A 285243-nucleotide genomic window follows, 5' to 3' on the forward strand; every position below is an offset into this window, starting at 1 on the left:
TTTGGATGACTGAGAGACAAAAGTACATTACAGTAATTTGTGTATAAAATTTAACACAAGAAAAAACAAAATCAACCCTTTCTGTCAAAAATCTGTTGTTCATAAATTTGTTTGGGGACTGGTAAATGTTTTCTGCCACTTGTAAATGTGTTTTATCATAGGTAAAAAAATGTTTTGTTTGTTTTATAAAGTGAAAAAATGTTTTTCAAAATGTACATTTGTCTCACATTTTGCAAGTGTTCCACATTTTGTAATTTTGCTTTGCACTTCACAGCCACTGTAGCCTTAAGTTAAGGGTGTGTGTATTTCTTTAACTCAAAGAATGAAAATGAAAGTATTATTCCACTTTATGTGTTGACTTCGCCACATGAACAAGCACTTAGCAGAAACTGACAAACAGAACAACATGGCTGTAGAAGTGGTTGTGAGCTGGTTTGGTGGAAAATCCTTTTCACTCCTCCTGTGTAACACTAAGGAGCAGCTAAAGAGCATCACAGTGCTGCAGCTGAAACAGAAGATATTCGAGATAAAGGACTCTGAAGTCACAGGTAAAATCACTTTGTATTAGGGGCCTGTATGCTGCCGTGTTCATGAAGAGTAGTGAGAGTAATTACAGTAATCTATATACAGTATGTGCCTGTTACTAAATCATTCTCTGAATAATAGAAAACTAAAGTTACTAGAGAATCAGAGTCACGTTTTGGTAGCAGACAAAATGATTTAGACGTTAGATGTTAAGTCAGCTTGTAGCTTGTGGCTTGTAGTTCATGTGTTTTCTGAGAGAGAAAACACTCTTATTATGACTTACAGAAAAGAGCTTGATCTGGTTATGACACAAATGAAATTAATATGTATGCCTATTTATGGCATAAAAAAGATGACAAGACCATCCAAGTTGTTGTGGTGATCTGGCATATAGGTCAAGTTTAGTTACTGTGTTACTGGACACTAACTTTCCCATGAGCCTTTGCTCCACAAACTGTCCAAACTCATAGCGACTGTCCATTTGGGGTCACTACAATATAGTATTTCTATATAGGGGACAGAGTACCCGGCCTTCTTGGAGTCCCTGGGAGGGGTGCTGGACAGTGCTCCGACTGGGGACTCCATTGTTCTACTGGGGGACTTCAATGCTCACGTGGGCAACGACAGTGAGATCTGGAGTGGGGTGGTTGGGATGAACGGCCTCCCTGATCTGAAACAGAGTGGTGTTCTGTTATTGGACTTCTGTGCTAGTCACAGTTTGTCCATAACAAACACCATGTTCGAGCACAGGGATGTCCATAAGTGCACGTGGCACCAGGACTCCCTAGGCCGGAGGTCGTTGATAGACTTTGTGGTCGTGTCATCTGACCTTCGGCCGTGTGTCTCGGACACTCGGGTGAAGAGAGGGGCTGAGCTGTCAACTGATCACCACCTGGTGGTGAGTTGGATGCGCTGGCAGGGGAGGAAGCCGGTCAGACTCGGCAGGCCTAAACGTGTAGTGAGGGTCTGCTGGGAACGTCTGGCTGAACCCTCTGTTAGCGAGGTCTTCAACTCCCACCTTCGGATGAGCTTTTCACAGATCCCGGGGGAGGCTGGGGGCATTGAGTCCGAGTGGACCATGTTCTCCACCTCCATTGTCAAAGCAGCTGCTCTGAGCTGTGGTCGCAGGGTCTCTGGTGCCTGTCGTGGCGGCAATCCCCGAACCCGCTGGTGGACACCGGAAGTAAGGGAGGCAAGCTGAAGAAGAGTCCTATCGGGCGTTGCTAGCGCATAGGACTCCTGAGGCAGCTGACGGGTACCGGCAGGCCAGACGTTCCGCAGCCTGGGCGGTCGTGGAGGCAAAAACTCGGGCCTTGGAGGAGTTCGGGGAGGCCATGGAGGAGGACTTTCGGTCGGCCTCGAGGAAATTCTGGCAAACCGTCCATCGCCTCAGGAGGGGGAAGCAGGGCTTCACCAACACTGTTTACAGTGGAGGTGGGGAGCTGCTGACCTCAACTGGGGATGTAGTCGGACGGTGGAAAGAATACTTCGAGGATCTCCTCAATCCCACCGTCTTCCACCGAGGGAGCAGAGGCTGAGTTCTCAGAGGTAGACTCGTCCATCACCCAAGCCGAAGTCACCGAGGTAGTTGGCAAGCTCCTTGGTGGCAAGGCTCCAGGGGTGGATGAGATTCGCCCTGAGGATCTTAAGTCTCTGGATGTGCAGGGGCTGTCATGGTTGATACGTCTCTGTAACATCACGTGGAGGTCGGGGACAGTGCCTCTGGACTGGCAGACCGGGGTGGTGGTCCCTCTTTTCAAGAAGGGGGACCGGAGGGTGTGTTCCAACTACCGGGGAATCACACTCCTCAGCCTCCCTGGGAAAGTCTATTCCAGGGTTCTGGAGAGGAGGATCCGGCTGATTGTAGAACCTCGGATCCAAGAGGAACAATGCGGTTTTCGTCCTGGCCGTGGAACACTGGACCAGCTCTACACTCTCCAACGGGTGCTCGAGGTTTCATGGGAGTTTGCCCAACCAGTCCACATGTGCTTTGTGGATGTGGAGAAGGCATTCGACCGTGTTCCTCAAGACAACCCAATATCACAAACATATACAAAAATAAATGCTGTTGAAGCAGCTTTATAGAAAGAACACTTTGCATTCACACTAAGATGTAAACAAAAAAAGAGCAACCCCCATGATATGAGTTCAGCCTTTATAAGTGGTAAAACCACTTTGGTTTAAATGCAGCACCTGTGGGGGGTGCTCCGGGAGTATGGGGTTCGGGGCCCTTTGCTAAGGGCGGTCCGGTCCTTGTACGACAGGAGCAGGAGTCTGGTTCGCATTGCCGGCAGTAAGTCGGACCTGTTCCCGGCAGGGCTGCCCTTTGTCACCGGTTCTGTTCATTACTTTTATGGACAGAATTTCTAGGCGCAGCCAGGGGCCGGAGGGGGACCGGTTCGGGGACCACAGGATCTCGTCTCTGCTTTTTGCAGATGATGTGGTCTTGTTGGCTCCATCGAACCCGGACCTCCAGCGCGCACTGGGGCGGTTCGCTACCGAGTGTGAGGCAGCTGGGATGAGGATCAGCACCTCTAAATCTGAGGCCATGGTTCTCGACCGAAAAAAGGTGGTTTGCCCTCTTCGGGTCGGTGGGGAGTCCTTGCCCCAGGTGGAGGAGTTTAAGTATCTCGGGGTCTTGTTCACGAGTGGGGGGAAGATGGAGCGTGAGATCGACAGACGGATCGGTGCGGCGTCTGCAGTCATGCGGTCGCTGTATCAGTCCGTCGTGGTGAAGAAGGAGCTAAGCCGAAAGGCGAAGCTCTCGATTTACTGGTCGATCTTCGTTCCTACCCTCACCTGTGGTCATGAGCTTTGGGTCATGACCGAAAGAACGAGATCTCGGATACAAGCGGCCAAAATGGGCTTCCTCCGTAGGGTGGCTGGGCGCACCCTTAGAGATAGGGTGAGGAGCTTGGTCACCAGGGAGGAGCTCGGAGCAGAGCCGTTACTCCTTCACATTGAGAGGAGTCAGTTGAGGTGGTTCGGGCATCTGGTCCGGATGCCCCCTGGGCAGGGAGGTGTTCCGGGCATGTCCCTCCGGGAGGAGGCCTCGGGGTAGACCCAGGACACGCTGGAGAGACTATGTCTCTCGGCTGGCTTGGGAACACCTTGGGGTCCCACCGGAAGAGCTGGAGGAGGTGTCTGGGGTGAGGGAAGTCTGGGTGTCTCTGCTTAGACTGCTGCCCCGGTCGGCCCGGGATAAGCGACGGATATATATATATAAGATGGATATATATAGATATATATATATATATATTTATTTTTTTTACAATATCTTCTGTTAGGAACAGTGAGCACAGTCAAATATACCTGCTGATTTATAAAAACTGTAAACATCAAACAATAGTTTAAGACTTTAATTCAAAAACAAGAACACAGAACACACGTCCAAACAAACATGACTAGGTCAACTTCAGCTACTGGAATGAGCTGAAATTACACAAAGCAGAAAGCTTGTGACAAACTAACAAACAAAGAAGCAGAAATTACCATTTATAGTTGGTTCAAGTTGAGTTTTCATGAATGACAACAAATCTGTGCTCATGTTCATTCTGCTGGAAAGCCATGCATTTCAATCTTTGAACAAATAGGGATCAAATTAAACTTCTATGACATCGTTGTTTATGTTTGGGGAGAAATGTCGTCTGATTTTGACTCCCACATTGTGTTTATTTTTTTACAGAGTATGTTGCACACAATCTGAGGCTGCGCTTTGCAGACCAAGAACTGGAGGACTCTGATCTGCTTTCTGACTATGGGGTCCAACACATGTCATTGGTAAACTGTGTTCTAAGAGTTACAGGAGGAGGAGAGCCGCTTTCTGGGAAGGGAGACGATTCAATGGGTGACAAGGACAAAAACCGGAGTATGGAAAAACTGACTTATCTCTAAACCATGATCAAGATGATCATCCGTTTACCAAACAGACTCTTTGAAAAACACACCGAGCTGTTGTTTTGTCCAGCTTTGGACTTACTTTCGAGATTTGTACAACTGATTGACTGTTTGATTGAGCTGAGTTGTACAAAAGATGCATTTAAACACATGTTCAGGTAGATGTCACTGTATGTAAAAAACACATTAAAACTAACTAATCTAATCGTAACAGAAACAGAAGTTATTCCAACTGAAATGCAATCATGACTTAAGAGTAAAAATAATATATTTAATATTTCATCACCTCCATTGTTCTCTTTTGTCTTCATCTCTGCTTCTTGCAGCATTTCCTGGACTTTGTTCATTCTTTGTCCCAGTTTCTTTGGCTGTCGTTCTGACACTGTTGTCAATTTTAGCCTCTGCAGTTTTTAGTCTATTAATAATAAGGCTTCTGTCAGTCCCCTTCAATCTCTTTAAAACAGTATGTTTCTGTGTTTTCCTGTCAGTCCTGGTCACCTTTGTGTTTTCAGTTTCCTGATGATCGTTTTCTAACCAACAGTTTGAATGCTGTGCTGTTGGGCTCCCTCTAGTGTTTAAATCCTGGAAGTGATCAGTTGATTTCCTGTCAAGTTGCTGGCTGTTTGGCTCAATATTTTTTTGTCCTTCGTCTTCTTGAATCCTCTTTTTGTGTGGCTTCAAAGACGCCGCCCCATAATTAAGCTGATTTTCGAGGCAACATGAAAACTGTGTCTGTTTTGTCAAAACCACATCGTCATGGCTCTGGTTTAACAAACCACCGTTCAAGACCTCTGTGTTGTTTTCATCCTCCAGTTGACTTGTGCTGCAAGCTGTCAGATGGCCCTCATCAGATTTACCAGGTTGTTTTCTCACTGTGAAGAAGGAAAAGAAATTTCATTATTATACCAAAAATCCCATTAACCTTAACTCACCTGAACTCAAGTAAACTCATCAGTGGGAAGCAGGACATGTTAAAAGCGCAACACTATATAGTGTCATTTCCGTGTGTGTGTGTGTGTGTGTGTGTGTGTGTGTGTGTGTGTGTCACACACACACTATCCCTTCACAGTATGAAGTTAAGAACAGAGAGGAACATCGCAGAAGAATATCTCCTTCAGTGTTCTTAAAGAATCATCATCAACAATCAAAACAATCAACATTGTATTTGAAGCACTCTTTTTATGAAGGGTTTGTACAAACTGTGCTTTTGAATTTCTACGGGATTTCTACTTTTTACTACAACATTTTAGTAACAAAACATGACCAGGGCTTTCAGGCAATGTTGACGCCCTGCAGGAGTTTGCTGGCTATTTCTAATGGATCAATGACTCTCTGAAGCATAAATATTAAATAGATGTTGTTCTTAAAGTTTTAATATTTTCCAACACTGTTTATTATTAAAAGAACAAAGATTGTATTGTTTTAAACTACATGCAGTTTAAATAGTATTACATTTCTGACAGCCATTCTATTTCTTCCGATGCATGAAGTGTTAATAAACAGAAGTGTAGTAATGGGTAATATGGTTTTGAGCTTTCAGCTTCTTGCTCTTCATAACTTTATGAAAGTAAATACATAAAACAGTGTTTTGGATTCATCCTTATATTATAAATGTAATTAAAAAAAATAACATTTCTCCATGTTGTTGTTAAATTGTTAAATTGGTTAAATAGTCCACATGAAACTTGATGGATTCCCCTAAATGAGATTTGTTCCTCAGCAGCGTGAGTCATTGCTGCATTTTGTTTCTGGTTGAATTAATTTGAGAAAAAAAAAAAAACAGAGAAAATGAAGTGCTGAATAAGGAGCTTTTTTAAAATACATCATTAAATTTTGATACTTTTCAAACGTACCCTTCCTGTACATGAGCAGATACGCTGTACAAGACCTCAAACACTCGTCTCCAGCCCCGAATAGAGGAGATCTGACCTGAGACATATGAAATACAACAGTCAATGCTCTCAGTACTCGACACTGGGAGAGGATTTGTACATGCATATACTGCATTGAAAACAAGCTTCCTTACCCCCCGAACAATGTCGTCATTGAAGTGATACCAGCCCTGAGTTTCAAAGGATTTGATTTGTGCCGTGTAATGACCTCCTGTGAGATCACCAAAGTGATCCACGAGAGCGTAGAGGTCGTATTTACAACGCTGCAGAGAGGGGAACAACATTACAAGTCGACACATGTAAGAAATGCAAAGATGTAATTCAAACAAAACAAAAACATACCATCAAGTGTAAAGTTTGGGGGACTTCCACTTTGCAGTGAAGCTTGACGTGACGCCTGCGTTTGTAGTCAAAGCTGAATCTCTTGAGCAGGAGGGTCAGAATCTGTGGATGCTGAGCTACCTCACAGCCCTGAACAACATCAGTAAAACATGAGACTTCATACATTGTACTCCAGGAATATGGAAGGGCAAACATGCTCTATAAAACTTTGTTTGAGGATCAGAATGAAGAGAAAATGATCCCAAAGGGAAAATCTCAAATCACTCACAAAAAGTGCATTTTCCTTGTTATTGCAGTGGGTGCAGTAAATCTTGTTGTCCCCGCAGAATTTTTCTCTCTTGAAGAAGACCTTCAACCCCTTTTCCTAAAAACACAATCAAATGAGTACATTTGCATTTTTAAAAATAGAAAACAAAAACGTATTTGTGTTTGGGTAGATGAGAGTACCACACTGTAGATCTGATGACAAGATTCTTCCACGGTTAGAGGCAGAATCCAAAAAGCGCTCCTGGTATCATTTACGTGTTTGCACTTGAGGCATCTGGTCCTGTGAGTCAGCTCTCCCTTAAATAACTGGATACAGAGCACATCAGAGGTTCAATAAGTCCTGAGTGAGCTGAACATGTGAGTCTATTTAAAGGAAGATTTCAAACACAAAAAAAACATCAAACTTTTTCTGCATAATCCAGCTAAAAGACTCATATACACTGAGATGCATCGGTATTAAAGTCAGATCGTTTCAGAGTCTCACGATGAGAAAACATTTGACTTGTTTGTACCTGCGATGTCTCTGGGCTGCTCAGACAAAGGATCTTCTCAAAATACTCCGCAGCATCACGTTGCTCGTACACTGAGTGAATGGACAAAGAGACGTTTTCATTCTGTCAGCCTCCGGGAGTCAGAAGAGAGCGATGTGATGTGTGAAGTCCGAGCTTACCATTCGTGATGCCAAGTGTTCTGATTATGTTGTGTGTTTTGGCAGTTTGTTTCTCCAAGTCAGAAAACAGCTTCGCCAGATGTGAGTCCATAGACGTTGAATCGTCACTGCAGTATCTGTTACACAGTGAGAGGTACAATTTATTTGACTGTACATGCAACACAGTATTTAATGTGTTTTGTAACCTTGAGAATGAATTAGCATTTTCCCTCTTATTTTCAGACATTATGCAAAACTAACAAGCTGCTCGCTCTCTCCCAAAACTCAAGATCCAGAGAGGGGTCTTCTCATCGGACTCTCGGGGAGGAGAGTAAACATATCAAACTCTTTAATCAATCTAATGTAAAAAGATCAGGACAGCATGAAGCTGGAGTTACACACTGTTTCACAGCCTCCCGGAAGTCTTCAGTCATAAAGAGCACCTGGAGGACGCTGTTCAAGTAGCAGGTGAGACCCGGACTCTTCAGACCGTGGTAATCTAAACAAACCACACAGTGACATTAAGCCATCGCATTTAGAGGGACGTGGGGAAACTTCACGTTATTTACCTGCGATGTTTGAGCTGCGGAGTTTCTTTCTGAACTTTTCCACTAAGTTATGATTCATAGTGATATACTTCAAATGTTGACATGTTTGGATCACTGAAGACTTTGGGAGAAGTGTGGATTCAGCCTGTAGATACACAACAGATACAGCAGAATATCAAGACAAGGCAAGCAGGTTAATAATTCAAACAAAAAATACAAAACACGAAGCACAGGATGTCAACTAGTCAAGAGAGCTGTCTTTGTTCATCTTTAGAAAGACGAGTCTTTATTCTCTAAACATTTCTTTCTAAATATGCTGATCTAACTCTCGTCCAAGCGTTAAGGAGGAGAAAGTTCAAGACGTATAAAAACTGCATCCGGATTCCTTTCCCTGAATCTGTTCTGTAAAGTACATTGACACGAGTTCTGACATACATGAGTAAGAAATGTTACTTGTGCTTTGGGCTATTTGCAAAGTTTATAGCTGTCCTAGTTCGGCTTTATTACATTTGAACTAAAGTTGTAGTTGTTTGCTCATGTTGACTCGTTTGTAAACAGTTTCTTTATCATGTAATGTGTATTTATGAGATTATTCTGCTGCCTTGATCTCAGTAGGTTAACTACCTGGTTAAGTAATGGTTAAATATAATCAAATACAAGTTGCATGAAAGGATAAAAGGCTATGACACAGGAAGTCTTTCTATTGTAGTCTACATGTTTTCAATGAACAATTTTATTTTGCATTAAAAGATCCTGTAAACAGGCATGGTGTCTAAAATGTCACTGGTGCTCAGTTTAAAGACAAATGTTACTGAATGGATCAGAAACAGTGTCATTACTAAGGAGGCGACATAATGCAGCCAGTGAGTGCTGCTGTTTGAGTGTCATGGAAACAACTGCAGCTTGCCATTGTTTTTTAAAACGACAAAGTTAGCCGGCGTAAAACAAAAATCAACTTACCATACATTAAAACAGATGTGTTATCAACAATGACTTGTGGAGGTCTAAGAAGTAAAATGGGAGAGAAATAAGGAAAGTTACCGAGCAGCGTGTTCGTCTTCTTTCACTTTCGATATCCTACTATATCAGCGAGAGGAGACAAAACGAGAGAAAGTAAAATCACAACCCCAGCTCCAATAATCCTTATTTTTATTTTAATCTGAACCTTTTTGTCTGTTTACAGTCTCTGGTACAGAGCTGTGCGTGTTGTGAAGGTGGGGCGACATTTCTTCCGGTTTGGTAAAAACCTTAAAGGGAAAGTTAAAAACACATTTTAACCATGTCACCATTTCACTTTTTATATTTAAACTTTTTAACAAACTTTTTTAGCCGACATTCAATAATAATATTCTGTTGTTTAACTGTGTGGCCTAAAACGAGAGTTTCTTTAATTGTCGCAGTTAAAAGAAAAGGTTTTGAGCAAAATTTGATATATATTTTTTTTTTAGTAACGTCGCTTCACAAGTTCTTGGTAGTTCTGTGTTTTCCTATAAATGAGTAAAAGTCCCTGAGTAGCCTATAAGAAACAGATCCGGTTTATTGGGCCTATATCAGCAGTCAGGTAACCTGGGACAAATAAAAAAAATCCAATAAATGCTGTAAAACAGACAATGGGACCTGGACAATAAGCATAATCACAGGGTGTTTGAAGCCACACAAAAAAAAAGCATTCAAGAAGACAAAGGACAAAAAATATTGAGCCAAACAGCCAGCAACTTGACAGGAAATCAACTGATCACTTCCAGTATTTGAACACCAGAGGGAGCCCGACAGCACAGCATTCAAACTGTTGGTTAGAAAATGACGAACCAATAACACAAAGGACTGACACAGAAAAAACAGAAATGTACTGTTTTAGAGACTCAAATAAGAAGGGGACTGACAGAAGCCTTACTATTAATAGACTAAAAACTGCAGAGGCTAAAACTGACAACAGTGTCAGAACGACAGCCAAAGAAACTGGGACAAAGGATGAACAAAGTCCAGAAATTGCTGCAAAAAGCAGAGATGAAGACAAAAGAGAACAATGGAGATGATGAAATATTAAAGATATGTTTACTCTTAAGTCATGACTGCATTTCAGTTGGAATAACTTCTGTTTCTGTTACGATTAGAAGAAAACATCTTTCTTTGAACACAAAACATTTTGTGAGTTCTGTCAGAACTTCAAACTCAACTCATTTCATAAAAATAGTTTCACTAGACAATTGCAAAAATTCAGTAGATGTCAGTCAGGTAGTAATGAATTGCACAAACTCTCTTAAGCTCAAAGGACAAAACAGCTCGGTGTGTTTTTCAATCAGTCTGATTGGTAAAAAGATTTATTTTGATCATGGTTTAGAAAAGAGCCAGTTTTTCCATACTCCGGTTTTTGTCCTTGTCACCCATTGAATCGTCTCCCTTCCCAGACTCCAGCTCTCCCCCTCCTCGTAGGTTTGCAGAAGCATTAACCACTGACATGTTTACAACCCCATAGTCAGGAAGCAGAGCAGAGTCCACCAGCGTTCGACCTCTGAAGATCAGCTCCAGTCTGTCCTCTACAAAATACACAGAAACAAACACACAATGTGGGAGTTATAATCAGACGCTCATTAAAAACTGTACTGGAACCGTCTATAAATGGTTAGTACTAATTCTTTGTTTGTTTGCCATTTCTGCTTTGTGTAATTTCAGCTTATTCCAGTATCTGAAGTTGACCTCCCAGTCTTGTTTGATTTGTCTCTTGGACATTTTAATAAAAAATCAAGATGTCTCTATGTAGTTGATTGCACCTGTTTTTGAATTAAAGTCTTAAAATAGTAATATTTTTTGTGTGTAAATCAGCAGGTATCTTTGCTTGTGCTCACTGTTCCTCACAGAAAATATTGTAAAACAAGAAAAAGAAAAAAAGAAGCCACCGGGCAGCAATTCTAAACATTCAAAATAACTATAGAAATACACATTTTTTTATAGTCTTGTTAGCTTCTTTATGCAATGAAGATGCATATAATTTAACTTGTGTTATAACCAGATAAAAGTCATTGAAAGAGTTTCCAAGCCCCTAATTTTGTTTGTTTGCTCTCCAGAAACACAAACTATGCCACAGGCTAACTTGACATCTGCAGTCTAAATAATTGTGTTACTTTGTGTTAACTAACTTTCCTCTCAAACCATAAACACATGTATGCAGCATGCAGGCCCGTAATACTAAGTGATTTTACCTGTGACTTCAGGGTCCTTCTTTATCTCTATGATCTTTTGTTTCAGCTGCAGCACTGTGGTGCTCTCCAGCTGCTCCTCACGGTCACACAGGTTGACATAAAACACCTTTCCGTCAAACCAGCGCACAAACACTCCTATAGCCATGTTGTTCCGTTTCTCCGTTTCTTCACGTGGTGCAGAAACCTTTATCTTCTGCTTCTAGAGAGATAACGCGACAACTTCGCCCAGGTTCCAGGTTTCTCAGCACACCACTGACTCATCATTTTTCACAATACATACTCGGGTTAATAGTTTAAAATAATGTGCATTATTGTCAAAACATTTGTATACATATGTATGTGTTACATTCTTTTGTCTCGTAGTTTTCACTCCTTATTCAATCTGGTGAATAAATCAAAGAACAACTAACTACCTGAATCACTCACTTTTGAATGGATTTTAGCTGACTGTCAAATTATGTATATTAAGCACGTAGGGAGGACTGTTACAATAGGCTGCACTCAAGTACATCAGTTTTATTAATTTAAAATAATTCATCGCTCCAAGCTTAGGCTGTCTTTATCTCTTTAAGCCGTAATGTTTATACTGTACCTATTTAAGAATATTGTTAAAGCCCAGATAGATAGATAGATAGATAGATAGATAGATAGATAGATAGATAGATAGATAGATAGATAGATAGATAGATAAAGTGGTCATTAACATTACAGTATTAAAAAAACTCTCCTTTGTCAACCAAATGTAATTGTTGAGTTAAATTATTCGCACTTTCTTTGTCTTGTGACCAGACGATAGCTGCTGAATTCAAAAGCAGAAAAATGGCGCAAAATAACATGAAGTGCTCGTCAACCAAAAACTGGCTAATTCTATTGAATTGGATTCATTAAAAAGTCTCTTAATTTAGAATTACATAAACATAAAGACGAAATTTAATGCAACCAAAATAATCAGATACTATCTTAAACATTTTTGTTTGAAAGTTACTTGAATAATTTCATCAGATATATTAAGTTTAATGTGCATGAGTACAGAATCATTTATTAGTGTACTGGGTCATATTGCTGTTGTTTATGTTTAACGTGATGTACAATATAGGATTATTAAAATATGCCTAATGCTGATATATATAATAATAATTGTGCCCCCCCATGCATTTCATATGCTCCCCCCTAAGACTAAGGTCTATCAACGGGTCTGAATTTGGGGAAATATGTATTTTGACAGTGATCACGTCCCCATCCACACACACACTAACTAAATGATTGCCTGCATAGTCATGATGACCATCATCAAGCTTCCTTGATTTTAGAGTCACACTGTGGCGCTCATCTATGGTGGCGCTCACACATCATGCAGGCTAGTGCGCATGTGCGGACCGAAGAGTGAAAGTGGAGGCAGATGCTGCCTTCACGGCACAGGGAATAATATGCATTAAGTGAAACGAACATAAATGACGTAAATCACAGCATTTTTAATAGGAAGATTGTAAACTACTTTCAGGTTCCTTTTAAACAGAATAATATATAACTCTCTGTTTATGAATTAACTCTTATATTTGGACAATAGCCCTTATAGACTTGAAATCGTAGACCTACTTTAAATAGGATAGACTACTTATTCCTAATGAATTATGATGCCAAGTAAGCCTATATGACATTGAATAGGCTATATTAAAGCTATAGGCCTAACTATTGGAGTCATTTTAGTTTTTCTGCGTCCTAAACCAACATAGGATACAGTAGCCGACTAAACGAGTCTCTCAGAGCAGAGAAATCACGTCTATCTAACATAGATTATCATGAGATTATCATCAAATGCTTCCAGTGCCGTGGCAGTGACCAGCCTCTAGGCCAATGGAGCCTTTTGTTTACATGATGAACAATGATGCTTTCATGCCATACAATATTGTCTGCCAAAATATTTCTCCTGTATTTAACGCTTTTCATAATAACAAAACAGACGTGTAGTTGTGTCTTCCATTATGGTAAAAAAAATGATAGTTACATTTAATTCACCATTCTTCTTTTAATTGGCCATTGTAACCTGTACACAGCAGTCATAAAATAAAAGCCTGTCACAACAGCATTTACTCCAAAAGGCTTATCTGTATGACGTTTTTGTTTTACAAACCCTAGTAAGATAAACCCTTTTCTGCAGGGTCACACTAGTTTGACGGGTTTTCCTGTTTTTAAATGGTCTTTTGATAAGAAGGCGGCCCGAAGGATGGAGCTGCCGTTTGGAACCTGAACGCAGCAGACAGCTCCGACGATGTAAAAAAAAAAAAGGGGAGGTGAGGGAGAAAAGGAGCTGGAGGAGGGAGATCGAGGAGAAACATGGAGATCATCTCCGGAATTTAAGAAAAGCAATATTATTCTTCCTCTCTCATAAAGGAGGCCGACTGGAAGCAGGAGGCAGCGGGGAGAGCAGATGGACGAGAAGAAGCAGTTTCTTTGTGGGGTGGTGGAAGGTAAGAGAATTCATCTCTCACCTCCATGTCTGATCATGTGATTTCCATCTCACCACGGTGGGATGATCTTGAGCAAACCACTGTGACCTATATATTATTGCTTCTTCTTTTGAAATCACAAATGGTGGTAAGAGGCAGTAGTGGCCTGTTTTTTGTTAAGTTTACTGACGTTTGAGAGATGATGTGTCTGAAAATCCTTCAGCTTTAGGCATGGATCAAGAAGCAGGCTATTTGATCATGACCGGTCCAAAGGCAGCAGCCTTAGAAATGAGGGAAAAAAACTTTGGATAATGGCCTGTGCAAAAGATGATGATGATGACAGTAACACAATGTTGTAATGTTGATGATTGTAAGGATTATACTTCAAATAGAAAATATCACAATGCTGGTAAAATGACCAGAGACTGTGAGGACGTCTGTTGGGATGATATGATGCTTCAGGGGATCCTGAAAGAAGAAAACAGAGGAAACCTAAACACTTTCTCTGAGTAATTAAATCAGAAGAGGATAAAATAAACTACAAATTGAAGACACAAACCAGACCCTGCTCTCACATTTAATGTAGTGATCTAAACAGATGCCATCTTTGTTTCACCTAACTAATAAAGTCTTTGAAATATAAGTGGGAGCCATCATGTGTATTCAATCAGGAGAGACTTAATTGAGAATGAACAATTATTTATGTAACAACAAAATGTGCAACAGTTAAGACTTTGATGTTGATGTCTTTTGGGGATTAGACTCCATTGTGACGACTTCGTGTGATGAGGCAGACAGCAGCTTTCTTTTAGCCTGTGTTGCTTCTTTATTACACATCACTTCTAAATAGAGTTGAATCACTTGCAGGTTTTGCACCTGGGTGTGGTTAAATGTAATATACCTGTGCAGATGTGTGGCAGACTAACAGAGTGTGTTTAAATGTTATGTGTTGACCTTCAGTGTTGCTACTATGGCCTTTGTAGCCTTTGTGTTGTATTGGATTATTTTGTTGCTTTGGTCTAATACACAGTTCAAACATATACAGGCTTGATTGATATACTTTATTTTAATCAGATGTGTCCCAACACAAGCCTGCATAGTCTCTCAGCGGCGCTCATCAATCACAGCAGCTTCAGTCTGAAAATGACCAGAGCCAAATGTTTTTTCTTCAGATGTTTTTCGAACACTGGTCCAAAAACCCAAACTTTAAACTCTCTTATTTAACGTTTGACAAGGTGCAACTGCAGCTGCTTGGCGTCTTTGCTCCCTTAGTGACTCATGACTCATCCCTGACTTTAAAAGACTTCTGATTATTCAGACCATTTCATTCATTTGAACTTTTGTTACAACACTGGCCTGTTTGTCCTCAGTCCCTCTTAATAATCCAATTTGAATACAAGGCCAAGGACAATCACTGCTCTCTAAAAACTCTCAGACATAACACACACACACACACACACACACACACACACACACACACACACACACACACACACACACACACACACACACACACACACACACACACACACTGTGGATTTAAACACACAAATGAGAGAGAGAGAGGGACACTGGAGATGCTCTCATTTCTAAAAATAGAAAGTGTGAGATAGAGAGAAGCTGGAGAGATGAATTATGCCTCTGCCAAACTCTATTCCTAACTATTAACTGGAAGAGCGAGCCGTGTTTTATTCACCCAGACAGTGTCAAGTAACTGATAACGTTGTAGCTTGTGAATATTGGCTGCAGAGCAGGGAACAACATGCAAACATACTGACATTGATGAATCAGTTTAAATGATTCTTATCGTGCACAGTTACACTCTTCTTTGTTTTACATCCAGTAATGGAATAATAAGAATCACTTTAACATACCAAACATGATTTCCACCAATGATAAAAAGCAACATATTATTATTATTATTATTATTATTATTATTAACAGTTCAGTTATAACATGGCTTCTGCACCTTCATTATTAAAGGGAACATTAACATGTGAAGATATTGTTTTCCTTTTGTTTCATTTTTGCAGGTTTTTATGGGAGGCCATGGTCTATGGATCAGAGAAAAGTTCTCTTTCAATGGTAAGTGTGCCACTTTAAAAGAAGCTGTAAAGAACCGGGCATCTGAGAGATTGCACGTGCATGCTGTATGTTGTCACCGGTGTTACTAACTTGTTAAGTGAGGATGAGTTAACGATCGGTTGCATTCCTTTATTTTAGTTTCAGGCGGATCTGAGAGGAAGCACTGACACAGAATTACTTCAGTGTAAAGGGCAGACTCATCCTCAGCTGTGAAGCTCAGCCAAGCTTGACCACAGAGGAGAGGAGAGGAGAGGAGGGAGGGGGCAGATACGACTGTTTAATACAGCTGATAGAGAAGAAGAACCTGTGGTGGGGTTTGATGTTTACTCTGTTTGGCAGCCGGCTCTCTGCGGCTTTGGCTCAGTTTGAATTGTCTGAACTTCCTTGGAACTTGTAAAAAAACATTAATGGTGCCATAAAAGAAGGTGAATCCGAATGACTTAGTCGATTTCCTGGCTTTGACTCGATCATCCCCATCAGGTCGGCACACAGTGAAACATCTTTCCTGACATTTCCTTTCACTGCAAACGTGTCATGAGATTTGATAGAGACAATCATGTTTTCCATAATGAACCTTTATCATTCGTGTGCTATCTTTTTCCAATCTGAGCCCTCCTCTCGTCTTCTTTTCTGCCTGTTTGGAGTTCTTGCACCTTCACTTGTTGTTTTGCAAATAAAACGTTGTTCTATTTGCCATCACAGCTCTAATTGGACCTGATGAGGATGAATTTGAATCCAAACTTTGGTGCTTCAGCAGTTCACTGTGTGGGTTCCTGTTATATTTTCAAATGTCCCTTTTAGACTCAAGAGTGGGATGCAGGCACAATTCAGAGTATTGCATAAGTGTAGTACAGCAGAGCAGGGCTCTCGGTGTGTGTACGATATGCAAATAGTGTTCGAGGAAGGAAGTATTCTCAAGATGATCTACGCTTCATCTGTCAAGGAAATATAGTGAGCGAGGGTCGACCTGCAAGTGATAGAAAAAAAGTGTCCAATTTCAGAGAGCGATGTTCATGGTTTGTCGATAATATCTAATTCAGAGGGGAATTTCATGTAACCAAAACCCAATAGAGCTCTATGATCAATATTCTATTCCTTTGTATGGATCTATATTCTTAAAGTGGCAGCATGCAACTTGAACATTCCTATAAGAAACATCTGCCTCTCTCTCTTCTACCTCGTGACATCCATTAAGCCCCTCCCATCAAATGATGGACAAACAGCTACGTCAAACACAGACAGACGATCAATATGCATCTCAAAAAAGTACCACAGGGGCGAGGACAGAGAGCCGTTTAATGAGCGAGAGAGAGAGAGAGAGAGAGAGAGAGAGAGAGAGAGAGAGAGAGTTGGCGACACAACCGTCTTAGAAGCCTAAATGATTTAAGATCGGACAGTCGGTGTCAGAGGTCTTTGTCTTCCTCTACACTTTTTGCCCATGTTTGCAAAAACCCTGAATTGGCATTGATCTTGTGTGAGTGTTTTTTTTTACACTTCAAGCTGTCAGCATGACTCCTTTAACCCACGTCTTCTGTGCCAGGATGCAGTGCTGGGGGTTAAACACCTACCTCTACGGCCCGAAAGATGACCTCAAACACAGACTGTTGTGGAGAGAAGTCTATTCTCCCGAGGAAGAGGGTAACTACATTCTGTCCATTTATCCTTCCTCAGTCCGTCTGTCTGTAATGTCCATCAATAACAACTCTGTAAAAAGGTCTGTGTGTTTCACCTCGCGGCAGAAGCAGGAGCTTTGGGATGAAATGTGAGAAGCATAAATGTGGAGGCGTTCATGTGCAGGTTCTTGGATAAACACACCGTGGTTACAGATATTACTGTCAGTTCATGTAGCTTACACACACACACACACACACACACACACGCTCCATCTGCTACACAGACACATTAGGGAGGAACATCACCTGGTGCTCTTATCATTACAGAGGCCGCGAGCTAAACTCACACACACACACAAGTCTGGGATTATTATTTTTTTTAAGTGTGGTGATGGTGTCCATCTTTTTTTGTTGCAGCACCAAGTTACTGTCTGTCAATTTGTCTCATTTTCTATTTCAAATGTCTTTCTTCGTCTTTCCTCCTGTAGGTCAACTGAGAACTCTCATAGTGGAGGCCAAATCCAGAGGCCTGCAATTTGTTTACGCCCTCTCACCTGGTCAGGATATCGTCTTCTCTTCTGCCTGTGACCTGACGCTACTCAAACGCAAGCTGAGACAAGTACGCGACACAATAACTTCAAACATGATGCACCGGTGTCGGAGTCTCTGTTTCCTCCTCTCTGACATCAACAACTTCATGTGCTTCTCAAGGTATCCGATCTGGGTTGCCAGGCGTTCGCTATTCTCTTCGATGACATCGATCACTCCATGTGTCAGGCTGACAGCGAGGCCTTTTCCTCATTCGCCCACGCTCAGGTCACTGTAACCAATGAGATCTATCGGTTCTTGGGGGAACCGCCCATCTTTCTATTTTGCCCGACAGGTAACTGAATCGTATCTTTGCGGTCGTCAGGACTCTGTATGATCTGACGTGAGCAGCTTTCACTGCCTTTCCATGAAGCCTGGGGATTAAATAAACCTCTGTTTGTTTTCGTCCTGCAGAGTACTGTGGGTCACTGTGTTCTCCCAGTGTGTCCAAGTCTCCGTACCTGCAGACTGTGGGAGAGGACCTTCTGCCCGACATCACAGTGGTCTGGACAGGTGAGACACATGCACATGAAATATGATTGTTAGTAACAGACAGTGTTGGGCAAGTTAGTGAAAAATAAGTAACTAATTACAGTTACTATTATACAGAGTCAACCCTCATATTATTTAGTGTTGCTGTCATCTTGTAGTCCTTTTCAATGTGTTTGTATTTTACCAGTTTGGTCCCAAACCGTCCTGCTACATACTCAACAGTTAAAGCACTTCTTTAAAAGTCTTACAGATCGTGGAGTTTTAAATCAAAGCTGTCTCCTCCCTGTGTGTCTGCAGGGTCAGGCTCTCTGACAGCTCGCTCCGGAGAAGCGTGTTGTTGTTGTTGTTGTTGTTGTTGTTGTTTGGCTCTGTGCTTCCTTCTTGTGAGAAGAAGCTTTCCTTCCTGCACAGAGACGACAACACGCTGCCCAATTCTCATCGTTTAACTCGAGCAGGGGAAATAAAATGTGGTATTTCAGAGACAGAAAGCTCACACCCAAAGTCTAATCAGTCCGTTTCTATGTTTACTGTGTGCTACGTTAGTGTACCTTAACCTGCCAAACTGATACTGATACACTTGAATCTTGTGTTGTTGTCGGCTCTTTTGCATAAATGAGCGGCGTTATCGAATCTTGAAAGTAACTATATGCTATAAAATACCGCAAATAGTAGTAGCATTACTTAGTAACGTGTGAGTCCAAGCACTGGTATCAAACACAAGTCTGTAAAGCAAAAAATGACAACAATTATTGATGCATTTCCGTCCCCTCTCGTGTCCTTCAGATTTGGATGTTTCTGCTTCTCAAACTTTAGGCTTCCACATGTCGACCTTTTCTCTTTCCTCTTGTTTTCAAAGGCAGTAAGGTCATCTCCAGGAAACTGACTGTCGACTGCCTGGCTGAGGTGGAGTGTGTCCTCCAGCGTCCCCCACTCATCTGGGACAACCTGCACGCTAATGACTATGACTCCAGACGTCTCTTCCTGGGGCCATTTAAGGGCAGAGAGTCTCAGCTGAGGAGCCACCTGAGAGGCCTCTTACTCAACCCTAACTGCGAGTTTGAAGCCAACTATGTCCCTCTCCATACTCTGGGAAACTGGCACAGAGCTGGAAACAAGGAGGGGAAAGGTGAGAGAAGGATGTGGCTGAAGGGCAAAGAGACTCGAGGGCAGGTGGAAGGAAAGAGGAAGTAAAGTGATTAAAAAAAGAAATGTCACCAAACAGCTCTCAAAGTCACGTCAATTTAATCCCATTATGTGGCTCAGAAATTCATACAAGTTTCGTTAGATATTACTTAAGAAAATTAGACTCTGTAGGAAGATTAGTTTGCTGCCCTGGACAAAACGAGTCAATGATATAAACATTTGACTTAAATATTAAAGATGGATTAAAATCAGTAAAACGTTGGTAATTGTTTACATAAATAGGAGACTTCAGCTGTCATTATACATAATAACACAATGTTTTGTATATTTTAGATCGAGAGTTTGAATACTGCCCTGATAAAGCTCTGTCTGCTGCACTACATGACTGGATGGAAGAACTCAATCAACCACTTCAAGCAGGTGAAACATGACACTCACGTCTCCTTAATGAATTATATCAGAGTGCTGTTTACTGCTTAGCAGTTGTTTTGACGTGATTATTCAACAAATAAAAAAACAAGGTAATCTTCTATCACAACAGGTCGGCAGTGCACGCAAACAGACCAGCAATCCTCTGCTCAAGTATCTCGCTGTAAAACAGCCGACAGATCTGACTGCCCCTCCACCTTCAGAAGGACGTCTCCCGTGGCCAAACTTCCCGTCTTCCCCTTGGACTCCAGTTCATCCCCATCGTCTCCAACTACGGTCAAGGGGCAGAGGGAGGGGGGGAGGTCGCTTCAGCCTTGTCAACCGAATCAACAGCTTTCAGGATCAAGGCCTGGAGCGCCATCAGGTGGAGGTAGGGGACAGAAGGCCCAGGATCGGGGGCCTTTTGGTGGGAAGGGCCTACTAAGTGAGTCCCAGGTGCGACTGCTGGTTGGTCTTTACTATCTGCCCCATGAGCACGGTCTCTCTGCCCAGAAACTGCTGCAGGACCTGAACTGGCTCAAATCAAACTGCCAGATGGTCAGCGCTAACGGCAACAAGTCACCACCTCAGAAGGTGAGGCATTTAAAGTCATTTAAAGATGTGAAGACTTGATTGTTGACTGATAGTATGTGAGTGATTTTCCACCCGTGTATGCAGATTGATGAGTGGCGTGGCCGGGCTTCCAGGTTCCTGTCTCTGTGTGAAGACATCGCCCAGCTGCACTGCAGCGTGGTGGGCGGGGCCAACAGGGCCATCCTATACGACCTTTACCCTTACGTTTGGGACCTGAGAAACACAGCATTGGTGGCCAAAGCATTCATATGCTGGCTGGGTGAGTTTGACATAAAGACAATAATCAAAGGACCAGAGAGCATGTTGTAATGTGTTCAGCTTTACTGTATTATTGTTTTTATCGTAGACTCTCCATGCTGTCTTTTAGCTTTACTACAGTAGTGTAGTATGAATATAAAAATGTGCTCTGTAGCATTGTGTTGTAAGATTTGTTTGCAATAATAGCACAAGTTAAGTTTGGTGTAGTAGGAAGTAGAAATATGATGCAATTAGCAAGTAGCTTACCTACTCACACGACACCAAGGCCTCTCTCTCTCTCTCTCTCTCTCTCTCTCTCTCTCTCTCTCTCTCTCTCTCTCTCTCTCTCTCTCTCTCTCTCTCTCTCTCTCTCTCTCTCTCTCTCTCTCTCTCTCTCTCTCTCTCTCTCTCTCTCTCTCCCTCTCTCTCTCTCTCTCTCAGACGGACGGGTGGTGAGTGATGGCTCCTCATTTGGGACGTGGAAGAACTGTTTTCACTGTGAGTAGGCGTGACTTTTCTTTGTCCGTCTTTAACGTTAAGTTTAATTCTCTAATTTGACCCTTGATTGTTTTTCTTAGCAGATCAGAATGCACTGCCTTCTGATCAACTAGTTATGCAATCAAACACACTGGCTATGCAACGACTTCAAAATAAGCTAATTTGAGCTAATATAAAACTCACCCGCCGTACTAACTGTCTTCAATAATAACTCACATCCTTCACTGTAAGACTCCCTCATACTGATGTCTGCTTCTCGTCTGGCACAGGGTGTGGAAAGTCCACAGGAGCCGATTTACTGGGAGTGGAGTCAGAACCGTGGGCGTTCAAAGGGGGGGTGTCTGGGGAGGTGCAGGTACGAGACTACAGCAAATGAATTTTTTTAATTCCCCCGCCTCGTTTTATACATCAGAGTTCTCGTAGCCTTAAATCAAAAATAAAGACGTCCCTTCATGAATAACTGCCTGTTTGTGTTTGTGCTTTTATAGATGCTTCTCCCAATCGGCAGCAGCAGCGAACTCTTCACTCATCCTCCTCCTCTCTTCCCTACCTCGCGTCTCTATAACATCAGGCCCTATCACAGCAAAGACAAGGTAGAATAAGTCCCAAATATGTATGCTGTTGGACCATCTTTATGTACCTTTAAGTCAGTGACACGACCTTATCTGGGGCTGTCCTGCAAGAAAGAAAACGAAAAGAGCTCACTGTCAGTGCTGATTTGTCTTGTGTGAGAAAATAAATCAGTGGTAGAGTCGGTGTTCTCCCAACTAGAAGCTCAATCCATTTACCATTTGTCATTTTTCCTCTTCTTGCATGTAGGTGGAGTTGTATCGGATGGTGCGACAGCTCCACATCAGGACTCAGAGTAGCCAAGGCTCCTGTCCTGCTCACCCTGATGTAATAGGAGACAGGTGTGTGTGTGTGTGTGTGTGTGTAAAAAATCAAAAGCTGATATACAAGCAAACTGTTTGAAAGGTTACAGAGTACATTCTTGATGTCCACAGGTGTCTCGGGCCGTGCCTGGCGTTGTGCCCGGAGTACAGCTTTATCTTGGAGGATGAGCTGGGTGTGTGTGGCTGCGTGTTGGGCATCCAGGATGTCCGCTCTTTTGCCAAGCGCTGCCAGGCCAGCTGGCTGCCCGCCATGAGGGACAAATACCCTCCCAAAGGAGGACACGAACACCCCAACGCACAGGTGAATATATGTAGGCATCACGGAAAATCATTTATTGTCTCGGGGCATAGGAACGTAACAAATATGGATTTTTCTCTATGACTAGAAAACCTTTTTTTAAAAGACAACAACTTGTCTGCTCATCAGGTCTTGTGAGTTTTTTTTGAAAAGACTCAAACTCAGGTAATGGTGAAAAATAAGGGCAGTTACTTCCTGACTTCTGTCTGATCGTATCATACTGACACTGACACTTGTAAGGTTAATTAGATATATTAAAGGCTTTTTAATTTAAAGATTTAAGTTTTTTAAACTGTTGGCGTTTAAACTGAGTCGGTTAATGTTTTTAAAAAAAAGCATCTGTTCGTACTTTTTTAAGCCTCTGCAATGCAAATCCTTATCAGCCTGAGCTGTGCGTTAAAGAGAGAATGATGGAGATGGAGTGTGATGTGTCATCTGTTATGTCCCTCCTCATTATTATTGTTCCATTCTTCTCCTGTTTAGACCTCATCGTGCCGTTTTCTTTTAATGTCACTCTTAATGTTTTATGAAATAAAAAGGCTTTTTGGAGGAAATCAGCCTGCTTGCAAATGTTTTTCTATCTTTGAGGAAAGAAACGTCTGTAGACCAATCCGTCTATGAATACTGAAGCAGTTATATCTTTAGATATGTTTGGTATCTGGAAAGTTCATTTCTAATAAGGTGCAATGAGTGAAGCAGTACTGGCAATTACTGAAAATGACTCATAGAGTGGCAAACTATTTTCAACAACAACAAACATTTCTATCTTTGACTCTGAGGAACACGCAGCACCCTCTGATACTGTCCTCGTGCTTACCTGTGTGCAGGACTTGATCAAGCTGATGGAAGAGGACCAGGGCGAGTACCCCGACTCTCTCCTCTTTCACTTCCCCTCTCAGCTGCGCCTGGATGCCTTGCCCGAGCTGGTGGATGTCAGTGTCAGCCGCACTCTTCTCAACGCCCTCCTCGCTGCACTAAAGGCTAACGGTGAGGACTCCTTGTGTGCCTTATTATCTCACACTCAGCTTTTTCATTTCACAGACTGTGGCTCTGAGCATCCACACATTACTATTCTAATCACAACGTAGCGTTAGTGCACTGCACTGCAATCTCTCTTATCCTCCTTGAGGAGCAGACTTCCATAATCAGACCCTTAGATTAAAAGCTTTCAGGTTGTGTGGCCAACTTCCCCTCAGGCCACAGAAGCCCCAGATACAACCTAATATGTTACAAGTGACGCTTTTAGACAATTTCAACTTGGCTGAAAGGCTCAGTGACAACACCTCGTCAACCAATAGGAGGGAAGATCATATCATAACAAATGGTGTCCCATTCTCCTCCTCCTCAAAGCTGCCTAAATTAAGTCTTTTTTGAATATTATTTGTCTTGTCTAATTGGTAATTGAGTTATATCCCTTTAATATATTTGAATTCTCAATATTTCCCAATCTGACAATAACGTTTATTTGATCTCGTCTAACCTCACGTCTGTATGAAATCTTCAGGTTCTCAGGGTGTGTTCTGCGAGGTCCAACCAACGGACCGTCAGAGGCTGGAGTTCTTGACCAAACTGGGCTTCTTGGAGATCCTTAGAGGAGAAGCCAGGAGCAGAGAGGGAGTGGTGCTGGGGAGGCTGCTCTGAAATGCACACACACGCACACACACACACACACACACACACACACACACACACACAGACACACACAGACACAGACACACACACACACACACACACACACACACACACACACACACACACACACACACAGACACACACACACACACAGACACACACACACACACACACACACACACACACACACACACACACACACACACACACACCGTCATAACGATAAGCACGATATGCACTGTAACGGTTTTGGACACAGACATCTGTAAGGAGTAAACTTATTGGACAGCTTAGAGATGGATGTGTTTCGGGTTGAGGCTGATCCTGTTTTCATTGGAGTCCACATTTGAGATCAATCAAGAGGTTTCTGAGGCATTAAGAAAATAGTGAACACCTTTTAGAGACTGAACCTTTATTGGAGCTGTGCTGATCTTAGTATTCTAACTTTGGCTACAGAAAATGCCAAGTCATAAGGAGATCAATTACAGAAGAAAATGAGATTGGAGCAGTGCCAGTGGTTAAATTCATTCGGCCGTCTGCAGTTTGAATTAAATATAATGCCAAACAGAACTTAAAGGACGGTGAAATGTGGACTGGAGTGGTGTGTGAGCTGTGTCGTTTCCTGAATGTTGCGCCGTATCAGTTGGAAGTGTAAGTACACACGTTTTTGTACTTTCTCCTTTTCATTTCTATTAGGTGATTGCATGTAGTGGTTTTCCACAGCTTGTGTCCCAAGTGGCAAAAAAAAGAGAAAACAATCAGTTCTTGCCGATTTTAAATGCAATATTATTTCTAATGCACTTTGGGTGTTTGACCACCTAAAACATCTGCACCAACATGGTCTGAGAGGGAGCCTTTATTCAGGAGCTATTTACATTTTGTGGTGCTATCTCATATTTAATTAAAAACAAGTTTTAAATGTTCACTTGAGGGACACAGGATTGTTGTTTTTATTTATTTTATTTTATTATTATTATTATAATTTTTTTTTTTTTTTTTTGGGGAGGCGGTTGCCATTATTTTTAGAAAAATGTTGAATAGGACATTGTGGCAAGCTATGAAGGGAAAGAAGCCACAGGAGGACTATAGCCTCTGTACACTGTACGCTGCTCGACCATCAGCGCCCCGACATTGGCTGCTTTATGTTGCTACTGGTTGTGTAGCAATATCAAAATCTTCAAACACTCAAAATAAAGTGTAAAAATAACGCTCTGTTTTCATGAGGGACTTGAACATTTCTCAGCCAGACAAAGAATTCATCGCCAAGCAGTCGTCTGAGACGAATCATTTGAGTCAATATAAAACAAAATAAAGAGAAATTGTGTCCACTGAGCTTTAGAGGTGCTTCTGTGGATTTGTTACATTCGGATGGAGCCAGGTTGAGAATTTCCCCCAGTGGAAGTCTCTGGAGCTCTAAATTGTATGTACAAACGTTTTCTCACCTGCTGTCTGGCGAGTCAGTGAATAATCTTCCCTCGATGCTTCCACGTCTAAACTGAGGTTCATGTTTTCCCTCATGTATATAACAAGATTAAGATGCAACTGTTGATCTCGTGCTCGGCTCTGGCTACAAAGGATAAATCCTAATATTACAACTTGTTTTCTAGCTCTTGTCCTGCTGGCTAAAAAAAAAAAAAAAAGTTCTGTTGACGTCAGACGGGTTTCAGTGTTTACACATTTGTTGTTTCGATGGATGTCTAAAAGCATGAAGAACAAAACATTGTGTGGCCGTTCACATACTGTAGGTTTACATACTAACATGGAGACAAACGACATTGATCAAACATGAAAAATATCTTCAGATGTTAGTTAGTTAGTTAGTTAGTTAGTTATAGTAGCTAGAACATGTTTGGTAAAGAAATACCAAACACCGTTGTACGAGACACACACACACACACACACACACACACACACACACACACACACTCACACACACATATTGTATGAAGGAGAATCGGATAAAAGATACCTCTCCCTCGTTCCATCATCAGTGAGTTTGTATGTATGTTTTCTGACAGGCCGGTCGGCGTCATTCTGCCTTTATTATGTGAACAATAACGTACACTAACACACAAGTGCACACACACACACACACACACACACACACACACACACACACACACACACAAAAACAGAAGCACAAAACATCTTCAGCTGAAAGGATGTTCGAATGTTAATTTTTTTGTCATGCGGCTTCAAATTCTTTTTCTATTTAAGCTGATTGAATACAGACGAGACTCTTTTGTATTTCTCTTCTCTTTATAAAACACATCACTGTTGTTTGGGAGTATGTTCACGATAAAAAATAAAAAAATAAATCCTCAAGGAAGTGAAAGAGAGTTGCATGTAATGAAACCTTTTGGAAAGTACATCATTGTTTGTGTATTTGATCAGTAATCTACACAATCCTTCACACTGGGATGTTTGGTTTGGGTGCATGTAGAAGTTTGTGTTTGGAGAATAAATCATTTACACAGAAATCTACATGAGCAAACGCACATCCTACTCATAAACATCAGCAAACACGTCTTTCATTCAAAAGTAATAATAATGATTTCATTACTTTTTATGACAGTAAAAGACAAAACAGTAGCCTTTAGCTTCCTGACCTAAGCAGCTGAGCACATTAGTGTTTCTGATGTCTCACTGTATGCCTGCACTGACCGTTTGTACGGTCTGTTTTGACACTGAGTTCCAGGTGTTTGCATTGTATGTAGTAGAGGAGGAATTGAAGGGGGGGAATAACAAATTATTATTGAAATTTGATCCTGTTTTTACTGTTGTTTTTACACAAAAAAATTCAATTCTATGACGTTGATTTCATCCCTATTAAAGATGTTTCTTTCCTTTTAGCTGTTTCTTCGTCGTCTTTGTGTCGCTTTCAGGAATGCTGTTTCAAAGACGGCCAAAAGCATTTACAAAGATTTGTTTGAAAAACTTTAAAAGGAAGAAAGTGTAACGTACACGTCGATATAAATGTCTCTCAGAGTCACGACTGTAGACATGAGTGAGACGCCCGAGTCCCACTGGCTGTGTTGTTGTTGGACCTTTGTTTACATCAGTTTTACATGAACAGGACGGCTGACTGTTCAGTAAAGGACGAGAGAAAATAAGAGTAAGATACTGTAGTCTACTTACAGCTTCCTTGAGTGTCAGCTAACACAACAATACATGCCACAGGCAGCTCAAGCCAAGGGTCAATTTTGCCCGCCGCTTGTGCTAAATGGTGCTTAATAGTGATACGTTGTATTTGAAAACATCTTCATTAGACTGCACGTTCTTCCTTTGATAAATACAGTTCAGGTTGAAAACAAAGGCTGTGATACCTCATGAACACTGAATATCATTTTCTACTTTTTAGACTTTTTTCTTTCTTTTTTTACATTTAGCCTCAAGGTAAAACTGTGTACCCAAAAAACCTTTATTTACAAGTTTACATTTTAAAAACACAAACAGTATTTCTAGTCCACACAATCCAACTCAGGAAGCTGTGATACAGTAGTCTCTATACATCAGTGCTCTCTCTGTCAGCAGTGTTCCCGGCCTCCCAATGACTTTTGGAGAGCAGGTTGTGTTCGGGGGTCGTGACCTGACCAATAGGGATGCGGTAATCTGCTAAACTGCCAGTTAGCAGCAACATCAGTGTGATTATCAGAGTCGATGCCCAACTGCACGCTGGAAGACCAACCTAGTGAGAGAGACTCAGTATGTAAAAATAATGAATAAGAAAGACTGTAAAGAGTCTGACAGTTTTTACAGCGTTAAATAACTTTCTGGTTTTTTTTAAGAAGGGGAAAGATAGGAGACTAAAACTTCTATGTTTTAGTACCTAAAATGTGATTACATGTTACTTTGAGTAGAAAGAACAGCTGGAATGCAATATAGGATTGAGTGATTGTTTTAATGCGACAGCTATTTGTCAAGGATACCAAATTCCTTAAAGACGAAGTTTATCAGTCTTTTCAGGCTTTGTATAGGAGAAAGCACATATACTCACAATAATAACTCACACAATAATGTTTCTAATTAGTTTAAACTTTATTTTAGTTCCTGATATTTCAAAGCTCAATATTGCAAACAACAACATGATTCTACAAAGTGCGGGGAATGACAGAGAAATGGATGCTAATGGAGTCATCCTGATTTTTTAAAGCTGCTTCATACACGATATGTGTGAGGTGTGTTTACTTACAGATCCCAGCAGATTGCCCAGAGCGATGTCAGCATATGCAGAGAGGAAAGCTGCAGGCAGAGGAGATGTGTTAAGGCTAAAAATATAAACAGAGTCTAGCTGCAGTTAATTTTGCTAGTAGACACACTTATAGTTCCAATCAGGATTAATTCTCTTGAAGTTGGTAAATTGGGTCACTGCCAAAGTGGTATAAACTGAATTTATGGTACCTCGCACGCAGCTTCAATTTAGTTTAAGATGTGCTTTGTGGCGTAGTGTGGTGCACATCATTTTGTGAGAGTTTGATTCACTCATTCTGTGTGTGTGTGTGTGTGTGTGTGTGTGTGTGTGTGTGTTTGTTTATTTGTTTGTCACCGCTGGCGATGGCAAAGAGGTGAGTCCTCCAGCTGAAAGTGAAGAAGAGTCCTCCAACAGCCATGCAGCCCAGAGCGCCATTAAACCCTGACAGACCAGAGTACAGCAAATCATGACGCACTGCCACTGATAAACCTGAGAGAGAGAGAGAGAGAGAGAGAGAGAGAGAGAGAGAGAGAGAGAGAGAGAGAGAGAGGGAGAGAGAGAGAGAGGTAGAGAGAGAGAGAGAGAGGGGGGGGAGAGAGGTAGAGAGAGAGAGAGAGAAGAATCTTACTGCCATTGACAAAATCATGGCTCTTGTCGCACACAATCTGTTGTACTGTAATTGTCCACATGGAGGTGCTACACGCTGTTTTATTGTTTGGCTTTAGTTACTAAAAATGCATGAAACTGAAAAAGAAGAAAAGTTAGAACTTTCTTTCCTGTCTGACATTTTCACAAATAAGGAATATGAGTATCTGCTCCAAAATGACCTTTAGGTTGGGTTTATACTTTATATGGCCCAGATTGATGGTTGACCTTTTTTTGTGCCACTCTTCACCTGTCACTGTGTCTGTCAACCTCCAAGAAAGTTTCATTCAGAATCTTTAGAATATAAAAAACAAACAAACATGAAATCTGTTGTTGTGTTTCCCTTCCTGTATGTGAAGGATTCACACAGCTCTCTGCAAATCTTTCTGTCTTTTCGACTAATCTTAGCCTCACCTCCATAATCTAACTCATTAACAGCAGCATCATATTTGTAGAGGAATAGTGAAATTAGTTGATTTAAAAAAAAGAAAAGAAAAAAAGATCACAGTATTATTTGACTTTCTCCAGCCATTCACTGTATTGTTGCACATCTAAGCTGAAATAATGGTTTGAGTTTACTTTTGTTGTAATTAGATAAACATGATTTTTCTGAGACCGGCTGATTTTTGACAAAAACCAATTCTTGCTTATTCATTTTTTAACCTTGATTTAAAGCACTGACCCTCAGGATCAGGGATTTCATGGGTCAGAGTTTAAGCTTTTCTGCTTCTAATGTGACAAGACATTGCCTTTCATTGCATCACCGCATTGAGTTGACCTACATTTAAAATCCAATAGCTATCTTTCTTTCTTGTTGCCTCCCACACAGTAACACACACACATGATGGAGGCTCACCAGCCAGCGTTCCGACTGCAGATCCCAGCAGAGCATGGAAAGCCAGCAGGGGGGAGTAGAGTAGAATAGCCACGAGGATAAGGAGAGAGGGCCCGACAGCTGCACAAGCATAGATCTGACCCACGCCAAGTGGGATGCCACGCAGGACCTGCAAGAGGGACGCATAGATTTTCAAAAAGAGTTTACTCATTTTCAAAATAAAAACCCACCAAAAACACAACAGACTCTGGATTCTGGGAAAAACATCCAATCTTGTTTTGTTCACCTCGATAAACACATACAAAACACAGCAGACACGTGCTGACATCCATACATTCACAGCTTTCCCAACAGTCAGTGATAAGCGAGGAGTTTCCATGGTGATGTCATTGGTTCACTTGCCAGTGGCTGATACTTACTGGACAAGTCAATAATAGCCTTTTAATTATATTTGCCTTTGCAAATACTCACGTGTACAGTATGTCTTTACATTGTTGTGCTTGTGCAGCCAGAGAACCATCCAGAGTGAAAGCTTAAGACATTAAATATAAATAGGACTGACGTCACTGCATCTCTGGGGAGTATGAGAGGAGAGATGAGAGAAGGACAGAGGGCAGGAGAAAACGTCGTTCGGAAGAAGAAAAGGAAGAAGAAAAGCCAGACATTTAACATTGTGTTGAAGGAGGAAAATAGAAGAGAAGGGGAAACAAAAGAGGTGAATAAAGGGATGAGAGCTGTCTGAAAAAGGCTGGGAGACATTTTTGACGCTATACTGTAGAAGGCAGGAAAGGCAGAGCAGAGGAATGATTGGAGAGCTTTTGAGAAAGCACAAAGATTCAGAGCGTTCAGATTTTAGGAGGGAATTTCAGAAATGAAAAGAACGCCATTCGCAGCAAGAGATGCAGACTGAAGAAGTAAGGAGTGTAAAGATGTGAGTTCAGAGACACTAAAGAAGAAGGATGAGAAAATATTACTTTTCTTTTTAAAATGTAGAAAGCTATGCGGCAAAGAAATCTGGCAACTTCTGTTCGTCTTCTCCATCAGATCAGCATTTCAAGATGCATCTTACAGGATAACAGTAGATTTACATCAATCAACCTATCTCTCTTTTGCTTTATATTACAACAAATCATAAAGAAAGATGAGACTTGGTCAAGATGGATAGGCTATTTTTACAGAGATGTAATTATTTCCCTAAAAAGTGTTACTTTTTACATTTTGAAACACTGGACTGAAGTAGGCCAGCCAATCACATCAATGGATTGGTTAAGAGAGACAAAGGGTGCAGTATTGTCTCCACCGTCAGTATTCTGTTTCAAGCTGGGTTTTCCTGGAAGAAATTATTCAGCAAGGTCATACAGGACAAATCCATGTGTTTTCCCAGAACACATCATTGACAACAACAACAAAAAACCCCACTGCATTTGCTTTTTAGTCTGCTGTTTGTTGTCTGATGCTGGGCAGCTAAACACTTTACCTAGAAAACATCGAAATGAAAATGGACCTAAAGCACACCGGCCCTTTTGATTAAATTTGAAGATTAAAATTCACTTTTCAAACGTTCATATGCCCCCAGAGATCAAAAGCTTCTAGCAAGAGTCAACCAAAGGTTTCCAGAGTCACTATGTCATTAATATTCAGGGGTCAGTTCACACGGGTTTGTCTTTACAAAGTACACTGTGCAACAGCTTGCATCCTAATTAACTAGTCTTTAGTAGCAAACAGATTTGTAGTTTTATTGCTGTTGGTTTGTTTGTTTTTTTCCCCTGGCTATACAAAGGTCACAGCAGCTTAAAATCCCCTCAACGTACCCTTCCCAGAGACGAGCCAATGAGATTCTACCTTCCACTATGGTCTCTATACGAAGTGAGTATTGTACTCAATCACACGCCACAGAAACAAAAAATGAGAACACTTTCTATTTGGTGCACTAGCTTCATCTACATTGTTTACTAAAATAGTTTATGTTGGTTATAATTTCTGAACAGGAGCTCCAGCAGGCACTGTTGCTAAGTAACCGGTGAGTCATGAGAGGCTGAGCTGATACTTAATGTGTTCCTGGGAGCTACTTTGCTGTGGACACCAGACTGAAACATCTTTTTCTGCTTTTATCTCATACAGTTTCATTCAGCAGACACTTTTTGTCTACCGGGACGTTTAAGAGTAAGTAAAACACTGAGGACATGGACAGGAGGAAACAGCATTTTTAAGTGCCAACAAACGCCTTCAAGATCTGATCCAGGTGGGATCGCACATGCACGGCTTTAAAATATCTCTGTAATCTCCATCATACATTCTGTCACTTATTAATTCCTGTTGTGATCCCCAGTGATCTGCACCTGTTTGTAAGTATCTGACTTGATGTGCAGAGTGTGACTCATCCAGACACACTTACAGTCTGTAAGTACTGGTAGCTGTCCAATCTAAACTTTAGATTTACTGCTGCTTTGGCTACTTTTTCACACTAATAAAAGGAGTTAAAACTCACTGGCTCATAATGGTATATATGTGCTATGGCTTCTTGTTAAGGCTTGTCAAATCTAGTTCCTTCCAGGGTCTCATGTTTACATGTCATTGTGACCTACCTCTACAGCAACAAGCTTGGTGCCATTGGGATCCAGCACTCCTGGAGCTATTGTTGGGTGGTGCGGGAAGTAGGGGTTATTTGGGCCAGTACATAGGAGGTAGAGGACGATGGCGGTGTTGAAGGGAAACACAGACACAGGCAAGTCCCAGCGGTCCAACACTGAGGAGAAACCACTGTACAAAAAGACACTTGAGATGGGGATGGGGTTGGGGATGGGGGAGGGAGAAAGGAGGGTAGAATTATCTTTTTGTAAAAGACAGACACTCCCTACTTGCAAAATGAACGAACACAGCCTGATGCCAAACGAGCTGCTTGTTGAAGTCCAGCTGGTTGCTCAATTGTATGCAATGTTTTTTGTTGTTGTGAATCATACTCAAACCTTAAAAAAACAGACTGTGTTATTCCCAGTAATTGTCTGGCAGCAGTTGACATCTTACTGTAAAGTTATTTACAGCTGAGTGATTGTTACTGGGACTTCTACAGTATTGTGTGTTTCAGACCTATTACTCAGTACTGTGCTGTAAACATATTCACAGTAATTAACAGGGCAGTAAATGATTGTGGATTTTACAGCCATTTGTTACAGTGTTTGACAAAAATGGCTTCCTGACCTCCTCTACCTCCAATCTGTCATGCTGGCCCTTCATGAATTTGTAAGAGTGCTGAGCTGAGAGGTTTCGGTTCCTGCTAAATATTCAGAAAATATAAGTAAGATGCAGACGTAATATTTACACACATGTCCATCCTTTTCAAACAGGCTACATTAGTAGAACCCGTGAAAACACTGGAGGCACCAACATGATGAGTGTGTATGAACTATTAAAGAGTCCATTGAAAGCTTAGCGTTCCCTACAAGCTTTACATCTACGTTTTTAGCCTGATAAACACATACAGTGATGGATTATGTTAATTTGAGTTGCCCTTAATTGCACAGAGTCCATCTGATGCATTGCAAACTAAAACTAAAACCCAGCTTTTCTAATTCTGACTCAGAGAACTTTATTGATCCCAGAAGGGCCGTTCAGCTTTACAGCCTACCGAGTCATTAAAAGAAGCCAAGACAACATAAAGCACAACAAACACAGTTCCCACCAGCATATTGACAATTACATTCACATGACGAACAGGACGCTGAATGAGAAGCCAGAGATAGAAAATGTATGAATAAATACAATTCTAGAAATGTACTCAATCCAAAGATACTTAAACGAATGGACCTGACAGGCGACCAACATGTTCAGTATCAGTCCAGTGGGATAAGGGATACAAAAGTTGGAGTATCTGTTGGTTCTCCTTGGAGGGGCAAGATTGCACCATCCAGAGGGCTTCAAAGAAAAGACAGATGAAAGGATATGTCCAGGTTGGTTTAAGATTATTTTTGCTTTCTGGACCACACGCTCCTTCCAAAGGGAGCTCAAGTCTTTCATCTGGACTCTGATGATCTTTGAGCAGACTTTCATAATGTGTTTCAAACCGTTTTAGTCAACCGGTTAAACAAACAGATAAAAGAAAATGTTAAAATACTTCGATGATAAAACTACATGCTTCCAGGAACACGAAGAGCGATCAGCCTCCGCATCAAATGAATTCTCTGTTGATCCCTTTTAATAATTGACTCAGTGGTTTCAGAAAACTTTAGTTCTGAATGAATCACTGTTCCAAGAGATGTATATGAGTCAACTATTTGGACATTTTCACCTGGGATAGTGCTCACTTTGGGTGTTTTAATAGATCTTTTGGAAATCTGTTACCAATTTGTTGGCTTTGCCATGAAGATGAAGTTAATAAAGCAGCAGCACAACAGCATTATCAGAGAACTTTAGCAGATAGCAACAAGAGCTACTGCCGCTCCTTTTGCAAAGATATGTAAGACAATGCTGATAATTAATAGGCGTACATCAATACATAAGCCAGTTGTAGTTTTGCTTGCATGCATAGATGTGTGCGTGTCTCGTACCATGTAGCTGACCCCAAGCAGGCAGGCAGCAGCAGCCAGCAGTACCAGTCTCCAGCAGAGCTAAACACTCCCATCAGCAGCGACACCAACATGCCATTAAAACCATGGAGGCCTCCGGATATCGCAGCACTACAAACACAAGGAAACTCAGCAAGCAAAAATCTGACATCCAGTCTTTGTCTTGTTGAGTCCATTCTGAAGGCAAAAGAAAGGCACACTCAAACGTAAACTATGGAAGCTTTTTCTGAGACGCCCCGAGGTAACACAAAACACAATCAACATGAATATAAAGAGCCTAATTTTAGATTGAAATCTCTCTTGAAATGAGCCATGCCTCTTGTAGTATTTTACCATATGGGGCATAAATGTAGTTTCTGAACCTAAATGAAGAGTTGATTTGCTGTGAGTGAAGCTCATTCAGTCATGAAGCTGTTTCTCTCCTGATGTGTGGAATACATTTAAAGCTGTGGATCAGCCTTAGATAGGCATTTCAAATGTGTGTTATAATATTTGGCTTCAAAGTGTAAAGATTATGTATGAATTGAAGTTTTAATTAACATTTCTATGTTGCGTGGTTTTAATTTTCAAGATCATTAAAAATGTAGAAAATAAAAGTGGGCTTTGCTGATCCTCCAAGAACTTGAATCATTCGACCTGTCCTGGCCTATGATGACAGCTGTGAGGGTAGAGGCCAGTACTCCCAGCGTTCCCAGCAGGCCCTGCCAGGGGGAGGCTAAGAACAGTGCAGTCAAGATGAGAGCCCCACTCAGCGGGTTGTTGGCCAGGGTCACTCTGGACACCCCTCTCAGACTCCACACCACCAGCTGCAGCCCAATTAACTTGTCTGAGGACACAGAAAAAGTTCACATGTGGTAAATGTTTCTTGACAGCAACCAAATATTTGAAGGATTAAAATCCCCACTGTACTTTTAAGGCGAACTCAAGAGTTTACTGATGTTTTATGTTTGAGGACGATTGCTCTACTTAACAGTGATAAATGTGTGATTGTTGCTGTAAGCATTTATTACCTTCATCTTTTATTATACCACAGTTAACCAAACCTTAAGATATGAGGGACTTTCTCTTAACCTTAAAGTTTTGGTATCCTTAACATGATGAGAAGATTTTAGCAAACACACCTTTCAAAATATCTATATTACATTTTATACATTTTGTGGGAAGGTAGAAGTGAATTGTGAGGCTTTTCCTACCTTGCATAAACACAACCAAGTGCTCCATGTCCCCAGTACACAACAAGAGAGCATTCAGCACACGCCGGCTGAGGCTGGCACGGCTCTTGTTGGCCTCCACCATCTCTGTTTTTGTATCCTTCCAGTGCATCAGCGCAGCTGAACGACAGACAGTTAATGCTGGGAGAAAAAAAACAACTATATCCTTTTTTGCTTTGTTGTTTGTTGCTCCAGTGTTTGTTCTCCTGTTTCTTCCTCTTCAACTTCGTTCCATCCCTTCTCAGAGTTTTCCTCTCCCCACCTCCCTCTTTCCTCAACAGGGGGGGGGGATGTGGTTTAACAGCATTGACTAAGACACTGTTGGACTGGGTAACACATTCACTCCAATTCAGACAAGCCAGAAGAGAATAAAGTTTAACCCAATGTTCAATCTTTAACCTCATGTTTGTCCAACAAAGCTGCATATATTCACTTTTAATGTATCGCAAGAGGAGAGACATTTTTCTTTTCTTTTCTTTATCTTAAAAGCCTTTACAGGGATTTTTTTAGGTGTCCTTGTAGCTTGATTTTCTTTTAAAGGTAGTTCATTGTTGGCCCCAAATAGTTTCACATTTAGTGTTTGATTTTGAACAGACCGTTATTGCTGGGTTTTCTGTTTATACTATTTTATTTTGAAAAGCTGGAGAGAGCGCTTTGGGTGGAGAAAACGACTGTTGTAGGTGTCTGTGCACCTACAACAGTGCTGAATAATGGACATACATGCAGAAGAGATAAAACTCATTCATTCAATGCAGTCCACATTTCTCTTGAAGTTTCAGTGTCTGCTTGCAAAAGCTGCGGCTCAACGCTGCTACAAAAACACAAATCTGTTTGAGTTCTGCATCTTATTTTTAGACCACTTTTAAATCTTATTCTGTTTAAGATCCCTGTCAGCAGGGAGCACTGCTGTTTTTATAGTGCTTTACTTTTTTTTTAACCCTTCTTCTGTTCTGATTGTTTTGCACCAAAACACCAAGTCAAACTCGTATAATGTAGAGATCATTCCCTCAACAAGGGAACAAGTGGACTCTCATTAAAAGGCTCCCAAACAGCAGAACAAGGCCACAAAATAAATCTGTTACTTTATCTGGGTTTCTTTTAATTTTACATCAGTACATTCAACAATGAATGCTACAGCTTGATTTGTAGTGCATTTTAGTATCTTCTCACTCAAAATACATTATCCTACAATGTCTCCCCCTTCAAAGTGTATAAATGCATAACCCTCCCCTCACAGCTTATGCTGACAGCTTCTTCACATCTTTGATGAACTGTTAAGTTTGCAGTGACCTAACCTGTCAGGCCTCTCTGTGGTACTCAGGACTTAAGCTGCTGTTTCACAACAATCCTTATCGAATCAGTTTGGTTCATCAATAGTTTGATTATGTTGTTTTCAAGCGCTGTAATGGATGTGGACGGAAGACTTGAGTCTTCTCTACCAGGGAGAGTTGGGTACGTGTCTTGGTCTTATCTTTTGAACGAGTGAATCTTTGCTGAGTGATCCTGCATCACATTCAGAGCACGTCAGTGTCAAACTGGCAAAAAAAACGATCTTTACAGCCTCTTCAGTATCTTCTTGTATTTACCAAATGGAACAAACAGGATCAGTTCATCACACGTTCACTGAGACATGATGTTCAGCGTTTCTGGTTGTTTATTGCAACAAAAAAAAAAGAAAAAAGAAAGAACACGTGAAGTGGCCCAAAACACGCAATGGAAATGCCTCTCATTGACGTCAATGATGTCATGCAGTGCCTGAGTCTCACAGGTTTGCTCTGCACGTTAATTCATTGACTTGTGCATCACCACCTGTGGAGGGAGCACATCAAATTATTTTAAATTAAATTAAAATGAAATATTATATTTTATAAAGCAGGAAAAATGAGCATTTGATGCAAATAAACTACATAAAGTTTCAGTCTGGTACACCCTTCTGTAAGCAGCTTCAGAGCATACTGCATTTTGCATTCTGTTTGCCTGTGGGCCTCTTCCTTACTCCGCCCAAACACTTGGATTATTTGCTTGTTTATCTTACAAGAGACCCCTAACCAAGCCAACAAGTACTGCCTGGCCTTTGGTTTATTGACCTAGACATAAAGAAATCCATGCCATCTGTTAAGTCTTCGAAAGGAGGTGGAGGTGGATGTGTCAATGATGTCAGAGTGGGAGCTGAAAACCGATTGGTGTGGCCGACTCGTATCTTTCAGTGTCTGCCCACATCTGTTCCCCTGCTCTGTTAATCTGCTGCCCAGCGTTCCTCCTCATTAAACTTTCTCCTCTTCACTCTATTAACCTCCCTCTTTGTCTCTCATGAGCTCCACCGCCCCCCAACCCTGGAACCACTACTGCCCCCAGTTGCCATGACAGCAATATCAAAGCAAGGGCTCAGTAAACCAACGTTTAACCTTTTGTCAGTGTGTGTCTAAATCAGACACACAAACACACTCCATACTCCAGGTTTGTAGAGGCTTAAAAGGCTCTGTCTTGTAAACCCAACAGGAACTTGTTGTCAATCTATTTCATCTTTTCAGGGGAAGGCACCTGTGGTCTCCATGCTGTTGCTATAGCAACGTACGTGGAGCCTTGATTCTTCATTGGCTGGAAGGCCCCATATTCTGTCTTGATTGGCCAGAGGGGCAAAGGATGAAACACCTTTAAATTTAGTTGGGCTGGAGAGAGTTTATGTTTCATGATATCAAAAATGCTGCAACAAACGTATTGTTTTACAGCCGTCCGTGTGAGAAAAAGCAAAAGATCAAAGCTTTGCAGAGAGTTTCCCCAAGTGAGGACCAGTGTTAAAGGGACAGATGGATGCATGTGTTCTGCAAACGCATTGAGAAAAGTGATGTCGGTGTGTGTGTGTGTGTGTGTGTGTGTGTGTGTGTGTGTGTGTGTGAAATATTCTAAAGACTACCTTTGCAGCCACAGAGAGTTAATGAGCTTTGCATTATGTTAAAAATGTCAAAGTAACTTTAGTAGGTCATCTATATAGATAGATAGAGACTGTGTATCTATCTATATGTGATCACTTAGAGAGAGTTATTGTCTGTCCGTTTTTTGGGGGGGTTTTTTAGATCTGGAAGAAAAATAGTCCGAGCCCGGGTGCTGACGTGCCCGGATGCTGAGCAAGTCGTTCTCGGTCACTGAACCACTTAGCTTGTATTAAATTCAGCTATTCAACGATGACTTCATCCTGGGGCACTTAGCCACTCAGGAGTTATCATGTGACCTGGTGATGTCATCCCCAGGGGGGCTCAATGCACCGACTTTGCTGCAGTAGTTTAGCTCTTTGATCATGTTTTTAAACCATAGCTATAGAGATAGCATGGAGTATTTTATTCTATTAATCCTTAGAGCTAAAATGCTTCTGGTAGTATGCGCAGTGATTTCAGTACAAACACAATTTCTCATCCTTGTGAAATAAAGACGTCAAACTCAGGGTTTTTTTTCTCAGAATTTGCCATATTTTATAGTAAGGTACATACATCTATACTTCAGCTGTCTTTGTGCTCACAGTAAGGGGGACAAAACACCTACAGTAAACATTATGTGGCTCACATCGCCTCAGAGCTAACAAACACTCACATGCATCCAGTCACTCAAACACACGCATCAGCACAAGCACTTGGTATTGAAACACAGACACTCTCTCTCTCTCTCTCTCTCTCTCTCTCTCTCACACACACACACACACACACACACACACACACACACACACACACACACACACACACACACACACACACACACACACACACACACACACACACACACACACACACACACACACACACACACACACACACACACACACACACACACACACAAAACCACAGTTCACTGTCTTCAGTGTACTCTTCCAATTCATGTATTTTTTTCAACCCACCTAATTTAGGCTCAAACTTCAGTAATGATATATGAAATACCCATTATGACTACAAAACATGTTTGACAAATCAACTCTGAGTAAAAAAAAATGTACATACAAACATCCTACTTCTTTATGAAGAAATCATTTTTGTTATAAAATAAACTTTAATAATACACATTTTACAGCATTATCGGATGTGGTTTATTCTGGTTTTTCGTACAATGGACTTGGTTACTATTCAGAGAAGGAAGAGCTGAAGAAAGAGAAGGAGAAAGCAATAGTGACATTGTAGACATTCTGCACAGTTTAAGTGACGACTGGCTGTTTCAGTGGAGATTATGTTGGATGTGACCGGATGATTTTCAGTGACAGTCTTTGGGATCATTTAAAAGCTCCGGGGTTTTCCTTTCTCATGCTCTGCTATCTCAGCTTCACCCCGGTAACTTCACAGATAAGTGATTGAAAGAAGCAGTTTGAATGATGTAATGTCTTCTAATAACACCCCCCCCAAGCAAACACACACGCTCACACCCTACACACACGACATCAATGTTCCTCCGCCCCTGTTTTCCATTCACCCTCACTTAAAGTCCATTGGGTATTGACAAACTTTACATTGAATCTCTCACATTCTCGTTCCATCCCTCTCGAGGTTGGACCAGACAAGTTATCGATAAAGGTATCAGACAACACTACGCCGTTCTAATCCTCTGACAAGGCGTGCCACTTGGCAATCTGGCGACGCGGATGGTCGCAGATCTCCCTCCAGTGCTCCCCTGGGGTGCCCACCACTGATGTGCCCAGCACCAGGCGCCCGAGGGTGGTGTTGGCCGAGCGCGAGTTACCTGTGTCTGAGTCCATCAGCAGCAGCTCCACACTGGTGTCCATCAGGCCCTCGTCCGAGGGCAGATCAAACACAAAGAGCTCATTAAAGACCGGGTTTGGTGAACACTTCTTCTGATGGGTCTTCTTCTTGCACACACGTTTCTTCCCATGGTACATGTTGATCTTGACGTATGGATCTTAAAATGAAGAATGAGGGAAAAAAGAAGATCAAGGGAAGGAAAAAAAGGGGATTGGGATGTGAATATCTGCCCCTGCGGTGTTTGCAGAGAGACACACTATTCCTTAGCCGGATCAATACTAAAATCAATACAGCGGAAATGATGGATGTGTGTGATAAGAAGTGTTTGTGTGTGTGTGTGTTTGTGGAAGTGCATGTCACTAAAGTGGTCTCTATGATCCCCTGATCAGATTACGTTAGTGAAGTGGCTGAGTCATTGTGGCAACATTCACAGCATCTAAAGCAGTTTTGGCTGACAAAGAGACTTTTAGACTTATTCTGGTAAGAAGGTTTCTGCCCAAATGATTATTTTTTTTTTTTTGGTCATTGAAAGTGGATTACATCTTGACTCAAAGCGGACATACCTGTGGGTCCATTGTTTTCAGTCTTGGGCAGATGGCGAGCTTTTAGTACAACCACAGTCAGAGTGTTAGTGGTGGACTGGTAACATAGGGAGAGCAGTAATTCACCATGGCCAGATGATTTCTGTGAAGAGATAGATGTATACATGTTTGAGAGGTAGAACAGATTGAAAGATATTGATGGCAGTTTATCAGACAATATGTGTCGTTCAATGAGGTGTATGTTTTTCTCCAGCTCTTTTCCATCACAGCAGAATATATTTCACTTGGTAATAAAGACCAAAGAATGGTAAATGAACCTTTTTGAGTCTTCTGATTCAAAGTGCTTTTTTAGACTACGTGTCACTTTCACCCTCATCACACACTAAACGGATGGCTGTGCCACTAATGACCAATCACTTTCCCCTCACAAGGTGGAAAAGTGGACCAAACCACAAACCTTCTGATGGAGAGACGACCGACTCTACCACTGAGCCACAGCCGCCCCAAAGCTCACAGCATCTGGTATTCTGAGGCAGTCTCCAATCCAAGAACTCACCAGGTCTGACCCTACTTAGCTTCTGAAATGAGCTGTGTTCAGGGTGCTGGTATGGCTGTAAGTGATTGCACATGTCTCATTGGGTTTGAATGTTGAGAAATCCATGTAATAATTGATGAAGAAGGCAGTAAAAGCTACAATATACCATGTTGTGCTGAAAACAGACAGTTCTTGGACTGAAATCGGTGGTTTTTCGATGACTGTCGACTAAATGAGCAGCATGTTTCTCATGACTGGCACACATACATCGCGAAGCTCCCTGGCTTTCTATGTGTCATATCATTTTTTGGCACATCTAAACAGCCTTGTGTGTATCCACACCTCAGAGAGCTTGAAGCCTTGGGTGCTGTGATCACACCTTACTCGATGTCATGTCCCACCTTCAGATGTCTCGACTCATGGATGCAAAGAACGGCTGAACAAAAACCCGTCTACTCCTGACCCTGACATTCAAATCTGCCTGCAACATGTCGTTTTCGATTCCAGATGGCTTAGACATGCGCACACACATGCATAATCACATGCACACATCCACACAGAGCAGACGAGAGCCAACACCCTTTTTGTTAAAGTCTGCTTGTAATCGGCAGGACCAGGTTTACTGTCGCTTCATCTTTCTGATATGGAGAAAATCCATCCATATCCTGTTATGTGGTTCACATAACCATAAAGATGTACAAATAAAAGAAAATTAAAAAATGTTGCAATCAGTGGAGCTTTGTTGTCAATACATTTAAAAAAAGATGGTATGCCCTATTTCTTTAGTATATGAAGTGATTCTCTACTTCTTCTTCCACTATTTTCCTTAAAAGACAACTTCAGTACAGATGATACACAGCAGATCACTACTGAAGAACATCAAGCTTTTTTCTATATAAACCTGTAAACGTCAAATTCCAGGATCCCAAAGAAGACTCTCAATGTAAAGCAGACAAGTTGATTCTGAATTACTTTTTTTGATTGATTGCACACACAGGCCGTTAGCGGGAGACTCTTTCCTACAGAGGAGGTTTATGTGATGAAATGTCTTTTCCTACAAATGAAAAACAACACAGTGGATGGAAGAGCTGCAGCCCATTTGTGTTCCTCACAGTTGCCAGGAACAGCCAGTCCTTAGCAAACGTCTTAATCACCAGGCAACAGACCCATAATGGTGTTATGTGAATATTACTCAGAAGGTTGTTTCCTAGTCCCTTTCATCACAATAGCCTACATCAATGTTTTAAGATCCAAATGATGTTACAATCTGAAGATCACATCGAAATCAAACACTGACAAATCACAACATTGAGTACACCAGGCTTTGCTCAGAAAGAGATCATTTTTGTCGATTTATCATGTCATTAGAAATAAATTATGTATTTAAAGCATCTAAGATTATAAGTACTTCTGGGATAATCATAAATTATACAGCAAAAGCCGCAAATGAAAGGGTTTCACGAACCCCAAGGCACATTGAAAGCAGTCAGAGAACACCACAAAAACCAGAGTATCAGTTTTCAGATCCATAATGGTGAATCAGATCTTCAGTGTCTCCACAGAGAGGCACACTTCCTCTCTGGTTTCAGTTTCATATAGAAATGGATGGTAACGCCCATTACCGGTAAGCGCGAGTTAGCACTGTTTACTTTTGAAAAAGCCTTTAGATAGTCTGTTCTGCAGAATGTGCTCTGGCTTCAATGACACAGAATGCACAACTTGTTGACTTCAACACTGATGTGTTTGTACAGTTACACAGGAAGTCAACCAGAGAGCAATTTGCAATACAGACTATTTTGGGGTTCAGAGAGCCACATGAAGTACGAAAACATTTGTCTTGGCTTCCTGCATCTTAGCATCTCTAACCCTGAGAAAATAGGGGACAGGTTATGAACTTGTAAAACATAACTAGATGCAGACCCCAAGCTGCTTTCGCCAAAGCATTTTGGTGTTCAGTGTGTTGGCCAAAGAAACATCAACATGTGGTTGGAGGAGCTGGGGATCAAAACGCTGACCTTTTGGTTGAGAGACAACAGATTGTACCACTGAGTCACAGCCACCACTGGGGACTGGTGTTATAATTAGGAGAATGATGACTCATTATTTTTAAGTATAGTCATCATTTGGATATTTTTTGCCTTTATGGATAGAACAGCTAAAGAGAGACTGGAGACATACGGAGGAGCAGGGCGGGCTGATGTTCTTACCTTGACATTCCTCTTGATGATCTCACGACTCATCAGGACTCGCCCCTCTGACAGGTCGATCCCAGACAAGGGTACAAGTGTCTCTCCGATGACCTCATCACGGGAGAACCTATCAAAGCTCAGCACCATGAAGTGAAGGGCCAACTCTGACACTCTGGCAAGTGGGATCCCATAAAAGCTGAAGGTCTCATCGAAGGCGGGGTCGAGAGTCTTCCTCAGCACTCTGGTCTTCACCCGGTGCTTTTTTTCCGGCAGCAGTGTCAGCTTGATGTAGGGGTCAGAGGTCAGTGACTGCTCGTCAGTTGGGGAAAGGCCATGGGCTTCCTGAATAAAAAACAAAATCAGTTAAAACTGCTTGAGTCAAGTTTTTTTTTTTTTACAATTGTCTACCATAGAATGATAAAACTGACACCGGCACAAACACATACTTTGATATGGACAACAAATGCCTTCTTCTCCGGTTGGTATTCAAGGGAGAAATGGAGAGTTCCCAGCCCACCCTCCTTCTCCTCTCCCTGGGGCTTGTCAACAGCAGGGGTGGGGGCCTGGCTTGAGAGGGTACTGGACGGTGTAGGGAGGTCATTGTGGTCAATCACACCAGGCTGGGTGAACCCTGCATGAGGGGAGGGCAGCTCCAAGTCCGGGGAGCTTCGCACCTTCTGGTGGTGGTGATGAAATGGCTTGGTGGTGAAGTTGCCGTTCAGGTCCCGTTTCTCCAGATCTAGGTGAAGCACCTGTCTCGAATCATTTGGACTTGATGTCAGTTTTCCGGTAGCAGTCGGATTCATCAGCGATGCAGTGTGGCAGTTGCCATTCACATCACATTTGTTGTTTTCACTTGTTGTGGCAGGTGCACCAAACTTCTTCTTGCCGCTGAGGCTCTCTGGGTAGATGTCAACCCCTTTGAGCATGTGCACAAACTTGTAAGGCGGTGTCTTCTGGGATTTGGTGTTTTTGCGCTGGCAACAGATCCATGCAAAGGCTGACACACTGAAGACAAGACCAAAGACGCTCATCACCGCAACACCTACCGGCACTGCGACTGTTGAGCACAAAAAGAGGGGTGGTGAGAGGGAGGGCAGTGAAATAATCAATCATAAAACAATTATTCGCCATGCACAAACTCAATATATTTCATTATTGCATTAAGGAATTACATCCATTTGCAGTCTGAGTGATGCAGAAAGCTGTTTCGACCGCCAGAAGACAATCTGTCCAACCCAATGAAATACCAACAGCAGGCTGCTATATTTATACATCAGCACTTTGTTTGGAAAGTGTTCTTTTTGGATCGTAATCCCCTTTAACGGTACTCGTGTTCCCTAATAGCCTGATAACTAAGACGCTACAATGGAGACATAAACATCTCGAGAGGAGCAGTCAGAGTTAATAGCTGTATTTCAATTGAGGAAACACGGGCCATTTCCTGCTGTTAAGAGGGGGGCTCAGTGGAAAAGCACTCAGGTTAACACCCATACAAAGACAAAGAGATGAAGGAGGATATGAGGAAATATTTCTATACCTTTCTACGATGGTTATTCTGTTATTCTATTTGAGCTATTATGCCTACTTTAAAGTGGGCACAAGTGCGTTTTGTTGTGATGGTGTAGGAATAGCATCGACTCAAATCCCTAATGCGCCCTTATTCTCTTATAAATGGGAGAGCAATATGTAGTGGGTAAGCCTATTTTAATGTGTTATCACAGAGCATGCCTACTGAACGTTTTGTCCTTTAGCTTTCATTAATATTTTAGTTTTAAGCTCTGGGTGGATTTACATGAAACAGCTATAAGCAGATGGATGTGGTGATGGTAGGTGGCGGTGAGGGAGCTGCTGATCCAAGAGGAAAAGAGAAAATAATGTGCTTTCCATGAGTTATAATAGGCCTCTATGTGCACTGTGTCAATGTGGCGTAATAGAATATGTCAGCTTCCATATTTTTACTGATGAAGAGCTGTCATCCTCAACTAGCTGCAAAATGGAGGATTGAGCCTCGATGACTCCCCACTATTGAAAAGCTGCCTTATCGAGTAAAAAAGGTCTGGCCAATAAATATTGCCCTCATATTGATTTATATGATTTAATGGGCCCGTCTCTCCTAGTCGACCTGTACTGTCATTATGGAAAATGAAATCCTTAATGTAAACGCAAACTTATTTACAGGCATGAAACAACACAAACAGCTTACTCAATGCAAAAATAAATCAGTGCTCTTCGAAGTTATACACTTACAACTGTTTGTTTGTAATTCATTCATGTACGGTTATTGAGTTTATACTCACCGAGCTGATCTCCTTCCACCACCATTGGCGCCATCGTCGCTGACCAAGGTGCTGAAACTGGCCGTCTGATATATCACCGAGCTCCTTGAAGACGTTCGCCTAGTGTCGATTTGCAGTATTTTCCGCAATATCTTGGCTCTGATTTTGTTCAATAATGTACGATGATGTGTACGGCTTCAATAATTGAACAGCTACCTCGGCTTCCCAGAGAGAAAGATGGAGGGATGATCTGCCCTCGCCCTGATGCTGTTTCTCAGTGATGCGTGAGTGTCTCAGAGGCGGCAACACCCCGTTTCTCTCTCGCTCTCTCTCTCCCCCTTGTTTTGTCGTCTTCTCTCTTCCATCCTCAGTTGACGAGCTTCCCCACCCCTCCCTACCGGGAACGCTGAGCTCATCAGTGCTGACGCAGTAGTGACGGAGGCTGGCTGTGAAATCAGGGCCCCCGGTATAAGCGCGCACCGGCGCTGCCAGTTCCCCATGATTGATTGTAAATGGTCTTGGTCTTGGTGTGTGTGTTTGCTCAATACTGGTGAATTGATTGTGTAACATTGCTGTCCAGTCATTTCTTAAAGTAAGGGATTAGTTTGCTGGGAGATAATATAATGATGCTTTCCTTATATGGTCATAAAAGGCCAGTCTATAACTACAATGGATTCGAGCTTCTGGAGTCAAGACTAAATGCTTCTTAGAGCAGGTTCAGCGATAAAAGGAGAATGAAGGGCCCACTGACATGCACAGTGCTGTATGTACAACAAAGTGATCATTACATGTTGACATAACTTGCTGTAAATTGATAATTTCACAGTCAGGTTACAGAATCTTGCTTGTTAATACATATTGAAAAAGTGAATGTCACTGTACGTGAAATGGTGTTTAATTATCTAAACTGCTATGAAGTTGTACAAGAGACACAGACTAGGATTGGCCATGAGGAATCTTTGCCTCAGACCTGCACCTCGCAATGGGAATTCACCCTCTTGACCACCCTCAAGTGGTGAGTGGTGAGTAAAGAGTTCACAGTATGCTTACTCAAGTAGAAGTGTGTAAGAAGTGAGTAATTGTAAGAGTACAAGTGGGACGATTTTTGTTTCACATTCATCAAGTTTTCATATTTTTACATTCGGCCCTCAAGGGACACCATAGACTTATGTTGTTGTTAAATAATAGTAGCCTATATAATGAAGTAAAAAACACATTCTAAAAAATATTCTGTTTTTTATTATGTGTTTTATCTGAGCTGCAGTATGTTGAAGCGGTTGATGAGGGAAGATTTAGACACTCTGCATAATTTAAGCCAGAAAGTGGTGCTAAAGAGGGAGAAGAAGGGCAATGCACGAGAGATGGTAGAATAACATCTGATTTCTTTGTTTTAAGTTTTCTACAAGACGCTCGGAAGAATGACGTCATATTAATCAGCATCAGGCAAAACTGGCAGTGAGTGTTTAAAGAAGGAAAAGATTGATCTATTACACACACACACACACACACACACACACACACACACACACACACACACACACACACACACACAAACATGAAATATTACAAACTATTCATACATATGAATGCGTGATGTTGATTTTGAATTCACCAAATTAAAACAAAAGTAAAACACACAAAGGGAACACAATATGCGATAAATACTTTGTTATTATAATTGCGTCACTCTTCTCGTGCTCACAGGCTCCCTCACCTGTGTCTGTAAGAGCACTGAAAACCCTGAGAGAGGTATTCAATGAAATGACGGAAACAAAAGACTGTGACAAAGCATAGGGCTTCTCTTAATATTACTCTTGCACCCCCTGCTGGTGTCTGGTTATTACAACAGCAGTTGCTGCTAAACTAATAAAGTTGTTTTTATAAAGCTTATAAAGCATACTTTGCGTACATAACTGCTCTCTCTCTCTCTCTCTCTCTCTCTCTCTCTCTCTCTCTCTCTCTCTCTCTCTCTCTATATATATATATATATATATATATATATATATATACACACACATATATATATATGTATATATGTATACATATATACACATATACATATATATGTATATATGTGTGTATATATATATACACATATATATATGTATATGTGTATATATACACATATATATATACATATACATACACACACATGTATATACATATATATATGTATATATATATACATATATATACACACACATGTATATACATATATATATGTATATATATATATACATATATATACACACACACACACACACACATATATATATATACAAGACAAGATTCTGGGATGATTTAAGTATGCTTATTGTGGATGATAATATGAGTTGTGCTTCAGTGTGGACTCAGATAAACAATAAAATGTACTAATGGTTTATAATCCAGCTGATCAGTGCTGATGTGCTAGAGTTAGAAATAACGCAGGTGTTTCATTGAAATACAAATATGAAATAAGAATATGTATTCTCCAAAGAGAAATTGATCTTGGACATGGTCCTGCAGTTTTAAAAGAATATGACAAGATACCCCCTTGTCCAACTTTCTGACCATATGAGAGGAGTCTGAAAGTAGAGGAGTGGCATCTTTGCATGGGTGTGTGCAGGGATTAACATGAGTGCATTGTGCCATGGCCAGAAGGAACAAAACATCCATCAGAGAAGTTTGCAGCAAGGTGAGTGATATGCTTAATTATGTGTATTATAAAGGTTGCAGCTAAACTAATGAACAGGAGCATCCAAATTGTCTCACTAAAGAAGTAAATCCTCAGTGAAAGCTTTAGTTTAAAGTTGAAATATTAGAAATGATTGTTTTTATTTGTATTTGTTCCTTTTATGGGTTGTTTTTAACAGGATTTAATTGGGAAAAAATAATGGATAACATCAGTGTCTAATGTCTAATTTTTGTACGTTCATTTTTCTTCTCGTTTATTGAAAACTGCCAGACACACACTCCTGCTGCGATGGCAGTTTGCAGAAGACTTCAACATCTTCTCGGACTCACAGGAACCATGTTCCTCATCATCTTGTCCTTTTATCAATGGGACATGTTCCAAGAGAAGAGAGGTACAACAGATTGTGTGTGTATGTATGTGTATGTATGTGTGTGTGTGTGCATCCTGGTTCTTCTTAGGGAAGGGTAAGGTCTGTTTAAATAATGTGCCGTTTGTTTTTTGTGCTTCACTGCCTGTAAATTGGTTTGCGTAATTACAAGGATTAGGGGGAAGTGAATCTGCGACTTCGCCCATGATTACTCTTGGATTTAATGTAAATAAGAAAATGCTCTATTTACTTGGGCAATAACGCAATTGTTATGTATCTGGCTTTTACCCATGTCAGTAAACATTAGACAGACAGTTACAACACATGATAATCCTATTGTTCTTACTTCAGCAGAGAGGATGCAGCAGCTGAGGAAGCAACTGCTAAGAGAAATGTGTGACGGAGACCAAACAACATTTTCTGAAGGAAAGCACAGTTTGGAAGCCTTAAGCAATGCAGAGCTAAAGAACCTGGTGGTGGACGACAACCATGGCGTCATCTATTGTTACATTCCTAAGGTGACGCTTACATGAACACACTAAAGACACAAACAGCCCATCACAGGGTCAGACTGTACTTCCTTCGTAAGTTAATGTTAGGGTGCTCAACTAAAACCTTCATCATGATGCACATTAAACAATGTTCAAGTTGAATGAAAGCATATCACCATCTTGGAATCACGTCTTTTAGCTGAAAGTACCACAGCAGCATCACAGAATCATTAAGTTAGCATGGGTGTACAAACATATTGGTCTTATTTACAGGTGGCGTGTACCAACTGGAAGAGAGTTATGCTTGTCCTGAACAAGAGCGAGCCCTATCAAGACCCGATGTCCATTTCTGGAGAATTAGTCCACAACACAAACGTGCTCACTCAACTAACCAGCTTCCCAAGAACAGAGATGAAGGTCAGTTCGTACAGTACAGTGACATCATTTGTGTCCTCGAAGGTGCAAACATATAAAGATGATAGCTGAATCAACTATAGATTAGTGACAGATGGATTATTTATGCTCATTTGTTGACCTCAGGCAAAGCTGAAGCACTACACCAAGTTCCTGTTTGTCAGGGACCCCCTTGTGCGTCTCATCTCCGCCTACCGAGACAAGTTCCAGAAGCATAATCAGTACTACTATTATTACTTTGCCCGGCATATGCTGCGTTTGTATGGCAACAACCCGAACCCACCGCAGACAGTGGAGAAGGCATTTGCATCAGGCACGCTTCCATCTTTTTACAACTTTATTCAGTACCTGCTGGACCCGAGGACAGAGAGCACGGGGCCCTTTGAACCCCACTGGAGACAGATGCATCGCCTGTGCCATCCCTGCCTCATACAGTAAGGCCTTTATTTTTCTAGCCAGGCTGCAGCTTTATTGGCTAAGTCAGGTTTGTTGTTTCTCATAAAAACATTTTTTTCATCAGGTTTGTTGTTCCTAAAAATACACTTGACATTTGTGTTTTTGTTTTGATTCTCAGATATGATTTTATTGGCCATCAGGAGAGTCTTCAAGAGGATGCCAAGCAGTTACTGAGTATCTTGAAGCTGGAGGACGTCATCAAATTTCCTCCCTCTTATGAGAACATGACAGCCTCCAATTCTGTGCGAGACTGGTTCAGAACAGTGCCCCTAGAGGACAGAAGAAAGCTGTACAAGCTGTATGAGGCGGATTTTATGCTTTTCGGCTACAGAAAGCCTGATGAATTACTGGGTGACTGAGGAGTTAAGATGTCGATTTCATTCTTGACTCTTCCCTACGCTCCAGCACAGCAAAGTAACACCTGACACAAAATGAACCCTCACTGCAAGGTGATGCTTTTTAAATGTTGTTGACTTAAAGGGATACTTCACCCATTTATATGAAGCTGTGTATCATTAGAAACATGGTAGTAGTGTTGAATGGTCGTGAATCCAGCCCTCATTTTGCCCTGAGACGAGAAAAATATGTTTTTCTTTGCCTGGAAGTTTTCTTCATGTGATGCAATATGATGCTTTTTTTTGCTTCATGTAAAGGGGGGAAATATCCCTTTAAAGCACGTCAAATGGCCACAGTTTTGATTGTGCTGCAGGTTTGGCCTATCAGAGCCGAAGCTTAAAATGAATTTTGTGTATCATGTTTAATAAAAGAGTGAAACATTTGAATGTCCCTCAGGTATTAATAAAAAAAGCCAAATTTGGGTTCTTTAATTTTATCCATCTCCATTTTCAAATATAAGGGCAGCAAAAACCAACAAGCTACAACAGACATGTTTACTGCTAAAGAGAAAGATGACACATGATAAACAACACAAGTGATCTCATGTTAAAGATATCTTGGGGACCAGACTTCGAATTGGAGAAATGATAGATTGTTAACTGAAAGAGTTTCTTACTCCGAGTACAGTTTCCAGAGTGCCGGGGGGGCAATGGGGCGTCTTTCTCTTTCTCCTAAAGGATGTCGGTTCTTTGAATCCTGTGGCTAAAAGAAAACGATTGATGGTTACTGTAGGGTTGATTCATTCTTAAAAAACTAAAAAGAAAATACAAGGACTCAGGAACACAAGGCTTGGTGACAAAAAGTATTAAAAAAAAACAGGAGGATTTCTTTTTTCAAGGTTAAAATTGGAATCTCAAAGTTGAGAAAATTGTAATTAAAAAAATTATAAATCTACAAGAAGTTGTGGAATTAAACTACAAGGACCAGCAAACTGTGTATTCAGCTTCCTGTTTCGGGGAGATAAGATGGTGATCTTCATACTTCAGAGGAAAAAAAAAAAAGCAAAGTGCAGAGATCACTAAGAAAACATTTGTGGTATTTAACAGCGTGCATTTCACCCAGAAAGTCAAACCTACCTTGGGATTGTAGGCGATTTTCAGAATTTGATTCATTTCTGGTTGAAAAAAAACAACAACACACACACACACACACACACACACATCCAGTCTCTCTCTCAACCTTCTCACATCCAGAGTTCAACGACAGTAATGGCAGAAGCGACACACGGTTAACAACAGCTTTTGAAGGCTTTATTACAAAACAACATGACAAAAACAATACATCTTCATGTTAAAACCCACACTCATAAAACCTGGTGACGGTGGATTGTGTCCGGCTAGGTCCATTCTGTGAGACTGATGTGATTTCAAGGTCCTTTTGAAAACCATTCCCCCTCCTCTTGGCATTGGCGGATGAGGTCTTCTGTCATTTTCATACATCTGCTGTGTGTCACAAGCCTTCCACGTGTACAGGGATCTGACTCTAACACTATCGTCCTTTTACCTGAGAAGCAGTCACGGCAGGGACAGCCCCACATTGTCACTGTCGCCCCAGCTGAGGGCTTCCTCGCTCCTTAGTTCCAGCTTCAGTTTGAAGCTAAGGCCGGGTACAGTCTCACAGGTCCCTTTATAGTGCAGCAGTCTTTTGGTGCTCCAGTCATTGTCTGGGAGATGAGTGGAGTGTCAAGGTAGGGAATATAAATAAAGAAAGACACCTCAAGAGAATGAGAGAGCAACAACAGGGTGAAGGAGAATATCAATATGGCTTTTTTTTTTTTCACATGTCATCACATGAAGACATTTCATCTTTGATTCTTTGCACAGATAAATTGTGCGACATCACTCTCTTCGACCACAGCCTTGTTCAGACTGCTCATATTTACATTTAATAATAATTACATGTTAACATTTATTAAGCTGTGGCTCCTCCTGAGTGACTCACAACAATGGAACAGGCTTTCTGTCTTGCATTTCCTTCGGCACGTCTCGCTCACATGCGTAAAGATAAAGATATATTATTCCACATACATCTTAAGAGAGGCCTCTTTATGTCTCAGCTCCATCGAAAAGGCATTTGGCAGGAGCCATCCTTCATTTCTCCCAGCAGTGTTCAGTCTATTTGGGGATGCAAAATGGTGCAATCAGTAGTACGTTTATATCCCCCATCTTCATATCGAACTTTCTTCACATTTGGCCAGTGGTGCTGATGATTTGAACATGGGAAAGCTGGCCAACTCTTCCTCTAGTCCTCTTATTCCGTCGCCTACCCCATCCCCCAGCCCCTCATCCACGTCATCCCCCTCCCCTGAATCCCTCTCTAACCCTTTTGATCTCCCCCTCCCCCTCTCCCCTGTCCTTCCATCCAGGAGGTCTGCAGTCAATATTTCAGAGGTGAACTTAAGCCCACTGCCGCTTGTGTTACAGTTGGCATACAGTGAATTCCCATGGCCATTGCTGGAGTTGCTTTGGATCAGTGTGCCGCTGTAGCTGTTGCACGGGTGAGCACCGTTACCGTGGTTGCTGAGGAGCGTTGTCGTGGTGTTTGTGGTTGCCGTACCGTTGCGTTTTTCTGTCAGTCTGAATCCCTCAGACAGCAGGCTGTCGCTGCTCGGAGACTGCGGTGTGGCTGAGGAGCCCAGCAAGTCCCGCCCTTTCTCTGATGACAGGGAATTATCTGGCAGGTGGTTGCCCTGGCAACTAATATTGCGGCGACGGGTCACGAAGAACAGAAGACATACGCCAAACACTAAACCCATACAGAAGAAGAGGATGTAGACAGCCAGGACGTGACGACCTCCTGCTGTGGCCACGGTTCCTCCAGCGTTGGGAGCTTCGACTGTCAGCTGATAGGCTGCTCTGCGGCAGGGGGTGGGATCTCTCATACCTGGTCCCGCCTCCTGGGGTGGAGTGACATAACAGAGTAGTTGTTTAAAAACTTTCCCATGTTGTATCATCAGTGTAAATTAAGATATAATGCACTTTTATTCTGTGTGTGTGTCGACTTGATGTTCCTGATACCTGACATGTGCAGATGTATCGTCCCAGGCTCTCGTCTGCAACAGTCACCTCCAGGTCAGAGTTGTGCTGCCTGGTGTGTCTGTGGGGAGGGTGCTCCCAGCTGCAGGGCCTGGGAGACAGCTGGACGCATGGCAACAGGAGACGCAGACCAACAGCAACTCGTAGCTCCCTGATGGACGGCGTGCAACGCCCTGCAGAAGACAAAACAAAAAACAGTGTGATGACAGACTTAAAGAGAAACTGTAAGAAGAACACAGGAACATCCTGTTAAAGTACAGTTTGAAGGTGAGAAACACCTACCCTCTTCTTTATCACATTTTCTTAAGGCTTCATCCACGATATCACCAGACCCAGGGCTGGATAACACACAATTTGAATGCAAGTTAACGAAGGAACAGACAGCATCCCTCGTTGTTTCCTTTTTAAAGTACTTCAGTTTTGCTATTCAATGATTTGTTTTTTTTCTCAAACCTTAGTTTGGTTTACATTTTACATTTGCTTTAGGGTGCAAAAAGCGTATAATTGTATCAACAACAATTGTTGGAGATATGTGTTCCTAACCTTTATGTGCTCAGATGGAAGGAAAATCAGTATAATATAAATAAATGGTTCAAAAATGGGCTCTTACATAAAATCGTTTACCAACCTACTGAAAATAACAACGTAACATATGACTTAGTTACCACTGCGCCTCGTCCTTGCTATAATCCTGTACTCACTCTGCTGTCGTGGGCCTGCAGGCTTCCTCTGCTGTGCTCCACACACAGCCCAGTCCTCTGGCTCTGGCACACACCTGACAGCTGGGATACAGAGCACAGCCTTCAGCCTGGACTCGAGCCAGTGACAGCGGGCTGCCCACCAGAGCCCGGCCCTGGACACACAGGGAGAGAATCACAGAGCAATGTAACAGATTTATTTTTGTGCTGCAGATGAATAATTTATTACATATACTGTGAAATGTATAAGGATGTATAAATATCCAAAGATTCTACCTGGTGCAGTAGAATATTATTAACAGGCTCCTGTGATGTAAACAAAGCAATCTCCTGTAGTAAGGTGGTGTTCTGGCCCACGACTGCAACCCTGTGGAGCTCCCCACGGTCTGAAACACACAGGCAAACAGTTATGACCATAAGAAATCTCGAGTGTATCTATTTACATTAATGCTATCCTCCCCGCCCACAGCCTTCGCTCCTAACCTGTTCCAAGGTGCAGCACTGCTCCTCTCCGCTCCTCCCCGCTGCCCGTCTGAGTGACGGCCAGTTTGGTGTATGTGATTCCCTTCCGGACCAGAAGGGGCGCTGCGGTGACGCTGTTCTCCATCAGCGGGTGGTCTCTCACAAATGTCAGCACCTTGTCGGGAAGTTTAAGGGAGGACTCATACCCGTCGGCCTTCAAGGCGCTGTTCAAACACTAACACGTGGACGGAAAAAGGATGAGAAACACAGTAACGCCAGGCTCATTTCTGCTTCTAAAGTACGTCATGTGATGACAGTCAGACAGCTGTTTTTGTGATTGTAAGGTGAAGTACCTGACCAGGCCTTGGCGTGGGGACGGGTTCAGGGTTGATCCAGTTCTCACAGGTTTTCTTGAGCTCTTTAAAAGGACCATCTATCACTTTGCTGATGTCAGACAGACTGAAAACACACACTGCGGATAATTCTTCACGCTCCCTGTGAGAGAGAAAGAAGAAAGGCCATGTACTGCACAGCTTCTTTTTTTTTTTTTTTAAAAGATCTGATTTTTATTTGGCCCCCGCTTGCTCGTCAGCCTACCACTGGGAGGTGAACAGTCCATAGAAGTGTGTGCTGCTGGGGTCGCCTGGTGTGTGCTGTGTGGTGAAAACATCGGTTAAGATGTTGTAGCGCTGACCGCTCGGTCGGTCCTCACACACCAGCTCAGCCTTAAGGAAGGTGGTCCAACGCCGCTGCAGGGTCTTCATCCCTCCCACGTCAGACTAAAGAGGAAAAGATGTGTGAGACGGTTAACTCGTCGACCATTAACTCAACAAGAACCAATCTGTCAACCAAGACTTTAGGTTACCTTGCAGACTCGTGCAACTCTTGGCACTTTGACTTTGGTGTAGAGGTCGTACTCTTTGGCCACCTCAGTGAAGAAGAAGTAGATTTTGTCATCATCTCCTGACGGGTTGCTGTCTTCAGACTGCTCTATAAAGGCTGAGCTCACAAACTCTGGGTCTAAAGACAAACACAAACATGCACACACTGATGATTTCTTTCATGGAGACTCATACGATCAGTGTCAATTTAAAAGTCAAGGTACTTGTGCATCTTTTAATCGTGTGAGTGGAAAGAGCGTCTCACCACTAAGCCAGTTGATGGATCGTTCAGTTCGGATCCGCTCCTGCTCAGGGCCCGTTGCCCGGGAGATGTCAAACAGCGTTCCAAGGAAGTTAATGGTGGCTGCTGTGTAAAGGGTACCACCTACACAAACGTGAGAGAGAGAGAGAGCGAGCTACGTGAGATTTGTAAGAATGGAAACACTGAAACAGAATGAGCTACCAAAACAAGCAAGTCGAACATTCAGCTCTACTGTCCCACCTGCCATTACAGCTGTGTAGTGCTGACTGGGCTCAAAGGGACACTTGCCCTTCCCAGTCTCCATCTTCACGCCTCCATCCTCCGTCCTTTCCAGCGTGAAAGAGGAGAGTTCCTGGGGGATGATGGGAAAAACAAAAAGCAAAGTCAGAACTACAGGGGCAACACTGAGCTGCAATATTTTACTCCAGTCTTTTTTTTATGATTCTCTCACTGTTTAAAAAAACAATCAAGATTTTTTTATAAGGCACTTCACCATTGACACAGCTTTAGATTATGTAAAGGAGTTTGGGAGAGTTTTCCCTTTGTGGACTTAGGTGGTAAGTTTTGTTGGAGCTTGTCATAAATCCCAAACTGTAGGTGCAAACATACACAGACACACATCTTCTCCTACGCAGACTCAGAGTAGACGTGTCTGTAACACAGGCACACACTAATGTATACTGTATATAACTAACTAACTAACCAGGAAGGCACACTGAGGGTCAAAGGCATAGGTGCCACACACGTAGATGCGTCCATCACCCAGAAACTCCAGCAGACGGATGTAATTGTTGCAGTCGACCTGCAGGGGGAGACAAACACTCAAACATCAAAGACAAGCCAGAATAGTTTCATGAAGTTAAAAGTTGAGAAACTGAACAGGAAAACACATTTTGTTAGATTGTATGGGTTTAAGGATCATGTTGCATAACATCACACAGTTTGTAAGCATTAAAAACATATTTTAGATGATATAAAACATATTATACAAGCAAATATACAATGTCAAGTTATATTAAACAAATAAACGTTAATCCAGTTAAATGCATTTTTATTAAAAATTGATGTTTCATTTTGTTTGTGGTTTCTCCCACATTTCAGAAAGTAGATCAAGATCAAATCACACAATCAAAACTTCAAAAAAAATCAAAAAAGGGAACAAGTTGAATTCCCATTGAAACAAGATCTGACATAGCCTCGCAGTTATGACACATATCCCCTATGTACAGGCGCCTCAGTCCTCATAGCAGCAGTCATGGCTTTGAATCCTTCTGCTGCTTGTCAACACTTTCTATCTCATCCCAACAGTTAATGTCTCTCTTCAGTCCTTCTTTCTAATAAAGGCAAAAAGGGCCCCAAAACACTGTTCAATTTTTTATTTTATCATCACACACATCAGTGAATCCCATTACGGATCTTGCCTAAGAGAAAAGTTGCAAAAGTATAGTTGCCATAGTTGTAACTGATGACTTCTCTGTCCTCTTCCTCTCTGTATGTTCGTATTCCTGAAACAAAATCAGTTCGATCTCCTGCCATTCATGCAGTTTAGAGAAGACTCTACATATTGGTGGGTCTGTGCGCCATTCGCCGATCGGTGTATACATTTGTGAATCTATTCATGCATTCAGGATCGTTGCACATATATTAGTTTTGAACAATAATAGCACCAAACAGAATGAGCATGCTAGTGATAATACGCAGGGAGAACTTGAGTATTTTAAGAGATTGAGAGAAGGAAAGTTCACGATATAGATTTAAAATATTGCTACATTATTTGTAGGCTATATTGCTGTGCTGTAGCTTCATTGTATTGCATTAGTGATGCAGAAAACACACTAATGTTCTCATAGATAGTTATTTATTTTATTTTATTTTTTTTAAAGTTCCCCTTCCTATTTATTTTTAATCTCTTGCCTATTAACGCACCAGCTGTCATGGAAAAACACTGATGGTCCATTCTAGTTAACATGAAACCATGACGCAGACCATTTTCAGTAAGTGTGTGTGTGTGTGTGTGTGCGTGTGTGTGTGTGTGTGTGTGTGTGCGTGCGTGCGTGCGTGCGTGCGTGCCTTTCCTGAATAAGCTTCAGGTCTGAGTCACATTATCCCAGGGTACCTGTGCCGATCTGGTGTCCACATCGTCACCCAAACACGCCCCACTGACACACTATGAGCGCCTCACCTTGTTAGAGCTCCATGTGGAGCAATGAATCAGAACAACAGGATCAAAGTGGTATAAACTCTTTGATTGGTTTTTCAATCTCACTAGCGGTTATTAGCTTCATTCACAGTCAGGCAGGAGGTCATTTAATAGCACTTTACTGCTCGTCTGTGTGGTTGTGTGTGGTTACTACAGATATTATTTATTTGAGAACGGCTTGTGTGAATATGTGTGCAGCAAAACCTTCTTCTTTACACCTTCATTATCCATATATTCTTTATCACTTTTTCTCTTTACTTCTGATACTACTGATTTTGAACACAATAGAGCAACCAGTCACTGAAGCATGCTATTTAGATTTTTTTTTTAAAAAAAGGCCAACAAAGAGAGGAAACATCATGAGACTGGCTGACTTTCTTGCTGCTCCATTTGGCATTTAACTGAGTTAAAGAGCTAACATTAGCACTTAGCAAGCAGTGACTGATTAGCCACATGCACAAGCACACTAAACTGGCAGGTGAACAAGCCCATCCCTTGGTTAAGGACTTCAAAACATTTGACCTTAACTTCTTCTATGACGGGTAAGATAACTGTCCGGCCCACATGGAATTATAACGGCTAACTTATGATTCATGCAGTGACACAGTACTGCGATCTTTACAACTCGGATTCCCCTTCTTAGTAACATCCTGCTAGAAACTTGGAAACTTGCCCTGGTTTGTTTCTTTGCGTTTGTACATTTTTGCATCATTCACAGACACACAGACACACACACACACACACACACACACACACACACACACACACACACACACACACACACACACACACACACACACACACACACACACACACACACACACACACACACACACACACACACACACACACACACACACACACACACACACGCACACAGAGACACACAAGGTTGTTGATTTTACGTCCATTGACCTCCGTCTGTCATCTTAAATAATGATCTTTTTTTAACAACCCTCTTCCTTGCTTTCCTCGGTCTATTATGTTTCATTGCCTTACTGCTGATTCTGGATCCTTCTGATTTACATGGTGTGTTGTATGCATCATCAAGCACAACAAAACATGCCCTGACCAGTTATTAATCTGAAAACATCCTCGTATGGGATTGGGATTGTCTAAAATAAAGTGGCACGACTCCTTTGTCACTGACCTTCCATTAGCTGAGTCTATCTCTTCAGTTGACCTCTTTTTTCTGGTGTATTGGCAGTTTTTACGCATTTTTTGAGCATTTCAAAGTCATTAAGATGTTCCTTAATTACAGTCCCTTAAGTCCCGTTGGTACAATAGTACTCAATAAGGCTCGAGTGGGCAGTTCATTTACAGTTTGGTTGACGTCCCTCTGTAGCAGAAGCATAATGACATATAAAGCTTGAGTGTACAGTATGCTCTATTTATCAGCTTCTTGTCTAGACATTTATTTGAACATCTGTGACTTCAAATATTGCCTCACTTACTCCAACTCTCTTTCTGTCTCTCTACACACAGAATTAGACGCACACTCACACAGAGCCCTGATGAAATCTTGGCATGAGTCCTAGAACTTCCTATCTGATACCTAACAGCACCAGGATCTGGCAAAGTCACACACATGCACACACATGCACACACATGCACACACACACACACACACACACACACACACACACACACACACACATACACACACACACACAGAGGAATGCACACAAAAACATGCAATTGCAATTTGTTGCCAAAGCATGAAATAAATCATGGGTCTATGAAGTAACGCATTTTAAAGTCCTGAGACCATTTCAGTTCGAGTCATCCTTAAAAGGACATTATTGTCACTCATTTGGAAGTGTCCTTCTGCTCCCCTAGCAAGCAGCTTTAAGTAATGTTGGTATGGGAAGACTATTGAAATGCTAAATAACATTTGATTCTGTAACTTGTGAGACTGGATACATAACAATGGGCCTAAACTGCTAACTAAATCTAAAATCTAGGAAGTACTGAGCCAAAATTTAACAAGATCTGCAGTCCTTAAAAGTAAGGATGTGTTCTGCAGAAGAACATGGTTGAAACATGAGTGAAATATGACGAGGTTAGGACACAACTTTTATGACTCCAGAACAAGAAACAGCTCTCACCTCGGTCTTCCCCTTTGCCACACAAGACCTCCTCTTCTCCTCAGGCACATCCCAAATAATCTGGAGCACAAAAAAAAGAAATTCCAATGCTTTAAAGAATCAATAGGAAAATAAAATTCATTAAAGAGTCATAAATATCAAAAAGGGGGGATAAGTAAGAACCTCTATTATTGATCTGTTGCTGTGAAAGAGCAAGGATGTGGCTTGTTTATACCAAAAAGAAAAAAGCCAACTGAAATCTCGAAAACTGATTACTTCGATCTAGCAGCCATCTGCAAGCTCAGTTGATGAATAATGGCGGTTTATATTTAGACAATATGCTTTAAATCAGTGTTTTAAATATTGCAGTTTCAGAAGCACATAAATGTATGTATATACCTTTCTGGGTTGTTGGTCCAGCTTGTACGTGTCCACAGCCAGTATGGCATCCCTGGCTCCCAGGAACAGCATGCCTGATGGACGGTCCAATAGGAAGGTGCTGAAGTTCGCCATACCTTCAAACTTGTCTGGACCAAGGATGGTGTCTGAGGAGAGGAACGGGGACGCAGAGGTTAGATTTATAAGACTGAGGACATGTTTCGAATCTGTTCAAGCATCCAAGAGTGAGCCTCATTCACCGATACGTCAAGTCCATGTCAGTGTCATGATAAAGACTTTATCTGTAGAAAACACATAACTAATAAAGCAGTAGAGAGGAGACTGGGTTAAACCATCGGAGCTGCGCCCTCATTGGAGGCCTCTTTATTTCCCTTCTTTCACCCCACATCCCTTCCTTGAAGCCAGTATCTCTCAAGAGATCTGTGAGCAACTCAGGTGATTAAACTGCCTAAGGTTCAAAAGATCAATAATAATAAGCTAACGTGTCGACAAGCAGCCGTGGAGATGAACATTTTCAAGCACTATAATCCGAGCAGGAGGTTGAAAGTGATATGACAGAAGGAGTGATGACAAAAGACAGAAAGAAGAGTAACCCTTGTTTGACCCGGCCCTATCACGCTATCAGAGCTTCAGATTACTGCTTTAATCCCTCTCAGTGTTGGTCTTTATCGCTCTTTTACACTCTCATGGTGTAGCTTTGTTTGTCTTTCATTCTTTTCACACTCAAAAAAAACAAAACAAAAAACATAGAGAAGGTTCAGTTTTTCTTCATACCACCTCAAATATTCTTCAGTTTTTTCTTCTTTTTTTTTCCTCGTTAATACTAATTTCACCCAATCAGTGTGTGCATGATCTCAGACAAACTTATATATTTTGTTAAAAACTTTGAGATAAAGTTTAAAAGCTTTTGACTGTGTATTGCTCTCTCAGTCACTCCCTTCTTCTCGATCAAAATCCTGCCATACAGCGGTCCACATCCTTGTTTGAGCACAGTTGTACTCTAGACCCCATCTCAGGAGCAGTACCCGAGTACAGTATAGGATCAGTACGGTATGTTTGTGTTCACACGGATCAACTGAACCGGACACTGGTCAAGCGGACTCGTATCCAGGCCAGGGTGCGGGTCCCTGGTGTGAAACCACACTGAAGCATATTTAAAAGGTTCAAAACAGAATGAGGAAGTTGCTTTTCATTTGCTTGATATGTGCTAACTTTTAGCTAAGATGCTACCAGTAAGTGTTTAATAAGCAGGTTTTGTATTAACAGTGCTGTCCTGACACTTACTTTGGTAAGTAGATGAAAGTTAACAAAATAAATTATCTAAGTGTTTACCCTTATTAATTCAAGAAGTAACAACTGCAATAAAAACACAGTTCAGGAACCTCCGTGGGTCAACACGACCCCAGACTGTGGTGGATGGAACTCAAAGTACTGTGTCGGTATATTCTGATAAATAGCAGCCGGCGTTGACATGGTTTTCCACTTAGAGCCTGTCTGAGTTCTGTGAAGTGAAAAAAAAAAAACCCAGCACACTGACATCTGCCTGTAACTGAATCACAGACATTTTCTCTCCCCCGCCTTCATCAGGCTCCCTTATGCAGTCAGTCTGTCTGTTCCCTGTAACGTTTCATGAGTGTCATTTCTCATTCACTAAGGAGCCATCTGTTCAGCTAAAAGCCTCCAGGCAGTCACAATAGCACGCTGCACTCTGATTTGCTCGCAGAAGGCCTCCACTTCCTGAAAATCAGCCAATGTGAGAAGGGTGTGTAAGCAGTCTGTGAAAGCAGATGCGACAGACAGACACACAATTGTCCAACTGTTCATCAAGCACAACACTGCTGAAATGTTTTATGCTCAAATTTCATCTAGTTTCTTCTTCTACTTTTACACCTCGTGCTGATAAACACTTCCCCTCCTCATCGACCAATCACAGCTTCAATTTGGCTTTTCTTCTTCTTCTTTTCATACTTCTGTCCTTTTTGTCACCTCTGTTCATTTGTTCTGTTACAATAAATCCCTCCGTCAGCCTGCAGCCTCAAAGCTTCTTCAAACTTTACGCTATATTCTGCTGCCCTAATACACACACATACTGTACACATGAACAAGCACACACACACACACGCACACAGTAAAGTCTACATGAGGGTTAGTGACACAGGCCAAAGGCAAGGTCTCGAAAAATTGACCTTGTTCGTTGGTCCCCGCTGAATGTGTAGGACATGACGCCACACACAGAGATATGGACATACACACACGCACAAGCACACACACGGACACACGCACACATTTCCACCACCTGCTGTGCAACCTAATGTGGAGAGATGATTCCTAGAGCTACACCATCTGGCTTTCGCAGCACACTGTCATACGTAGCTCTAACCCTTAATATCAAGGCAATTATTAAAAAAAAAAAAAAAAGGAATATAAAACATATATACTATATTATAACATAGAAAATAGTCTTCATATTTTCATTTCCCGTTTGTGTACTTCCTAAATCAAGATAAACCATAAGGGTGTTTGTTAGACTCAATTTTTAAATACATTAGATTTGACAGATACACGACATGTGAAAAGACTCTGCAGGTCGGGTAAGTGTCTTTGACAGCAGGAAACTCACCACACATCAAAGATCACTTCCTCCCTGCATGTCTTTGTAGTGTGCAAACACCCCTATATGTCTTTGCAGACACTATTTTCTGAACCTCTAAAATGTGGCCGCTCTCTCTGCTCTCTCTCGAGTGGAGGATGTGCACAGAGCCTTATGAGGGTTAACCAAAGCTGCTCCCATGAAAACAGGTCGCTGTAAGAGACTTTGATGTGGGTAATAAGTGAATGAACGGGGGGTCGGAACAATCTGCTCAGAGATGCAGAAAAGATTCATGAGGATGAAGTGATCTTTGAGTTCAGGTTGTAATTATCTTTAGTCCCATTCATAGCTACAGCACCACCATGTCCTGTTGCACTGAGTCATTTGATCAATAATGAATATTAAAAATATTGACAAGTGCAGCTTTAAGTGAGAATCCAAAACCTGCGGGTCGATGTAGAACAAAACAAATCCCAGACAGACAGTAATCCCTGAATATCCCCTCCAATATGAGCTAGTTCACTTAATGATTCAATAATGATTCAGATAATGTGTCCGAAAAACCTGGTGGCCATGATGGGGAAAATTCAACTCAAGGTTTATTTAAAAAAAGAGACTGATGTGAGTATAAATGAATAAGTAGTCTTAAAATACAAAATCCTGTCCCATGCCATGAATCATTCATTCATAATACATTAAACATGACTGAAAGGCAGCCAGGGAGAGAGGCCAGCAGTGTCTGTGCATGTGTGTGCATGTGTGTGTGTGTGTGAGCATGTGTGTGCATGTGTGTGTGTGTGTGTGTGTGTGTGTGTGTGTGTGTGTGTGTGTGAGCCGTATCCATTAAGGGTTTAATAAACTGGCTTTTGCTCCAAGGGACCAACCATGGACTCTGGCTGCAGGGCACTGTGGGATTGCACCAACCAGGAAGTGATAAATTATACACCTCCCTTCTGAATCTGTCAATCAAAACCGACGGCATGGAGAGAAGAGATGCTGGGGCAAACACACACGCACACACACACACACACACACACACACAGATACACAAACAAGACACAGCTGCATGATCAGTTACAGACTCACACTCTGCAGAACAAACACATATAGAGCACTATCATCACCTCAGCTTGAATCCACTTTTGTCCATCAAAAGCCAGAAGGAGCCTTTAACAGGAGACACACCTTTAAGTAAGCTCCTGTGTGACATTATAACAATTCATGTGCATTAATAGATAGCAAACAGCAATATACCAAACAGAAAAAAAAAACCTTTTTCTTGATAAACCAACTTCCATGTAAAAAACTTCATTTCCAGCACACAGCATGTGTGAATATTCATTCAGCAGTGCTCTGAGGTCAACCCTAAAAAAAGCTCCTCGTATTATTCTTGGTAAATTGTCTTGGCATCCACTGAATGAATTCTGTCTGCTTCACAGACATGGAAAAGTGTAGCTTATTCAAATATGATTTACAGCAAGAGAGAGAGAAAAAAAACATGACAATGAAAACGGTTACTAAGATTGAACTTAAACGGTGTGTGTGGGTAATGTTATTTTGAGTTCTTATTTTTCCTTAAAAGGCTCATTGTCTTTGCTTTAGATTGATGACAGAAGTCAGCTATTCAACCATATCCTGTCTACCCAAGAGCTGTTTCTAGAGTGTGGTAAAGTGCAAGAACTGGGCACAGCATTAAGGATGTCTCAGAATGTCTGAATATGAGAAAAATCAAGATGAATAGTTGAGCCTGCATCTGTTGTTTGGTCAACAGAGGCTTTTGTTCTTTAACCTTGATTTGGCAGAACATCAGTGGTGTCATTTATTAGGCCTGTGCATGTGACTGAGATCAAGAGAGATTTGAAGAAAAGAGAAAGACAAGAATCCCTTGTCATGGTCACGGTCAATTCCAGCCCTTGTTTTTTTTTTTTTTTTATGGTCGATAAACGGGCCTTACAAAAGCCTCCAAACATCAAAGCGCCGAGCTCGTTAGATCTACACAGACACTGGGAACCATTGAGCTCCTCTTACCTCACTCAATACAACGCAGCTGAACGCAGCACAGGTTGAAGCATCACATCTGGGAAGTTGAACATTTAAATTTTGTGGGATGTGCAGCTGTGGTTGGGTTCATTATAACATGCAACAGCGAGCAATCATTAGAGCGACGTGCGGCGAATGGACCTTACAGTATCCTCTACAGAGTCAGTACTTCATCAAGATTTCTATTTAGAATAAAAATGTAATTGTCTTATCAAGCAGAGGGATCACGCTTCATAATGAGCAGTTCTGAATTATACACAAATACATTACATAGCAGAGAGGTCACACTTTGTTTTTCAGTGTAACATCACAAACACATGACATGACCGTGTTTCTATTCCTGCTGAGCTGATCCCCACTTCATAAAACAAATATTTAGAAGCACATGCAAACTGACTCCAAGTACTCAAAGTTGGAACCTTTTTTCGTTTTACACTCTGAAAAGACCTACACTATTATTTATAGATGGATTGTAACCTATCTATAAAGCTTAAATGAATTATTTATTCATCCCGCTGCAACCACAGGAACAAACAATCACTGGCAAAAACAAAACAAACAAAACAAAACTTGAACTGGACAAAACGCTGGCAGCAGAGAGTAAAACGTGCACACACTAAAATCAAACATGTGTTGCATGATAACAACAAAATCACTGCAGTTTCATGATTTGTTTTTGTGAGATGTGTGAGGAGAAAACCCCAGAACATCTGCACGACGGAGTGATGTATAAAGGAACTGGGACATATTGAAAAGTAGATGTTTTATGTTACTGTTGTGATGAAATGTATCTTTGTGACTGATTCATTTGAGGCAAACATACTGATGGCTGCTTAGCAACCACTTCAAACTAAACTTTAAGTGAATGAATTACAGTTATGGTCAACTGCCATCCTACACAGAGGTGAAAACTTGTTACCATCAAAAGACTCTGACAACAGTAGCCTCTCCTTTGAGGTTCTGTTTCACTGCCAGCAGCAACACACAGATCACCAAGAACACAGGTTTCTTTATACGAGAAGAAAAAGGCAGGAGAAGACGCAGGAGAATAGAAACGTAGCATCTGAAAGTCAATGATTCTCCGACACTGGGAGAGGCAGCAGGTTTGTAGACGAGCAGGAGGAAGTGTAACGCTTGCCCACTTCATCATTTCACGCCTCACGACTCCTCTTCGTCTCACATGTCTCTTTGTTATTATTTGTTTCCTCCCCAGGCACTTGGACGATCTTAGACGAATAAACGGTTTGAACACTGATCATGACACACAAATTCTATAGTGTGAATCCACTCATGTCCACTTCTCTTATTCTCTTTTTTCCAGTCCCACCCAACACACTCTTTTTTTTTTCTCTCCCACCTTACAACTCTCTTTCTCTCTCTTCCCCTCTCTCTCTGGCTCAGGGTGATAAGCAGTAGCACCACTAATCAGGCTTGCCCTAAATTCGTCCATGCCCTGCAGGATTAGCATGTGCATGTGTGAGTGTGTGTGTGTGTGTGCACACTGAGTGTGTGTTGGTTTAGATGCTGATGCCTGTAGCACTCACTAGCCCTCACACATGAAGTGTGTCTACTTAGAGCCCAGTGTGTGTGTGTGTGTGTGTGTGTGTGTGTGTGTGTGTGTGTGTGTGTGTGTGTGTGTGTGTGTGTGTGACAGCTTCTGTATGAATGAGTCATTGAATTAACGCAATCCTGTTATTTTTATCCACATGTGAGTTTAACTGTACGGCAAGATATGATAAAGCCCTCCTAATGCGTCATATAAATACCTCAGCATATAGCCTAACTTTAAATCTCTGCGTGTAACGGGTTTATTTCCAGAGGTATGACAGTGGATAGAGTCGGCAAACAGGGAGCGAGAGGAGTGAGCGATTGGGGAATGACATGCAGAAAAGGAGCCACAGGTCGGAGGTCATGGGCCGCCAGCGTGAAAGACTACTGTCTCCATACAGAACTGTAGGAGGCCTTTTTAAGTCTTAAAACAGAACATGCAATCTCCTGTCCGATGGGGATTTGAACCAGCAAACCTCCTCGCTGTGAGGTAACAGTTCTAACCACTGCACCACCTGCAAAACTGGAAGTCTGCCTTTGTCCGTTTCTCAAAGCGTCACTTCTTTCAGGAAAGGAAGACTTTCACATGTGCTCGTCTGGTGTTTGGCTGTTTCAAGGTTCTGGACGTTGGGTTCAGACTAAACAGGGAACATTCTGTATCTTAAGCTAAACAGAGCCGGACACGTCATCACATCTGCTTCACTAGAACAGTTGGTTTATACCTCCCTGTCCGGGAATAGAGAAGCAATATCCTCCTGCAGAAGCATCTCACAGACTGTGACCTTTGGAAGAAAGTGACATTTCATTGCATTGAAATCAAACAGGGATATTTCCTTCTCATGCAGTTTAGTTTAGAAACGTCAAACGTGTTATGCTATTTCCTCCCTTTGTGCATCCTGTGACACGCCCGATTTATCCCAGGACCCAAACTCCGATGTTTATAATGTAATTCACTACATCCCAATAGTGCAGTAAGTGTACTCCAGTGAAATGTTGAGCAAAGTATTTTCAAGTAGTTACACTTTATGTTGCTCAATAACTCCAAACACATGTTGGTCTTGTGTGTTTCTAAACTGTGTTCAAGTAGGATTTTAAACAGAATAAAAAAACACACCACGGTTCTACACGAAACTCACAGAGGTGGTTTTTATTCTTTAGTCTTCTTGACTGTTTAAAGGAACAGGACATGAAGCTGGGTGGTGGTGGGGTCCACGCTAAACACCATATAGCAGGCTATGGCGTGAGATTAAGATAACCACAGGGACTTTTAATATTCTTATTCTAAGAACATACAAACAGCTCCCAACCACACACACACACACACACGCACACACGCACAGGGTGACACATATAGAGATAGCACAACCAACCACACATAGACTCATCTTTGCCTGCTGCTTTATCATGTACATACCTGTCGCTGCACAGACATTCACATGCCTGTTTGCTACCAAGCAGTACACTTTAAATCTGCTCTAATTGAACACGTTCAATAGCTTGATTTTCTTCCACAGGTCATTATTTACCTTTGAGTTTTAACCGCATGTCTTTATCTGCAGCACACACAGGACCACACACAAGTCTGATTAAAATGCAGAAAACCCCACGGTGGTATTATAGGTCACATCTGCATGTGGTGGCACACACACACCACACACTCATGCATTTGCTGAAGCAACAGCTGGTTGGTGTCGCATGCATGTCACCAATGACCTCTGGAGGTCGAGAGCCGGGGTCAGAGTTCACACGCTGTTGGAACTGAAGGATCAATGGGAGCTGAACCGATAGACACACAAACCAACACACACACACACACACACACACACACACACACACACACACACACACACAGAGACAGAACTTCTCAGACACAGTTTCCATTTGAAAGCGCTTCTAAGTAAGAGTTATAACACGAAATACCACAAGGTAAGTTAAGAAGAAGAGCAACCAGGAAGTCGAATGTGATGACAGCATCTTCACAGCTGTCCACCGCAAAGTTTTCAGTGTTTTTACTTCCTGACAAAGAGACAGACTGAAAGATGGGAGGCGAAGCAAGGAGAGCAGAGCAGAGGTTAAAGGTCAAGTCTTAGAGTGATTTAATTGTCTCACACAGAAACAAACAAGTGGACAGGAGAGGAATGGGGAGAGCTGTGGCTTTGTCGAGAGAAACTGTGAGTGACCGTTTCAAAATTAACACTAACTACAAAAGCTGATGAATAAACACATCAACTCAATGCACGTGAAGAGAAACGGAAAAGATAAATAAATGCACATGTCTCATTAACATCAGCAGTGTAGGCTGTATATTTCTACCTCCCATCTGGTAAAAATAAATATCTTCCAAATACACAGCCAGCTGGAGAGGCAACAAAGACACACACACTCACATACCAAGTGACCCCACATCCCAGACACCGCAGCCTTACCCCCTAATCACACGGCTGCATGTTCTTATAAACGTTTGCTTCCATGGACTACATTTATCAGCACCCTTTCCACAACATGCTGTTTTAGAAAAATGAAACACCCGAGTCCCCGACAACATCCACACATGGCAACGAGTCAGTGGGAAATATTAGTAAGCTGTAGATTATTGGTTTTGCAAATGCAACAAGGGAGGTTCTCTTTCATTCATCCAGCAGTCCTCCAGCTCTAAATGTATTTTTACAAATGAACGCCTCAGGATTCAAAATCACCACAAACCTCTCTGCGCATGTATCGATAACGACATATTGCCGCGCTTCATCCAGAATAGCTTTTTGTGTTCGTGGTGTCTGTGGCTGGGTTTGTTCTCTACAACAGAACAAAGTGGCCAGTATCTTGAACTGAGTTTGGCCACCGACAGAGACCAGAGATCAAAGCAGCAAACATTTAACCACTGGCAAAGGACTCACCCCGAGGGTGTGTGTGTGTGTGTGTGTGTGTGTGTGTGTGTGTGTGCGGTTCTGTGGATGCCAAAATGCTTAAAGCCTTCACACACTGCCATCTGAACAAATACTCAAGCCAGTGTTTCAGTTAATATGAAATGTAGATTCAATAACCCTCAAAATCCCGGTAACACCGTGTGATAACAGTAGAATTTGATCTCTCTTTATTTCTTGGACAGTTAACCAGCACAGACGGTGCTCTGCATCGAGCTCGTCTGGTGCTCTTGTGTCCCATAAATGGTTCTCCCTGAGAGGGGAGAGATGCTCTCACGCCTCCCTCTCAGTTTCAGTCAGGGTGGAGAATAATGGGCCACATTGTCTCCATGGTGTCCGTCTAACATGACCAACACAACTCCCTCTCGCTGCCCCGTGGAGTCCAACCTACAAACTCACTTTTGCATATCATGTCATGACACCTCAGCATGAGACCGTGGGCGTATTTATAATGAAGATTGTGCACAAGCGGTTCTCACCAAACACTGACACGAACATGACACCCTCTTTGACCTGCGACCCTTCTCCCAGTGCAGTCGGAGCCTTTCACACACTTTTAGCACAACAGCGACCGACAACACATTGGAATCAACATCACGGTGTGTGGTGGAGGGAGGACGGTGACCTTGCAGCTGCACAGAAACCAGTCTCGCCAAACATCATGATGAAAACATGGAGGCTTTCCAAAAAAACAGAGAAACAGAGAGACGGAGAGTTTGGAGAGCTAGAGAGAGAAGCTTCCTTGTAGGAATAAAAAATCCAGCACTTCCCCTCCTCTTTTTTTTTTTTCCCTCTTATTGGCTGCCAACCGACTTTTTCCTCCATTCTTGGCAGCTTCATCAAGGTCAGCTGGATCATAGTTTGTTTTGATGCTGCAGGAAATTGCTTGTTTTTTAAGCATTCCTTTGTCAGTCTCGTACCTCTAAAAGTGTATGTGTGCAGCTTTTAGAAGTTACTATCAGGAATATACAGCACCGAGTCTGACGAGAGGAATTCTCCCGTTAGTCGCAGTGATGCAAAAAAACAACGACTCTGCTGCATTTCTGAGCTTCTCATTTCACTCAGACCGCTCAGCTGACGAGTCATGTGAGTCTTAAGAGATCAAACTTTTAACTTATTTAGCGTTCCTTTCAGCTGATCTACCAGAAGGTCCTCACTTTATTTCAAAATAAAAGCGAGGCTAAATTCAAACATGCAGTAAAGCACTATCAGCTTTGAAACAGTAAAAACTGTTCACTCTCTCACACTCACATCTATGTGAGGTGCCGACTGCATTTACAAGAGAACATTTCTACATGCCAACACTGATCCTGATTAAAACCTGTCTAAAATCAATGATAAATGCATCATATCTATTTCCTGTGATTCTTCACAATAAGGCGTTCCCTCACTGAACAGACAGGGAGTGCAAGGTGCACAGTAAAGCTCTTGACTTGAACTGAGGCCATTTTTGAGCCGTGTTTCACAGGGGTGGCTGCCACAGATTGGTGTTGGGTGATATATAGCAGCGAAGGTCAACGGGTTAAGTGCTCTGTTCTTGTCGAATGGGTGCTGAGGTCCTGTGTGTGTCAGCAGGAATAATAGCTTCATCTGGCCAACAGGCAGCTCTCTGGATCAAGAGAGAGAGGAAGCATCACACACGATGCACCTCTGGTTCAACCATCAGTCTGATTGAAGTGTAATTTATCGTGTCACGTTGAGAAGCCACTCAAATGGAGGATCAGGATGCACATATGGAGAACTAATGTCCAGTGGTCACGTGACAGGGACAGATATGATTCAGATTGTTTGGAGATTAGTTAAATAATGGACAGCAAACTGCGTGGGTGTTAAAGCTGTGGCATTTCAAAGTCCCAGGTAGATTTTTCGGACTCTACCTTCAATTTGGCCGGATATTAACTTTGTAATGATCGGTTCAAGCTGAACACAAACCGGATCAAAAGGAGGCATTTAAGGGATTAAAAACATCCGAGACAGAGGAAACAAACAAACAATCCAAAGCAAAGAAGTATAGGGTGCTTAATATTTCATCCTCAATCTTTTATGTCTTCTGGGTTTGTTGTCGATTTGAATGACCTCGGAGCCACACCTTCCGAACACACACACACACACACACACACACACACACACACACACACACACACACACACACAGTGGAGGATGAATAAAACATTTGTTAAGAGATCAGGGTGTGTGTATGCGTATGTGATTATGTGTCACAAGCAATAGATCACTGGAGAGTCACAGGGGATGAACGCACTCACATACAGTGGCCTTTACTTATTCATTGTCTGCCACGGTTAAAGGCTCCTGCATCAGTGTGATAAGAGACTTCAGAAGGGTTCAGAGGGGAGATGCCATGTTTAGAGACAGATGATTGTACTGCACCACAACAAAAATAAACATTTCAGTGATACTTTGAGAGCGAAGGGAATTACTTTTGACAAATATTGAAAAAGTAGTCAGATTGTTTGTTTGGATATAAAACATGAAATGGATTCTCCAGTTTGCTGGTGTGTTATGAGTGTGAGGTTGCTGAAGATTTCATGTTCTCGATAAGACATGCAGAGCAAACTTTGATACGAGGACATCAAAGAAACAGAGGAGAGATGGTGTAGAACAAGACGGAATGAAGCTCAAAACACAAAGATTAAGATTCAAGACAACATATTAAAAAGACAGATAGACATCTGCAGTTGCTTTGAATTAGCAAAACAACATGGCTTCTCTGCAGAAGGCGATGCTCGTTAACGGGCAACGCAGGTGACCGCTGTAGGAGAGCCCTTTAAGGCTGACGAAATTAAAGCAAAGCAGTGGCCTGCAATGTTCTGCCTGGCGTTGTGAAAACTAAAGTTAGTTGGAGAAATAAAAATGAAGAGGAACAACATGTCCAGAACATGGGAGAGATTAATGAAACAGATGATAGAGAGAGGAAGAGGAGTAAGCGTCGGGACAACGGCAGACATGATGGTGACGAAGGCAGGCTGCAGGTTTGCATGAAGCTGTTCAGAGTTAAGGAGTCACAACAACATGTGTACAGATGTGACCTGCAAGGATATTTGGGTATTTCTTTCTCTTTGCCCCACTTCTGCAACCAAGAATAAAACACAGATTTCATCTTTGCATAGTGTTGTCTAAAAGGAGGCCTCACTGGTAACTAATTGATTGCATGAAGAACATTTGCAGTTCAAAAGCAGTTTACTACGACATCCTACGTTTAGTTTGTGCTCGCAGTCACAAAAGTGCTGCTCAAACGGTAACAAGTCTTCACCGTGTGTTTGCACAAAGTCTGTGTTCGATCTCGAACTGTCACACACCTGCGTGTCTGTGTGAACGGTTGCATGTGTTTTTAAAAATTGCTCATCAAAGAGTTTTTGTGTTTATGCGTACGCTACAAAAAGATGCTTATCGCCAGATAATCTCACAAGCCTCCGTGTACGTGGGAACAATGCTTTCTTGACAATGTCTTATCTTCAGCTATTATCCTCTGACGAATGTAATTTTAGACAGGTGAGAAAGTATCCTGTTCTTACACAAAACACACACACGTTGGAAACTCATGAAGACACGTGCGCTCTTACGCACACACACGCGCACACAGGGATAGTTCATGCTAAATAAATGATGTGTGTTATTTCTGCATGGCTGGAGCTCCTGTGCTGATTCACTGCACTGTCAGTGAGCTTGAGCGTCCACACACACGCACAAATCTGAAAAACTAAAAACACACACATTCTGCGCGCACACACCACTAACTTTCAGTGACACATTAAACAGGAAGACTTGTGTTTGTTTTAACCTGTAAAGTCGGTAATGTTAAAGACACTAAGAGCATGTTCACACAGAGAGGGAGAAGGGCGAGTTAAAGGCTCTCACAGAAGAAAAGATTGTCTGTATGAAACATTTAAAGTGAGGCAGGATGAGGGGTGAGACAAAGTTCAGACAGCAAGCAGTCGCAGCTCAGCAATACTGTAAAGGCCTGTTTATTATTATATTTATATTAAACTAATATTATTATTTTATTATATATTATTCTACAATTCACTTAGCGGACACTCTTGTCCAAAGCGATCGGAGCCATAAGAGAGTAAGTATACCACAAGCAAAGATCCAGAGAGGAGGAGACAATGTCTGTCAGTGTAAACAAAAAGATCTTAGTCAGGTTCGACACACCGATCCGGACAGGCAGTGCAGATAGGCAAAGCTCAAAACTGATATCATCCAACAGATATCATCATCATCATTTTATATACTCGGCTGTTGGACCCTGCTGGTCAGTGTTTTCTTTTATTTATTTCTATTCCATGTAACAGTAGCTAGCTAAACCAGCAGATAACAGGAAGCAAACTTGAGGATTTAGTTACACAAGCTGAAGCTGTGTTGAAAGTTTAGTTGAAGACTCACACTCCCTTTGGGAGAACTGCCTTTTGGCAAAGTTTGAACTTAAATCTGCAGTTTTTTTTCTTTGTCTCTGCAGAGAAAATGTAATATGAGTTGCACCAGAGTTGGGGTTGTTATACTTGACAAGATGTCAACCTGAAATTGCCTCCAGCCCAGGATAAGAAATCCTGATCTCGTAACTAACTTCAGAGGCAGATGAGGTACAGGAGCAGTAACCACACAATCTATACAGGCGCTGTAGTTCGGTGTACCTCAAACAATAGATCTGGTTAGATGTTGTTACCTTAAAGGTCACGTTCATTTCAGAACATGTCTTTTGAGTTTATTGTAAAAAAAAATCCCCAACAGTCCTGTATTTGATCATGCCTTTAAAGGCCTCTATTTCAGCCCTGCTCAGAACAGGCTGTTTCTGTGTCTGTAGCTTTAAATGCAAATGAGCTTGCCCCTCGCTGGGGCGTGGTCAGTCTGCTCCAACACCTGAGCTGCAGCATCCCCATTCTACGCTTATGTTGACATTCCTTTTTTTTTTTACCTGCTTGAAATGGGGTTTTTTTATGTTTCATTATCTTGACTGAACACAAAGACAGCAGCTCAAACATGTATGTATGTATGTATGTATGTATGTATGTATCTCTGTTAACAAGTTTAAACTAGAAGTCACATGTTTAAAACTCTGACCCATCATTTAAGCTACAAAGCTCAGGATTCCTCAGAATCAATCGATTTCAACATGATCATCCCCGCTCTCTCTCTACACACATTAGCTGAATGCCTCTAAAGCAATCAATACTCGTAACTATATACCGCATGTGGGCGGTTCTTCATTTCTCGCCTGTGTATATGCACATGCTCTGCTTGCACAGTGGTAGATAAATATTTGTAGTCCAACAGAATTATTTGTGAATGAGAGCTGGAGCGTACCACTGCCACTTACCTGTTCATACCACCCTTTAGGACAAGCCTGCTTTCACCTTCTCAGCTGGGTGAGAGACCAAGCGACACACACCAACACATGCATTACTACATATAAATCCTTTTTGCCTGCAGCGACATGATAGCATAGGCTTGACATTTTGAAGAGAGGAAGTGGAGGACGATACCCTGCAAATTCACACACAAACACATGGGAGGTGTTTGATGGTTTGTGGGTTGAGGTGAGCATTCATGCTGCACACTGAAAGACCACATCTCAAGCTGTTCCCCTCCCCCCACATTCTGACACTGTAAAATCATGGCCACACTCTCGGATCATTTTCTGCGTACTTTTTCTCCTTGATGACGTGAGCCATTTTAAAATGTTTAAGATGAAAGGACACTTAACAGTTTGACTTTCACAGAGCTGCTGACCACTCAGCGATAAAGTCTCCAAGTCGCCAAATGTCATGCGAAGTATGATGCATTCACACTTAATTGTGTGTTTACAAATAGTTTTGTTTTTTTGCATTGTTTATGTTGCAGCGGTGATGTAAATGTAATTTAATGTGCAGCCCTGTTCCAGGAAATGTCATTTAAATGACTAAAACGTGCCATTTACAGAGGACGTTTATTTTAATTCAATGGTTTAGACAAACACAGATTGAGGTTAATCGACACAGCGATTTAAAAGCTTCAATCCATTTATCTATCCAAGACTCCTTCCAAATCTTTGAAACACACACACACACACACACACACACACAGACAAATCGCTGACATGTGGAGAATATCCTGTTTCCGGGGAGATGAGATTCCAAGTCCCTGGAGTCCAGCCCCCTCACCTGATTTCATTTATCTCCCTCTCTCTTTCTCCTCCTCTCAGCCAGCTCCCGCTCATGCAGAAGTACAGAACACTCACACAGCTGTGTGAAACGCTCTATGTTATGGTGTGCTGAGGTCTATAGGTCATTTCCCACAATGGCCTACATCCCCAGGCTCCTCTGTGACGTCACTGTCACTCAGGGCGACAAGGGGGAAATAAGGAGGCGGGGCTTTCCTTCCTGACCCCGTCTGCAATATAATGGAGACACACAGTGTTTTGGTAGCACAGGAAAACTCTCTGATGGCTTTATGCAAACTCTGCGTCTATGAAAATGTGTGTTTGTCTACAACGCTTGGTGCGCTCCGACCACCTGCTTGTGTTAGTGAGGGTGAGTCTTCAAAGAGTAAAGCTTTGTCTGGTCACATGTCATCGGAAGTTTAACTCAATCTGAAGAACAGGTGGCAGAAAAAGCAGAAGTGTAACGTTTGGTTCAGTTCAATAAACAAGCTATTCCCAAAAGTGCCCAAGGATAAAAACAACAAGAAAACAAAAGCATGCAAAAACATGTGTTGCACTGCCTGACTGTCAGATACCTTCAATTCAAAAGGGATCAAAATAAAGAGTAGCTCCAAATAGGATGTGAGAATAACGTGAGAACATCTGAAAGACAGAAATGAGAGGAATCAGCCCGAAGACTTCCAGAGAACTGATCCCCCTCAGATTAAAGGAAACGAAACAAGCTAGGCTTTGGTGCTCGTCCTTTAAATGATTCGATCTTTGGAGAAACTAGTGCAGATGAACCATCGCACGGTATTTTATGTCACTCCCTTTAAAACGCATGGGACATGTATGAAGCCTCTGGGATTTCTTTTTATTTCAAAGCAAAACAGATGGATTTAAAATATGTATATAAGCTGCCGGTTTTGCAACTCACCGACTGAGGGGATAAGAAAAGGGAATTTAAACCAAAACACATTTAGATTTTTACAGGATTATGTTTTTTAAAGAAATATATTGTAATTTTGGATTAGTTAGAATATCCATATTGGTATACCTGAATATATACATTCACACTAAGGAAATTAAAGGATTATTATACAACATTTACTGACGTGGAAACATATTCTGCAGCATACTGTACACTTGCCTTGAGGATATTATGGAGAAATCATATCCCTGGGTACTATCTGGTCCCTCATTCTTTCCTGCCAATCACACAGACCCGCAGGACCTGCTCTACAACTGACTTCTGGGTTTGTGAATGTGCATCCGTGTGTTGTGAAACACGAAAATTAGGTCAACTCCGGCAGTCAATCATCAGCTATAACCTGCCAGCTTGCTGCGGTGCCCAGAAACAAGATAAGAACGGGGCCGAGACAGACCATTATGGCTAGCGCTGGTACGGCTCTACTCTGCAGATAGTGTAAGGAAGCTCATGACATTAGCTTGAGTCTTTTCCTGGAATGCAACTTTTACAGCGGCAACATCCTCCGTGTGTTTCCTTCTGACTGCCTGCTGCCTCACACACATTCAGCTGTTGGTTTGACCTCCATAAACTCAGCTTACACCCTCATGTTCGATAGGACTGTGACATCACTGATTTATTTTCCATAAATCAGGACATGGTATTGATGCATTTGTTGTCGCTGTTGTAGTTGTAGCTTTTCTTATTTTAAGAACTTGGAGACGGTCCCTAATCTTCTTTAAGATTATAGAGAGGACAATGAAATTAATCTTGGAATAAAAAGCAGAACAAAAACTAAAACCACTCGTGAAGTCTTTTGAATGCTCGGTATACATCATTGTTTCTTCTTCTTCTTTTAATTGTACTGCTTCCTGTTTGCAATGATCCCAGTGCAGGATCACAACGCAGGTGCTTTATGTTCCCTTCACCTTCTTTCCTCAGCCATCCGACCACCCGTAAACTCCATCTGTGCATGATTGAAGAATCTCACTTGAGTGCAGCTGGGTTGATAGGGAAAAAAAAAAAAAAAAGAGGCTGCAGCCAAGATGTTATAAAGTATTGAAAGGATGACTCTCATTACATCCACCCGTAGCCTGAGGAGACACTGTGCGGGGACAAAAACTCAACTGTGTCATTACGTAATCAGCACCAAACATCAGCCTTTCATGTTTGAGGACAGTCTGTGTCAGGGCGGGGAGGAGAAGCACATGTTCAACAAGATGTGTGCTCTGTGTGCATGTTTCCCACACACACACACACACACACACACACACACACGCGCGCACACACACACGCACCAAACTGTGTGCTGTAATGATATTGACATGGACAGCACCTGCTTCCAAGGCACATCTAATTTGATGTTGACCTTCCAAACAAAGCCAGCAGTTTTCTGCTGTCAGAGTAAATAAAAGTGAACCTCCCCCCTTCCTTCTTTGTGTCACTTATATCTCCCTCGGAGGAAATGGGGAGTTTCTTCAAGTTAATTCACCGCCTCTCTCTTTCCTCTGCCTTCCCCAGAGTGTGACTTTCCCCTCAGCCACTTCTCTCTGTCAGAGCTGGCTCCATCCACTGTGTAAGCCAGCAGGGGTGGCTGCTCTCATCTAATAAGACCCTGTCACACGGATTAATCCCCGCTGATGATAAATCCCCCCCGCCCCCCCCTGGAATGGGTCGAACCAACTGTCTGCTTGATTAAACCTGAAGGGAGAGACCGAACGGGTCACACAGCATGAAAGCATGGGAGGGAGAACGAGATAGATCTGGAAGGATAAAAACTCTCTCTTTTATCTCACCTCCTCTCAGGCGACCATCGGTCTACAGGACATGGCAGCTCATCTTGACTTCTTGCCCTTAGTTCTTGTCTTTCTGCTCTCTTCCCATCCAATCTAATTTTCTGCTGGTGATGAGAAAACGTCCACTTTGTCTCTCTCTCTCTTTCTCTCTCTCAGTAGTTCATCCTACGACTCTGACCCCTCTGGACATGATCACAAATTTTCCCGCGTGCAGGCGTGATTCGAATCATGGCCTCCTTTCAGCCGTACCAATAAGAGGCTAATCACCGCAAAACAACTATTTTAATCTTCTCTACCCCCTGCATTCATAATCACTAAAATACCTCAAATCCTCTTGGTCACTGCAGTACCTCCACGGCCCCCTCGGTCCCTGTTCAGCACCCAAACGATCATCTGACGGGGCCGAATTTGTTTATGTGCAAAACCCACGTACATGACACACACACACACACAGGCAGATACAGATGAAAACTGAGCAACTCCTCAAAAATGAGTGACAGCGAAAAAACAAAAACAGGTGGAATTCCAATAAAGCTGCACCACCCTGTTCTTTATGCAGAGGGTGGTGTCTATTTATGTTTGCATCACTGAACACCTGCATGTTGTTTAACCTGTCGAAACACACCTTTAAGTAGGCGCTTCACTGGCGTCACATGTTTAGTCACATTAGTTTCATTTTTAAGTTTCATTTAAGCTAAGACATTAAAATACTATTAAACACACGGTGAACGCATGTGACTGTTTATTCTTCTGTTCCTGTCAGCTTGCATGAAAAGCGTAACAAATGCGTGTGCGCATGTAACGGCAGAGAAGAAAAGGCTTAGTGTGTGTGAATGACGTGAGCGTGATGTGGTCAGTTTGCGAGATAAATGACAATTAGCTCATTCTTAGCATGACTTGGATCTTGTTTGTCCGTGTTTGTGTTTGTGGTTGAGCTAACAAGTGAAGCTCTGTGTCTTGCACCTTTAAAGAGCGTGACCATCAGAATCACTCATTCATATGAATGTCCCTACAGATATGGACGCATAGATGCGTCTCAAAGTTCCCGCTCTGTCGACTGTGTCTAAAATAAAAACATCTGGCCCACAGCTTTCTTTCTCTCGTCGCCGAAGTTACTTTCAGAACATCAGCAGAGCATGCTAGCAGACGCCTCTATCAGTGCACAAAGTATAACACAAGTTACCACAACCTACTGACAAACCATCAGCTAGCTCAAACATAGACACACACACAGCTAACGCAAACACAAAGACGCGCACATACGTGGCACCGTGCAACGAAAAGCAAAGGCAGAAACATAAAACAAACTCACATCACAATGTACACACAGTAAGGACACCGCTTGTAAAACACACCACACACATACTGTCATGTTAATGTCAAGTGTCCTTCATGAGGACTCTTTTTAGGATACGTCAGCATGTAAACGCTCAGCTTGGAGCTTGAATGGCTCCTGTGATAGTAAACACACACACACACACACACACACACACACACACACACACACACACACACACACACACACACACACACACACACACACACACACACACACACACACACACACACACACACACACACACACACACACACACACACACACACACACACACACACACACACACACACACACACACACACAACCTCAGCATACAATTAAAGCGAGCCACAGTAATAACAGACAGTAACAAGGTCAAGAGTGAATAATTGACTAGTCCATTAACTCTCTTCCTCATTCCTTGCCCTCCTCAGCAAACATGTTTCATTCACATCGCCATACCACTGAGGCAAAAACACAGAATACACTGTGTGTCACTATTATGTCATCTCATGTCTTTCTGTGTGCAGAGTTGTTAAATAAGCATGTTCACAGTTAACTTTCTGTTCCAGAGAAGATGCACATAAAGTTGACTATTTTCAGCCATACTTTGGTGCACGAAGATCAAATGACCTTTTTATACTTTTTATATATATATAAAAAATAACACTAGGATCCTCTGCACCACTCTTAACAGTAACAGCTTCCATTGAAACTGCAGTGAAGCAGAAGAGGAAAGAGAGAGCAAAACTCTTCTGGAAAAAGAGGGAGATTTGAGTCGAGCCAGAATAAAGAAGCAGCTGCTGAATGACATGGAAAAGTTATTAGTGCAGCAGATTTGGCGATGTAATCTGAAGGCATATGGGCAGAAGTTCAGCTCCCTTCTCTATCATATTCCATGGTCAATGTTACCTTATCGCCGCTGCACAAACTGTCAGACAGCATCCAAAATCACCATGGTAACAGCAGGCATACCTGTTTAATCTGTTGGCAGGGAATGTTTGCTGACTTCAAGCCGGCGTGGAAGATTTGTCATGATGCTAGCTTGTGTTCGTTGGTGATGCTGCTTTGTCGCATGTTTTAATGGACTGGAGAAACTCGATGAAAGGATGGGAAAAAGAGCCGTGTACAGATAAACAAAAATGCTTAAGTTTCCTGGTACTGGAAGATAATGTGTGAGAGCATCATCCCAAGCACACTTTAACAAGCCTAAGAGCAGAAAATGGTTATTCTTCCTCTCAGTTTGGAGTTTCTTTCACTGTTATGAGCAGATAACACAGCCAATTAGACTGTAAAAAACATTATTTTCCCACAATATGCCTCTGCAAACTGCATCGGGGGACGCCCCATGTACGGAGGCTGAATCAAATCTGACCTGTGGCTCCTTTCCCAACTCTGTCTTTCCCCCGACTTCTTACTCTACCCAACGTCCTGTCCCTAAAATAAAGATTTAAAATGCAAAAGGATAAATACAAATAACTGTGTTCGCATTTTCAAGTCACTCTACCAGTTAATTACCAAAGTCCTGTTCTTCTACCAGCTACAGTATCAAATGTTGTGTTAGGTACGTTTTTCTGACCAGAGTCAAGTTAGACGGCACAGTCGCTCCTGTTGTTATATCGACAGGATTATTTGCTCAGGTAGGTACATAGCAGCTCCCCTGGCCCCAGAAATACGCCATAAATACTGTTAATCATTCACCAGCCGATCTCTTCATAACTCTCCAAATCTACAACAGCCCTCCTACTGTCCTGTGTTTTCTCACGTGTGTGTTAACAGGTCACTTGACTTAAGGCTGACTTCCTAGTCACTTAAACACACACACACACACACACACACACACACACACAATGCAGGTCCCACCAGAACAAAGCAGAATGTGCCAGGGAGCTTTTATAAGACTAGGACAGACACACACACACACATTCAGACAATTTTAATCCTCACATTAACACCCTGCCAATGGTTCTTAAAGTAGCCACATACCCAGCCTTAGATAAACTCATTATCAAAGTAATTCACATTAGGTTCCAAACTACAAGATTATTCCCTCTTAAGGACACACACACACACACACACACACACACACACACACACACAGTTTGACCTAACCCATATGTTTGGGTGGCCTAAGTCCACATCACATCTTAGTGTCTTTAATTCTTTAAGTCCGTTCTGTCAATTCCCTATCAGAGCAATAGCCAGGATCTTCACAAAAACACACAAACACCCTCCTACAAACTACACACACACACACACACACACACACACACACACACACACATACACACACACACACACACACACACACACACACACACACACACACACACACACACACACACACACACACACACAAATTCCATTAACAGATTGCTGTCCACTCAGTCCTAGTTCAGTGGCCAAAGGCCTCGATATGAACTCAATGTTTCGGCATTTGTTAAAGCCTTCTTAAAGCTGCACTTTTAAATGATTTGTCTTTAAAGGCAATTGGACGAAGCATTTGATGCTTGTGATATCATTAAAAAGCAAACAGGAATCATTCGATTGATGCTCTTAGACACCACAGATGTATTGTCCTTTTATCCAGCAAAGATTTTAAGGGATGTATAAGCAGATAATGTGACCTGAAGCAATTATAATTTCCATACTCTAATCTCTGTCTTATCTGGTCATTTTTCATGTAGGTTTGTTTTTGTTTTGTCATCATTATGGACATTACATGATTGCCCACATAGTGGTTCTACGATTACATTTTTAGTGATGGGACCCAATTTGAAAAAAAAAGAACAACAAGAAATCTCAGTTTTGCTGGGTTTTTTTTTTTTTTTTTTTTTGGTCAGGCTTTGTTTGCATCTCTTAGATTAAGTTTCATTTTCTAAGAATAAACACAGATTTGGGTTAATCTCAGAGAAAAGGCTCGCTTCACATAATCTCACAATTTTTTCCGACAGTGCTTCTCAAATAGTTAAACAATAATGAGTCGGTGGGTTTGTTGTTCTGTCAGACAGCACACTGGCTGTTCTCTCACACACGACAGGAAACTTGTGTTTGTGTTCCACAGGATAGACATTTAATTCATTATAAGCAAACGCGTGGATTACTTCCATATCAATGCATTTGTGTGTATATACCCACATGTATTCTGTACCCTTCTGCTCAGCACCTCAGTGTCACTTCACAAAGCTTGATATCAATCTAATCTGCCCTGCTGCTGGGATCTCTTCTCTCGTCTGTCCCACTTGGACAAGGGGGGCCATTATATAAAAGCACTTAAGCTGATGAGATTGCCCAAGACTGTGACATCATGATGCCATCTGACTGGACACTGGCAATATGATGTCACATCGGAAACTTTAGACCTGAGATCTTAATTGGATCAGTGTCCTGCAGAGACAAAAGGGTCTGCTTTCATGTTGTGTCTGACTTCACATGTCATCATAGAGGCGTCGGTTCACTTTCTTTTTGGAGGATTTTTTTTTAGACTTCGATCTGCACAATCCATCTGTTCTAACATGTCTCTGTGTATGAAGTGCTTTGTATTGACGACATGCTGCCTAGATCAGTGCCATGATGCTTTAGGAGACTCACTCGCAAACACACACACACACACACACGCGCACACACACACACACACACACACACACACACACGCATTTAAGGCAGTCTGTCTCACATTTTAATGTTGAGCTAAAAAGATGAAAGTATGGGGTCTGTCTAGCTCTAAAGACCCTTTCTCTCTCTCACTTTCTGTATTCCCCCTGAGACACACACACACACACACACACACACACACACACACACGAGCAAAACACACATACAGGCTCAGCAGACACCTCAATTATGATAATGTGGATCAGCATTAATGTACTCTTATAGCATGGCTGGCTTTCAACAATGTTGTGTGTGTGTGTGTGTGTGTGTGTGTGTGTGTGTGTCCCAGACAGCAGCAGAGGGGGGGCAGCTACTGTATCTCATTTAACACAGGTTACTCACTCAAGGAGAGCAAAATGCTGAGGCCCTCAGCGTTTCTCCTTCCTTACAAATACAACAAAAACGAAGTTCTTTTTTTTTTTTTGTTTGTTCAGTGCAACAATTGGAAGTGTCCCGGGACAGAAAGATCAAGAGAGAGAATGAAAATGGACAAATAGAGAAAAGACACCAACACGAGGGAAAAAAAAAGCCCACAGGCCTCAAGGAGATTAAACGACTGTGTTTTTTCTGTGTGTAAATTTTAGCATCAGGCTGTTTCAACAGTCCAGATGGTGTTGAATTTTGCCTGTAGTAACTCATATTTTAAAGTCTAAACAACATGAAACATTTAAAACACCTCCATACTGAAGAGACAGTCAAATTCAGCAGCTCAATGGAGCCCAACAAACTCTGCAGAGCCTGACCTGATTCCCTTTTTTTAATGAAGATAAGTATTAAGTGTGAACTCTAATCTTTTTTTTTTTTAGCACTGCTGTGTTCATCTTCTCTGTTTCGGGATCCTTTGAGAAAGTCTCTTTAGGTCAGTTCTCAACAACTGCTCCCCTTGAAAAAAGGTGTCTCTCCTCTCTCATCTGCTCGGCAGCTCTTTCATCACAACCCTGCTGTTTCTTCCTACTCTGTCTCCCCCCGCACCTTCCCTCTTTCCTTCCTCCCCCCCCCCCCCCCCCCTCCTTCCTCCTCCTATCCCAGACTCCCTCCTTCCATGTAATTACCACCATCAGACTCCAATTAAAGGAAAACCACAATAAAGAGAGCAGGGAGGGAGGCCGAGGGGCGGCAGGGGAAAGAGAGAAGGGACGGCAGAGAGCGAGAGGACACAGAGGGGGTAATTTAATGAGAGGTTTGTACACGCTTACAAACACACACACACACACACACACACACACACACACACACTCATATGCATAAAGATGTGTGCTCCGAAACAGCTAGCATAAGAAGCTAATACAGCCTATCAAACTACCGTTTTTCAAAACTGACCAATAACAAAAGAGGATTTAAAAAATCAACAGGAAGTGTGTGTTTAAACATGTGCACACACCTGCCTGTGAGGTCACGAATGTTTACATACAAGTGTGTGTGTGTATGTGTGTGTGTGTGTGTGTGTGTGTGTGTGTGTGTGTGTGTGTGGTGTGTGTGTGTGTGTGTGTGTGTGTGTGGGGGGGGGGGGGGGGGGGGGGGGGGGGATAGAGTGGGACTGCTGACAGTTTTTCCTTTGTGTTGTGACCCAGCCTGTTTCCTGCCATTAAGGTCCTCAGTGTTACTCGGCTTTCCTTGACAGCAAAGACAGACAAACACACAAGACAGATACACACACACAAACACACACACACACACACACACACACACACACACAATGAAAAAAGTCTAAGGGTTAATATTCTGACTGAGGATGATAAAAAACAAAAGAGAGGAACTTGAGATCAACAAGTTTCAAAGCCAAAGTGAAAGAGACCAATACAGACATGCACACACACAAACACACACACACACACACACAAACACACACACACACACACACACACACACTCACTCACACACACACACAAACTTGCTCTGGTACCCAAAATAAAACTAAAAAACTCTCTCTGCAGCTAAAGACACTTTCAGTCAATAGACACAAAGTAGGAACAGCAGGGTAGTCCTTACTGTCAAGCTGTCTTTATGTGACTGTGTGTGACTGTTTGTGCGTGTGTGTGACTAAGAAAGAAATGGGCCTAATGGTTGTGTGCCAACCACTATTGCCAAAGACACACTGTCTCTCTCTCTCACACACACACACACACACACACACACACACACACACACACACACACACACACACACACACACACACACACACACACACACACACACACACACGTGCATGCATGCACAAAGCAAGTGAGAGAGGAGGATTGCAGAGGGGTGGTTTGATTTACTCGGCTGCCAAAGAGAGAACGAGCACAATACACTGAGAGGAAATGGATATCTTTGTTCATTATATACACACACTCAGACATGGACACGCACACACGCAATCCCAGACAAACACACACTAGTCCAAGACTATCGGAGGAGTTTTTCCTTAGTTGATCTTTTTATCAGCTTGTGGCTACTCGTGTGTGTGTGTGTGTGTGTGTGTGTGTTTTCCAGACAGGAGTCACCGTGCCGACACTTTATGACCAGGTGTGTTACCTTGATCCTAGCAGGAGTGGTTACTTGCTCTGCATGACACGAAGAACACCCTGTGGTGTGTGTGTGTGTGTTTGTGAGTAAGAACACACAGCTTCATTTGACTCTGAATGCACTAAAGGCCGCCCTTTGTGAGTTTCCATATTCTCTTGAAACCGGTTGGACCAAAGTGTTTCATGTTTACAACTGTAAGCCAGTTGAACCCGACGGTTCAGTTCAGCTGAAAGGTGCCGAGTGGGTGTTTGTAATTATCTAAGTGTCCCATATATTGCCTCTGTTATTATGTCTGCTAAATGGATCTTTAAGGCAAAGAGGGAGTTTACACTTGAAGCTTCACTCACTTCAGGGAACGTTACTCGGATCATTTAATGGATTGAGATGTGGATAGACTGAAGCTGTCGAGGGACATGTGGCAAACATTAGCTGCTTTGCTGCTATTAATCTGCTATCATATTATCAGTGTGTGTTTTTACATTTAAAGCATCGTACTTAACTTTAAAATCCTCAGAATTTAAACCCACAGAGGAAATAAGAAAGGTTTTTGGCCCCCAAATTGACACAGCAATTTTTTTGAATTTTGAGGACAGGGTCCACAGATCTGACACGAACTGGAGTCTTTTACCAAGTCTGATGATAACATGACTTAAAGGTGCACAACACCTGTCGTTTTTGTAATTGTTAGAAATCCAGAAGAGCCGTTTCCTGCTCCAAATTGCTGTAAATTCAGCCTTAAATCTAGAAAACCCATTGAGGGGTGTATTTCAAATGATGCACCCAAATGTTTCACTGTTTATTCTTAAAACTGTCCCAACACTAGAGGGATGTATCGAACAGGAAAGGACTCTCATCCTGTGTCAATTAAATGCCCAATACTAATGTTTGTTCTCTTTGTAAAATACAGTGATTTGGGCTTTTTGCCTAATCAAAAGGCGCAGTCACAATTTATATTTTAAACCTGCTGATTGGAGATTGATTAGCTAGTCTTCTGATTATCTGTAAACATAAGACAGCTGTGATTGGTTTTTATTTGTGTCGGTACGTTTTCTGATTTGTTGACATCAGTTCTATACAGAAGTGTGTTCCTGTCATGTCACTGCATCTTCTTAGGTATATAAATACTTTGGGCGAGAGTTTGCACTGTAGCAAAAATTATCCCTGCTGTAGCAAAGTAGTAAAACTACAATCTCCTCAGCTCTCAAACTCAGCAGTCAGCACTCGTTAGCTTCTTGCAGCTTCTAACTGTCACTGAGAGTCAAAAAAAAAAAAAAATGCCAACAGGCACAAATCTGGAATAAGCTGACTGCTCGCTGCACTACGGTCAGTGCAGCAGGGATGTGAAGAGTTTCTCTGCAAAATGAGGAGGTGTCCAGCTTTTAAACAACCGCAACCAACACAAACAAGGAGACAAGGACAGACTGTTCATGCTTTACAACTGAGCGCTGCAGCTTCAGGGAGAGACGCAACTGAAATGTAGAGATTGATGAGCATAAAAACAATGGGTCCTGGTGTGTGTGTGTGTGTGTGTGTGTGTGTGTGAGTCTAGGAGGAAAGAGCCAAAGGAAGTGTAGTATTCTACTCACGGGAGTAGAGCGAGGGAGAACTGTGTGTGTGTGTGTGTGTGTGTGTGTGTGTGTGTGTGTGTGTGTGTGTGTGTGTGTTTGTGTGTGTGTTTCCTTCCTTGACTCCCCTCCCACTCTCTTCCCTTTGCCTTTAATGCTGATAAAGGTCTAGTAAAAAGAGCAACACATACTCGGAGCATTTGCCTTAAATGTAAAAAAAACAACAACTCCCTTTACATTCTTGACTTCCATAAACTAAAATATGTATCACTGAAAATGGTTTTATAACAGGAGGAAAAACAAAAGTTGGAAGAGGTATAGTATAGATACATAGTTATTGTGTGCCTTTATATACATTCCAGTATTTGCATGAATATACGGTGAAGACTCACACACACTCATGTCGATGCACAAAGGACAGAAGGGCCATCGAGGGTTTAAAGGCCACCTACCGATTGATGACTGTTTGATTGTTGAATCTAGACTTCCATCAGTAGAAGCAAACAGCGACTCTCTGAGGACCCTGGCTGCAGTGTTTGTCTGTGTGTCTGTGTTTCTGTCTGTGTGTGGTTGACCTTGAAAAAGCTAATTAGTTAAGTGGAGCCTGTCAGTGTCTCAATACGAAAACACGGAGACCCTGCGTGACCTCTGACCTCGTCTCAAACCTACGACGCCCAAACCCTCATCTGTCTATCTGGTTGGTTGTGTGCCTTGCTGACACGGATCAGTTACACTGTCTCGCTCTCCGTCTCCTTTCATCAATAACAATTCCATTTTTTGGTCTGTTTTCCCCCAAGCTCATCAGATCTGTTTTGTAAATTTCTCCGTCTGTGAGATGAATAAAGGATTATCTTATCTTATCTTAGTCTTCTTCAGCTGTTTCAGCTCTTTCTTCTTCAGCCATTGCATCAAAAATACAACAATGTGGTAGAATGATCAATAACCAGTCCGCGCGTCCTTTCTCGTTCTCCTTTATTTCACCTTGAACCGTAGAATCAATACTGATTATGGTACGAGGCTAACGTCAGCTCGGCCGTACAGACGGGAAAGCAGTTACAGAAACTTGTTCAAGATGTTATCCCTTTTTTTTTTTTCAAATTCATGATGCCTCCAGGGTTTTTCCATGTTTTTTTTGTTTTTTTTAAGTTTCACTTGAACGTGTAATTAAATAGAACAAGGGAGTTGAAAAGAATTAAACGCTAAACTCAAGTGTATCCTCAGTGTCTAACACAAAACTCGAAAACTGCCCTGTTGGCATTATTCTATTCAACTTGCTTTTCTATCAGATGAGATTTTCACGCAACAGAGGGCTTGAGGGGAAGGGAATGAGGGCAGGAAGCAGGAGAGAATCCCAATGAGTTGATGATTTATGCCTGTGCTGTGCCCTGCAATCATTTCGACTAAAGCCCTCCATATAATTCAGATCAAATGCAAGTCACACCAGAGCACTCAATCCAGGAAGCTGCACACATCATGAAACAGCATTCCCTGCAAGATGCTTATGAACGAGGGAGTGGGAGTGAGGAAGGAAGGAGCGGGGAATTGATGAATGAAGGATGAAGGAGAATTCCTCCAGCCCACTCTGTGAATCATGCAGGCATGCCAGTTGTTTTACCTGCTTGTCAGCGGTCATATAGTCAGTGGAGAAGAGTGTTTGTGGTCTGAACTTCTGCAGAGGAATCCCAATCAGGAATTCATCCCGGGAACGTAACGAAATAAATCTGCTTACGTCGACTTTGTGCGAGAGTGTGTGTGAGGCCTTTGACATCTGACTCGCTCTGACCTTTACTCTGACAAGCTCAACTCACAGGAGCGCCTGTGTGGGCTGACCGTTCACAAACAACGTGGGAGAGTGCATGAACAACCATGTACGTGAGCACCACTAATGCAATTCTGCGAATCAGAGAGAGGATCTATTGTCATATAGAGAGAGTGCTTTATATGAGCGTATGTGCGTGAGAAGCTAATGAACTTTACGGATGAATGGGAAGAGTGGGAAGAATAATTGTTGGAGGTGGCCTATGACAGCAGACAGTTCTCCCCTTGCACCCTAATTTTAGTCAATTATTTCCTCTCCTTCATGTTTGACTTATTTGGTTCCAATCCGTAATTTTACATGGCTTAACCTGAGAAAGACACACTTTTGTTTCCTTAGACGTTGTATCAAGTCCAAATAAGACCTGCCAGTTTCAGGTTAGCTTCAGGTTTAGCTTAGCTTAGAGTAGCTTAGCTTAGAGTTAGCTGGACTGGTTAAGGTTTAATATCAGTGTAAACAAGGTGATTAATAAGTTAATAGAAAATATGTAAAAACGAAAGTAAACATGGACAAGAGAGGAAAAGGAAAACAGGATATAGACACAAATCAAACAGCTTCTTGTTGTGGATCAGCATAGAGCGACAGAGCTTATCCCACAAAACTGAAAGAAGAGCCAGAAGCAGACACCCTCTCCACATTCCCATGGTGCCACTCAACTCCATCAGGCTCCATCAACTACACTTAGAAGAAAGAGAGGGATGAGAGCTGGAGGAGAAGTGGTGAAGAAACAGACAGTGAATGCAGGCGATGAGAGGAAATAAACACTTTTGTCTTGTCTTTAGATAACCACTTCAGACTCCCTGGTGGGGAGACAACAATGCAAGCGCAACCAAAACACATAATCCACCGCCGTCCAAACACAGTCCCACAGGCAAAGCTTGGTTCAGACTGTGTAGTTGTTGCACTCTCTCTGGCCTAACCCCAAGGCACCGCTCTGATATGAAGATATGCAGCAACGAGACTTTTGATATCCTGAGCCAATAACCATCCCTCCAAAACAAATATCTTTGAGCACATTTCCTGACAGCAGTGAGAAAAGACCTGACATGAAGTATTTCAGGAAAAATAAGGAAATCAGGAAAATTGTGTAAAATCAGTGGTTACTGTATGAGGTCTTATATACGACTGTGTACGATTAGAAAAGAGCACGAAACATACAACGGATGACAAGACCAGTATAAGCGATCCCTAAGATGAAGCCAGCGAACAGTCATCCTTGTTCCACTTGTGTTATTTCAAGCAACTCAAAGTCTAAACCAGGCAACGGTTCCTCACAACCTCGAGCCCCACCCAAGGTCCAATAGTATGCAGTAAAAAAAAACCAACACTAAACTGTACTCCAGCCTGCTTTGATTAGTCTTTGTTTTAAGGGAGTCCCATGCATCCACCCACACACACACATACTTCACCGCTAGCCAAGTGCAAATGTTGGCGCTAAAACAGAAAATACAACAGAGTAATAAATCTATGAGTGAGAAAGCTACTGGGGTGAGAAAGGTTTGAATAGAGATTCTGTTAAGCTGCTGTTGACTGCAAACATAGAAAAACACAGTTTTGCTGAGGAGCAAAAGGGAAACTGATCTCCCGGACGAGCAGGTGGTACAGCAGATTGACACTGGGTGGCCTTTCATGGCTAAATGCTAAAATACCCGCACAGCTTCTGACTTTCCAAGCTAATTGAATGAGACGTAGCGCCCCCTCTCCCTCAATGTAAATGGGTCTGAATCCTGCTGTCGGTGCACTGCTGGGAGCTTGGCCCTCCCTTGTGTGCCGACACCCTAATGAGTTTCATGTGAGGAGCATTAAATCTCCTGCTAGACCTGTGAAACCGACTGAGGCTGGCTCGGTGTATTTTCTGCTCCAGAAATGTGACGTGAAGTGGTGAAACTAACAACAGTTTTCATCATCCATTAATCTGCTGCTTGTTTTCATGATCATTCATGTCGTCTTTCAGTCTTAAAAGTAAAGCTCGACTGTTGAGCCAACATAAATAAGATGTCATTGAACAGTATTTATGGTTCCCACAGACATTAAAGAAACTATATACACTCATATGTTGTATAGTCAATACATGAGCTGTCTTAACTCAAACATTTAGATACAGTTATGCACTTAATGATTGTGTTGCTGAGCCAAATGCTTTTTTTTTTTTTTTTGGGAGAAAAAAAAGGACAATTATAAGGAACTAAGTGGTCTTGTTTGCAGCTTCTTGAAGTGAAAAATCCCACACTTGGGTGGTAACTTCATTATGCAGTGTGTAATTTCAGCCAAGAAGTTTTATGACTTCTTTCCAAACAGAAACCAGACAATTGGAACGATTCCACCACAGTCTAATTAGACACTCAACAGCTTAATATTAAATCTCAGCATCCCAACAGACACACAGATGTTAAATGACAGATGTGTCATAGCAGTAAGGCAGAAGTAAACAAGGTTTCTAGGGGTGCACCGCTGCATCGATTCGACGTCAGTATTGGCCGATGTCTTGCAAGAGGGCCGACATCGGCCAACACTGACGTCGAATCGCAAATTGTGTGGCTCGAACCGAGGTCAGTATAGCTGATGTGCATTTGTGAGGCCACATCAATTGCTCAGATGTTTTATGCTGTTTGTGTTTTCATTGTCGAACACCAAAGAAAATGGCGGCTTGTGGGAGTCGTACACCTAAAGATGTCATAAAAGAAACATCGGTATCAGCAATTGGCTAAATTCTTATTTCAAACATTGTGATGTCATCGGCCCAGATTTTCCCAATCGGTGCACCTCTCATGATTTCAAAATGCAGGACAGATATATTAACTAAACAACTAAAAATCAAAACTGAAACTGTTATAGCAGCAAGAAAAGAAAATTCAATAATTACTTATTGTCTTTTCTTAACAAAGGTGGGCCTGAAGGATGGGGCGAGAGAAAGGCTCATGATGTGACCTTCATCAAAAGCTTTTATCTTCAGCACATTAGTCTTTTAAAGTAAAGCTTGTGCTGACAGATACTCAGATAGAAAGTTAAGAGTCAAGTGTTGATCAGACTTCACCTCTTGGTGGCGCTGTCTTTAAATATAGAGCCTCATTAAACTCATCATAACCAGTATGGCAAGCACATGCAAAACAAGCTTAACACACTCATACATACACACACACACACACACACAGGCACCACCTGACCAGTTGCTCATAACAACTACACTGTCTTATGTAAGAGTCTCTCTGTAATCATAACACAGAGACATACACTCACATGGACACACACACACACACTGTTGACATTGAACTCTCGTAGAATTCAATGTTGCTTTTTACTGAAATTAAGACAAAGGTGAGGCACGTTTGCTCTTAATAGGCGATACGATTTGAAATTAGCTGCTGCAAAACATTCAAACCGATACAAAATGTTGATGCATTTTTATCTACAAGTGTGTGGAATGACAAGAGTGCTGACTCGAGCATCATGTCTCTCTCTCTCTCTCTCTCTCTCTCATTGCTGTTTTCTGGCACTCGCTCCAACTGTATGTGTCAGAGGGCCAGCATGCCACAGGCCAAAGTTGCGTAATGACACAAACAGAAAAGGGAGCTAACTTACAGGCACTGCATTCATTCAACAAATGAGCCTGAATCCACAGAAAACAGTGACCGTCCGGAGTAAGAAGGCAGACGCAGGTGGATCACGGACTGAAAACAAAGGGTTAAAGCACACTAAGGCTCTGCTGCAGAGTGCGGCGTTTGAGAAAAGCCCATTAAAACAGTCAGGTGACTGGAGTGCAGGCTAATGGTCAATGGACACTCAGTGACGCAACCTCTAAATCTTTTCCTCCTCGCTGCATCTGGGTGTAAACACCATCACATGGTAGAGAGAGGGAAAAGTGTCTGAGGGCAAAACATAAGACAGAATTCAATAAAACTGGAACGATCAGAAGAAATGAAATGAAGGATTAAAATGCAATCGGGACAAATTAAAATGTAGCTCAGAGGTTTTACACTGCAAGCAGAAGAATACATTTATCCCCAAATAGATAGATACAGAGATACTTGAACAGATGCAATCCCAGATCCAAAGGGTCACAACAATAGCGCTCTATGACTAAAGCTCCATAAGCTTCTTATTATTTTGGATGTTCCCTCTCATTTTATGTTTCCATTTTAACTGTCAGTCAGTTTCCAGAAAACAGGAAGGCTGGCATGTCTGTGCTGCTGACCCTGGCAGTCCCAGCACAAAGGAAGAGCTTGTTAGAGTGCTGGGCTTCTCTTCTATTCACTAGCCATCCCAATCTGTGTCTGGTTCTTTTTCACCCTTCATTATTTCCCCACTTAACATTTTTGAGTAGTGTAGAGAAATGTGATGCACAAAACACTTTTCAAGATAAGTAAGAGCTATTTGGGGATCATTCAGAGATCCAAAGACCCCCTTTCAAGCTGCTGGAGATTGTGAATACCTTCCAGCTGACAGAGACACAGATCCTGACCTCTGCCTCTCCACGGTCAGGGCAAATGAAAAGAAGAAAAAAAAAATCCCTCCATGCATCAACCCCTCAGGCAGGAGGCGCACTTTAGAGAACTGTCCCTTTAGGTTTAGAAACACAACGTGTCCGGATTGACCAGTAGCCCGGTGCTTCTTCACAGTCTGTGCACATGAAGCAGAACAAGTCTGGCACCTGCTTGCTTCGCCAGCATCACCATTTATCACACCACAATGAAGGCAGAAGGCAGCCCTTTGGCACCGCGCCCCGAGTGCGTAAAACGGCAGTGCAGGGCAGAGGTGGAGAAATACAGATGTGGGTTGGACTTTCGGATCAATGTTGTTTTGCACCTAACAGATGCCAAAGCTGAACATATACTGTACTTCAGGTGATTCTGTGTCGGCTGTGCATGTTTGTTAATGATAACGGGCAACATTGGATAAATGTGCTAAACTTGCAGGTTTTGCTCCTGCCTCGTGCATGAGATTGTTTTGATCACTGTCAAAAACAGCAGCAGGGTTGTCATAGATGACAAAGCCGAACACCTTTTTATTCGCATATTCAAAAACCACAACAATCATTATTAACGCCTATCAGTGTAATAAAGTTCTAAAAAGGGGGGGGGGGGGGGGGGGGAACACTGTGGAAGCGTTTCTTGAACTGATCACTATTTTTTCCCAATTGAATTTTTTTTTTTTTTTTTCGTGGTTGCACTCACCTCCCAGCCCGGCCAGGGTCGCTGCCCAGGAAGCTCCGGAGAACAACACCGGGAGAAAGAGCCACATCGTGCCACCAGGACTCGTCATGATTCGGCTCTTTTCCTTGTCCAGGATGGAGGTGGAAGTCCGTGCAATATAGTGTCAACAAAAGAGTCCCGGACGAGTGGTTTCAGCTGCGAGGCATCCTGATTCTGATCCGAGCTTCATATGAATCCTGTTATTCTGCTACAGGTTTAACTGCTTTTTTTTTTTTTTCCGGAGCTGCACAAAGCGCGCAGAAGTGCATGCATCCGCTCAGCGCAACTGTGAGAGCAAATGTGATACCCTAAGAGAGCGACAAGCAGAAAAAACAGGTAAAATGAGTTCTAATACAGGTGGATTAGGTCAGCGCGAACAATCGCAGCAGACCAGTCCTCTTTGACCAACGTAATTTCGTTGTACTTGTACTTGTACCTGCAACAATGACAATAATGAAACGATTCTGACGATTCTGATTCTGATTTCAGTCATAAACTGAGCGTAAAAGTAATTCTAAAAGTAGTCCTCTTGTGCAGGAATAATGTCCGGTGTCTCGCTCTTGTCTTCACTCTATGTCCCAGTATCGTCGATGTTGTCCCGCAGCTAGATAAAATACTCCGGTCGTCATTAATGTAGAATTTATTTGTGGAAACAAACGCAAGAAAAAGACGTTAAGGTCCTTGAAGAAGAAGAAAATAAAAACAGAAAATAGTGGCGCGGGCTGTGCCTGTGCAGCTCGAGCGCTCGTACTGGGTGGTGGTGCACAGTGATACGGAGGGTGAGTGACCGGCTGCTGCACAGCTCGAGCGCTGACTGACTACCAGCCAACGCGCCCCGCCTTCCGGAAAGAGGCAGCGCGAGGAGGAGGACACAACAGGTAAGAAGAAGTTGATGCCATGACCGACAGCAGCATTTTTGTTCTTCAGAACAATGATGATTATCAAACTTCCATAGTTTTTGTTGGGTTTATAAATTAGGGGGTTGAATCCATTTGTGGAATCACAGCCACATGGGAGTCCGGCTTGTGATCCGGTTGTGGGATCGTCTCTCCTGCCACATAATGAGGTAAACGCTGGTGTTGACAAACCTGTCATTATAGGCTACAACAATGATCCCAAAGCCAGCAGGACCTATGAAACAATTTATTTTAATAATAATAATTTAATTGATTTTAAAAACAAATGTTTCCGAAGTGTTAATGTGGTGTATTCACATATTTTAAAACTCTCTTATAACAGTATGTGCCTCTAAAATCCAGTATCAGTTCTATGAACGCTTCTGATTAGGACTGGATTCTCACTGATTTGGTGATTCAGAAATGTTTCCACATCTTGAACTGAGTGACCCTTACAAACAAAACCAAATTGAAAAATTGAAACTACTGATTAAACTCCTTGTTTAAACGTCAGTATTATTTTTTTTTCTTTCTCTAAATCTATTTATCCCCGTGGGGCAATTTACCCACTGAAGCGGTCGAGCACAGGAGCAGCGACCCGCATACAATTCGGTGTTAAGGGGTTAAGTTGCCCAAGGACACATCGGACTCGCAGGAGCGCCCCCTTCCCTGAAATACCTGAATGAAGAATGTAGCCGTGGTAGTTCCTTCTCCTATTGTGGTCCGCTTCCTTAATTCACCTGTCAGTCATCTGACATCATGGGTGGGCGGAGCATATACAGTCAAGATGATTAAGAGTAGATGTGAGGTCAATGTGGTCTGCAGGGCCCCTTAACCAAATCCACGGAAAGATTGTTCTCTGAAACGCACTGTTCATTTGATCTGATGGCTGCTTCTCTCACTGCTTCAACAATATGAATCATTGTGATTTACAGAGGTTTGAAAAGCCATCAACTCCAGCCTCATTAGTTCAGGGATTGCTCAAGCCCGTGTGGTAATTTTGTTTTATTGTTTTGTGTGGTTAATTGTGCAGCAGCCACAACTTCAAAACCGAGAGGCTTTCATTCCAGCTGCCTCTCTTCCTCTCCAAGGAGGAGAACAGAACTGCTGGAAGCCCCGGCTGCCGATTTCACGGGGCGGGAGTTCAGACATGTACCCCGACTAGGGGGACAAAATGGAGGGGTCACAGAGGAGCGTGGATTAAAGGATTTTGTAGAAAAGTAGCAGGGAGGAGGAGGGGGAAAGGGGTCAGAGGTGAGGGAGCGTTGATAAAGAAAAGCCGAATGGAGCAAAGAAGTGAACGGCGCCATCCCTAATCGAGCCTGTGATAAACTCACACTGAGCGTGACGCAGCCGGTGACTTTTGAATGGCTGCACATCACTGAGTATCACAATGAATGTCTACATCAGTGGCAGTTACAGCGGCCGTTGGAGATGATGATGAAACCCCCCCAGTGCCATGACTTTTGGGTGGTATATTTATCAATGTCAGGGTGAAGCCTGGGTCACTTACTGTGCAGACTGGCTGGCTGGAGTAGATCTGCTGACACAGACACAGAGAGTATGACTGTGTGAAACTACTCCCCCCTTTTGGACAGGTAAGGTAAGTGTTTGAAAACATACCATAAAGCATAAAACAGTGGACGGAAGCTGGGGGGGGGTTGAAACCAGAAGGTCTCTTTCAGATATCAGTAAAAGAGGTTGTATGAAAAGTGGACACAAAGAAACTGCGAGCTATAGAGACGCAGCCAGAATGATACCAGCATTCGCATACTACTTTAAATTGAAACCCAAAATTTGCATAAGTTGCGAATTGACATTGGCATAAATTAACCATACGCACCAACCAGAGCGGCGCGTGTCCTTAAAGGGATTGCCATGGCTGCTTATCTGTCCCCTCACATTAATATTCAGACTCTGATGTTAGCAAGCTGCAATCCGTGACCCTGCACTCCTTCGGTTAATGTCCGCTTCTACAGTACAGGCCTATGTGTGTGCATGCTCAAGAGCATGTGTGCACATATTATTATAAAGATTTCGAGCATGTGCATGCATTTGTGTCAGGCAACACCAGACACGACTTATGCCAAGTGTTTGACAAGTGGGTATCCATGCATGTGCGCCTGAGTCAGTGTGTGTGTGTGACTAATGGTTGAGGAGCACTGGTTGAGCTGCAGGGATGGGATGACAGAAGAAGAAGAAAAAAAAAAAAACTGGCGGTGGAAGTGAGATGGAGAGGGACAGACAAGTCACAACCTCCAGCAAATGTAATTATATGGCTCAGAATCTCTGATCAGCATTAGTTCAAGGAAAAAACACGCTCTTACACACAAACACAGATACATGTGACACCGACCTTGTACATCAGGGCAGACAGAGAAGCAGTTTCTTTCTTTCAAGGGGTTTCGGTTTGACTGATCTCTGTACTGGGTAAGCACGCTGCCGTGGTTTTTAATTTTGTTCCTCTACTTAATCAGCGACAGCGTGTAAGGATGTGTGTGTGTGTGTGTAAGGGGGGGGCACAATAGGAAGGGGATTTCAGCCCCCACACATACACACCCATGCACACACACAGACACACACACAGGGAAAGATTCATTTAGGTAACAGCTTTCATTTCACTAATGAAATGTAATATACGATGAAACCTGATTTCCTTTCCCGTATCTCCAGCTCACTTCACTTCACTTCACTTACTTCTTTTGCCCCACATCGCTCTCTTTCCCCACACTCTTACCATCTCTCCCATGGTTATTCCGAACACATTTCCCTTCGCTCCCTGCCCGTCTGGGTATACAGTATTTAAGCTGTCAATCAATGCTCTGTAATACACAGATGGAAACTGAAAACAAAATTGGAAAATATAACAGCTTCGAACAAGATGGATTTTTTTTTTTTGGTCTAAAATGTCTCAGAGAACTGAGAGAGTATCTTCAGCCTTCTTTCGGGGAGCAGTATAAATGCACATCACATTTTGGTCTCTAATCTTAATACTTGCTCTGCCTTCTAAAATGTGTAAACTGTTGACTAAACTAAGAGATCTTTCCTGTCCTTCCAGTGAGACGTTCAGTGATCTGCTGGTAAACAGTTACTCCTGAACATCTACAAACCCCGAATGGACTTTATTACGAGTTAATGTTTTTTTTTTCTGCCAAAAGGATTCTCAGAGTTGACCTGGCAACCTTCAGGGATGAATACAAGCTCTTATCACTCCCAGTATTGATCACTCTCGGTCACCATTTCAGAAACCTGCATGTAAAGGAACGAGGGGCTGTCTTCCTTTTTGGTCTGTTTTTTTTTTTTTTGGTATCTTGTTTTTTTATTGTCTGATTGCTCATTGTGTGTAATCTTTGTCCACAATACAATAAAACTTGTTTGTGAAAGAAAAATCTGTCAGTCTCGTGCATCACATGATGTCGTCTAACAAAAGAAATCTTGCGCAGTCGCTGAGCATTTCAACCAGAATGTCTGATTAAAAAAAGATTACAGGGAAAACATAGGGTCAATGCCCACCCCGTGTGATATTCACCACTCGGTGTTTGCAACGCAGCTGGCTGTTTGCCAACTGATTTACCCCCCCATCTCTCACCTCTGCAGAGGAGGAAATGGAACAAACAGCCCAAAACCTGTTCCACAAATCCTCCAACAATGGATTCTGCTGTTTTATTTAAGGTGGAGCTTGAGGGGATTCAGGCTGGGAGTCTGAAATGCTTTACTGAGCACAGGTAAGCCTTGCGATTTGGATCAAGACTCAAATTAAAGCATTTGATTAGTTTCATTCTGCCCAAATGGTTTTTGAACGTGTGTGCGCAAGAGTGTGTCGGTGTGTTTGCATTTCCACACAGTCAGGATCAACACAAATATTAACCTGCCTCTGTCAGGTTAATTAAGTGAAACATGAGATTTCATAATCTGGAAAATAATCAGACATGTCCATGAAGGTGTTGTAATACACTGTGTATGTGTAACCAATACAAACCTGCACTGCTGACTCTTCTATTAGCACAGAGGAGATGAAGCTCAGCAGAAGACGTCGAGCTTTTCATGTGTGAGGTCTTGGGTTCAATCAATAGCATTGCCACTTCTTATCACACACTTCAAGCGTTGGCAGATGTTCTCCATGGGGTCACTAAATACTGCATCATACAGTCTGCACGAGGCCTTTCATCAACAAATCAGCTGGAACCTTGCACAGAATCCAAGGTTTTGAAAACGACTACAAGGAGAAGCAGCCGCTTTCAAAAGATTACAATATTGATTCCAAATGTTTATTTTGGGTTTTATTGCTGCATGTCAACAGGCTGTCTTCACTAAACACAGGATTCCATTTTTGATTTAAAATAAAATAAAATAAATACACCAGAGGTAAGGTTTTGATTTTTTTGAATAAATATTTAGGAGGCTTGGGGGGGAAAAATCGATTCATGTAAAAATCAAGATTTTTCATTTCTGAGATTTTAAATGGATTTATAACTTCCAAAATTAAAAAATTGAATGATGACCCCGAGAACTGAAATCGAAGCGTGAGCCACCAAAAGATTCACAGCGGTGTGGAATTAATTAGGTATTGATGTTTGTGTTCAATGAGTGCACGTTTAAGGCTTTGGGACCTTTGTTATCATGGTCACATTAAACAAGGCAGCAACAAGTTGGGCTGATGTTACATTTACTCCTGTCACAATAACACAACAACCTCGCTTTGTCACAGTTGATATGAAGAAACCACTCCTGATGTCGACCTGGGTGAATCATAAACTGCTTTCACATTGGCTGGAAATCTCACAGTGAAAACAAGACGGGGGAAAAAACAAGTGAAGGGTTTATTTTTGTCTTTCTTTCTATGATATTTCCAGACGAATCTTTTTGCTGCATAGAGAGCAAATATGACTAAATGTTGGGGTTTTTTTTCATCCACGCAGAAGAGACGACTCTCAAACATGCAGATCCTGTTCACATCATCTTGCCATAAACACTTATAAATCCCTCCTGACTGTACGGCAGGTATGTCACATGCATGTCATATTGGATTTAATGAAAGTAGAAGCAAAGAATCCCTCCTATCAGCCCTTTAGTTTTTTCCCAGGAAAATCCTCCCAGAATTCCTTTCACTTTTTCTGAAAACAACATGGACACAACATGACAGATGCTTAACATGTAAATACACATTGAGATGCGTTTTTGCTCGATAATTCTTGACAGAGGAAACGTTAACACTAACCCTATTATTTACATGCCATGCAAACAAGGACGATTGCATTTCAAATCTAAACAGCAAACACATGAATTAATGCACACAGACTTAAACAAAGACACTGAGTATTCTATTAAAGGGCCCTGAATAAATGAAGGGATCATTTCAACCATTCTTTAGTCTGAGATGAAATAAAATCATTAGCCACATCCTTTTAAGAAGCTAGAAGTGCTTTGTCAGAAACACATGCTCAATTGTGGCTGGTCTCTATTAAACAGATGCCCAACAATACCCCACGTGTCAAAGGGAGTCCCTGGGGTATTTCAGCAGTTTTAATATGGTACCGAGAATTAGTAGGGAGTAGTTTAGCAATTGTATATAGGATTAAAAAATAAACCTAATTTTGAAGCCTTGAGAGAGGATTATTGACTGGAATTGTAGTTTTCTGAGAACCCAAAGTGGCCATATTTGAATGCTGGGCTGATGGCATTGTGATGTCTCTCGCCTGGTTGTTTGGATCCCATAAATATTTTTCAATCACAATCTTGCACATACTCTGCTTTTTTCCTCTACTTTACTGGACATTAACTTACAGATGCCATGATGCTGCTCGTGTTGGAGACTTAAGACTAGCTTTTGAGACCTTACCTGTAAGAAAAATGCTCATTGAGTTAATAACACAACTACGTCACTGCAAGACTGTGGGCTTGAGGAACCTTAAAGGCTACATCTACTTATTAAACACTCATAAATAGAAACACAGAACTGCAACAGAGCTACACAAAAACACATGATTAAAGTAGGTAATAGCTGCAAATGATTATAAAGTAACAGATTATTTCTAAACATACAGTGTGGTGGCCAGAGGTGGTATGGGTCCCCCTTGACATCTGATTGGCCACCTGAAAAAATCCTCAATTGTGATTGGCTATTTGTCAGAGACGCAGAACTTTTTATAAAAGCAACTAATAGGTCCTTTTTGTGGAAAGGCTGCCAATTTTTATTTAAATATCAATGTACGTTTTTTTTGTTTTTTTTCACTTATTTGAAAATTATGAAAAAAAACTTTCTATTTCATAAGACAGGTGCATAGAAAAGTCACACTGTCAAACTTGCAATGAACTAACTAGTTAGCTTGTGCAGGAGTCTCAATGCACTTCTTTAAGTACTAAATTGTGACTTAGAATAAATAATTAAAATGTGTTTTTGTGTGTGTTTGTGCACACATCACTCTTCAATCCACCCCAGGAAATCAGTCCAATTGAGCCTCTCTTGTCACGTTTCAGATAAGGTGAAGTTTGTTCACTTCAGGCTGGATGTACAAAAAAAAACACATGATCTGTTCTCTGCATATGTGCAGAGTTCAACTGGTCACAAGTTTCAAAAGTGTGTGTGCACATGATGTTTCCTTCCAGATGAATCAGTATTTTTCAGGCAGGCAGACCTGCAGCAGAGTCAACAGCAAACCTCAAAGCACTCGACTTTATGCACATTCACCTGGCTGTGAGCTCGATGGAGAAAGAAAAGTGTTCAATGTAATTATCCAGATTCAGTCTCCTCATGGCAAAGGAGTTAAATGTAATTACCCTGTGTTGCTCTAACCTAATTCCTTATGTGTGACATTCTGGTAGATTGATACTACAGCAGATGGTGTATCAATTATTGAGCCTGTGAAGACGACGCTGTCCTCAATCAGATTAAGTGATTAAGCCAACATCAACTCCCTTATGATCCAGACTCAGTGTTCAAGATCAACACACATCGTCAAGACCCACCCCACCCACACCCACCCCGAGAGTGCTCCTTAACCTTCTTCTAAACGGTGTCAACCTTTTACCCCCTTGTGACAGGGAACCATCCATGCATCTATACGTCTATCTATCTGTGTATCTAAAGTCTGTCTCTCCGTCTGTCTATCCGTCAATCTGTAAAGATGGAAAGGCACCTTCCACCTCCCAACAGCGTAAGCTTTCCTCTGGGAGTATTTCTGTGTGTTAATGTATGCAATTTTCAAATCTGACCTAAATACGCTCCACGTCGAGCTTTCTGAACGCTATCTGACTATACCATGATGTAGTGGCTGCCAACATACTCAGCGTTCCACCAAACCAAAATGTCGCTTAATCCTGTTAACCCACTCGAGCTGTTTGGACAAGCAGAGAGAGTAGGAGAGAGCCCCGGGGCAAGTACGGCATTGTACCCCCACACCCTGCTGAGATCTAATTGAAGAAACAAGTGCTTAGTACAAAGTGAAGCTCCCTGGCTCACTCTGACATTAATGCATGACTAGTGTAGAAGAAGAAAAAAAAAAAAAAAACTCTGTGATCTGCAGCGTGTAAATCTGAAAAACAGGATTGTGAATGTGGAGGAGCTGAGAAAGAGGAAGCAAATTTAAACACCGGCTTACAATTTGTTTAAGGTGAGGTTTACAGCGTGCTTCCTTATTGGATCATCTAATCCATCGATGTGTGCTCCAAGAACCAGCAAAATGAGTGACTCAGTTTGATTTTTTATTACCTTAGATGAATAAAGAGGATGGCTAAGAACAGAATGTTTCACGTTTATGCAGCTAATTTATTCTCAACTATAGAATTTATTTTTTCAACATACTTGTCGGAGAGATGTCAGAGTGGAGAGAGGTGCACACACTGCTACACAGGGAGCACGCCAGAGGGGGATTGGGGACTTGCTCAAGGGCTCCTCAGCAGCTGACCTTGCACACAACCAAATTAACTTCCACATTTATGTTGGCACCGGGTCTTGAGCTGGATACCTTCAGGTTCCCAGTCAAAGTCCCTGCAGAATGAGCTACTGACGCCCCAATCATGTGCAACCTCCACATAGACCACAGTGGAGTTCTATTAGCTTATCACATTCATAATGGATGTATATACAGCCTGGTGAAGTGAGGCGGTCCTTGTCTGTGTGTGTTTGCAATCAGAGGCATCCTACTGGGCGGTAAAGAGGGGCGAGAGGCCCCACAAGTGATTATGTCAGTGTTCAAGGCTAAGAATGTTGTCCAACACCCCTGTTTGTGTATATGTGTGTGTGTGTGTGTGTGTGTGTGTGTGTGTGTGTGTGTGTGTGTGGACGCAGAGTACAGTAGGTGACAGGCTGTTTACTAGCAGATTTGTAGCATGTGGGCCGATTGGGGTCATTGTTTGTTAATGATCAAATCTGACCCCTGAAAGGATAAGACAGGTCTGATGTGTGCTAAGCTGTTCCTGACAACATGTTTTGACCCTCATCCAGCTAGATAAGGAGTCTTTTGTCTCCACGCTCGCACTGAACATCTTTGCGCATGTTTTGTCCCTGCATGTCTCACAGCCTATACATTTTAATTTAAGGAAGGCATGGCGTTTAAGTTGCACCACTGTGGTGGATTTCACAGCGGATCTTTTATGGAGAAAACTTGCTTATAGCGCTGTTCCCCCGAGCTGCTGGAGATAAACTCCTGCCGGCGGATGATAGCAGAGACATTTAAACCCTTTACAGTAGTTAGATACAACCAAAGACTTGGACTCTGGCTGGGGTTGCCTCTGTTTCGCTTTATCGCTGTGCTGCAATGTGGGCCTGAGCAGATGTGGAATATTCCCATTTCAGAGGCAAGAGTTGCTTTGCTGAAAAATGTTCAAGGTCCTTCAGTGTGAAAGCAAGTATTGTTTGAGGGAGAAGAAAGATTTGGTTTAGTGGGCTCAGAATTGTGAAACTGTACAGTCCAGCTTTCGGTGGTTACTGACTCTTTTTTTTTTTTACACCCTTTAAATGACTCGCATTTATATTCAGAACTCAAAACATTTTAAACAAACCCACAGTACAACTACGGAAGGTGTGCAAGTGGTAGAGGAAGCTAACACGTTAGCAACTACATGTCTTTACATGTCTTGCAGCGTGTAAGTATTGTTATCATGAGGATGTTAGCAACCACTGTTCCTGCTTTTCAGAGTTGTTAGCTAGGCTGTACACGTTTCAGCTCGTCTTTCTGAGAGTGATACAACAAACAACTTGATTTCTTAAATGAAGCTTCACTTGATCATTTCAGACTTTAACTTTATTTAAACAAACGTACCTGCTGATACTACAGTCAATAAGCTGGTACATGTAGCCATAAGCCTGCAGTAAGAAATAAGACAAAAGCTTTTTGGCCTTTCACACTCATTTACAGAAGCATAGCATTGCAGTCAAACTGGATATGATTACATTGGAATAATTACACAGCAGCTACTGATGAAAGAGCACAAGATATGATTAAATGGCAGCAACTGATTAGTTAATTCCAGGTGTTGATTGCAAAGATTATACTTCTGTATATGGATCAGTGATTAAATGAATGTGCATATGTGCGGGTATAATTATCTCAAGTTTGACATCTTCAAGATTATATGTTGAAATTAGAGGTAGCGACAAAGGTCGAGATTCTTATCCTGAGATTTTAAATCGATTCATAACTTCCAAAAGTCTAAGTGAGCAGCTGCTAACCACTCAGTCCCTGCTAAGTGATAAGCTAGCTCTTTCCCTCCGTAGACTGACAAATGGATCATCAAGAAATTCAGCTCATCTCACAGCTGACTGGAGTAGATCCTGTAGTATGTACTCTTTAAAAAAAAACAGACTTTGATTTAGGAAGCATCAATTTGAATCAAAAACAGATTCTGAATTGGATCGTCACACCAAGAATCAAAATCGAATTGAAGATTTTTAATATTGTTATCATCAGAAGAAAAACAAATAAGGACGATCAACATCGTCCGCTGGCTCTCCTGCTTTGGGTTCTTGCAGCAAAACAGAAAATGAGAAAAACAATAGAAACGTCCTGGCCAAAGAGACTATATGCAGCTTTATACAGTTGCTGTGCTAGTTAGCTCGCCCTGCTAGTTAGCAGTTAGCAGTACGAGCTGCTAGATAGCTCGCAGCAGTGTGAGGAATAGTTACACAGCAGCTAAGGGCAAGTTGTTGAGAGTTCACAACATCCTGTTGGTGACACTTCCAAGTCTGCTGCTGAGGGGTATTTGGTCGCAAGCAGTCCGGCAAGGAATCATAAATATCAAGCATGTTCACTGGTCAGGGAGGCTCGGACTCGATCTGGGGTAGTGAAATAATAACAAACACACAAGATGATTCTTTGGACTAAAAAAAATGAATACAACAAGCCTCGAAGTATCTCAAACTTTTAAATGAGAAACTGTTGCCATTTGAGGAACCAGTACACACCACTCATAATGTTCTATGTAGTGTCTCTCATGAAAATATCATCTGTATCCTCCCCCTTACTGCAGACTGAATAAAATCTGAAAGAACCCCAAAAATATGTTAAGTGAAATGTGGGTGATGAAGCTCAGTGGTAGAGCATGCTTCACACCAGGTTCAGGGTCCAACCCCAGGCATCTCCTCTTCTTATCAACAACAGAGCAAAACACTAATCCCTCACACTTTATTATGCTCTCCTTACGGTTACACGACGCGTTCAGATTTACAACGCTGAAGGCTGTTTCAAATAACATTGCACCAAAAATCCTCACTCTTCCTACCATGAGAGTGAATTCCTCGCTTTTTGAAAATAATGACAGTTTGAAATCGAAATCAATTCTCTCTGTAATAGCCTTGATCGGGTTAGTGGACCTTAGTTGTCCTCCAACTTGTTCCTTCAGATACACCATGGAGGCATTGAAGTATTTTTAAACAGTTATTGCTGGTTTATTTTCATTATCATTGAGGTTACATCATCAGTGTGTATCTTTATCATTCCTCCTTTACTCTTTTGTCCTTGTAAGCTCTTTTTAAAGCAAACAGAAAACAAGGGGCTGGGATGAAATGAGGTTGAGAAAGGGGGGGTTGAGACTGAAGAAAGAGGTAGAAGGGAGGGGCAAGGAGTGGGGGTGGAATAAGGAGCAGAAATACAACGAGGGTAAATAAGTCCATGGCTGGCTGCTAAGCTCTCCAAGAGAAAGAAAGAATAATTTCAGAGATGAAACGCAATGTTAGGGTGCAAACACACTAACATCATGTCCATTAATAAAAGATGTGGTCCAATGATCAGCACATGAATATGGATTAATCATTTTGTGAGGAGGGAGAACAGGTTTGTGGAGGTGGGGAGAGAGGGGGATGAATCCAGCCAGGCGTCTCTGGCATGACAACAGCATTTTTATTTTTAAGCTCCTGCAACGAGGGACAGGAATAAGAAATTCAGAGGTAATTAAAAAAAAAAAAAAAAAAAAAAAAAGAAGGGAGAGAAGGAGTGACAGGAGGACAGAAGGGAGGCGGAAGAGATTGGCGTTTGTGCCTCCCAAACATCTGCCGACTGATTCGCTGGAGAAGGAAGAAGAAAACCTCAAGTTTGTCTTCGAGCTTTAAATAGACAAAATGTGTGGAGCGTATGAATCATGTGTCATTCAGGTAAAGAAAGAGATTAGAGGGCATATTAGTGGACTTTAAATCCCGTTTAAGTACAAAAGAGTCCTCCCTCATGAGTGGAGGAATACTAAGCCTGAGTCTTAGTATAGTTTATAATTCCTCTGCTGTGAGGGTGCTCAACTGAGAGATCGTGATCTTTGTAGTCAAGGGGCCATTCATGACTTTACAATTATCATTCTCCCAAATCCATCGTTACAATACAAAATTAGCCAACAATATTCATCCAGCCTTTATTCAGGAAAACTGTTTCCCCATTCTCTATTAGATTCTGACGACCTCATCATCAGAATAAATCGATCGAGTCAAATCAGAAACAAAGATATCGGATATTTTCTCCCCCTGATATCTGTATCGGTCCTAAGATTCATATTGGTCGGGCCAATACTGTTGAGTGCACTGATTTGAGTTAAGACAAACATGTTGTCCTCAGATCAAGTTTTTTTAACCAAGCTGTGTGCTCATCGGGCACACAGCGTCTAGTATTGGAATTTCCAAAGTTGTGCGCCGTCCTTAAACAGAGATTACTCAAAACTCTGTCTCTGTTTAAGGAGAGAGATTTAATATACCATATGCTGGATGAAGGAACTACAAGCAAAACATTTTTTTTTCCTCATTTCATCATGCTTTGTCTTTTTTTGTGTAGCTGCCAGATTCATTCAAAGACTCATGCAGCACATTAAACATTGCCAAAACTATTTCTCTGGGGTCAGCATGATTTCGTGGATCGTCTTTCAAACTAAAGGTAGTATGCCCTAATTTTTCCTTACACAGAAAGCTGGTGGAATGTATTTGTACATTATATTAGCACCATTAACCGGTCGAAAGATTTCCGTACTTACTTTTAAATATCAGGCTGACGTTTGTGCTCTCTAACAAGTGTTGTGTCTTTGTACCTGCTTTCAGACTTTATCTTAAAATCAGTTAACTTTCTCTGTTTCAAAGTCACCTGCGCTTCATTTTATTGTGTTATTTCAGATTCTGCCAACAATGTTAAGTGCAGTGGAGCGTATGATGTTGTCACTGTATTCTTGAGACAGTGATATGAAAGCTTGACAGCTACTTCTAGTAGCCGCTGATGTTTGTGATACAAACGCCTCTCCTGCATCGGGATGACAGTTTCTTTCTCTCCCACAAGTACAAGACTGAAGAGATTTTTGTAGACAATGTCAGGAAAAATTCTCTTGTTTTTCTTCAGAATGTACGAACAGGTAGTCACTCAGGGGTAAATGTAATATGACAGACGTGGTTGCTGGAGATACCCTTTGGGCCAAACTAGAGAATGCTGATGCGTTCTGGAGGGAAGGCACGGAAAACAAAATCACCAGTAAATGTCAAGAAATATTATATCAGCTTTTTTATTTCCTTGGATGTCTGCATCACCATGACAGCCAGTCCTTAGCTTAGCTCAGGGCAAACTTTGAAAAGGTAACGTTCAGGAATAGGAGCATCATTTGGTAACTTTACATTACATACATTTACAAATTAAACATCACTGGTCACAAAGGGATTTGATCGCAATCTTTGTTTTTGCTCTGATTGCCTTTGAATCCTCTTTGTCTCCTTCTATAATCCATTGATACCGAAGCTTGTGTATACTGTTCTTTTCTGGCATTCATTCCCTTGTGAACTGAAATAATAAAAACACAATTCAAAAGAACGTCACCAAAAGTGAATTAAAGAAATATTAATGACTCAAAGTTATTATTTGCCGCGTTAGCAGAACTCATTGAACCGATGGGGCCTTTCTGTGTACACCAGCTGACTCCTGATCTCAGAATTAACAACAAAGTAACCTCCAGCAGTGTCGCCATGTTTGTTTCAAGAGGTAAGATAGTAGTATAGGGCGTCTCTGATGTGTAGTGACATGTAGCACATAGTCTGATACAATGACGTTCATGACAGAGCCAGTTGTGTACTCGAATGGTTTCAAAGCAAGTATATCTTTAACCTTAGATTGCATGTTGGTGTGAATGTATATGTTAAGATAATGTCTCTGATTGATTAGAGACCAGCACAAGCTTTCAATCATGCCAGGATTGGCTCCAGACATCTTTGACCCGTGGACCACTGGATAAGGGTTAGATAAAGGAAGGACCCGGTTCACAGACAATCAGACATTAGACCTTTACAGCTCTTCAACTTGTTAGATTTTAGAGTGACTAAAAATCTTCTCACCATGTCCATGCATACGATTTTGATGGTGCCTTTCACTTCCTTCACTGTTCTTAGTTCTAAATAATAGGAGGAGGTTTACACAGACAAATAAAAGACAAATAATTGTTTTATTCATTTTAAAAACGCAAACCAGCGAAACCATCCTCATACTCATGTGTTGCGTGTTAATGGCACGTTGAAGATGATGTAAAGTGCAGCCTCGGCAAGATGGGCGAAGAATTCGCTCATTCATCCACTATGTCTTTTCTTCCCCCAAGATTCTTATTTGAGCTCCGTCAAATCCCTGAAGACAGACAGACGGGGGAAGCAGGCTTAGGGGGGGATGGTGGGGGGGGGGGGGGGGGGGGGGGGGGGGGGATGGTGGTGCTGATGGGGGGATGGAGGCGAGGCTGCAAAGAACAGTGTTCCCAGAATGTCAACACTCGCACATGTGCATATCACCTCATGTACATGAAACACACTCACACACACACACACTCACACACACCGTGGATAAGCAGCTTCATGCCTACCTTTGCCGACTGGCACAAACGCTGAGACTCTCACACAACTGCTGCCAGTCTTCCACCCAAAACCCCCCTTGGAGGCCGCTGTGTGATTTAATTGGTGTAATTATATTTGCATACGGCTGTCCTGTTTCAGCTATCTCACACACACACACACACACACACACACACACACACACACACACACACACACACACACACACACACACACACACACACACACACACACACACACACACACACACACACACACACACACACACACACACACACACACACACACTACTGACAAGTTTTAATAGGCAGGATAATTGAATATGGTTCTCCCACTAGTGCCCTGAAGGGTTTATCTGCATATTTTGCAAAGGCTCAGCGCTCCATACGTTTATTTAGGCAAACAGGAGTGGATTTAACACTGCACCTCAGTTAGAGACGGTAAAGGTTAATAGACTGTATGGGAGCATTGGGTTACAGCTTTAAAGGTGATTAAAGATGTACATTATTTGCCAAAGCTAAATAATGAACATGGGAGCGTACAGGCATCATTAACCTCACCAGTCGGCCTTTAATACAGTTGTGTCTGTACTGTAATAAAGCTCTTTATGTGTGACTGAAACCCCCTTGTACTGAATGCTTCAACAAGGGGCGACATAATGAGCTACAAAGCAGTGCCGCTGAAGATGCTGATTAAAGTAGCTTCAAGAAACGCTTGTTTTTCCCGGAGCTGCATGAAGTGGGAGAAGCCGTTCATTAAAGGAAGGAACACAGTGCAGGGTTGTGATGTGTTACATATAGACTGGATAATACAACACTGGTGCCTAATTATAACATCAAACTCTAAATTAAGAACACAAACGCATGCTTACCATGTGGAGTTCAAGGCTGCTTGGTTAACACGTTGTTGTTTTCATGTGATTAAAATGTGCACATAGATAGAAATAGACAAAGATAGACAATAGAAACGTTTCATTTCAACTGACTGGTTAAAACAGACGTACAGTCTTTGCACCGACGCCAGCTACACGATATAAACGTCACCACCCTCTCCAGCTCTCCAGAATCGCAGACTTATACTGGGATTACTCCTACATACCTACAACCTCATGAGCTGAAACTCTGCCCACGAAAAGTATGGACATAAGTACGTTAGCAAAATACATCAGTGTTTGTCGCCAGGGTATTTTGGCATCACTTTATAAAAGGTGGAAGTGCATTGTCCATATTCATATATATTTAATGGCTTGAGGCTTGTCTTAATATGCATTGAATTCACATTAAGCAAAAAGTTTCCCTCTAATGTCCAAATAAGACTTTAGTATGTTTGAAAAAGACGAGGCAAACGTAGAAATGGTATAAATACAAATTTGATCAGATTATACATCACTGCTTTGCACATTCAAAATGACTTCTATAAAACGTAGTTTTAGTGCAGTGATTATCAGCTTCATTAAAAAGCTAAGAGCACTCTAAACCACTAAGTGAGCCCTCTCATTCTGTTTCAAACGTGGTGAGTTGTCGCACTCTATCCTGTTGTTCCCTAGGTAAATCTCAAACCTCTGTGCAGCAAACCAAACTCTAATTTAATACTTCCATTTCCACGTTTTGTCTTCAACAAGACCCCAATGTGAAAGAGAACCAAAATGGAGAGGACATTTTAGAAGGGAAAACCTAAAAACAGGACAAATTGGAAACAAAACAGAAAAAAATTCTTATAAAAAAAAATGATTTCCTTCCTTTTTCATCTCCTCACTATAGATGTATTCATCCATGAGATTAGGTACCACCGCTCTTTGTGCTTTTCAGTGTAAAACTGGCTCCATCGAGGGTTCCTTTCTAACAGACTCCTGACATTATCGTTTCCTCCTTCTCATTATTTCATGGTCTAATTGATAGCTCAAACTGCTGGTATATTTTAGGTGCAGATCATTTATAGAGCTCGTGATACAAAGGTAGGAAAGTTTTCATTGATGTACATTTAATGCAGAAACATTCTCTTTTTTTTTTTCTTCTCTCCATTCAAATTGCCTTTTTTGAATAAGCTATAAAAGTCTATGAAATGGTCCGTACAAAAACATAATGACATCCAATCTTCTACATCTCAAGGGGATTTAAATGATCTGTAATTTATGGCGACATTGGTTTGCCAGCTGCAGTTTTACATAATGCACTGTTAGAATTTTTTGGCTTTTCTTTTTTCTTTTTTTTTTTTTATTCACTGAAACCGTAGCTTTTTCTTTTTTTAACCATGTCTCCCTTCCCCCTCCCTCTCTCTTTCTCTCTCTCTCTCTCTCTATCTCTATCCTTCTTACATTTATGAACTCTCTTCACCTACGCTATCCATCCCTCCACCCTCTCCTCCTCCCCCTCCACCCCCTCATTTTCCACACACACACCAAACCCCATCGCCTAAATATGAAATTTGATTTTCCTTCTCTCTCTCTCTCTCTCTCTCTCTCTCTCTCTCCCTCTCTCTCTCTCTCGTGGATGAGGGTCTCTGGGTCTTTTGTTCATCCACCCGCTCATGTGGCCTCCTCCGGTTGCCGCAGCAACCGAGTGTATACATACTGTTGCTCCAGGAGAGAAATCGAGATGGAGGGTAAAAAAAAAAAAGGATGTAGAGAGATGAGAGAGAGAGAGAGAGAGAGAAGCTGAGAGGGATGTGATGGAGTCACAAACCATAGGAAAAAAAGGAGAGTGCAGCAAACAGGACAGAAAAGAGGAGAAATATAACGATTAAAGACAAACAGAGGAAGAAATGCACACAAAAAGGAAGCATAGACAAAAAGGATAAAGAGACAAATGACTGCAGGAACGAGGACAATAAAGTTATCCTTGTCCTTAAGCTGAAAGAACAATATTTTTCACCAGCTCAGAATATTTTTCTAAGAATCCAAAAACTCTCTCATACATTGCACCGACCTCAAAACAAATTTATACATTCCTTTCCAGGACTCAGCACTTCTCGATTCCCTATCTACTCATCTGGTGGAAAATCATTTAATTTTTTTTTTCAATGACAGCCAAGCTTCCATCTAATCTCCTGTTCCGAATTTCATTTTGCGTCCCTTTCATATCAGCAACTGACTTTCACAGTCAGTTGAAATCTTCAGATAAAGCCTCAGCAAGAGAGTTCAAATATAAGACATACCGCAAAGAGGTGGCAGCATGTTGACGCTCCTGAGACATAACGTTGCTAAAATTCTTATTTTACGGCGTAATCTCAAAATCACACGATGTCTTATTTGTGATAAAAATGGGTAAAAACAGTAAAAAAAATAAAAGGAAAACACACAAAACAGGAGAGGACAAAAGGGAACGGGTTGAAAAAATTCATTTTGGTCAGGAAGGAGTGAATCAAAGGTAAGGAGGAGAAAAAAAAAAACAGACTGAGACAGCGAAACACAGGGAGGAAGACAATAAATATCAGCATCTTTGTCAGCATCTTCCTCCACCCCAGTAGTCTGCGTTTGCTGTATCAGAGGCCCCCGAAGGAAAATCCAAATCCTGCAGACAAGCTACCATCTGCCATCTTGGCTCCAGCCCAGTGCTTCACTGTGGAGCCACGATGGTGCCCAGTCTCACACGATCAAAAGAACCACATTCCAAAGTCGCAGGCAAATAAGACAATGTTTTACAACACAGCAAGACGGACAAAAAGCTTGACCACGGTTAAACTATTTGTAATAGCGGCTCATGTTGTGAGAAATAAAAATGTTGAAATGACTAAAAAATATAAAAAGTAAAAAGCCGATACCTAAATCTATATAAGCTTTTTCTCCTCTGAACAATCAGAGTGCTTTTAAATTACATTTCACAAACACACCCCATTCACATGCTGACGGCAGAGAGTGCCCATCAGTTTGAATTAAACCCATTGATACACATCTGACACCTCAGGGTCCGCCATCAGGAGCAATTTGTAGTTCAGTCAATTTCCCAACGACACCTTCACATGCGGACTGCACAAACTGGGATCAGAACGCCAACAGTCCGGTTTAAAAGACAAGCGAGTCACAAGGTTACAGCACCTCTGCGGCAGTCTCCCGTCCAAAATACGAACCAGCCCGATCCCGATTAGCTTCCCAGATCTGACAACACAGAGTATGTTCAGGGTGACATGGCCATGAGGAAAATAAACAGCTTTTCATTGGTATTAGAGATGGGACAGATCTGTCGGTATCAGGTCAGATATTGACGTAGTTTATATATCAGATATCGGACTGTCGGCGTTTATTCAAATCATCAATAAAGAAAGATCGTACGGTGCTTTAAACATACTCACACAGTCTGGCTTTGAAAACATTCGGACTGTGGATCGCTGCATCTCTGATTAGTATCAATACAATCGAAGCGAACGGTCAAATGTAATCATGAATCAATCAATCACACCTACAACTGTTGGTCTTCGGAGCACGAGAGTCACACTTAGAGTCAAACCAGTTAAATTTAGTGGCAAACATTTAAATCCTATTCATATATCAAATGGTGGCTTACCAGACAATACTCCTACAATTTGTTTCCAAATGTCTTCGTCTTTCAGTCTAGATGATGATTTCTGCCTTTAATACAGCTTCGTCCCACTGAAGTGTGAATATAATGACACAATCTCACCCTGACAATACTAAAGAATCCAAATGTGAGGGGGAGAGAAGAGAGAGAATTGAATAACTTTTTTCCCTTGGTAGACTTTCTGAAGGCAACAAACGAGGACAACGAGGTGACTGTTAACACTAGCTGACATTTCTCGGGTGCAACAAGATGAATAGGCGTTCCTTGACTGGTTTGTTCAGTTGATAGCAGCCTGTATGCATGACTGGTGCCCTGCTTATATGAAGACTGATTGGCTGTGTAGAGGACTGGTAAAGGCATGATTCACATTAGGGACACAGACAGAGAGAGCAAGAGGAGCTATCAGTATCATAATGATCATCCATGCCAAACACACACACACACACACACACACACACACACACACACACACACACACACACACACACACACACACACACACACACACACACACACACACACACACACACACACACACACACACACACACACACACACACACACACACACACACACACACACACACACACACACACACACACACACACACACACACAGGACTGTAGATGGATCATGGCACGACGCCCTGATCTCCAGCTAATGCTGAACCATCCAGACTCACTGGCATCATTCCATCTTACACACACAAATGCACACAGGCTTTCTGCTGGCAGCTCACCGTTATAAAAAAAAGACTTCTCTCCCTCTCAGACATACACATGCTATGGAGCTACCAGAGAATATTTAACACGCCTTAAACTCAGACCGAAGAACTGTCTGTCCTGTTTCACACAAGAGATGTCGTATTTAGGCTTGTGCCAAAGGTACAATGTGTAGAAAATCTAAATTAATTAAAAAAAAAAAAAAAAGAAGCAGAAATATAATTTCAGGAAACTAAAAGGGAGCTCGACATAAGTTTGTCGTCAGGTTAATTTCACTAATTACAAGCAACTCTGGCTTTATTTTTTATTTGTAATATCTCGGAAAAATTTGTTTTTCAATCAATCGTTTTCCATTGAATGAGTTTCTGCAGTCTGCCTCTTTGGTGAAGATTTATTAAGGACTGTTATGAAGAGGAGAAGAGAAAGTGATGGTGTATTCCCTTCACAGAAAACTCAGCATCCTAGTTTGCAAATGTATGTAAATCATTTGTATTATTCAGCAGAACAAAGAGACTCAAACGTGTCAAAATGCTTGATCCTATTTTTTCTGCCACGTTTACATCGTGTACATTTAATGAGATCCTTTTAATCCTGCTCATTTGTGTCTGCACTGCCCACATTTATCTTTAGGAATATCAACTCTCTCTTTACCAGGTCAGAGGGATTATGTGTCCCGTGTCCAGTGTCTATATAATTACAGATTACATGTGATTACATGACATGCATATGCACGCACACACACACACACACACAAAGACAAACACACACAAAAACAAACAAACACACACACACACACATTTGTTTTGTTTAATCCTGAAATAATTTTTCTATCATGTGGTGAAAAGCATGTGTCAGTTTTATGACACAGCAGCAGATTAACACAGATTACTTCTACGACTCAGTACTGTGTATATTGTATGTGTGTGTGTGCGTGTGTGTGTGTGTTTGTATGTTCATCCATGCAAAGCAACATTATGTTAAGCGAGGGTACTCATGGGTCACAATCTGCATACTGATGATACTGACATGTTTGTGTAAGCATGAATGCAAATAATGTAAATACAGATAATGAAAGATTATTGTCCTTATTGTACATAGTGGTAATCTGTGATGATGTGTGCACACACACACACACACACACACACACACACACACACACACACACACACACACACACACCAGTCTCAGCTGGTGTTGTGTGGAACAGCTGAGAGGCAAGTATCCCTAAGAGGAGATTGTCACTTGTAATCAAAGATGCTGTCAACATCACACTGTATGTGTGTGTGTGTGTGTGTGTCTGTATGCTATATGTCGATCCCCGAACCCATTACCTGTCAGCACTCTTCAGACCTCGGGGCATTCGCAGATCTCTGCCCCACACATTTCAGAGAGTGTATTTGCATTGTTATACCTGATGTCAGTATATCCCAGTGTATCCCCAGTGTAAAATGGTGAAAACGTGGACACCTTTACAGCTCTGCACACTTCTTAAGTGCTCTACGCTTTACCATTGCTTCAAATAGGCTGCACACAATCTATATCTTATGGTGACATCTGAAGGAAGACAACAATGCAACTTCTGCTATGCTACGCATGAGCGCTGTTTGATTGTGAGCATGATCAGAATGCCTGGGACAGTTCAGGTTTGATTTAGGTGAATACATGCAGATACATAAACCTTCAACAACATAATCAGTGTGTTAGTCAGACCTCCAGAAATTAAATTTTTCATTGACTCTCTCTAACTCCAGGTAAATGTTTCTGATTAAGAGGTATTAGTGTTCATTTCAATCTGTTTCATGACCATTTTAAAACGTCTCACCGAAGCTTTTATCATCTGACAAATTTTCCTCTGGCCCAAGTTTGATGGTTTCAAGAAAATATAAATGGGCCGTTTTGCACAGAATTCTGCAATCCAATCCAATCCATGCACAAGTAAGATATCTGGAACCAGGTTAAAAAATAAAAAATAAAAAAAAAAGAACAGAGAAACTAGAATTGCAACCCCACAAAGCAACTGTGACTTTAAACACTGTTTACGCTGAATTAACCGTGCATGTTATCAGCAACTATAAAGTTTGTTGCTTCTATATAAATGTGAAAACCTCCAGGCCAGAGACGGCGAATGTTTTGGATTCACAACGAGGAGCTCTTGTTGAAAATTCATTAATTAAAAGGTCTGAGTCATGCAGCAGCAGAGGACATTGTCTCTGACATCATAGACTCTCCTTTACTGTCTCAGGTTTTTTATAGCTCAGCGTTGGCTGGACAAAATGAAAACGGTCTTTTCCGGGAAAAAGTGCTGTGAATATCAGCAAATACCAAATGAAGACATTATTGTGCTTACATAAATTACCTGAGAGAGGCCTTAAGAGAAATATGAGTAATGTCCCTCAACAGCAGACATGGCTGAGAAGTAAGCTTTTTCCATGTTTCCTACACATGTTTTTTTTATGAAACGCTTTTTGTATCCAAGATTTTGACAAAAATCCTGTCAGCATCCAAGAAACGTTATGATACCCTACTTTTTAATACTTCCAGATGTCGTCATCCTCCCCTACCCCACAGACAAAATAAAAAACACACATGCATCGCCCCCAAATCTTCAGTTTTGACCTTTAAATACACTGTCAGGGCTTTTTATATCTATGTTCAGACAAAAGAAAAACCTGAATCGCCCCTGGGCTCCTGTTCACAATCTCCAAATCAATGCATTCTGACATTTAGAGGCAGGAATGAGAGTACAAAGAGGGAGGAGTGTGAGTGTGTGAGTGTGTGTGTGTGTGTGTGTGTGTGTGTGTGTGTGTGTGTGTGTGTGTGTGTGTGTCTTTTACAAACCACCCACAAGCAGATAGACAGGTGAGGTCCATTTCAATAGACTCCAGCTTTAACAAGCACCTGCCAACATTTATTGCAGTACAAACTTTCAGGCAACAAACATGGAGAGACGACAGATAAAACAAAGACTTGTTGTCTTTTTATTATTCTGTAGCACCGCAATCTGTGGGAGCCCATGAACGATTCTTCAACTAATTTGGACAAAAACAAGGTGCAAGGATAAACTTCTGGAGAGATCGTTTCAGATTTCATTTTTACCCCTCAAATGTGTTGCCACGGTTACCTGCTCTGACCCCTCTTATTACAGGCAAAGCATTTCATTTGTGTACTTTGACATTGTGTATAAATACAACAATTAGTATCAATGTTGTATATAGGAGCTGTGATCGTACACAATACACGCCCTATCCATACCCCGCCAGATCGATGCACATCAGATGTAGCTAGCCCGTCTAATGGAGGACAGAGTAGTTGAAAGTATCGACAGAACGCTACAGTAGCAGTAAATCAATATCAGACTCTCCTCCCTCTTCTAAAATACTTCACAACAATGTCAGAAAAAAAAAACCCATTGAGACCAAAACTCTTCTAACTGTGCTGTACAACTAAAACAAAGAAGGGGCATTCTTTAAAAAAAAATGCTGAGCAACACAATACTTATTGGAAAATTTAATAGACCTACAGGTTAGTCGATATGGTGTAATTCAGTAAAAGGGCAACACTGTCAATATCAACTCCGGGGTTGCTCTGCTTTCGTACACTGAAGCACAGGAGGACGCAAATCGAACAAGTCCTGTGGTGTCTTATGGATGAAGAGAATCTGACAAAGCATATCCCTAAATAAAGAGTCGAACATGCATTTAAATAATCAAAACACCCCTCTTCCTACATTCTCCCTGTTTTTATTTCATATTATTTCTTCTATTGTTTCCGACTGTAGCCTAGTTCCAGCTCCGTATTTTTGTAACCCTCAACTGAAAAACGGAAAACACTGGCTACTAATTATACACCGGCATGATTGACTGTCTGTCCAACTGCAGCACGGTAAACACCACTTCAATCAACAATCAGCAGCATTATCGTCCCTGTCACTGTGAGTCCAGGATGAAACAGCGTGTCAAGTGTGACTGTGACGTCGGCTCTGATAAAAGACAGTGAGGATGAAGGTGACTAATTGTGCCTCGTGGATCGACTGATTTTATACGCTCAAACACAAAGAGGGTGACAAGTTTGGTGCTGAAGAGATTTTTTTTTTTTTTTTAATTTGTGGACCATTTGAGTGCTTGATCTACTTGCACTGTATTTCACATCAAAAGACTAATGTGAGAGAATGACCGTTAGTGGACTTTAACATAAAGAGAGCTAAAAGAAAAGAGCTGTTTCCTGACTATGGTTAAGAATAATCAGAGTGTGGGTTAGTTTATACGAATTGAAGGAAAACCACCTTCAGAAAATGACAGACCAGTCTGCTCTTTAAGAGTCCTCAACCTGCCTCAAGCTCTCCTCAGAGAGGTGGTGTGTGGGTAGCTTATAGGTCAGGGTTTGCTTTAGGGTTGAGGTCACCACTAAGGGGGAGGTGAAAGTGTAAGGTCCATGTCAGTGGGTCCATATTATCCCCCCCCAGTAACCTTTCTTCCTATACTGTTGTACCTTTGAACCGGACGGGGGTCCTTGGCGCTGTGTTCTGAGGGAGGGGTCTCCTGCTCGAGTCATTGTTTTGAAGATGGATGATGCAGTAGGTCATGTCGCGGTATATGTACGGAGGCTATCACCTTCATTCAGCGAGCATGGGTTAGAAGGTGACTCGTCTCGTCTCCCACTCTTCCTGTCTCTCTTCAGCTGCCCTTTCTACTGAAGGCCCCAAATAATGCATGTGCAGTCTCAGCTGCGTGTCTTTGTCACGTCTTTGCGTTACGTTCCCCGTGTGAAAGTAACATAAAAGAAAATGGAGGTCAAGTCCCAAGAAACAAAAAACTGGAGTTGTTCAACTTTTCCCGAAGTAAAGATTCCCCGCTCGGAAATCTTTGTTGATCCCAGCAGCAAAGAGCTGAATGAAGCAGTTAAACACGGAGAGTGTGGAGATGATAATGTGACTCACTGCCCAGAAAAAAAAACCTGAATTGGAATGACTTGTTAAATTGTTTGACCAATGGATGACCAAAACACCTTCAAATTGAGCCCTATTAAACTGAGTGAGTTAGAAACAAACAAAGGGAAACGTTCAGAAATGTTGGCTTTGTGCCAAGGGGGCTTTCAGGAACTAAATTACTTACTCTCAACTTTTGTAAACCAATGGAGAGACTGCCTTTAAACTACAAGTAGACAATGTAACCATCGCCTCTGGTCTCTGTTTTAAAAATGCTTCAGTCACAGATGAAATCTGTTTTACTATGAAACACAAACCTGATAATGAAAAAATAAATTCACAACGTGACTCAAGCAAACAGAACAATTACCTCCGAGGTATCAGTGAATCTTGTACAAATGAGCCTATTGCGTCTAATGTCATCTGTCTAGACACCAACAGGATGACAAAAACACAGTGACATCCCAAAACCTGTCGAGTGAAAGACGCTGATGCCTCAAAGCCTCATCACAATGAGATTAAAGTCAAATTAATACCCGTGTTCAAAAACAACTCTAAAACCATTTTCCCTTTTTCAAATCCTCTTCCTCCAGTCTCCCAAAAAAAACACACCCCAAATAATCAGCTTAAGAGATAAGACTGAGGCGTTTTTATTGAATTTCACTATCAAAGTGATGATGTGATTCCTGTTCCTTTTTTTTAATATAAAAAGTGATATAACCAAATAGCTGAAATGAATCCAACAGATTTTGAACTATTAGCTGCTTCTTCATCTAAACCTTTACCTCATCTTCTGCGAGTAAAGTTTCTTAATGCACAACGCAGCCTGAACTTGGACTGACAATAGCCACATGTCCGTTAAAACACAGGATTTTTTAATCCATCAGAGCTCATTGCCCTTCTTCTTGGACTTGGAATATTATCACATTTAATCCCCCTTTCACCTGATTGTGTCTGTCTGTCTGTCTGTTTGGTGGTGTGATTGTGAAAAATGACAAATAGATGTGACCTCTGGACCGTGTATGAATCACGAACAAGCATATTAGCATTAACACCAACCCAGTATATAGTTAAGGTGAGTTACAAGAAGACACTTTTGCTCATTTCTATTGTTATCATCATTATCCTGTAACCTTTAGCCCAGAGAAGCATGCATGTTGGGACAAAAAAAAAACATTTGCATAAAAGACATCGATCAGTGTCTTTTACAGCAGGAGGCCAACAACCTTTCCTGGGGGAAATATATCAACCAAATGTCAGACTAAATGAAGTAACTCTTAAGTAAACTGGGTAAAACTAATTCTGAACCGGTCATACAGGGATGAAGGCTCTTGCTTTAATTCCTCGGACAATTTAATGGATGAACTTGCAGGCAATAACAAGCACACATAATCATGCTCATTAGTTCTCTGTGATTATGGAGAGATGAACTGTCCTGAGACTAGCATGGTTGTGTTTGTGAGCGTGTCTCTGTGTACGGGGCAAATCCTCCGGTTAACAACAGTGCAACCCTCTTTGACCTTAAAACACGAGTTTAATCCCCAAGGAAGGGCCCCGAGTGTCTGGATACACCACGCAAGACACACACACACACACACACACACACACACACACACACACACACACACACACACACACACACACACACACACACACACACACACACACACACACACACACACACACACACACACACACACACACACACACACACACACACACACACACACACACACACACACACACACACACACACACACACACAAACAAAAACACAGCTGGCTGGTCATGAGACACACTCCCTACACTGTGGGAACAAAACCCTCCTGACAGCAGACAGAAGAGAGCTAAGGAGTTAGCGTGTTTGTTATGTGTTTGTGTGTGTGTGTGTGTGTGTGTGTGTGTGTGTGTTTCCAAGAGTGTGTTCGTTCCCCTCGTTTTTTCGCTCCGTCTCCTGCGTGCTTTGATTTTCGCATCATTTCTGCTTGTGTGCGTGCGTTTCAAAGGGGAGCTCAGAGGACAGCCGTTAACAATGATATCACTTCAGCCTCTATAAATCTCCCTCTACCTCCCACCGGGCGAGGAGCGGTGGGAGTGAAGAGAAGAAAAAACAGGAGTGTCAGGAATGAAAGAGAAGTGTGTTTGCTCCTGGTGGGTGATGAGTGTGTGAGGGGAAAAGAGAGAGAGAGAGAGAGAGAGAGAGAGAGAGAGAGAGAGGGAGGGATGAAGGAAGAAAAAAAAAAGATGACAAGAAAAGCGCTGCTGCTGCTGGCGTCGTGCTCGCATTTAAATCAAGGTTGTAGAGGACACAAGAAAGACTTTAGGGACACATCAGAGGAGACTTCCTGTGATCCGTGCTCAATCTGAAGATCTGTGTTTTCCCTCTTTCGACTTTCTCTTTCTTTCTTTCTTCACAAGAAAAAGCACAGTTGTAACCTTGCATTTTCCTTAAAAAGAAAAAAAAAAACTTACAGTAGATTTGATAAGTACAACCAGAATCTTAAAAGAAATAATATCTCAGCTTCAAAATCCGTGCTGTCTCAGAGTGGTGACATTAAAGATCTAACATGTAAGATATTTAATGAATGAAATCATAAAATTACCTTCATGTCTCATCAGATATTAAAGAAACATGGCGTGTTAAAGCGCATTGGTGGAAGTCAGTGACGCCTTCTGCGCACAGGATGATGATTTTCAGGGAGATTTATGGTCTTGTCTCGGCCTCGTCCTGCCTTGGACTCGGTCTTGTCCTGGTCTCCGAGCAGTCTGCTCTCCGGTACGTCTTGGTCTTGGCTAGTTTTCATGATTCTTGACCACAACAACCACCCAGGCGCCACGTCTCACCCAAACCAATCACAGAATTTCAAATGGCCTGAACTAGGTTGGATCATGAGTCTCCCGTTGAATACACTTCATTAGACAAAGAGAATGTGAGCACTTTAGGAAGAAGGTAAAAAAACAAGCAGCACTGTCCTGTTGTTTTCTCGTCTCTGTATTTTTTGTCTCTTAAGGATGTCCTTTCTCTTTCTGTGTCCTCTCTGTTATTTAAGAACAGGAAATCCGTTGTGCTGTGAGGAGACGACTTAACAAACTCAGAAGTGCGAGAAGTGGACGTGTTAAAGTGCTTGAACGGTGAAGTTCTTGGTCATCTTGTCCTTTTCTTCGACTTCCACTCGTCTTCATCATTAGGAAAGCAGGACACAGAGCTCCTCGGGGAGTGAAGAAATTAATTTCAGTGGACAGACCACACCGATCTTCCTCTCATACTTCCTCACATTATGTTCCCACTTTCTTCCTCTTCCACCTTTCTCTCTCTCTCTCTCTCTCTCTCTCTTTCTTGCTCCCAGCCTTTCATGCACAGATCAGAGAAGCCTGCCACTTATCACAGTCGTCTAAAGAGGCTTCCCTATAAAAGCTGGCGTTACATGCCTGATTTAACAGGGCACACACACACACACACACACACACACACACAAGGACCATCTCTCTCTCTCTCCCCCTGACTTTTTTCATCACCTTCCTGTCTGCACAAAATCCCTCTCTCTTCTTATTGCAAACACACATCTCACAGACTTTTGCTCTCGTTTGCACGCGCACACACCAACACATGGGCCTGCCTCGGCTCTTGTTCTCTCACAATGGGATTAGTGGTGTGATTCCTCCACTCCTTTTAAGTGGGCACACCACCAATCCACTTACGATAGACTCCTCTGAATACTGAAAAGAGTGAGGAAGGAGGGGGGGGGGGGGGGGGGGGGGACAGAGGAGGAAAACTAGAATAGAAGATGAAAGCGCATAAATGGAGACGAATGGCAAGAGAAAGGATAAAAGAGAAGGATTGTATGAGTGCAGGGGAAATGAAAACAGCAGTAGAGGTTGCAGTAAATGTGTACACATATTCATGAAAAAAAGAAGGTACTTTGTGCTCGGGAAAAGGATTGACAAATAGAAGCATGACAGAAAAATTGAGCATCAAAGAGAATTGGTGGCAGACAAAGAGTCAGAGGTGAGGCAATAACTGCATAACTCCAACGCGCAGACACACACGAATTTACACCGACACACACACAAGTGGACCTGTTGCCAGGGTGACAAGAGGCAGTATTGGCCCCGCCCTCACTTACCATGTTTCACACACTGATGTCATCGCCGGCGCCATGTGGGCCCTGGGCCAACAGGACAAAGACACCAGAGGGTGCAGCCCGTCCTCCTGTCCTTTTTTCACTCCCTCTCTCTCTCTCTCTCTCTGTCGTTCTTTCATCAGGTGCTCTGGCCCGCCCTCTCATTTTTCTAACCCTCTTTTCTTTTTGACTTATTCAACTCAGTCAGCAGGAGGCTGCAGAAGTTGAGGCTTCAGGTTTTTCATTGCTGATGAGAAATGGAGCTGATTAAACCAGCGGGGGGGATATTTCACCGCAGGAGAGGCGGGTGTGATTTTCCAAAACCAATGAAAGGAAGGCTATGTACAAGTTTGTGCGATTTAGGGTTACACTTCTCAGTTCCCACCGGAGCATTTATTTTTTTCAAAGCAAGAAACAAAGACGCAAACGCCACAAGAGAAAAACTCAAAAGCCGTCCAAAAGTTCGACTGTAGATAAAACAGTTCAGATATTTCAATGGATGGTTGAACAGTCACAACAGATGATATCACCAACCTACAGAGTCTTACTGCTAGCATGCAGGCTACAAACTGAGGCTGGTAATGTTAGCTGACCTGTGAATTTATCTGATTCCCTTGAGATAGCAAAGCGTTTATTGCACTCATGTGATAACTTATTCTTTACTTTAAAAAAAATCTATATGTTTGAGATTTACTTCTTATATTTTATTTTATTACTTATTATTATTTTAGTCTTATTTCACACGTTAGCTGTTTTTTTGCACCAATACAGCGAGAAAAATTCCCCGTATATGTGTAAATGTACTTGGCAATGAAAAGCGATTCTGATTCTTTAAAGTGTGTAACCAATTACAATGTAACTCTTCCGTACTAAAATGTCATGTAAACATCCTGATGTCTCCAGTGGTTCTGTCATCACAGGTGACCAAACAACCAAGACTCTGAATCTACAAATGTAGAGGTTTAAACCGGCATCAGTCGGTCGATTACGATTATTCATAATCTCAACCAGCAGTTAAATGTTAGGCTGTCAGTATTTCCCAAATGCAACAAGGACAGAAAAAGAATGCTCCATATTCAAGATGAAGTTTTCTCTTCGCTTCCAGACACTCAAAGTGTGTTGCTTTGTAACCTCCTGATGTGCTTCACTCTGGCACTGCAACTGAAAAGAAGGATAACTCTTCTCCAACTTACCCGACGATACGCTGTCAACATCTGAACACCTCACTTGTAATTCCTATTAACATGCTGATCTTGCTCAAGACGACAAAAGAACCACTGCGACTTCATTTCTGCATCGAGCACACCAGGAGAGGCACGGCGGCTTTTCAGGCTCCTAACATTTGAAGGCTTTTGTGTTTTGTTATTTATTGATGCATCCAATCGAAAATGAAAGGCTGGTTAAAATACCAATGAAGACACATAAAGTCCTTGTTCCTTAGCGCCTCTCTTAACATCTGTTATCTTTAAGGAAATGCTTGTTACGTCCTCACTGACCTGCTTTATATTTGGATGCATTTTTAATATGGCTCTACCTTTTATATACAGTTTTCTTTTACCGTGTGTCCCAAATTAATGCTTCCAAGCTTTATCTCTGTGTCCCTGCTTGGATAACCTTTTTTTCAAAATGTGATTAGCCTCTCCCCCTGAACCATTATCTTGTGTTTCTGCTTTGCTTTTGACAAGATGAACTGCTTCCAAAGTGTTCTGGTGCTTTATTGTCCCCCGAGCTGGAGCCTACAAGGACTCTTCACAGCAGATAAGAACATTCTGCAGACAAACACACACACACACACACACACACACAAACACAGACATTGTGTGCATGGCTGACACTAAATGTGTCGTAGGTCAGTGAATGGAGCCACCCAGGCGAGACTGATTGTTAATTATTGCAGTGGATGCTGGTGGCATGTGGAGAGGGTGAGATAATAGCAGGTACAGAAAGCAGTGAAGGCTGTCAGAGGTCTGTACCTGACCCACACATACACTCAAAACACATGTTTTCTCAATCCCCGTCCCTGGTCATGCACTGAGTACACACGCATAAAGCATTTGTAATTTCTCTATGAACATGTGCTTATAGAAGTTACACGCTTCTTTTCATGTTTGTGCTCGGACGTCGAGCAAACGAACAAACGTGATAGACTTTAATTTGTAAGATAAATAAACTTATGCCTCGTTTTCAACAGCATGGCTCTCCTGTTTAAAGTCGAAACTCGTGTCACAGGACAGCCCGTTTCTTCGTGACCCTTTGACAGCCCCTGGAGTTACACCTTCCTTGTTGCTGAGCAGAGACAGGAAGTAGGCGTGGCGAGAGGAGAGCCCTCTAGGACTGTCTTCCTGTTATGAAGTTAACAAAAGGTGGGGTGAAGTTCAGTTGATTCTCATAGCATCCTTTCCTGAAACCAAACCAAAAACAGTGTGGAGCTCTCTGATTGGTCGGCAGATAAGTTCAATGAGAGGGTGTCACATGACCTTACTGATTGATTTTGTTGAAAGCCAAAGGAGGGCTACTGAGGAAGTTAGTGTAACTTGTTCTCTTTACATAAAGGCTGCAGTGTTCAGGAGATTTTCATATCACCCTGAGACGCTGATAAAACAAAGGAGCTGCTTGTTAACATGGCAAGTACGTAGGGGGGGGGGGGGGGGGTCCCAGACCAGTAAGGGTGGGGGGGGCCTGATGGGTGACAAGTTTTAAACCACAGCAGAGGCTTGAAATGCTTTAAGTTTGCAATGACAGTAGGAAACCTCCCTTTGGCACTCACAAACCGAAGTGTGTTTCTAAGTTTATTGAAGGAGAATTCTCGGCCTGGGAGTTAAATAGAGGAGGGGGATTAAGAAAGTAAGACGGGGTGAAAGTGGAGCCGGAAACGACGATTAAACATAAAATGACCAAAGGTGCAAACAACAGAACAAACTGTAGCTGTGATTCACTCCCTTAAAAGGTTTTGTTGTCTCAGCTTCATGTGATCTTGAAGGCCAAGAAATAGCTTATCATGTTTAAATGTTAACAAACCGCGTGCTTTAAAGATAACGCTGTAAAACAGATATGACTGAGTCATTTCACTGGCTGAGTCATCTCTTGGCCTACTTTTAGTGTCTGTGGTTGGGCAAGAGTTTTGCTAAAATATTTACTACCTGTGCTTCCTCATTTATTCATCGAATTACAGGCTAAATCGGGAAAGGATGTGTCACTCTAAACACGGCCGAGCAGTCAAAGAAGAATCTCAATGTTTTTGTTCAGTGGACGAGAATTAACAAATTCATAAATGATTCTATTTGATGAAGAAAGACAGCATCGTTTAGAGCCTAAAATCAATAATCAATTATGTTTTTTTTACCTCATGTTTCCTGCATTATGAGGGTTAGTATAACCGACATGATTATGCTTTTCATTCCACTATAACCTTTTGAGAAAAGGGATCTGTACGCCAAACAGGACATGAGTAATGTGAAGCGTAATCTTTGCTGGAACACGTAATGGTCTCAAAAATTCACAAACCCTTGTAATGTGATTTATGCTCGGCTGATAAAACTAATCAGCGTCTGAAATTATCCAGTGGCTCATGTTACTGGTCCGATGTTCTCACTGAGGTTTCACAGCTAATTACATCTTGGAGGGCGTGGTTCGTCCCTGGTTGAGATGCTAAGCTGTGTAAAGGAGATGAGAAGGTGATTTTTAATATATGTTAAAAAAAAAAAACAACAACATGTATTTATATAAGTCTTTAGTGAGCTGTTTTATTCATTAGTTCCACTATACAGTGTTTAGTCAACTCTAACACAGGAAAGGCTTTAGACAGGATGTCTCCTGTTATAATGAGGAGAGGTTGATCAGAGCGTAGACAGGAAGCAGAAGAGCCTGCATGTATTTCAAGTGTTTTTAAGTCACCATCAATAACATAAGATTTAAGTAAATCGTCAAAAACAAAGGCAATCATCGGGACTTCAAAGTAAAGACAAAATATGGCTGAATAGGGAAAAAAACAAATTTTCTGGCGTCATCATTTCCGTCTTTTTGATCAATCTCAACTTTCATGATGCCCGTTTATTTAGATTCCTCTACGTCACAATGTCACTGAATACAGGTGGCTCTGGCTTCTCGGCCAGAGAAACGTCCTCTTTTTGTGTTTTCAGGTAATTTTGTCTTGATTTTTTGTCTTAGATTCAGACATTGATGGCCTGAGAAAAGAAATAATTATTATAGCTTCCAGTTCATCTTGAGCGGTTCTTCCTTAATGGACTGGGTGTATTGGCAGTCATTTGGGAACAGTTTTCCTTCATATATTAATCAGGCCAGTAATTAACAACACATTATAAAGCTAAGTTAAGAGACTGATGACATCATGTTTTTTAATATCTCCTCCTTAGACTCTAAGAGGCTCTGGGGTGTTTAGAGAGAGACCCAGTATGAGACTTGGTAGATTTGCATTCATAGAAAATTAACTGGAAAATGATTTATTCTGCAAGTGCTGTCAGCGCCTGCTTGTCCGCATTGACCAGACTCAACATGTCAACGACGGTCCTCTTGATATATCCCCCTCCACACTAATGGACTGCACTTGGTAAATGGACTGCACTTATACAGAGCTTTTCTAATCTTCCAACAACTCTAAGCACTTTACGCAACTGTCTCATTAACCCTTTCACACAAACATCCACGCACTGATTGCAGAGGCTGCTGTAAGTCCTTTGCTGGCCCATACATTAACTCACACATGACAGTATGTGTGTGATACAAATGCCTTCGGAAGCAATATAGGAATCAGTGAAGAACACTTTGACATGTCACTGCAGGAGCTGAGGATAGAGATCTAGTTTTTTTTCCATCTAAGGACAACCTCCTTTTCTTCTTCTGAGCCAGGCCAGCATTGTCTCAGACTCCAACATCTTTGGAAGTGTTTTCTGTCAGCATTCAGGTCATTGCATCTGTCACGGAGGACACCGCTTTTTTTTTTTCTTCTTCAGGTTTTCAACTCTCCTCAATTTGTACGTCATGTCCTTTTAGCGTCTTTCTCCTCTTCTCCATTTCTGTCCCGTGGAGTGAGGCAGACACTCGCTGAAAGTCGTTCCTGTTGCTGCAAAGTGTCGAAGAGTTCTTTGATAGTTGTTGTCTGGAGTCTTTGGGAATGGCTGAGTCACAAAGTTTCTCTCTGCCTACACAGTTTCGTATAACCAGGGAGCCTTAAATCAAAGTTAGACGTCGAACAAAATGGTTCCATTCAAAATAACAGAGAGAAACAACAAAAGGTTACTGAGGTGCCATCTTGGCTCCGATTCCTTTCACATGAACATACAGCTGCATGAACTCACCAAACTAACTAAAAGTAATGATACTACCTTGTGATGATACTCTTTCCTTTTTTTTCTTTTTTTTTTAGCATTTCAGAGCCTGTACAGAGGTCGTTTTGTTTGGTTTTAAAGAACACAGGGTCAATAAAAGGTAATAAGAGCTATCTATCTGCATCTCTACAGGATCAAAGGCTGGATACATAAAAACAACATCACATGACTGGGAGAGTGAGGCTGTTCTGCTCCAAGTATCTGAACCCCATGAGTGGAAAAAAAAGAAGGAGAGATCACCAGAGGTAGCATGACTCACTGGGAAAGAAGAAACGGATCAAACAATAACACCAAGACAGACGAGATGGGCAGGAACTAAAAACACGCCTTTTTGCAGAGATGGATCAGTCGAGGTCTGTATTTTTTTATAGTTTGAAGGAATGAGAAGAAAATGCAATTAAAATTTTAAAGCGTTGGAGGAACCGATGTAGGAGGCTCCAAGCGGGCCACCCAGGTTCAAGTCCTGCGTTTCCTTTACCACATTTCATTCCCCTCTCCTCTCTCGTCCCTGTTTACAATTCTATCCACTGTCCTACCAAACAAAGGCAAAAAGCCCCAAAATGAATAAGAAGAGTTGTAGAATTGTGAAGAAATAAGAATTGTGTTTATACACAACACTAAACACTAACATCAATTTTAAAATGCTGCTCAGTATGAAACAGCTGGAAGTAAAGCATGTCGAATATCGTATATGAAATGAACACTGATCATTGAAAAAGGTGGGAAACGTACATTTCAAGTACACAAGTTTTGAGCTCTTTAAGTTCACCCCCAGACCTCAGCTCAACCAGTGAGCATTGAATAAATAAAAAAAATTTAAAATAAAAGTTGTAGCACCATGGCGCTGATGGCCTAGTGGTTAGGTCGAGCCCCCAGGTTCAGCCTGCGGCTCCCTTCCCACATTTCATTCCCCACTCTCTCTTCTGAAACAAAGCCCCAAAAAAAGGGGAAAAAAGAAGAAGCTGCAGCTCGTTCGGCTTCTCATATCTATCGTATGCACATATCATAGGTTCATCATATAGCCCAGAGTACCTTGAACTCATGCAACTAGCACAAATCTTACTGGAGGTTACTGTAGGTCACAGAGCGAAAAGGGGAGACTAAAGGGGAAAAAAAGCTTCATTATAGCTATGATGGAGATCATCGAAAAATAACATGGTCGTGTCTGGCGTCTTGCTTAATCAAGACAAATGGCCCAATTTGTTCTTCATTAATGAGTGGGAATTACTACATGTGCAATCAAATGATTTGCTCCACTATTCATTTTTTGCTCTCCATGGCAACAAACCTATTGAACCACTCAAAAGCTTGATGAACAGTGAACAGTGCACACCACGATGCACTCTATTATGATGCACTATTCACTCTTAATCAAGAGCAATTTTAATGAACTCACTAAAATGTTAATGAACATATTCTGTCCTAATTCAAATCAGCTCAGCTCTGTTTACTTATTAGTGACTGTGTGCATTAAGTACATTAGTCCTGTCACAGTCGTGATCGCTACATGCTGCCACGTGTCCTGAAAACTTACAAGCATTCAACTTTCTGATTTAATTGGGATTCAAGCCTGTGCGTGTGTGTGTGTGTGTGTGTGTGTGTGTGTGTGTGTGTGTGTGTGTGTGTGTGCGTGTGCGTGTGCGTGTTTGGCATGGATGCACTAGAAGCCACTGCTGTGTGTGGAGTCTGTGTTCAGATAACAGAGAACGATCAGAACTATTGATCATGTCATTAACATACTGGGGTAAACTGATGAATTGTGTTTTTACATGTATAATCTTTTTTTAGACTTACAATATGTATATAATGTGGATGTGTATAGAAAACTGAATAAACAAAATTACCAACAAAATAATAACAAATTGTGAAAAAGTGGGTATTGAACTACAAAAGTTTAAACCTGGTCCTACTGCACAGACGATGTAAACTGGAGAATCAGCATGAATCATTGTTATCTCATCTTACTCACATTCAGTATTCAGTCCTCTCAGGGTTACTTCGACTGGCCAATACACATCAGCACCAAAGAGATTTAGGCATTCATCTCTATCTATTTTGAGATGGCTTAACGCCTAGCCTAGTTTTCTTCGTGGATTCAGTTTTTTTTTTCTTTTTTAGCCCAAAGCAATTAGACAGACTCACTCGCCCTGTCAGCAAGTGCTCTGAATGAAATCCTGCACTGAGAAATTAACCACCGTGCAGATTTTCTACCTTCCTGTCTCCATTCATCACATCTTTTATTTTTTTTAAACTTCTTTTTTCACTTCCCTCTTTTGGATGAAATGACAGAGAGAGTGATTAACGGCTGAAATCCAGGCCCCTTTCACACACACACACACACAAACTCAAATTCATCATTCATGTTTCATGTGAGGCGCACTGAATTGTGTCGTTTGGAGAGCCTAATTTCCATGACAACAGGTCTGAGGATTAGGGGGGGAAAAACTGTCATTCCTGAGCAATTGTCAGAGCACCTTGAGTCAGGAGAGCACTTGAGAGTGAGAGGAAGGAGCAGAGGCTGGGGGCAGAATTTGGGTTGGCGGGGAGGATGAAGGGAGAAATAGAGGAATGTATAATGATCCAACTGAATATCATGTTAACCCCAACGTCACAATGCATAACAGGTGAACATCTTCATTGTGTAAGTGTTGCAGAAAGATCTGAGAGGATGAGACAGAAGTGGAAAGAGAGTAGAGAAGCAAAGGAAATTGAGTATATGGATGAAAATGACCTAATTATTCAAATGACTCAAAAGTCTCCAAACTTTTGTGATGTCAGGAAAGCATCTTTGTACAAGGATCAAACCCTCATTGAAAGTGAGCGTAAAGAACATTATTTTAAATGGGAGAAGTTTAAACTTTAAATTTACAGTACACACAACACAATGTTCGTCTCAGGTTTGATTGACCAGAGCACCACTCCCATAACGATTAGTCTCAAAGGAGCAACATTAAAAACAAAATTCAAATCAAACATGTTAAATTCACGCTCCATTGGATATGTCCTTAACCTTCGTCTTGTGTTAGGGTCGGCACCGACCCGTTTTAGTTTTTAAATGCATAAAAGAACCACGTAACTTTTTTTTTTTGCATCAAGGCTTTTTGACTTTGTCAGGAATCTCTATTTCAACAAAATAAAACATTTTTTTTGGTTTTCACTAAATTGTAAAATGCTCTGGTTAAAATTATGACCTTGGTGTTGTTAGGGTCGGTTTTGACCCAGTTATAAAAATAAGATTATAAAGCAATAATTAGAGCCAAAATTGAACACACACTGACAGCCAGCTCCTCTCCCAATCATGTGAGCTTTAGGGGATTCTCATTTTACCTTGTTATCCAGTACAACAACAAAACAAACAACGACAGGCATTTCCAGACATGTGAGGTCAATTCAGTATAGAGTTGGTGACTCTATACTGACTCTCCAATTTGCAGCATGCAAAAATGAAAAAAAGATTTACAGTGAAAGAAGTTCTGGATAATATTTTTGCTGAAAATGAGGGAGTGGACACAGAGCAGCATAGTGATACGGATGAACGGGTTTCTGAGGAGAAAGACAATGTGGAGTATCATCCAGAAGACACAGACACATCTGATGAGTCTGATGAGGAGGTCACCGGTGGTGAAGCGACTCCCGCTGAAAGATTCAAGTCCAAAAATGGTGAGATCTGTTGGAGCTCATTACATCATGATTTACATGGCAGGGTAGCTGCTGCAAATGTCATCAAAATGACCCCTGGAATCTCAAGGTTTGCTGTGACGAGAGTCACTGACATCAAGACATGTTTTGAGCTATTTATGCCATTGTCACTAAAAAGAGTCATCATTGCTATGACAAACCTTGAAGGAAAAAAAGTCCATGGCGACATGTGGAAAGACATGGATGAGGAATACCTGGATGCTTATATTGGTGTTCTTTTTTTTGCTGGAGTGTACAGATCCTGCAATAAGGCCACTGATAGTCTCTGGGATGCATCGACAGGTAGAAATATTTTCCAGGCAACAATGTCACTTCAGACCTTTCATATGATATCAAGAGTCCTCAGATTTGACAACCAGAGCAAGATCTGACAAGCTTGCCCCTATCAGGGATGTCTGGGACACACGAGTGCAGCTTCTTCCACTGATGTTCAACCCAGGGCCATAGGTGTTGTGTTTTACAACATCCTCGATGTATCTGCATATAATGCATTTGTGTTGTGGACCCACATCCACCAAGTAATGGAAAAATAATAGTAAATATACATGGGTCGAAATTGACCCGTAACACCATAGATGTTACTATAGTTAAAATTATTAAAATGAAAAAATAAATAAAACAAATTTATTTAAGAGATGTGTTCTAATACCCCTCAGTAATAGTCAGGTAACACAACAACCTTTTATTTATTTATACAATTCTCTTGAGGTTCATTTTACCATTTTTTTAAATTGAAATCGAGGGGTATACTGACAAAAAAAAGGCCCAATGGCCCACACCAAAAATATTAAAACCAATATTTTCATGGATAAGGAAGCCTAACAAGGTAACCAAGAGATGAGAAACAAATTGGATGATAGATAATTGTTTTCAGTGTATTTTACAGCTGATTTAAGACACGGGTCAAAACCGACCCGTTAACATAAGAGATGGTAACAGAAAGCTAACACAAGACGAGGGTTAAATTGGCGTATACATGTGGGAGGAAAGATGGAAGGAAAATGTGATATTCTGTCTCCAAACATTACATACCCATGAAGAATACTAAGCTGCAGAAGTAATCTTAGGGGCGTAACAGAAACCAGGAAGAGGTTAAAAGAAATTCGAGGTGTCTTTGCTTCTTCTAATCTTTTATGACAGAAAATTTTCTTCCCACAACTTTCAAATTCACTTATGCCAGACGCAGTCAGAAAGCCAAATCACCCAATGTTTGAATGGTGTGATGAAACTCAGCTGCAGATGTAACAGACCCGGCGCTAGTCTCTTCTGTGATGACGAGCCGAACAAATGTTTGCCCAACTTGATGTATCCTTGCTCCCATTAGAGACTCCAGAACTACAGTTCATGTTAGTCTGCAAAGAGCTGCTTTAAAACAGACCTCATAAATTTATCAGTACGCTATACTGTAATTATACAAGTAAAAATTGAGAGGAGTCATAATGATTAGATCGATCGATCGATTTTTTATTTTTTTTTGCTGGCGTTATGGCTATCCTAAGGGTAGCTACAGCGCCCCCTAGCTCCTCCTTGCAACTGCTGAACTGTTCTATGTGTTTGACGAAACAAAACAACGCCCACAATATGAATCTGTGCGTTATAAACAATGAAAAAAATTAAAGAGTTCCTGTGACTATGCTGCCCAGACATACATGCCAACCTACACCAAACCATAGGATACACTGACACACACACACACACACACACACACACACAAACGAGCACACACAAGCCAGATGAGCTGATCACAGCTGAGGAGCCCTGAGGAGGACAGAGGGTGGATGGAAACGCTGAGTGAGATCCGTGACATCGTTACCATGTTGTACTGGCTCCGCTTCATCTCATATGCACATGTGAAAATGAGGAAGAAAACAATTCAACACATTAGCCGACTTATGTGACTATTTCATGTTTAAACCATTATTTAATATGAAGTATTTAAATCTTACAGTCAATGAGTTTTCATGTGGTTTCTTAATTTCATCCTTGTTTTCTTAAGAACAGCACTTTGAATAAACGGGCCTAAAGGTCATTAACATGTATGCCAACAACATCTGACACAATCTATTGTCTGTTCCTGTTTCTGAACGGGATAAAGAGAATCATGGGAGCGAAGAGCAACAACGGGGTGGACTGTTCAGAGTCACATGGTCCCATCAGCAGAGCCGATGGGACCATGTTGCGCTGTTGCTGTTACAGTGCAATACTATACTCAACATAATGTCCCTCGTCTCCGGCTGAGATGAGCAGGAAGTGCTTCCTGACATCTCAACCTCGAACATATGGTGACGTTATACAAAGAAGACCTTTGTGGTGGTATGGTGAAAGCTGATATTCGGAGATTAAATTGTTTGTTCATTTTATGTTGTATGTAAATGAATGGGATCAATTATTATCAAGGAGGACAAGAATTAAAACAACATTTGCACGCAATCTTTAGTTGTTCCAGTGAGACGTAATTCAATAATAAACACTGTCGGTTTAAAATGCACATCATCATTCAGGTCATAAAATGTGAGTATAACAAGTAAAAAATGTAAAAAATATTGATAAAAGACGAGAAATCCAGTGTTTAATTTAAACATCCTTTTAGGATTAAGCCTCGAGGTGTTGATGTTCGCTCCAGCATGAGTCATCCACGCTACTGAAGACTCTAGTTTTCTTTCTCTAGAGTGCATCCCTCCAGTTCATGTGGTGAGTTAGAAACACTGACTTATTGATGAGGTCTTAGTCACAAGTACATCAGGAGCTTCTGTGGTTTGAAAGGCTGTTTCCTCTGCCGTTTTCTGACGCAGTCTCCTCAAAATGAGCTCAAAGTTAGCAAGACGCACCTCAGCTGACACTGGTGTTGTTGTGTGGTGGACCGGAGTTAAACTGCCCTGATTTTAAGTAATGGTTAAATGTGAGTTTCAAGCTCTATTGGGAGGGGCATTAACTTATTCACCCCCTCCCCTCTCAAAGAAGGCAGACCAGCTAAATCCGTTTATCCATCCTCCTCCAAGAGAAAAGAATATCCCAGGGTATTTGATAACAAATTAGATTGCCAATTGGTATTCAATGGATACTTACATTCAGCAATGCTAAATGGCATCAGTTACATACTGAACAAGCAATGAGGAAATAATGTCTGGGAAATGAATTGCTAGAGCAGCAGCCAAAATACATTTAAAAAAGAAAGATGGAAGAAAAAGATGAAAAAAGATAGGAAATGGGAAAGTAAGTAAGGAAGGAAGAAAAAACAGAGAAAGGCCAAAATAAAATGAAAAGAAATAGGGAGAGAAGGGAATGAGGAAGGTAAAAAATAGAATATATTGAAGAAGAAAATACGAAGGAAAGAAAGGTAAAAAGAGAAGTAAAGGAGAAGGAAGGTCGACCAGAAGGAAGGAAAGAGAGAAAGGAAAATAGAAATGAGGAAAAAATGAATTAAGGTCAGAAGTAATCGAGGCATAAAGGAAAAGAAGATTAAAGGAATAAAGTAAATACAGAAGCCAGGAAGGAAATAAGTCAAGTGGGAAGGATGGAAATAAGAAATAACAAGAATGACAAGAAGGAGGAAGAGAGGAATAAACAAAGGAAGGAAGAAGGAAGAAAGAATACAAGGAAACACATGAAACACAGGAAGGAAGGAAGGAAGGAAGGAAGGAAGGAAGGAAGGAAGGAAGGAAGGAAGGTAGGAAGGAAGGAAGGAAAAGGGAGATGTCAGAGTAAAGCTCATTTGTTTCCCATATAAAGAGAGTTGTGTGTGCAAGCATCATACAACTGGAATGGGCACCTAAATGTGAGGTGAGATCATCTAAATAAAGTAGTACGACAGGATGTGGGTTAAAAAAAGGACACCAAACCTTTCAGTCCAGTATTTATTTTCTTTTCAGCTCTGTTTGTGGTCAATCAAGTTCTTCAACTACTAAATGACACAAGGTGTTCCCCAAAGTTCAGTTCTCAAAACCCTCCTCTTTATTCTGTACATGCTCCCCCTTGGTCACATAATCCCTAAAATCTCATCCCCTTAACATCGCCTGCAACTACGAACAAACTCTGCTCTCATCCCCTTTCTTTTAGATTATTTCTTTTTTGTGTCTTTCTTTGTGAAGCTACTTTGAGTATTCCAGAAAGCGCTACAAGTGTTATGTATTAAACATTCATCCACTTGTCTCTACTATGTCTGTGGTTTTGTCCTGATTGGGTTTATCAGAGCTGTTGCTGCTAAAACAGAGAAGATAATTAGAGTAAGAGATAAGTAACAGTAACAGTAACAGTAATGCTGATGGCCAATGAAAACAAAACACAAAAGCTGTAAGACATTTTATAGCTCTGTAAAGCAAAGCAGGGTTGCACATTGAACAGATAATTCTTTGTGGGTTATTTACTTCAATCATCCTCATACACATTGTGCACAGGCCTTTGATTAAATGCTACAACAAAGATATTGCAGCAATTACAAGAAATGTGAGTATAGGATGTTTTAGACTATTCTGTAGTCTGGGTTTATTGACCTCACTTTGACCCCAATTCATGCTGCCATTACTTACTCTTATGTAACCGTTTAGGAAATGTGCTGTTGTATTGACATGGGAGCACCACTTAGTAGCACTCAGAAAGACATTAACGGCCTACTGTGAACAAGCATGGCCTACTGGTTAGATAACTTTAAAAAAGGAAAGAACTGGGACTCCTTTGTAATATTGCAATCACTCAAGCTGATTTGTTACAACATGGAACAGAACTATACACAAACGTCAATACAACATGTCAGGTTTCAGCACTAAGACGGTTATGTCTAATACTGATGCTTTCTGGTGAGGAAAACGTAGTCCATGTCACTGAGAGCAGAACTCCCATTAGGCCATTAAGTCATAAAGGGTCTGCACCCATCCTTTTACCGTAATACATCCCCATCAAGGTAAGTACCCATTATTGTCATCCTACCTCTTAGCTACATCTGCCCCGTTCTGTTCTGTTATAATCTGTCTCAGCAGTAAACACAAAACACCACAGTAAACAGCTTTGGCTTTTGTGCAATGACGTACGTAAAGTCTGCCTCACGTGTGCAACACAAAATACACACACAGCTGAAAAGGATTCAAATGAAGTCATTTTCCCACCCAGATTAGTGCAAACACACAAGTTATTAATGCTTTCCCTTGCTAAGCCCAAACACACTCACAAACTTCGGTGAGCAACAATTCTGATAATGCTCGCCCTTGCAGTGTGACCGAAACAGATCCTCTTTAACAAAAGGATTGGATTGGCTCTGAAATGAGACTCGTGAATTTAAGGACACAATTTGTACTTCTGAGTCACAACAATCTTTTAAAAAAAAATGCTTCTTCTTTGAATGAACGCTATGCACTAAATAGACAAATCCATTGCACATCTATTTCAAACAGGTGAGTAATGTAATGTAAGAAGAACTTAGAGGTCGATCTTCCACTCATGGTCTGACTTGCAAACAGGCAAACAGGTTGATAAAACAGGAAAGATATCCCAAATAGGAAGTTGGCTACAAGACTGCAACCAATAATTATGACATCAGCTATACATTTGCAAAGAAATAAATAAACATAAGCTTGCTGATTGAGAGCACACACATAGCAAAATAACTGTGCCCAATTCTAAACAACATGTCAGTTGATCATTTTATGTTGTATAAATTATGTACATTTTCAGTCCTAAAAATATAACATTATGACATAGCCTACTGTAACAACTTACTGTAGAATCCAGTCCCTTCGTTAGCATGTTGGCTTGTTTCTGCGACATCCAGAGGCCTTCCTATCCCACTGACTATCCGGATCCAATCCTCCCAGAAAGGAACGTAATCCGTGATGATATATGTCTACAGTTCAGTGAAATCGTGTAATTTATGTTAGCTCATCGGCTAACGTAGGGGCTGCCATCGTGTTTTTGTCTGTCGGCCAATGTAAGGGCCAATGAGAAGCCAGAACGGACTGAACCAGACGTCACAGCCGGCTCTAAGCGCAGGTATAGGAAAGATAGAACTGATTTGAATGGATTAATCCTATTCAGCTTTTTCTAGTAACAATATATCTTTGCTCTTTAAACAAAACAGAGCTAAATGATGGTGTGTACTGTAGGTTGATTGAATAAGTACTTTTTACACACTATCTGACCTCCAAGGGGGACATATCACAGGGTCAAGTAGTGTGTCATAAAGTATATAGAAACACATTTAGAGTTGCACAAAAAAAATTGGCATTAGATGCAGCGCTGTAGTCAGCTCGATAAAAACTCAATTTGTGAAGCCAACTTTTTTTCCGCTGTCTGCTTCCATCTGACCCTCTTCAACTAAAACCGTTAAGATGTGGCTTAGAGGATTTTTTTCAATTTCATGGTCTTGTTCCCATCTCCGAGAATTAAACTAACATTTCTCGAAGCAGCAAACAACTTAACACATCTGACTTAACATTAATTCAACCTTAATCTCACAAAAAGAGCAAAACCAAGATGAAAAGTAAAAGTCAAAATGTTTTAAGAAGCACACTGGACAAAAACAAATCAACTGGTGTGCAAAATAACTACTAGAATTACTTGGCAAACTTTGCCTCAAACTCCCAGAATAAATCAAAAGACACAACGGATTAGTTCACTGACGCAAAGCCCCTATTGACCTAGAAGTATATGTGATTTTTTTTTTTTGCAAGTAAATTAGGAAGCATGTGTGTTTATGTCTGTGTGCATTTGTAGCTGCATGTCTGTGGCTGCGATCAACAAACCTCCAAACATTTCAGCGTACCTAATCCTTTTTTTCAGGCTTATTTGAGATTGAAAACTCATCCTCTGTCTCAGTGGACTTTGCACTGGATCTCAATGTTAATCTTATAAACATCACATATAATGCAATTGAAATGAGAGCTTCCGGTTCTGATAGGCAGCTGAAAAGGAGTAACAAGAAAGTGAACGCGAGCAAGCAGGTTTGTGTAGAAACAGTGAACAGTTTGAGGAAAGAAAGATGACAAGATGAAGGAATTTGCAAGTAGCTTTAGGAATATGATCTGTTATAAAAATGTGCCGTTCTGGAAATCTTCAGCCACTTAACTATAGCAACATTAATCCCAGATCATCAATTTTTGCTTCCCTCTCTCTCTCTCTCTCTCTCTCTCTCTCTCTCTCTCTCTCTCTCTCTCTCTCTCTCTCCAACACACTCTACATGTAAGAGCTGTGCTGTGAAATCAGGTCTTTCTTTGGCTCACTATTGATCTTTAAAGGATTTTTCTAGGCACAGAGAGTTGGCAGGAGTTAGTTTATTGCTCTAACATTAAAGTATTTCCTCACACACCGACACACAAACATTATACATGTCATCCTATCTCCTAAAAGCAGATGTGCATGTTCCACGTTCGTGTCAACCCAATACACCCCTGCAAAGTCACTCGTCTGTGAGAGTGCCAGAGAGACACAAGCAATTCTGTGTGAATATGCACTCACTCAGTTCTCCTCCCCCTTATAGGATCATCAAAAAATCTGAAAAAAACATAAAGACACACAAATAAGCACATCTAAGCACACATGCACACATTTCTTTAATAGAAATTATCCAATATTTTTTATCTCATGAAAATACTTTTACATCTTGATTGTACACATCTTGAGGTCACACACAGGAACAAAAGAACACACTAGAACTGAATATTAGATAACACCAGAATCCAGCAGACCCACCATTGGGAACACAATTTCCATATCACTCACATTATGTCCCAGGGTTCCTGTACTTGGCGTCTCCTATCTTTTTTTTCTAGAAATAATTAAAATAAATAAACACGTGGAAGGAGGACAGCAGACTGTGCTCACTTCTAGAAATAGGCAACTTTTTATATTTCTCATGAAGGCGTTTTCCCCTTGAAAATGTATAGAGTACTGGTGTAGTTAATTTGTTTGTTTGCCTCTCAAAGGATGTAGCTGACAGACAAGTTTTAAAAAAAAAATGTCTTTCCTTATAAAAAGTAAACCATGTTATTGGAGTGAATGCCTTGTTTCTAAGGAAGGGTTCAAAATGATTGATTCATGATAAATGACTGCGAACTGCAGATGTTTCCACAGTTTTAGACATAATATAGAGAACTTTTAATAAGCAAAATTTTAAGTTTTCTTTTTTTTTCTTGAAGATTTTTACTGTTGATTATTATTGTAACTTTTGAATGATTGATTATTATGATCGATTAATATTAGTATCATATTCTGTGTTATTATATGCTTTGACAGTATTGTCACATTCATGCCAATAAAGCTTTCTGAATTGAACTAAAACTGGATAAATAGAGAGATACATTTAGCAGTTTATGTCCCTAAAAAATCTGTCAATGTTGAGTGGTTCATCTCAACCATAGACAATCTTTGATGACTGGTCCTCGCGGGCCAAAGAAGTAGAAGTTGCTCGCGCCCATAGACGTAGTAAAAATTACGCTCGCGACTTTTTTTTGTTTCGGTAAACGTTACCGTTAGCTAACAAGAAAGCCTCATTAAGGTTTGTTACTGAGCTTGTTTAATGCTTCAAGGAAAGTTCCAGAGTGAATTATTCTAACACGAAGGAAATACAACTAGCTAAGGTCAGTGTTGCCTAAAGGTTGGTTGTGATTAAATTTAAGCTAAAAAACTAAAATTGATTATCATATAAGAGAGATTATTTAATTCGCCTTTTTGTGGCTGGTGATAACCTTTTCTCCACTCCAACATATTATAATGTTATTATCAATGATCTAATTAGTAATAGCTTCCTCCAGACCGTGCTGTTTATTCAATTTGTGCTGTCTTGCAGGGGTTTTTTTTTTGCCTTGGATGAATGCTCAGAGATAATTATCTTAGCCTCACATTACAGTAGGCAACACATGATATTTTTGTTGTCACTAATCACCAAGTGTATCCTGTTTTGGGGGGGCATTTTATCTATGTGCTGCATTTCAGCAAACTATTCAGCAAATAAATTCAGGTAAAACCATCACAACATGGCTAACAGCATCGTTTTGAGGTATTGGTCTCGTCTCAGTGGACACGTTTACACATACTGTGGTTTATAAGATTACAGAAGATCAAAGTTGTGCAGGAAAAAAGATGAGTGATCTTGTAGGTGAGGAAGTCCAGATTTAGGTCAGAATAGGAGAAGTGAGTTAGATACAGACGAGAAGGGCAGAAGATCAAACAGCACATGTTTTTTGCACTCTATGCCATTTATTATTACTTATTTAAAAAAAAAACCTCTGTAAGAAAATCTGAACAGAGCAGGGTTTTCAGGAGAGCGGATTTAAGAGCTGAAATGATCGGAAATATTCCCCGCTCAGTCTTTTCATGGATGGGATTAGTTCTGTCAATGGCTTTACTCTGGAAAAAGCTTCAGGCACTTTCTATAAGACATGATTTTATTTCTGCCTCCTTTTTTATTTTAAATCTGATATGATGCTGTTGACGCCTCCTCTTTCGTTGATAGTTGGAATCAGGAGGGCTTAATTTAACTGCTATGTGTCTATGTGTTTAAACCCGGCCTGTACAGACAAGTGATGTAAGGCAGACCTTTGACAACATCATAACAGGAAATTGTAATATCCCATCCTCGCTGAAATTAAATCATCACTCAGAGAAAGAAGGCAATATGTAGACAAACCCGTCCCTGTAACTTCATAGAATATGTGCACCCAATCCTCAGAAGCAGGCTGATTTAATTTCTCTGTTTCTGGTTATGCTGTTCACAGCTCAGAGAAAAGAAGGCTCCCTGTAGGAAAGTCGTACAGCCAAGAATAAATACAACAAAAATAGTAATGTATAGGAATAAAGTCTGAGGTCTAAGAGATCTGAGATATTGTGCTTCAGCCTTCAGGATGCGTGTATTAAGTTCATAAAAGAAGAAGTAGATATCAGGGCATCTTTATCATTTGTTGTGAAAAGCAGATCTTAAAAGTTATCAATATGTCTGATTACCTGATCATCAAGCGTTCAGTCCATTATCCTTATATGTGTATATGCTGGTTTTTCCGCCCTGATTTGGTCCTCAAAGCAACCTCAATGATATAACAAACACAACAGCTTCGATCACAGTTTTGTGGAAGCGAATTGATTTGTTGCATTTAAATTTTTCATTCACTTGTCAACACTCCTACAGTTTCGACCATCTGTCCTCATCCTCTGCGGTGAGGACATGAAAGGGTTAATTGCGGGTTGCTAAATAAAGAGGTACGGGCACGAAAAGACAGAAGTACTGATATGAAAGGGTTTCAGCGCGATTGACTCGTCGAAGCGTAAAAACGTCCACATCCCTTCTTGCACGACTGACTCGTACAGAACATCTGTACACATCAGAGACTCTTTACGTCGTTAGAATCATTAAAGATGAACTTTTTGACTTGAGTGAGGATCCATCCAACGTGTCTATAAAAAGACATGAATATAAACAAGTTGAAACTTGACTATGTAACTGACAGAAAATCAATGTGCACCCATCATTTAAAAGCTGAATAAACTGAACCCAGCTTCTGATGTGTGTTCACTTCTTGGTTTTATTCTTTTCTTCCTGCAGGCAGTAGCAGTGGCCAGAGGTTTTGTGTTCATTGGTTGTGAGCGCTGCATATATGTTTCTTTTCTGCATTTTTTTTATTTATTTTTTTACTTCCTGCTTCTGTAATGAGCCGTTTAACCCCACAGGAATCATTCGTTTCTGTTTCGGGGTAACGTCTTGTCCTTGCATCACAGCACTTGAGTTTCTGAGCGTGGAGTTTTTGATTGCAGCTCACCGCTCTCAGTGACTCACCAAGCTGCAGTGTCCTTAATCATAGTTTAAAGTTCAGACAGCTTTAAATGATCAATGACAGGTCAACACGTTGTGTTCATTCACCACATATTGAAAACATATTTTGCATACTCTGGTATTTACATTTACACAGATTCATTTTTAACCTTTCTCCATCATCTTTGTACTCTGTTATTTTAGGCGTCCATGGACAACAGGAAGAGGCAGTTAGGTTCCTCCAACTCTGCTTACATGGGTTACTGGTCCTCTTTGTTTCTACGGCAACCAGCCCGGGTTCTGATTGTTGACGCGCTGCCACCCTGGTGGTCAGAGACACGTGCGGTCCTCTGTGATGCCCTGGACAACTTCCTGTCCCTGGCTTGTAGTCTGGATGGACCCTGTAGGATTCCACTGCTCAGCTTGTATGCCATCAGCAGGCAGCAGGAGTGTCTGCTGCCGTTTGTGGTAAATAAACAAATACAAAATCTCCCGTTGTTCTTTTCTGTCACTCGAATTATTTCTCACTTCTTCACTTTTTTTTTTGCCTCTGTTTTTTTGCAGCAGGTCCGTGGCAACATAGCCCGGCTGCGTTCCTGTGTCGAGGAGCTGAGATCTATTCCGGGTGACGGTTGCATCAGAGGAGCAGCCAAAGCCGGCGAGCTGCTCCGTCAGGCCGTTCTGGACAGTCTTCAACAGTTTAAACAGTACATCAGACACACAGCTAATGGCACCAATGCTAACAACGTATCTTTGGAGGTAAGCAAAGTTCACCAATCGTGGGTGTTTGTGTATTTTCTTAGAAAAGAAGCCTCCCTTAGGCCTGATGTGTAAGAGCTCTCTAACTGTCCGTTTAAAACGGGAAACTCTTGACATCTTTTATCAGACAGTCTTCCTACAACCGTCTCATGTTCATTTCAAATGAGCTCTATTCATTGGCCGCTGAGCCATCTGTCGACTAAGAGTTGTAAAAGTGACACGAGTAAAGCTTCAGTAGAGTTTCCAATCAGCTATCATCACAGTGAAGTGGAAAATCCATTGAGTTAGAATTTGAACCACTTCACTTTCTGAGTTGCATCCACATTTGTACGGTCGGCGTTTAAACGCTTCAAAGCCCGTCCATGTCCAATTTCACAACTGTGCTCGGCCTTATTATGATTCAAGTGGATGGAATTCATTAGATCAGTGAAATGCTTTAGCTTTTCATTTGATGGTGACATTTGTCAGAACTTTTAATGCTAATTATGTTTCACAGTTCAAAGCCAGATTTGGGCTGGGACCCCCCTCCATGTTCCAGGCTCAGCGTAGGACACAAATACAACAATTTAGATGTCAGCCATGACAGTTCAGGGGAACAGGAGAATTAGCTGATATTTAAGAAAGCAGACTCTGCTCTTCCTGTTAAATGTGAACCTCTCCCCTCTGGTACAAGGCTCTGGGTTATTAATGAGGATTTCTGAAATCCAACCAGAATATTATTAAGAAGCTCTGGACAGATGATTACACTAAGACCCACTGTTTCCGACAGCAGCAGATATGAATAGCACTGTTAGGAGAAAGAGACACTAAGCAGACACATGGCCCTGTGTGTGTGTGTGTGTGTGTGTGTGTGTGTGTTTGTGTGCTGCTGATAGACTTACATAATGCCTTTTCTTTTTCCATGTGTTTGTGTCTCCTTTCATGATTTGCATCAGGCCTCAAGAGCAGATTCTGCTTTTGGCCGAACAGCAGGAAGCAGAGACATAAATAGTCTCCTTATAATCATCATCTACTTACTTTTAATATTCTCAACACCAGCCTAACATTATATGATCTCTTCTCCCATATTACACATAAGTAAATGCCCCAGAAAAAAACACTAACTGAACATCCTCACAACATTGTTTATTCTGCTTCTAGTGTTTCAATAAAGTAATGGATTTTCGGCTATTGTGTTCTGTTGTGTTGATCTATTGCCAGTGTGTGTTTAGAGAGGCCTTTTAGCACGTGTGTCATGTTAAAGGCTTGGACCACCTCCAGACACAGTGAGAGTCCCAAGTCTCCAGTAACATCGCAGGATGAAAAGTTTGAGAAACCCAGCCCTGGCGGGAAGTTCTGGCATTTTTTTTTTTTTCACAGACAAATAAAGTTAGTGTGTAAGTGTAGATGTTATTCTTATCTGTATGTGTGGACGTTTGCCTTACTGGCAGCAGGACAGTCCAGTTCTCAGCTCATGTGTCTCTTTTCTTGGATTTTTTGGATTTAGGGTTCGTCCTGTCCTCGAGGTCAAACAGAACCACAACAGTCAGATCCAAAGAATGCTTTGCTGTGGGGATGTTGTGGTCGGTTATTCTGATGATATGACATCTTGAAACACAAACTTCTTCCCTCATAACACCGCCTGCAACTATTCCCTTTGGAAAATAGTTGTGGTGAGGAACAGCGATGTGGCTTTTAAGCAGTATAATCAAAACAAATTGTTGTTAAAGGGGTGTTCTCCAATGTGCCCGTCTGTTTTTGTTTCTCTTTTAAGTTTGAAGCGAGGCCTTCATAATTTATGAGGTTTTTCTGATGGAGGAGCAACTGTCAAAGTAAATGCCTTGTGTTCTCAAATAGAAAACGTCATTAGACTGTCACGTTTGGACTTGTGGTCTTCATCAGGGACCTGTTTCATGATGCTGCACTCGTTTTATACCCAAAAAGAAGTGTGAAGAATAAAATGAGTCTCTCACATCTACACTGTCAACACCAGTCACCTGGTGGGGGGGGGGGGGGGGGGGGGGGCGTGCAGGAAAGAGCGATGGGTCCCTTGGTTATTTTTGTACAACATATTTATTTTTCCCTTTTCTCTGTGTTCACAGGTGACCGTGGTGACCAGCCAGTCAGGGCGGGCCGTTGTTCGCCAGTTGGAGATGGGACTCAAAGGCACTGACCTGGTGTCCCTGAAGCGGCTCCTTGTGGTTCAGGTCTACAGTGCAGCAGAATGGGGACAAGAAAACCTCTCACCTGAAACCAAACGCTCTGAGGATGAAGGTAAGATGGGCAAACACAGAACGCTGGATGCGATCACAAAGTGACACAGGAGAAGTTCAGGTGAGGGGTTGCCAATACTAATCATTTGACGTGCTAAGCATGCGCTCGACCACTGAGCTACATCCCCATGTTTCCCTGTGCAAGAAGAAGCAGTGAACAGGTAGACTTACATTGATGTCGATGGAGATAGAACTAAGTCCACCATGTAATATCTCAGAGACTGTTTTAAAGATCACTGGAGATGCTGGGGATTGAACCCAGGACCTCATACATGCGAAGCATGCGCTCTACCACTGAGCTACATCCCCACTTCTTATTCACCCAGATTGGTCTTTGATTAAGACTCAACAATTTCCCTGTACAAGAGGAAAGAGTACAAACAATGACTTATATAGATGGCGATAGAACAAAGACCAATCCAACCTGAACCTTTATCAGGGCAACAGAAGAATGTTTTAAAGATCACTGGAGATGCTGGGGATTGAACCCAGGACCTCATACATGCGAAGCACGCGCTCTACCACTGAGCTACATCCCCACTTCCTGATAATTGTCTGTTCACACTCTTAGTGGGTTTTTCTTCTCCTTACTTGCTTTTCCGCATCTCCACTGCTGCACTTGGATCTCAAAAGATCTATTTCGAGTAGCAAGAATAATGACTCTGAATTTTTTGTCCCTTGAGAGAAGGATTATAGTCCAATGGCCCACGGCCAAATATTGTGAACAGTAAGCCAAGCTGTCATCCTGAATGCTCAGAATAAGCCATATTTCTTCTATTACATTACAGTGATAACGTTAAATTTCATCACTCCCCAAAGGCAACTTCTCTCCAGAGTGAGTTAGAGCCTTGGAGGTTTTTCAAATAAGCTTTTGTGGAGTTAATGTGCATGCAAATGTTTTGGTATTTACTGTGTTCACCAGCGCAGGGAACGCCAGCGTCCCTGCAACCTGAACCACATTCAAACTGAACCGCAGGGCCTTATTTAAATGTGAATTTTGGACATTTTCTTCCGTTAATTAGTTCATCATCTGAGCTGAAAGCGAGTTGAAAAGGTTCTGTTGAGTCTATTTGTCGGAGCTTTGAGTGTAAAATGAATCAATCCGATCATAAAACTCTCCTCCTGTGTAAAAGCCGGATCCACCTTTATCTTTTAAAATAGTAAAATAAAAATTAATTAATTAAATTCAGATATTAACTGAACAAATCAGGAAAAGATTTTCTGATGTGTCTGACTGTTTGTGACCATTAGAGGGAAAAAAATAATAATTTTCCCCGGTTTTCAGCGTCTTTAGTTTTTCATTTATTGTATCAAAAAACTTGCATCAGCAGTGGTACATGTTTAATCTCCCTGAAGTGATTTTTTTTTCCATCTCTGAGAAACTGTTCCTTGCTATTTTCACAGCACCCCTTCGTTTTAATCCCACTTTACTTTAAATATTTAGTTTGTAGATTTTTTCATGTAAAATTTATGAGGCAGTATTGATGCTATTTGTGGCCTTTAGTCTTTTGCAGCAAATGCAAATTAAACTCAACAATTGTTCATAAAACCAGCCCTACATATTTGTGGAATTGGTTTGAGTGTTAAAAAAAAAAAACACTTTCCTTCTCAGCTTCTTTTACAATTCTTTCTTTTGCAGTCGTTCACGCAGGGCCACCGTCTCCCTGTCAGTTTCTTTCTCTTTAAATCAGTTCACAGTCAGCGAGTGCACTGTGGTGGAACAGAGGTGCTCAGGAGGAAACCCAACCCTGTCCTCATGACATTCTCTCCAACACCCAACATCAGCCAGCACAGACAGGAAGCACAGCATCACACACGCTCAGCTTTCATTGGCCGTAATTCAAAAGAGACAAAGCTAATCTGTTTATCCTGTTGAGGCCTTTTTTTTTTTAAATCTGTGTGTATCTTAATATAAGGAAGGATGATTGACAACAATGAAACAACATTTTCAGGATTGCATGTCTTTCATCTTTGCCACACACACACACACACACACACACACGGTTCCAAGGTCAGGCTGTTCACACTTGTGTGTGATGTCGGCAGAGCAGCAGGTGGTCAAACTGAGGCTGGCATCACTCGTCACACCAGATCATGGAGCCTGTTAGTCCCACACAGAGAGATATACTGGTGACTCTGCATCCTGCACAACATTAGGAGCACAAAACAACAAAACAAGAACATATGTGTCTGTCAGTGAGTCACAGTATAGATGTTTTCTGCGTTACTTTTCTCCCCAAGACCACGAGAAAACACACGTTGTAGATGTAAAGTATATCCAGAGAGTCAGATTCATTACTGAGAACGCTGACAGAGGAAATAAGTTCATTGTTTTCGGGTGGGGCCTTTGTGGTTTCAGACTGCAGCTGCAGTTTACAACCAAGAGAGCTGTTTAAGTAATACCTTTTGTTGTTTTCTTGTGGTGGGTGTAGAACAACAGGTGGTTGGTTGAAGTCAGAGTAGAAGTATAGAAAAAGCTAATTGAAGGGCTCCTAAGAGTGGTTCACACCTATTGAACACCCATTGATCATTAGCATGCTAACGATCAAGGAAGACTCCCATCTGGGTCGTGAGCTGAGAGGTTGAGTCGTCTGTCAGTCGTTGGGAGTCACATGTGCCAAGGCGGGGCTTTGGTTTCAGTGGTTGTTTGAGTAACAGGGTGTTTACTCCCACAGAGAAAGACGTCCTCGCATCGCAGGCGGTCTTCACTTCGCTGTAACACCGGATGAAGCACCAGCATCCAAAACAAAAGATATTTGTGCTCGTGTCTTTTCCAGGCCTCTTTATTTGAACCTGAGCATACACAGACTCGCTTATCTGGGCTTTTAAGCTACTAAAGGAAAACAAGCTCATCCATTTCTGTCGTTTCTGAAAGGTTCCTTATCCTTCTGATCTCACAACCCTTCTCCCATCTCCTGTCTGTTGTCGCTTCCAGCTGTTTCTTATGTCAGATTTATCTTAATGTGTCTGTTTGCATGTGGACGTCAGGCTGTTTACAAAAGCATTTTACTATACTTCAAACAGTTTTCTTTGTTGGGGGGAGTCACTTTAAAAGTTGGAGATTGTTGTCATCGTAAGGTATTAAAAAAAAAAAAAAGATCCTATGAATCCTTTTCTTTCTTTTGCAAGCCTTCCTTCCTTCCTTCCCTCCTCTCTCTCTCTCTCCCCTCTGCTGTCTCGTGCTTTCTGCAGAGCTCTTCTCATCATCTGCCCTCTTGTCATTTCAAATCTTCAAAGTCCTCCAGCTGCCATCCTCTCCGAGTCTCTCTGTCCTTCCCTTCCATCTAACCCCCTCCTATTTCAAGATTCTGCTTGAAAGCAGACAGTTGATCTTTTTGCCATCACCTCACTCTTTACACTTCTCGCTTCTATCTGATATTTGTGCTTACTGTAAGGTGATTTATTTAGATCTATAAATAAAGCTCATATACCTAATGAGCCTTCATCAAAGGGTGCCCTCTGCTTGGCCTTCTCTCAAGTATTTATCTCGTCTGTTTGTCCCTCTTCTTGTGCCTGATTCTAAAGACAGATCACAGCCCGCGTCGTTTTTGTCCTTTCAGTGTCCGTCTGCTTTAATTGTTTCCATGACCGCAAAGCTTCATCATAAGTGACTGCCAGGCAATTAGCTCACACAGCCACTGGTGTGTTTGGACCAGAAGATCAATGTCCTATTTGTCATCGTCTCAAACTCCATCAATGAGCCATTCATGGTTAATGCACAGTCAGGCACGCTGGCAGACAAGGACAGAGTGCGTGCTCTCAAATGTGGATGTCAGAGGGAAATTCCACAGACGGATAACTCTGACTTTATCTTAACGTTTAGGATGTGAAGTTGGTGTCACAGGACGCATTAGATTGATATCACAGAGGTTGTATCAGAGCCGTCTCCTCCAGTTCTGCAAAACGTGCTTCTACTTTTCTCCCGCTCACCTCGTCCACGTTCACCAAGCAGGTGAAAAAAAAAAAAAGAAAAATAGCCCAACCGTCTCTGAAAACACTTAAAAGTCACTCCTTAAAAAAAGATGTCTCCGGGGAAATTAAGGCAAAATGAAAGTCAACTCTTTTCCATCTCATCAGTTTGTCCTTTCAAGTGTGTGTGTGTGTGTGTGTGTGTGTGTGTGTGTCTGCGTGCAAAGGTTTTTTGTTCCTAATCTTGTAGAGCTATGGTAAACATGCATCTAACGAAGTGAGCAAAGACTCAGCAGTGGAGGCTTCTGTATCAGTCGTGGGCTCCAGAGTATAAACACATTCTTCACGGAGTCAGATACGGCCGCTGGAGAGGCGCAGACGGCGTTTCATTTCATCATTTCACCGCAGCTCCTCGCCGTCTCGCCGAACACACACGTCGAGGTTAACTACCTTCACCTATCTCTCCCTCAGTCGGTGATACAATGCTTTGTGGAAACCAGTGACACAAACACACACACACACACACACGAGAGACACTTTCCAGTTTTGTTCATGCTGCTGTGAGAAGCAAATCATCTCGTGCTCCTCGTCTCCGTCTATTTTATGCTCTCGCTTATTTTTCTATCTGCACTCGTGTTTCTCTGTCTATCCCCCCTCTCATTCTCCTGCTCGTACCCTCTCCTTCCTCCTTCCACTCAAGTTCCCCAGAGAGGCGTTATCTGAAGGAATGGCGATTGATTTTTCTTCAACCTATTTTCCTCCATCTCCGTATATCTCTTAAAGATTCTCCCCCCCCCCCCCCCATGAATTCAAAGATCCAAAACATTAGCGAATTAACAGCAGCTGTTAAATCCACACTCACATCTAGTCACAAGTATCAAATCTGAAGTTTGTTTGAAACATTTGAGGAGAACTTGAGGCCATTATTTCACTGTCGTCCTTTATTTAGTGTTCCTTCACTCAGGGAGAATCAAACCAATAATAAAACAAAGTCCACAGATGAAGTGTTGTTAAAACTTGATCTCTGGACATGTAACTTTATGGACTTTATCTGACTGTCGTTTATTTAATTGTACGATTTGTCTCCCTGAAAGTTTCTCCCCTCCTCCGTCAGTGCCTCCTGATCCTTTCCTCTCCCCTCAGTCCCATTAGTTATCTCCTGATGGGTCATTAACTATTAAACACCAGAGAGAGGGAAAAGGAGACGCTAAGGGTTGTTCCTACTCTGTGATGATAAATGGACATCGGGGGGATGACAGAGGAAGAGCAGGCGAGAAGGGTGGGGCAGGTCCATCGGGTCTTTTCTGTAATGATAAGTGGGAGTCAGCAGGAAAGAGGAGAGCATCTGCTTCCTGTCAGAGAAGAGGTTTGCATGAAGCTCTCTGAAGCTACCAGAGAAACAGCAGGTTTGAGACTTTAAGGCAGACATTGGATCTCCATCACCTAGTTTACTTTCAAACGTCAGCACTTCAGGGAATCTGCACCCGAAAATATTCAGGTTTTGTTTGTTTGTTCATACAAAGACAGTGAAGCCTGAACAGTTCAAACACTGTTCAGCCACCACACAGTGAAAAGAGATGATTGAAGTTTGCTGCCATCTAGTGGTCATAGACGGGATGAAACGGGGCCTTAAGTGAGGTCGGGCTTTTATTTGAAATTTAAAGGAATACCTAAACGGTTGATGTCTTCCTCCTCAGACTGTCTGGCGTTGGGAACCGAGGTGGACCTGCAGCAGGTGGAGAACAGCGTGCTCGCCATGGAGACCGCGTTGAAAGCGTGGCTGCAGGAGCAGGGCGGAGACAAGGAGCACCTCCACCTCCTGCTGCCCGGTCTACTTGACAATCCCGTTCCAGGTACAAGTTCAGCTGACGAGCACGCCTCGGTGTCTTAGCAGCACGGATGTGAGAGATTTCTGCAGACAGAGACAAAGGGAGTTGAATATTAAATTAAATCCAAGAACATAATTCTCAGAGTGCATTGACATGTTTTTAGCATCATTTAAAAGCAGTTATAGTCAAATTAAATGTGTTTTCCAATCTGTCTGTTTGTCACTGTGTAGTGTGTATCAAGTGTGACATGCAGGAGCGCCTCATCAGCCCAGCACTTATCCCCACGAGCTCCAACTTGGAGGTGAAGACAGAAAGCCTCCGGGACTTCCTGCCAATTGCAAAGGGATCAGCCAATCAGAGTCAACCACCACAGAAACTTCAAGCTTTAAAGTAAGAGACGGGGAAAATAATCAGACGAGTTCAAAGTCTTTCCTGCTGTTTGCATGTGTTTGTACTGGGGAGGATGAGTTCAGGGATGGTTGGTCATCACCTCCAGACTGGAACAAATGGCTGTGTTGTTCAACAGCTGAAAGTCCAAACATATAAACAGAGCAGCACACAGAACAAGCTCTGATACAGTTTCTTCCCGTGCACCTGATTTGAATGAGTTTTACATCTTCCACAGCAGGATGTCGTGTGAGCCTGTGAGTCAGAGGAGAGTTTTGCATACCGGTCAGTGCAGAAGTAATGGTTTCACTGAAGCGACATTTAAATGAAGCTAGAGGACAGACACAGGGATGATGTCATTCTTTGTCTCTCTGCTCATGAAGATTTACTCGAATTAAACCAGTTTGGAGGAGTTTCAAAACGGTGAAACGTGACTTCCTTGACCTTCAAAGTCTGACCGCACCGTGTAATGCTCTTAAACAGAAGCTGTGGAGAATCAGTGGCCATCGCGCCCGCATGGTAATAAATGTGAGTGTGTGTGTGTGTGTGTGTGTGTGTGTGTGTGTGTGTCTGCAGGACCCTGCGTGCAGATGGACTGTGTGAAAGTGTGCTGTATGGCTTGCCGCTGGTTATCCGCCCCACCACCTGCTGGCAGCTGGACTGGGATGAAATGGAGACCAATCACAACCTGTTCCACGCTCTTTGCCACACACTCCAGGTGTGTTGTTGTGTCACCTCTTCCAAGGTTCGGTGTTGAAAAATGAAGACAACGTGCACGAACAAAATAACATGAGTGTCCCCTTGAGGCTCCGAGAGACCAGACAGGAAGTCACATTCAGAAGTGGGCCTTCTTTTAAGATGAGCATTAAGGTCACCAATAACACTTCTATACTGAGAAAGACTCTTATACATGTTCATTCATTAGGAGTACCTCGGGGCCCTGATGGTACAGACTTTAAGTTTCTTGGTGAAAAGTCACCACCACACTTTACCACTCAGAACAAGGTCACATTTTGCTCCTCTGCATGTGTGTTGTTGTTGTTGTTGTTGTTGTTGTATGCTCATGGTGAAATCCCCTGAGAATCAGACCTTGGGATGCTGCAGATCCCTTTGATGTGTAACTAATGACTCAAGCAGCCTACTTTGTTACACCCCCCCCCCTTAGTCTGCCTGGGTGTAATTCAAATGGATGAAATTGTTTGATGTCAGATTTTTGGTTTCCCTATTTCAGAGTCGTGACTTGTTCCTGCTGCTGCAGGTGGAGCCCACGCAGAGGTCAACATCTGGAGGCACAGGTCATCATGTGTTTGGTTACCAGTGTGTGTGTGTGTGTGTGTGTGTGTGTAGAAGAGAGTCATGCAGTGGATGTGTCAGTCCATCGCTGGTACATTAATATGCCCTTTGTATGTCTCGACCACACAGGTGTGCATTCCCACTATGTCCTCCAGCCGTCCTCGTCTCTCTCCCTCCTTCTGAAGCCCGTGGCCTGCAGAGACCTGCTGCTGCCCTGCTCACTGCCTCTATCAACTCGGGAACCGACACCTGGCGCTCTGCAGGTTCTGCAGGTCGGGTTCCTTTGATCATCAGAGGAGAACAGAAACAAACGCACGGATCAGAACTCAAAAGCACAACACAATACTTTGAAATCCGCATCGCATGTTCTGACAGGACAAAGAGCCAAGAAGAGATTTGTTCATTGTCTAGTTGCATGTTACGACTGTAGGGACACTTTCAAAGCCCACAGATCAAAGTTCAGAGCTTCACATACGATTGTTTTGTGTTTCTGTCAGGGTTGTCTCAGTCAGCTGGATGAGGAGTTCATGTTTAACCCCCTCTCTCTGAGCAGTAACCTATACCAGCACCTCAAGAGTCGAGGCGTTCTCTCTCAGCCAAGATACCCATACAGGTCGGAGAAGCGACACAAAGATAAATATTTATATGAAAGCTGTTTTGATCCTCTTGCTGTCAGTTAAGATTATTATTAAAAGGTTTTTTAAAACAAGCTGGTATTTGTAAGGACCTGAGCCTGATGCTTGATTCCAGGCTACACCCAGCCGCTTCCCACAGAGATCAGCCTCAGCCACCAGAGGGCGCTAAATCCACAAGTAGAAGACAGCCGCGACAGGTAAGCATTATTTATGACAAGTGCAAAGGGCAGCATGTGCCGCTCACAAATGAACACAGTCATCATGACACGAGCAAAGCCGACAACATTCAAGAAGAAGAAGGAATGTTCTTAAAGAACCTTGTGAGGGTTGTGTGCAGAGACGGAGAACAGTACTGAAGGAACTTCCTCCTCACGCTTAATTCTAAGTCAACCCCGTAGATGGCAGCACTTACCCTACGGCACACGATGCAGAAATCCACTGACACAAGCAGAAACATAACTGTCAATATGATGTGCATTTATTTCAACCAGGAGGGGAAGTGATTCTAACAGACAGACGTTATTAGCAGCGGCTCAACAGGAACATTAGTAGGAGTTCGATTAATCACTTGTTATGACTGTGTGGTGCTCTGGGACACGTTTAGAAGTGACCTTAAAGAATCAGTACAGTTACAATCACTCTAAAGAAGAAGCTTCATTCGAAGTCAAACGAGAGGATCGAGACCTCCACGTGTCTGACTCCAGATATTTACTGTTTGTTTTTCAGGCGGTGTCTCACTTTAACAAGTGGTATCATTTCATCCTTCACTGTCATTTCATGACGTGAACTATCGACCTATAAACTGTGACCTGAGTCTGTGCAGCTGCCGGCACTGTGACCTATCAGGGGGGATTTTACATGCAAATAGTTGATTCCAGCTGATCTTCTGTTGCACGCTCTCTTCTCATTCGCCGCACTGAAACTCGCCTCTGTTTTGACTTTATCTCTCTCGTCTTCTTCAGCCACAGAACCAGGGTCGCCAACAGGGACCAAACTGCAAGGTCAGGGCCACTGTGGCTCCCTTCCCTTCTTCCTCCTCCTCCTCTTCATCATCTCTGGGCCCTCCTCCTGCGAAGGCCTCTCGTCCCTCTCTGAAGCTCTTCAGCAGCAGCAGTGGAAGCCGCAGAGCGCCGGCTCCTACTCGCCAGGACGCGGACGAGAACGGTGACGACTCCATGATAATACAGTAAAAATGCTTCAGTGTGGGTGGATAGCAGCAGGAGAGAGAGAGAGAGAAGGGGCATAGTGACTTGAGTTGAAGTTATTTGGTTGTGTACGCTTGTGCATCCTGACCTGTCACTTCAAAGGGCTGTTTGATGGATCAGTCGGTGAAAACACACAAGCCAACACAGATGAGACCAATTGATCCCCATTGTGAAGTGAGTGAGTCATGATTGAGCTCGTGAAGGGTTTAAGGATGCAAACTGTCACATACTCTGAACACACGCCATTCTTCAGTGCAGTCGGGGGGGGGGACATCTTTTCTCCATTATTGAATTCAGCTCAATATTTTTTTTTTTTCTCACCACACAAGCACTCTGAGCCGGGGCTAAATTTAAACGACCTCTTTTGTGTGTGTGTGTGTGAGAGGAAAGTTAAACTAACTCCCCTCTGAAGACGCTGAAGCTGCACCATGAAGAATGAAAACACAGAGAGAGAGAGAGAAAGAGCAGAAGAATCAGAGCCGAGAAGAGTGAAACATGGAGGAAAGGAAGGTGAAGAGTCAAACATGGAGACAATAGAAAAGATAAGGTGGAAGGTGTGGAAGATCAGCGGGAGATTAAAGCATCGTCTGAATGTTACAGCCTGCCCACATACACATTTCAACCCAGAAAGAGATCAGTCAGTTGTTGCTCACTCTGATGCAGATGTGTAAACCAGACGAGTGCACATTAATAGACTTGTCATATAGCTGTGTATCTCACATTCCATTTTGGTTTTGCCCTTAAGCCTCGCTCTGAACACAGCTCCACTGTTTTAATGAGACACAGAATCAAGCAGCAGACAGAGGGGCCTCTCTGCTCGCCCTCACAGCTCGCGCTCTCTCTCTCTCTCTCTCTCTCTGAGGGTGGAAGTAAATGTGAGGCGAGTGTTGACAAAAACACAACAAAAAATAATTGGGGTTTTTTTTTGGTTTAGAGGGAAGACCAGTTCCTGTGAAACAGAAGGGCAGCGAGCTCATTCTTGAATCACACGCAGACTCTCGTTTGACATCCATCAGAAGTGTTATTCATTGATTCCAGTGAAGGAGCTTTGTCAGCCACACGCACAGGAAGGCTTAATCAGCCTCCCGCCATTCCACCCCCTTATTGAACCTTGTAACGTCAGGGATTACCCGCTACAGGGTCGCCAGTGACATGACGACGTTGTGATGTCACGAGGACTTCCGCATTCACAAATTACATCCACAACGACCCTTTTGTCTCTCGAGGGAATCTGACGAGACCTCAGAAACTCACCGCTGACATTTGATCCACTTCTCTCCGGCTCACGCTGTCCCTTCCCTTCCTGTCTCTCCCACTCAATACTTTCTTTTTTAAATTTTCACACAAGAAGTCTATTCCATGAATTTGCATAAAGTAAACAACATCATCGCCCCCCCGCCCTTAAAAGAGCTCAAGGCTAAAGCCAAACTTCCTGTCTAGGCCAGAGTACATTTACCAGCCTCCTCTTTGAATGTCACAACTGTTAGAGATGAATGGGTGTGTGTCCCTGCTGTTTGCATGTTAGAGAATGTTTGACCCATAACTGGTCCCTTTAAATAAAGTTCTTTATTCTTTTTTTTTTTTTTTCTTTTACACCCCAGTCTCATCTTCATGCCTTAGTTTAAACACACGTGTCTTAGTTCAGCTGTCATGTCGTATAAGAGTTTCGATCTGAACTCAAAAGTCGACATGGGTCATTTGTTCACTCTGTAAGTTCACACGATCTGTTTGTATTTTAGCTGTTGTGTTAGGATTTACTGTATGAGCCTGACCTGTTAATAAAGGAGCTCGTGGTCGCTTTGGGTGTGATCAGGAGGTCAGTGGTTCAGTGTGATACGCTGTAAACACAAGCAAGACACACAAGGAATGAAGCTGTTGATCCTGTTGGTGGTTTGTTGGAGGTGGGGACAAAACAATTAACACACACAGGGATGGATGCAAAAAAAACCAAACAGAAAATCAAACCTGATAAAAATGATGATGAATAGAAAAAACAGACTCACTGTCTGAGTATATACATACATATGTATGTGTGTATATATATATATATATATATATAAATATACACACACACACATATATATATATATATACCCAAACAAACGGGTAGTAACCAGTCGAATATTTACCAAGAACATATACACTTTAAAATTTCAGGGTATAGTTCAAATAAACTATAGTTACGGGTACATAGAGTAGGTTTAACAATCAACATGTTGTATTCATTCAGATGGTTCATTGGTGGTATGTTCCTTTAACATTAAAGAGACCATCATTAACCTCGACTCTTTGCCAAAGATCCTCTGAGGTGAAGAGAGAAACTGCACCAACCAATCCGATCCGATCCGTGACTCTGTATGCCAAAGGAAAGCACAGTCGGTTAGCGTAGCACCTATAAACCTCTGTCTTACAGAGCACGCTTGATGGATGAGTGTAGACAGTGATCATGAAGTGGAGTAGACATAATCTGTCTCCTACTGAGTAGGTTTTGATTGGTATTTCCCTGAGGGCGGTGAGGTGACCTTTGTCTCATTTTGTAGACAGTGAATAGCCTACATGTTTTTTTGTACATGGAAGTCACGGCTTCCTGTTTCAAGAAACTGAAAATATTCATATTCAGTCATATTCAAAAAGAAGTCAATTCAGAAAGCATTTCACATTTTTTCCATTCTGATCTGAACATGATCAGCCGTTTAAGTCTGTCTGGCTAAAAGTGGTAGAATTAGCATGTCTGCTTTTTTATTCGAGTCTATATCTGAATCAAGCTAATATTAGTGCTGCTTCCTGCTTCATGCTCATTGTACTGTTTTTTTTTTGTTGCAATAGGAAGAGGAGAAAAAAAAAGTCTTGCAAACAGTATGTTTCCTGGAATTGTCCGTATTGGCCAGAACTGCAGCACAGGACTCAAAAGGGCATTTAGCATCAGAGGAGGAACTCAAAATAATACTGACAATTCACATACAGGCAGAGACTGATCAACTCTCAGAAATGAGTGAGAACAGAAAGAGGAAGTGCACGTTGCTGAGGAGGAAGTGAGGAGGTGAAGTTCAGAGGCCACAGGACCTGAAGTGCAATCCGCCTGACAGAAATACAGTCTGTACACCTACGCAGGTCGAGAAACTTTTGCTTAGTCTGGAAATCCAACACAAGGATTCACAATGAAACTGGCCCAAATGACTAATGCAGCTTTCAAACCGATTCAAAGAGACATGGCATACTAAAGATAGCCATAGAAAATACTTTATGGGCTTTTTTTTAAATGTAGGGTTTGTCCCCTTTACTAAACTGGGCAATAAATGAATAAGAAATTGTACATTTTAATAAATTAATGTCTTCATTCATAACAAATGTTATCTCAAGACACTTTACAACAGAGCAGGTAAAAGACCTTAACATTAGTCATGTCATGGCTATAACATCATGAGGTTAAAGGCAAGAGGAAATCGGACAGTTTCAGGTGTGTCTGAATGCAGAACACACAAATTCCTCATTTGGTGTGAAAAAGAGAAACTGATTTTTATATTGTGTGCGTACTGTTTGCACTCTGATTTTAAATAGAATGTGGTCATGAAGCTGCAACACGGAGAGGTTTATATTTAGAAGTGCACCTGACAGACCTGAGGTCTGTCACCAGTGCGGTCTTCTTATACGCATATAACTTTGTGAAAGAAATATTGCCGTAGTTGATTTAGAGGTGAACAACCATTGGCAGGTGTTGACCAGGCAACGATCTCTGGGTGTTGAAAAATATGATGTAGGAAGTGTGCAAAGCTGCACCTTGAGTGTCCACTTGAGGCTGGCAGGAAAAGCCTTGATGATTCAAAAACTGAATGTGGTATCAATATGACGTCTTCATTGGTACAAACTGCAGAATCTTTTTTTATAATGCATCTATTTGGGTTATATTTAGGTGAGGTAATGCATAATTAGGGGCTTGGCTGATCTGACTGACAGGCCGGTGCTGTTTGCCTGTAGCTAGTTGCCAGAACACCATCGCTGGGCTTCAAAAACTGCGCTACACACAGAAACCAACAGGTGTCGTCGCTGAGACAAAATCCAAGTTTCATATACTATATCGCTGGGAATAAAGTAAAAAAATGTTTTGGCTGAAAAAAAATTCTGCATGCCCAACCCACATGGTGTGCATTATATAGTGCTTTAACAGTAGCCCACTACGTCCAAAGTGCGGCTGCCAGATAGGCAGCTGCACACACCTATAAATCAGAATGACTATTAGAGATCTTTCAGCTCACAGAACCAATTGCCTAAACTTCAGCATCAGTGACAGAAGCAAAAAAAATATCAGGTTGGTCAGAACAGATTAATTCACTGTCAACAAGCACCGCTGTTTTCTCCTACTAATTTACATTGGTCTCAAAAAGGCCCTTAAGAATATGGTCAAACCTTCTCGGTCTCAATAATTTCAAAAAGGGTTTTACGAAGCTTATTTAAGAAATACTTGTCCACATAGGACGTGTAAGTGCTCGAACAGCAGCCTTGTGTTTAGCATCTGCAGCATGGCGTGCTAACACTTTCTTGCCATTGCCGCCATAAGGGATTTTTTTTTAATGGCAAATCACGCACGTGACAAAGTCATCTTTTTGCACCATGTGCGAAACGGCTTTCCATCCTCCCCCGCTTCGTCTAACGTAGCCCATCTCCATTTGTTTTTTATCGTCCTGTCGATTTGGCCAGTGTCAGCAACCTCTTCAGCAAACGACGACTCCATGCTGTCATTAGGCTCAGTCAAGTTAGCTGGGAAAGTTTTACGAACTACACGTGTTGAATCCAAATCAAAACGATAAACGCCCCACAATACCGAAACGTCTACCGCGACGTTACACATTCAACAGCTTAGCCTGCTACTACTGCCTACTAGGCTACTGCAGAACGACAAAATGTCAACATGAAAAGAAAGACATTGTTTTAACTTAGCGTACAAACTGATCTTTATCAATAGCCCAACCATATCCATATCAGGTCTGTATCCACACAGCTACTGCTTTTGAGTTAGGCCTACCACAGTTATGAATTACTGCCGTATATCACGATGTAAACAACGAAACACTTGACGTTCAACGCGCCGTTCTCACAGGGGCGGACTCTGTTTCTGATTGGTTGCTCAAGAGGAAAGGAGCTCCATTGGTTTGTTCAGCCGTAGACTGAGTGACTGCTGATAGAGGGCGCTAGACACGCACGGAGACCAGGCACGTGGATTCACGCTGCAAACGAAAGCTTACGAATTTCGGCCGTCTGTACAGTCACACCAGTCTGTGAGATTTTGTTTCCGTCTCATGATTTTAATTTGACTGAATTCCGTCATGTAGACAGAAAATGTTAATCCCTGTGTGACGTCAACATGGTTATGACAGTACAACATTAAGAAGTCATTTAATGGGGTCAATATGGTAAATGAGGTTACCATGGTAACCGAGACTGTGTTTACATGAAAGCTGCAACTTAATCGTATTTTAGGTAGGTAGGTAATTGCTAAATATGTGTAGCCATGGACCCAGAGAAAAATAAACAAACGTGTTCTACAGCTTGCATCGGGACACTTTTGACGAGGGAAGCTGAAGTAAAGGTTGGTTTCAGTGCCTCTTGTTGGACTGAAACGGTTCTCTTTCTGTCGCCTAACTTTGACCTTTCAGAAAAGGTCACCTTGATGGTAACTAAACCATTTTAATGAGAGAAACGAGAAGAGGGCTACAAGACTGCGACTGACGTGTGTGTGTGTGTGTGTGTGTAATGGCCAGATGTAGAAATGCAGAGGCCTAAAAGATGAAGATAAACATATCAGGTCAAAGATAGCATAATGTGGCTTGATATGTCAGACAGATACAAAGATGCTTATTTAAGCACATGCATATATTTTTTTATGCATTTTTATGTCTCTTTTTGTTTCATATGACTTGTAGCATAACATCAAAGGAGAGGTTCCTAATTCTTTACATTTCCTTAAAAACTCAGAGAAGTTTATCTGAAACTGTGAAGTACTGAGGCTATGCAAACCTCGAATTAACCACACTGGAGTGCAAAAAAAAAAGATGTTGTGGTAGCAGTGGAAAAATATATGAAGACACATAGTCCAACCCTAACATCGCAAACTGAGCAAAGTTGACAGCAGCAGGCCGGTTGGTAACATTCCCACACATGCACACATTCAGCAATGAAGCAGAGAGCGGAGCTGTTCCACAGATGTGTGAAAGGTCAAAGCAGCTGATGAGAGAAATGTGAAAGCGGAAGGAAAAAAGTGACATAGAGAAACGAGAAGCTTTTTTTTTGCAACATGTAAACAAGGGCCAAACCACTTCTATTTTGAAAGGCTGTGCCAAATCAGTTTTTGTTTGTAAAGTTCTATCAAGCCAGTAGTTAATGCAAACAACTACTACCACTTTACTTCAAACTGAAAATCTTCAAAGATCGTATTTGAGCCATTTTCACTCATCTTGGAAAGAGTCTACATAAGCATGGGGAAACTCAACTATGTTAGCATCTTTTCAGCAAAAGACAAGAGGAAAAACTATGCTCATGTTGCTTATTCAGAAGTTTAGGGTCCAGTAACCATGCCTATGCTGTTCCAATTTAGACCATTTAATGTGTTTCTTGTCAGAGTTCCCCAACTTAATGGAGCTGTATTTTAAGGTCACATATCATACTTTTTTTTTAACAAGTTTAAATAAGTCAGAGCTCCTCAAAACCTATCTGTGAAGTGTCTTGTTCTAAATCCACTTCAGCGCTGCTCAAAACAGGCTGTTTCTGTGTCTGTACCTTTAAATATAAATGATGTGTCTGACCACGCCTCTCTAGAACAGGATGTGGCTCGACTTCCTTGCACCTTTCCCAATTGTTCATGCTAGACAGACAGACTCAGGGGGCAGAACAAACACCTAGCTGTGGGAGTGTCACCCACCTGGGGGAGGGGTGACTGCCCTTTGTGATGTCACAAAGGGAACATCTCAAAACAGGCTGTTTGAACACACATTTTCTAAAAAAAAGTGGAGCAGACAAAACAGGGAGAGGATGGAATTTTCTCATAGTTGGGGGGTTTGTAGACTAGGGACACCTATTGTGTTTGAAAAATATGGGTAAGTTCATTTTGCATTATATGTGACCTTTAATGCAAAATCAAAATCAGGATTCCCCGATGCAGAAATGCTTTGTCTGAAAATTGATGAGTAACCATTTTCACATGGGAGTCGTATCAAGCTTCAGCCAGCAGTGGTTAGTCCAAGTCAAAATGAAAAAAAATAAAAATAAAAAAACCCACCATATTTAAAGAGCACAATTACAAACAAGTAGTTAATATGTCACTAAGTCTTTATGACCAGGTTCTAGTCTGCACACAAACACTTGCACACTAACTGTAAATGAGTAAACAGCTATCATTTGAATAAATTCAATGAGGAAGTGTTATACTTTGTAGAAAGAGAGAGTGTGTGTGTGTGTGTGTGTGTGTGTGTGTGTGTTACTTTAACCAAAGAGTTCATCCTGAGTTTAATGAGAAAGACAGAAGTTTGTCCTCACGCTTTTTCTGTCTGTTTTTCTTCCTCCACTCTGAAGGGAGGGTTGATGGTGTAATCAAGTTACTTTTAGAGGGCTTTCCTGTCCAGAAAGTATTATAGCAGCAGGTGGGGAAATAAAGACAGAAGAGACGGGGATAAAGAGGGATGACAGGGATAAAGAGCAGCAGCAGTGGCAGGAACAGTCTGTACCTGATATGCAAGCCAAGCGGACACAGACAGGTTCACCCAGCAACTATTCATCATGTCAGCCTCTTTTCACATCTCTTCTTTTCTTCCTGTTGCTTCTTTTTCGTCACCCTCTGCTCGTTAATACCGCCGGCCGCTTTCTTCAACGTGTCGCGAAGCCGTTGTGACGACGTTTCCCCACTTTCCGTCGTGTTTTTTCTGCCCTGTGTAGTCACGGTATCTCCCTGCAGTTAAAATGCAGAGCGTGTCTGACACAAACCAGCCGCCATTAGCCGTCTCCAGAGCAACCAAACAACAGAACTAATGCAGAGAGGGCGAAAGGAAGGAAGAAAGACGAGGAAGAATGAAGGTCTTTGTTTCCTTTTGACGAGGCTCAACTATAACGGTGTGATTAAGTGGATGGAAACCGACTGAAACAACAAAAACAGAGCGTGGCAGACGGGGTGAGGTGAAGGATGAGGTCAGACTGTTTTACTGTCCAGGACAAGAAGACTTTGAAATGGTAAAAGAGTACTTGTTGACGGTGAGTTGAAGTAGTTATGTAGCGACGAGAGAAGCTCTCTAGTTAACAGATCCAGCGGAGAGAAGTATCTGCAGTTTTTGGAGGCATTTTTATTGGTTGTATTTACAGACAGCACTGCTGTTTCTGAAACATACTAACACACATACAGGGGAATGATTAGTTTCATATTTAATTTTTGCTGTACATAGAAACATAAAGGATTCATTTATTCACCTGTGCAGGAAGTGGCCTCTGTAATTCAACGGCCACATGGAGTACATGTGACGCTTAAAGACCCAGTTTTCACGCTTCTTCCAGAACATTTAACATCAATGTTTTTACATTTATTGGATCCTCAAATACAAGCACATTGCATGTTAATATCCTGGGCTGAGAATAATTCAAACCTCTGAGTTTTACTGGGATTCAGGAAGACAGATCAGGCCAGAAGACACTATCAGAAGACAAAGCTTCTTTTGGTAGATTCCCCGACTCGAAGTTGGTTCTCACCCGCTGAATCACAACTCCCTGCTGTCACGAAATAAAAAGCATGTTTCACAGTCCCTTCATAGTTAAGGCATACATTTAGAAAAGAAGAGCCAAGCCGCTCTCCCTCCTTGTTAAAGTGAAGCCTGTCAGCCGAAGCTCCTTTGGCAGACGTTTGGTGTGTGTGTGTGTGTAAGAGAGTGTGTCCAAGTGAAGTGGCTGGTTTCAACCACACTGTGGATCGGTGCGCCAATTATGGGTTTGACCACGCAAACACTCACTCTTTCTCAAACACAGACACACGCAGAGGGTGGCCCTTAAACGGTTGCACTACATGTTTCACATGCTTGCATAATGTGGTCTTCTCACAGTCTGGAGCGAATCTCCTCTGAATTGATCTATTGTCTTCATTGATGATTCCACAGACTGGAGAAACGCGCTCAGGGCCAGGACGAAAAGCATCGACCAAAACTTTCTTCTCAGTGTTGTATTTTCTTTTTATTTTCCCCGAAGAAGAAAACCATAAAGGACGTCAAACATCCCCCAAATTGTCATAGATAATATCAGGGGATCTCAACGACGGAGTGTGTTGCTGACTGTACCACGAGTCGGCAGGTTGACTTTTCTGCTTCGAGACTTTGCTGTACAGTTCCATCCCATTTCTTCCACCTTCCCCTCTCCCGCGCCAAACATTGTTATTGTTGTTTACATTACTGCCAGGGCCTCCAAGTTTCCCAGGTGGCAGAGGCACCGGCTCTTTGCGAGCAAAAATGCCCCTGCTTGGTTTTGGAGTAGTGACGGGTTTGGGCCACCGAGGCGCCGGCGGTTGTGGCGCGCCTCGACTCAGGCCGAGCTGCGGTGGAGAGTTTCTGTGAGGCTCTGACACTTTCCCCTGGGAGGGGGCGCTGTAGTTTCCTTCGGGCAACTCTTCCCGTCTCCTCTGACTGGGGGGTTCCAAACGGGCCTCGTCGTATATACTTATCCCTGAACTGTCTGGGATAAGAACTTTGGCGCAACCTTCCGGTTCATCATAAATGTGCTCGACGGGAAGAGCAGGAGTTGACGAAGCCCCTTCTGCCTGACCTCCTGGGGGTCGCCTGTTACTGTTGGCCCCTCTTCCTGCTCCTGCAGCTCCATTTAGACTCAGCGCGCTCGTCTTCTGGCTGAGCTCGAGGTTGATGCGATCATACACGTGCGAGTACAGGTCCGGCGGCATCCTGTGGTTGCTGCCTTCATGGAGATGTTCCGCTTGGACACCCCCACCCAAAGCCTCGTCTCCGACTGGTCGTTGGCGTGGGGTGGGCACTGGATATGTGCACAGGTTGCTGCTTTTGCTTTGACCCTTGATGCTGTCCACTGGGTCGGAGTAGAGGCTGTCACTACCCAGAGGAAGGCGGACTGAATCTACAGGCTCAGAATAAAGACCTGCATGTTCATTAGGCGAGGACAGACCTTTAGTTGCTGCCTGCCCCCTAAGGGCCTTAGGAGGAGCCATCTCTCCTCCCAAATGGCTTAACATGGCTGGTGGATCTGGTAAACTCCGCCCTTTGTGTCCCGATGTTCCCTGCCCCCTTCCTCCATCTCCACCTTCTCTCTTCCCGAGCACTCCGTCAGCAGAGCCTGGTTTGCTGCCTCCTGAATCCCCATCCGCCTCCCGACTGCTGCCGCTGCTGCTGCAGCTGTCGCCACTCCCCGTCGCCATGCCGATAGGAACAGCGTTGCGTATGTGTTGCAGAGAGGCCGGGCAGTCCGCATCAAAGTTGATGGGGAAGCTGAGGTGGCGCTCCTCCACCAGCGCCTTCTGGGACTGGATGGCCTGGTCCACAAGCAGGAAGATCTCGTTGCCTTGCTTGGTCTCGAAAGTGAAGTTACCGGGGCCGGAGTCGCAGCGTCGGCCCGCCTCAAACGAAAACATGACCTGGAAATCAGGAAACGTAAGAAAATGAAATTTGTTGCAGTTTTTTAAAGTAAAGAAGCTACTGCACTTATTCTGATAATTTATGACTTTTTTCAGTAACAGGAGAATGCTGCTTCCCTTTTCCACTGAACTGTACTTGTCTGTTTCCTCAGCGTTTATATTTTGTTACTTTGCAGCATTTGTTTACTTTAAAATCCCATTTTCAAAGGCTTGTTCATTTCTGCAAATTCAAACACCAGTTTTGTTCACTTCCTTTTCTCTCTGGTGAACTTCTTCCATCAACGCTAGCAACATGACACATGGTGTGAGACAAGCCTTTTAAGGTCATTGGTTAGTTCATCATCTTTGCATCGAGGCATTAGAGATCGAGTATTTAAAAAAAAAAAAACAGACTGCAGAGCTAAACGTTATTTGTGACGCCCGGCCTCAGACCACATGTGCACAGCCACTGCAGCCAAAAAAAGAAAGAGTTATTTCCTGATTACGATCAATCATGACTGTCTGGTCTTAAATTGAACACAGAAGTAAACCTATCCTGCGTGACACATCATCACCCACCCGATCTCGCCCGTATCTCCTCAGCAGCTTGTAAGGCCACACCATGACGTTCCTCTTGGTCTTCGGCTCTTTCAAGATCAGGACGTCGTTCTCTGCTTTCAGAAAGTAGCTGCCCGTCAGCCCGCAGCGCTCTGAAGCCTCAGTACGTTGAACGCTCACCCAAAACTCGTTCACTGCCAAGAGAAGACAGGAGGGGTGCTCGAGCTTAGATTCATTCGAGTTCTTTCAAAATAAAATGTTCATATTTGTTGCGTTTCATTCTAAAGCTGTGTGCGTTCCTGAAAGTGTCTTTAATCTTCATTTCAAGGTTGATTAAAAATAACATCTCAAACGTGCGACACACGAGACTCTCCCTACCTTCCTCTCTGGAGTAGTAGATGAGGTTTTCAGACATCTGCAGGTCCTTGGCTCCTCCAGAAGAGTCGGCAGCCGCACTGTCACCGCTGCTTCCTCCTCCCTGAACAACACAAACAGACACACACATGTGGGATTCTTAAAGCTTTCAGTGACAGACTGTTTACACACAGGAGGGTTTTTTTTTTGTTTTGTTTCGGTGTAGGTGTCATAATCAAGAGATATAAATGGGATGGTGTCCCAGTGTGACCCTCTGAGGGACGAGAACAAAGAGAGAAGCTGAGTGTGCGACGGAGAAACGGAAGAAGTCTTCCTCGCAGGAAACTCCCTCTGGCTTCCTTTCTGCAAATATGTGTAACATTGATGTTCGTGTGTGTGTGTGTGTGTTTGTGTGTGTGTGTGTGTGTGTGTGTGTGTGTGTGTGTGTGTGTGTGTGTGTGCACACAATAGAAGATGAGGCCTGAATAGGGACCACATGGCTAGCTGGGAAATTTTGAGACAAAAACAAATGTTCTGTAATCCCAGAAGGAGACTAAAATAGAATCTTTTTTTTTTTTACTTAACTCCACAGATGTTTTGGATTTCATTGAATTCTTTTGTAAATTCATGATCAAACAAAAAAACGAAAACTGTCCATCAGAGTTTAAGACGAACATAAAAAACGCTCAAACAAGTTTTTAAAAAATATCGACACGCTCAAATCTTAGGTACGGTATTTGTTGAAGTCGGCATGCTGTTTGTTTTTCTTTGACATAAGAGGAGATGAAAAGTGTGAGCACACCTGGAAGGCGATGTCACACATGGTATCCATCCAGTCTTTAGCAGCACTTTTCTCCGCAGCAAACACGTGCATCTTGTCATTGGTCTCCACGCAGAAGGCCGACATGTTGTCTTTGGGACAGCTCTCCGTCAGCGCCGGCAGGATGGAAATGCATTCAGACAAGCGGATGATCTTCTTGTCGAGTTTTCTGGTTTTCTCACTGGAGCTGCTTCCCGAGCCTCCGCTGGCCCCGGCTCCTCCTCCCGACGGTGAGTCAAAGAACTCAAGGCGAGCGATGCCGTTTTGACTGGCTGGGTAGAGGACGAACCAGTTTTTCTTCCATTTCTGAAAGAAGGAGAAGAGAGAAGAATCACTTAAAGCGTCCCAACTAATCATCTTACCGAACAATGGAACGAGTTTTCCCTAGAGCTACTTAGCATGTTAGCATCAGTCAAAGTGTTCTTTTGCATTCTGGGTCTGCTGCTTAAAAGTTGTGGTGAACTCGTGTTGCTCTCATTAGCATTGTTGTTAGCTGCGACTTAGCAGAAAGTGCACATCGCACAACGACACGGACGGTTTGTGCGGAGAGATAAAGAGAAAAGAAGTGACCTCTGTGTTTCCAACGTGATGCGTGAGCTGCCTCGAGTGTCTGAGATGTTAACAAACACAAAACATAAACTGTGAAATATTAAGTGAATCAATTATCTGTCATTTGGGGCACAGGTAGCCGAGTGGTCACGTCACGTCAGGCTTAAGTACAGAGGTCTTCATGGCAGCAGACTGAGGTTCAGATCTTGGGCCTTTGCTGCATGTCAGCCAGTCTCTCAATATTTTCATTCTTACAACATGTTTGTTATGATGTGCAGATAAGATATTTAACAGGACGACTTGTTTTGTTTATTGACACTAATCCCAAGAGCAGCTAAGGACATGTCAAAGTGACATTAGCGGAAAAAGATGAGGTGTGAAAAGAGGGGGGGGGAGGGGAGGAAATAGCAACACGTGAAAAGCAGTTTGCAACCAAAAATGAAAAGCTGAGTGTGATGATAGATCAGTTTGAGTCAGACCTGTCGAGACCCTTCCATTAAGATTTACCAACTGTTTTTACAATGAAAACAACACCTTCTCCTTTATCTCTCTATCAGCAAAATAAACATGAGACCACCACTAGAAACGACACGAACTCAAAACCAGACCACAATAAAAACTGCAACAAATAGCCTGGCTTCCTCCTGAAACTAGAAATCATTCATTTTAGCGTTCAGCAAGTTTATGATTCACATTCAGCACACTGACACTGTCTGAACGGTTTTCTATGATGAATTTATGATGAGAAGAAGTCTGTGTTTTAAAGTAGGTGACAGGTGCTTTGTCTTTCCTTTCGAGCAGAGGAGAGGAAGCGACAGCGAACAATGACCTCTTCCTCTGCAGGGACAAAAACAAAAGGACATGACCAAAAGACGTGACACGCACTGCGGACATGATGACACCCGACATGTTAGATTACGTGCAATCACTACGAAGACGAGTCAACACGCGATAACAGTGATAACTGCGACAGAGAGCCGTCGCACGTTGGGAAGTTCCTCTCATCCCGTCGTGTTTTTGTGTGTTACTGCCCATCATCACGCTGCGTGTGTGTATGTGTGCGTTTCCCCTTCACGGTCAGAGAGCGGCGTTCTTCCCATCAGCGGTCAATGCTTTGGAAATCCTTCGACCACCTTTGAAAATGTGTCTCAAAGAACAAGAAGACACTTCCTGTGAGAGTTGAACAGAACATTAGAATGTGCAGAGACCAGGGGATCGGTATAACGCCACGCTGCCTCTAATGAGACTCAAAATAAAGAACAAGGACACTAACAAGGGCTCAAGCCTGTCCCTTTAACAGTTTGGGGGATATTTAGTTGACATTGTTTTTGGAACAGACGTTTTTATTTGTCCTTACTGCACATTTTTTAATGTGTAGAAGTTGCAGCTCTGTTTGAGTTTCCCAGTAGGACGTGACAGTGAACCAGTATGCACAGTGGCATGACCCTGAATATGAAGCAGGTACATGTATAGAAGTGTGTGTGTGTGTAAGTGTATCAGTGTCTGTGTGTCGGTGTGTGTGAAACTGCTGCTCCATATAAGGCATCAGACCGTTATCAACCGAGTGGAAATTATGCAAAACAAGATCTTGAGAGAGAGAGAGAGAGAGAGAGAGAGACTTCCTCACTGATCTGCTGCCTGTTCACGAGAGCTCAAAGTGCACGTGGAGTATAATGGGCTGTGGCTTCATGTCTACATTGGGGATGGTTATTTATTATGCTAGTTGAGATTAGCTTCGTGTGGTTCCAGAAGAAAGACGCTCGGCTGAAGGGTCGAAGGAAGAGACGACCGTTTGGCCTGACATAGATTTATCTAAATGAGCCATGAGACAAAGACGACACCAACCACGATTACATCCTGACATCATAGTCTGATATGAATAATCGCTCCGTCCTCGGTCACTCTCTCTCTCTCTCTAGCTTCATCAGTGACTGGCTGCTTCTTAGAACTGAAGGCTGCAGTGAGAATGCTTGCAGTGAGGCGGGATGAGCTCGGCCCGCTGTCAGAGCTACACGGTTCTGTAAAGAGGTGCTGAGAATGATCCTTCTATTCCATCGAGTGTGAAGGAAACATCTTGATGCTTTAACAGGAGGAGACACAGAATCTATGAGCACTTGGCTTTTTTCTTCATTTAATAAACATTGCTCCATCCTTTAGTCATTTCTTTTGTTATCTAAGAGAGAAATGAGCCTCCACAGCGGCGGGCTGAAACTGTAAACAGTCGACGACATGAGTCAGAACCTTTAGCGTTCAGTGTTTCCTAACAGTCTACCACAGTGAATATTATAACAGCATGTCAGCGTTTGTGTAAATGAGATGGTGTCACACCTCGATTCCATCTGCAGAGGAGTGTGTGCATGTCTCATGAACTGCGGCGTGTCGGTTCTTTGTGTTTAATGTGTGGCCAAAGCTGTTACCACATCATGGCTGCTGCCTTTCAAAAAAAAAACAACAACAACAACAACAAGTTCAGACAAATGTTGAGCACCTCAGAGGAGCTGTGTTCAAAGTATTAAAGCACAAAGAGAAGCTTTTCACTTCTTTTCATGACTACCTGAAACAAGAAAGGAAAGACTCTACAGAGAGGAATATATCTGCTCAGTGATACTTCAGTCAGCATGGTGATCATCAGAGTACAGCAGTGCATGTTTTGTATCTACACATTTTCATGAGCAGTAAAAAAAAAAAAAAAAAGTGGGTGAGCAGATAGAGAGGAGGTAACACGAGTTCGGACATCGTATCATATCCATGCAAATAGGAGGGAAGTTAAACTGAACAGGCCGGTGAAGGATCTCCGTTAAACCCACAAGAGCGGAGGTGAAGCTGAATCCTACTTGTTATTTTTCTTCCCCACGATTTGTCTCTGTCGGTCCCAAACTCTGGAACGATCTCCCACTGCACATGAGACACGCCCCCTCCCTGTCCATTTTTAAAACTCATCTTAAAACACATTTTTATTCTTTGGCTTTCAACCCAGCATGAGACTCTGTTCTTGTTTTAGTGTTTTTATTGTTTTTATTGTTTTAACCCCGTTAGTGTTTTACTTATGTTTTATGTTTTGTGCTTTCATCTATGTACAGCACTTTGTTTGGCTGTTTAAAGTGCTTTATAAATAAAGCTGAGTTGAGTTGAGTTGAGTTGTCATGTTGTAAATCAATATTAAGATAAATAAAATAAATAAAAATAGTCAAAATCAAATCCCAGTTTCCCCCCGTGTCCAAGCTCACATACACACCAAGAGCAATGAATTATTCCAACCAACAAGCCAAATCCAAAAGATACTCCGACACCAGAAAAAGGATGTTCTGTTTAAAGCCTTATCTGGGTTACTTATGAATCTCTCCAGCAGCGACAAAGCGCAGAGTTTAAGTTAGGCCGACTTTCAGAAATCTGTCAGAACGTATGAAATCAAAAGGAGCCTTCACGGTGACTTCTAACTCTGATATATATGTTTGTGCTTCAGTATTTCTTTTTCCACTGTGAAGCACACAGTCATGCGCTTCTTGTTTAAAACACACCGAGCGTACAGGGAGAATCACAAACACTCCTGCGTTATGTCATCTCGTCTTTCAGCTAATGATCTGATGTTCCTCACATGACGAAATATGATTCGGCATGATGTGTGATGAAAACACGAGGAGAGGACAAATCGCAAGAAATAACGACTTCTTCAGAAACGAATCGCTGCAGTGACGCCTCGAGGTGTGCAAATCCCAAACTCTCCGGACACACCCAGTCTGCTCAGGTGGCAGCTAGCTCCCTTTATCGTCTACCATCTACGAGCAATTGCAGGTCTGAGCATCTTGGACGTGAGTGTGTGTGTGTGGGTGTGTGTGTGTGTGTGTGTGTGTGTGTGTGTGTGTGTGTGTGTGTGTGTGTGTGTGTGTGTGTGTGGCTGACAGGCACATACAAGTAGAGGCAGCTTAGCTCTCAGCAAACATCATTTAAACCACTCTTTTCTTTTTTCTTCGTCCTCCATACTTGAACTTTTAATAATAAGCGCAATCAGTCCAACACACATTTTCTTTTTGTTCCTGCTTCAGTGAACTCAAAGAAAGTGATGCAGACTCTCAAACCTGCAAACATGAGTCTGCTGCATCTTCTACAAATCTCTGAAGGAACGTGTCATACTCCAAAACGATCTGTGGTGCCGTTTTCTGTGACAGACGTCCACAGTTTGTTAAACTTCCCAACAACGCTGACAGACTGCAGCCTGAACTGCACCAAACACAGCACGTCTTTCAGGAGAGAATAACACATCTAAGCACGAAGGAAGTTGTGACAACTGCTACAATGTTCATACATAAAGAGTTTTTAAAGGGGTTTTAAAGGGTTTTTAGGCTAAGTAAAAAAAAAATCATTAGCATTCCTAAACATAACAAATTGAAACAAAACTCTTGTTCGGACGTTGCAACTACTGCTCTCTTTTACGTCACATTTTCCAAAGCAGGTTTCAAGCCTATGTGAGCGTGTGTGTGTGTGTGTGTGTGTGTGTGTGTGTGTGTGTGTGTGTGTCTACTGACAGCTCTGTTGCATAATAAACCCATGCAGCAAACTTCACAGCATGTTTCAACACTTTGAGCTCAGCCCATATTGAGCTTCCTGTATTATTCTTTACTAATCTCTGCAGCTCTTTTTTTTTTCTATCTCTTCATCTCGTCTGTTACAGGCCGCACAGATAACGGTGTTTTTTGATCAATGCTGCATTCTTCTTTGGCCCGTTTTTCTTTTGTTGTTTCTGCCGTTTCTACGAAGGCGTTGGAAATGTTTTTGTGTTGTTTGTTTTTTTGTGTGTGAACATGAATATCTATTGTCCAGTGCTGAAGTCAGAGCAGGAAACAGGGCCAGAATGTGCACTGTTGATCTGTGTCATATGACCGACGAGAGAGAGAGAGAGAGAGAGAGAGAGAGAGAGAGATGAAGAGACAAAGACCTTCTTACATATCTAAAAGACTAAATGAGGTTTCAGCAGCAGTGCACACAGACCACAGGCAAGGTTGCACAGAGGCCAAGGACTCCAACAACGCAGACACAACCCCACACAGGCAGGTATTATAACTCCTATTTAACTATGTCACATGTCACTATGCTCTCTAGTTTGTGTTTCACATCTGCTGATTTGTGTTGTACCAGCTCATAAACATGAATCCATATTTCCTCACACACAGCATGTCACTCCGAAAGCACCACATCAAAACTTCTTCCACTTCAGTGCAATTCAGTGATCACTTCCTCTCTCTCTGCATTTACTGGAACTGCATCTTTGAAGGCCCTGGGCCCAATGACTGACCTGTTATTGCTTTATTTTATCGTGATGTAAAAGACATCTCTTTTGTTATCAACTGGGAACAACACAAAGTTAACAATGATGAGGAACTCAAAGACACATCTTTATATCGTTTCCGTCCCTCTGCTTGTTCCATAAAACACCAACATAAACTGCTGGGAGGATTTGTAGTGCCTCTATTTTTATCTGAGCTGACATGCACAGCTATTATTGCCCCACAAACACATGGGAGCACTTTATCACTCCTCAGTCTTAAGTCACCAATAACATCAGTGTGCACAATTTACATTTGCACAGAAGACTGTTTAAAACAGGAAGAGGCTTTATCCCTCTTTCTGTGCTTATTTCCTCAAGAGTCTTTAGAGTTTACTCCGACAGTGTCTTCGATGGAGTTGAACAACTTTTTCGTGACCTTAAAGACCTTCCTCTGCTTAGAAGTGCTTCATATTGCATATTACTTTGCTTCACTTAAAACTTTTCATTTTTATTTAACACCTGTAAAGGCTTTATGAAGGGTTTCTAGTCTCTTTGTCCTTTCTGTCATCACAAAAACAGTACGGTTTTTTTTTCTTTATCTCTCATTGACTTACCTTGCCAAACTTTTGATGCTGCACATAAAGCTGTCCCTCCTTAACGTGGGTGTCCATGCCCCCCCCCAAACACCCCAGGGCCAAGCGTCTGTCGGCAAGACGAAATGTGACTTGAACTTGACGCCGAAAGAAAAAGAAACACTTTTTTTTTTATCTCCTCACAACTTCCCCTTCTCACCGCTGCGCTTCATCTAACGCGTTCAAAACGCATTTATCGTTCTGCTCGCGCACAGTTTAAGTTGTCATGGTTAAAATTTAAAATAAATAAATAAAGGTCCTCAGTGTCGCTGGGTGGTCCCCCACAAACTAAGTCCAAATACTGTCCGCGAGTCGCCTATCTGTGTCGCCTCTCTCACTCCTCCTGCAGGGCTGGACCAGTGGAAAGCGGCATTTCAAAGGCAGCAGGTAACTTCCTGTTACACATTTCAAAATAAAAGCTTAATTTTAAGAAAAAAACCGTAATTCTCTGTGTTCACCAGTTCTTCATAGGTTCATTATCACATTCTACCATTTATAACTTCATTAATCCAACCTAACTTAATTCACCATAACTCTTTATTTCACCCTCCAAAAAGATTGTTTTGAATATTATAATACAACACTTTAATGATTGGTATGATTAAAAATTAACTTATTTACAAATGTCACCACAATATTAACTGGTATAATGAAGGATTTCAAACAGCATTTTGATCTACGAGACAGAATCTCAAAATGTCAAGTCCCATCTGTTTTAATTTAGATTATAGATCACAAAGAAGATGCACGTGACGAAACGTGTTTGCAATTGATCAGATAAGAGCAAAAAATAGTCACAAAGAATCTGAAACATTAGAGATCGTGGACACACTGGAAAGATGGGTTCATGTTCCTCCGATTTGAAATCCTGCTTCCTTAATTGGCCTGGAGGAATTACCTACTAGACAAATCACAACCCCTAGACTGCAGATATGAGCACACAAAAGTAGTGATATTGATTTGGGTATTTTTTCATTTTACAAATTACAAATGTGTTATTAGGTATGTGCTGGCCTACTAAAGCACAATAATAAGGTCAGCATGCACTTTTTCTTTATCTTATGGGCCTTACACATTCATTTCATATTTCATTTCTGATGCTGGACCAATAATAAAGATGTTATGTAGGGCTGTATGCTATTTGCAAGTTGTTCATAACTAGGATAAGAGAAGCAAGACATTATAAGTTGAGGCGTTTTCATGTCATTGTGCAAAATATCATGAGAATAAAAAATACAGGTTTTATTTAAACATGTCTGAATGTAAAAGTGGCAATAATTGAATTTAATAAAGGATGGGTGTTTTGATTCAGTTGGAAAAGGTATATGTCCATAATGTTGTATTTTGAAATCCGGATTGTTTTACATCCGGTTTTAATACAGCATATTGACGCACCCTTCCTCCAGGAGGAGTGAGCAGCGCGTGGTGAGCGCACCGTGCCGCTCCTCTACTTCCTCTCCTCCCACCTCCACATGATTGTGTAACTTCTCTGTTGGTTTCAGCTCTGCCACAAACTATCTAACGCAAACACAAACTATTTGAATCGTATACACTGTATACACGGATACCGTTTAATTTTGCAGAGACATTTTGTACTTATCATTGAGCCTATATTCTCACAGACCAGTTATCTGCCGAAGCTCCATTAGGAGATTGTAAAATATTTTTGTGCAGCCAAAGATTAATACTCATGTGTTGCTCCCAGAAATTAATGTGTTGCAGATGCCTCCTGCCGGCTCCTCTCACTGTGAAGTGTAGACTCGTTGGTGTTTTCTGTTTTCATACCAAAACTTTTGTCACTATTATTCTTGACTCGTAGGTGTAGATTTTTCTATCATGAGTCAGGACACAATAAGAAATCATTATTTTTGCCAGCGTTCCTTCACATTATTAACTGGGCCTAAATCCCCTGTGTATCAGTCTGTTAATAAAAAAAAAACCTCCTTGAAGTATGCAAATCCTAAAGTATTTTCACATTATTAATATTTTCTGCAGAACTTCATCATTTTCTTCTTTAAGTCTGTCTAACCAACATCTTCGTCAACAGCAGGCCATGACGAGTAAGATTGTATCTCTGAACACAGCTGCCATCTTTTGGTAAATAAAATACATTGCAGGTTTGGAAATTAGCTTCTGCTCTCGCGATAACTGGCAACAATTACACGAGAAGAACCGGACCATAACAGGAACTGAGACCATAGACAGTTTATTAACCATGGCATCGGTGTTTGGCGGAGTAGAGGGGTGAGAATGAGTTGAAAATATATAGTACACTTAAAACATATTAAGTGCTTTGGAGAACTTTAGGTTTCAGGCTTTTAATCTTGTTTTCGCGGTTGACATTGTGAGCTTAAGTAGCTTGTATCAAAAGAGTTTCATTCTGACTGTTGCCTGTATTCTGTGTGTGTGTGTGTGTGTGTGTGTGCGCGCGTCTCGTGACCACCTCATATCCCTGTAAAGAGCTTGTATAATTGCTGCTTTTCCAAGAATGGGATAAAGTGATACCTTTGAAAGTTTTCATAGGGTATCTTTTTTCTTGCCTAACACGTGTATTATTAACAGTATGATAAATGACGGCGAGTTTGTATCTGTTACATTTTTATTGCTCTGTTATGAAGGCTGCTGTATTTATGCTTCTCTCTTTTGTTTTTCAAGAGGAGGGACTCACTCTAAAGCAGTGCTGGTTGGAGCAAATGGAAAGATCCTGGCAGAGACAGAGGGACCGTCCACAAACCACTGGGTGAGCAGAAGGAGTTAGAGGTAGTTTATAATCAATAAGTGAAAAACATAAGTCAATCACACCTTATTTATCTGAGCGCCTTTCAGACAAATTCAGTTTTCAAAGTGTGTAAAAGCGAGCGGACAAGTGGTTGAATAAATTTGAATTTTGTACTGTATATAAGTGAGTAAATAAAAGACTTTTGTGTCATTTCACCCCCCAAAAAATATAGCAATTATGAATGTGTGTGTTCTTTTTTCTTTGTATTCAGTTGGTTGGGGTGGACAAATGTATTGAGACCATCAATGACATGATCCAGAGAGCAAAGACGGCGGCAGGGCTGGACCCAAACACACCACTCTACTCACTGGTCAGTGAAAATAGTTTGACCACTCATATGTGTCAAGCAGAACATTGATAAACACAAGTAAGTGTGTGTGTGTGTGTGTGTGTGTGTACGCAGGGCATGTCTCTCAGTGGAGGGGAGCAGAAGGACGCAATCGACAAACTCATAGCTCAAATGAAGGACAGCTTCCCCTCTCTTAGCCAACACTACTTCATCACCACTGATGCCATTGGCGCCATGGCGACTGCCAGTGACCGTGGTAACTGTTTTTCTTTAACACTTTTCATTATATTTAGGACATTTCTCACAGAACATTTACAGGGCTGACGACAGGATCATCTCATTTAAGTCATTCTCATATTAAAACGCGTTACCACATTAATTTGAAAGCAATGCAATTTAAATAAAATACACTCCTATTGTTTAAGACTGAAGGTACTTTTGCATTATTTAAAGATACAGCTGAAATTAAAACGATAAAATCTCACATCAGGGCAAAGGATGGTACTTTGCCCTCTTGGGTGTGGCTGTATCATATTGTTAAAGAGTGACCTTTGAAACAGAACGGTTTAAATGGATCATGACGTCAGCTTTGTTGACATATCAAATCAGGTCAGAGGATCTCTGCTTTCTTTACAGGAGGTGTAGTGTTAATATCAGGGACCGGCTCAAACTGCAAGTTAGTCAATCCTGATGGCTCACAGATCGGCTGTGGAGGCTGGGGTCACTTGATGGGCGATGAAGGAGGAGGTAACCAAGGCGACATTTATGCATGAATGATGTATAGCTTAATTGATTTGAGTAACCTCTTCGGGCAATTTTCTATTTCTCAGCATTCTGGATCGCTCATTCGGGGGTAAAAATTGTGTTCGATGCCAAAGACAACTTGGTCTCTCCACCTCATGATGTGACACACGTCAGAAAAGCCATGGAGGAATACTTCCAGGTCAGACGGCGACAGCACACCGAAATATGTGTGTAGCGTTAGAAATCAACCAGGGCTTCAAACTGTAGTACGTGAGAAAAGTGAAATCAAAGTTCAGGGTTAGGGGAAATCACATTCATCACGTTTTACATTATGTGAGTAAGTGCATTTATTAAAAACATGTACTTTTAATCTCAGGTGTCGAATCTGATGGGCATGTTGCCACACCTCTACAGAAACTTCCAGAAGCCTCACTTTGCTGGTTTCTGCAAGAAATTGGCTGAAGGTAGGAGGCACATCATCGTCTACGGAGTTCTGTTTTTACTTTTAAATGATTAAGAATGGAGGGTCTGATGGAGGGCATTTGTGGTTGTGTTTAAGGTGCAGAAGCAGGAGATGCTCTCTGTCAGTACCTGTTCACTCAGGCAGGGAGAGTCCTCGCACAGCATGTAGAAGCAGTCTTACCTGCAGCACAAGAGGTAACACAAACGCACACACTGTGCTTCAACTAATTTGTAATAACAATTTCTTCATTTAAATTCCACTAATCTCCTCATCTTTCATGACAGGCTCTTTTGGGAGGCACCACTGGCCTGCTGATCCTTTGTGTGGGCTCAGTTTGGAAGAGCTGGGAGCTTCTGAGGCCAGGTCAGTGTCCTTCATATTCAGAGTAAAAGGACTCAACTGGATGCTTAAGAGAAAGAGCTGCAGCAGCGATAATGTTCACTTTATATCAAACGTTTTTTACTCTGTTATATGTGTGTTTTCTCTCCTCAGGTTTCACCCAGGTCTTGGATAAAGTGGCGTCTTCTGACAAGTTCAAGGGCCGTTTCCATGGGTACAGTCTCCTGAATTTGCAGCAGTCTTCAGCACTTGGCGGCGCGAGCCTGGGAGCTCAGAGTATAGGCTCCTCCTTAACTATGGATTACAAGGCCAACGTCAACATCTTCTACCAACACACTTTCAACAGCAGCCAATGAAGGTTCAGCTGTGAACGCCCTCACAGCCAATCGTTCCCAAACTACAGGAGGGTTTATAATTCTTACTACTCTAGTCATAAAACTTTCTTTAAAGATGGTAATCATAATGAAATGATCTCACCAAGGTTGTTCTGAAGAACACTTGAATTTTGAAACAGATTCATGATGACTATCCTGACAATGAAATTGACTTTCCTTGTGCTTTACTGCAAATATTTGCATTTTTAATAAACTTGTTTACATTTGACATTTATAATAAAGATCATTTTGACAAAAAATAACAAAGTATGGCCTTTTTTTTTTTTTTTTACCCCTGATCACCAAGATAATATTTATTTGAGCTGAAACCTAAAAAAGCAACCGGGCACAGCTCTGTTAGGCCCTGTCTGAGGACACATCTGTTTCCTGCTTTTTCTTCGTGTGAGTCTTGTCATTTGATTGCTTTCCAAGATTTATTTTGGGACTTTGTATGCCTTTATTTTAGAGATACTGAAGGACAGTGGATCGGACCAGAAATCAAGGAGAGAGAGAGAGAGTGGAGAATGACGTGAGGTCTCCCACTTGGAGGACTACAGCTTCTGTAAATACGGGGTCCACTCAATGCTCTGTGACTTTCAATGGATGTGGAGAACATGAGTTTGTTTCAGGTCAAACAACCCGCAAGACGGAACAATACGGTTGTCCACGTGCCCGACGGACACGAAAAACACAAACCTTTCTCATGTTATGAAAGGAAAGTTAATCACAAAGCAACTTCTCCCATTTGAGACACAGTTTGTCACTGTGATCATCTTCACAAAGCCAGACAAAAAAAAAAATAGAGCACAGCACTCTTTCCCTTTTTCAAATAGGATGATCCATTTACAAGACAAATTCAGTTTGCGCATCAGGAGAAACAAAACCAATATGACACTAATAGAAGTGGAAGACATATTCAGCATGTCGATGGTGCAAGAAATTATGAAGATGACAAAAACACCTACAGAAGTGGATGTGTTCACAAAAACGCTAATAAAACACTATTACATAATGAGGTATGCAGGTCCTGTTGAGTCAAATTACTCTGAACAAATAAAACCTCTGTTTACTGTTGGACTCAGTTCTGTCCTGTTTATTTCTCATCACATTATTATGGTGTGAGAAGTGGCTTGCACATCAAATAAAAAAAATGAGTAGAAGGCCAGCTGTGGTTTGTAAGCAGATGTGCAACCTCAGGCTGTGGACCAAACATCAACAGAATTACTACGTTTTAATTAAAAACAGTTGCGGAAACATTCCATGGTCTCTCACAGTCTGACTGCTCAGTTCAGCGCCGCTGTGCTGCTGCGAGGGGAGGAAGCAAGCAGAGGAATCACAGAAAACAGCAAATGAGTTCCTCAAAACAACTGGAGGTAAGCACTCTGATGCTGAAGTCTCTTTTCTTTTTTTTTGTATTTTTTAATCGTGAAGCTAAATCATCTAAGAGTGTGCCAGACTTGAGCCTTTTAAGGCGTGTTGTTTTTAGTCTGTTTTGAATTGAAATTAAGAGGTAGACATGCTTTCATAGAAAACAGATTGCCGTGTGCACACATTGCTCTTGCTGCTTCAGCTGATTCCTATCACGGCTTTGCTCTTACTGACCTTTTTCTCTGTTCTAAATCAAGTCTGCAGGCTTTAGGCTAATGTGTCAGCCTCTACAAACTGCACCTATGCATCACCAGCCATAGTCTCCTGTCTATATGTTGACAAAAAAAATCACTCCCTATTGACTAAACAGTCCACAACATTAAACTCACTATATAGAGTAGAGAATAAGTGAGTGATTTTGCACACAGCCCATGTTTACCACATTCCTCTTTAGAATGGATTTATTAGTATCAAGAGAAGACCTGCTCTGTATAAAAAAAATAATAATTGAGTTTTGTGAGAAAACCTCAGATGATCTATCACAATCCTGATTGTATGACTCTTTTACTAGTTTGTCCTTAAACCTTATGACATTAAATAAATAAGAAACCTTTTAGGCGACATGTGATTAATTAACATAGTTATTATGATAGTTCATAATCATACCGTGATTGAAATGAAGATTCAGTGCAGAACTAAATGTGGGCAGAATGAAAATGCCCAAATAAGATAGAACTGTACGGTTCATTTACAGCGGTAGACTCCACAGAAACTTTCAGTCAAATGTTTCCTTATCGGTGGGTTTTTTTGTAAATTCAACGACAAAACATTCATCAACTTTTTAACTGTGTTGAAGTTACTTATTTAGGCCACATGAGGTCACTAAAAACAAAATATGAACAGTCGATTATCAATCAGTTTCCTGTTATTACATGCAGCATGGCAGATTTTGATTAACTTCGTCAGGCGTATTTATTTGGGTTTTTTACAGCCTGGGGAATTTGAATCCAAATCTGAGTCTATTTTCAACTCTGTGTTAGTTTTCCATGCTAAAAACAAGAAATGAAATTGATGTTAGTTAACTACAGAACACAAAAGCAGTGGCAAGATCAACGAAACACTGACATGAAAGACTGAAACTGAGAAGTTTTCGTAAATAGAACTTCATTCAAAACAGGTCTGACTGAAATGAACTTTAAACACACGACAGTGAACGCTTCTTACGTCGTGATTCTTCTGTGCTTATACAGCAGCTAACAGTATACCACCCACCATGGTTATTTTCCATGATTTGATTACTTTTTCTTTTTATTCAAAACTTTCATTTAAACTGTAGTATTTTCTAAACTTGCTGTTTTCACTCACGTAAAGGGTCGGGATCATTCATAGTCAAACCTGATTCTGATCCTGTACGATGTTTATAACTGTACCTAGAGTATGATGCATTGTAGCCCAAACCACACACACACACACACACACAAATGCATGTTTTTTTCCCATTCAGGCTGTGGGACAAATGCCCTGGGGGAGATTTGTCACCACTTATATGAGGGACTATCAGCCATTCAGTCAGCACCACCTCAAGGTGACTCAAAGGCGGCCTATAACAGATGTTAGAGCGACCCCTCCCTTTTTCATCTCAACTCAGGTAAGATGGACGAACATGCATGGACATAGAGACAGACACACAGATTTAAGACTCACTGTCTGGATGGATGTTTTTCTTAGACTGGTTGTGACTTCTGGTCTACATTTTACAAGACATCGAACAGCGTCTATGGCTCCTATTTACAGGTAAAGCGCAACTTCACACATGCAGTAAGTTCTTCATAATGATGTACTTCAGTTTGATGTACCACCATCAAACTTACTCTTTCTTCTCTTGCATCTTATCAGCCTTCATCACTTTCCCCCTCTCTTGCATCCTTGCCGCAATTGGGCATCCATGCTCCTCCTGCTTCGGAGGCGTCTGCGGCTGTGGGCTCCACCCTGACAGAAGCCAGGACACAGGAGGCAGAGGTCGCCAGGGAGACTTGGCCTGCAGTTTGTGAGGAGGAGAAAAGTCAGCTGCACTGTGCTTTTGGTGGAAAGGGTAAGAAGGACTTCTCACTATCTCTCTGAAACACATACATGCCTAAGCTTTCAGCTGTATGGCTACGCAAGCTTAATTTATTTCTATTGACAGTGATGGAGCAGCGAGAGTCAAACGATGAGCTGCAGCACAAGTTTGATCTACTCTGTGAGGAAGGTTAGATAACTGTTGATTTCTTTAGGAGTGTTCATATGCTGCTAAATGTTTGACTCATGTTCTTACCCTAAACTGGACTCTAAACCTTTAGCACATGTAAAAAAAAAAAAAGGCTCCTGGAGTACAAAAACCACATGACAGAAATATCTTTTTTTTCATTAGTAGGTGCTATACTGTTGCCCTCTCTTGTTTGTCCAGCCGACTGTCAAGGTCACATTCAATGTGCCTGCAGAGAAGCTTTTCTGAAGACCCTACTCCACCTTCCTGTGGTCCACAGTCCAATAGTCCAAATCAAAGGTAGTACAATTCTCTTTGGCAAAACCCACAAATACACTCAAAACAAATATACTCAACCGAAGAGAGTTAGTCGACTGTAGAGTTTGATTGATCATTTCTTTATATTTTACGTTTTATTAGATGAAGGAAAGTGGGGAAATATTGGCAGCTTGAAGGACTTGGTAGCTTCTGGATCACAAAACATCACTTTCCTTCAGCCTTTTCCCAGGCAGTACAGTTGGTAAGGAACTGACACAAACCTCATTTCCATCCACACTTAAAGGTCACTTATTATAGTTATAGTATTGTTGTTGTTTTTTTTACCAGTTTAAATACGTGAAAGACCTAAACCTGTCTGTAATTATTCTTACTTAAAATGTGATCTTGTATTTGATCATGCCTATAAACCCCTCTATTTCAGCCCTGCTCAGAACAGGCCGTTTCTGTGTCTGTAGCTTTAAATGCAAATGAGCGGTATCTGACCACGCCCCTCTCTGGAAGTGTAGGATGAACTTTTCTTATGATTGGGTGGGGGGGGGGGGGGGGGTCATAGAAAGGCAGGAGACACATGTCAGTATAGTCAGTATAGGATATTTTAGATATGTGAGATTTAATTTTACAATTCTTGAAGGTTTTCTCCTCACATATTGCTCTTTAACTTTCATGTCTCTGTTTTCCTCCCCCAGCTGTTTTTGTAAACCTGACTTGCCTTATAGCTGTTCCTTGAAGATGCAAACCTTCACTCCTGGCGTTCCTTGTGGGAGCTCACTACATGTGGCCCAGAATGTCAACTGGAGGGAGCAATGCAGGAAGCCACTGTTGACAGAGCACCAAGCTAGCTACACTGCTAAGGTAAAGGGAGGCTGGAGCAGTGTCAGATGATCAGTCTTTTCCTATACTACTGTACATGTTGTCTTCTTCTTTGACCTTGATTTTATTGTGCGTCTCCTTCTAGTGGACCCAGTCTCCGATCCAGAATCCTTATCTTTCCAATCCTGGGACGATCTTCTATTCAACATGAAGATCAACTTCTCAATACACAACCGATCCTCACAAAGAGCTTGTGTGTGTGTTTTGTTTCAGACATCAAAGTGTTGTGTGCCAGAATTAAATGTCAACAACCAGAGATATTCAGGCAGGAAGGGTTGCTGCACATGAAAAATATTTTCATCTGAGTTTGCAGTCAAGGCCTGTTTGTGATTCTCAGTTATTTTGCCCAAGGATACAGAAGCTGAGGATGAGTCATAACTCTTCAGTAAATCTGCTGGCAGTCACCTAAAGGAGACGGTATAAAGTGTCCTTTTCTTTCTTTTGAGCAGGGTCCTTCTGTCCAGACATTTTCAGCGCTCAGTATAATTGCATAGGAAGGAGAAGTATTATCAGACTGGTCTTCAATTTACCAAAACAAGCACGTCAATCCACTGCTCACAGCCCTCCACTGGCTCCCAGTCGTGCTGCTCGCTCCAAATCCAAAACCGACTCCTCCTTATCTCTACTATCAAAACAGTCACGAGCTAGACTCTCTCTCCTCTGTAGTGTATTTTAGCGACCCAGCTCTGTCCTGATGCTGATTATAATATTCATAATGAAGATATTGACAGCTTCTGTGTCTGATCTTGGCACTTCACTGACATTGTTTCCTCTCTAGATCCCTGCTTGTGTTGCACTTACTCTCAAATATACGTCACTTTAGACAAAAGGGTCTGATAAATAAGATCGCAGAATTGTCTAACAGGCCTCAGTGTTATCCTCTACAAAGATAAGGACAAATTATTCCGAACATGACTTTAGCTTTACTGATCTACTCCTGTGGACTGCAGTTGCTCAGTCTGTAGGGTCGCTGGTTGAAGTCCCGATGCAGATCAAAAATCTGGAAATTGGAGGGACAGCTGGAGAGATGCCCTACATCAGCGTTAAGTGTGTTGCATGATTCCAGAGTGTAAAAACATCATTTCCCCCTCAGGGATCAAAAAAGTAAATGTTCTTCTCCAGGCTTGTTGACAACTTCTTCTCCGAGTAAATAAAGTGGTGCAATGTTGAATTGCAACAACTGTGGGTGGATTTCACATCCACAGCACCCCTGGGTGGGGTTTCCAGGGCACCTTAGGGCTGTGTCCAAACAGAAGTCAGAGCAACATAACACTAAAGGTTGTTTCTTTTGTATTTTTTTCACTTAATGTCATAACTCTGTATTTTCTTGGGATCTTTCATTATTTATTTTCTTTGTTTTAGTGAATGTTTTTTTTCTGATGTCTTGTGTGGAGCACATTGGATTACCTCGCTGCTAAAAGGTGCTATATAAATAAACCTGACTAAATGTTTCCATGAGTCTGTGCTGCTGCGAGTACAATGCAGCCACCTGCTGATTACTGGTTTAACTGGCCTCTCGTTTATTATTCCTTGGTAGTTTGGATTGACTTATAGACCGTATTCAGGTGATAGAGCAAAATTATAAACAATTTCTTAAAATGACATTTCTTCCACTAACCAAAGATGTACTGCTCATCGGTCTACAGAATGAGGTCTCAGAAGAACAATTTAAAACAAGACTTGTTTTAAATTGTGCTACGCTCTGTGATGATTGGAGAAATGTCGTCACTGGCCCTTTAATTTAGCAGGAGGCCACTTGTAGATTCACATACGAGTGCACCTGTGTTAATGTTCAGTTTGTTTAGTGTAATGAAACATGACACAAGGGCATTTGTCTTTAACATCTTTATTCATCTTTTTTCATTATTTTTGTTTGTAATGAAATTCATACTCTGTGTCTTCTGGACCTTTTTTTTTTTTTTTTTTTCCAACGGCTTCTGTCATCTAACTCATCTAAACGAATCACCAAAAATGATTTCATGTTGTACAATCCACCTGGCGGACATTCCTAATGGCTTCACCAGGGTGCCATTCAACATCTGTGTTCCAACACTGTGTGAGGAAGTTCAATTTGACCCAACATTTGACTGTTTCTACTGCACATTTTAAGAAAACACTCGGCCTCCTCCGCTGACCAAAGAAAAACTGGAAAAGCCACAAAAAGGGCTTTAACCTTCCGGACCATCCTGATTTAGTTGCACAAGTGTCTCCTTAATGCTGCTGCAGTGAAATACAAAAAACATTATTGTCAATACCACATCGAAACAGTGGCATGAATAAGAACGGTCACATCACAAGATTTTCTCTTATGACAATACTGCCTCTGTATTTTTAGACAACTAGAAAAAAAAATATTTGATAGTTGTTGGTTTGAATCCGAGTTTCCTAAAAGACATCTTCACATATACAATGTTTTCCTAGTGGCTCACAATTTAACGGAGATTATACTTTGCACCGTGGGGCAATGCTTCTAGGAAAGCCATACCACAACAATTTATGGTTTAAAAGAGGAACTTCCTCAAAGACGTCAACCTACAAAAAGAGGAAAGTAAGGAAGCCATACTGTCAGCCATTTGATACTGCTTTATTTTGAATGGCTGAGGCAATATTACCTACTAACATTTCCTCCTGCATTCAGGATTGAATGGACACCACAGGTTACTGTACCCAGTAGAGACACAAATGCCTCGTCCTCAAAACTTTACCAAAAAAGAAAAAAAAAAAAAATAGAAGAGGAGAGGATACTTGAAAACCTGATTTGGATATGGACACTTGATCTGATGCTGGACAAAACCAAGTTTTCCGGCAGAAAGAGGCAGTGGCATTGTTCCACACCAAATACTCCCCCTTGAACAAGGTCGTTCGCTGCACCCCACTAACTGAACTTAAGGATGAAGCCACGCCAAACAAAAAAAAGATGACAACTGAGTTTCGTAAAAGGTTCAAAATGCTCTGACCTTCCCTCTACCGTAAGGATTTTCTTGCTTGACTTCACTTGACGAAGGATTGGAAACTCGTGCTTCTTTCCTAAGAAGCCGGACAAAAATAAACATGGACTTCCACACAAACTGGAAAAATAATTTCTACGCCATGATTACAGCTGTCACTGTCCATTCAGCTCACTTAAAACAAGCGTGGGGGGGTGGGGGTTGGGGTTGGGTGGGGGGGGGTCTGTATTTGGTTTGAAACGAGCCTCTGCACATAAAAATAGGAAACATCATTTCTAGATGCACTGGAGCTGTGATGTCATAAAAGCTTATGACATCATCATCGGCAAACTGTTGACTTGCAGTAATGACTTTACAGAGCAGCGGCAGAAACCCATGAAGTCCCCCGTTAGTCGTTATCGAACCTCTCTGAAATGAAACTCCTCCGTTTACTGCTGATGGGATTTAATGAAATTTAACAGCAAACTAATTTACACGCATGACTTATTTTTTTAAAAATTTTATGTTTTGGGTTGAAGTTTTTCTGGCATCACTCCTTGGTAGCTGCCACAGATCTAAGGGGGCGTCGCGGACTTCTGCGTATTCTGTAAACGTCAACAATGTCATCTGAAATGCGATGATGAGCTAGCGCCCGCAGCAGGGCGTTGCTAGTATTACACCCATCCCCCACCCCTGTTCCCAATGTCCCTTAGTTTACAAGAAACAAACAGGAAATAAAAAGATTAAAGAAACAGAAAGAAAAGAAAGAAAAAAGAAATCCCCCCACCCCCCAACTGGGCCTGCCAGCACGCCACTGACTTCAAGTGTGTAGATGTGTGTGTGCATGCGTGTGTGCGTAGGAATCAGTGTGTGTGCGGTCTTGGCCGCAAGAGTCTCTGAGAGTATGTGAGGACAGGTGTGTGTGTGTGTTTGTGCACGTGTGGAGGCTCCATGGGGGTGAGGGGGACTCCTAGTATTTCTTCCCCGGGACAAACTCCTTCGCCTCAGGATTCAAGATGCTCTTCCTCTGCAGAAAAAAAAAAAAAAAAAAAAAACAAGAGAGAGAAGGACAGAGACAGTGAGAAGTTATGTCTGCGAATCAAGGATCAGGAAAAAAATAAAAAATAAAACAAAGCAGGAAACTGTACAGAGTGCATGTGGTGCACGGTACATATCAACGTTTTATCTGCTCTAGCATGACCCTCAAGTTCACCTTTAAATGTCACAGCTGCACCATAAGCTGAATCCTCTGAACACTTTGCATCATCCAGCTCGATGCAGCAGTAAATCACTCATTTTAAAAACCACTCAAAGAAGCAAAATAATAAACTAAAAAAAAGAAAAGACCCAATCCCCAATCCCAGTTCAAGCTGAATAAGCGGTTACGTGCATCTCTGACTCACCGCCACTTCCTCCAGGTTGCCGTGGTGATCGTTGACGGACAGACCATTGAGCTGCTGCTGCAGCTGCCCCACCCCCTGGTTGTTTAGGTCACGCGAAGGAATGAACCAATCCTGGTCCTCTTCCTCCAGCATTTCCTGGAAGCAGCGCTCCAAAAACTCTTGCTCCAACAGCTCCTCTTCCACCTGGGGGGAGAGAGAGAGAGAGAGAGACGGGGAGATGAGACCAGAGGGGCAAACTTTCTGGGGACAGAACAAGAACAATGTGGGCGCGCTTGGAAAGTCTCAGAGTCCTCTGTCAGAGATGGTTTGCATTAAGTTGGAAGAAGGATTTTACGTCCCAGACAACCTCAGAAAGGCGCAATCAGTACGATATCAACTGAACTGAATCATAAAACGACCTTCATCCTGGGCCTGTCCTCCTACGTGTTGACTCCAGTGCAGAATGGTCTTTATTACTTTGCCCAGAGAAAGTGAACACGTCTGTTAAACTGGTTATCGATCATGTGTTCACACGGCAGGCAAAGGTGACCTGACCTTGTTTTTTTTTTCCCTCCTCAGCGAGTCATAGCTGGGAGTTTTTTTGAGAGGACGTGAGCTCAGTGAAGCTGAGAAAAAAAAAACAGGTTAAACTAAAACAGCATGAAACGGCAGAGCATCAGCGTGTGTCGAGGAACAGGAGGAGAATAGTGAGGGTGGCGTTCAATCAAATGCTTCACTGCAGGTTTAATTCAGGGACATCTGGAATCAAATGTATACAGCAGGAGAAGGAGAAGGGGGAGGGGCGTGTGTGTGTCCTTTGTTCTTTATTTATTGACTAACTAAAAGACACAGAATCTAATGATAGATCCCTGAGGGAATTCAGCACCAAACAAACAAAACTGGACTTCACTCGTCTTCAGATGCAGGCAGACATTTGACTTGTGACATTACGGCGCGTGCATAACGTGAATACGACCGTGTACGGTTCGACGTCTTTGTTCTCTGATTGTATCTGCGTCTTCTTTTTCTTCCTCTGTGTAGAGACGCATCTGGCCAACAGAGACATTTCTACATCTGACAAAGAATTATGAGCACATTTGTTCTAGTGGGGCGTCTTACAGCGTCACAATAAACATGTCAGACTGTTTCCATAACGCTGGCATTAGTACAGTGGCCCAGCGTATGTTTTTGGCAAAGAAGAGAGAGCCGACGGCTCTTATGTCGGCTAATATTTAGTCTGAAGGAAGTTCAGCAGATATGAGCAAACGATTGTTGTGACGACTCCGACTGTTCTCTGCTTGTTGTATTTCTGTCTGTGAGTTTCAGGTGTCAGAAGGTGCAGCTGGGTCAGCACCTGGGCTCCTGGTCCATAAGGGGAGGACTCACTTCCTCATTGTGTGGGGGGGGGGGAGAGAGAAGAGCACTCGCCAAATGAGCTACGCTACTCTCTTTCATGTTTGATTTTCCACACCCCACATCACTCATCATATCTTCACCCAGGCGTACGCGCTTACACACACCTGATTTACTGACTTCCACGTGACGCGCTGTTTAATCGACTCATTTAACTGAAGTGATAACAGATGAAATATTCCTGAGTGCAAGTCCTCGTCTCCTCGTCGCTGGACGAGACCGAGCGCTAGCAGAAAGAGCGGACGACGTCAAGTCAGATGACTTAAACACTAAAAGTCGTCCTTTCACTTCTTAACCTGCTGCTCGCTGCAGTGAACCTCAGTGTCACACTACTGCAAAGATAGGAAAAACAAACAAGAAGTCTCACTCGTGTTCAAAAATACAAAACGCATTTAAAAGTTAAATAACTGATTCATCATTTAAATCAGATTTATAGTCTCACCGGCGTAAAACAAATGTTTTTGGAGAAATGGATGTAAAATATATTCATGTTAAAAAAAAACAATTCTTAAAACAATGGTTGATTGCAGTTGTGTCTATAGGACATTCAGGTTGAGCACGTACCTGTCTGTTATACTCCTCTTCATTCTCCATCCACATGTATTCAGCGAATGGGTTGGCATCGTTGCCCTCTCCTGCGTGCCCATTGGCCACTGGCTCCTTTCCCTCCTTGCCCGGTGCTCCACCTCCCGGAGTCTTGGCCACTTCTGGACCGCTCATCTCAGCCGGCTCTGCCCAGAAAACAAATCGACGAGAGCGACGGTGAGAAAACATTTTGGCACGTCGCATTAAACTGCAGCATTGAAGGTGTGTACTCCACAAATGGATTTGATTAGTCAGGGAAGAAAAAAAAAAAAAAAGTTGGTCATTTCTTCCCGATTCTCGGTGAGGAAATGTCTCACTGCTCATGTGCAGTCAAATAATAATAATAAAAAAACCATCTGGGACTGATCAGGGCTTCAATCTCTGATTTCAATATAAAAACCTAAAAAGGCGTCTTTTAGTAAAAAGGTGTTTTTGGACTGAACAGTTCTGGGGAACTATCCTCTGGAAGCTCCCGGAGAAGAACTAACCACCATGGGGAACACTTCTTAGAACTACGAAAAACTGTGTTAACTGTGTTACACATTTTTTAGAGGAACAGCGAAAGGAGAAAAAGTTGATGGCAGGATTAGTTTGGCGAGTGAACTAAACGGCTCGTTGTGTAAAATACGAGATCGTTTCGAGACATCAAACTAAAACATTAAGGATACAGCTTCAGGCCTCTGATGTACGCTCTCTCCTCCTCAGCAGGCAGACCTGCATCGTTCTTCCAGAGAGCTGGCCAATCAGAGGAATTATTTGAGCTGCAAAAAATTCAAAGCTACTCTCAAGACTAACAACATAAAAAGGGGGAAAACTAGGAGAATATCAGATCCTTAAAGGTAAAGTCAGCAGCCTTGTCTGATTGTGCACACTCACTGCAGGATGTAGTGTTTACACTGCACACTCGCACAAGCTAACCGCCGGTGTTTCCCTTCCTGTCCAATGGAAATCATGCCAACTCTGCATCCGTGGGTAAAAGCCAACACATGGGTCACCCTCGTTTCAGGACGAGCTTCATCCCCGACGTGCTTCGCATCACTGTGATTACATTTTATCACCGTCTCATCTTTGAGGAAAATATGGTGAAACGTGAAAAGATGGCACATCATAAGTAAATCACATTTAACTGTGAAAAAACAAAACAGATCTCCTGTAACAGCCACAGACTCCTGCTCTGATGAGAAATGCCAACTATAATGACATAATCATCAGACTGGCAGCCAGCTCCAACAGACGAGTCATGATTCAACTGCAGGCTCTCGGTGGGATGAGGGGAAAAAAAAAAAAAAGAAAAAAAAAAAAGGAAAACGCTGATCTCAACCAATCTGTGTGTGCACAGCCCAAGGGTCAGCCTGTTACACACACACACACACCATCGCAACGTTTCACTTACTTCCAGACTCCGAGCAGCTTCTCCCAGTGGATTTCAAAATCCTGAGAATCCTGCTGCTGCCGTCTCAAAATCAACACGTGTGAACCAATCTGACGGTTCACTGTACGCAGTGATAGCGCGCACACACACACACACACACACACAGTTCAAACAAACATGCATAATCCACGTAGCTTAGCAGGACTGACGGGACATGCGTCTGCTTGTCTCGCCAGTGAAATAAAACATTTGAATCACGGGTCTAATTTCTGTTTTTAAGACTACTTAAGCAAGGCGTTAGCATGCTCAAGGTGTTCAGAAAACAAGGTGGTGAAAATCAGACCGCTGTGGAACACTGAACACGAGTTGCATCCAGCATGGAGGTAGAAATTAATCAAAGTAGGCTTAAGATCTGTACGTGTGAAAGGTCAAGTACACGTACATAGAAGTTAGACTGGTTTTAATATGGTGTGCTAAAATGCTTCATACATTTCTGGGCTATTTTCTCTAAAGGGTCAGATTTGAGCCTCGAGCGTGTGACAGGATCTGTAGACATACTACAGATTCTTAAAAACCAGAAAAACTAAACCCCCGAAAGACAAGACAGGCATCTTAAATAAAAAAATTAAATAAAAAGGAGGAACACTGTTAAAAGCTGAATTTTAGCATTTTGAGTTGGTGCCCTGATAATCGATTCCATGACAGCTTCGAGTCACGGCGAGCGCGCGGCTGAAGAATGTGCGGCGGGTGAAGCATAATGAATGGAGGAAACAGCACTGAACCGTTATGTACCGAGTGTAGCACTTGACACGTTCATGTTGTGTAACCCTTTGTTGGTCACCATGTAATATTTAGTATCCAGTGTCCACCGAGCCTGCGAGCAGAGTGGGATTTGATGCGTTTAGATGGTTATTTTTAAGATGATGAACACTGGAGAGGGTTAAATAAATATGTGTGTATATGATCAGATGAGTCGAGTCAAGTGGTCTACTGTTGTGTTCAAACACTCAACACAGTTGCTCTCTATGTTTGATTATTATCTCCAGGCTCAAACAAAGTCTTCCTCCAAACAGAAGTCAACTGTGAATGTTTATTTTTGCTTCATTGAAGATTAATTTCTCTACTGCAAACATTTGTGTGATTTTCATAATCTTTGTTTTGTATTCGTATCACATCTAAAGTCTTCACATTCAATGTGTACAAAGTGGGAGGTTAATCAAAGATGCATTTAAAACATAACGCAGAGGAAACAAACCTGAGGACTTTTACATTTAATAAAAAAAAAAAGTAAGTGGATGTGGAAATACTTCAACCAACTTCAATCACCTTTGGATCAAGCTTTGAGTTAACATGGTGGATGACTCAGAATATCCAACTTCTTCTATGGTTACTATTACATAAAACAATGTCTTTGTCAGCTACATTACTGAATTAAAACGGTGCAGCAATCTCAGCGAAATCAAACCAAAATCAAATTTAAAACAAAAACAGACTGTTGTAGCTGTGACAGCAAATGTTCCCAAAGATTGCAATTTTACAAACAAACAATTATGTTCATTGAGTTAAAATGTTCATAAGAGCAGCTTCCTTCATGCATCAAGTTAATTATGCACGTTTATTATTTAATCGTCAACGTGATGTTGATAACTACAAATTTAGTTTAGGTAAAACCAGCATGAAAATAAAAAACAGATTCTTAAATTTCTGGAGTGTTTTAAACTCCACACGTGGGAAATGCCAGATCGCCCTGCTGGTGTGAACACCACCATACTTCATGTACGTTTTTTTAACCGTGGATTGTGCAATAAATATTCCAAAATTGATACGATGTGGGAAGCAATAAAAAAAAACAATGTAAAACGCGCAAAGAGCCATAAATATATAACAATTATTACAATAACGGCGCTTTTAAAAGCCGCTTTAAAAGCCGGGATAAAACCCCGCTACATAACAGATTATGTAAGGTATCGTCTTCGGTGCTAACCTGCTAAACCAGGTGTCCTGGGCCTACCTGGAAAAGTTGGTTTAAAAAAAGGGATTGGATGGTTTTTTAGCCGAGGTAATGCTAAGTAGCTGTGCTGTCAATGAAACGGGCCTAAAGGTGAAAGCTATCCCAGCAGCAACAACAAAGAACGGCTTAGGTGGTCGAGATACTTCGGGGGAGACGTCAACGTGAGAATTGCTCGAATGTAAAAATGAGTTATGTAATTAAAAATGATACTGTACGCTGTTCTTTTTTTAATAAACACACAAACACGGCACCCGAGGTCAAACTCCGTCCCCGTTTTTTGGGATGGTTGAGGAGGGCCAAACAAAGCTAGCACGCGCTGCTAACAGCATGGCAGCATCAACAAAACAAGCACATTACAAAACACACTCTCTTACTCACGGTGGGGTTTCTTTTAGGAGTCTAATTTACCTGGCATTGTGCTCTCGGTGTTCAATTTGAAGTGTAACGTCACACAAAGCTGTGAAGACTGTGCGCGTCCGTCGTTTCTCGCCTGAGGATTTACTCTGTGCTGCTGCGATGCAACGGTAGCTCAAGGCTCGCTAAATCCTGTTAGCCACCTTGTGCTAACTAAACGGTAGAAAAAAAGCTGCTTCGGTCACGTGGGTTGGAGTTGCGTTCATATTCTTTCAAGAGCGTCAGAATTATTCAATTCTTATCTTTACAGTCGTTCTCAATAATAAATATATTCTGCTAATAGCCAATCACACCATGTCTATGAAAATAACACAACTATTTCGATTTTTATTATTATTTAGAAACCATATTGCTTGTATTTACAACCAATATTACGTCTATTAATACCATTAAAAGTATTAATATTGATATCATTATTTTTATTACCACTAGTGTTACTATCTACTGTTGTCTCTACTAATACATAATACACAATATCTACTGATAACAGTAGTATATAGTATTATATTTGTTATTTTATTATTACTAGATTTATTATTATATATTTATATATTTTTTTCGTCTTCCATTTTTTCCCTCTGGTTACATGTACACACAAAGCACAGCCCTAAAAAACATTGTCATTAGTTCCTGTTTGTTTCCGTTTTTTCTTGTTTATACTGTCTTAAATGTTAACACATATTTTTCAAATTCTCAACTTCTTCTGTCACTTGTATTGCATTGTCTTGCATCATTATTTAAAAACAAATAATAATAAATACATCTTTAACCAAAGCCTAGAGCTTTTTGTAGACTAGAGCCTCTGTACATGGTCAGTGCAACCCAAACACCAACTTACAGGTGTCCCTTTAACATCTTTTTTAAATAATTTTTACTTGCCAGCAGCACATGCAGACTGATCCTTACATAGTCTTACAAAATGGGTTAAGAAAAGCTTTTTTTAATTGCCTTTTTTGATTCTGCATTAGTCAACTTTAAGTTTTTGTTTGTAGAACATAATGTACTAGCAATTGAGAAGGATCGTCTGCTTTACATTAAACTACGAGGGCTGCAATTACAACTTTTTTCATCGTAAAATACTAAGCCTTGCAAAATAAAAAGAATCATTTTGAAAAAAAAGTTTAATTATTTTAGACAATAATAACACTTTAATTAGACTACCAATGAAGTTTTTTAATCTTATCAATACTACACGTCACTACATTATACAAAAAACCTGGCTTACGATGGGTACTTGAATGCAGCTTGTGAACAAACACCACTCAAGCCCCGCCCACAGCAGCGCTGCACTCACTTCTTCGGTCCACCAAAAACAAATGCCTGCGTGGCTTCGGAAATAAGTCAACTTTTGTCTATTAGTAATGCATAAGCAAACCACTCGTGCTCTAATTAACTTTAACTTGCGAGACTTACTTAATAATAAATGATAAACTAAACCTGCCATGCTCAAAACAATGCAAAGATTACTATTGCCAAACTTTAACCTTTCTACACTTGTAGGCCGATATTTAATATAACCTAATGCCCCTGTAGCTTTCTGTACTCAGTCACAATTCATGTGTTTATGTAGAACACCTCCAAGTCGTTTAATTTCTCGTCATATATTTATTTGTTGCGCTTTTCGGTTTGGTTTTTTTTGCTGCATCTTGAGCAGTCGGCTGGTGAACAAAACAGTGATAGTAGTCGTGAAAGTGATGCAAGTTGTTGTGAAATGCGCTTTAGAGACAAAAAACTACAAAAGTGAATCCATCTTAGTTTACATTTTGAATGTTGTTGCTCCCTGCTGCTACTTTTTTGTAAAGGTCTCCTTATTTTTCTGCGGTATAGTCTACTACAGCAAGCTTCTCCCCTTTAGTCCACCAATAATAATAACAACACTCACCACACTCAACTTGCAGCCCAAATGGGGTGAATCCACAAACCAGCTGTCTGGGGGGGGGAACAGATCTTTTCCGGTCCCAGATGTCACCAGAAAACAGCACGGTAAACTTCTTTTTAAACTGTTTTTAAAATCTCCAACACCCGAATCAAAGTAGTGTCCGAAATGTAAGTTTTTCTTCGCGTTATTGTCCAAAAAAACGGGTAAATCCACAGTTTATTTGCCCTCAGACGTCGAAGGGGGGAAATTGTGTGTTGTCGTGTAGCGTTTGTCCAGCTGCACTCGTCAGTCATTTGTTAGTTTCTACGTCACTCAACTCCTTCCGGCTACGCTATTGGTCCAGATGAAAACACGCCCCACCCAAGGTTCTTATTCATGCAAGTAAACAAAATATAACCCGTTTGATTCCCACTGCCCCCTTTTTTCCTAATCAGTGTGGCCAGTTAATATTTGACATGGTTATATTACCTAGTTCGGACCTTTCTCTGACAGTTAAAGCTTCGCTTGAGTGTTTTTAATGTCTTTAAAAAGGGGACAGCTACAGCAGATGTAACCTAATTATTTCACGTCAGTTTGCAACCAACATCTCCACTGTTGTCTTGGAGGAAATATCATTTTCGTTTTTAATTTTATAATACAAAATACTAATATAATACTTTTATAACACTAATAAGTCACATACCATTCTGAAACCCTCTTTTAGAGGTAATTATCCTCTTAAGAATAATGGTCATGGTAAGGTGAAATGGAGTAGCTGAGGTTCAAGTTATATTAAGCTTTGTGCAAGCTTGTTTTGTGCAGCTGAAATGCAAACAAATTATCGTGATTGTTTGATTAATGTTTACTGACTATTATTAATAAACACAACTGACCGATCCTATAAAAAGTGAGCCTGAAGTAACCACTGACAGATGACCTGAATCAACAACATGTTAAGAGTTGACATCATGACTGTGACGTGTGGTTCGTGCAGACAGAGATTTTTTTCATGAAGAACTTTCAATGTAACATAATTAACGATTTATGTTTTACTTGAACTTGAAATAAATCGATATATCTAATTATTTATAAGTCATTATTCCGTTTTTTTCCTTTTTGCTTCCAAAAAAGTTATTTGATAATAAATACCATATTTATGTTATATTTTAGATGTCAAAGTTCTTCTCTACTTCTAATGATAATCACAACTTTTACCTTGATCGACACAGCAGTATGGACAGCTCCTTATGCAGTAGAGAAAATTAGCTCCAGCCTAATGAAGAGATGTCTTGGGTCAACGGTCATGAAAGGGTGCATTACTCCAAAAACTACAGCAGAGGGCGACTGTAACTTACAGTACTCAGCAGCAATGATGTGTCCACTGGCAGAAATATTTTATGCTGCAGTACATTGATTGTTACTTCACTTCTCAATCTGACCTTTCAGTTGTTCTCATGAAGAGTATCTTTCATTTTATAACATCTACATATCAAACACTATTTTAGGGCTTTTTGTGCCAAAAAAGTCTGTTTGCCTTATTCATCAGGTAAAGGGGGTCTGGTGGTCTAAAGGGGCAGATTCCAAAGGAAATGTCTTTGGTTGACATGCTGGGGGTCTGTTTTTGTTGTAACACAAGGGGTAACCCACAGTCAAAGCACTGCATGACATAGTGACATGTATCCATAGGCCTCATGGCTTTAACTGTAGTTTCTGCTCACATATGGTGTCCTCGATGAATAATAGTTTGATCCAAGATGTCTCATACTAAACATTCAATATACATCCCACGCCCTCATACTTTAGTGAAACACAAAAGGAGGTACTCCACGTCCTCCCTCCTCTCTGCTCATGGCACCCCCTCCTTCGACTGTTTCTCCACAAGTCCCTTTCTACCATAAATTTCCCCCTCAGTCTGTGCTATTGAATCATAAATCATAAATTCCCTTCCTGTACCTCTCTTGCTCCCTCGCTCTCCCTCGCTTTTTTTTATTACACAATAGCCCAGACTTGATGTCAGAGGGCAGTTCATGTTTAATGTGTGTGTGTGTGTGTGTGTGTGTGTGTGTGTGTGTGTGTGTGTGTGTGTGTGTGTGTGTGTGTGTGTGTGTGTGTGTGTGTGTGTGTGTGTGTGTGTGTGTGTGTTTCATTAAACTCCAGCCTTTCCTGTGGCTCTGTATCCCCACCCCAGGCTTTACTGGCGAGTTAATCAAATGGCACATACACAAACCCTGGAACATATAACACACCCTCTCATCCATATGAGCAGGAAGAGAAACATTAGCACACACTCAAAGATACAATATTGTCTGAATTATTTTCTGCACAAACTCTTTATCCCTGCATGCCCAGAGACCACTGACCACTGAGGCGCTGCAAACACCCAAATGAGAAACAGGCCTACAGTATATCCAGCTGTAACACAGACTGAAAATATATCTGCTAAAGAAAACTCAACAAATGTCCCTTAGTACATGCAGACTTCTATTTTTTATCACTCCACCCTCAAATGTTGACCACAGTTTCATTTTTTTGTTGTGTTGTCCAGGCTGTAGCTGTAAAGCTGCAGCCAGTTAGCTTTGCATAAATTCTGGAAACAGCTAGCCTGCACAAAAACGATTTGTCCACCAACACCCCTTTAAAGTATGTGTTGTGTTTTGTTCGCTGAATTCATACAGAAACTCAAAATGTTTCCTAAACTTGTGTGTAAAAGGAAAAGTTAATGTCCTCCTCGTCTCTGAGAGAATCTAGTCGTAGCTAACCAGGCTAGCTGTTTAGCTTAGCACAAAAGTTTTCATATTTGGTAATGAATGAAGTTAAGGCGGTCTGGGTGTTTTTGGTGAACACAACCTGTAACTCCATTTTCCACTTTAGTGATCAGCTAAGCTATCTGCCCCCTGTTGTATTTACAGATACGAGGGATGAGGCTGAAGAAAACCATGACCATAAACAGGAGCATACTGTTTATATGTTTGGTCTAAAATGTCTCTGACTAAATGAAAAAGGGGGCTTGTGAAATCAATAGTGTAGCATTTGATGCTATCTTATAGGTGAGGTAACAGGTTCTGATTCAGGTTGCGGATAAGATTGAGGTCTATTTCGAGTAGCTGGAGGAACAACAGTGTGTGTGTGTGTGTGTTTGCATGCATGCCTTGCATGTGAATGTTATGGGTGTGTTTCCGTTGCTCGAGGACTTCCAGGGTCCCAGAGATAATGTGGAATTCATGAGAGGAATGCAGCACAGGGGTTCCTTCCTGTCACCTGACTCCATCTCTTCCTTTGTAGAACTTCCTGCGTCTGGACCTCCAAGGAGAAGGGTGAAGCTGCACCCAAGGCGCAACTCAAGATCACAGTGTAGGGATCCTGCAGCTGTGGAGGAGCTTCTTTTATAGTGATACAAGCATTTCCAATACATGCAAAACTAATTTCCCCACAATGGTGAACAGATTATGAATAGTTCACAACTGATAGAAAAGTTGCAAACTGACTGTTAATGTTAGCTGTTAGAGAATTAAATGAAGCAACTAAACACAGACAGGCTATCAAAGAAAACTGAATAATCAGTAAAAGATGCAAAAGCCAATAAAAAGAGAAAAGGGACTGATGTCGAAGATCAATAAAAGAGGCAATAAGGCAAAAGAAAGCAGGAGAAAGAGAGAGAGAGGTGATGGCAGGATCCATATGGGGCCTCTTTAGTTTTTGGGCAGCAAGGGGAGACATGCCAGGTAATGGCTTCCAGACACACACACACACACGCACACCCTAATTCGATTTGGAAATCTGACAGGACAAGGAGACTGAGTGTATGTGGATGTGTGTGTATATACCAGGGGCCTTTTCGTTCACTTACTCAAGAGATCTCACTCACTTCCTCTGCCCATTGGGACTGGGGCCAGGTAGTCTTAGCGTGACCATTTGTGTGTTTGTGTGTGTGTGTGTGTGTGTGTGTGTGTGTGTGTGTGCGTGCATGTGCGTGTGTCTGTTTGTGTGTGTGTGTAAGAACGCTGGGGTTAATGTATGCTTTCAATCACAAACTCCCTTGGGTAGAAATCAGCACTGGCTTGTACCGGCTATGTGAAAGTTCTCCAAAGTCTCCAGGTGATAACCAAATCAGATACTAAAATTATTTGCAGCATTGCTTTTTTTTGAGGGAGTAACCTTAACCCCAGAAATTGTAGGCAAACTCTTGCAATGTTTTCAAATCGTTGCCAATGTAGTCGTGCCATTGAAATTCTTTGGCAAGTTTTTGACCGACTCATTAATCTCTGGTACACCGTTCTTCTGAAACAGATGGTCTTTTTAAAGTGTCAGGTCTTGATAGTGTAAGAAAGACAAGAATAAGACAAAGTGACGGTACGTGGTAGAACAGAGGATAACAGGAAGTGACAATTAAACAGGGGAGTTATACATACAGAGGAGTGGGAAGATAGGTCAAGATGACTTAACTAGGATACACTGCCTGCTCAGGAGTACTCCACCCTCAGTCCACACACACACACACACACACACACACACACACACACACACACACACACACACACTCAAACATACACACAGCAATTTGCCAGTGAGGTAAATTCCCCAGCATTCCCCCCGCATGTGCTGTCACAGCCCTCCCACTCCTGCATCTGGTCTCTGTGTGTGTCTGTGTGTGTGTCACCACTACTTTCTGAAATTCTTTTGCAGAGCACAGAGGCAGTGAGCTCAGCTGCAGAGAGACAGAGTATAAATCAGACTCAGAACCTCACCGGGACTGCAGTGAAAAAGAAGGAGAGGTTGTAGTTTGTTTCCTTTTTTCCCCCAATACTCTTGTGAGCGTTTAAGAGAAGGGGATTCCAAGTTTGAGGTCATCTTTCTGAAAGTCACCTGGAAAGTCTTTTTTTTAATTTTAACAACAGATTTCTAGAAGAGCATCCTCTTTCCTCCGCTGCTTCCTCTGTCCATCTCCTTCTCCATTTTTTGGAGGCAGATTCCAAACTTCAGACTGCCGTAATCCGGAGTTTGGGAATATTTTTGGAGAGGCAAACAAGTCGAGAGCCCAAAGTCCTGCTATAGCACACAGAGAGGTAAGTTAACTTAAAGAAAACAGAACAGCATAGCATCGTTTGTGTTTGGCTGGTTCTGAAAACAAGCAGAGATCAAATAGAACTTAAAAACAACTTTTATTGTCTGCAGTCTTCTGAGTTTAGCTAATGCATGATAAAACTGTTTGGGCTATCCATTAAAAGCTGCATGAAAAAAAAAGCCTTTTACAGTAAATCATCAAGCAAGTTGCTGAAACATCTAATCGCAAATGTTTTCAGAGTGAGAGTTCTGTTGTAAATGGTGCATAAAAGTGCAGCGTGTTGCACAATCAGTCCCTAATGGAATAACTCTGTGGAGGTGGGGTTGCTCGTTCTGATGATCCCCTGCGAGATATCCGCTGGGAGTCAGAGAACTAGAGAGAAAAGAGTAGACGTGAGGGGCGAAGGGATTATAAATCCTTTTACACTGAGCTTTAAGAAATGATGGGTTGATGGCAAAAAAAAAAGTATGGGTTAAGGAGACTGAGCAGAGAGAGATGTGGAGCTTTAACCTCTCTATCTGGAGTTATCATCAATGATGCAAACATTGTGTTCAAATGTTTCAGGCACAGGCATCAATGAATACGTACAGATGTTGAATGCACAAGATCTCTTGATCCTTTTCAGCTCCTCGATCACACACTCACATGCTTGCAAGCACGGACACACACACACACACACACACAGAAGAAACATATTTTTCTCATTGCACTCACCTTTAGTTTGTGCATCCTCTTACAGCTCTATAATTCTCATTTTATTTTTTGTCAAATCCATTCTCGCGATCAGAAAACCTCAATTATAAATGTGAAGGAGCCTTTTGAATTAAGACATCAAAGTCATCAAGTTTTTGTTTGTTTGTTTTTACTTATTCTGCAAACCAATAACCAGTTTTAACATATCAACCAGCATTTTCACATATTGTGTTTTGACACTCCCTCTGAAAGATTGTTGGGGTGCTTCTTTTTTTTTTAACCCTCCTCTTAGCGTATCGCTGGTGTGTCCAAAAACTTTCACATTAACTACCTGAAAAATAATAATTGTATGTTTAAATTTTATACTTGAATTTTTTTTGGGGGGGAAAGAAAACTCCATACAGACAGTACCTACGGTTGCCCTTAAATGCAAAACACAACGACACACCAGGATCACATTTGAGGATAAATAACCTCAAATTGTTTCTCATGCATCATCTTAGTTTTGATGTGCTTCTCTGCAGACACTGGCTCCTGTAAAGATGGCTGACGTGATGCAGCCAGACGCTAACAGCTTACAGATACCCGGTAAGACATGTATACAGTTTATACACAGGCTTCATTACCATGGTAACACCTTCATAATGACTCGCTTCCCTCTTTCTTTATCTTTTGGAGCCTCAACAAGTCGCTGACCTTTCCATGCTCTTCTCCCACTTGGGAATATCATTCACATCAGATTCCAACGTGACATTCCAGTAACTGGCTCATTACAAATATTCAATCTAACATCTCAAATCTTTTGGGTTAAAATGTGTTCATAGCGCAGCTCCCAAATGAGGTGTTTTCTGTTTGTGCATGTGTGTGACAAAACAGCTCTTTCCTTGTGATAAGTGTTTCCCCTTGACTGCAGATCGCTTAAACACTTGTGTTCCTTTTGCAGAGTAGTCGTGTTATTGCACTGAAACATGTTAATAATGGAGGTTGAATCTTTAGCAACATCAAGAAATTATTACTTTTTTTTTTTGCAGGTGATAATTTATCGACCCCTTCATCGCCTGCCACGGCTAGAAATGACTGCAGCATCACACCGCTCACACCATCACCCTCACCGGTATGTGAACGCAAACACACACACACACACACACACACACACACACACACACTCATTAACCAAGGATACTCCTACACACCCTTTCCTCTTACTATTTATTTTCTTTATATAGAGTTCTTAAACACCACCTGTTCGCCCACATCCACTCCTTGCTCTCATTAGTGGCTTTTGATAACACACTCACGGTTCAAAGTGAAGCATAGGCTGAGAAAAGTACCCAACAACTGCTACAGTCCGTGTTTAAGAGTTTCTTATATACATTTTGGCACCAATTCCAACAGTGGAGGAGAGAAAATACATACAAGTAAAGAAAAGTTCTTTAAAAAGAACTACTTGTAAAATAACAATCTGACCTGGTAATTTAATATTTCTCCTAAAATGCTCAGATTTAGAAACCCAACGTCTGTATGCGATAAAGGACTTAAGAAATGTTTGATCGGGCCCTCTACGTTCACTACAAAAGTGAACCTCCTCCCTGTCGGCAGAAGTATAAACAAAGCATGCAGAGGGGTGGTGAGGCTCTTCCAGGATGGCCTTTGCCTTCTAGCGTACGGGAGTCGTTATGTCCTGACAAGCATAAACTACAACAATAAAAAAACCTCTCCCTGCCTCTTTCATTCTCTCGTTCTCTCAGAGGGCGGACATCAGACCAAGGATGGCCTGTCCGTTCTCTGTTGTCGTCGCCATTGACTTTGGGACCACTTCAAGCGGCTATGCGTTCAGCTTCACACAGGACTCAGAGGCCATACACATGATGAAGTAAGAGCCTGTGCGGTGTTTTTACAATTGGATTGATTTTATTTTCCGTTTTTCTAACTTTGACATCCGTTTCCTCCGCTCCATGTAGGCGCTGGGAGGGTGGTGACCCTGGGGTGGCAAATCAGAAGAGCCCGACGTGTCTTCTGCTGACCCCAGATTTGAAATTCCATAGTTTTGGGTTCGCGGCCCGGGACTTCTACCACGACCTGGATCCAGAGGAGGCCCGGCACTGGCTCTACTTTGATAAGTTCAAGATGAAGATCCACAGCACAAGCGTAAGAGGGATCCAAAAACATCTGTTTTTCAAAAAAGAAAAGATGGCATAGACGGTCTTTTTTCATGTAACACTCAGCCAGTAAAAACTGTTTCTGAAGAACCCCTTCTCTGTTTAGAGCATTGTTGTTTAAATAGTTGTGGCTGTGTTTACTGCAGAACCTCACCATGGAGACGGAGCTGGAGGCGGTCAATGGTCGAAGGGTTAGGGCCATTGAGGTGTTTGTTCACGCCCTGCACTTCTTCAGAGAACATGCTCTAAAGGTACACTTTCAATCTCACCCTTTATCATCAACGATGCCTTATGGTGGACCTGTCACACTCTGATTGTTCATGTTGTGTTCGTATGATGTGTTCAGTGTTTAAGAGGTCTGAAGCTCACACCTTGAGCGTTGTGTCTTTGCTCCATCTTCATCGAGCGTTTTCCTTCGTTCTGTTTCAGGAGGTGAAGGACCAGTCGTCATCGGTGCTGGAGGGAGATGAGATCAGATGGGTAATCACTGTCCCAGCTGTGTGGAGACAACCTGCCAAACAGTTCATGAGAGAGGCTGCATACCTGGTAGGCTAGGAACACACACGCACACACACACACACCAACACACACACTGTCCTTCACTGTGAATGTGTTACAGCTACTTGTAGGAAGTGTGCGTACATGAACAGGAATGCAGAGGGTAAACTATCTCAGTACGCATCAATAAGAATTGGACCTACCTTTGATGGTGCTGAGGTTTGTGTGTGAGTGTGTCTGCACGACCTTTCGTTTCGAACGTCATGCCCTTTTGGTCTTTCTGGTCATTTTGAAGGTTGTTACTCCCGACACGTGCACGCGCAGATTGATTCATTAAGCGTTATCTCTCTGCCCTTTACTCACCAGGTTACAAACATAAAGAGTCTATCGCATGCACACTTTCACACACTCATTGACACACACACACACACACACACACACACACACACACACCCTGCGTTGGCTCCCATTTTGAGGCTGTCGGGGTGTGTGTACTTCCTGATGGTGATGATGTCATCAGAAGTGAACAATGAGGGAGACCGGCGTACAAACACAGGAAGTGGTGTCCAGACCCCCGCCCTACACACCCACACCAGCACGCACACACACACACACACACACACACACACACACACACACACACACACACACACACACACACACACACACACACACACACACACACACACACACACACACACACACACACACACACAATCACATAAATCATTCCATCCACTCAACTTTACTCCCAATAAATTTCATGAAGCCTAACACAGTATCTAAAGCAGAATGGAGTCTTAACAAATTCTTCTTATCAGATGGTATATCTCATCTATAAAATCTTTAAAACAATCAAATAGTTGCAGGAAAAAACAATTGTGCTTTTAATTATTTCTCTGTCTTTGTCTCTCCTCCAGGCTGGTCTGGTGTCTTCAGACTGTCCTGAGCAGCTCCTCATCGCTCTGGAACCAGAAGCTGCGTCCATTTACTGCCGTAAGCTCCGCCTCCACCAGGTGATTGACCTGAGCTTGCAGCCATTCACAAACGGCCTTGACCTGGACGGGTCCAGGCCCTTTGACTCCAGCTTCAGACAAGGTAGTGAAAAGTGAGCGTTTGTGCGTGTGTATTTTTTTTGTGTGTGTCTTCTTGTTCCCATTAGCATAAGTATGAAACCGCAGCACCACAGTATGTTCCTGGAAATGTTGTGGTTTGATTTCACTAGGGAATTGTGGGTTGTGCAAAGAATAAACTGTGTGCGTCCGTGTGTGTTAGTATGTGTGAATGTGTGTAAAAGAAAGCGCTGAGTGGTCTGATCTGTCCTTGGATAATGTTTGTGGTTTTTCCTGCTGACTTTGCAGTTGTGAATATTTGTATGTGTTTGTGTGTTCTGTGGGATGCTAGATGTCTAAGATGCTAAGTTTCTTGATGTACAAAATCTGTGATAATTAGGTTGGGAAATAATTGGACGTAGCAAACGAAAACATGTATATTTGAGGGTGTCCTTTGCATCACATTCAGAATATTTTGGAAAGTGCCACAATATGCAAACACTAAATTAGAACATGGATGTGGCTAACTTTTAAGCAAGGAGCTCATTAAGAAGATACAGGGAAACATCTGCAGCAAGCTTTAGTTTTTGGCCGCCTTTAGATGCTACAGTAAATGCATGTAGTCTATAGCTCTGATTTTGCAATCTATTGATCTGCTTTTTGCAGAAAGTTGGAGCCTTGAGTTAGCATGAGAATGACACTTAAAGGACCATACCATAAAACTACACTGCAGACATCAAATCATCAACCTTTAAGATACTAAATGACTCTGCAGAGCTGAGGGGAACTGCAGATCTTTGGTCATTCCTCACTGTTGGTGTGAAAATATTGAGCAGTTCAGCTTTAAAAGAAAACTTTCAAACGGAAAAAGTTACATGTGGAAAAAATACTTCCAAAAACCAGAAACACAAAAATCAACAAATAAATTAAACTCTAGTCTATGTCAAAGCTGCATTAAAAACATTTGTGTGCAGAACAACCACAAGAAAATCCTACTGACATGCAGCAGGGGAACAAAGGCTGGGAAAAAAAAGGCAGACTGCAACACAATCCAGCGAACGAACACGCTGTCCAAAATCTCCCGCACAGTCCTACACATACATCGCATTTAAGGACGCACACACTCTCAGAGCATTCATACACACACAAAGACACACACTAAACACGGGATATTGTAATTGGAACAAGGTGCAGTGAGACTATGATCTCACCCCCTCCTGGCATGTCATTCTCCTTCACTTACATTCATTTAGTTTCTTTCCCCCTTGTTCTCTCGAGCATTTGTTCCCTCTCTGACTTTCTTTTGCTCGGTTGTACAGTTTGGACTCGGCACACACACACAGAACACAAACATGCATAAAGTATTTCCAGTTACACTGAAACACACACACACACACACACACACACACACACATACCCACACACTTGGCATCTTGGTGAAGTTTTTACTATCTTTAGCTGTTTTTCCTCCTCATTTTGTATCCAAAGATATCACAGGGGAGTCATTAACACACACACACACACACACACACACACACACACAAAGACAAACATATATTTTCTGTTCTGCAGATAGTTTGTAAATGGTTTCCAGACTTGCGTTTCATCCGTCACCCCCACGCAAAGCCACACACTCTGACAGAGACGCACACACATGACGCTGCGTGTCATCAAGCCCTTGACAATTACACTTTAAAGACATTGTGACATTGTCGCTCGCGGTCGTAGGAGACCTAAGAGAAACACTTCAGGTTACTGTCAGACTTAGGATGCACACAATCACTGTCTCTCTCATATCAGGAGCACATGTTTTGTTTTATCACAACGATGACAGAAATACTACGGTTTCTTTTACATTTAATTGAGCTCTACTTTTATGAATCATCTTCAAGCCGTTTTCAATGTTTCACTCGCCTGTGAGTGTTTCTGCTTTGTTAAACTGGCTGACATGTATTGTGAATTTCTGTCAGCTGTGTGTGAGGGAGTTGTGTTTTTCTTGGCCTCCACCCGTCCTCTTAACCTGCCAGTCAGGCCACTTTCCCGTTGAACACAAAGAGAGAGAGAGTTGAAATTGGAGAGTGTTCTTTATTTCCTACAAATTGCTTCTGTCATGCAAAAACATTTCTCCCCTCGTCTTGGTATGCTCGTTCTTGTTTTTGTAAGATTGAAAGGCTCGTTAAAGTGTGTGTCCTCGTGTGTTATTAAGCTTATTAAAAACCTGATCATATACGGCGCAAACTCAAAACCTTCGTCTTAATTTGGTTGAAAGTGAGGATGTTTATGCTTTGCTTCAGCCAGTTTAGTAAAAAAAAGAGCAGCTTAAGTGTGCGACCCTGAAATGTGTTTACAGAGGGAGACCAAATGTTTGAATTAAGGCAAAGCTGTGCGAGGTGTTGAAGGATGGTAATGATCGCTGGGGCCCGGGCAGGAAATAGTTCATGAAAATTTGTGTTGAATTTTAGCAATGAAGTGGGGAGGGGCAGCCGAGTCGAGAGGTGAGAGGAAAGTAGAAGCTGGGTAACAGGCGTCCGTCCATGGCAGCAGCGCCGCTCAAACGAACTTCAAGGAGAGAAAGAAGACGCCATCGAGTGACGTCTCTTCTCAACTGTTCCAGTAGCAATACTGATAAAAAAAATAATAAGTCTATCCTGTATCGCTTCATTTTGGGTTTACTTTAAAAAATGAACTTTTAATCACAACTTTGATACTTAAATTTTAAGCATTAAGTTGATTTGACAGGTTAGCCGATAGTTGCATCAACATCCAGCTTGAGACACAGAACAACATTGATAGTCATTTGTAGTCCTGTTTTACCTCCATTATGAATGTAGTCCTACGTACAGCTGAATTGTTCTCCTTTTACCTTGTTCTTGTTCTGTCAGTTTTGAAGACTTAAAGCTGTTCTTTGCACACATTTAACACTGATTTCATGATGTGCGTATGCAACAGAGATCATACCTAAAAAAAATCAAAGGTCAAAAAACAGAAGATGATTGATCTGTACTTAAGTTCAGTGTGTGTTTGTTGCAGCGAGGGAGCAGTTGAGGCGATCCAGACACAGCAGGACCTTCCTGGTGGAGAGTGGAACTGGAGAGCTCTGGTCAGAGCTACAGACTGGTAAGATTGTGTGTGTGTGTGTGTGTGTGTGTGTGTGTGTGTGTGTGTGTGTGTGTGTGTGTGTGTGTGTGTGTGTGTGTGTGTGTGTGTGTGTGTGTGTGTGTGTGTGTGTGAGTGTGTCACAGAGAGAGAGAGACCCCTCTTCTGGCAGATATTGATGACTTTGACTTTTAACCTCATCAGGTTTACTCATAGAAGCAGACACATGTAGACGACTCTGTACTTTTGACCAACTCCCACATTTTTATTTTCCTGTCCTCATTTCCTCCCACATTCTTTTTTCAGATCAGCTTGGTTCTAGTTTGACCACTTATTACAATTAGGCCTAAATCTAGACTGTCTGCACCTCATGTTTAAATTGGTGTCTTAAAAAAGCACTTTGGGCCTTGATCCATTTTTTTTATCCAAAGTTTGGTTTCAGCCTGTTTCACTGAAAATTCCTCGTTTTCTGCAATGGACAGATTTGCCCGATTGTCATCATCATTAGAGGCTCAGGAAAAGATTTCAACTTTGATTTCAGTGTCCACAGTCAAGAACGAACTTTCACAGTAGACCTGAGCTCCTATTGGTCTCAAACTGAAGAGAAACACTTTCCTTCTTGGACCAATAAACATGACTACATGACAAGATTAGTTGTCAAATATGCACGACCAACAGGGTGAATCTGTACCTGGGATGATGAAATCATACAAAGGGGCAATAAATCCCACCCTGTTCTATGTTTTTACACGCAGCCCTTTCTTTCTATTGAGCCATGACAGAAATCTCACCCTTTCAGCTCCCTTTCGCTACCACACACACACACACACACACACACACACACACACACACACACACACACACACACACACACACACACACACACACACACACACACACACACACACACACACACACACACACACACACACACACACACACACAGGAAGGACCCAGCCCATGGGACTCTCTGCCTCAGCACTGTAAATAAACCAAAGGAACAGATGCCAATTTTTATCTTCATGTTTTGCATTCATCTGCTTTTATCCTCATCCAATTTCCTTTTCTTTTTTTCTTTCTTGTTTTTTTTTTTATTTTTTATTTTTTTTTTACTGCCAGCACTCCTTCTGTGTCTTCCCAACTCTCACCACTTTTAGCTTGACCCAGTATAACTGAGTTCATCACTTATCACATCAAATATCACAAACGTGCACGCAGGACAGCAATCACAGATGCCTGCGGGGTTGTTTCTGTTTGAGGGTCTGAAGGTTGGAGAGTTTTAGGGGAAAGAAAGAGTTCCTGTCCGTGGAGTCTAAACGATTACGATGTTTTTTGCACATGTGTGTTTGTCCGTTCTTTGCTTAGGTGATAGATATGTTGTCGCTGACTGCGGAGGAGGAACAGTCGACCTGACAGTCCATCAGATCGAGCAGCCACAGGGAACGCTCAAAGAGCTCTACAAGGCTTCAGGTACAAATGTTCACGACGTTCGGAAACACGAATGAGCTTAACCCTCGATGTTATCACATCCTGTTTTGGCTTTCTTCACCAGGTGGTCCGCATGGCGCTGTTGGAGTAGATCTGGCCTTTGAAGCCATGCTGTGTCAGATCTTTGGTGAGGACTTTGTGCAGAGCTTTAAAGCCAAGCGTCCAGCCGCCTGGGTGGACCTCACCATCGCGTTCGAGGCCAGGAAACGGACGGCGGCACCTGGCAGAGCCAACGCCCTCAACATCTCCCTGCCCTTCTCTTTCATCGACTTCTACAAGAGACACAAGGGGCAGAGCGTGGAGGCCGCCCTCAGGAGGAGCAAGTAAGAAAGGCCGGGGAGTGTTTCACAGAGCGGGGTCATAATGTGTGAGAAATGGACCGATTGAGTGAGCGTTTGTGACTCTCTCCTCTGTGTGTGTCAGTATGAACATAGTGAAGTGGTCGTCCCAGGGCATGCTGCGGCTAACACAAGAAGCAATGAACGAGCTCTTCCAGCCCACCATCAACAACATTGTGAAACACATCGGTGAGAAACACATGAGCAGAACACATCGGTGACGGCGCAGTCACAAGCTGACGCGCAGCAGTCAGTCAGTCAATCTGTAACCTGTAAATAAACTCTCGAAAGTAAAGAAGAAAAAAAACAAGTGCACTTCGAAGTCCACTACAGCTCAGAATAAACTAAACAAACCCGGGCAGAATGGCGTCCTCACTCTCTGTGTTTGTGACCTTTTTTGTTTGGGGACAGGAGGCAGAAAAATAGATCAGGGTCTGCTGTAAATCAGTCATCAATCGAGTGGGACCCTCAACACAAGGGCCCGGTTATGAAGCGTTAACCTTTCTGTCTTCTGCTGGAGGAACAAAAGGCAAAGAGTGAGAGGCTAGAACATGTTTCTAATTTGAGAAAGTTCAATGTTACAGATGGAAAGGAAATAGAAATGATGTGCTATTCTGACTTACTCTGCCGGTTTTCTAGATCGTTTCTTCTTTTCTTGTGTTCCTCCTGAATAAAACCCAAACACATAAACTGTATATACTGCAATAAAAGGAATATTTTATGACAGGCCCCTTCTGCTTCATCCACTTCTAGAGGAGCTGATGGCAAAGCCGGAGGTGCGCGGTGTGCGTTTCCTTTTCCTTGTCGGAGGTTTTGCAGAGTCGCCCATGCTTCAGAGAGCCGTCCAGAAAGCTATTGGACGGACCTGTCGCATAATTATCCCCCATGATGTCGGACTGACCATACTAAAGGGCGCAGTGCTGTTTGGACTGGATCCCACTGTGGTACGTGTTCAGCAGTACCGGTCAGACTTGTTGTCGCTCTTTAAACGTGTGCTCCAATGACTCTCTCTCTCTCTCTCTCTCTCTCTCTCTCTCTCTCTCAGGTCAGAGTGCGTCGGTGTCCCCTCACTTACGGCGTTGGAGTCTTGAACCGGTTTGTGGAGGGACGCCACCCTCCTGATAAGCTCCTCGTGAAGGACGGCCGCGAGTGGTGCACCGACATTCTCGATCGCTTCGTCTCCGTCGACCAGTCGGTGGCTCTCGGCGAGGTGGTGAGGCGCAGCTACACGCCCGCTCGTCTCGGCCAGCGGAAGATCATCATCAACATCTACTGCAGCGCCACGGACGACGTCACCTACATCTCAGACCCCGGCGTCAGGAAGTGCGGGACAATCACTTTGGACCTACCAGAACCTTTACCACTGCCAGGAGCAGTGGGAGGAGCAGGAGGAGGAGGAGCAGGAGGAGGAGGAGGAGGAGGAGGGGGTCCTGAGAGAAGAGAGATCAGAGCGACCATGCAGTTCGGAGACACTGAGATAAAAGTCACAGCCGTTGACGTCATGTCTAACCGCTCTGTCCGGGCTTCCATAGACTTCCTGTCTAACTAAGGAGGAGCAGGAAGTGGAGACTTGGATTAGAAAACACAGAAATAATTGATTTGAGGGCTGATTATTTGGAGACAAAGCGGTACTTTGGGAGAGGGAGACTTGTTGAAAAGAACAGAAGAAACTGAAATGTGTGCCTCATAATTACTCAAAGAAGTTAAAGAGACAGAGAACTTTTTGAACTTCTTTGCATACTTCCTAAAGATGGAGCCAGTGTCTCTGAAGACAAGATACTCAACATGTAAGTTTCTGGCAGGAAGGAACGACTGTGTGAACTCTGTGAAACAAGCTGGTGGCGGACTGCATCAACCTGTCTGACAGTTTGATCGTTACTTCACACACTATACTACCTAGAGTGGAGACACTCGTAATAATTTGTAAATAAAGACGTCTTCTCTCACACATACAGAGTGAATAATGACAGAGTTCTGTCCTCATACCTCATTTCAATCCTTCTTCTTTATCACCATATAAGACTGGACTGCAGCTTCACGTCTTCTTTCAGAAAGACTAAATGATGAAACGTCTGAACCAAACGAACCCAAGGCTCCTTCACTCAGACTATTGTTGTTCTTCATCGTTGGATTCAAAAGTCCACATCTTTATTTCCTTTGCTAACTGGGATCTGCTTTTCATCTAATTGACTTTTTTTTTTAAGCTTGAACTATGTTGAGAGATTTTAAGTAGCTACATCTGAGTTTCGAAGAACAGAATGAATTCATTGTATTTTTTTTTATCCTCTGGGTGTCAGAGACCTTCTCAGTGTCGAAGTTAGTAACATGCCCACTGCACACAAGATGAGGATTTTTCAGGTCTTGATCTCATCTCGAATCCCGTAAAGTCTTGGTCTTTTCTTCGTCTCAGAGCACTCTGGTCTCCATTAGTCTGGGTTAGATTACAAAACTAGTTACAGCTCGCTCCATTTGAAGAGACAAGCTGAAAGAATTTAATCTCTGACCTTGAGTGAAGCTTTTCAAAATGTCCTTGGTGATGAACACAGAAGGCAGAGTTAAGCTCCTTACACTCGTACGTTGGGACACGTCCGTTAAATTTCTTTCACGTCTATTTCCTTTTAACCTTTTCCTTTTAGCAGAATCCAAGAGGACACCACCACCAGCCTCTCTTTATTCTTCCTGTAAGTTTAATACAATGTGTTAACAAAATAAACTCAAGTGCATTCAGCTGTAAGCCTGTCACCAATGTTTCAAAACAAGGGGAAAACTATCTCCTCCACCTTTCACTGTATGGACTTTATAAGAACACACGAAGAGTCAGGATGATTTCAGCCGTGAATTTATTGATAAGAATGGTCCAATAAATAGTTTCCCACAGCATGACACAAATGAATGGATCAAAACTGCTCTACATCCCATCAGTGCTTTCCTCTCCATGGTACACATCATGAAACGGGTTTAGACGTTGTGGAAGAGATCTTCAGGTCAGCAGAGGAGAAGCTGCCTTTGAGGGGGTGGACAGGAGGAGTGTGTCTGTTTCAAAACCAGGGGGGGGGACTGAATTCATTCTACAGTAACATTCAACATTATGTCTAAAAATAGAAAGATGCAGTGCTTGAAATGTTCAGCAGGTGTAACTAAATGAAGGCTTCTGTACGAAAAAAAAACAACCTCACATGACGAGTAGAAAACATAAATCATGTCAGCCATCTTGAACAAAGTCAGAAGAACTGGTTTTGAAATAAGATGAAATCCTCCGCCCTCCAACCCTTTTTTTTTTTCTCTCACAAAACCTGCCATTTGCAATTTGACTGACAAGCTACAGCGCCTCATTTTATCTCAAATTCAAATCCAAGTGCAGATCAAACAGAGTGAAAGGAGATGCGTTCTTTTTCTGCATCTTTGTTTGGACGTAACCCGACTCGAATCTTTCATCTGCATTTAGATTTTAAAGTCAGTGTAAAATGAGGTTTTGTTCTTGCTTCCTTCTTTAGTGAGCGTGCGGTCTCCCTCTGCCTCGGCCCCTGCCGGCGCCACCTGGAGGTCCGTCCATGGAGCTGCGCGGGTTCCTGATCGTCTCGTCCACAGACAGGATGAGGCAGGCTGCCTCTGAGGCGGCGGTAAGAGCGTTTATCCGAACGATAGACGGCTCCCAGACACAGCTAACGTAGTTATCGGCGATGTCTTCGTTGTTGATATCCACGCCGTACCACATGCCGCCCTGCAGCGAGATCACACACAAGAGTCAGACGGTGCTCACTTGATCGTCTGTGTTTTATTGGAAGAATTGCCGGGCGTTTGTGTGCACGTGTTTCGTCTCGTTACCTGTGCGTGTTTGGCGCGCAGCTTGTTCAGGATGTTGGTGGCGTCAAAGCCGGCGTTGTCGCACAGCTGCCTGGGGATGATCTCCAGCGCCTTGGCGTAGGCTCCGATCAGCAGCTGCTGTTTGCCAGGGATGGTCCTGGAATAATCCCGCAGGTACTTGGACAGCTCCATCTCTATAGCTCCTCCGCCCGCGACGATGGAGTCATTCTGCGAAACAAGAAGTCAGAATACTGATGTTATAATACGACTCAGTCGAGATTTACAAGTTATTGTAGAAGTTAAACACCTATTCTTGTTTTCCTTTTTAAGCTGTTGCATACTGTGATGTCTACATTAACCTACAACTGGAAATAAACTGGTTAGAGTCAACATCCCAACACTTCTCTCTCTTCTCTGAACAGGCTCATCATTCACAGATCGACATTTCACACTCACAAACAGAAAAGGTTTTCAAAGCTACGCAGAACTCATTGTGTAAAGTCCCACCACGAATCTTCATGTTTCCTGAAGCATCCAGGCGATCAACGAGCCTCGCTGCTTGCTTTAAGTTAACCGAGACGAGTTTTTAAATCTAACACTATCCGGTCCTGAGCTGGGTCTGCTTGAATAATTGCGTTGTGCGCTCCTGATAGCTACATGCAACTCTCTCTGCGCGCTATGGAAACGTGTGCGTCTGTGTGCGCACCCTCCATTTTGTCAACCGACCTTGATGGCCCGGCGTACGATCATGATGGCGTCGTGCAGCGAGCGCTCCGTCTCCTCTGTGAACTGTTCGGCTCCGCCCCTCAGGATGATGGTGCACGTCTGAGCCTTCGGGCAGCCCTTGAAGAAGTTATACCTGCACAGACGGAGAAGTGGTGGTGGGTTTGTAGCCGCGGCGGGGAGGAGCGTCCCCTCTGAGAAGCTGGGGTACAAATTAGGAACACTCCCCCTCTCTCTCTTACCTTTCTCCTCCAACCTGCACCTCCTCAAAGAGTTCGCACTGTCCCAGGACATCGTCTGTCATGGCTCCCACTGAGGTCTGGATGGAGCCGCCGCAGGCCTTAAAGTCACATCACAAAAAAACATTTTCCTTCCATCATTTAGTTAAAAACACATCAGGGTGTTGAAGACATCAACAGTTAAAAACATGAACAAAACAATACTACAACTCAAGTCTCCTAAAATCGAGGATCATCTATTAGGAATGTAAGGTGTTCAGCGTCTGTCCTACCATCATGGTCCTCTTCAGATCCTCCTCCTGGACCCTGCCAGCACAGAACAGGTCTCTGTCGGCAAAGTACTGGGTGGCCACATCCCCGATGGGCAACTTGGACAGGACCACCTTGGCTCCAGACTGAGCGATCTTGTCCAGTTTGTCGTACAGGATGTTCCACTCTGCATCCACGATAGCCTGGTAGTCCTGCAGAAGAGAACAGAAGTCAAATAAAAGGGTGTTAAGACCGGGATGCACATTTCAGAACATCCTGTTTGTCAGAGTCTCTTTCTTCGGTGCAGTCTTCATACCTCCACAGACTTCACGCGGACCTCTGCGTTATCCTTCTCGGCCTTCAGTTCCAGCTCCACATTGAGCAAAGCGATCTTTGGATTCTCGTAGCGTTTGGGCTGCATCTCGAAACCGGCGTAAGAGAAGGTCTTCTTAAACGCCACCCCGGAGACCAACTGAGAGTCCTGTGGAATTTAAATACAGAGAGAATCACTTCAGTGGATTTCATTTCTTCGACTTACAAACGTGTTTCTCAAACGTCACATTTCTTTTCTCTCAAGTCAATTACAAAAGGCGGAGTGAAAGATACGAACCTCAAGACCTCCTCCTTGGACCTTCTTGATGCCGATCATCTTCAGGGACAGCAGCTCGTCCAGAGACATGACAGCGTCCACCACCATCTTGGAGAAAAACTCCTTCTGACCGGCGATCAGCTTGGAGTTCAGGGCGGTTGCGGCACACTTAATCAACAGCTGCCTCTGCTCTCTGAGAGGGTGGAGTGACGCACAAGGCGTTATCAAACCATGTTGTATAATCAATATATTTTCCGTGGATCAAATCCAAATTGCTACGTGGCGAGCATGAGAATAGTGAGCACTCACTGCTTGTCGTCTTTCTTCACGGAGACGGAGATCTCCTTGATCTTGTTGACAGCGAGGTTGGTGGCGGTGCGGAACGCTCTGATGATGGTTTGAGGGTGGAGACCCTCCTCCACGTACGGCTTCAGCTGCTTCAGGAACTCGGCAGCCAAGAGAGTGACAGAGGTGGTACCATCCCCGACCTGAGGAGAACGCAGCGGAGAGCAGACAGATTGTGATTGTGGACGTCTTCCTCTGTGCTGCCGACACTCTGAAATCTCATTTGTGGACTTTGAAGTTTTGCGATGGATTTTATCCGACAGCCGAAGTGTGACACACAAGCAGTTCTCACCTCTGCATCCTGGGAGCGAGCAATGTCCACGAGGGTCTTAGCTGCAGGGTGAACGACATCCAGCAGCTTCAGGATGGTGGCTCCATCGTTGGAGATTGTTGCTTTACCTGGACACACACATTCAGTCACACGTTTAGTTTGAGCGTTAATTCATCCCCTTTTACAGCTCATTTGAACCATTTCCCTTCTTCTCTCCTCACCCCTGCTATCCACCATCAGCTTGTCCATACCCCTGGGCCCCAGGGTGGTCCTGACAGCCTCAGCAATCACCTATGAGGAGGAGGGGGAGGAATCACAAAAAGGTACATTTAGACAGGCTTAAAACATACTTGGACACAAAACACCTGAAAGACAAACAATTCATCTCACCTGGCAGGCATTGATGTTACTGACGAGCTGAGGAACGCCCTGAGACGAGTCTGTCCCCTCCTTCAGCAGGATAACTGGTGTGGGCTAAAAAAAAAGAAAAAATTGGTTGACGCATGAAGACAATTATCAATATGGAGAGAATTTAAGAAAATTAAATTAAGCTAAGCCCAAAGCAACTCTTTAAAAAGTCAGTGTGTACAAGGAAGTAAGATGTGTTGGCTGATTTATGTTTCAATTAAAAAAAAAAAAATGTACATATTAAATCACGTGTGTCAGGAAATGGAATAAAGTAAATATGATTTGAAGTTTTGATGAAGAACATTTGTGCTGGCATAAATAATGAATCACCTCTCTGTGATAATGATCAAATAGTTCAAAACATTTAAAGTAAAAACACTAAAGGGAAACGGGGCTGCTGATGTGATGTTTCTCAATAAGACACGCAGCTGTGAACATCTGTAAACAGCTGGACAAAAGGTTGCTTACAACTGTTGTCACTGTTTTGCACGTTCATGCACTCCAGCATTCACTCCATTACATTCAGTTAACATAATTATCACATTTTCTAACTAGTTTGAATGTTTAAGTTAAATCCTGGTGTATACATTATTCTGATTCCATATTGGTCTGTTACTAACAATGTGTGTTTGATGTGCTGCTGCTGTAACGCCACAATTTCCCAGCTTGGTATCAATAAAGTAAATCCATCCATCAATCCATCCATCACTAGAAAATGATAAAACTCGTTTGCAAAACTACAAACATAACATTTCTAGGACTGACAAACAGCAAAAATCTGCAAACCACGAGATAACGTGACACCATTATTTGTAAGCATTTCAGTCATTATTAGACAGACAATGTTGTCACATGTCTGATTCAAATCAAAAGAGCAGGTAAATAAGCTGATTATAGATTGAACAGTTCATTCAGCATCGTTTCCTGCGCAGATGCGCTCCTCAAACAAAAATGCTTTAAGTTGCTGACTTCATGATAACCTGAATAACATAATAAAAACATTTAACACATTTTATAAACACGCAGAGCTACTTTTTCATTTGTCATTGTCTGCTAGCATAAACAAGTTAGCATCGTATACGCCCATTGACGCCGGGTGAAGCTACAATGCTAGCACGGTGTAGCTCATATTTTACTCATTTAATAACTTATAATCACAAAATAATTTAACCATCAGGACACTAAAGGGCCACACTCTTCGTAAAGATCGACTCAGATGTAAATACGTGTCGATAATAAGAAGGATGGACACGGATTATGGATATCCGTTTGGAGCAGACATGCTAACTCACTCACCATCATCTTTGCTGTTTCTTCGAGAAGCTTCCTCACCCGGCGTCCACTCCCACAATGCTTTGCGAAACGAGGAGTCTTTTTTGGTGTTGTGTTCACGGACACAATCGGCCGCTTTGTCAACGCTCTAAATGTTTATAGTTTTCTGAAATAAAATAATAATAATAATAACGAAAAAGTAGTCTTTACGTCTTTTGTCAAATGCATACTTTGTGCTTAGTGTGTTGACCAAACAAAATAAACAAAGATTAACTTCCCCTTTAATTATCTGGTTTAATTTTAACGTTAATAAGATTTATAATTTTTTAATTATGTAATGTCTAATTCAATAAGGATGTAACCAGCTGTAAATGATCTGTTGTGTGATCACAGCCATCCTGTTCATTGTTGACTGTCCCTGTTTGTCTCTCAAGCTCCTGCATGTGTGCGGTCATATTCCAGTATCCATTAACATTGTTTACCATGACATATTGAGCATGCAGTCTGTGACTTTGCATACTGTGATGCAAACAAATCTACACATTCAGCAGTACGCTTTTAAATTTGCATTTAAAAAAAAAGTAATTTGGTACAGCTGTATCTTGTATTTGGAGGAGATGAGATCAGTCATTCCATGAAACCATTTTTTTGTACATGTCGCATTGAAAGTTTTAAGGTATGATTTACTGTCTTGATACTTTTCAAACTAAGCACTTTGTGCAGCTTTAAGTTGTGGCAAAAGCAAATCGTTCCCCTCTATCTGCCACTTTCCATTAACCTTGTGTAAAAGCAGGTCAGCTGAGATATTTAGATCTTCTGTGAGATTATATTTGACCCAGGACAAGTAGTCCTCATCCGCTAACTTCCAAACAATGGAGGATCTTAAACCTGCTTTCACTGACACTGAATGTCTAATGTACCAGAATTTGTTTTATTTGCATGAGCGAACTGATTGATCGCTATTGTATAAACAGGACAGAGATTTGTATTTGTACTGATGCCATGTACTTTTGTTTTCCCAACATAACATAACACAACAAACAAACAAAAACAAAGTTTGTCCCAGCTCTGCAGAGCCCAGTTTAATAGGAAAGCTGCTGTAAATGAACAATGTCCTACTATGATCCCAAAAGACATGATAATATTTTAAACTGTGGACATCTCTATGTGCCTAAATGTACTAAAACACATGCAAATGGTACCAAAGAATGAGAAATGCTCTTTTTGTTTTGCTCAAGTAACACTTCAATATTTTATTGTACTTTGCGTTTGATACAATTTGAAGGCACATAGTCTGCATAAAACTTTTTAGTATTTCAAGCTCTTAAAACGCGATGCACCCTATAATAATACAAACTATATGGCCACAAAATAGAACAGATAATATGTAGGAGAGAATACATTTTAATGCATACAGTAAACCAATGGGCTTATAGAACAGTGCATATAACAGCAAAGCATTTCACTGCTTGTGTTAACCATTAACTCAAACAAATAATGTGCACTTTAAACGCTTTTCACAGAACCCTAAACTTAATCAGTTGAAGGCTTTTTTCTGGTCTGAGAGAAATGTTGCATCTTTTGTTTGCAGAAACCCAGAGATGATGCAGGACATGTGTGTCTTTTGTTACCATATTTATAGAACCACACTACTCATATAACCCTCCTGCTGTGTTTGCGTTTATGCTGTCATCATCTCTAATCTGCTGGAGAAGTTTGTTTTTTTTATTATAATGGATTTTCATCTAAAATGTCAAATAAGTTTTTTGTGGTATAGCAGATGTGGCTCAGTGCTGTGGTCTGTAAATAATAACGTTAATGTGGCACATTGAGGATACAGAAGCTAGGTGTTGTGTGAGCTCAGACATGGCAGCCTGCCCAGTCTGTGCAGATACAGCAGAGGTTGCAGGAAGCTGCAGCTGGTTAAAGCAGCTAAAGCCAAAGGCGTACACTGACACTTGATGGTTAGAGGAGGAACTTGTCCATTAATAATCAGACTGATCATGAACGGGAGGTAGTTGAAAGTGAGGACAGCCTGGATGATGACGATGGTGTTGAATGCTTTCTTTTTTATGGAATTCATCTCCTTTTTAACCTTTGGCACATCGCTTCTAACTGTCTTCACTTTCCCTCCTTCTTTACGGCTGTTTCTCTCTTGTCTCCCCTCCTCACCCACAACTGGACTGCTTTTGTGAGTCTCCACTTTCTCCTCCCCGTTTATCTTTTTCTTCCTGTGCGCCATCACCATTTTGTCCCCTGGTGGAGTTTTTTTTAATTTCTTGAGAACAGACAGGCTGCAGAAGGTGTCGATGGCAAGAACAGGCGGGAAAATTACACATATGGTGATGGGGGACTGATTTAAAATACCATACGAAGCAAAGAGGATGTAAATGAACCAAGTGGCAACCAAACATCCCCATCTGTACTGATGCCCCTTAAACCTGAAAAAGCAACAAGAATGAATGAAAATGAATGAAACATGTTCACCACAAACAAACTTTTCAGAGGGCATATCAGAAATATGAACAAGCAAGTTGCAAGTAATGATGCATATTTGCAAGTTTGAATGCTAGCGATAACATTTTAACATTAAGACATTGTTTTTACGTATTAAAGGAGCATTCCACCCATTCGTTATCACAATATCAGCTTAAAACTTCAAAGACCTTTCTGACAAACTGAAATGCATTTTTATATGACTCTCCACTATTTATTCAGTATTCAGGTTTGCAAGACAGGCGTTAACCTATTGTCGGTCTTGCCAATCGAAGTCGACTTACAACACAGCCTGTAAACCTGCTTTCTTTTTATTTCTGGACTTGCTCAACATTACAAAAACTTTTTGTGTGCTTTTACCGTAGATAGTCAAAGGGTCGCACCACAGCCATGTACTTCTCCACACACACCAGACATTGGAGAAGGGGCTTCGTAATCATCATCGATGAGTTCAGGAATGATGTCACATCCAACACAGTGCTACTCTGCCACAGCAAGTGATTGACAAGGATTATCGGCAACATCACATAGAAGGCAACCTGAGTGAGCGCCACGTGGAAGGGGAAGAAGTCTGCAGGGAGGATACCAGCCACCTTTGACCTTTCAATTGAATCAAGATTAAGAAAGCTTTCATATAACTGGATGGAGAGACAGGACCAAAAAATTCAGTTTGAAAGAACTGGTTACAAGAATGACATTGTTTTCCAAAATGCCACAAATTTATAACGTTCCTTTTTGGCCTTAAAAGTTACAAATTAGTTGAACTCACTGAAATTACCTTTTCTTAAGGATGTGCCAGATGAGCCAGGTGTTTGAAGGGCAACCGACAATGAACTCAAAGCAGTAGGTAGTAAAGAGGATGATTAAGCCTGTCGAAGGTCCAGGAGTTAGACAGTCTGCCCAGAAATAATCTGAAGCTGAAGAGGATGCGTTTACAGTTCGGTTCATGATGCTGGAAAAAACAGGGAATTTACAACATTTTTTGTTATAGTCACTGGCATACACGAAGATGTATTATTTGTCACCTATATTTTGTCTTAAATCAAAAATTTTAGAGAGTATCGGAAGCAAACCTATCGGTGTGCAGCAAGGGTGGCGCTCTGACGACAGCTTGGTTCGTGTCAAATATTTTCCCAGTGTTTGAAGGTTCATTTAAAATCACCCCTGCTTTCATACACACTTTACATGAGGGATGTGATGTAGATTTACATAAGAAATGACACAAATCATACAAATTCAGAGCAATACCACAGGGTTGTTGCATAAACTGTACATGTTGGTTTTTTTTTCATTTTAAGGTACAACATAGATTTGCTCTTTGCCTAAAACAGGAGAGAACTGAAAACGATGAGATGCAATTTGTTTCCTCGAAGACACACTTGATCATGGGAGTAGCCGTCTGAAATGTGTGTGTGTGTGTGTGTGTGTGTGTGTGTGTGTGTGTGTGTGTGTGTGTGTGTGTGTGCACGTGTGTGTGAGAGAGGGATAGTCATGTACTGCTCTGGTATACTCTGCTATGTTTGTTACAATGTACTCTTTAATGCTGTTTGTGATAATTTCATTGTGACCTGCTGAAAGACTGTAGTGAACTAGCTCTATAAACTGACTGGGTACCATGCATCAAAAGGCATCAAAAGGTTTATTATTGTACATAGTCCCATTACAAAAACAAATAAATAATGAACAGAAATTGAGCTGTGTTACAATTTAAATAATAAATAAGATTCATGTTCATTACGTTAAGCTTTTTAACTTCTGTAAAGTAAGTAAGTAAAAGAGGTTTGTGGTGCGTACAGTTTTCATTCATCACTTTTTATTCCTCGATTATTCTGTTGTTTGGATTCTAGTTTGATGGATGTGAAATTGGGTCCGTAATGTATGGTGTACTGTACATTGTTGTTACTGTAACAGCCAGACGTTGATAATAAATAAAGTTTTTTTAAAAATGAAATTGAAATTGGTAACAAGTTCTTTTGAACGCAACTTGCACACATGTGCAGAATGCAGGGCTCTGATTGGTTTGCGCCTTGTCACCCAAAGTCTTCAGTGCTCGGTAGATAAACCAGCATATCCTGCATGGGTGGAGCTACATCTATGCTCTGATCTTGTCGACTCTTCTGACTCCGCCCGTACAGACACGCGTGGCGATTAAACACGCGCTCATGAGCCCTTTACCAGAAGTCGCGCGGAGTTTAGATTTTGTACACACACATATGGCGGGAGATGTTTGACTGACACGATATCGTTGTTTTTAATGTTGGAAACAAAGCCCCATATTTAAAACAAAAAAACTGGCACAAGGATAGCAGTGACGATTAACGCCGTCGCCTTGGAAACAAGTCACAATGGATGATTTCGGAGTTTTTGCGGTTTTTGGAGTACACGGTCCTGCTCAACGATTGCTGAGGTGATTTGAATTTACGATGGATATTTAAACAGTACCTGAAATATTCTGTCCAGCAAACCTCAATTTGTATCCTCATCATCTCTCTTAAATGTTATCGTTACAAAGTTAAAGTTGGTAACCAGTGCATGTCATAAACCTTTGTTTTATATGCTCCTGAATGGCGCCTTGTTATTCTCGGTTCTCTTCTTTTATTGTGAAACACGTTCAGTCAGACAGCTACTTTGTCACCTATTTTTTCTGAATATTATAGAAAAGCTATGTTACCGCCTTTTTTCCCCCTTTTCTTTTCCCTTTTACTTTTATTTAGTGGCGATGGGTCGTCGCGAGTTGCTGTTGCAGTTCCACCAAGTGTCCGCCAGGTGGTGCTGTTCAGCAGCGGACCGTGGGGAGAGAGGATCTGCGTCAACGCGGAGCTCAACGACGCTGACAAGATGCCCATAACGATTGGAAAACTCACTCCATATAACAAGTAGGCGTTTCTAGTTTTTTAGTCAGGTGCATATAGATGAGGTCTGAATTTATATTGTGAAGTTTCTTGTGTTTTGCGCATGTATTTACATCCACTGTCTATGACTCACCTTAGTATAGATATGATGATGTCATGAATAACACCCCCCCACCCCACCCACCACAGGTGCCTGTCATGGGAGCAGTGGGAAGAGGACACATGGACAGGCAGTGTCATACTGAATGTCTCCCTGGAAAGAGGAAGCCTGGTAAATATTGGTAGTAATAATAATTTGGGATTTGTATGAGAAATGCACCAGATGGGTTCATTTCTTTTCTCTCAATAAGTTGACAGACCACAAGACAATTATTTTAGAAATGTTCAAGAAAAAGCACGATGGCAGTTTTCAGTTTATTCTTAAATAATGACTATAAAATGGCCGCATATATGCATCATAAATAAAAACAAAATGATGTCATACAGCTAAAAATCTATGTGGCTATGAAAGGTATTCACAAGTCTTGTGTTTATTTTTCTTTCCTCAGGAAAAATCCGATTGGTCAGAACCAGAGCTCATCCTGGCCGTGACAGAATACACCCCGAAGGTAATTTATGTGGAATATATTTCGGTGTTTGAAGTTGAGTTGGCAGTGAGGACATCAAAATATCAAGACGGGCGTTTTGTAGTTTTGTTTGGCAGGAGACTTAAGACCCGCCTCCGCTCCAGCTCTCTGCCTGTCGTTATGTTGAGAGCATGGCGACATCACCCAGGCTTCATCCATTAACATTTAGAGTGTATGGTTTTGACCTGGTAGAGAGTAATGCAGAAACACATCAACATTGTGATACTTTGAATTAAGCTGCAGGCAAACAGCGAGGGGGATGTGTGGAGGTTAACAGGTGTTTTTTTATTTCTATGTTACAGATAAATACAGCTGTCTATGTTTAAAACAATATTTTATTACTACACATTTTCTAAGATGCCCCTCAGTAACAGAGCGCAATACTTAGGCCCAACAGGTTAGTGTTGCACCATTGCATTCTGGTCTTTTGAGGCGAATCTTAGAGGTGATATTGGCTGATCTTGTCAGCCTATGCTCGCCTGTTTCCTGAATGTTCAATGACAAGGAGAGTTTTGTCCCTCCCAGGACACCGTGGCTCCCCTCACAGCTCGGGAGCTCAATGGCAAGAGGAAGAGAGAGCGCGCGTCCGAGGGAGACGTCGGCGAGAACAAAGTGACCAAGAGAGGGGAGGAGGAGGAGGAGAACGCGTGTCCAAATGGGGGCGCAGTGGAGAAGACGACACCTGTGCGAAAGGGTAGAGGTCAAATCAAGGGCGGGCAGAAGCTGTTCAGTAGTGGAGAAACGACAAAAACCAAGGGAACGGGTGAGGGAGAAGTGTGACTTTTCTAGATCAGGAAGGATTAAATGAATGAAACATGTTTGGTGAAAGATCTTTAAGTGTGTTATCAAAGAGCTTTTTTTCCTGACTTGTGTGCTGTGTGTCTTCTCTAAAAATCTCCTCCTCTCAACAGCTAATGTAGCAGGAGAGACGCAGGGGATTGTGGGAAGAACGCCTCCTCAGAGTGCAGCCAGGACAAAGAGTCGGCAGGCCAAGACTCCCACACAAACGAGTGAGTTTGTACATTCACACACTAGACTATTTCAGATGTATCTTTTGTAATATCGATTTTGCTTTTCAGTCCCATGGCGAGTACTTCGATGTACCTCACCCTACCTGAGTTTACAGAATATTCTTGTCTGCCATGTTGAGTTTCTCATGTCTCCCTGCAGCCCCATTGGTCAGCCCGTCAGGTCGCTGGGGTCAGTCTCTGTGTGCTATCGATGCTCAGACGGCCATTCTGATTGGCGGGCAGGGCGCCAGGATGCAGTTCTGCAAAGACCCCATGTGGAAACTCTGCGCAGGTAAGTGAGGAATCTAGGATCTAGTTTGAGCAGGTTTTTGAGTCTTTTTTTCCCTGCGTCCATATCAGAGTGAGTGTTCTCGTCTCTCCGTCCCTCAGAGGACAAGTCCTGGGTTGCAGCTGAAACTCTGGCGGAGGGTCCAACACCAGAGGCCCGGATCGGACACACCGCCATCTACGACCCAGACTCCCGGAGGATATTTGTGTTTGGAGGCTCCAAGAACAAGAAATGGTTCAATGACGTTCACATTCTGGACACACAGAGCTGGAAGTGGACCATGGTGGAGGTGTGTAGGCCCCCACACACCTCTTCTCCATTATGCTCCTTGTCCACTTTCCTCACATCCTCCTCCCCTCTCTTGTGTGCCCTAGGCTCAAGGTAAGGTCCCTCCTCTCGCCTACCACAGCTGCAGTTTGTTCCGAGGGGAGCTGTTTGTGCTCGGAGGGGTGTTTCCTCGACCCAACCCGGAACCCGACGGCTGCAGTGACTCTCTGTACATCTTCGACCCCAACCTCTCCATTTGGTACCAGCCTATTGTAACTGGAGACATGCCCTCCCCTCGCTCAGGGTACGATGGTTTGATTGGAAAAAATAAATGAATATATATATAGTTTTTTTTAATACAAATCTAAGCACTCTAATCTGTCCTCTTCTCCTCCTTTCAGTCATTCTGCGTGTGTGATGCAGGAGAGGAAGATCTATGTGTTCGGTGGATGGGATACTCCTGTCTGCTACAATGACATGTACATGTTGGACCTGGGTGAGCTACACACTAATCTGCACGAATAGGAACTCCTGGGCTGAATCTCAATGACCTCCCTAAACCCTTAAGGACTCAAGTGACATCACCTTGAAAAGTGATTGAGTGCACGAGGATGACACAGCATGTTGACCATTTTCCCTTTTGTCCATATTAAGGCGTTCTGTTTACCTTTCCATTCTTGTGGCTTCCCCTGGGAAGTCTTATGTTCCATGTCACAATGCTAGGAACTATGGGTAATCCCCTCATGCTACATCATACATGCTCAAAAAGTCAGTGAGAGATCCCTCACACACTTAATGACTTGACACAAGGACAGCCTTAAGCATGTGGGGGGGGCGCGATGTTGAGATTGTGCCCCACACATGCTTACCTGATAGAGGTGTTACCACACGGCATTGAATGCATCGTTGATGTTTTTGTTTCACAGGTCTGATGGAGTTTTCTGCTGTTAAAACGACTGGGAAGGCCCCGTCTCCTCGAAGGTACGCAACGTAACACTCATGCACACATGCAGTCGTAGCGAACGCTGGACATCGAACAGATAATAAACGTGATCAGAGTCAATACCATAATGATTGATTTTTTGATGCTAAGTCTTACCTGCAGCACGTTTGTCGTCCTCCATCTTGATCGTTGTGTGTTTGTCTTCCAGTTGGCATGGGAGCGCTGTGCTCTCCGACACAAAGTTCCTGGTACACGGCGGTTACAACGGAAACAATGCACTCAGCGACACCTTCGTCTTTGATACAGGTGACAATAACACAGATGATCAGAGTCTTCACGTCTGCACACATGAAACAGATAAACATGAACATAAACGACCTCACATGAAGTCCAGACTACTAAAGGAATAAAATCACTTCTAAAAATGACTCTAAACATAAAACCCTTTTTTTGTCCCGTTAAGAAAATTCAACTTATCACCAAAAACTCCTCAATGTATCCACCTTTATTAACATCACTACGTTTTGTCGTCCGTGTCACTTTCTTCAGACACCAACAGCTGGACCGAGGTGACGCTGCCTCAGCTCGCCGTCCCAAGGGCGGGCCACTCCGTCATCGCCATGGAGATGGCCGCAAGCCCCCGTTTCTCAGCGGCGGAGGGTGAGGATGTGGACGAGAAGGCAACAGGAGCCGTCAGCAGAACCTTGCTGGTGTTCGGAGGCGGAGACAACGAGGGGAACTTCTACTCGGACCTGACGACTGTCGCTGTGGAGGAACTGCTCGCTGCTTCTTAAAGAGAGAGTGAGACACGTCGGGGAATCATCGCTCCCTGTCAGCATGGGAGGCTATTTCAACACCAGCACAGACTCTTATTTATATTCCTATACTTTGTCTTGTTTTAGACTTTCACATGTACTGTGGCAGCCTGGGCGTTTGGGATGTTCAATTTCAGTGTTTTGTTTTTTTTCTACTAAAGACGTCCTGTCTTCATTTCAGTAATATGAGAGCTTCTTTTCCCGTAGAAACTTTAAAGAAATCAGAATTCATATCCATAAATAACAAAGATCTTGATTTGAGTCATGAAAGCCATCACCCAGTGTGTTCTGTTCATGGTCGAAAGCTTTTGTAAAAGTTCACTTTTCGGATTGTCTTCACTTTTATGCTCCTACCTTTGAACACTTCAGACTTTCTTTTTGTACTGATTGTTGCTAAAGAAAAACTCTTTGTATGACTGCCGGTTACATCATGCTCAGAATCATGTTTTTATTTTATTTTGTCATTAACTCCAAACTGCTGATTGTGAACATTCATGTTCTTTTCCTGCACTCGACTTCTGTCTTTTATGAATAAACGTTTGTTGTTTTTCAACGCTGTCTTTAAGGCATTCACTTTTGAAATATAACTTAGTGCAGATCAGTAGTGACAATAAACCTCAGTTGGCCTTTGGCTTTAACAATGTCTACAATTTTCTGAGAAATGAACCCTTTATGAAGCTCTGAAGAGATGCCATTTACTGCAGAGAGACCCGTTAATAATGTCCCTGTTGGCACAGAAACTCGACGCTAACATGAGCTAACGTTTGTCCTGCACTGATCTTCTCCAAACAGTCAGAGCTACCTGGTCACATTTGAACCAAAGATGGAGCTGCTTTTGAGTTCAGTGTATTAATGTGTATAAACAGCAGTACATGAGATGAGTGTTTTCAGGTGTAGGAGGGACTTTACCTCATGAGGGTGTAACGTTTGAAGAGAGTGAATGCAGACATGAGCACCAACAGGGGACGGAGCCATAAAAGAAGACGGCCTCACTCATAAATGCAAATCAAGAAACCTTTCAAACATTAGATCAAACAATAAATCAGATAGAGGCCGGCTTCCATCCTTTCTGTGGCATGAACCTCATGCAAGGGAAACCCTGTTTAATTAAAAAAAAAAACAACCTCCAATCAAATGTAAATATGCCTGTTTCTACTCGTGCCCTGTACTTAATCAGATTTCAGCAGCAGTACATCATGTTACAGTCCTGGCACAGTCAGTCCGCCTGTGTCTGATGACTTCACTAATAGCGCTCATTCTGAGTGTCACCACCTACCAAACTGTTCAGGTGCATTAGCATTGCCCCCATTATTCTGTCAGTTCATGATTTAGGACATTCTGTTGTCAGTTCTTTTTTAAACAGCTGGTGTAATTCTTCAATGACAGCCCGACGTCCAAACTTTGTCTAACAACTGGTTCACTCAAACTGAAATCCCCGGTAACAGCTGCTTGGTTCATGCTCTAGTGCACTTAGATCATACATGTGACGGCCAGATTTTGGATGCTTTTTAAGTGGTTGTCACAGTAACCAAGATTTGCATTGCTGCCAGAGAGCGAGTGGAGCCGAGTTAGATTCTGCAAGAGATGATACCAAAATGCAAAAAGTCCCAAGGGACAGGCTGACAATGAAGTACCAACTGTCTGTTGATGATGTGTTTGGTTTGCCAGCCTGTTAAGAGAAAATTATTGGCTACACCAACAAAAACTGTTATTACTGCCTCGCTCTGGCTGATACATTTGGCACCTTGAAATAGGAGGCAGGAGATTAAAAAAAAGGTGGTTATGTGTTTGAATGTTCACCAAGTGACACTTAAAATATCCACAAATCAGAAGGCAATTAAGATGCTGCAGTTCAACCTCCTACTAAGAGTGTTGTTTCTTAGTCACACAATGGAAGTGTGGCTGCCAAGATCGTATTCTCATACAAATATTAACAGGACACGCAGGATAGATAGATAGATAGATAGATAGATAGATAGATAGATAGATAGATAGATAGATAGATAGATAGATAGATAGATAGATAGATAGATAGATAGATAGATAGATAGATAGATAGATAGATAGATGTTACCCTGTAATACAATCTCTCTTCCTGCAGATGGAGACACTTAAGCACATTTTCACAACAGCCCACTCTTACTCGGCTCATGTAAATCCCCCACCCCCTCAAAAAAAAAAAATACATTCAGTGAGTTCATGTGGCTATTAACATGACAGGTTGTGATATTTTCAGTGAAAGATTCACGTCACACAACCCTGCACAATGCATCTAACATCTGTCCTCAACGTCACAGTGGACATGCTCCAAAAGCCTTCAAAGAGAGGGATAGTCTCCCAAGGTAGTTTTTCTTTTTTTTTGGGATATGAATATGTTACAAGAAAGGCTGCAGTGATACATAAACAAGGCTGTTAACTGTATGGAAACATTTTTTTTGTGTGCTTAAAAACAGTGCTGCTCGGCTCCTGAGAACACTCTATCCATCATCAGGGATGTGATTTTTCCCTTGATTCATTGGGAAATCCTGCCAGTTGGATGCTTTCCCAGATATTAGTAAGAAGCCTCTTCATTTGCTGGTTTCTGTTTCTGGTTCCCTACTAACATCCTTGCATCGTGTGAATATTTTGATTTATTTTTTAATTTTGCATCACTCCTGGTTGACAGAGTTCAGACATCAATACTTGCAATCATACAGTAGATCTTCCCCACTCCATGGCTGTTGCTAAGTAACTTGAAAATGTCTACACCAGCTGTCAGCATCTCACACTCGCACTTATAGGTACATATTTACAAATGACTCTTTCACAGCTGCGATTGCAGTCAGGAACCAGAACTCAATCATGGCAACGTACAGTTTAGTTATTTGCAACAGCCGCAGACATATCTATGTAAAAATGGTGCACTAGGATAATAGGATAAATATATAACATCCACCAAATGTATTTAAAACCACGAAAGTGAGGGGGCATCTTATTAAGTAAGAAAAACCAGGACCTTCACCGTCAGAAAAGATCCTTTAAATTAAAGTTGGTATGCAGTGGCAATGTATGACATGACATATACCTTGGTTATTTGACAATGAAAGTTATGTTCACATCTGGTCCTGCTTTATTTCCACAGTTTATTTTTTGTCATGTTCATTTTCACCGTTCTATAATCATTTTAGATGTGTCAGTAATTATTGGTTTAAGGTTTTGAAGTTGTTTGAAGATGTCGGTGTAAGAAATAATGCAAACAAACACGAGTTAGTAGCCCTCTGCTTTCTATTCCGACATGACTTGTTTCAGATAAAATGTATGTCTGAAGTATACAAGGTGTAGAGGTAGGCGTGCAACAGGTAAAAGGATAAAGTGGATTTGACTTCATGGGGGAAAAATCATGCTGCGCCTGCGGGCACCTTACCTGTGACACCTGCAGAACTTTGTGAAAGAATATGGCCAAACGGTTAATTGACTTGAAGCTACTAAGGCACTTTTCTGACAACTTTGTGTGTTACAGACCGCAGGTCACACTTTGACACCACATTCACACACTGACGCTGCTATGTAAAGCGTCCATCAGCGTTAACTACTCACATTCATACACATTCACAAACAGAGGGAGCAATTTGGGACTCAGTGGCTTGTCTTTTTAAAAATGAGGATGTGTATGGGCTTTGTCACCAGGTTGTTAATAAGGACGATTTTCCCCCTAAAAAACACACACTTTGTTTCTTTTAATTGTATTCTGAGATCTGAAAAATAATTGCCACACATTGAAAATGCAGACTTACAGGATAAGATGTGTTCAAATGAACTTAATCACTTGCACCATCAGCCAATTTCACTAAAATAAACATGGATTTATACTGTTGTTTTGTGGGGGCATTGGACAGAAAGTTAAAACCAGACTATGTAAATACTGGGCTCACCGCTTTGAAACTATGGTGTATTTTAGTGGTAGCCTACATATGTCAAGTATTTATAAATAACTATGACATAGGGCGTATGAGGGGCAGCTTTAATTCAACTAAGAAGAGAACTATCTTTACTTTATTATCTTATTTAGTCTAGTATATATTAGTCGTTAATTACTTGTTTGTATTTTTAGTTAATCGATAATGTCTCATGTTTAAATTGCACAGAGAGAGCACAGTCTACTGAAGTTAAATTCCGTATGTGTTTAACACACCTGGCCAATAAAGCTGATTCTGATTCTCACAGAAATATGAAGACAATCACCTGGCACACCTGCCATTTGCCAACCACGATTGCGAACACCCAGTGAAGTGCTCGGAAAAGGCCGAGTACAGTCGAATACAGACACAAACTCCCCTCCCTCCCCAGATCGTCTCTTTCTCAGTCGTGGTGCAAGCAGCCATGTTGCTGCGAGCTTGTTCCGGTATCAGGGCGGCTGGAGGATCGTGCGCATAGACTGCAGCTCCTCTCCTCTGTGTGCACACGAGAGAACCGATACCGACCATGGATTTTACAACTTGATGATTCCCTTTTCTTTGTTGCAGTCGACTGGCCACGGGGAATAATAATAATAATAATAAAAAAAATAATAATAGAAGGAGCCGGAGGAGTCGGAGTATCGCCACACTGCACTGCAGCACTGCTGAACGACCTTATTCCGATCACGCATCATAAGGAAGAGCGCCGGTGATTTTTTTTTTTACGTGGGATTTTTTTGAGTTTTTTTTTTAAGTGTTGCTCTGTGGCAGTCATCGGAGGATAAAGCTAAACTAGCTAGCTTTGCTACGAGAGAGACGGAGAGAAAAAAACACGGAATTAGCTCGCTGCATTTGGCTAATATTTGTGCAAGAAGCTAGTGCGACAGATTAAAATCACCTTGTTCGCCTGCCATGTGACATTTCTACTTTTTTGTTTTTTAAAGGATATCATCTCGCTTTCTTAGTTTTGTTTTTTTTTCCTGTGATTTTTTTGGGGGGAAGGTCGAGACCTCGTCGGGGAATAACTTTGGCCCTGAAAGTTTGCACACTCCTGACTCGAAAGGAAGTGTCTTTTTTTTGAGTAAATTTTGACAAAAAGGGCGTCGAGGATACTTTATGAAAACAACCCTGGGAAACATTAGTTTTATTAAATTTCGACGACAAGTGGAGGCAAATTGAGACGTTTGTTAGCAATCCTTACAGGTTAGCATGCTAATTGAACCCTCTACTTGTTCAACACAGCCAACTTTTTCCCCTCAAGCTAGCCCTTGTAGCTAGCTAGTTAGCTTGCAAAAAAAAAAAAAAAACGTCACAACGTCAGTCTGGTAGTTTCCTCGTCTCCCGGACGACTTGATCAATTTGGGAGTGAATGTTTTCACATCTTATAACCTGAGCTATAAATAACTAAAACAGTTCTTTCATGCTTGTTGACAAACATGGGACGTGCGGTCGCTGCTGCTAGCTAGTTTCCAGCTAGCTGGCTAACTCGGCTAGCCGCTGATGTGGGATTCAACTTGTTGATTCACGGGGGCTGCTAGCTGGCTAGCAACTTGGACAATTTCGACTGTATCGTCATCTACACCGATTTTTTTTAAATGCACAAACGACACTGAAGAATCAGTATATTTACACTGTCCCTTCCCTGCCTGTTTTTGGAGACTTGAACTTTTTTTGCTAAAATGTCAACAAGGATCCCTCTGGTGCAAGTCATAGAAAATTCAACCGGGCAGGTAAGATCCAAGATTATTCTGCAGAATAATACTGTGTTAAAATCCCTCCCTCAAGACTTCATACTGTGGCAATGAACCCTTATGTTCTGGTTCTGTGGAGAGGCCCAGGTTGGCCTTCCTGGGTCTCTCTGTCTTTTCTCTGTCTCTGTTGTCTTTGCCACACAGCAGTGATTCACCAGCTTGCCTACGCACTCCTCACTCTTGGATTTCCCACTCCTTGCTGAATACGAAGAACACATTTAGGAGTCTGTTTAGTCTGTGTGTCAGGGCATGTCCTCCTACTTAACACTTCCTTGCTCTTTTTTTTTTTTACCTGTCCCAATAAAGACAACTTTTACAACCACTTCCAAATTTCTAAACACTTGAGGCTGGCCTTCTCCTCATACTAGCTGAACATGTTATATATATATTTTTAATTGTGATCTTCCAGGTCCATATAGTCAATGATAATACATATACTTCTGATTTAGCCATCTGTAATTGTACATACGTGGCCCGTGGTAAAGTGTCCCAGACTCAGTAAGCAGTACAAAAAGCGTGCAAAGATCCATTAGGCAACATCCAGCAACACAACAACTTTTTAAATATAGTAAAATAAGAACTTAGTAAACAAACATGTTGGGGTAAACCTCAATGACACATAATGCCCTCTACAGATGGAATATAAAAGGACACAAAACGCCACCTTAAATAAATGATGGTCATATTAACGTTACAAATGATATCCATCTTTTCAAAGTTCCTTGTTGCTTGTATCAAAGCAAAAGTAATCCTTTCTGTTTTAAATATATCATAGATTATGTCAAACCACTCCTACTCTAAGTTTTTCAAACAGGTTATTATTTAAGAGCACATATTAAGTTATTTCATAGAGACACATTTTAAAGCAGGGCTCAACTTTCGAAAAAATAAAACCAGTCACGAGCGACTTCAACTCCCATTATTTTTGTTATTTTTTGCAACATATATTAACAATATTATATGCTTACCTTTAATGAGATTTCTGACTCTGCATGCTGTTGACCCGGGCATTGTAATCTGGTTAGATAGATCCAAAGTAAGTAGATAGTTTGCTACGAGTGAGGTTTCGTTTATGCATAGAGTAGATTCTTTTTATTGTATTTTTTTATATTCTGGATTTTCTTGGCGAGCTACTTATTGATACTACCTTGTTGGAGACCCCTTTTTTTGGTGTATAGTGAATGTACTCAACTATCAAGTTGTTTGTTTACGATTTAACAAATATTCCCCAAGAAAGAAAACATGTTTTCTTACTTATGGCTGTCTTTAGTTGGATAATTGACCTTTTTATATGATAAAATGACATTTCTAAAGGATCTCTAATAAGAGACAACTCGTCATGTAGTTTTGTGCTAAAACTGTAAATGAGATAACATTTGTTTGATTAACAAATGAATATGTGTTGTGAATGTATATGTGCTCCTGAGCACCACCGAAACACAAATATATAAATTCACAACGTTGTCACAGTTTGATCACGTTTACTTTGAGGCTCTGCACATAGGAGATGATTAAAGACGCCTTCAAACAGCACACATCCTCTTTTGACCTAAAACTACTGACCTTTATCCTCAGGCTCGACGGCTCATGACCACAAGAGAAGTCTTACTTCATTTAAACACGCGTCAAAGCAAAGGGTTCAGGAGCCGGAGTAACAAAGGGTTTAATGTTTCCTGTTTTCATTCATGTTGGTAGTAAAACAGTTTGTTAGTGTACTTGAAGTTTAAAAGACAAAGAAACAACTTTCAAGTGCTCATTATTAGACGTCTGGAACAATAAAACCATTTCTTTCAAGAGTGCAATATCATGTAGACGTTTTCTTTTTTTAATCTCTACACTCTTTGTAATGATGAACTCCACAGAAGCTCACGTTTCCAATACAGACCATGACAAGCTGTATGAGTGTGTGATGTCAGGACATGTGGTTTCTATATTTGTGTTGCTCGAGTAACTATAGTAATGTGGATGTAGTTGTGGTGAGACTTGGTGTGAAAGATTATTTCAGATGTCGGTCAGTAGCTTTGAAGAGCAACGCAGCATAAAGACCCATCTCATGATACCTGACGGGTTATTACAGAAATACACAGTACAACACAAGTAAGATTTAAATATTACTGTCTGTCTATACTGCTGTAACCAAACAGTGTTGTAGTTGCCCAACCCTCGTGTGTCGCTGCACAGTCCACCAGACCTTAGACCTGCTCTTTACCAGCCAGCTGGGACACTCAAAGGTTAAAAGATTTAGTTTATCTTCACTCGTTGTACAAACAAAATGCTGACGGAAGTTGTGTGTTGATACCATGTTCCCCCTGCGTGTTGTGTGTGTGTGTGTGTGTGTCGCTTTGTCTCACGTCGGATCACTGAGTCCGTGAGACACCACAAGAAAGCAGATCGTCAGCTACATTGGTGTGAAGGTACACGCACACTCATGTGAGGGACGAATGCATATTCTTACATGGATACACACCCATACCTGCGACACAGGTCATAAACTGTATAGTTGATGATTACATAAGTCTTTGACTTTTACAGCCAGCCACTTGCCCGTCAGTATTAACCTGCTATAAGCAAACTCCTCATTGTGTTTTCATTGGACCATTTTGGCGATTCAAAGGACCAAAAAAATATATATTATATATTATATTCAACGCCACCTTATGCTGGCCATTCATGAACTGGAACACATACATGAGTAGAGTTCAGCATTGTTCAACAAGCTACAAGAAGACTGAGGGGAGATAAACAACGTGTGATAATGTTTCACAGTTGAACACTCAAGCTTGAGAAGAGTATAAAACCAAAGTACAGCACTTTGGTAATAAATAACACACACCCTAAACTTCAGGGACTGGCCTGCCCTGTACCCATGCAGCCTCATGTGGTGAAACGCTGTGGTGCCATTGTCGGCCTGATAGAACCCTTATACCTCCTACGACGCTGGGTAAGGATTTGAGGGGAGAAAGAAGAAAAGTTTGGGGTCATGGCAAGTCCTTAACTGGGTTTGTAGGCAAAGGGTCACAGATGGATCCTGCCACACACAAACGGTCTGGTTTTAAAGTCCATGTATAGAAAGCCCTCGGTGTCAGGTCTCAAGATACAGGACAAAATGGCACCGGACATGAAGGCAGGCTCAGTGTTGACACGACTGTCTCTGTTCCTTTCAGCTCCTCAGATGTATATTTTGACTCGGTTGAATGTGACAGGTCTGAAAGCAGATACTTTTTACACAACATAATGTTGGACCTGCAAAGAGATCTACCAGAGTGGAGAGGCAGGTTATTTTAATGTTTTACATTTTGGTAGCCTAATGGAGATTCACTTGACCAGGGATGGAAAGATTAAATGGCGAACCGAGCTGCAAGTAAATGTTTATAAGCGTCAGCAGGGGTCTGTGCAGTGAACGTTTGACTGGATAGTTTTGAAAGTGTAGAGAAGTGACTTGTGACATCTTCCTCACGATTTGAACAGCAGATACACTCAGTGGCAATAAACCAACATGTTACACAAGGTTGTTTTTTTTAATCTGGCTTTTGAGGAACTTAATGTCACTTCACATCATGAGACACCAGTTGAACTTTGAATTTGTACACAATACTCAGTTCAGTAATGGCACTTTAAAATACAATTAATCACATGTTTTGTCAATGAAGCTCTTCTTCCCATAAGGATAAGATTTTAAACACTTATTTTAGCAGATAAGTCGCAGATGTTGTATGTGTAACTTTTTGTGTGAACCTGTTTGCTGCAGGTCACTTCCCCACCACAGTCTCTTTATTGTCTGATTTCCTGTTTTACTGTGTTCCTTCTCTATTCATTGAGCCACTTGTGAAAAGATGGACCGATGCAGCCAGAAATACTGGTCTGCCTTTTCAATTGTTACTACATCCTCCATGTTATTGTTTGGGCAGCAGAGCAAACTGGATCCTCCCCATATGGAGGTGTGATGTGTTTGAACCATTCGTTTGTCCAAGTTATTGAACATTTAACGTCTGTAAAACTAAATTCCAGTCAGGACTTGTTTTAATGTTTGCATTAGGGTCATAATGATAATCTGTCGGGCCAAAAGGAAATAAACTAAGGCACAAGGAAATTAAACATAAACAGTGGCACTGATAACTTTCAATCTCAGTGGTCCAAAATATCCACAGGCGGTCATGTGACTGCCCCCCATATTCATGTTGTTTCTGGATGTACAGTATGTAATATACTGGGCTTTCTAAAGCCACAGGGACCACATTTTATTTTTACAATGAGATGAGTATCTTGAACCAGTATTTTTTTTGGTACATACAGTATATGAGATTGGTCAGTAGAGAAAGTACCAGACAACTTGTTGCTCTGAGCAGCGTTAACTTCAACGTTACATCTGATCGAACAATCAGGGCTCTCTATAAGATCCGGTGTGGTTCGAGAAGTGCTAACAAGCGGCTCTATGCGAATCTGTGCAAAGCTATAATCCTGCTTCTGCAGCTGAATCAAACTCAGCTCAGAGTTTTTATACATGACTGTTGGGTATAGTACCGGTCATGTATGTACTCGTTTAGATTACATGTAGCTGTATTTGGTGCTTGATATCAGACCCTGAGTGTAAGATAAAGTTGCTCCATATTGGGAGCATTATCTCATCGGAGATGTCATATGCCGTCCATTTGTGTCATGGAGGCTTTTTTTTTTCTTCTTCTGACCAAGCAGCACGGCCCAACAGAACACCAGCCGTCTGCTGAATGAGAAAGTAGTCCATTATTGATTTCCAATCAAAAGTATTGGACTAACAAGTTGGGACTTGGGTTTAATCAGCAGAATGTCACAGCGCTTTTGTGACCAGAGAAACTTAAAAATATTCAATGTTGTCTTTCAGCATTTGTTCACAACATGTCTTTATTTGTTGCATCAAATCCTAGAAGTATAGATAGAGTATTGATAGAATTCCCCTTTTGATAAGCAGCATCCGTATCAATATAAGTGTCATTAATATCTTGCAATAACAATCCCTGCAACCTGTGCTAGGATGTATATACATATCACTGCATACATTTTAAGATGGCACATTTGAGGAGCCTTGTTTGACTTTCCAACATTTGTCTTTAATTAAGGGCAGGTATAAAGTCCCTTCACTACCAAACACACACCAGAAATGATGGTTTAGGCATTTTAATTGAAGTAACCTTTTCATGATTGGTGAGGCGGCATTTAATTCTCCCAACAAGTGCACACTTACTGTCACTGTGAATTGCCCCACTTACCCTTCGAAATCAAGAAGCGGAAATTGGGATTGGATCTAAAGTGTGGTGGGATGAGAGCGCTGAAATATTTTATTGGAGCTCTTAAAGCCAGACAGGAATTAGAAAAATCAATCGACAGCTAATCCATACAAATACACCGGATGCTCAACAACTTTTAATGGATTCGTGCTCAGTGACTGTGCGCTTACGTAACCTGTGAGGTCTAGTACGTACTTGTTGAATACACTTCGGACAAATATTTTTTTTTTCTTTTTTAGGTCTGGCTTCTCATTTGGCAACCTGTTGGTCTGTTGAATTGTTGTTACTGGCAGGTGGATGTATTTGTGCAAATGCTGCTTTGATTGTCTGGACTTCTTTCAATGACTCAGTAGGCTGTTGAACTGGTTTGCCCTTCTGGGATTAATACATTTGTGTGAATCTGAATCCAATCAAAGCAACAACCATCAGTAAAAGAGGTGGGGAAAAAAGTCATTCATGTAAAAATCGAGATTCTTCTCTCTTGAGATTTTAAATGGATTCACAGCTTCCTTTTTAAAGGATTTTATTTCATTTTACTTCGCTCTCTAACTCGGTAGAATTCCAAATCATAATAATTCAAAATAGACCTTGAATCCATGGATCAATAAATTCCAGTGGTCTGATTTCCTCTGTTTGAGGTGTCTGTCTAGTCCAGTTTGACCTTTTTTATCCCGCTCCAGGACCGAGACAGCGACAGCTCCAGGTTTGAAATGGCAACAAAAGCTGAAGTAAAGACGGCTGAGCACAGTTTGGTGCGTTTCTTCTGACACCCTGGGAGTGTGAAAGAATCTCCCAGCAAGCTATAAAGCCGGAAATCCAATACAGATGAGTTAAAAGCACCGCATTACTTTATTAACAGAAGTGTGCTGATGAAGACCTTTTTTTTAAAATTATTTATTTATATATATTTTTTATTTCGTGTTCAGCCTTTTGCTCCACTTCATTCATGCTCTCCTTGAATGAGTCATCTAATAAGAAATCTATAGCACACATGCGCACTCGCACACATACACCCAGGAAACCATAAATTATCCCTCTGTCCTTACAGAACCAGTCGCTAGGCAGATGAAGAGAAAGACAAAGCTAGCCAGGGCCCTAGCAACAGAGAACCTGCTGCACACACACACACACACACACGCACGCACACACACACACACACACACACACACACACACACACACACACACACACACACACACACACACACACACACACACACACACACACACACACACACACACACACACACACACACACACACACACTGGATCCTTCACTCTTTAACATTCTCATTTGTTCTTGCCGGCGCTCACACATACTGGGAGTCTCTTCTTGTCCCATAGACACATGCAACGAGTTGTTAGTCACATGCAAATTCAGTTTGGATTGAATGAGTTTGTGTTAGTCATTTTTACCTGACGTTCCTGTGGAAAAATGACAGGAGGACAAGCAGGCGCTGCCAAGGTGTTTCACAAACAATGCAATGAAGTTCAGCTCTGTGTGTGTGTGTGTGTGTGTGTCTGTGTGTGTGTTTGATTGTCTGAGATGGGGTTAAACAGGCCCTTCCAGTCGAGCAGAGCGGTGGGTGTGGCAGCTAACTGTAGACCTTCGATTTGAAGGGCTTGACGTCTTTCAGTGGAAGGAGTGTGAATCTCTCCCATAGCTTGAATGTTATTCAGTCCTTCTGCTGAGTCATCTCAGTCCTCCGTCAATACTTGCATTTCTGAGAGTGATCAAATGTTTATGTTTTGGTATCTAGGAACGCTTTTATTTAGTTTGAAGAACCGGTTAGCTTTTTTTTTTTTTTTTTCAACTTTACCTTTCGTACGAATAGAGGTGCATATCTCTTAGTTTCCTTATTTAGCGTAATGAAACAACTCATAAGAATGCTGTTAAAAGCCTTTTTCATTTACGCTCTTATAAAAACTTGTAGAATATTTTACGTAGACCGCTCCCTGAAATGTTAACCTTTAACCTTTTCGTTGAAAATAGCGAGTTAAAAACATTTTTAGTCTGTTGCCCAACTTGATTCTGAGGCTCTAACCCGAGTCCTGTTCACCTCTCTTATTCTGCAGGATTAACTGCCGTCATTAGTGGGAACTTTCTGATCTCTGCTGAGTCACACAATCCAGGCAGTGTGTTCAAATTGGGTTAGTTTGGGTTCATGTCGCACAGCGGCAGGCTGGTACATTAGCACCTGCTATCTGCCAAATGCTAGTAAAGTATGAGAGTGGCTCGCAGATTATTGACAATTTTTATTTTTTTATTTCAGTGACTGGTAAATGTTAAAAGATTTATTGTGTGAACCAAAAATAAGCAAAGCCAGGGTCTATAGTGATCAGCCGTCTGGCACCAAAGGCAGCTAGATTTTATGTTCATGATGTACTTTTCTGGGAGCGATCGTCCGCCTGGCGGGTAAATGGCGATAAAATTATAATCAAGTGTAAAAATATGCAGAGTTTGAAGCACGTTTGGTGACGCTGCAGCTCGTCTCTCCGGCTCCTCTGATGTCTATGCACTGAAGCGTACCCACACTGATGAACACCTGTTTACCTTCCAGACCGTGATCAATAGAGATCGAGTCTTATGACGGGGAATGCAGGCGATCCGACCATTCAGTCTCACTTTGTATTTATCAACAAATAGAAACGTAACAATAATTGTGTTGTTCTTCAGTAATCTGTGATTACTGAAGATACAGTATACACACACGGCTCATTTCAATAAAAAGAAACTCGTCAACAGGTCAGTTGACGAGATCAGAAGTGACATCCTATATGAGCATTTCACCTTTCTTACTGTTCCTGTTGTTATATTTCTCTGTTACAAATTCTTTTTTTTTTTGTGATTCTGACAGAATATTTTCTTTCAATATTTTTTCTTTCATATTTCAATATTTCAAAAGAAAAGCAGGTTTGTATCCAAATATGAAGAACATTAATCCTCAGCCTCAGTCAGTGCAGAAATTCAAAAATAAAAGCGAATCCAAAAAAAAAAAAAAGGAATTTCAAAAAACATAATTAATCATTATTAACTAATTCACAGATTAATTGCGATTCAAATATTTGCCGTTTGATAGCTGTTAAAGAAACATAATCATGTTTCATGTATATTAAGCACCTTTTCTAATGAGCCACCGTGTTGAACCTTCACGTTCCTCTACGGTGGCCCACGTGTTCAGCTCACGCTCACTCACTCACATCAAGCAGGAGCAGAACAAGGGAATGCCAGGAAGTGCTGCTCTTTTTGTTTAAACAGTGGCGTCAACAGAGCAAAGCGGGGCTCTGAAATTGATTGTACACACGCACACACCGAACACATGCCTTGGGAGCTCGGGTAGAACACACACATACAGTTAATTCCCAGCAAACTGAGACCTAACGTCACACCACCTTGCTAAAGTAAGGGGCATTTCATGTGTGTGTATAGAGAGCATACATACTTCATGTGTTGCGGCCTTTTCAACTGGAAGCATCTATTAATACTACAACTTGACCATTCCTCTTTTTGACAGCGCTGCATCTCTTGCATCATGAAGAATCTGGATTTCAATGAACGCTGCCCGTCTTTTGAGCCAAAACCGGTTCTGTTTATCAACATCACAAGTCTTAAAATCCTCCTACAATGACGCCTGCCAGTAGAGGATTTAATTAGTCATTCATATTGAATCACTGGCATGACGAAACACGTTGTTCTCCGTCACCACATTAACCAACATGTGTGATGTGTTTCTGGTCGTCTAAAAAGCTACAAATTAGCCTGATAATAGTCCAGACATTTTTAAATCATCATCCTCAGTAGCATACGTTTAAAAACATTTTAACTGTTTTCAGCGGCTTTTTTTTAATAAATTTTTTTAAAGCTGTGACTTACTGCAGCTGCATATATATTTTTTTTCATTTCCGCCTGTGCCAATTATGAATAATGTAAAAGTGTATACACCCTGGTCCAGTTTCAGTGAATGAGAGGAACAGTCGAACAGGTGCAGTCACTTTTCTGTCAGGCATTTGGCAGCTTTTTAACTTGGTCCTTTTTAATTTCCCTGAGTGGCTGTTTCACATGAGTACTCCCAAAGTTATCCCCTGTTGGGAGTTCCTTGTAATTAGCAAACTGGCTGGTCCCAGTTAGTAGTCGTGGCTTTAGCCATTATTTGTGTGTAGAAGTAACTACATAGCAACCACAATGCTGTGATTACAAAGAGAACAAAAAAAAAAAGAAGTTACTCGTGTTAAAAGTTGGACGTTTCTGCTGTTTAGTGAGGATGATCCGTGCGTCATGCCTCCCGTTTAAGCACAGCAGGTGCTGTGAGTGAAGTTCATTTCTTGGAGCCCGTGTTTGTGTTGAAGAGGAACATTAATAGAAACATAAGTGAATAGCCGGGTAGTTAAAAAGAAGTGAAGAGAGAGGGCGGGAGCGAAAGACGATAAAAGAAGGATGAAAGAGTAAAAACATCGATACACAGAGCAGATTCAGCAAGCGACAAATCTCCATGGTAACACATCCATTACTGCCCAGAGTTGGGAGGTGTGTGTGTGTTTCTATCTTCTTCCCACCCACAAATTTGAGTGTAACGCAGAAGCTTTATCTATCTGATAATGACCCTCTCTGTCCTCGGCGTGTAAGCTGAACATGTCGCTGTCTTTGTGTTTGGTTGGAAGGAAAGAGGAGAAATGTATTCCTTAGATGTTAACACACACTTTAAATTGAAGCTCAGATGTAAAGCATCTAGTTTTGAATACACGCGTGGTTGTGTGTGTGTGTGTATAAATAGCATATTGGATTTAGGCCATAAGCTAAAGGTTTCCTCCTAAGAACCTCCTGAAATCAATAATTCATAAATGATTATGCTTTGCTTGGCATCGCGGTCCCAGGACCCCGTACGCTGCAGAACAAGACATGAATAAGATCTTAATGTGAAGTGTAAGGGTTTGAAGTCTCTGTACAACAACAACAATAACAACAACGACAACGACAAGTCCTCCTTCCCAAACCGGTTCTACCAAATGAACATGGTAGGGAAGCTGTCACTTTCACAAACTTGTCCACGCCCTCACGGTCCTGAAAAGAGGTCCAGTCATTGGTTCAAGGTGTGTGTGTGTCAGTCAACTGAGGTTTCAACAGTTCAACACACGTCACCTGGGCGAGTTTAGTTCCGACAGGCTCGTCATAAATTTCCTCGCTCACAAGAGCAAGAAAGAAACAGAAGTGCTGCCGTTTCAAACGGCCATATTTACACTCCTGGGATGTTTCGCCTTCCCTCTGAATGTCGTGTGTGTGTGTGTGTGTGTGTGTGTGTGTGTGTGTGTGTGTGTGTGTGTGTGTGTGTGTGTGTGTGTGTGTGTGTGTGTGTGTGTGTGTGTGTGTGTGTGTGTGTGTGTGTGTGTGTGTGTGTGTGTGTGTGTGTGTGTGTGTGTGTGTGTGTGTTACAGCGGCGGGACAGTATCGATGGAGTCAGTGGGGAAGCTTAGCGCTGTGTGTTTGTGGAGCTCCAGCTGTGCCTGAACACAAAGTGAACTCACAGACTGGGACACCAATAAGGCGTCGTCGTGGAATCCATATGAACGTACAAAGACGTGATGAGAGCGGTCCGTACGTTTGTTCATTTCAGTCCGTTTCCGCTCCTGATGCTGTCATGCAGTCTGAGGATGCTTGCTGTGAAATACGTCGTCGTCGTCACACGCCTTCTTTTTCCAGTTAGCGCTGAAGCACACAGGTGACCTCGGCCCGTTTAAAAAGAAAAAGCAAGAGGAGGAAACGATCCTCCGCGTCGCTGACAGAATGATTTAAGAGTGTGATTGAGAAATATCGCGTTGTCAAAATATGTACAGACATGGACGGATCTTTTCAAAGCGTACAGAGGCTGAGTTGTTTTCCAGATCCTTGGAAAGTTTGCATGAGACATCGATTAAACACACTGCGCCACAGTTAGCGCCTGCTGAGTGCAATGTGCCGTCCTTGAGGCAGCAGAGAAATTGCACCGATTTTATACACGGGTCTTAATGCCTTAAATAGCACCACTTAAACTTCCTGTGGCAATAAGTGCTGGTCTTTGTGGAGGAGATGTTTACAACGAGGACTGTGTGCATAGGTAGGGTGTTATTCTGCACCTTTGCATCTGTTGTTTTACATAGATGCAAATGAGAAAAGGACGCAATCGGCTCGGTTGTGCACTTCACCCTTTTGAGGCGTGCGCCTTGTCTTCGTCTCTCCTTCCCACAGCGTTTGCGCCGTGCATTCCTTGCTGGAGATCTGGCCCCTGTGTGTCCACTTGTATTTCTTCCTCTTTTTACCTCTGCGAACACCCGAGGTGTTTCGGTTTCTGTAATGAAGAAACGAGTGGGGATTACGTGGCGTGGCTCACACTCAGGAAGCAGCTGCCTGAAGCCTTCGTTATCAAATCCGCTGTTTAGGCGCAGGTCTTTATAAGCAGCACGGAGAGGTGCTTTTTGTTATCATCTGATCCTGTTCAGACGTTGAGAGAAATTTGACCTTGTGTAGTGAAACTCGCTGGTTTTGCTTGCAAATTGTCCCGTGTAAACGGACGTCGGTCGTGTCAAGATGGTACATTGATTTTTGGACGACTTGGAGCCTGCGTGACTGATGTCCGACTCACAGCTTCCTAGTGTTAGACCAGATGAGAGCAAAGATCATGGGTGCATTTTGCAAGCGGTGTGTAGAGTTTCTCATCCTGGCTTGTTTGTGTTGATCTGATCTTTTGAAGCTGCTTTGCAGCCAGATCTGTTCTATAAAATCTGTCTGCACATCCCGAGCACCCAGTCTGAGTCCATGCAGACCAGGGCAGGATAGAGGCTGCACACATTTACAGGTCAGTCAGTGTCCAGTGAAAGCTTTGTTCATATTTAAATGGATTTGTAAAGTTGCACAGTTCAAATGTGCATGTTTGAGTAGAGTTCCTGTGTTTCGTGTCCTCTGCTGATCCTGCAAGTCTCCACATTTTAAACGGGATCATGGTGAAGTCGGGCTGCAGAAACTGGTTCTTTTAGTCGTCAGGCTTCGGCCCTGCTTGTTGAACTAACGTCACGTCAAGAGGACGGAGGGGGGAAACAAGTGCAGGACAGGGACTGGTCAACGTCTCAAGGAAAACAACTTGTCCTGCATTGATCCTCACTGACTGATGTTGAATCTGCCGAGAGTGACGTTCAGTTTCACAGCGGTACAAACATTTTCTATAGGGACGCATAAATCCTAAAAAAACACACTTGAGGCAAATTGCATTTTAGAAATCAAGGTCGCTCGTTCAGCCCGAGATTGAAATAGTAATGTGTTTCTGAAAGTCTCCTCTAAGTCCCACAATCAGGATTTATAAACAGTCGGTGTTCATGACTTTTATTTTTTAAATGACTTTTCCTCTTTTGCTACTTGAAAAAGTCGCCTCATCTTAAGGAGGACTTTCTGAACAGTACTGTCTCAAACATAGTGTGGTCATATATCTGACTCATGAAGTAAAGGTCAGCTCAGCTCCGAGGGGCCTTCGCTTCAACTTTGACCTGGAAATCAGAAACTTTGTGTTTTTAAAGATTTATATTCAAGGCCTCAGAATGAAATCAGATTTCATGTGACGTTGAATAATTAAATGTAATCCCTAAACATTGATTGATTTAAAAAAAAAAAAAAAATTTGTCATTAGTTTTAAAAGGTGTGAAAAATATCCCTATATGCTTTAAATCTTTTACACATGTCATATATTTAACATTCAAACGGTTTGAGTGTTTCCACCAGGATGCGTCCATTTGTTTTGGTTTCTATTGAAGACGGTAGCAGCTGCTTTATGTGTCGCAGCAGAGTCAAACAGATCACATTTCACTGTGTGAATCCAGTATGGATGTGGCTGCGCTTTACGTAGACGCTATATTAGGACAGCAGGAAGCGCGTGCCATTTCATAAATGTCAGAATACATGATAACACACACGAGGAGACATTTTGGAAGAGCCAGACTGTTACGGTAACCGTTTTACTTTTTTTGCGTCCGTCTCTTTTTAATACTCGTGTAAGACGTCCATCACGTTGTCACCTGGAGTCGCCGGTCATATAAAGGCTTACATATTGTGCCATGTGTTTTCATTTTACTCCCTCCAATCCTTCCACGAGAGCTCCCCTTCCTCTGCCGTCGGTGTGTCATCAAACACACCCTGAGATTCAGCACTCGACTGCAGTTTGTCAGCTTTTGTGAACGTCCGGTTAGATTTCCCTCGGTGGACTTTGGAATCCGTTTGTCGGAAAGCAGCTTTACACGAGTCCGACAGAGCAGCAGAGCCAATGTGAGAACAACACAGTGATGTCACTTATTGTCCTCGTACACGTCTATAATTATAACTGAGCAGAGAGGTGGATATGTTCGTGTGTGTTTGGGGGGGGGGGGGGGCGGGGGGGCAGTTTCTTGGAAGACAGAAATAGTCAGACATGAAAGAGGATAGGAGAGAAGCAAAGAGTGGAGGACGGGGAGAAGAAGTTGGTTTGTCTCGTCTCACTGGCTGCTACCTCAGCTTGAGTTTGTGCTGCTACGCATCGGATCGTTCTTCACAACGACCGAAAAAGAGAAAAAAAACAAAAACCGGTGACCACTCTTTTGGCAGACGTGACGCAAACATCAGCACAAATCAAAATGCTTCTCCATGAATAAAGCTCAAATCACCTCGACTTCAACCTCATCACATCCGCCACTTTTTACACTACAGGCTTAAAGTTTGACCTATTCCAATCATAATAGTCAATAATCATAAGCAGTTAACCTGAACTCTCTTATTATTAAATCTGAAGACTGATCTGAAGATCTGCCAGCACGGGTAAAAACAGTGTTTATATCTCAGTGGACGTCAGCTTATTTGGATCGACAGATTTCTTTAAAGATCTTTCAGGTGATGTGGTCACAGATGAGGCGTGATCTCTCCTACAGGTTTATCATGGTCGTGTTGTTCTAGTCATGTGTGATGATCTTGTGTTAGTAATGGTAAAAGTACAGATGGGTAAAACGATCATTCATTCACCTGTTCAGTCAGAGACGCTGTTGGGGGATGAGCGGTTCAGCTTTGGTGAAACTTTAAAAAGATTTTTGTGGAAACGAGACGTGCGTTTGTCACATTCGGGTCACATAACCATGTTCAGCTTTCTTTTTTCTTTTTTTACCTGTTTTGCTGGTTCATTGTCGAAACACAGAACCCCAGAAGGAAACTCGATTTTGTAAAATTGCCCTATAAAAATCCTCAAACTTGATTTTTTTTTTTGCCTACTCCAGTTTGTGTATTGAGAGCCTTGTAGATCTGATCATTGTTCTTTCTTGATGTAAAGTTGGTACTTGCGTGTGTTGTCAGAGTTGTATGCACCACTTAAATTAAAGCCATTGTTTGACCTCTGATGTTTGACAGCAGTGCTTTAATAGAAAGCTGGAAAGGAGCGAGGAGAAGTTGAATAGAATAAAAATGTGAGGATGTCTCGAAATCGTTTAGTTCTGTCAGATTGTCTCTCATTGATTTCTTTAAGACAGCGTGGTGTCAACATATAATGAATTGTCTCCCTCTCCTTATCAAACATGATCCAAAATTTAAAAACCGCTAACAGGTCGGCCCTTCTCGTGCCTCGTTGCTCAGGATGTAACTTCTCTCTCTTGTGCTATGGCTTAATTCCTTCTATTCCACTTGATGCAGGTCTGCGCTGTCAGCATGAGGATGTGTGTGTGTGTGTGTCTGTCTGTGTGTGTAGACATGAGATCATACCATCTGGAGCAAGAAGCCCACTAACACAAAGAATGACTATGCCTGTTTCCCATGACCTGAATATGGTTATGAAGGGAGGTGCACTTTGTTAACATGTGGTGTGTGTGGTTATTTGTGACACAGAGCGAGCCTCGACTCGCTCGAGCCACAGAGACACAATCGGGTGCCTAAAATGACTCGTCAGTGTTGGAGGTGAAGAACAAGAGAACGAGCTGATTTGTACAGAACGCGTTCACTCCACACCGACGGTGCGACTTTCACTGGACCGCTCTCCCTCGTTGGTGTCAAATCTCCGAGAGGTGTTGTGTGATTTATGCCGCTGCACACGCGCGCACGCATGTCTTTGTGGCCCACACCAGCGTGTGTGTGTATTCTCGTTTCTGCAAGGCTGTTTGTGTGTGTGTGCGTGTGCGTTTGCGGCTCGTCACCCTGGAGCCAGTCGTCCTCTCCTCTGACCCTGATCCCTGTCACCTGTCCGCTCAGATCACACACACTCACACACACTCACACTCTCACACACACACACACATACTGTGACCCTTTCCTGGGGTTGAAACCCACTCACTCTTCCACAGCGTGTAAACCTGCCAGCACAGCTTTTGTTTTCTTTTGGTGGGTTTGTGTGCAAGTCAAAAAGTCCGACCGTGTGCTGTCAGATTAAATTAAAACAATTTTACTAGAAACCACGATACAAAGAAACTTTTCACTTAACATGCTGCGGCTTTTTTTGTTCCAACTAAAGTCGAACAGGTACAGCAAAGGAAGCAGCGATTAGCAGTCCAACTGAGCTTAGTGTCTCAGCACCTTTTTGTGTCACAGTTCACGATGTACGCTGGTGATGCATCAGACGTTTGAGTAAAGTTCAACCTGATGGCCATCGTCTTTTTTTTTTTTTTTTGCTTTTCAAATAAAATCTCCCAACAACTCACAGTCCAAAATTAGCACACCCGCCATCCAACGATGCCCAAAAATCTAATTTAGTGAGCAAAATAAACGGGGTCGGGCGCGGGGGGCACAGATAGCCTCGCGGTTTTTCTTTGTCTAATAATACATAAACGGACCGAGCGCTCAAATGTTGGACGACAGTCTGTCACAAAGCGTGGATGTTAAAAGCCAGACACGACTGTTCAGAAGTTTTCTGGTGAGTTTTTAGAGTTTTGTGATCAGCAGAGTCGGAGTCGGACTCTTTCAGGGTCAGATTACAAACAAGCGCTCCGTGCTCTGCAAAGATGGTAACGCCAAACAAGGAGTCTCACTCGGCTAAAAAAAAAACAAAATCACACACAAATGCTTACTGTCTAATTCATCATCAGGAACAGAATCGTGATCATAATATAGTTTTAATGAACTTTAAACCTCACTGTTGTCTGACATGAATCATGCAGAATAAAACCTCTGGACTCTTTGTGAGTTTGACTTTTTTCCCCCCCTCACTGTTTCTTGCTCTCAGGTTCGCCGTCCGTATCTGTTGCTCCCTGCCTCATCATGTCTTTTTTTCTCTGCTGACATATTGGCCTCTCTGTCTCCTCAGGAGTCTAAATCATCGCGCTCCAGCATGCCGCGATGTCGGAACTCCGTCGCTACGACCACAACAGACGACCAGCCGCACATCGGTAACTATCGGTTGCTAAAAACCATCGGCAAAGGCAACTTTGCCAAGGTCAAACTGGCACGGCACATCCTGACTGGGAAAGAGGTAGGCATTCATGCACGCATGCTATATTTGTCTCGAAGCTTTGAATCTGTCTTTTGGTGGCACTTACAGAGTCTCCCCGACTGTCAGAACCTCAAACTTTTGACTTTTTAGTCTGAAAGAAACTGCTGAGAAAAATCTGTTCAGGAGAAGAAAATCTTGTTTGTTTGTTAATCTCTAAAACTACGTAACAACAGCATCAAAACATCAAGAGTTTAAAAAACAATAAGAAGAAACGTCAGTATTTAGGATACCTCAGCAGTTAGTGTCAAAACAATGAAAAGAAAGGACGACCAGGGTGTTCTCTAATTAGTCCAGATGGTAGAAACAACAATACTGTGAATGTTTAGCTGATGTCTTAATGTTAATCCTGCCTGATGAGAATCATGCTGCGACACACAGTAGGTCTGGTCTGATCCTGGGCTTCCATGGCTTTGGAGACGCTGCATCTGCTGCAGGAGATTAGATCAGCATTGTCGCCTTGAATAGGAGAGCCCGAAAGTCTCCGGCTTACTGTGAATTCCAGATGTGACGTCACGTGGTTGTTCTGTCCCTTTAAGGGGAAAAGCTGCGTCTGCAGCGAGCGCATGCTGGGCTCTGTCTGAGGACCAGTCGTGTGTGTGTGTGTGTGTGTGTGTGTGTGTGTGTGTGTGTGTGTGTGTGTGTGTGTGTGTGTGTGTGTGTGTGTGTGTGTGTGTGTGTGTGTGTGTGTGTGTGTGTGTGTGTGTGTGTGTGTGTGTGTGTGTGTGTGTGTGTGTGTGTGTGTGTGTGTGTGTGAGGGGGGGGGGAAGGTTCTGTCAATGTGTGACAGCTCTCTGCCTGACACCCTGATAACACTCCATGTGACTTACACACACACACACACACACACACACACACACACACAAAGAAAACAAGGGAGAGTCAGAGGGCTTTGAAAGAGTCAGTCAGACAAGCACAACCAGAAAGAGGAGTGGAAGTACCGAGTTCCTTGACAGAGAAAGACATGAATGGTGGAGAAAAGTCGACCTTCCTTTTTAATGTTCCTGTTGAGAGATAATTATTTCTCTTTGAATCCCTCCCATCTGCCCGTTTCTCTTCTTATCTCTCTCTCTCTCTCTCTCTTTGGCTTTTGTCTCTGATTATTTGTAAAAGTGTTTTGACTTTATTTTTGTAAACGTACAAAGATGGCGACGAGCAGTTATCTATCTCAGATGTCTGAACTGATGGAAATACAGCCAGTCTAACGTGATTGGATACAAGTCGGTATGATAGCTGCTCGGTTATTTTCAGTCACCTCGTGCTAACAAACAATCCATCAACAAGAGATGTCAACAATGTTGGAGTCAGATTTCTCCTCAAGCTTCATCTCATTTCTGAAATGCGATCTGATTTGCACCGGCCAAAAAAAAAAAAAAAAAAAAACCTTTTCTCTCCGTCTTATATTTCACAGATTTTCTGAACACCGACTAATTCTCTCTTTTGAGGAGATACAAGAAGTAGGAAGTGATACCAGTGCTTGAACCTTTACATCACACCTTTACTGTCTTAAAATCAGAATCTAAAGAAACCCATCTCCGCTGTCGAGAGCGTCTCCATTCCTTAAACCAGATTCTGAGAGGAGCCGCTGACAGATTTAAAAGTAAAACCGTTTTTATAGCGACGAGGGTGTAAACCCAAGTTTGTGTGCGTCCTCGTCTTTGCACTGCCCGGTTATGCAACTGTCCCCTGCTGCGATTGTGTCTTTATCACTTAATGCTGTGAGATCCTACTGTTCTTTGTGTGTGTGTGTGTGTGTGTGTGTGACGTCTATGAAATGAGCGTGTGCATGTAAGTGCTGTTTTCACAGGCTGAGGCCGCTCAGGTCTGTGTGAGAGCGATGCGTCAGAGCCACTGCAGCAGGTGTGAGAAGCGACAGAAGTGTAATAAATACATTCTTGTTTTGATTCTAGGTGGCTGTAAAGATCATCGATAAGACGCAGCTCAACTCCTCCAGTTTGCAAAAGGTGGGTCTCTCTCTCTCTCTCTCTTTCTCTCTCTCTCTTTACCTCTTTCTCTCTCTCTCTCTTTACCTCTCTCTTTCAAAAGTTCTCACACACACACACACACACACACACACACACACACAGTGTTCTTTTCACTGCCCCATGTGTCTTTTCTCTTTCGCAGACTGTCCATTTCTCTCTCTCTCTCTCTCTCTCTCTCCCTCTCTCTCTCGTTCTCTCTCCGTTTCCTTTTTTTTGCCGTCTTTCTCAAGTGGTCTAGTTTTCAGAGAGAGTTTTAATTACAGGAAACAAGCAGCAATTACTTCTTTTGATGGCGGCAGGGTGGGGTCTGTCCACTCACACGCATACGCTCCAAACGTGTACGCTTGCTCCCTCAGAACACACACACACTCACACACACACACCAGCAGACACACAGCATGAAATACACACTTGTGTGTAAAGAAGATACATGGCTCACATGACGAGAAAATGTTAACGCATAGCAGAGACTCGACAGAGCCAACGTCACTCACACACACCCTCAAGTTGAATGTCACCACACTAGAAAAAGCAAATCTGTGTGTGTGTGTGTGTGTGTGTAAGGACAAGTATTGGTCCTGTACTCCCTGTAACTCACTCTGATCAGACCTACAGTGATTCACTTTTTGTATTAAATAATTAATGTCTAAGCAGAGACTGCTGGGTAAAATGGATGGATGGATAATTCATATGTAAACAGACTCATCCATTAACAATTAAACCTTTTGTTTTGATCCAGACCTTGGATTAGTTTGAATCCTGCCGATACATGAGAACTCTCCGTCCTCTTTTATATCTTTAGTGTTTTTACAGTGCAGGCAGGGTGTCCTTTAACCCTTTACAACATTGATTCCACACATATGCTATAAAGTGAGACGCGCACTGATAATAACCGTCATATGTTTTCTGCAGCTCTTCCGAGAAGTGAGAATCATGAAGATGTTGAACCACCCCAACATAGGTGAGTCGCACTGACCAATGAGAGTCTTCAGATCTGACGGCCCCGTGTCCATCAAAGTGTTCCGGCGTCTTTTCCAAAAAGAATTGCTCCACTTTTTTTTGTGCGGCTAATGCGGCAAACGCTTCATGCAAGCAGCCGGCGTGTTCCTGCCTGGTTAACACTTGATGGACACGGGGGCCTAACGGTCACGGGTTCAAACCCGATCATAATAATTGTTTTTTCTCTCTTGATATTTTTGCTCTCACCTCATTTCACTCCTCCTCCCCTTTTATTTCCCCATCTTCCTTTTCTTTGTCTTCTTCTTCTCCTCCCTGCAGTCAAGCTCTTTGAGGTGATAGAGACAGAGAAGACTTTGTACCTGGTAATGGAGTACGCCAGTGGAGGTAAGTGCATCTTACCGTCACTCCCCTCGAGGCCTGGCTCTCTGGACGTTAGAATCAAATGTTTGTTTTTAGAAGACGTAACCACCCGGCTTTACAGGCCTTCAGTGATTTTTAAGTAATTTATCTTGATGTGGTTATACTCAGCTAGATGAGTTTTTGTTTTTATCGAACCTCTTTCCATTCTGCAGCGTAAATACCTTTCCTTGTAAAGAATGGGAGTCCGTAGTTCAGAGTCACATTCACTTCAAGTACTCTTGGTGTTAAGGACACACGTGTCAGATCCCAACACTGAATCTCTCCTCTTCCTCTGCTCCTCCAGGAGAAGTCTTTGATTACTTGGTGGCCCACGGCAGGATGAAGGAGAAAGAAGCTCGTGCCAAATTCAGACAGGTATGTTCCTGTTGTGTTTGAGGCACGCTTGACCAAGATGAAATAAAACTGCGGATCAGCGGAACAAAGACTCATCTACCCAATGTTTCAATAATTACCTTGAATAAAGTTTATGAAAGAAAAAACCCCCCAGGGATTTCGTATTTTAATGTTTTAACAATAATCCTTTTAATCGTCCCCCCCCCCCGCCTAATCTCTCTCTCGCTCTCTCTCTCTCTCTCAGATTGTGTCAGCGGTGCAGTATTGCCATCAGAAGTGTATAGTTCACAGAGACCTCAAGGTGAGAACGCACGTGTTAACACACTCCCTCCTTCTATTTTTACCGACGTATGATTTACATTTTCCAGATGTAATCCTTCTCACACTCCAGAGGTTAATCACAAAGAAATGTCCCCACTTTAGTCGGCTCACTCTTTCTCCATCTGAGCACGTTGTCCCTCCCGTCTTTGATTCAGAACATTACACAGCATACTCACACTCAGGTCTGCAGCTTAGAGGTCGTTTTGGTTCATAGTATTACAGAGTTTGAAATCCTCTTAACGTGGCAGAAGGCAGACCTGTCGATAAGACATTATCATGATTACAGTAACCATACAAGCGCCCTCTCCTCTCAGAGGTCTTTATCCAGTTTACAGTGAGTTTAAGCTTCAAGGAGAACATTTGAAACACTTGGTGATTTCCTCCCCTTCAACAGGTAGTAATGGTTCACATGTAGCCGAGGGAAAGCAGAGATTTTCTTTTTTTTTTTTGAGGACAGACAGTTCTCATTAATTTAATGCGCACCGTGCTGCACATTATCCTGATCACTCTGAACTGTGAGGTGAAATCTGGCACACGCTGAACTCAAATGTAAAAAAAATAAATAAAAAAAAAGTTGGGGAATAATCTGTCCACTGTCCAGGCTGAAAACTCCAGTGTACCTGAAGCACGCTTCCACACCTGGTTTATACAGACGTATCGACTATAGAGGACGCTTTTTAAATTGAAAGCCGAAGTGTCAAGGTTTGCATTTTGTTACTGGGGACATTTTATTGGGTTTATAAATGATTTAAATCTGTCTGCAAAAAAACAATTTCAAACCAATTCTGCTAACTTCTAAGATCACATGCCTGGAAGAAATGATGTCAGTGTTTAACACCCCTCGCCCCCCATCACACACACTCTCTCTCTCTCACACACACACACACACACACACACACACACACACACACACACACACACACACACACACACACACACACACACGGTAGAGTATTCAGTGCAAGTGAAAAGGAGAGTGCACCTGTTGCTAGGCAACCCCAGCCTCCTTGCTCACTAGCTCACTTTAGACTTAGGGTACAAACACACACAGGAATAAACTGTGCGACTCACTTTGTCCATTGTGTACGACGTGTTGGCCTTGAGCCATTACCCTGAAAACCCCTTCTCTCTCTCTCTCTCTCTCTCTCTCTCTCTCGCTCTCTCTCTCCCTCTCTCGCTCTCTCCCCCTCGCTCTCTCTCTCTCTCACTCTCTATCTCTCTCTCGCTCTCTCTCTCCCTCTCTCGCTCTCTCCCTCTCTCCCCCTCGCTCTCTCTCTCTCTCTCTCTCTCTCTCTCTCTCTCTCTCTCACTCTCTTTTTTTGAAGCAGTGTCAGACTGGAAAATCCATTTTCTACGATACCTGATAACTCGGAGGCCAAATTTATGAAACAGTATTTAGCTGATTTACAACAAGATTTAAACGTCATGTATGAAACTGTATTTAGCTGATTTACAACAAGATTTAAACGTCATTTAGCGCAGACCATACAATAGATGGAGTTCGCTCTCCGTGTTGAGCAAAGTATCTCATCAGTCAAAGTCTAAATGTGTTATAAATGATCTTGCCTGTTCTCCACCTCTGCCTTTTTGCTTCCCTCCTCATCCTGTCGTTGTTTTTGATCATTTATGCTTCTCTCTCATCTTTTTCCCCCTGCGCTTCGGTCGTCTCTAGGCGGAGAACCTGCTGCTGGATGCCGACATGAACATCAAGATAGCAGACTTCGGCTTCAGTAATGAGTTCACTCTTGGGAACAAGCTGGACACATTCTGCGGCTCGCCACCCTACGCTGCCCCCGAGCTCTTCCAGGGCAAGAAGTACGACGGGCCCGAGGTGGACGTGTGGAGCCTCGGGGTGATCCTTTACACGCTGGTCAGCGGCTCGCTGCCCTTCGATGGACAGAACCTGAAGGTCAGCGAGCGGGCAAAGTGTGTCGCGTGCGTTTTGAAGTGGTCAGCGTTACATAAGCAGGGCCGGCTGTAGTATTTGTCACGCTGGTTTCGCTTCCTTCTGCCCTCAAAAATACAGAAACGGAAGTCAGAGTAGTAAATGTGTAAATCTGATTAAATGCCAAACTAACAACTGTCTTGAAGCGCATGAGTACTGACACATGGTTTGTTTTCAAGAAGGTATTTGATGCTTTGTTTTAACACTGGTAGTTATAATTGAATCCTGCCATCATACTGTGCATTCACTCGGTACCCACATGACTCATTCTGGAAGTGCAGACACATTTCGGGTGGGCGATATAACATCGAGTGTGAGGATATTGATATTTACATGCCTGGGATCTGTATATTGCAGTACAGCTGCCTGGAGTTTAGTTTTCCTCCCACATTACTGCTCTATCTTTTTATTTAACTCAATGTTTTCTCGTTTTACTGGCCTCAAAAAGATGAATTATTTCTTTTCAATGTGTCAAACTGAGGGCAAAAATAAAGTTTAAATTCAAAGATATCTAATCTGCAATATAAGGCCCGACTCTCATCTCTGAGATTTTGAAGTACAGGTTCTGTTAAACTTGATTGACACAACATAGAAGTGTAAAGTGTGTGCATGAGCCACTGAAGAAGATTTTAAATGTGATAATGATTCTTGTAGCGTTTTGGTGACCGGCAGGAGCCTTGTCACCACTGCAGTCCCTGTAAGCCTCGCCACATGTGTTGTGTCTGCGCTTTCACAGGAGCTGAGAGAGCGCGTGCTGCGTGGTAAATACAGGATTCCTTTCTACATGTCGACGGACTGCGAGAACCTGCTCAAGAAGTTCCTCATCCTGAACCCCTCGAAAAGAGGCAGCCTGGAGGTACGCTGCGTTCACACGTCCATGAAACCTGCAGACTGTTTCCTCTATCTCCTGGGATAAGCAGCAGCTTCACCACCTCTCTGTGACATTAGGGCTGCAGTGTGATGTACAGACACAGTGAATAGCTGTTAGTTTTAGGACGCACGAGTTACCAAACTCGGTTGCTACATGAACGTTAGCTCGTTTTAAAGCGAGTTGACCACTTTCACATTATTATCTCGAATTTAAAAACACACTCTCGCTGAAGCTTCGGCTACTTTCTGCTTAAGCTGCTTTATCTTTTGACTTATTCAGTTCAGTGGATGTTAAATTGATGCCTACTTTGAGTTTTTTTGTTTCCTGTTTTGTTGTGATGCCAGATTTGAATCCCAGGCTGCTCGAATCAGACGTGTCCCCTTTAAAGGAGGAGACCTTCACACGTTGATAATTCTCTCACTTTGTAGAAGAGTTAAAAATGATAAAAGAAAATCAATTCTTCTACATCCTTTTCCCCTGACTTGTCATACAGAGACACATTGTGAATCTCTACCCCTCACTGTGTTCTTATCCTTCTGTTATCCTCTTTCCTTCCTGTCTCTTCCTCGTCTGTTTACCCCTCGACCATCTCTGACATGTCGTCTTGTCCTGTGTCCGTCTGTGTGGCTTGCCTCCCAGCAGCAGATAATGAGGGACCGTTGGATGAATGTGGGCTACGACGAGGAGGAACTCAAACCGTATATCGAACCCCAGCCAGATTATAAGGACCCAAGGAGGACAGGTAGCCAACAGATCAGAGGTGTGGACTAGAGTCACATGACTTTGACCCGAGCCAGACTCGAGTCACAGATTTGATGACTTTGAACCTCGACTTGACGAAATCTTGAAAGACTTTTAACGCCTGTGACTCGTGACTTTACTTGGACTTGAGCCTGATGACTCGAAAATACTCGACACACACGCACGCACACACACACCGGTGTAAGCTGTAAGTTTGGCGTAACAGATCGCAGGCCGTGATTCATACGAGCCGAGTTGCAAGCGCAGATAATGTCTGCTCAAACATTTGTTTTGACTTTTTCTCGTTCTCTCTCACCGCGTCTGCACTTATCAACAATAAGTAACTGAAGATTAGTGACACAGTTATCTCACAGCATGCAGCATGAACTGAAAGGGAGGGGGGGGCACTGCTGCCTTTGACAAATTAAAGGCAAGCAGATGTATAATTTATCATTTCTCAATGATCTGATCTAATAAAATAATACAAATCTGTTTTCTGATCAAAGAAACACATCGTTAGACACAGAACTCAGAAAGAAAGTCAGTGACACTCCTCTTGTTATTTTCTATGAAGAAGTAGGTTTAGCAAAATTGTTTAAATGATAATTTAATTTTCATGATTTGTGTAAATGTAACTGTGACTTGCCTGTCTTTACTTGTGACTCTGTTCATGCACAAAGCGTGTTTATCTGCAGGACTTGCAGGAAGCTATAATTTGTAATTCCTTTTTCCTTTGTGTGTGTGTGCAGACATCATGTTACAGATGGGATTCTCTAACGAGGAGATCACGGACTCGCTGGTGAACCAGAAGTACAACGATGTGATGGCTGCATATCTGCTACTGGACTATAGGAACTCTGAGGTGCGCCGCTTCTTTCCAAACACCTACACGCCTTCACACAGCGCCATGCCAGTTATTATTAGTCTGACAGAGCTCTCTCACATGGACCTCTGCTGATGTTCGACCGAAACAGCTCGTGGAAAGCTCACTGCACATCCATGGAGTTTGCTCTCATCTCTGCATTTGATCACTTGAATGTATCCTCGATGTGTTTTCATATTCTCACAACAGCACCGTGTAAAGAAGCGTTTGTCGTACACTCGTATTCAGATTTGTGTTTTTTTTTTTTTTTTTTTTTCCCTCAGCTGGATGAAAGCGGCATCAAGCCCCGGCCAGGAAGTGATGTAAGCAACATAAACGCCCCCTCCCCGCCTCACAAGGTACAATGAGAACACATAATCTGCTTTGCTTATTCTTCCACCTAATGTGATCTCCAGTCAGTGCAAAAAAAGAAAAAGTACACTGACTTCACCAGTTAGATGTTCATCAAATCCAGTATGGTCTTCTGCTATTGATGTTTGGCTGCTGAACGTATCGTTGGCGGTTCTTCCCTCGGCATACTTACATCCCACATGTTTAGTGAAAGAATACCTCACTGACCCGTGTCCCGTTTTCTGCCCTTTTAGGTACAACGCAGTGTGTCGTCCAACCAGAAGCCTCAGAACCGCCGAGGCACAGATCAGGGTGAGGCTTGTGTGTCACAGGAGGAAGGGCTGCAGCAGATGTCTATTACATACTGATAGAAGTGGACGCAGATGGGAAACAGACTGAGACGGTCATTTGTCAGGAGCTGGAAGATGAAGAACACTGTGCCAGCAGATGGAACTAATTATTTTATGTTTTTTATTTTAAACTTCTTATATAATTTCCATCCTGGCGCAGAGATAGTTTCTAGTCTTGCCAAACACAAGCAGGTAGAGAAATAACTGAAATAATGAGAAGCGATGAGGAAAGAGAGGAAGTGGATGGAAAAGAAAGAGAAGCTGTTGCCCTTCTGATGCACCCCTCTCTTCTTTCTCCAGGATCCTCTTACTCTAAACGGGGCGGTCAAGCAGACAACAGGACCTCAGCGGAGGACTCCGGGAGGAAAAGTTCATCGAGCAGCTCCACTACCAAGGTGCCGGCAAGCCCGCTGGTCCCCTCTGATCGCAAGAAGAGCGCCACGCCTTCCACCGTGAGTGTTAAAAAAAAAAAAAAAAAAAAAAAAAAAAGCGACACTGCGGCGTTTACTTCCTGTGTCAATGTAACCACTTACTGTGCGTTCAGGAGAAACCTTGATGAGTAATTCGTGCTCTCGAGCGTTAAACACAGTGTCAGCCTTATTTGATCCTACGTCACAGTCCAAAGATCAAAACGAGTTAAAAAAAAATGTCACCAATTAAAATAATAGCAGCCAGCTGTGAAAGCTGTGCGTGATGTTTCAGGGTGTGCTTGGTTCTTTGTATACAGTCTAATCGTTTTTTTTAATCTTGTCAGGTTCAGTCACTCAGTCGACACCGCTTAAGGAACCCGAAGCCTTTTATTATAGCTTAGTCAACAAGTGCATATCACCAGCGTCCACCAACGGGAGCACAGAGAAGTACGAGAGTAACGTTACAGCCTGCTGTAGTCTGCTAGTTTAAACTCGCTGCATTCACTGCACAGCGTGGGCGTTACAGGTTCAACAATGTCAAAACTCAAGTCGTGTCCAGCTGAGACGAATTTGAGTTTCTTTTTTAATTATTTTTTTTGTTGTTGTTGTTTTTTAGAAGTCATGTGAATTTAAATGTCCCTACACACCGCTGACTGTTTTTTATTTTCAGTGTGCTCACACCCTATCAGGGTTGGGCAGCTTAGACTTTGATCGTCTTTATTAGTTTGCGGACTTCAGTGAAGTTGTGTAATTCCCAGTCTAGCTCCGCCCACCTTCAACGTCCGCTTCAGGAAGCAAATATAAAGGTCAGCACCTGTGTGGGAGTTTTTTTTTTTTTTTTTTTCCCAATGACCGTTAGAGAACAACAAAGTGAAACTGAATGTGTTGGGTGAAGTATGATTCTGCTGGGTGTTTGACGGTCTGCATGAAATGAAATTCAGGAAGTACTCTGAAGGCGGGATTCGGTGAACGTTTGATCACTTTGAGGAAGTTAAAGTCAGTCATAGATGTCCTTTTGATAACCCTCCTTCCCTTCTCCTCCGTGAAGCTGAGAGCTGACTGTCTTTAACTGACTCCTCAATCATAACGTTCTGAAATGTTTCATGTTTTCTCCCCGTCTGCATTCAGAATAGCATCCTGTCCACCGGTACAGGTCGCAGTCGGAACTCTCCTCTGACTGAGAGAGCCACGTTGGGACAGGGCATCCAGAACGGCAAGGACAGGTACACACAGATATATCTATACAAAACTTAGAATCCTCCTACCACACACTCCTCTACTCCTCCACTGGTAACTCAAGTCGCTGCTGGGAGGTAGACCTGTTTCCAAACTGCAACACACACATCATACGAATACACTCAGTATGGTTTGTGAATGAAGTCGTCCCACAGCTGTCTCGCTGACTGAATCCCAGACCTTGGCTGGTACTCTTCAGCGCTCTGCCAGTTGGCTCAGGGAGGGCCCACAGCTTTCCCCCCAGGGCGGGCGGGGTGAACCCTCCAGGACAAGGAAATCAGGCTCCCTCTGGGAATTTAGGCCAAACCTCCAGTAGATTACAGATTACTAGCGATGGTCTGATGGAGGTCTGCTATTCAGAGCCGAGGCGAGGGTCCAACAACGGACATGCATGCCTGAATTTACTCAAGATTGACGTGCGGGCCCAAAACTGAAGAAATACCCAAGAAGAGCCCTTTAGTTCTTTAAATCTACAGAACTCCCTCATGTCATTAAGTTTGACGTTCCTAATTGTACAGTGCTATCTAAACTAGCATGGATGGGTATATTTTTTTAGGCAGGTTTAAAATCCCCACAAGGAGCAACAAGGTGACAATCTGACAACATGACAGAAAAACACAATGAAGTCGAACGTCGTCATAATTAGCTGAAGGAAGCTCCCATCGGTTCCTTTTTTTTTTTTTTTTTTGATTTCATGATGTGGACTCACCAGATGTGATACTCTAGATGCACCTCTCTCATTTCATCCGGCCCGAAATGAAATCCATCGACCCGGCTCCGTTCTCTTCGTCGTACCTGACGCACAAAAACGACCACGCGCACACTTCGCTCATGCCTAACCTGCCATAAGCTTCGTGTGCTTTTTTTCATAAACATTCAACATAACGCATAACTGTGATGTAGTGTTTCATTGTCATTGCTTTTTTTTTGTTTTGTTAACATTATAATGTATCGTTTTCAAATGCCCCCCTTTTTCTCTCAAATACAAACAACTTGATAGAATCCACGGTGAATAAAGTCCGTGGTAAATGTTTGCTTTGATGATCTCCTCTCGAGCTCAGCACTGCAGGGGAACAAGGCGGTCATTTGAAACAGCATTGTTTTTTGTTTTTTTTTAGTATTGTGGGTCTATTAGCTTTGGTAGGCTCTGCTAACGTAGTGGTTGTCATCTGCTATGATTTTTTAAAGTGACTTTATTTGATCATCATTAATGCTTTGAAGTTTCGGCTTTATAATTGTCCCCCCCCTCCATCCCCAACGCCCCTCTATTCACACTTCCTCTTCCTGTCCTTTTCTAACGTTCTCTGTCTGAGCTCACTCACTGTTTCTGGTCACCTTCCTTTCTTTCCTTGATTTCACCAGATTCCTAAATTCCTCTTTGTCTTTGTATTAATCTCTCTCTCTCTCTCTCTCTCTCTCTCTCCCTCTAAGTAGATTAGTACGACTTGTGATGGAATATTAACTCTTAGTGGTACTATATGGTCCCCATTTTTTTTACCTCCTAAGAGGCTTATGCATTCACATACAAACTCATTGACACACACACACAGAAGCTTAAACATACATGTCACACAAGCTCAAAACTTACCACACACCGGGTTATCCAGTGAATGCACTCCGTCACTAGCTGCACTAATCCAAGTCTGTGTTCCTCTTTACTGCGTTTGTTTTCTCTGTAATTAGCAGCAGTTTGGTTGACCTCTATACATCTCTCTCTCTCGCTCTCTCTCGCTCTCTCTCGCTCTCTCTCTCTTGCTGTTTGTGGATAAAGTCAAGTTGGAGCTGTCAGTGCGGTGAAGAGCTTTGGAGCGACCTTGCTTATTAAAAGTGGGCCAAGGAAATCGCCAGTGTTGCTCTGCTTAAGAAATGTTCTTTCTTACAGATTTAGATTCTAAACATTAGTGAGGAAGAGAAAAGATGAAAAAAAACATCAAATAGGGTATTTAACAGGCATCGAATTCAGGCCAAATGTCTGTCAATGTAAGAGTGATGATCCAATAACATGACAGAACTCGCTCATGTCCAAAAAAACAGCCAAGAAGAATTAGATGTTTCTTTTTTAGGGGAGCTTTGTGTGCTTTTATTTGAGAAGGTTATTTTGAAGGTCTGTTGTCACTTCTCTCTCAGAGGATGGGAAAGCTGAGGATAACATGATCAATGATATTTACAAATTATGATTTATTAGAGAACTGGAATATTAGAAAGTTGACTGAAGTCAAATAGAAATAGATGAAAGGTTCTGGCTGGATAGGTAAATCCTGGCTTTTTTTGAGGTTTTATGTGGAGATTTGCTCCGTTCTGGTTTACTGGACTTCGTCCACCAAATTTGTCCTGAGTGTGTTCGGTCTTCTGACCCACAGAAAAGTTGGTATTTAGTGTGAGTCAGATTAAAAACATGAAGATGAGGGCAAACGTACAAAGTGCCGCCTCATCACACTCGCAGACTTTCCATCTGTGCTCTTCGTCCTCTTTGTCTCCGTTCGTCTCTACAGTACTTCCTCTGTTCTTCCTCTTCTGTTATTGTACTTCTCTAACTCCCCCCCCTGCCCCCCCCCCCCTCCCTTACTGTGTTTGAGAAGTGCTGCTTCTAACCATGCTCCACCTCACTTCCCCACCCACCCACACACAAACCCCGCCCATCGTGTGTGACTGTATGTGTCATGCTTGTCCATGTGTTTGATTGTGTGTTTGGACTGTGTCCTTCCCGTCTGTGAATGTGTGTGTGTGTGTGTGTGTGTTCATTGGGCGGGGCACTCCTCCTCCTCCCCCCCTCCTCCCAGTCTAAACACTCCGGGCTCCCGCGCCTCCACTGCCTCAGCCGCTGCCGTCCTCTCCTCCTCCTCCTCGCGTCCCCGTCACCACAAGTCCCTGTCCTCCTCCAATCATCCATGCCCCTCTGACCTGCACGCACCACGGCCCAGGCAAGTCTCTCTCTCTCTCTCTCACTCTCACACACACACACACACACACACTTCTCCTACTGCTCCTGCGGCTTCTTTCAGCACAAACCACTTTAGACAGCTCAGATCATCGTCCTTCCAGCAGCTCCTTCCAGCATCAAAAAAAGAAAAAGAAGATAAAGTCTCTGATGAAACTTTCTACCACGATGAGATAAAAAGGACTTCACTGACCTGATGAACCTTCTGATTATCTGTCATTCACATATGGACAAGTCCTGGCACACAGCAGTCAGCTGGTTGCCAGATCCCCCCCCCCCAATCAATCAATCAATCAATGAAAAAGTTTTTTTTTGTTTTTTTTGTTCCAGCAACACAGACAGGCTCCTCTCATACATATTCACAATGTTTCCTCAAACAGAGCCACTCATGGAAAGCCAGAACCAGGAAGTAGAGGTAGCGTTAGCGTAGCTGCAGAGGGAATTCAGTAGGTTTGGTAAATACGAGCTGATAAGGTGTTGTCCCTCTTACGTGCTGCTCTGAATATTGACCTGACAACGACTCGAACACCACTACAGTAAGAAGTCCAACATTTCCAAGACTCATCTATTAGACACCGACCAGTTCCTAAGCAACTGCAAGAAGAAGATAGAAGTGCTCCGAAAGTTTGAAAGAAAGTGCGGTGATGTCAACATGTCTCCTCTCTGACCGTCAGTCAGCCTGAAGCCTGACATTAACCAGCAGACCAGACAGACGGAGTTTACAAACCAGACCAACAGGTTTTTTTTTTTTTTTCACCATGTTCTTCCTCGGACATGTTTTTTTTAAATGGTGGCAGTAAAGGTTTCCCACTCTAATTCAGAGTCTGTACGTTCATCGAGAAACCTTGTTGAGGTCAAAATTAATACAAAATAAAGCAATACAGCAATTTAGAGAAGATAAACATCTTTGAAGTTTGAGGAAATCTCCCTCCTGCTTCGTTTCCTTTTTTAAAAAGAGAATAAATAAATCTGGAGATAAATCCAGAAAAATTCCTCTTCAGCTTCTTAACCACTAAGCCTTCAGCGTCTTCGAGAGCCTGTGAGCTTCATGGCACATCCCCTGACACACAGAAGGAGAAGCACACCGCTAAGCATCTAAAACGACTGATGATGACGATCACAGTTCGGTTTGTAGGCTGTGCAGAACAAACACCTTCATCTGAAGATTACAGACCGTCGGTTTTTTTTGTGCCGCTCTGAGAAACGAGCTGATCGATGTGTCACAACTGTTGATGCTTAAAGTTCCCTCTCGGAGTAAAACGTTTCACCAGGCTGGGTCATTAAAACGACTTTGAATGACTGAAGGAGTATTTTCATGACTGTGTGGTTGTTCGTGTGTGTGTGTGTGTGGGTTCTCTACTCCGTGTCTGTTGCTTTATTGTTTGTCAGTCTGTCTAAAGGGCTACTTTGATTCTTCTTTTTTTTAATCAGCTCTTGTATTTCTGCCCTTTGTGATTCATGTTAAGGTCGAGGATCTTCAACTTTGTTTAAGGCAGCTTCAGAAAACATTCAGAGGCTGAACTGATAGAGACAGAACCCCCCCCCCCCTTTTATTCCAACAGAGCAAATGTCAAGGTTGCCCTTTAGTTGAATGTGCTTTTGTCCGCTCTATGTTGAAGTCTTGTTCTGTTGCATGCGTCGGGTCAGCAGTGAGCTCGGACTGTTTCGAACCTGGTTGGGAACGCTGGAGAGAAGGTACCGCTTCAACACTTAGACCGTTCCCTGAGCTGGAGAATAGGCACCTTTTTTCTCTCAGAACATAGACCTGTGACCTCGAGTTCCCCTCCACTCCCTCGTTTGTATCCAGCTTTCCATAGTTACCCCTCTTAAAAAAAAAAAAAAAAAATCTGTTCAATTAGTCATGCATTTGCATTAAAAATGACTGTGAACACATGGTGCTGATCAGAGACGATGTGGCTGCACACAGGCTGCTCCATATTTCAATAAAGTAGAGGTGCACTCTGCTATATGCAAACCAAGCAGCCTCGCATGAAAATCCTCCAGCTGCATCATGGGAACTCAGCTTGCATTGTTGTCATGCACGGCCTCTGAACACTTGGAGAGAGAGAAAATACTTTGAAGTTGTCAAGAAATTGGAAAATCTTAAATTACAGCCATAGTCAATACCTCGTCTGCCTTTCAGCTGTGTCCATAGCAGAGTAGTGTGTGTGTGTGTGTGTGTGTGGAGGCATATTTTATATATATGGTGCACAACTTGAACACATCAACATCCAATCAAAAGATGCGTTTAAGCTGTTCATCTCACAGCTCCACTGTCCGTATGAAACGGCTCTCTTTCTCTCTGGATGCTCGACTGTAGACGAGTTCTGCACGGGCACGGTGGTTTTGTTTTTCAGTCCCTCTCTCAGATGTTTTTTTTTCTTTCTTTCTTTACCTCTTGTTCCAGCACTGTCACTCACTCCCACTCACAAAGCAGCTCCGGTCAACCCTGCATGCAGTCCAGTTTTCTGCCTGCTCTCTCCCTGCAGGGGAGAATGGAACATGTAGTCCTTAAAAACACAACGCTGTTTTTAGGTTACACATTTTTTTCAAAAAGAAGAAAACATGCCTTTATATAATACAGTAAAAAGCCGTGAAACCCGCATGGGTGTGTGGATTGTGTGTCTCTTACTCGGTAGTTAATGTGGTTTCCCATGGCAACAGATACAAAACATACTCTAATAGTGGACTACAGATGGGCAGCAGTGCCGCCTTTCTTATGGTTGTTGGCTGTCTGGAGTTTCTGTTACTGGACAAATCTCTTGAATTGTCCAAGAACATTTTATTTAAATAAATATATAAATGGTGGGCAAAGCCTGTCACTGCCAATCTGACTGTTGCAAATACAAACTCCCATTTTGTTTTTGACTTCACACATTTGAGTCACTACAGTCTCTGCTCCGGTCCACCTGCAGCACTCGACAGTCGATTGTCCATTTCTTTATGACTTGTCTCTCTCTCTCTCTCTCTCTCCACTTGCCACACGCTGGCATGACGGATATAAACACACACGTGCATACATACAGTTTAAAGTTTGGGGTTTCCTGCTGTGTTTTTTTTTTTTTTAAATCTACGTTTGAGTGAGTGGGAGACTTATGTTTGTCATGCTTTGCTCTGAAGAGGAGTGTGTGTGACCTGCTGCTGACTTAAATATTGACTTTGCTGACATCAGGGATTTTGTGAAACATCAGTGTAAGCAGACAGTGAACAGACTCTTATGCTCGGGTAAAAAGCACATTACAGCTCAATTGTTTTTACTAACTGTATGTTTCTCTCCTCTTCAAACCCATCCCCTCTTTTGATACTTTTTCCTTTCTTCTCTCTCTCTCTCTCTCTCTCTCTCTCTCTCTCTCTCTCTCTCTCTCTCTCTCTCTCTCTCTCTCTCTCTCTCTCTCTCTCTCTCTCTCTCTCTCTCTCTCTCTCTCTCTCTCTCTCTCTCTCTCTCTCTCTCTCTCTCTCTCTCTCTCTCTCTCTCTCCGTCACACCTCACTCTACCTGTCCTCTCCTCTCTCTCTTTGGATTCCGTCCTTCCAAATCTTCATCTTTACTCTGCTTTCTTTTCTCTCCGCCGTCACTTCCTCTTCTTTGATCACACCTTCTATCCTTTTGTCCCTCTCCAATCTGTCCTCACTTCGTCCTCCCTCTTCACGTCCACCTCCCTGCTCCCCTTTCCCCCCCCCCCCCTCTGCATCACCTTTTCTTTTCCGTACCGCCCGCCTTTCCCCAATTCCCCTCACCTCCAAATCCTCCCCTATAGTGCGCCATCTCAGCGGGCTCCCGGTGCGTCTCCATCTGCCCATAACATAAGCAGCGCTGCCGTGTCAGACCGTCCCAACTTCTCCCGGGGGGTTGGCATCCGCAGCACATTCCACGCAGGCCAGCAGCGGGGCGCCCGAGACCAGCAGGGCTCCGCCTATCCCGGCGGGCCCGCGTCCCCATCACTGTCCCACGGCAACAGCCAAGCCAGGAGGACACAAGGCGCTACAGGGATTTTCAGCAAATTCACATCCAAGTTTGTACGAAGGTGAGTAGCAGGAAAACAAAAGGAAGGAGCGTGGGATACTGGGAAGGTAAAATGGTTCCGATTTCTGTGGTTTTAGAGCGTAAACAAAAAGGAAACAGTGAGACAGATTAGATGGGCAGAGATGGAAAGAGAAGAATAAACTTGTAGCGCAGTCACTGAAGCAGCTGTGCTACTTATTATCCAGCTTTTTTTTGCAGCACAAGTAGCGTTTAAGGCTTTTTCCTGCGAGGTTTCCGCCTGAAACAGAAAATGACTAGTTGTGGTTTGAAGTCAGTGCACATGCTTATTTCATCTCAGGAACAACACGCTGTGTATATATACGTCCATATCGTCAGGAGCTGCTCTGGTCTCATCCCTATTACTAAACTGGCGCTGATCTACGACTCTGCTCCGAGCAGGACGGGGGAGAGCAAGGCAGCAGCTGTGTCTGCTCTGTAATTTACTTTGGAGCAGCGGGGACGAGGGAGTCATTTTGGTTTCGGTTCAAACGTCTGGCCCAGTTTTCACCTCGGTCCTCTCGGGCAGTTTACAGCACCAAAAGCTGCTCTCAGGAGTACCTGAGCATGACGGCTCAACAAAGTAGACAACTGACAATGTGTCAAACCCTGCCATGTCTGAACACGGAGATACATAAGTCGACTGATCTTTCCACTTTGACTTTTTGGTTGGACAAAAAATATCGGCCCAACATCTCTAGTGACATCATTGTGTTCAGAAAAATGTGTAGTTGGTTTCTAAATGTTCCTGTGGATTTGTTGATTTTAGGTCGTAATAGATCTTCTTGATATTTAATCTGACTCACATGAAAACGTTGGCGATCACAGACAGTTAAAGGCAGATTAAAACTTCTTAAAAAGCAAGAGATGGTAGATCTGCTTATTTCAGTCCATTAGCATGAAGGGAAACCAACAGAGCAGCAAAGATGAAGACGTTGTCCAGTTTCTCCCAGAGGTTCATTAGAAATGAAATGTTTAAACGTGTGCATGAAGAAAGGAGGAAGAGAGAGAGAGAGAATGAGTTCATCGTGTTATTGAGGCTGATAGTTAGCTTGAAAAAGGGAAATGCAGAGTAATCGACTGTTTCCTGCATGCGTGGGTGTGTCTGTGTGTGTGTGTGTGTGTGTGTGTCAGTGTGTGTGTAAGGCGGAGGTACAGGCACAGCCGCTCTCTAGGCCTCCCACTCAGAGATACTGTAGCTCCGTGGCGACAGTATCCATGGTTACACCGGAGATATCACTTTTCCCTCAACTATAAATACCGCTAGTGGGGACACCTTGACACGCACACACACACACACACACACACACACACACACACACACACTCACTGACTCGATAGCTGGCATGCTAGCAGGAAGTAGAGGTGCTGTAGTCCGAGGTTGTTCCATTCGTACAGTTTGAACACAAACACACACACACACTGACTGAAGCTGTGTGTTTTATTAACATATCATGTAACCATATCGAGATGTGTGTGGTGTGTGTAGAGTAGATAAATAGATACATTTCTCATGTGTGTAAAGATTCAGTTCTTGCTTAACCTTTGTTGTTGTTTTGTTTTTTTTCTTTTTGAATGTGTATCTGTCCGTGTGTGTATATAGGATGTGGTTTTCTCTTTTAGTTGAAGTTTGATCATGTCTGAACTTCTCACCTCACAAAACACTTCTTTTCAGATCACCCAGGACCGCTCTGAAGCGCTTCATTTCAAGTCTGGGTTGGGGGGGGGGGTGACTTTGTCCAAACAGGGTCTCATCATAGCACTTCTTTGTGAGCTGATAAAAGCCCTCCAATGTGTTTCAGTGTGCATTTGTTAACACATTCACTCCCCCCACCTCTAATGCCATTCGGATGGGAAGTCAGCGGTCAGAAACACTGATGGATGTTTGTTGTTTTCTTGCTTTGTTTGTTATTGAATGTCATTGTGGTTGTTGCTTTATTCTGAAAGTAAGCCTGCTACATGTTGGACTTTTATCCCCCCCCCCCCATTTTGAACTACTACTCAGACGGCAGCTTGTCTTATACAGGAAAGTCTGAAGTCTATACGTTAAGTTTCTCTTTCTTTCTTTATCCTCTTTTGTTTTTGTAGAAATCTCTCGTTCAGGTTTCCAAGAAGGTAGGCAACATCCCAGACGTTAAATATATATATATAACCCCTTTATATATACGTATATTCTCTCCTTCATATATATTTCACATATATATTTTTTCCTCCCCTTTTGGTGTTTCGTGAAGCTTTTTGTTGAACTCTTCTTTTGTGCCTTGAGCCTTATCTCTTTTTTTTTTTTCTGTGGTTGGCCCTCGCTTTTTTTTTTTTTTTAGCCTTCTGGTTTTGAGTGGCGTGTTATGGCCCTTATTGTTTTTTAAATTCCATTTTAAATTATTTTTTTCTACTAACCTCACCCTGTCACTTAACTCACTCACTCCATTATCACGCGGCACAATAACATCTCAACCCTCTGCCTCTTACCGCCCTCCATCGTCCCTCCCATCAAGCTATTCCTCAACAACCCCCGCCTTTCCATTCATTCAGCAGGTAGAGTGTGTGTGAGCCGGTGTCCCCCCCTGTAGCGCTTCAGATTTAGGTCAGGGCTTATGGTGCAATAGATCAAACAATTCCTCTCCAACTCTTAACCCTTTCCCTCTCATAGCCTCAGCTGATAATTTACCTTTTTTCTATTAGTTCAGCTGATAACTTCCTCTCCAAGTCCTGTACTGTCGAGGTGTCATGGAATAAAACTAATCCAGATCAGGAGAGAGAGTCTGAGTGGAATAATCACAGATCTTGAATCATATGACACAGCAAAGAATCACAGCAATAGATTCCGGGTATTTAAGTCATTTTCAGCTGTGTCACATTTCCATGATAACAATTATCCAAACTAACTTCATTTAAAAATTTTTTAAAAAAAACCCTTCAAACCATCATCCATGTCACCTCTCTGCTCTCATTGGTTCGCCCTCTTGAATCAAATAAGCTGTAGAGGCAGCTGTTGTGTTTTTACATCCTAGTGTATGTTTTTAGATGTACTTCTAGGTAAGTCCCTGACTCAGGTCTAAAGTTGTAGATATGGGGTGGTGGGGGGATAGAGTGGTGGGTGGGGGGGGATAGAGTGGGTGGTTGGTGGGGATAGAGTGGGTGGGTGGGGGGGTAAGAGGGAGCCAGGGGGGACGGTGCTGCAGTGTTTCTCAGGCTGCACTCTTCCTTTTCTTTCACTCCTCTTCTCACTCCCGGCGATGGCTCTCTAACAGAAGCAGCAACAGAACTGGATGGCTTTGACCTACTGACACCTTCATACTGGACACACACACACACACACACACACACACACACACACACACACACACTTACATTTCATACAAGTATATGTACATTAATGTTACTGCACACGTGACATTAGCTGAATACAGATAATACACACTTGCTGTCGAGTGCTTTTCTCACCAGGTGCTACAGCAATTGTTCCTTAACCAGGACTGTTGCTCCCCCTGGTGGTTAGAAGCTGCAACTACATTTTAATATGACAGTATAGAGTTGAACTTACATCTACTGTTTTTAATCTAAATTTCTCATCAATCCTATCAGTTGAAATATTGAAGGAGGAAAAACATGGAATGAACATGAATGAATCGTGGGCATAGAGTTGTGTTTGTTAGTTCTGGATAGATTGTAGTGCAGTGTATTTTCACACTTCTCGTCGCGTGGAGGCACGCACGCAGGATGTATTTGAGTTCAAGTAGTCATCTTGGTGTGCTCGTGTCCCACGCTGCATCCCTTCATACGTCACACGCGGCATGTGAAAAGAGCGAGAGCGACGTAACGTCACCTTGACCTCGACTGTTTCACCTTGTTCTCATTTAAACACGCGTGTGTCTGTTACAGGGGATATTTGTCATGATGAATTTTTTATTTTTTTAAAAAGGGGCGAAACAGGAATGATGTCTCTCCACTTATCAGAATTAATTTTCAACCTTAATGACTCTTTGTTTTGTTTTTTACCTGTCACTTTTCTTCCAGTGTCTGCATGTGTTATGCTGTTTTCATTTATTTTATCTGTTGTCGTCTGTGTGTCTCCATCCACTCTGTTGTGTGTGTTTTTGTCTCGTCAGTCGGTATGAGAGGATGTGTGTGTGTACATGTGTGTGTACATGTGTATTTGTATCCAGGTTGTAGTCACAGTGTTTCCAGGAGCGTCTGTTCAGCGACCTGTGTTTAGGTTACAGTTCTACTAATCAAGGTTTAGACGCAGCGCTGGATCATTAATGCTCCTTCACCTCCTCAAGTTGCACGCCTCGCCCTCACCATGCTGACTTTTCTGTTCCAAACCATTCCATCCACGTCCAAATCTCTCATTTGACTCGTTTTGTTTCTCCTAACATTTGTTTTAAAACGCTCCATTATTGTGCCAATCCACTCTGTTTCCTTTCACCGCAGCTCTCAGGCGGGTCCTTTGATTCTGATCTCCAATAGCTCGTTGCAGGATTTAAAGAGAAGTCATAGTGATGAATCGATTCACATCAGTACTCTAATCGTAATAATAGCGTAGGCGTCAGCAGCTGCAGAGGACGCACCTTCATCTTTTTAAATGGGAGGTGAGGGAACATTTTGGCTTCCCCTAAGACAGAAAATGAAAGACATGAAAAGATAACAGACGAGACAAAAAGCGTCATTTAATAGACGCCTCAACAAGAAGCTCCAATCAGCTCCAAACATGGAGAGCGGGTTAGCTTGCCCCGAAAGGACTCCGTGTCAGTCATCAGTTGTCTTCAGTCTCAGTTTGTGAAATAAATCGTATCGTGAGTTTAGCTACTCGTTTCATCCTGAGCTCGTCATGTTCGTCACTTCCTGTCTGAACACCGCAGCTCTATTTGTTCTCACTCGTCCATCACCTGTTTCACATCCATCCTTCACCTGCTTGAAGCAGCTCCTTCCTTTATTTGAATTAAATCATTTCCAGAGTTTAGTTCACTGTTTACAGAGCGTTTTATCTGTAGAGAGCAGATACACATGTTCCTACACTGACTCAATGCACCATAGGTGTGAGGTGTGTTAAAGCACTTCTGCTGTATTGACCTTCTGTTGACCGATTTGTTTTCTGATTGGTTAGATTTAAATATTTCTCCCAGCATGCAGTTCCGTTCAGGACTGGTGTTTATTCAGTTTCAGACGCTTCTTCCTTTTTTATGTAAGAACAGACTGCAGGACCTCGACGCTCGTCCTCGCGTAGACTCGCTGCGTGCACAGAGTGGACTGGCATCAGGGCTGTGACGCCCTCCGTGGTTAGCCACTTTAAACTGAAGCACTGTGAATAGAAATCATTCCCTTTGGTATCGTCAGCGTGGTGGGATTGGAAACATTCAGGCAGGCATGGCGAGCAGAGCAACTGTGTACAGCCAGCTGATTAACATATCTGTTTTGTTTTATTTGAAAGAATCCAAATGTTGCTCTTAGCCTGAAAAAAGACTAAACATTGTGTGATTTTTCTCGAGAGTCCGTATGAGGGAGAGGGTCGGGATGAGGGGAGCAGGTGAGATACAGAAAAGCCCGAAAAAAACCAAAAAAAAACCCTGACAACCCCTTGAAAATCCTCAGGCTCTACCAAAAACCGCCTGCCAACACTAGACTGGGAGCCAATGAGTAGATGATCTTTGAGCTTGTTGTGAATGGCTGGGAGAGGGAGGGGCCGAGCTGGGATGTAATTGGTTGGTGGTGGTGTTATTTGCTTTAACCAATCGGGAGTTGAGAGATTAGCAAACAAATGGTAGCATCCCAGAGAGTGAAAGTGCTGGTGTGGAGGTGACCTGCATGGTGGTGTGTGTGTGTGTGCGTGCGCGTGCGCGCGTGTGTGATGAAAAATCAAAATCCAAGTACCCACATGTGTGTTTGTGTGCAGGCAGATTTGAAAATGTCTGAAACACAAACTCTTCTACGAACCCACGCATTTGGTTTTGAACCTGAAAGATGTGCGCACACAAACACACGGGGTGCTTAGAAATTTTGCTCGATGTCTCCATGCGTTTTCATGACCTCATCATCTCCCTCTTCCTCTCAATCACTCTCCATTTCTCCCTCCTCATTCCCTCCTCTTTTTTTGTGTTCTTCACTCTTTTTGTGATCCTCTCTTTTCTTAAACACTTCTTCCTCTCCTCCTTTTGAATGATCTCATCCCGTCTCCTCCTGTCCCGCTATTTTTCCCTCTCCTTCCCTGCTGTCTCACCACCTTTCCTCTCTCCTCCTCCTCCTCCTCCTCCTCCTCCTCCTCCTCCACCCTTCCATCCTGCCCCCAGGTCTATGCTGAGCAGCACGGTGGACAAGTCGGAGAAGACTTCTGGCGGCGTTCTCTCCTCCTCCTCCAACAACGACGAGAACAACTCCTCACCAGGATCTGGTAACACTGGTGTGTTGGATTTGAACACTACAATAGAAACAACAGTCGTTGTGACGCTGTCCTCTGCAGACTTGTCAAACTAAGACGCTGCTGTGATTTATTTCGCTACAAGATGGAGCTGTGACGTCTCCTGAACTCTTTCTTACCCTCCGCTAAATGAACATCAACACGAACACCTACTTCAGTACTACTAGCTGTACTCATGATTTGATTCAAATAGATTGCAGTACACAAACAAATGCAAGAGTATGACTTTGGCAGAACAAATGACTGTCTCCCAAAAAAGCACGAGCACAGAGATCGAAATGAAGGACAGCAAAGGCCATCTTTTTTTTTCTATATTTTTGCCTTTATTGTAGACGTGGGACGAGAATAGAGTGAGAAACCTGGAGAGACAGAGTAGTGGAGGACATTTGGGGGGGGAAAGGGGCGGGGGGCCACAGGTCGGATTTGAATGCAGGCCTTTGTCTCTTGAAGGACTTGAGTCTCAGTACGTGAGGCGCACGTTGTACAGCTGGGCTACAGAAATGATCACAATCTGACCAAACACACGCGCAAACGCACAACCAGTTATTGTGACAATCACTGAGAAAGTCAGATTCTTTCACACTGCACGTGGAGGCAGCAGAGTCTGTCTTCATTTCACCGTTCTTATGGATAAACATGTAGAAGAGAAAGCGCTCGATCTTTGTCTGGTAGTATTCTCTCGTTCTTTCCTCCTGCTGCTCGATGACTCATCTTCCACCCTCTCTCTCTCTCTCTCTCCTCCTCTCTCTCTCTACCGTCAGGTGGAACCGGCAGCCCTCCAACCATCCGCCAGCCAAAAGGACTCTGCCAAGCCGCGCTCGCTTCGCTTCACCTGGTCGATGAAGACCACGTCGTCCATGGAGCCCATGGAGATGATGCGCGAGATCCGCAAGGTGCTCGACTCCAACAGCTGCGAGTACGAGCTGCGCGAGCGCTACATGCTGCTGGTGCGTGTCGGGCAACCCGGCGCGCGACGACTTCGTCCAGTGGGAGATGGAGGTCTGCAAGCTGCCTCGGCTCTCCCTCAACGGCGTGCGCTTCAAACGGATCTCGGGCACGTCATCGCCTTCAAGAACATTGCCTCAAAGATCGCCAACGAGCTCAAACTGTGAGAGCAGAGGAGCAGCGAGGAGGGATGAGATGAGAGGGTGGAGGTGGGAGGCTGAACAGGGTGAGAGCGAGGTTGGAGCAGGGTAGGGGCACTATGGAGGTCGGGAGGTAAGCTACAGGGTGGGGTCACTTTAAATAACAGGATCTGTTATCTGACAAAGGTCTGAAGTAGGGCTATCGGTTCTCCTGAGAGTAGAAAAAGTTTTCTTTTCTAGAAGTTCTTCTGTTCGTTCAGTTCCTGAGGCCCTGCAGCAAGAAACTCTGAGTGATTTCCTCTGAGTTGTGAAGGACTTGTAGACCGAGATCTCTCTCTTCCCCTGCTGGGTTTCTTTTCATGTTCTACTTAGACGTTCCCACACTTCTGCATGTCTGATCTCCGTTCTTAGAAGTCCCCTTTTTATCACTTTGACCACTCCTCGTCACTACTTCCTGCTATTTATTCAGTTTTTTTTTGTTTTTTTTTTGTTTTTCCTGCACGGTTCTGCTGCCGGATCTTTTTTTTTCTGGTAGGAGGGAAACCAGGTTAAAGGTGGGTTTGGATGAGGACCAGGAGAGCAGAGGAATTGCTGGAGTTGAAAAAAAACACAAAAAAAAACAAAACAAGTCTTTCTGTGTTTCTCTGAATCTTTAATAAGTGCTTGATGAGGGAGAGGAAGCTTGGAGCCTTATTCTGCTGGAAACTCGAAAAGAGTTGAGATTGAATTTGTTCTCGTTCCCCTCCAAAACGGAATGGACTCCCGAACTGAGCCAGGACTTTGGTTGCTGAAGCCCACTGTCTCATATACACAACATCCACAAATACACACCACACACACCACACACTTGGAATTTGGCTGGATGAACTCTGCTGACTGTTGGTTAACGGACACTCTCCGCCCTCTCCCCGCCTGCCCAGAAACAAACTTTTTAAGATCCACCTGATCCATCCTTCCACCAACTTCCACACACACACACACACACACACACACAACACACACACGCACGCACGCACACACACACACCTCATAAAAACAAACACTTAACCACCCTCTCCCGTCTTATTTCCAAGTGAACTCAGCACAAACACATCCACCTGTTCACCTTTTCACTCCCTGTTTGTTCTTCAATTTCTCTCGTGCCGTCAAGTCGGAGGAAGCCAGTCAGACTTGACGTCGGCCGTTGATTGTTCGAGCTTATCTTTACTGAAGTCCGTACTTGATTTTTCTTTCCTTTCGTCTTTTATGGCTTTTAAAGAGTTGTGCACTGGAAAAGAGGGCAGACGAGGAGACTGGGGAGGGAGGGAGAGTGTATCGACCGGTTTGTTCCAGGATGTTATGTTGCCTTTCTTTAGGGAGTCAAATTGGGGCTTTTGTTTTTGTTGCATACGTCAGCACATAAATGCTCAAATGGATTTATTTGTACTATTTCTGTTGATTTTTTTTTTTTTTTCTTGTGCTTCAGTTGGCATCATGCCTTCATACCCAGAATGTCAACACTGAACCCACTCATGTCGCCGTTTTGTTTTTGTTTTTGTTTTTTTCCCCCCTGCTTCCCCTCTTTGCTCCAAGTGTTCCCAAAGAGCAAACTCATAAACCAGGTGTCTTTGGAGTCTGTAACAACAGTGTGTGTGAGTGTACTTTAAAGAATCACTGAAAACGAAAAAAAAAGAAAAAGAAAAAATGACTCGACGAGGACGACGACGACGAATGGTGAATTATTTTCTTCTATTGCTTTTGATTTGATAATATATTTTTTGTGTCGTTTTGGGCTTGTACAGATTTGGATTCTTTTCAGGGCAGAGGGATCACGATGGATCATATCATTGCTAAATTTTTCGGTGTAGTGCACCTTTAACAAACACGTTTAACACATGACTTCTAGTTTATCAGAATAAACGCCAACCCCCTCCACTTTCTGAAAGGAGATATCGACGTCTGTTCTGATGATGACGGCAGCGTGCTTGCATCATCCTTGCAAAAAAAAAAAGATTTTACTTTTTCTATTTGAGTTTTTTTTAACATTTTCTTTTTTTTTTAAAGGCCTTATCAGTGGAGAAGGCTTGAAGCGGAGAGAAGCCAAGACCTTACGTCAGAACGTTTCTCATGTCTGCGCACATTTTCACACTTTCAGAACACAAGACGCCACCTCTCGGGTCTCTCGCTGCGTTCATTGCTCACGAAGGAAACAAACACATGGTCTCGGGGGGATTTGAAAAAAAAGGGGGGGGGGGGGGTGTGATGGGGACACTGCTTGGTCTCCTTCAGCTGGTTGTACCTAACTTAACACTTTTCTTTCTCTCACAATGACCACTGTCGTTTTATTAATTTCTCTCCGTTTTGAAATGTCCGATCTTTCTTTCAAGTTGATCATTGTATTAAGGTGCTGGGTATTGGATTCTAATTATTATTCTGGCTGTTGGCTGTTATATTATCTCTTTCAGGGTTGATTTAATTTGACATTATTTCGTTTTACCATTGCTGTAATTTACATTGATTTTAATGTGTTTTGAGCAAACTGTAACTGTAGTGGTGGGATTGGGGTTGGGAGGCTGATCAGCTCCTGAAAAATGTATTATTTGTTTGTTTTTTTGTGTAAAGACAAAATGATGAAAAATTACAATGATAGTAATAAAAACAATGATCTAATGATTGTGTGCCTCTAAGTCGTGTGAAAGCAAGTAAAAGGGGAAAGAATCCTGGCCTTCATGGATCTCATTCATACATCCTTTATGAAACTATACCTGGTTTATAATGGGACCAACCAACCTGGTAAAGATGGAACCAGTGCTTCAGGACAAATGACATTCAGATTTCATTTTACCAAAAAGATAAGCAGATCTGTCCTCATGATCTGAATGTATTTGATTCAATTTATTTTCAAACTCGATTATTTAGGTTGAATCTGTAAATTCTGAGTGAGGCTAAGAAATGTTGATATTGCCCCACATCACCAGAAGGGGGTGCTGTTTCTTCTTCAGCTTCACATTAAGATTTTAGAGTGCAAATGACGCTGCCAGTTTCTGGGGCTGTTTGAAGAGTTGTGTCTGGGGTGTTTCTTGACCTTGGACTAGTATAAGTCCTGGATGGAGGGCAGGTCAGCCCTGAGGGTTTTTCTCTCCAGCCATTATGGTTCTTCACTGTGTGAAGGTCCTGTTTGGTGGAGGATGCGAACCAAATAGTGATGAAAGTGCAGTGTAGAAAATGATAAGCGGGTCTAATGTCCCTCTGCGGGAGGTCCAGAGAGAGACTTAAAGGTGTGTATGTGGGGGGGTCTGTCTCTCCTCAAGTCCTTTGTCATCTTCTCAGTCTTGAGCAGGTTTAGCTCCAGGTGGTTCTGACCGCACCAGCAACTCCCACGTGCCAAAAAATTCCCAACATGCTTTTCCAAGGTGTTTCGTGTAGTTTAGGGTGAGTATGATTCTTTTAGAGCTGCTACAAATCCAGGTAAAATATAGACCATAAAACTAACATTTTTCCAGCCTTTAAACAATGAGATTAAGAAAAACTGTCACATAATTCCAGGAGTTACCTTTAGCTCCCTCTAGTGGATTTGTCTATTTCCTGCAAACCAGTTTAAGTTTTTCATGTTAACGCTGTCTGCACGTGCCTCCAGCTCTGCTCAGGAATGTGAAGCTGCAGGTGGCCAAACCTGACGAGTCAACAGATGGGTGTTTGGTTAGGGCTTAGCTGTTGGAAACAGAAGATGTGCACCTGAAGCGCATAAATAATAAAGCTGTAAACAAACATTTCAATAGACTTCAATGTATCTTAATGTTCTCCTCCACTCTGAATTTATGTCCAGGCTGGGTGATCACTTTCTTTTAAAGATGACTAAGACGTTTATTTGGTCATTTCTTTATTCTAGAAAAAAAAACATTTCTCAAACACAAACAGTTCAGTTTCCACAATGTAAACAACTTCTCACATACAGTACACACAAGCAGTTTTTTTGGGGGGTGGGGGGAAGGAGAGACAAATGTGAGAAAACATGTTCAGGCAAAGTCAGAAGTCAATCCATTTGAAAGCCAAACACGGTGGGCTGCTCTGGTTGCTGCTTAGTGCTGTGTACATTTGAACCCTGAAGGCCTCTGCTAACAAAAGTAGCTGACGCGAGACTGTATCTGTGGCGAAGAGCTGAACTCAAAAAGATAAGATACACAGGTCGAGCTTGTGGAGAAGAAATGGCTGCGACTGTCTTGATTCAACTCGAAATAAGTCTCCATAGCAGAAGAGCATTGTGCTCATGATGTGGCCAATATCACCACACGCCAACGAAACAGACAGACGGTTACACGAGATGAAACACTCGCAGCAAACTCATCGGCTAAATCAACTCTCAGAGAAGCCGTGAACATCCTTCTGTGCTTCGAGGAGGGACTAACGGATGAACTCGCAGACAGGAAACTGCGTCTGCCTGGACACAGAAGGCTTAAGGAAGTGTTCATTCATCCACCTGTGTAATAGTCTCACATGCTGTGAAGCTAACCATCCAGCTCGCCTCAATCTCAGCCAGCATTGTGCTCTCTATGCTGACCCACATACAAGTTGTAGGAATCTTCTGCTTTTTTTGTAAATATACATTCTAAGTCACTTTCTTGCAAAGGGTTGTTTATCGCTCACAGGTATGCATCGTCAGTATGACAGCCAGCTAGCTTAGCTTAGCATAAAGGCTTGAAACAGATGGCTTTGTTAAACAGAAAAAAAAAAGTGCCTGGCAGCATATGAGCAAACGACGAAGCCTCATCTCCATCCAACTTAAAACGCCACATTAGTGAGGATTTAATGGCTGGAAAATGTTTCTTGGCAACAAGCAGTTCTAGATTGTTGTTTTGAGTTTGGGAAAGAAAAAGACAAGACAGAAAGAAAAGAAGTCTCCAAACTTCAGAGATGCTAGCAGGTGGATTGTGTTAACTTTGAGAACGACTCGCTGTTAGCTTCCCCATCAGCTACAGAAGTTCAGTCCAAAAAAGAACGAACGTGGACACAAGTTTTTTTTCCCCCCTTAAAACACATCTGGACTCATCCTTTTATGTAAATCAATCAAAGTTCATACTCTGCTGCTCAACAGCTAACTGGAAATATGAGCATTTGGTGGGTCAGTGAGTTTTTAAAGCAAGAAGAAAGACTTTGGCACAACATTTTGTTTTCTCAGCGTCTGCAGGAGGTCACGTCCGCCCCTCGCTGTAAACCAGGATCAACAATCAGTCGTCTTACACGCAGACGATTGGTTCTTCTGGTGTTAAAGCCATTCACAACAACACACTCCTCAAAGAAATGAAAGGAAAAACAAGATGACAGAAGGACGTCAACACAGAGCCAGTGGAAAAAAAACCCAAACAAAAGTCTTCATGAGTCCATCCCGGGTGTTTGGGACTTTTCTCTTCTTAGTGCTCAGTCAGCGTTCACCATCATCATAATAAAGTTTGCACTACCTCAACTACTACAACAACTAACGTATCTAAGGGCTCACTTTAAAAGTCTAGTCAAAAAAAAAGGGGGGGGGGGGGGGGGGGGGAACGTCACTCCAGTAAATACTAGTAATACATGGCTATGAGAGAAGAGGGAGACGTCTCGCATCTTGCTCTTTTTTCCCATTTTTTTGCACCAACAGCTTCAACGATTAAAAAGCCGAAACGATCACCTCGAAGCTTCGGCGACGAAGCCCCCGGATCTCCTGCGGAAAAGTACCTTCACGCTCGGGTTTGAAAGCACAGCTTGACAACAGGAAGGAATGTTTGTTCACATCTGAACGAGTTCCCGATCGAGGAAGGGGAGCAACTCTTCTTCTCCCCTCATCTCGTCATCGTTCGATTTTCCTGAAGGTTGCTTGGATGACTTGATACCTGCCCAGTGGAGTCTACAGTGTGTGTGTGTGTGTGTGTGTGTGTGCGCGTGTGTGTGTGTTTATGAGATCAACCACACTCATCTGTAATCCAGATGTTCAGCAGTTGCCATGGAAACGCACAGATGGGTTTCACTCTGTGGTCATAGCTTTCTTCAACAGCTTGACAATCCAGTGTCTCTTTTTCTTTTCGTACTGGGAGCGGTGTGCAGGTAGTGTGTGTGTTCAGTGTGTGTGTTTGTGTTTAATGTGTGTGCATGGTGACGCGAGAGATCGTTGGTCTGGAGGTAGGTGTTTGTACAGTAAAGGGGCTTCAGGCCGTTGCCTCACAAAGTGGACCTGGTGGGGGGGAGGTTGGTCATGTGATTTGTGTCCCAGGAACAAAGGCTTCGTAGACGGAGTAACAGGAAAGTGTTGTGTTTTTGGTGTGTATGGATGTTTATTTTCCTATAAATAAAACTGTGTGTGTGTGAGCATGTGTGTGTGAGCATGTGTGTTTGTGTGTGTATCAGTGGGAGTTGGGCTGCTCCACTTTCAGCCCGACCAGTGACGGAGGCACCTGCACTGCAGCGGAGGAGGAGGAGGAGGAGCTGGGAGGTGAAGCCCTGAGGCTGGAGCTCCCGTTGGAGGAGGACGAGGCGGTCACCGCGGGCCTGATGAGCGGCGGCGGCGGGTGGTTGTGGGGCGCTCGGTTCTGGAGCGGGCGCGTCTGCAGGGGAGGTGGCTGACGGAGGAGGCTGGGGGGAGCGGAGGGAGGTGCAGGGCGCAGCAGAGGAGGGGGCTGCGACAGGGAGGAGGGGGTCTGGGAGGAGGAGGGCGGAGAGGAGCCCTCGGCAAGGTCAGACGGAGAGTCTTCCATCTTGACCTGAGGGCCGGGAGGAGAACGTGAGGAGGACACAGGAAGAGAACAAATTGAGTTTCATGCTCCTCACACGTGCTTCTTTATGTCTCGTGTATCAGCTGCTCGGCTCACCTCGTCCTCGTCTGCGGCTCCATCTGGAGCAGCAGACAGCTCGTCAGCGCTCCTCCGGGGGTCTCGCTGGTCTCGGCTGGTTGCCACCTGCTCGGCCGCCCACTCCCTCAGCACCTCGTCCAGGTTGAACCTGCGCCGGTAGCTCACGAAGAAAGAGCTCACCTGTTCAGACAGGAAGTGTGCGGCTTAGGAAGGAGAGCAGGCCCGAGGTCAGAATAAAACCGCTGATGTGACCATGCTCACCTGAGCGGGCGTCTTTGTTCCTATCACCTCAGCGATGGCAGTGAAGTCTTTACCATAGCGACGTATAGCTGAAAGGCAGACAGGGAAAAGTCAGCTTCTGTTTATAATGGAGCTGTCAATCCAGATTCATTTAGGTCTGAAAGAACCACACTGACATCTGTGACTCTCATTTCACTTCTACACAGCTCTGTTATCCAGTCTGAAGTCATATTCACCTTCAAACCACTTTGTTTTTTACTGTGTCTGATTGGCCAGCTAGTCGGACTGACCTGAACCTTATTGGTCAGAAGATTTTGAGACACAGAAATTTAGATTTGTGTGAGCTGCAGGCTGTAATCATCAAGATTAAAACCCAAAAGCTTGAAATATTTGACTTTGAGTGTAACGAATGTATTAATGTTAGGTAGAGTGTGGATTTGAACCACAGAACATAAAATGAAAACACTGTTCTGTAACTTTCTGAACACAAACTCAGAATCGATGCAGACTCAACATTAGAACCAATCAGCTTCTTTCTGTGAACTTCAGTTCCTAGAACCCCGTCTAGAGGAACCTTAAGCTGATGGCTTATAGACCTTGTTTAGCAGCAGCTGGTTCTACGTTTATATCCAGATGTGGTGTCGGGCTCCGTGTCCGTACCAACGTACGGTGAGTAACATCTTCTGTCATGAAACCTGGTCTGGAGAAGACGCCTCCCTGAATGCCCTCCTGTTTGTTAACTGTGCCTCTTTATTTGACAGAGCGCCGTCGAACAGTAGCTGCTTTACTCCGACTGCAACTTTAGTTGACTTCCATCACAGCTGGACACTAAATCACAGCAGCTCACTCTTCCTTTCAGAGCACATCAATTTATATCATTCAGAACACACGGACGACAGGGAGAGAAACATGTAAGCACGCTGGATCGCTTTCAACCGAGCGTCACATTTTATGGATGTTTGTATTTTAGGTTTCCTTCTTCTAATCACCGGGCGCATTGTTTCAGCCAACGCGACACCAGAGCTGTCTGTGAATGGACGAGGAGGAGGAGGCCCAAGGGCACGAGGAGACTCTGTAGGAGGAAAAAAGGAAGACCATGATGCTGCTTTACTCACCCTGCACGGCCAGGAGCTGCTCCTCTGTGGTCCAACGAGAGTTCATCTTAGGTGCAGGCTGAGAGAGAGAGAGAGAAGAGAGAGAAGAGAGAGAGAGAGAGAAAAGTTAGGTGGTTAGAAATGGAAAAAAAGAGAGGGGTGAGAGCAAAGAGCAGATTAGGGCTAATCTTAGTAGCACAAGGGCTAAAATAATGGGAGAAGGAGTTGGGGATGGGAAACACATTTAAGAACAGAGAGAGAGACACTGAACGTCAAAGATGAAAATACGAGAATAGAGTCCGGGGAAAGAGGAACAGATGAACGATATAAAAAGGGTGGGAAAATGTTTTGAAAAATGTTTTAAGAAAAGAAACAAAAAGAAAAAAAAAAACATACCTCAGCAGGTTTGAAAGTTCCAACGCCTTCATTTAAACTCTGTTTCAAACTACTGTTGTTCTGTTTAATCGACTGAACCTGTGAGAGAGAGAGAGAGAGAGAGAGAGAGGGGGGGGGGGGGGGGGTTAAACTTGATGTTCTACTGTTCTGCTGACAAGCCTGAGTAATAGTTTATTCTTTCAGTCTCTGATCAATCTCAGCATCATGGGAGCAGATTAAAGACGCACGTGCATGAGTAACATACCTGTCTCTTGAGAGACACCAGCTGTGTGTCCAGCTGCCGTACAGTCAGCACTCCTGCGTCGTTGGAAGCTGACAGGGACGTGATGTCTCCCTGCTCCAGGTACATGCCTTTGGGCGGTCTGCGGCGGGCTCGGAGCGGGTGGTGGCGGTACTGAGCCCCGATGTTTTCCTTTTTCACCGGCCCAGAGCGGCTGGGCGTCGCCTTGTCCGAGCTGGCATTGTTTGGATTCTGTTTCACTGCCTGAGAGGACGAAGACAATTCATAAATAATAATAAAAGATCTTTCCCACTGTTACATTTTCACAAGAACCGCAATTCAAGAGTGCGGTATCACATCATGGATAATGAATGAGCTTGAAATTGAAAGATGTTGATTTGGCCTGACTGATCTCCTCAGGCAAGCCGTGATTTACAAAAC

At 42.3% G+C, this 285243-nt stretch overlaps 17 protein-coding genes and 5 long non-coding RNA genes across 25 annotated transcripts in view; 9 read left to right on the forward strand and 13 right to left on the reverse strand.

Moving 5' to 3' along the window:
• Positions 1–4068: 4068 nt before the first annotated feature.
• On the reverse strand, positions 4069–9420 carry LOC306841831 (ubiquitin carboxyl-terminal hydrolase 12-like). Its single transcript, XM_079371835.1, has 11 exons — positions 9162–9420; positions 8142–8265; positions 7975–8071; positions 7594–7709; positions 7436–7506; positions 7104–7229; positions 6925–7020; positions 6657–6785; positions 6449–6577; positions 6276–6351; positions 4069–5294 (listed from the first exon to the last, which is right to left on the reverse strand). The coding sequence occupies exons 2-11, from the start codon at positions 8197–8199 to the stop codon at positions 4705–4707; spliced, it is 1488 nt and encodes a 495-aa protein (XP_079227961.1). The 5' UTR covers positions 8200–8265; positions 9162–9420; the 3' UTR covers positions 4069–4704.
• A 738-nt stretch (positions 9421–10158) lies between these two features.
• On the reverse strand, positions 10159–11521 carry LOC306841837 (uncharacterized protein). The gene is made up of 2 exons (XM_079371845.1): positions 11321–11521; positions 10159–10657 (listed from the first exon to the last, which is right to left on the reverse strand). Exons 1-2 carry the CDS (start codon positions 11463–11465, stop codon positions 10458–10460), a joined length of 345 nt encoding a protein of 114 aa, XP_079227971.1. The 5' UTR covers positions 11466–11521; the 3' UTR covers positions 10159–10457.
• Positions 11522–13610: 2089 nt separating this feature from the next.
• Positions 13611–26385, forward strand: LOC306841824 (protein O-GlcNAcase). The gene is made up of 17 exons (XM_079371828.1): positions 13611–13788; positions 15801–15852; positions 17393–17490; positions 17954–18084; positions 18177–18348; positions 18468–18566; positions 19402–19671; positions 20022–20108; positions 20230–20690; positions 20775–20949; positions 21369–21425; positions 21695–21780; positions 21914–22018; positions 22245–22336; positions 22430–22619; positions 23444–23603; positions 24121–26385. Exons 1-17 carry the CDS (start codon positions 13749–13751, stop codon positions 24255–24257), a joined length of 2412 nt encoding a protein of 803 aa, XP_079227954.1. The 5' UTR covers positions 13611–13748; the 3' UTR covers positions 24258–26385.
• Positions 26386–27473: 1088 nt separating this feature from the next.
• On the reverse strand, positions 27474–35950 carry LOC306841833 (urea transporter 1). The gene is made up of 8 exons (XM_079371837.1): positions 35676–35950; positions 35119–35308; positions 34465–34593; positions 32506–32695; positions 29942–30089; positions 28795–28929; positions 28441–28490; positions 27474–27936 (listed from the first exon to the last, which is right to left on the reverse strand). The coding sequence occupies exons 1-8, from the start codon at positions 35803–35805 to the stop codon at positions 27754–27756; spliced, it is 1155 nt and encodes a 384-aa protein (XP_079227963.1). The 5' UTR covers positions 35806–35950; the 3' UTR covers positions 27474–27753.
• A 3791-nt stretch (positions 35951–39741) lies between these two features.
• On the reverse strand, positions 39742–46332 carry syt4 (synaptotagmin IV). Its single transcript, XM_079371147.1, has 5 exons — positions 45996–46332; positions 44142–44755; positions 43714–44037; positions 40993–41113; positions 39742–40586 (listed from the first exon to the last, which is right to left on the reverse strand). Exons 1-5 carry the CDS (start codon positions 46027–46029, stop codon positions 40267–40269), a joined length of 1413 nt encoding a protein of 470 aa, XP_079227273.1. The 5' UTR covers positions 46030–46332; the 3' UTR covers positions 39742–40266.
• A 2439-nt stretch (positions 46333–48771) lies between these two features.
• LOC306841926 (carbohydrate sulfotransferase 12-like) lies at positions 48772–50946 on the forward strand. The gene is made up of 5 exons (XM_079371954.1): positions 48772–49042; positions 49370–49536; positions 49783–49926; positions 50050–50357; positions 50498–50946. Exons 1-5 carry the CDS (start codon positions 48940–48942, stop codon positions 50736–50738), a joined length of 963 nt encoding a protein of 320 aa, XP_079228080.1. The 5' UTR covers positions 48772–48939; the 3' UTR covers positions 50739–50946.
• A 1057-nt stretch (positions 50947–52003) lies between these two features.
• Positions 52004–139216, reverse strand: sema4f (sema domain, immunoglobulin domain (Ig), transmembrane domain (TM) and short cytoplasmic domain, (semaphorin) 4F). 2 transcript variants are annotated; one of them, XM_079371312.1, is made up of 15 exons: positions 139059–139216; positions 60800–60945; positions 60422–60481; positions 56817–56915; positions 56354–56465; positions 56117–56236; positions 55836–55990; positions 55568–55749; positions 55324–55465; positions 54992–55205; positions 54785–54894; positions 54512–54663; positions 54093–54148; positions 53793–53983; positions 52004–53671 (listed from the first exon to the last, which is right to left on the reverse strand). In XM_079371312.1, the coding sequence occupies exons 2-15, from the start codon at positions 60911–60913 to the stop codon at positions 52943–52945; spliced, it is 2436 nt and encodes an 811-aa protein (XP_079227438.1). In that variant the 5' UTR covers positions 60914–60945; positions 139059–139216; the 3' UTR covers positions 52004–52942. The 2 variants fall into 2 exon arrangements, with proteins under 2 accessions (XP_079227438.1, XP_079227437.1); XM_079371311.1 differs by lacking the exon at positions 139059–139216 and adding an exon at positions 94830–95675.
• A 2484-nt stretch (positions 139217–141700) lies between these two features.
• On the forward strand, positions 141701–157934 carry m1ap (meiosis 1 associated protein). 2 transcript variants are annotated; one of them, XM_079370861.1, is made up of 13 exons: positions 141701–141913; positions 144283–144546; positions 144643–144837; positions 146919–147090; positions 152696–152851; positions 153058–153217; positions 153791–153932; positions 154446–154509; positions 154637–154779; positions 155005–155120; positions 155258–155339; positions 156105–156306; positions 157282–157934. In XM_079370861.1, exons 2-13 carry the CDS (start codon positions 144289–144291, stop codon positions 157377–157379), a joined length of 1788 nt encoding a protein of 595 aa, XP_079226987.1. In that variant the 5' UTR covers positions 141701–141913; positions 144283–144288; the 3' UTR covers positions 157380–157934. The 2 variants fall into 2 exon arrangements, with proteins under 2 accessions (XP_079226987.1, XP_079226988.1); XM_079370862.1 differs by having other exon boundaries at positions 144646–144837.
• LOC306841159 lies at positions 151922–152760 on the reverse strand. The gene is made up of 2 exons (XR_013781438.1): positions 152669–152760; positions 151922–152302 (listed from the first exon to the last, which is right to left on the reverse strand). It is a non-coding gene; the product is annotated as an uncharacterized lncRNA (long non-coding RNA).
• Positions 157935–158740: 806 nt separating the features above from the next.
• Positions 158741–160464, forward strand: LOC306841113. The gene is made up of 2 exons (XR_013781433.1): positions 158741–160305; positions 160373–160464. It is a non-coding gene; the product is annotated as an uncharacterized lncRNA (long non-coding RNA).
• Positions 160465–164651: 4187 nt separating this feature from the next.
• dok1b (docking protein 1b) lies at positions 164652–175501 on the reverse strand. Its single transcript, XM_079370777.1, has 5 exons — positions 175103–175501; positions 168659–168982; positions 167881–167980; positions 167524–167696; positions 164652–166965 (listed from the first exon to the last, which is right to left on the reverse strand). Exons 1-5 carry the CDS (start codon positions 175157–175159, stop codon positions 165580–165582), a joined length of 2040 nt encoding a protein of 679 aa, XP_079226903.1. The 5' UTR covers positions 175160–175501; the 3' UTR covers positions 164652–165579.
• A 1753-nt stretch (positions 175502–177254) lies between these two features.
• Positions 177255–180375, forward strand: nagk (N-acetylglucosamine kinase). The gene is made up of 10 exons (XM_079370778.1): positions 177255–177364; positions 177776–177860; positions 178111–178209; positions 178303–178444; positions 178825–178935; positions 179019–179131; positions 179309–179396; positions 179492–179589; positions 179680–179758; positions 179888–180375. The coding sequence occupies exons 1-10, from the start codon at positions 177336–177338 to the stop codon at positions 180088–180090; spliced, it is 1047 nt and encodes a 348-aa protein (XP_079226904.1). The 5' UTR covers positions 177255–177335; the 3' UTR covers positions 180091–180375.
• Positions 180376–181353: 978 nt separating this feature from the next.
• Positions 181354–185280, forward strand: LOC306841475 (uncharacterized protein). Its single transcript, XM_079371408.1, has 9 exons — positions 181354–181481; positions 182981–183124; positions 183205–183270; positions 183373–183568; positions 183662–183724; positions 183890–184021; positions 184142–184232; positions 184687–184852; positions 184965–185280. The coding sequence occupies exons 1-9, from the start codon at positions 181458–181460 to the stop codon at positions 185019–185021; spliced, it is 939 nt and encodes a 312-aa protein (XP_079227534.1). The 5' UTR covers positions 181354–181457; the 3' UTR covers positions 185022–185280.
• A 1420-nt stretch (positions 185281–186700) lies between these two features.
• paip2b (poly(A) binding protein interacting protein 2B) lies at positions 186701–197127 on the reverse strand. 2 transcript variants are annotated; one of them, XM_079371410.1, is made up of 4 exons: positions 196857–197127; positions 191157–191323; positions 189201–189383; positions 186701–188824 (listed from the first exon to the last, which is right to left on the reverse strand). In XM_079371410.1, exons 2-4 carry the CDS (start codon positions 191310–191312, stop codon positions 188768–188770), a joined length of 396 nt encoding a protein of 131 aa, XP_079227536.1. In that variant the 5' UTR covers positions 191313–191323; positions 196857–197127; the 3' UTR covers positions 186701–188767. The 2 variants fall into 2 exon arrangements, with proteins under 2 accessions (XP_079227536.1, XP_079227535.1); XM_079371409.1 differs by lacking the exon at positions 196857–197127 and adding an exon at positions 194969–195133.
• Positions 197128–201508: 4381 nt separating this feature from the next.
• Positions 201509–214388, forward strand: hspa12b (heat shock protein 12B). The gene is made up of 14 exons (XM_079371307.1): positions 201509–201895; positions 203112–203175; positions 203619–203701; positions 204336–204460; positions 204549–204735; positions 204893–204997; positions 205176–205292; positions 206165–206342; positions 209327–209413; positions 210758–210862; positions 210945–211203; positions 211304–211407; positions 211972–212162; positions 212264–214388. Exons 2-14 carry the CDS (start codon positions 203130–203132, stop codon positions 212765–212767), a joined length of 2091 nt encoding a protein of 696 aa, XP_079227433.1. The 5' UTR covers positions 201509–201895; positions 203112–203129; the 3' UTR covers positions 212768–214388.
• cct7 (chaperonin containing TCP1, subunit 7 (eta)) lies at positions 214042–219252 on the reverse strand. The gene is made up of 12 exons (XM_079371308.1): positions 219143–219252; positions 217829–217912; positions 217660–217729; positions 217460–217566; positions 217132–217310; positions 216844–217015; positions 216550–216714; positions 216257–216445; positions 215988–216085; positions 215749–215881; positions 215044–215250; positions 214042–214939 (listed from the first exon to the last, which is right to left on the reverse strand). Exons 1-12 carry the CDS (start codon positions 219146–219148, stop codon positions 214709–214711), a joined length of 1641 nt encoding a protein of 546 aa, XP_079227434.1. The 5' UTR covers positions 219149–219252; the 3' UTR covers positions 214042–214708.
• Positions 219253–223770: 4518 nt separating this feature from the next.
• Positions 223771–228969, forward strand: krcp (kelch repeat-containing protein). The gene is made up of 13 exons (XM_079370779.1): positions 223771–224021; positions 224329–224490; positions 224656–224737; positions 225015–225074; positions 225618–225855; positions 226004–226102; positions 226263–226394; positions 226493–226680; positions 226766–226962; positions 227060–227154; positions 227585–227639; positions 227810–227907; positions 228151–228969. Exons 1-13 carry the CDS (start codon positions 223960–223962, stop codon positions 228393–228395), a joined length of 1713 nt encoding a protein of 570 aa, XP_079226905.1. The 5' UTR covers positions 223771–223959; the 3' UTR covers positions 228396–228969.
• LOC306841115 lies at positions 228556–229242 on the reverse strand. The gene is made up of 2 exons (XR_013781434.1): positions 228771–229242; positions 228556–228737 (listed from the first exon to the last, which is right to left on the reverse strand). It is a non-coding gene; the product is annotated as an uncharacterized lncRNA (long non-coding RNA).
• Positions 229243–232647: 3405 nt separating this feature from the next.
• mark2b (MAP/microtubule affinity-regulating kinase 2b) lies at positions 232648–276680 on the forward strand. The gene is given in 24 exon segments (XM_079371331.1): positions 232648–234081; positions 250627–250791; positions 252720–252773; positions 253707–253755; positions 254073–254138; positions 254458–254528; positions 254752–254808; positions 256501–256737; positions 257510–257629; positions 258284–258404; positions 259135–259247; positions 259532–259606; positions 259853–259910; positions 260249–260400; positions 261487–261581; positions 264375–264515; positions 268290–268556; positions 270641–270667; positions 274044–274079; positions 274840–274949; positions 275729–275754; positions 275756–275914; positions 275916–276024; positions 276027–276680. Coding segments are annotated over 24 exon segments (2412 nt in total). The 5' UTR covers positions 232648–234030; the 3' UTR covers positions 276080–276680.
• LOC306841432 lies at positions 266902–268278 on the reverse strand. The gene is made up of 2 exons (XR_013781511.1): positions 268164–268278; positions 266902–268115 (listed from the first exon to the last, which is right to left on the reverse strand). It is a non-coding gene; the product is annotated as an uncharacterized lncRNA (long non-coding RNA).
• A 3332-nt stretch (positions 276681–280012) lies between the features above and the next one.
• Positions 280013–285243, reverse strand: part of LOC306841433 — a 172786-nt gene continuing 167555 nt past the window's right edge. Inside the window, exon 2 of the long non-coding RNA XR_013781512.1 lies at positions 280013–282236. This is a non-coding gene — a long non-coding RNA (uncharacterized lncRNA). The remainder of the gene's footprint in view (positions 282237–285243) is intronic.
• Positions 282244–285243, reverse strand: part of rcor2 (REST corepressor 2) — a 10446-nt gene continuing 7446 nt past the window's right edge. Inside the window, exons 9-14 of the mRNA XM_079371313.1 lie at positions 284827–285066; positions 284583–284660; positions 284208–284265; positions 283114–283181; positions 282871–283032; positions 282244–282762 (exon numbers count right to left, since the gene is read on the reverse strand). Of these exons, the coding sequence (XP_079227439.1) occupies positions 282406–282762; positions 282871–283032; positions 283114–283181; positions 284208–284265; positions 284583–284660; positions 284827–285066 (963 nt within the window). The 3' untranslated portion in view covers positions 282244–282405. The remainder of the gene's footprint in view (positions 282763–282870; positions 283033–283113; positions 283182–284207; positions 284266–284582; positions 284661–284826; positions 285067–285243) is intronic.

Source organism: Symphodus melops (assembly GCF_947650265.1).
Source record: "Symphodus melops genome assembly, chromosome: 20".
In the NCBI taxonomy this organism is placed as follows: Eukaryota; Metazoa; Chordata; class Actinopteri; order Labriformes; family Labridae; genus Symphodus; species Symphodus melops.

Excerpts from the sequence above, each read along its gene's own strand:
- LOC306841831 (XM_079371835.1), bottom strand. The coding sequence starts at position 8,199 with ATGAATCATAACTTAGTGGAAAAGTTCAGAAAGAAACTCCGCAGCTCA. Across the intron at positions 7,507-7,593 it reads AACACTTGGCATCACGAATG|TGTACGAGCAACGTGATGCT; the intron begins GTAAGCTCGGAC and ends CCATTCACTCAG. Across the intron at positions 6,578-6,656 it reads CCCAAACTTTACACTTGATG|CGTTGTAAATACGACCTCTA; the intron begins GTATGTTTTTGT and ends CCCTCTCTGCAG.
- LOC306841837 (XM_079371845.1), bottom strand. The coding sequence starts at position 11,465 with ATGGCTATAGGAGTGTTTGTGCGCTGGTTTGACGGAAAGGTGTTTTAT. Across the intron at positions 10,658-11,320 it reads GAAGGACCCTGAAGTCACAG|AGGACAGACTGGAGCTGATC; the intron begins GTAAAATCACTT and ends TGTATTTTGTAG.
- LOC306841824 (XM_079371828.1), top strand. The coding sequence starts at position 13,749 with ATGGACGAGAAGAAGCAGTTTCTTTGTGGGGTGGTGGAAG. Across the intron at positions 21,426-21,694 it reads GTGGAAGAACTGTTTTCACT|GGTGTGGAAAGTCCACAGGA; the intron begins GTGAGTAGGCGT and ends CGTCTGGCACAG. Across the intron at positions 21,781-21,913 it reads GGGTGTCTGGGGAGGTGCAG|ATGCTTCTCCCAATCGGCAG; the intron begins GTACGAGACTAC and ends GTGCTTTTATAG.
- LOC306841833 (XM_079371837.1), bottom strand. The coding sequence starts at position 35,805 with ATGCACTGGAAGGATACAAAAACAGAGATGGTGGAGGCCAACAAGAGC. Across the intron at positions 35,309-35,675 it reads CTTGGTTGTGTTTATGCAAG|ACAAGTTAATTGGGCTGCAG; the intron begins GTAGGAAAAGCC and ends CTGTGTCCTCAG. Across the intron at positions 34,594-35,118 it reads GTCATCATAGGCCAGGACAG|TGCTGCGATATCCGGAGGCC; the intron begins GTCGAATGATTC and ends TTGTGTTTGTAG.
- syt4 (XM_079371147.1), bottom strand. The coding sequence starts at position 46,029 with ATGGCGCCAATGGTGGTGGAAGGAGATCAGCTCG. Across the intron at positions 44,756-45,995 it reads GGTGGAAGGAGATCAGCTCG|TCGCAGTGCCGGTAGGTGTT; the intron begins GTGAGTATAAAC and ends TGTGCTCAACAG. Across the intron at positions 41,114-43,713 it reads TCATCAAGAGGAATGTCAAG|AAATCATCTGGCCATGGTGA; the intron begins GTAAGAACATCA and ends ATCTCTTCACAG.
- LOC306841926 (XM_079371954.1), top strand. The coding sequence starts at position 48,940 with ATGGCAGTTTGCAGAAGACTTCAACATCTTCTCGGACTCACAGGAACC. Across the intron at positions 49,927-50,049 it reads TCCCAAGAACAGAGATGAAG|GCAAAGCTGAAGCACTACAC; the intron begins GTCAGTTCGTAC and ends TGTTGACCTCAG. Across the intron at positions 50,358-50,497 it reads TGCCATCCCTGCCTCATACA|ATATGATTTTATTGGCCATC; the intron begins GTAAGGCCTTTA and ends TTTGATTCTCAG.
- sema4f (XM_079371311.1), bottom strand. The coding sequence starts at position 94,917 with ATGACGAGTCCTGGTGGCACGATGTGGCTCTTTCTCCCGGTGTTGTTC. Across the intron at positions 55,991-56,116 it reads ATCCATCAACTGGCTTAGTG|ACCCAGAGTTTGTGAGCTCA; the intron begins GTGAGACGCTCT and ends GTTTGTCTTTAG. Across the intron at positions 53,672-53,792 it reads GATACATCTGCACATGTCAG|GAGGCGGGACCAGGTATGAG; the intron begins GTATCAGGAACA and ends ACTCCACCCCAG.
- m1ap (XM_079370861.1), top strand. The coding sequence starts at position 144,289 with ATGGACAACAGGAAGAGGCAGTTAGGTTCCTCCAACTCTGCTTACATG. Across the intron at positions 147,091-152,695 it reads CAAACGCTCTGAGGATGAAG|ACTGTCTGGCGTTGGGAACC; the intron begins GTAAGATGGGCA and ends CTTCCTCCTCAG. Across the intron at positions 154,510-154,636 it reads GTCAACATCTGGAGGCACAG|GTGTGCATTCCCACTATGTC; the intron begins GTCATCATGTGT and ends TCGACCACACAG.
- dok1b (XM_079370777.1), bottom strand. The coding sequence starts at position 175,159 with ATGGACACCCACGTTAAGGAGGGACAGCTTTATGTGCAGCATCAAAAG. Across the intron at positions 168,983-175,102 it reads AGCATCAAAAGTTTGGCAAG|AAATGGAAGAAAAACTGGTT; the intron begins GTAAGTCAATGA and ends TCCTTCTTTCAG. Across the intron at positions 166,966-167,523 it reads GGAGATACGGGCGAGATCGG|GTCATGTTTTCGTTTGAGGC; the intron begins GTGGGTGATGAT and ends CCTGATTTCCAG.
- nagk (XM_079370778.1), top strand. The coding sequence starts at position 177,336 with ATGGCATCGGTGTTTGGCGGAGTAGAGGG. Across the intron at positions 178,210-178,302 it reads ACACACCACTCTACTCACTG|GGCATGTCTCTCAGTGGAGG; the intron begins GTCAGTGAAAAT and ends GTGTGTACGCAG. Across the intron at positions 179,132-179,308 it reads CCATGGAGGAATACTTCCAG|GTGTCGAATCTGATGGGCAT; the intron begins GTCAGACGGCGA and ends TTTTAATCTCAG.
- LOC306841475 (XM_079371408.1), top strand. The coding sequence starts at position 181,458 with ATGAGTTCCTCAAAACAACTGGAG. Across the intron at positions 184,022-184,141 it reads TCCAATAGTCCAAATCAAAG|ATGAAGGAAAGTGGGGAAAT; the intron begins GTAGTACAATTC and ends ACGTTTTATTAG. Across the intron at positions 184,233-184,686 it reads CTTCAGCCTTTTCCCAGGCA|CTGTTTTTGTAAACCTGACT; the intron begins GTACAGTTGGTA and ends TTCCTCCCCCAG.
- paip2b (XM_079371409.1), bottom strand. Across the intron at positions 189,384-191,156 it reads AAGAGGAGTATAACAGACAG|GTGGAAGAGGAGCTGTTGGA; the intron begins GTACGTGCTCAA and ends CTCTCCCCCCAG. Across the intron at positions 188,825-189,200 it reads GCAACCTGGAGGAAGTGGCG|AGGAAGAGCATCTTGAATCC; the intron begins GTGAGTCAGAGA and ends TTTTTTCTGCAG.
- hspa12b (XM_079371307.1), top strand. The coding sequence starts at position 203,130 with ATGGCTGACGTGATGCAGCCAGACGCTAACAGCTTACAGATACCCG. Across the intron at positions 209,414-210,757 it reads CTGGTCAGAGCTACAGACTG|GTGATAGATATGTTGTCGCT; the intron begins GTAAGATTGTGT and ends TTCTTTGCTTAG. Across the intron at positions 212,163-212,263 it reads TTGGACTGGATCCCACTGTG|GTCAGAGTGCGTCGGTGTCC; the intron begins GTACGTGTTCAG and ends TCTCTCTCTCAG.
- cct7 (XM_079371308.1), bottom strand. Across the intron at positions 217,311-217,459 it reads CTCGCTCCCAGGATGCAGAG|GTCGGGGATGGTACCACCTC; the intron begins GTGAGAACTGCT and ends CGTTCTCCTCAG. Across the intron at positions 215,251-215,748 it reads TCGTACGCCGGGCCATCAAG|AATGACTCCATCGTCGCGGG; the intron begins GTCGGTTGACAA and ends CTTGTTTCGCAG.
- krcp (XM_079370779.1), top strand. The coding sequence starts at position 223,960 with ATGGATGATTTCGGAGTTTTTGCGGTTTTTGGAGTACACGGTCCTGCT. Across the intron at positions 226,395-226,492 it reads CATGTGGAAACTCTGCGCAG|AGGACAAGTCCTGGGTTGCA; the intron begins GTAAGTGAGGAA and ends TCCGTCCCTCAG. Across the intron at positions 227,155-227,584 it reads CATGTACATGTTGGACCTGG|GTCTGATGGAGTTTTCTGCT; the intron begins GTGAGCTACACA and ends TTTGTTTCACAG.